The following is a 270,101-nucleotide window of genomic DNA, read 5'->3' as shown; positions in this document are numbered from 1 at the left end:
AGCCATAAAGGAGTCTTCTGAGTCCCCGATCTCTTATTCCAAAATATTAGTTATAGCTCCCAATGCATGACCTCACAGGGCTCAGGCCCTTCACTGAACTGTCTTGAGGCTTTGTGGACTCTAGGTGCAGTTGCACTTCCTAAAAGCTGGAGTCTAGTCTCCAAACACTTTACCAATGGAACTGTTAAATGCCCATTTGTACAACTAAAGCTTTTATTGTTTTCTGTTCAGAAACTTCTAGAGTGTTCAAAAATTCTCCTGTGTTACTGGTTTGTTTGAAAGTCAAACCTAGATTGCAACTGATTTGTAGACCAAAGGTAATGGATACCCTTCATGGTGGTATTAAAGTTTACCCATCATAGTCCTACACTGATATTACTTTAACCATGCAATAATAACAAGGTATTCAGAGATATTAGTGCCTCCAAGAGAAAGAGGATGGCTCTTCTCTCAGGGGTTGACTTCAGCTATATGTAACAGAAAAGTTGTACAACAGTGGTTTAAACAAATTAGATAACACAGAAATACTATGAAGGCCCCAAGTCAACAAGACTCCAACTTTAGGATGAGGACTTGTTCTCAGATTGTCAACATTTTAGCCAGAGCTCCAGCTATAAGGTCTACAAATTTTAGGCAAGAAAAAGAAGGGAACAGGATTAAAGCTCTACATCCAGCTGAGTTAGCACTATTCAAAGAACCTTTCCAGAAGATCCATTCAGTGACTTCATATGTATTATTGGCCAGGACAGTGTCACATGACCACCCCTACCTGCTTGAAACCTGCAAAATGCATGCTGCACAAAATAAAATTAAAGCTGTTAAACGTAAGAGGAAGAAAGAAAGAGTGTTAACCAGGGAACCAGCAGCCTCTGCCACAAATGAGACAAAATGATCATGGTAATCTACATTTTTTCCTGCAATCAACAAAGATCTCCATCTCCTTTTTATAGGATATACTTGCTGGTACTTTCCCCCAGACCATTGTCTTTACATAGGTTTAATGCTCAAAGATGGTTCCCAGGAAGTTAGTGGAGTGAAGGGAAATTCTAGGAGTGTCCTCTTTCTAAAATAACCATGACATGATCTCAAAAGAAAAATAACAAATCCTTTGCAGTTACCCATATAAACAACAGGACTTGAAAATATTCTAGATTTTAATAAGATTTTGGGCAGTCCTCATATGCAGGGCAGAAGTGATCAACACTCCACACCATTCTCTGCTCCTTTCCTGGTTTGTATCTTTTCCATTCAGGTGCATATAGGAGATGGGATTATCTATGATGTGGAGCAGATGGTCCCCTGGTCGGCTCTTCCAGTAGAATACAGTCTATTTCCGGAGCTCCGCCTCCAGATAGTGCTCTCTGGAAACATTTGCGTTTCCTAAACTGAAAGGGTGGCCTGCATTTCTAAGAGATCTGCCTTCTACTTGTAGATGTGGCTGACACATTTCCTGGTTCCCATATTCTCTGGTCTTATAGTATACATCTCTCTCTACGTTCAAATGGATTCTGAGAATCTATACCATCAGAACTTAAAGCACCACCAACAAAATAGAGCTAGTCAACACCAAGAATGAGTAAACAGCAACGAAAACACTTGAGATCTTTTAACAATCTGAAGCAAAGTAGAACAGGAATGAAGATGTAAGAGTTCAAAGAAAAAGTCTTCACTTTATATTCTTAATGAGTTAAAAGCAGATGTGGAAGCTATATTAAAAGGTTGAGATAAAAAGGGATGGGGGCAGGGGAAGAAAAACATAACAGTCAGGTGGGGCGTGGTGGTTCACGCCTGTAATCCCAGCACTTTGGGAGGCTAAGGCGGGTGGATCACCTGAAGCCAGGAGTTTGAGACCAGCCTGGCCAACATGGTGAAACCCTGTATCTACTAAAAATATGAAAATTAGCCAGGGAATTCTAAACTTAAATTTAGAATTCCCGGTAATAATCAAATTCCCTGGCATGGCCTTTTCTCCTCTGTCTTGCTTTGAAATAAACAAACATTTTCACGCGCGTCCGTGTGAAGAGACCACCAAACAGGCTTTGCGTGAGCAACATGGCTATTTATTTCACCTGGGTGCAGGTGGGCTGAGTCCGAAAAGAGAGTCAGCAAAGGGTGGTGGATTATCATTAGTTCTTATAGGTTTTGGGATAGGCAGTGGAGTTAGGAGCAATGTTTTGGGGGCAGGGGGTGGATCTCTGAAAGTACATTCTCAAGATTTACAAAGAACCTTCTTAAGGGTGGGGGAGATTACAAAGTACATTGATCAGTTAGGGTGGGGCAGGAACAAATCACAATGGTGGAATGTCATCAGTTAAGGCTATTTTTACTTCCTTTGTGGATCTTCAGTTACTTCAGGCCATCTGGATGTATACGTGCAAGTCACAGGGGATGCAATGGCTTGGCTTGGGCTCAGAGGCCTGACATTCCTGTCTTCTTATATTAATAAGAAAAATAAAACAAAATAGTGTTGAAGTGTTGGGGCAGTGAAAATTTTGGGGGGTAGTATGGAGAGAGAATGGGTGATGTTTCTCAGGGCTGCTTCAAGCGGGATTAGGGGCAGCGTGGGAACCTAGAGTGGGAGAGATTAAGCTGAAGGGAGGTCTTGTGGTAAGGGGTGATATTGTGGGGATGTTAGAAGAAAAAATTGTCGTATAGAATGATTGGTGATGGCCTGGATACGGTTTTGGATGAATTGAGAAACTAAATGGAATAATAGAAGGAGAAAAACAGGTATAAAAGATCTAAGAATTGGGAGGACCTAGGACATCTGATTAGAGAGTGCCTAAGGAGATTCAGCATAGTCCTGCCAGCAAAGATTATTTATTTACTTCAAGAGCTAAGAGTGGCAGTTTGGGGATAGCACCAGGAGATATCAGCTGTGATGGCTTGGATAAACGGTGTAAACCAGCAGTGTAAACAAGAGCAGGGCATGTATGAGTAGTTGAGAATGGTGAATAGGAGTATGACTAGACAGAAAATAGTAGGGATGACAAGTTTTTTGGGGGGGCACAGTCTAAGTTGGTCCGGTATCTGGAATGAGACTGGGGCCTAATAAAAAGGGGCTCAAATGAGCTGTACCTTGTAGCCTTCCAAGGACAGGCCTGAATTCTGAGAAGCGAAAGTGGTAAAAGTATTGTCCAGTCCTTTTTAAGTTGGTGGCTGAGCTTGGTGAGGTGTGTTTTTAAAAGACCTTTAGTCGGTTCTACTTTTCCTAAAGATGGAGGACTGTAAGGGATATAAAGGTTTCACTGAATACTAAGAGCCTAAAAAACTGCTTGGCTGATTGGACTAATAAAGGCTGGACTGTTATCAGACTCTATAGAGGTGGGAAGGCTAAACTGAGGAATTATGTCTGACAGAAGGGAAGAAATGACTGCGGTGGCCTTCTCAGACCCTGTAGGAAAGGCCTGTACCTATCCAGTGAAAGTGTCTACCTAGACTAAGAGGTATTTTAGTTATCTGACTTGGGGCATGTTGAGTAAAGCTAATTTGCCAGTCCTGGGCAGGTGCAAATCCCCGAGCTTGATGTGTAGGAAAGGGAGGAGGCCTGAACAATCCCTGAGGAGTAGTAGAATAGCAGATGGAACACTGAGAAGTTACTTCCTTGAGGATAGATTTCCACGATGGGAAGGAAATGAGAGGTTCTAAGAGGCGGGCTAGTGGCTTGTACTGTAGCATAGCCTGCCTTTGCTGGTGTGTGGCGATTAGGCCTGGTGGAACTGCCATCAATAAATCAAGCGTGATCAGGGTGAGGAACAGGAAAGAAGGAAATATGGGGAAATGGGGTGAATGCCAGGTGGATCAGAGAGATACCGTCATGGGGGTCAGGTGTGGTATCAGGAATAATGTGGGAGGCCAGAATGAGGTCCCGGCCAGGAACAATGGTAATTGTGGGACTTAACAAAGAGTGAGTACAGCTGAAGGAGCCGAGGAGCAGGAAGTATATGCGTCAGGTATGAGGAAGAAAATAGATTTTGGAAATTATGAGAGCTGTAGAGAGTGAGTTGAGCATAGTTTGTGATTTTTAGGGCCTCTAAAAGTATTAAAGCAGCAGCAGCTGCTGCACGCAGACATGAGGGTTAGGCTAAAACAGTAAGGTCAAGTTGTTTGGACAGAAAGGCTACAGGGTGCGGTCCTGGCTCTTGTGTAAGAATTGTGACTGCACTAACTATGCCTAGGAAGGAAAGGAGTTGTTGTTTTGTAAGGGATTGAGGTTTGGGAGATTAATCGGGCAGGATCAGCAGGGAGAGCACATGTGTTTTTATGAGAATTATGCCAAGATAGGTAACAGATGAGGGTGAAATTTGGGCTTGACTGAAGTAATGGGGGCTGTCTGTGAAGCCTTGCGGCAGTACAGCCGAGGTAATTTGCTGAGCCTAATAGGTGTCAGGGTCAGTCTAAGTGAAAGCAGAGAGGCTGGGATGAAGGGTGCAAAGGAATAGTAAAAAAAAGCATGTTTGAGATCCAGAACAGGATAATGGGTAGTAAAGGGAGGTATTGAGGGTAGGAGAGTATATGGGTTTGGCTCCATGGGGTGGATAAGTAAAACAATTGGGTTGATAAGGTGCAGATTCCGAACTAACTTGTAAGCCTTGTCTGGTTTTTGGACAGGTAAGATGGGGGAATTGTAAGGAGAGTTTATAGGTTTTAGAAGCCCATGCTGTAGCAGGGGAGTGATAACAGGCTTTAATCCTTTTAAAGCGTGCTGTGGGATGGGATATTGGCGTTGAGCAGGGTAAGGGTGATTAGGTTTTAATGGGATGGTAATGGGCATGTGAGCGGTTGCCAGGGAAGGAGTAGAGATGTCCCATACTTGTGGGTTAAGGTGGGGGATATGAGAGGAAGACACGAAGGAGGCTTTGGGTTGGGGAGAAGAGCGGCAATGAGATGTGGCTGTAGTCCAGGAATAGTCAGGGAAGCAGATAATTTAGTTAAAGTGTCCTGGCCTAATAAGGGATCTGGGCAGGTGGGGATAATTAAAATGGAGTGCTTAAAAGAGTATTGTCTAAGTTGGCACCAGAGTTGGGGAGTTTTAAGAGGTTTAGAAGCCTGGCCATCAATACCCACAACAGTTACGGAGGCAAGGGTAACAGGCCCTAGAAAAGAAGGTAATTTGGAGTGGGTAGCCTCCATATTGATTAAGAAGGGGATGGGCTTACCTTCCCCTGTGAGAGTTACCTGAAGCTCGGCGTCCGTGATGGCTTAGGGGGCTTCCGAGGCAATCGGGCAGTGTCAAGTCTTCAGCCGCTAAGCCGAGAAGATCTGGGAAGGAGTCAGTCAGAGAGCCTTGGGCCAGAGTTCCAGGGGCTCTGGGAGTGGCTGCCAGGTGAGTTGAACAGTCCGATTTCCAGTGGGGTCTCACACAGATGGGACATGGCTTAGGAGGAATCCTGGGCTGCGGGCATTCCTTGGCCCAGTGGCCAGATTTCCAGCATGTGTAGCAAGCTCCTGGGGGAGGAGGTTCTGGAGGAACGCCTGGCTGCTGTGGTTCAGGGGTTTGGAAGTTCTTGTGTGCTGGAGATGTGGCTGGGGTTTGTCTCACAGTGGAGGCAAGGAATTGAAACTTTTTTCTATTATTGTACACCTTGAAGGTGAGGTTAATTAAGTCCTGTTGTGGGGTTTGAGGGCCAGATTCTAATTTTTGGAGTTTTATTTAATGTAGGGAGCAGATTGGGTAATAAAATGTATATTAAGAATAAGATGGCCTTTTGACCTTTTAGGGTCTACAGCTGTAAAGCATCTCAGGGTTGCTGCCAAACAAGCCATGAACTGGGCTGGATTTTTATATTTGATGAAAAAGAGCCTAAACACTATCTGATTTGGGATAAAGAAAAAGGAGCATTAACCTTGACTATGCCTTTAGCTCCAGCCACGTTTTTAAGAATAAATTGCTGGGCAGGTGGGGGAGGGCTAGTCACGGAATGACGGAATGAAACTGTAAGCCAGACCGGGTGTGAGGAGGGGAGGTGATAAAAGGATTATAGGGTGGAGGAGTGGAGGCTGAGGAAGAATTGGGACCTAGCTCAGCCTGGCAAGGAGGGGAGAGGTCAGATGGGTCTGCAGAAAAGGAAGATTAGAAAGACTCAGCGATGCTTGGGGTTGGGATTGAGAGAACAGGTGGGAGGGAAAGAAGGAAGATTTGGGATGAGTTGCATTGGGCACAGAGACTAGGAAGGGACTGATGTGTAAAAGAATGCCTGGATGTCAGGCACCTCAGACCATTTGCCCATTTTACGACAAGAATTATTTAGATCTTATAGGATGGAAAAATTGAAAGTGCTGTTTTCCTGCTATTTGGAACTATTGTCGAGTTTGTATTGGGGTCAAGCAGCATTGCAGAAGAAAATAAGATGCTTAGATTTTAGGTCAGGTGAGAGTTGAAGAGGTTTTAAGTTCTTAAGAACACAGGCTAAGGGAGAAGGAGGAGGAATGGAAGGTGGAAGCTTGCCCACAGTGAAGGAGGCAAGCCCAGAGAAAAGAGTAGAGACACAGAGAAGGGGTGGGGGGTTCTTGCCCTCCAGAAAAGCAGAGAAGGGGTTGGGGCACAGAAATAAGGGATTGGGGTACAGAGATATAAGAGGTTGGGGTGCAGAAATAAAGGATCGGGGCACAGAGATAAGAGGTCGGGGTGCAGAAATAAGCTATTGGGGGTTCTTGCCCCCTAGAAAAGTGGGACTTGCCGCTAAGGGTGAAGGAGAAGGAGTTGAGGGGTACTTGCCCCTCCCCCAGAAAAGCAGAGAAGGGGTAGAGACATGGAGAGAAGGGGTTGGGGTACTTGCCCCTCCCCCAGAAAAGCGGGACTTGCCGCTAAGGGTGAAGGACCAAGGCAGGTGTCCATGTGTGGTCTGACACCTCTGAAACGTGGGTGAATAATCAGAGAGGCATCCCTGCAATGATTAAACACCAAGGGAAGCCTGCCTTCCCAGTCCGTGACTGGCACTGGAGTTTTGGGTCCACAGATAAAATGTGTCTCCTTTGTCTCTACCAGAAAATGAAAGGAATTGAAATCAAGAGAAGGGAGAGATTGAAGTGTGGCGCCAAGATTGAAAGGAGAAAGAGGCTGAAGGATAGTGAGGGAGGTTGGAGAAGAGAGTAAAAAGAGGCCGCTTACCAGATTTGAAATTGGTGAGATGTTTCTTGGGCTGGTCGGTCTGAGGACCTGAGGTTGTAGGTGGATCTTTCGCATGGAGCAAAGAGCAGGAGGACAGGGGATTGATCTCCCAAGGGAGGTCACCTGATCCGAGTCACGGCACCAAATTTCATGTGCGTCTGTGTGAAGAGACCACCAAACAAGCTTTGTGTGAGCAACATGGCTGTTTATTTCACCTGGGTGCAGGTGGGCTGAGTCTGAAAAGAGAGTCAGCAAAGGGTAGTAGATTATCATTAGTTCTTATAGGTTTTGGGATAGGCAGTGGAGTTAGGAGCAATGTTTTGGGGGCAGGGGGTGGATCTCTGAAAGTACATTCTCAAGGGTAGGGAGAATTACAAAGAACCTTCTTAAGGGTGGGGGAGATTACAAAGTACCTTCTCAAGGGTGGGGGAGATTACAAAGTACATTGATCAGTTAGGGTGGGGCAGGAACAAATCACAATGGTGGAATGTCATCAGTTAAGGCTATTTTTACTTCTTTTGTGGATCTTCAGTTACTTCAGGCCATCTGGATGTATAGGTGCAAGTCACAGGGGATGCAATGGCTTGGCTTGGGCTCAGAGGCCTGACAAGCATTGTATTGGTTTTCTATCAGTGCCAGAAAAAACCTTAGTGGCTGAAAACAACACATAATTGTTATCTTACAGTTCCAAAGGTCAGAAGTCAGAAGTGGACCTCCGTGGGCTAAAATTCAGGTATTGGTAGGGCTGTGTTCCTTTTGGAGTCACTAAGGAGGGTCTGTTTCCTCACTTTTCCCAGTGTGGTTCTTGGAAGCCACCGTGTTCCTTAGTTTGAGGTCTCCTCCTTTATCTTCAAATCCAGAAACATCTGGAGTTGCAGTGGCGCTATCTCGGCTCACTGCAAGCTCTGCCTCCCAGGTTTATGCCATTCTCCTGCCTCAGCCTCCCGAGTAGCTGGGACTACAGGTGCCCACCACCACGCCCAGCTAATTTTTTGTACTTTTAGTGGAGACAGGGTTTCACCATGTTAGCCAGGATGGTCTCCATCTCCTGACCTCGTGATCCACCTGCCTCGGCCTCCCAAAGTGCTGGGATTACAGACATGAGCCACCGCGCCTGGCCTCTTCTTCCACTTTTAAGGACTTCTGTGATTAAGTCGGGCCCCCTGGGATAATCCAGGGTTATCTCCCCATCTCAAGGTTAGCTGATTAGCAACCTTCATTTTCCTTTGCCATGTAAATGAGCATATCGACAAGTCCCAATTATTAGGATGTGGACATCTTTGGGACCAATATTCTGCCTACCACAGATATGAGGGCTGGCGTTCCAGCACTGTATTGGCATCTGAGCCAAAGCTAGCGACCATATACCTCTAGACTTCTTGTTGCATGAGGAAAATAAACACCTGTGATTGCAATTTGTGTTACTTGCAACTTCACACATCTCTAATAGATACAGACTCAAACATTAGATCTTTAGCCAAGGGCTAATTATTTTCAAAAGGCAAGATGAGGCCATTTTCAAATCTGCAATTCTTAGAAAATTTGCCACTCAAGTCTGTTTTCCAGCAAGATGCATTACAAATGTGCTCTGAACAATTAGGAGATGAATAAGCAATTGCATTCTTCATTAGGGAAGTTGTGATTGAGAAAAAGTGGTTATAATCACTTAAACTATCTAAAATTGTAGGATAAATAAAACAAAACAAAATACAAACTTGTAAATCATGAATCAATAGTAAGAGGAAAATTAAGTAATTGAGGGTAATTATGACCACAAAAGTAAAATATCATATGTAAGTATAATAAGAAAGTCTGCTTTTAAAAGAATATTTTAAATATCCAGGTTGACATAATGCAAAATATAAAAGAGAAATAGCAAAGACAGGGATGTCATCAGTGAAAAATTCCTTGACATCCATCAGAGGAAGTCAATAGTTATTGCAGACATAATTAGGTAAAAGAATTTTAATGTTCTAAGATAATCATGAAAGATTATCTTTAAAATAGGGTGTTCACCTCACAAGTCATGGATAAAAGATAAAACAAATGGACATGGTTCCTTCATCCAAAAGCAAAATAGATAAAAGATAACAAGAAAGACTTAAAATATAGAAAGCATAATTAAAGTGACAGATGTCAAACCAAGTACAAGGTCTTAATAAGCATAATATTCCAGAACAATTCTACGGTAAGTCATTGGAATAAGTATGCCATGAAATTTCTTCATGTAGCAAAATATTTCTCTCCCATTTCATATATACATAAATGTTGTCCATTGCATTTCTAGAAACATTTATGTAAAAGAAAACACATTTTTTGTGTGTCTTATATAAAAGAGACAATATTTTGGGGGCACTTGACCATTTCACTTTTCAAATAGCAATGCAACCATCAGTGACAGTACAAATGAATGCTGTTAAAATTAAATGTATAATTTTGAAATATTTAAATCATGGAGTTTAAATAAACATACTCACACACGTAACTGGAGGGAGGGAATTGCCATCCCTACCCTGTTTCCTACCTTTCCTCTTCTCCTCCTCTTCCCTGCACCTTCACAACCCAAGAAGAGACAGGAAGGTGATGTTGACTTGTCTATAAAATTGATTAGGCTCTTACAAGCAATAATTTCAAACTTCATCTGAGTCTTTGTGTAGCTAAAGCAGCAATCATGAAAAGGTATATAACTTGAAAATGAGCCCACTTTTTATTTATTAGAAACCTAAGAAGATGCAGTTTGAAAGTGGGACACAATTTTTAAAATCATGGTGTACTCATATTCAAATTCAACAAAAATATAGGCATAAAATTTTAATCACTTTAAGTGAAGACATGAAATTATTTATTTTCATATTGGAAAATAGAGTAAATTCCTTAACTGGATATATTCCTTCCTTCAAAGTAAATTAATGAAAAATCTAAAATATAATTAGTTCAAATTACAGAAATTTCCCCCGTTAACTCTCATTAAATCCCCACTGACAACTCCAACTCCCCTTCCCTTCTCCTGCCACAAATCTTTTAATTGCCTGGAAGAAGTTTTTCTGATACTGCTCTTGATTATAGCGTAAATTACTAATCTTATTGTGGGCAAGGTGGGGTTCACTAATTGTTAGATAATTAGGTTCTTCTTCCTTGCAACTTTGTTCTGTACTATTTATGAGAATTAATAGGTGGCATTGGGAGTTGTGCTTTTCTGAATCGTCATGACCTGTTGGATACTAGAAAGAATAAAAACTGGCATATTTATGACTCACATTGGTTGCAGGATGAGGAAGAAGAACGGATTTAGTGTCACCCTATATTATTCTGCTGGAAAACGAGAGTAAATTGAATAACTCAGAATTACCCCAAAGAGACTTTAAATGCCAGACTAATTTAACTCCAGTCCATCCTTAAAACACCAGCTATCAGCCCAGAAGTAAACCATCACATACACGGTCAATTGATTTTCTACAGGTGTGCCAAGACTATTTAGTGGCAAAGGACAATCTTTTCAACAAACCTTTTCCAGGGAAAACTGGATATCCACATGCAAAAGACCAAAGTTTGACCCTTAATTTATAGCATATACAAAAATGAACTCAAAATGGATAAAAAAAACCCTGAACTTTAGAGCTAAAACTATAAAACTCTTAGAAGAAAGCATTAGGAAAAATCCTCAATAGATTGGATTTAGCAACAATTTTATGAATATTGTACCAAAAGCACAGGCCACAAAACAAAAAGTAGACAAATTGAACTTCATCAAGATTAAAAAAATTTTGTGCATCAAAGGATGTTATTAAGAAAGCAAAATCACGATCTAACAAATAGGAGGAAATAATTGCAAATTATATATCTGCTAAGGAATTAATATCCAGAATATATAATGAACTCCTAAAACTCAACAACAAAACACAAATTAATTCAAAAGTGGTCAAAAACTTTAATAGACACTTTTGCAAAGCAGATATACAGTCCAATAAGTATGTGAAAAGATGCTCAGCCTCATTAGTGAAATGAAAATTAAAATCATGGGGTATGATTTTATGCTTCCTAGGATATAATAGCCATTATATATAAAAAAAAATGACTATTATATAATATATAACAAATAATATCATATATTGTATTACATATATTGTATATAATATATAATAGCTATTATACAATATATTATATATAATAAAATATAATTTTTAAAAATAATAATATAAGTAAAATGTTTTTAAATATAATAGCCATTATATTTTAAAAAAACAGGAAGTAAAAAGTGTTGGTGAGGATGTGGAGAAATTGGAACTCTTGTACATCACTGGAGGGAAATGTAAAATGATGCAGCCACTGTGGAGACCAGTATGGCAGTTTCTCAAAAAATTGAATATAGAATTGCTATATGATCTAGCAATTCTGTTTCTAGGTGTATACCCAAAGGAATTGAAAATAAGGACTAGAACACATTTTTTTTTTTTTTTTTTTTTTTTGAGACGGAGTCTTGCTCTGTCGCCCAGGCTGGTGTGCAGTGGCGCAATCTTGGCTCACTGCAAGCTCTGCCTCCCGGGTTCACGCCATTCTCCTGCCTCAGCCTCTCCGAGTAGCTGGGACTACAGGCACCCGCCACCACGCCCGGCTAATTTTTTTGTATTTTTAGTAGAGACTGGGTTTCACCATGGTCTCGATCTCCTGACCTCGTGATCCGCCCGCCTCGGCCTCCCAAAGTGCTGGGATTACAAGCGTGAGCCACCACGCCTGGCCTAGAACACATATTTGTACACCCATTGTCATGGCAGCATTATTTACAATGGCCTAGAGGTGGAAACAATCCATGCCCATCAACAGATAAATAAACAAAATGTTGTATACAAGCACAATGGAATATTATTCACTCATAAAAAGAATGTAATTTGTTTATTTATGATTATTTATTTATTTTTGAGATGGAGTCTCGCTCTGTCACCCAGGCTGGAGCTCAGTGGCATGATCTCAGCTCACTGCAAGCTCCGCCTCCCGGGTTCACGCATGCTCTGGCCTCAGCCTCATGAGTAGCTGGGACTATAGGAGCCCGCCACCAAGCCCGGCTAATTTTATTTTTGTATTTTTAGTAGGGACGGGATTTCACCATGTTAGCCAGAATGGTATGTGTTCTATATTAGTCTGTTCTGTGTCACTATAAAGAAATACCTGAGGCTGGGTAATTTATAAAGAAAAGAGGTTTATTTGGCTCACAGTTCTGCAGGCTGTACATGAAGCATAGTGTCCACATCTGCATCTGGTGAGGGCCACAAGAAGCTTCCAGTCATGGTGGAAGATGAAGAGGAGCCAGCAGAGAGAATGGGGGGAAATGCCAGGTTCTTTTCAACAACCAGATCTCGCATGTACTGACAGACTGAGAACTCACTCATTACTGCAAGGACAGCATGAAGCCATTCATGAGGGATTTGCCTCCATGATCCAAACACTCCCCACTAGGCCCACCTCCAGCATTGAAGGATTTCATTTCCAAATGATATTAGGAGGGGAAAAAGCATCCAAACTGTACCATGCTACAAGATGGATGGACCTTGAAAACATACTTAGTGAAATAAGTCAGAGACAGAAGGACAAATACTGTGCGATTCCAGATGTATCAGTGTATCTAAGTTGTATCTTAGTCTGTTTAGGCTCCTAGAACAAAATACCATAAACTGGTATTAACAAGAGAAATTTATTAACAACAAACATTTATTTCTCACAGTTCTGGAGGATGAGAAGTCCAAGATGAAAACACCAACAGCTTCAGTGTCTGATAAGGGCTCGCTCCCTGGTTCACAGATGGTCATCTTTTTGCTGCATCCTCATGTGGCAGAAGGGTAAGAGGTCTTTCTTGGGCCCCTTTTATAAGGCCACTAGTCTAATTTATGAAGTCACTGACTACATGACCTAATTACCTCCCGAAGGCCCTACCTCCTATTAGCATCCACTTGGGGGCTAGAATTTCAATATACAAAACTTCAGCTGACCCAAACATTCAGACTGTAGTGATCAGGTAGCAACAGTAGACAAATCTGTAGCGATAGAAAATAGATAGAAGATACCAGGGGCAGGAGGAGGAGTTATCGTTTTATCTGTAGAGAATTTTTGTTGAGGATGCTGAAAAAATTTTGGGTGTAGATGGTGGCAGTGTTTGTACAACATTGTGAATATATTTAATGTCAGTGAATTGTGGTTAAAATAATAAATATTAAGTCATGTATATTTTACCACAATAAAAAAATCTTAGTTCACAGGTTGCTGTTTCAATCACACTCACAGAAGACTATTTTTTCTTTCATCATGTTTCTAATTGTAAATCTGTATTTATTTGTGTGGTTTTTGACGATTGTCTTTCTCCTTCCCAGGACTGATGTTCCATAATGATTTCCAAGTCAGATTTGCTTAGTTATCTACTAATAGTATCTAGCCCATTGAAATAATTCAGTATAAAACATTTTTATTGAATTAATATTTTTAGTAATAAGAAAGGAAAATAAAATACAATCTTGAGTAACACATCCATTGCAATTATCTAAATCTTTTCTAGCAGTTACATTTATAGAGTTGAATAATTTTAATAGGTCATTTAAAAATATAATTTGGCAAACGTGGCATGACTAGGCCACACACAAACACAGATAGAGAAATAAGTCTAATTATTCTATTGTTACATCACATAATTATCCACGATCAAATTATGGATTGTAGAAAGGATAATTATTCCTAATGGTCTCCAAAAGCTATCATTTTCTTTAATTTGAATTTGGTAGCAATTGAGCAAGGCAGCTGATTACAAAGGGGCATAGCAATGCATTCTGATTTTACGTAATTCATTCTGAAGACTAATAGCGATGGTAAGTTAACAAAGTTTCCTACGAGAATCTATACATATCTTGTAATAGACTTCAAATAAGCCAAGTGAGTGGGAAGTATTATGAACTTTTATATCTTATAATTAGAAATAACTTTGTATGCAACCGACTGTTCTTTTTTTTTTTTTTTTTTTTTGAGACGGAGTCTCGCTCTGTCACCTAGGCTGGAGTGCAGTGGTGCAATCTCGGCTCACTGCAAGCTCTGCCTCCCGGGTTCACGCCATTCTCCTGCCTCAGCCTCTCGAGTAGCTGGGACTACAGGCGCCCGCCACCACGCCCGGCTAATTTTTTGTAATTTTAGTAGAGATGGGGTTTCACCGTGGTCTCGATCTCCTGACCTCGTGATCCGCCCGCCTCGGCCTCCCAAAATGCTGGGATTACAAGCGTGAGCCACCGCGCCTGGCCCAGCAACTGACTGTTCTAAGAGGTCAACAAGAAAAAAAGGATGGGGTCTGCTCCTATTTTTAGTTTTCTTTTCTTATTTAAAACTAGACAATTTAAGATTTTAGAATAGTTTCCTTGGTGAATGCTTTAAACTCTGAACACTCAGAAGTATATTGACAAAATTTTATTCTGTAAGCCTTTTTATAAAACAATTCTGCTTCCAGTTAAACACCTTTTTCTTTCTTTAGTGTTAGTGGTAGTGGTAATGGTGGTGATGGTGGTAGGGATGGTGGATTCAACACTCCTAAAAATGGGAACTTTCTGTAGTTTACATTAATTATATTGGAGTTGTTTTATTATATGTCAAATGTCTACTTTTGCTTCGTCCGTTCTGCTTTATGAGTAATAAGTGTGTTCTCCAGTTATGTCACTCAGTCTATTTTTCCAAATGGAAACAAATAATTTCATGTGTTTATAAATAAGTGACTAGGGCCTTTAAGACTTTTTGTTGGAACTCAGATAAGTTTGTGTATGATTATAATTTGAGCCTTTCTCTGCGAGCTAAGAAACTAGTTGGTAGAGAGATAAGCTGGTTTGTGAGACATTCAAGAAGTAGAAGTTAGTATAAAGTGATAAAGAATGTTGTTTTTTTCCTGTTAGCAGCTGGTTTGAAAGTTCTCCTTGGGGAGTGTTGTTTTATTTCATTTTGTTTTATTTGGAGGAAATGTGTTGGTAAAGCATTTGGGGCAAGGGAGATTCCAACGTGCATGCTTAAGTACTGCAAAATGCTCTCAAATTGCCCTTTAAATCCAGGGACTACATCAGGTTGACTCACCTTTGTGTGTGTGTGTGTGTGTGTGTGTGGCCTGCATACATAAATGTGGGTATAATTGCTTAGGCAGAACTGAATTGCTTTACGTAATAATGGGGTGAGTCTTTAAGGTTTTGTGTTTAATTATTTTTTAAATAGCAATTAGATGTGTATTTCATTATATCAAAAAAGTGAGAGCAGTCAAAGGGGATCACTCTTTTTTCTCAATAAAATTTACTGATCAAAGCAGATCCAGCTATCAGCTATGCTGCTTCAGGTCTCCATGCTTCATCAGTAATTCTGGTGGGGACAGAGTGAATGCTGACAATAGGAGAGTCACTGGTGGCCTTAAGCTGGGTTCCTGCAGGCTCTTATTCTACCAACCAAGAGGGTGTATTATGGTCATTAATGTCACTCTTCCTGAAGTAGAACCCTGATGTGTACTTCCTCAGGTGTCTTGAAGGAAAATCCGTTAGCAATTATTTTTGCCTTGAGATATTAAAAGGCAACTTTCTTTGTAATCAATTAAGGAAGCAAAAGTGTAAGCAAACAAGATTCCTGAACAAAGTATTTGTGGGTAAGTCTCACTTTTTTTTCAGTACAGATAGGCATGCATTTTTAAGGAAAAGGTTCAGATAACCCTGGGTTATCTTTGTTTGGAAAATGGTCATAATCTGTCATAATTAGTCATGTACCTCTGTTCATTTTTCCTAAGATAGCAAAATCACAATATGTCTTTGCCTGGAGGGCCACTTGGAAGTTTTCATATGGGCTCTGAGATCGAGGGAGGAGGATCTGGGGCAGTACAAAAGACGCAGTTAAGCTGGAAGATGAGGGAGGAGAAAAACAGAGAAAAAGAGAGAGAGAGAGAGAGATCTCCAGGGGTTCTGGTGACTAGTTCTCCGTTGGCAGTCACAGATAACCTGTGTCACTTCCAGACCAAGCAGCTCAATAGACAGATGTGCTTTATCTTTGTTTTCTTTTCTTTTTACTCACTTGATACAAATGAGCAGAAGGATCTCAGAAGTTACATTTTTGAAATGACAGATGGGAACAACCATCACAACTCCTTAGTCTATGAATTACTTCTTGGAGAGGCAACTCCTGTCAACCAGGAACAACCATTTAGGACTCTACATGAGCAAGAAATAAACTTCCATCATGATTGTGCCACTATGTAGCTTAGAGTTTGCTTATTACAGCAGCTAATGTTACCCTAACGAATATACTCTGTGTGCAAACTGATGTATGGAGGAAACAGAAACTGTAAATGTGGATTCAGGAGTATAGGGATCAGGGAAAGCAGATGTCTGAGTTGCCTTAAGAAGCCAGGAGATTGAACAGAGGCTTGAGCTGGATCCTCCCGAAACCTAAAGCATTAGCCACTATTCCAGGGCTCGTCCCATAATGTGTGCCTTGTAGGGAGGGGAGGAAAAGAAAGCATTAAATGACACAAAACATGGCTGCCCCAGTCCTTGCTTCTGTAGCTGATCATGAGGACTAAATTAATAATCAAAACGACCTTATTCCACCTCCTATTCCCTGTCTGTCTCCTCCACCAGCACCTTTGCAGACCAGAGTTCTTTTCTAGTAGGGTGAATCACATCTTCATTCCCAGAGGATCTGAGTCCTTGGTCCTTGGGATCCTGACTTCATTGAGTTGCTGCTGTGTTTACTATCTAGATATATTGGACAAGGGATGCTAAGAGGCACCCCAGGGAATTCTCTGGGTTCCAGGCATTGTTCTGCTTGTCACTATTATGGAACAGCCACTGAATTTCCCATGAATGGTCATGGGGATCATTCATTCAAGCCAGTGACCACCTTTGCTGCCTGTTATTTTAGTAGCATGAGGAGCTCCAAATGCCAGAATGCAATCTCAGCTTCCCATTTAATAGAACAATGACTTTATTTCTTAGTGGAAAAATTTCTCCCTTGGACAGAAATTAGTACAAGGTATGGGAAAGGAAGCAAAATTCCTTACGTGGTCCACTTAAGGTGTGATAGGAAGAATCTATCCCTATCTCCACTCTTTGTTTCCTGGGCTTGAGTATTCTGGCAATGAGAGATAAAGCAATACATTGTCCACTAGGTTAGGGCATATACCACTACAATAGAACAGTGCCCCAACCTCTCAGAGGGTGGTCTCCTCACTGGCCTACTGGCAGGCAATTCTGTCTTTCTACCAATCAAGCTGCTTCTAGGTGGTGTGGCACATGATAAAACCAGACAATTCTATGGGCGTAAGTCTATGTCTGCACTTACAACACCATAAAATATGTTCTTTGGTCAGAGATGATACCAAAATGATGAATAAGTCATTCAATAAGTCCAAGAATGATGGTGCTGACAGAAACATTGTGGGTAAGGAAGGAAAATTCTTCTTGAGAATATGTACATACTCCTGTGAAATTAAATTATGTCTCCCTAATGATAGAAGGGATTCAAAGTAATCAGGCTTCTGAGAGATCTCCTTAAACACCTGAGGAATGATGCTATGATGGGGACTAAACTTTAGTATCTCCTTTTGCCGGTGCTGATAACCTCTGATTAGCCTTGAAAGGAAGCCCATGTCACTGAACCCATGTATCACTTCCATTGATGTCTTTGGAGCAGCCCTGCACATGGGCTCATGCAGAAAGCCCTGGGATGGAGCATCCATTCACTTTCTCACTAAGATCATTCATCCTCCTCAGCATGCTATTTCTTCCCAAAAAATTTTATTTTCTTCCTTAAGATATTCTAGCAGAATGCTCTTACTTCTTGTTCTAATATGAACTTCTTATTCCCTGGTTTTACCACAGAACCGACATCCTGGCCATCCTGAGATTTAATTTTACTGAATTTTGGAGTTTGTTTCACTGTACTTTGATTTCTTCATCTTTTTTTTCCTTAGGACTACACTTTTTTGTGTGTGCTGGAATTCATATTTTAATACACTTTATAGAAAAACTTTCATCTCTGCATGTATTAAATGGCTTTATTCTATCTTGATGCTTTATTAATATTTTGGTTAGTTACAGTATTTGAGATGTAAAACATTTTCTTGTATATAGTCTGACTGAAGTCCTGACTTCATTTACTTCTAGTACCTAATGTTGCTGGTATGAAGTCAGCTGCCAATCTGATTCAATTCTGCCCATGATAATTTGTTTTATTTATTTTTTCTGCAGTTTTTAGGGTTTTCTTTTTATCATTTCTATTCTGAAGTTGTATAAGAATATGTAAAAAATATTTATCTATTGTGCTTAACTTTCCCCTGAATGCTTTTCATCCTTTTTTTTTGTTTGAGATTTATGTTTTCTATTAATAGCTTTTCTCCTGAAATTATCATTTAAGCAATAATTTTTAACTTTTGTCAACTGTCCCTTTTTCTTTTTCATTTTACTCTTTTTTTAAATAAATAAATATAATGTTTTCTCAATTTTTTTTTTTTTGAGGTGGAATTTTGCTCTGTTGCCCAGGCTGGAGTGCAGTGGCATGACCTCAGCTCATGGCAACCTCCACCTCCTGGGTTCAAGTGATTCTCCTACCTTGGCCTCCCAAGTAGATGGGATTACAGGCATGTGCCACCAAGCCCGGCTAACTTTTTTTTTTGTATTTAGTAGAGATGGGGTTTCACCATGTTGATCAGGCTGATTTTAAACTCCTGACCTTAGGTGGTCTGTCTGACTCTGCCTCCCAAAGTGCTGGGATTACAGGTGTGAGCCACTTCACCCAGCCTCAAAATTTTAAAGAAGAAAAATTAGACTTATAATTAAATTAAAGTTTTTGTCTTTTCCCAAAATTATGTATGTTTCCTCTGGGGTCAATATTCTGTTTAATTACCTTGGTGTTGCTCTTTTATTTTGCTATATTAGTAAGGATAATTAATGCTACCTGCTATTACAAATAATCTCAAAATTCTTAGTGTCTTAATCCAATGTAAGTTTTCTTGTTTTGCTTTCACCTCACATAAAGGCCAATGCATATCATCCTGGTCAGAGAGGTCTCCGGGGCAACTTTCCTATAAGGGATGACTCAAAGATGCAGGGCACCACTACTCTAGGATTCCCATTATTGCTGCAAAAAGTGAGAGAGGAGTATCACATGTAGGAGATCTTGTGTTTCTGGCCAAGCCTGGGTGGCTTATGTTTCTACTGCATTCCCCTATTTAGAATTGGTCATCAGGCCCAATCTAGATGCAAGGATACTGGGAAATGTAGTTTTTCTATACTCCCCAGAGGATGATAAAATGGTTTGATAAATCTATAGAATTGTCTTTGCCAGAGCCTTTTGCTTTTCTTTTTAATCAAATGTCTGCCGATACTCAGTTGTCCAAGATGATTATGAATTTAGAAATGTTGATTATTACCTGTAACTGACTAACATTTCTTCTGATAGTAGTTTCCTTTTCCCTGCATACAAAGACTGCAAGATTTCTGTTTGTGGGTGTGGTGTGTGGACAGGCAGGCTGTACTCTAAGATAAGCAAGCTGGCAGCCTGTACTCTGAAAGCCATTGCCCGTCTTAGGCTGATAGTTTATTCAGCTTCACTTTATAGGCACTTTCCTTACGCATACTCATGTGTGCGATGTGTGACTCAGCAGCCATTGGACATACAGTTCTTTAATCCGTTGTCTTACCTTAAGCACTTTCTCATGCTTTGACTACTTCTCTAAGGGCTTATAGAATGCTGTAAAAATGACCCTGCCTCACCTGCTGCTTTCTCTTCTACCTGCATTGAGCTAGGCTCTTTTCACTCTGATTTATATTAAATCACCTTGGCCAGAGCCATCTCCGGTCTTTCAGAAACTCATAAAATCTTATTTCTTTCTTTCTTTATTTTTTTGAGACTGATTCTCGCTCTGTCACCCAAGCTGGAGTGCAGTGGCGTGATCTCAGCTCACGGCAAGCTCCACCTACCGGGTTCAAGGGATTCTCCTGCCTCAGCCTCCCGAATAGCTGGGACTACAGGTGCCCACCACCATGCCTGGTTAATTTTTTTATGTTTTTATTAGAGACAGAGTTTCACTGCGTTAGCCAGAATGGTCTCAATCTCCTGACCTCGTGATCTGCCCACCTCAGCCTTAAAATCTTATTTTGTTAATATTCTCCATCCAGTATTTGACAATTATGTTCTTTTCTTCTCTTTTATACTTTTTCCTATGTTTCTGTACTTTATTGCTTTTATTTTGGAGTGAGAGGAGATAAATGAGTTTTTCTCAATCTATGATCTTGAACTTAAATTTTTCACTTAGCATAATATGATGTTCCGTGCCAGTAAAACTATTTTGCATTTCATTAAATAATATTCTAAAGTAAGTTTTGAAATATAAAAAAAATTCCATTTTATAATTTACTATAATTTACCTACTAATTTCCTCTGTCTAGGTCTTCGGCTGTTGTAAAGATTAAACATATACCTCATACATGTCTATCATAAACAAAATATACAGTACATTTTATTTTTAAAATGATAAATTATTTTTAAAATGAACCACCTGCTTGTCTCTCAGGTTGGTTGGGAGGATTATATTAGATAATATACATAAAAATCACAGAAGTGGTATATAAGTAGAGTATAATTGTTAAGTATTATTATCCTTTCTCCCAGTAAAGGCTTCTTAAATGCGAGAGTAATTTAAATCCCAAGACTCTGGCTAGGACACAGTGACAGCAAGCAAATCATGTGGACAGCATCTAAGCTTCGGGGCAGGTGGTCTGATTGACCCATTACTGAAGAAGATCAAAGAGACCAACAAAGGATTGACCTCAGGGAATTTACTTCTCCTTGGCCAAGCATTCAGATTTCCTTTTCATTACAGATTCAGCTGAGCATCTGTGTGTAAGCAATTTATCCATAAGACTGCTGTTCTCTCTTTCCTGTACACCATCGCTGTGGCTAAGTGATTTTCTACTCACCCCCACTCCCACTGTGTCTATATATGAATATGACAAAGGTACACAGAGGCCAGATTTCTGGTCTACTCAAGAGTTCTAGGGATTTTGATCTCAAGCTGGCAGGGAGGAAGGACAGAGCTTTGAAAAGAATAAAGTGAGCAGAACTAGGGTGATATTGTGGGTAAAGGGATAATCTTGGATATGGAAAGGTGAATGTAAAATTAAAAAGTTAGGTCCAGAAATTACAGGAAAATGGAGAACTTGGGTTGAATAAGTGGATTGATTGTCCAGCTGTGCATCTGCTTTGACCTTTTCCATGATCTCAAGATCTTTGGGATAAAATATTGGCTACATGGATAATTTTATATTAAGAGCCTTATTTTTTTTCCTCCTTTCTTCTTTCTCCCTCTGATTTTTGTGTCTTGAAGTCCACCCTAGCCAGTTAAATGAAGCCATAATTTTCCACTGATGTCCAGTCTAAAATACATTTGATTAGGAATATGTGTCACTAGACTCACTCCAGCTGTCCTTGTGTCTTACTTAGTTTCCTACATCTGTGCCCCAAAATAAACTCTGAACATCCTCCACGTATTGCTTTATGAAGTAAATGAGTCAAGCACTTGTTCGAAACGATGTTCTTTCTGAGTTTATGTCAGTTAGGTTATAATTTTTCTACTAGGAAGAGATGTTAAATAATTGTAGCTCAAACAACCTCCCCCCAAAAAAGGTTTTGTTTTTTTTTTTCTTTTTGTCACATGAAAGAAGCCCAGAGTGAGGCAGTCTTGAGCCGTTAGGGAGGCTGCAGGGCAGTTTTGGCAAGGTGGAAGTTTATTTTCCGTTCACATAAAAGCCTGACTGTAACTACTTCAAGTAGCTGTAGCAGCTACAACAAAATCTAGGACCCAGAACAACGGTCTGCTTTGCTCTCCTTGGAGTACTAATAGCAGCCCAAGGTTGAGTGCAAGCTATCCCTCTAAGATACCAGAAAGCAGAATAGAGGAAGGGAAAAAGAATGGACACCCAGTACTAAAAGATTCTTTTTAGGACTCTCAGTGAAAGCTGCACACAACACTGAACCTTACATTCCTTGATCAGAACTAAGTCAATGACTACACCTGAATATAAGCAAATCTGAAAAAAAGTGTTATCTTTTTTTATTCCAAATGTCCCTGTCCAAGCTAAATTTAATTTTGGTTTATTAGAGCAGAAATTGGAGAACAGATACTGGGGGGACAAGTAGCAGGTTTTTGCCACAGCAGAATATTTTACTTGGTAGATAGCGTAAAAAATAAATTGAGGATATGATAAAGTTGACTGTTTTAAGAAAAGCAGAATTTTATTCCGGGGAAAAAATCAAATTATAAAAGAGAGTAACTGTAATTATATCTGTATGACCTTGGGGTGAACAGTTATTTATGAAGTCCTAATAATAGAAACACAATTTGTTTCAACTTTTAGAATCAACTTATAGACAAGGCATGAAAATACTTGATTATGCTACCTAATAGAATGTAAATATTATCAACCTTGACAATGTGAAGGTAAAATTGCAGATGACAAATTTATTGCATGGAAGGAAATAAAAGAAACAAAGGAAAGGTTGAGGATACCAATATCACCATATTGTGAAGTGAAGAGTCAAGAGATACTATGGATTTTTAAAGGATCAAAGAATAAAGATGTAAGGATGTATGAAGTGTGAATACTGCTTAGAGGTACACAGCCAATTAAGAGTGAATCTTATGAATAGTGATAGAATTATGTGGGAGCATTGAGGCTTAGTTAGGAGAAGGGATAAGTAAACTAAATAATTATCTATTAAGGCTGTCCCAACAAACTCTGTCCCCCTTCCCAGGGGAGGTGACACCCCATTGTTCAATATGGGAGTGAAGAGGATAGTTCTGTGGATTGGTGATGGCTTCATTTAACTGGCTAGTGTGGACTGCAGGACATGAAAATCAGAGGGAGAAAGAAGAGAAGAGGAAAATGAATAAGGCTCTTAATATAAAATTTTCCATGTAGTCAATATTTTATCCCAAAGATCTTAAGGTCACACAAAAGGTCAAAGCAGGGGCACATCTGGAAAATCAATCTACTTATTCAACTCAAGTTCTCCATTATTCTATAATTTTTGGACCTAAGTTTTTAATTTTACATTCATCCTCTTAGATAGTTAAGAAGTTGTCACTGTGATCTAATTACATAATATAAAAGGTGTACTATAGAGGTACAGATAAACACATGAATAAATGGGTAGTATTTAATGCAGGAGAATTCCTCTTGTTCAAGTATTCATAGCGGATTAAGCCAGGCTAATGTAACAAATCATCTGAACCACCCGAACTTACAAAATGACCTTCCAATTATCATTTGTCTCCCTACACGTCTCCACTCCAGGAAAATAATGTGCTGGCTGAAGAGCCCATCCCCACAATCAGTGGAAATAATATTTTTCATTATGGAATTTTAAATTTATAAATTGACAGTCTAGTTTATACAGCAACCTTTTCTTTGAGCTTGAATAGACGGTGAGAAACTGATCAAGTGAGGAAAATTGCTTAACAACTTTAGGGCTCATTACTTTAACCCACAAATGTAATGAGTTGATCTTAATGAACTATGAAGACCTTTCATTGTGGGAATGAATGAATCTATGGACTCATGGTGAACTGAACGATTTACCTAGACCAATGCTTCCTAATATAATCAACCAAAGAGATGATTTTATTTTTTATGTAAATATAATTCAAGGGCTCCCTGATGATAATTGTTTTACTTATTCAGTCTAGAAAAACAGTGGCTAATGCTTTGTAATAATGTCCTGTGTTAAGAGCCAAGTGTCCTCCCGCCTGTAGGCCCTGTTGATGAGTGCCACTCCTTTAATGAGATTCTCATCATGACTCATCCTCCCTGTGAGGTAGCTCTCTGCCTTCAGTTGGAGCCTGCTCCCAAGGTTCTCTCCCTTTGCCTATGTAGTCAGTGTCACTTGTACCAACTGCTTTCTTTCCGTTCCTTTTTTTGTTTGTTTGTTTTTATTCTTTTCTATGTTTGGCACATTCAGATGACATTTTATCTGGTCATATGTGTCCCAGAGATTACAAACTTAATTATATCCTTAGCACATCTCATGAATTCTGCCCATGTCTCACAAGCTATTTGCCTCTGCACTTGTTTCTTTACCCTCCTTATTTGCTTTCTTATCTCTGTAACAGATTCTAACACCACAGGATGGGCCCTGGTGGGTGTTGGGGGACTGACATGCTTTTGGCCATCGCTACCATCCTATCTCTGCTTGTCATTCTTTGAGGTCTTTGCCTTTAATGTCTACAGACCCCTTGAAATCTGTGACTTAACAGTCTCTGTCGACCTATTTTGGCATCCAAAGATGATTCAGTAACTGATATATGTTCTTTTCTCCTTCCTTAATCCTTATCTTCTGATCCTTCACTTTTCCCATTATCCCAATTAACCACACCCAGAGGCAGTGCACTGGACCCCCATCCTCGCTGTTTTGACCTGGTTCTTTTGAGCCATCCTGTTGGTTGCACCCAGTCTCATCCGTATTGTGGATCCTGTTATGCAGTTAATGTCTGCTGTGTTGCACACAGTGTTCTCTTGTTTTCTCAGTGTTTTTCTGGATTCACATCCTTGCCCTATCTAAACCATGATTTTTCTTTTTGGATACTAAAATTTCTACTTTTCTCTACCACTGAGAGCTTTGGAGTCTGACTCCTGGCTTGGTAGCTTGGCTCAAATACTAATCTTGTTGACCGTGGGCAGAATCCTCAAATTCATCTCTGACTCAGCTTTCTTATCTGTGGGGTAGAGGTGATAATATAAGCACCTACGGCATAGGGCCTTTATCAGGATAAAGTTGAATCAAACACACACAACACTAAGAACGGTGCCTGGGGAACAAGAAGAACTAATAGATTTCAGAGAAACTGCAGTGTCTCTGCACAGTTGCGATGCACATCCCTGCTGCTCTTGCTCTATGATGGGAAATAATACATTGTGTAGATTAAACACGTGAGCTTTGTAGTCAGTCAGCATTAGATTGGACCCAGATGCTGCCTGTGTGGTGTGACTCTGGGCAAGTAATTTAGTCTCTCCAAGCTTCAATGCCTTCATTTGTTAAGTGGGACAAATAACAACTGCCTCTCAGGATTATGTAGCTTTATTTTAAGGGTGATAATGTTAAAAACAACTAGATGGCACCTGGACACAGCAAGTATTCATAATATAATATATTATCTGTTAAGAATAAAAGAAATTATCCATCCTTTATGTCTTTTTAGTCTACTAATTTTTTCTTTTTCTTTTTTTTTTTTTTTTTGAGAGGGGATCTCTCTGTTGCCAGGCTGGAGTGCAGTGGTGTGATCTCGGCTCACGGCAACCTCCACCTCCCGGGTTCAAGCGATTCTCCTGCCTCAGCCTTCCGAGTAGCTGGGATTACAGGCGCATGCCACCACGCTCAGCTAATTTTTGTATTTTTAGTAGAGATGGGGTTTCACCATGTTGGCCAGGCTGGTCTACTAATTTCAAAACTGATTTGAGACTTTCTTTGTCATTTATTTTAAATTTGCACATAAACTTTGTTGTTTTTCATAAGACACCTCTTTTGGTAACTCCTTACTTTGCTAAATTTTTTTCCACATTTCTTTTGTCTCAACATCCCTTAGTCAGTGACGATTCAATTATAATATAGCACATTACTTTTAACAGAGCACAGCAGGATTTTAAGCAGAGATATGAAGTAAAACTTTCTCACATCCTCACTTCTCTTCATAACATAGTCACAAATAAACATACCTGACAAGTCAAGTAATTGTTGCTGCTGGTATGACTCACTGCAGTCCTTACGTTTGGAATCTTAGGGTGCATGTATGAGAGACAGTGTGTGTGTGTGTAAATGCGTATATGTGTGTGTATGTAGGGGTGTGTGTGTGTGTTTGTGTTTGTGCACATGTATGCTGACCTCTTGCTCCTTGAACTTGATTTTCCTTCTTTGATGTATGTTGCTCTGGGAGTGACAGCAATCAGACACCTCAGTCCTCATTCTGACTTTCCTCTGAATGGTTCCTCTTTTTGCTGCCCCAATGTTTCCATGATCCCAATTAACCACTCCCAGAGGCAGTGCACTGGACCCCCATCCTGGCTGTTTTGACTTGGTTCTTTTGAGCCATCCTGTTGGTCACATCCAGTCTCATCCCTGTTGTGGATCACATTATGCAGTTAATGTCTGCTGTGTTGTACACGCTGTTCTCTTGTTTCCTCAGTGTTTTTCTAGATTCACATCCTTGCCCTATCTAAACCATGATTTTTCTCTTTGGATACTAAAATTTCTACTTTTCTCTACCAATGGGCTCTCCAAAACCAACACCGCAGGACAGGCCCTGCTGGGTGGTGGGGGACTGATGTGCTTTTGGTCATCTCTACCACCCTATCTCTGCTGTCATTCTTTGAGGTCTTTGCCTTTAATGTCTACAGACCCCTTGAAATCTATGACTTAACATTCTCTGTTGACCTATTTTCACATCCAAAGATGATTCAGTAACTGATTAATGTTCTTTTCTTGTTTCTCTTTCTCTGGCCTTTATTTATGAGGACAGCCTATCTACTGAGTAACCCTTTAGGATCTTAAATCTTACACCACATGGGACAAAAACTGCATGGCTTTGTCTCACAACACAGGTCTTTCTCGACATTTAAAAAAAATTTCCAGCATATTCAATCCACATAGTATCACTCTTTCTGGGATCATCCATTCACATCATTCCTTCTTTTTCTTTCCTCTCATTCTGACTGCTTTTTGGTGCTATTCTCAATAGGTATTTACTATAGACTGAAGCAAGAAATTGGAGTTTGAGCCTAACGTTCTGAATTCTGTTATTTACCTGCTCAAATAAGTAAAGTGGAGTGCAAGTTGGACTCATAATTGGTGGTTCTCAATACATAGTCTAAAAATACATGTACCTCAAAAATATAAACACTGCAGATCAAAGATTATCTTGACACTTCTCTTTCTTGCTGTCTTTTCCAGAAATAACCATTATTATCAATCTTGTGTGCATTTTCTCATCCCTTTTCTCTCTACATATTTGCATTCTCTACTAAAATAAACTTCATGGAAATGGATAGTTGGCACCCCATTACTCTTGGTTGAATGAATGAATGTGTATCTGTGTGTATGTGTGTGTGGGCACAAATATATATATATGTATATATATGTATATATGTATATATATGTATATATATGTATATATATGTGTGTATATATGTATATATATGTATATATATATACACACACACGTATGCTAACTGCTTTGTGTATGTTTTGAATGTGTTTTGTTATAAACCATTTTGCTTTGTACATATTACTTGGCAACTTACTTTTTTCACTGAATAACGTACCTTGGGGATATTTCCATGTTACCACATCTTGTTCTATTTCGTTCATTTTAACTGTTGTTAAAATGTTTGTTGTGGATATTTATCTGTCCACTTCTCTACTGATGGATATTTACATATTGCCTATATTTTGCCCTTTATAAGGCTATAATAGAAGTCCTGGCAAAATTTTCTGCCCACCTATGCATGTATTTTTATGGAATTGTTTCTGAGAAGTAAGTTGTTGAGTCAAATGTTATGTACAGTTTTTGTTTTTTGTGTGTTTTGTTTGTTTGTTTCTTTTTTGAGACGGAGTCTCGCACTGTCGCCATGCTGGAGTGCAGTGGCACGATCTCGTCTCAATGCAACCTCCACCTCCTGGGTTCAAGCAATTCTCCTGCCTCAGCCTCCCGAGTAGCTGGGACGACAGGCACGCGCCACAGTGCCCAGCTAATGTTTGTATTTTTTTTTTTTTTTAATAGAGACGGGGTTTCACCATGTTGGCCAGGATCATCTCGATCTCTTGACCTTGTGATCCACCCGCCTTGGCCTCCTAAAATGCTGGGATTACAGGCGTGAGCTACCGCGCCCGACCATTTGCAGTTTTAATAAACATTGTCAAATTACCCTCCACAAAGACTGTTGCAGTTTACTTTCCAGCTGTGCATGAGCGCATGTTATTTCTCTACATGCTTGCCAACATCAAATATTATTGATTCTTTTAATTATGCCAATTTGATGGGTGAAATGGTGGGTTTTTAAAAACATTACATTCAACCAATCATTAGATCTAGCCTCTTTCTGTATGTATGTTGGCCTTCGTCAGTGCAGGTCTATCTTTTATGCATTTTCTCTTCTTTTCCTATTTCAGAGGAAAAAAGTTCCCCTTTCTTGATGTCCAATAATTAATCCGCATAACTCTTTGTTTCTCAAATATCTTCTTTCTTTAGCATCTTCAATATTCCTGTCTTTATATAGTTCTTCCTCTTGGCTTTCTATATAATCAGACTATAAATATGTTGGAATAAAAGACTGTATTCAACTCTACCATTCCCTTTAACCTCTCCCTTGCTCACTCTGCTCCTAAACTTGTCAAATGAGTGCTCTGAATCTGCTACTCTCACCTCCTCTAGTCAATGACATCGGTGAGGTCATTCAGTCCTAATTTTACTGAATTTTTAAAGTTATTTTAAATCCTGCTGCCACCTCTTTGTACCCACAGTCTTCTCTGAACTTCCAAGATACCATCACATTTCTTGTCTTCCCTCTAGAACTACTTTCTTAATTTCTTAAGCTTACTTTTCCCCTCTTTTTACCTATAAGTGTGGATGTTCAACAGTTTTTATTTTTGGACCTTTGTTCCTTTTTCTTCACTTGTTGCTTTGGAGATCTCATCCATTCCAAATATTTCAACTATTTCCTCTCTGCAGATGACCCCCGAAGTCAGTATTTCTAGTCTCGGTGTCTCATTAAAAATCCAGTTTTTCACTTGCACTTTTCTGATTGAATTGGACTCAATGTGACTTCAAGGTCAGAACGCCAAATGACATTTAGTATCTTCCTGTCTCTCAAACTGAATTCTGTGATTTTATCAACTTTTTTTTTGTATGTAATGAGAAAGAGAACATCTTACTTTCCAAGTAGCGAATTCTCCCTGGATAGAGACTAATTTTGTCTACTGAATACTTTGATAAGTCACTTTTGATGTAGGGGAATAGGTGAGAGGGCAACCTCAGGAAGGACTGAGCTTGTAGAGAAAGAGGTGGCTATGCAACTGCTTTCCAAGTGGGGCTGATCTGCTGTTTCGCTGGATACACTTTCAAGAGCTGAATTGTCTGGGGCTGTAATGAGGATGGCAGTGGCTGTGGAAAGAAAGAGGAGGAAAAAGGTAGCTGGCAACCAGGATGGAAATTTGGCAAAAGAACAGACACGTTTAAGAGGGATTTTATTGAGGCTCTGCCCTGCTCCACTGCATGCATGATATACTTGCTTACTTATCTCCCTGGAAAATCTTCAGCACAAAACCTTTTCTTACTGATTGATTGTGATTAATTGCAGTTAATTAGTTAAAATGTGATATTAATTATTGACACTTTCTTGCTTAAATTTTCTCAGTGGTTTTCTATTGTCCAAACACTGTATCAGAAATAATTCTTTCTTTTAGAGCTTTATCAAAATGCACTTGACAAACAATAGACATCTTTAAAATGTACAATTTGGTAAGCTTTGACATATGCAAACATCTGGGAAACCATCATAAAAATTAATGTAATGAACTTACACATCACCTCCAAAAGTTTTGTTGTGGCCTGCTGTTTATTTATTTATTTAAATTTCAACTTTTATTTTAGATACAGGGAGAACATGTGCAGATTTGTTACGTGGGAATATTGGCCTAATACTGAGGTTTGTACTGAGGTTTGAAGTACAGATCTTGTCACCCAGGTACAGAAGATAGTGCCCGATAGGCAGTTTTTCAAAATGCTTCCCCTTGTCTCTCTCCCACTTCTGGTAGTTCACAATGTCTATTGTTCCATTGTTTATATCCATGTATGCTCAATGTTTAGTTCCCACTTTTAAGTGAGAACATGCGATATTTGGTTTTCCGTTCCTGGATTAATTTGCTTAGGATTATGGCCTCCAACTGCATCCATTTTGCTGCAAAGAACATAATTTCATTCTTTTTTTATGGCTGCATACCATTCCATGGTGTATATGTACCATATTTTCTTGATCCAATCTACCATTGGTGGGTACCTGGTTTGATTCCATGTCTTTGCTATTGTGAATTTTATAATTCCAGCCTTCTCTCCATGCTATTTGTGGCCTTTTATAATTCCAGCCTTCTCTCCATGCTATTCCCAGACAAACACTGACAGAGTGCTTCTTCTATTACTGTAGATTTCTTAGTGTTTTCTAGAATTTAATATAATGCAATTATAAAGTATGTCCTCTTTTTTGTTTCTTTACTTTGATTCATCATATTATTTTGAGATTTATCTATGTTGTTTTAAATTTAAATAGTTCATTCTTTTTATTGCTGACTAATTTTCCTTTGTGTGGATACATGACAATTTCATCATTTGTTCACTCATTAATAGGCAACTGGATTTTTTCCAAATTTTGACTATTACAAATAAAATTGTTAGGAAAATTGGTGAAAATTTGTGTCTTTGTGTGGACCTGTGCCTTTCTTTTTTTTTTTTTTTTTTTTAGACGGACTCTCTCTCTGTCACCCAGGCTGGAGTGTAATGGCACAATCTCGGCTCACCGCAACCTCCACCTCCCGGGTTCAAGCAATTCTCCTGCCTCAGCGTCCCGAGCAGCTGGGACCACAGGCATGCGCACCATGCCTGGCCAATTTTGTATTTTTACTAGAGATGGGGTTTCTCCATCTTGGTCAGGCTGGTTTTGTATTCCCGACCTCCAGTGATCCACCCGCCTTGGCCTCCCAAAGTGCTGGGATTACAGGTGTGAGCCACTGCACCCAGCAAACATTTCATTCCTTTAGTGTTATCTTTTCACCATCTAGTTTTAAATGTTGATGAAATTCAGCTTTTTTCTTTTATGCTTCATGCTTTTTGTGTTCTATTTAAGAATCACTAATAAGCCCAACATTACTGAGATTTTCTCTCATGTCTTCTTCTAGAACCTTTGTAGTTTTAGCAAATCTGTTTAGATGTATAATCCATTTTGAGTGAATATGTGCTGGTGGTATAAGGCAAGGTTGAGGTTTCTTATTGTTATTTTGCATAAGGTTAGCTAATTGCTCTAGAACTACTTACTGAAAAACGATTCTTTCCTCAATGAACTGCCTTTTCAGCTTTGTTGAAAGTCAGTTGTTCAAATATGTGTGGATCTACTTTTGGATTCTCTATTCTGCTCAAAATTTTTTGACATAAAGTCGTTTATAATATTCCTTTAACATTCTTTTAATACCTGTAGATTTTGTAGCAGTACCTTCTCTCTCATTCCTACTGTGAGTAATTTATGTTTTCTCTCTTTTTTCCTGATTAGTCTGCTAGCACCCTATCGATTTTATTGATCTTCTCAAATAACAAACTTTTTGTTACTTTGGTTTTTCTTTATTGGTTTTGTGTTCTGCATTTCACTAATTTCTCCTGTGATATTTATCACCTTCTTTCTTTAGCTTAATTTTAGGCTTAATTTGCCCTTCTTTTTCTAGTTTATAAGGTGGAATCTGAGGTCATTGATTTGAGAACTTTCATTTTCTAGTGGCAAATTCAAGAGGACTCCACTAAATCACTCCTGTTTAGTGATTCACTGGAAGGACTCAAAGAATTCAAGAAGGCCACAATACTCACAGTTTATTAGAGTGGAAATACAGATTAAAGACAGTGAAGGGAAGAGGCTCATAGAGCAGGGTTCAAGAGAGCCTAGGCATGCAGCTTCCAGTTGTCCCCAGTAGAATTGTGCAAACAGCATTTATGTCTCTCAGCAATGATGTGTCACAGTATGCATAAAGTATTGACTTTCTTTTTTCTCAAGATTACTTTAGTTATTGGTGGTTTCATACAAATTTTGAATTTTTAAAACTGGAGTCATTCACCTGAGCTTTGTGTCCAGAGTTTTTATTGGAGGTTTGTCCAGAGCTTTTTACAGGGGTTTGGACACATTAATACACTGTGTAGCCTAAGGTCCCCACCATAAATCATTTTTAGCATAGGCTGTCTGGTATGGCCCAAACCCTCCCAGATAAACAAAGTTATTTTAATCAGGCAGGGCATTCCAAGGGTTTAAAACTTATGATCCAAAGCCTAGGGAAAAGGGAGGACCAAAATTTTCTTTGGGCAAGGTTAATCCTTTGCTGTATGCTAATGTAAATATTTTAGTGCTATAAGTTCTCCTCTGTGTACTGAATTAGCTGCATTTCAAAAATTTTTGATATATTGTGTTTTTATCCTTATTATTGTAGAGTATTCAAAATACTCTGTAATTCCTCCTTTGATTTATTCTTTGACCCATAGGTAGTTTATATACATGTGTTTAGTTTCCAAGAATTTGGAGATTTTCCAGATTTTTCTACTATTAATTTCTAATATAATCCCACTGGAGAGAGATAATGTAACTTGTACTACTTGATTCTTTTTTAGTTAAAATCTAAAATGAAAGAGAAGGTATTACCACTGATACCACAGAAATACAAATAATTGTGAGACTACTATGAACAATTATACACCAACAAATTGGAGAACCTAGAAGAAATGGATAAATTCCTAGGCACATACAACCTACTAAGACTGAATCATGAAGAAAAAAAATCTGAACAGATCAATGATTGAGGAGATTAAATTAGTAATAAAATTTTCCCCATCAAATAATAGCCAAGGACCTGATGGCTTCACTGGCGGATTCTATCAAACATTTAAAGAAGAACTTATGCTAATTGTTCTCAAATGTTTCCAAAAAACTGGAGAAGAGGGAGTCTTTTTAAACTTATTTTATGAAGCCAGCATTACCTGATACCAAACCAGACAGGGATACTACAAGAAAAGAGAATTACAGGACAATATTTCTGATGAATATAGTTGTTAAAATTCTCAACAAAATACCAGCAAACTGAATTTGACATCACATTAAAATGATCATACATTATGATCAAGTGGGATTTATCCCTGGGATGCAAGCATGGCTCAACCTATACAAATCAATAAATATGATACACCATATTAACAGAGTGAAGAACAAAAACCATATAATCATCTCAATGGATGCAGAAAAAGCATTTGACAATATTCAACATCCCTTCATGACAAAAACGCTCAACAAATTAGGTATAAAAGAAATACACTTTAACACAATAAAGGTAATATATTACAAGCCCACAGCTAACATTGTTTTCAACAGTAAAAAGTTGAAAGCCTTTTCAGAGAAAAGACCAGGATCAAGACAAATATGCCATCTTGTTACTTTTATTCTACATAGTACTGAAATTCCTAGTTAGAGCAATTATTAAAGAAAAAGAAATAAAAGGTGTCTAAATTACTACAAAAGTAAAACTATCTCTGTTTGCAGATGATATGATCTTAAATTATATAAAACCCTAAAGACTCTAGCAAAAAACTATTAGAACTAATAAACAAATTTATTAAATTTGCAGAATACAAAATCAACATACAAAAATCAATTCCATTTATGTACACTAACAATGAACTATGTAAAAGAGAAATTTAGAAAATGATCCTATTTACAAACATCAAAAGGAATAAAACAGCTTGAAATAAATTTAACCAAGGAGGTGAAAGGTCTGTATACTAAAAACTGTAAAACAGTAATGAAAGAAATTGAAGAAGATACAAATACATGGAAATCTATCCTATCTTCATAGATCGGAAAGGTCAATATTGTGAAAATGTCCACACTACCCAAAGTCATCTACAGATTGAATGCAATCTCTATGAAATTCTCAGTGGCATTTTCACAGATTAAATATTGCTTTAGATAGCTAAAGCAATATTAAGAAGAAAGAAGAAAGCTGAAGGCATCACATTTTCCAGTCTCAAGTTATATTACAAAGCTATAGTAATCAAAACGGTATGGTATTGGCTTAAAAACAGACATATAGAATAAAGGAACCGAACAGAAAGCCCAGAAATAAACCCACACATATATGGTCAACTAATCTTTAACAAAAGCACCAAGAGTACACAATGGGGAAAGGGCAGCCTCTTCAATAAATGTTGCTGGGGAAATTGAATATCCATATCCAAAAAAAGAAAATAAAATAAAACTGAACCCTTATGTTACGCTATATACAGAAAATCAACTTTAAATGGATTAAATATTTAAATGTAAGATCTGAAACTGCAAAAATTTTAGAAGAAAACATTTAAAAAAGCTTCATGACGTAGGTCTTGGCAATTTTTTTGATGTAACAACAAAAGAACAGATAACAAAAGTAAAGATAAACAAATGGTAATACATCAAACTAAAAAAGCTTCGGCATGACAAAAGAAACAATCAACAAAACGAAAAAGCAAACCATGAAATGGGAGGAAATTTTGTAAACCACATGTCTGATAAAGGGTTAATATCCATTTTAAAAAATGGGCAAACAGCCTGTTTCCAAAGAATATACATGTTTTCATTTTTTCACTTTTCCAAAGAAGATAATCAGGTATATGTAAAGGTGCTGAACATCACTAGTCATCTTTTTTGATTATTCAACATTTTTCTAAAGTAGACACTCAAATGGCCAAAAGGGATATGAAAAGGTATACAACATCATTAATCATTAGGGAAATGAAAATCAAAACCACAATAAAATATTATCTCACATTTGTTAGACTGGTCATTATCAAAAAGACAGTATTTTTCTTTCAGTATTTTAAAGATGTTGCTTTACTGTGTTCTCACTTGCTTTGTTTTCACCAAGAAATCTTCTGTCATCTTTATCTTGTTCTACTGTACAAAACACGTTTTTATCCTGTGGCTGCTTTTAAGATTTTCTCTTTAACACTAATTTTCAGAAATCTGATTATGATATTCTTTGGTATATTTTGTGTATGTGTGCTTGAGTTTTGTCAGCCTTCTTGGATATGTGAGGTTCAAGTTTTATTGACTTTAGAAACTTTTCAGTCATGATTTCTTCTAATAGTTTTTTCTTTCTTCCCATCTTGCTTCTCTTCTTTTAAAACCCCAGTTACGTTAGTTCACTTGAAGTTGTCCTGTAACAATTAATTGTCTGTTTCCTTTCAAAAATTATTTTATTTCCTCTATCCTCTATTTTCGGTTTGCCTTTGTTGCTATATCTCCCTAGGTTACTAGTATTTTCTTCTACATTGTCTAATCTATCATTAATTTCATCCAGTGTATTTTTCACCTCAGATATTGTCATTTTCATCTCCAGAAGTTGGATTTGGGGCTTTTAAAAATATCTTCTATGTCTACTTAACATCTCTAGCTTAACTTTTTTATTTTTAAATTAAATTATTATTTTTTTAACTAATTCTAACATCTGTGTCAGTTTTTCCTTTCATTATACATTGCATTTTTCTGCTATTTTTGTATGCCTGGTAATTTTTTTATTTTATTCCATACATTGAGTTTTAATTTTGTGTTGGACTTTTTATTTTTCTATAAATATTTTTGAGCTCTGTTTTAGAATACAGTTACATTTCTTGAAATAATCTGATTCTTTTGTACCTGGCTTTAATCATTTGTTAGATGACAGCAGAGCAGCATTTAGTTTAGAGATCATTATTCTCCACTTCTGAGCCCAAACACTTCTGAGCTCTTGTCCCAATGCCCCATGAATTTTAATGTTTTTGAGTTTGGCTGGTGAAACTATACACTATTCCTGGCCCTACATGAAATTCGGTTACTGTTTTCTTTAATCCTTTGTGTGGTTATTTTCCCAATCTCAGGTGGTTTTTTCACACTCATGCTCTTGTTAATACCCTACTGAATACTGAGGGTGGGCCCTCTGACGACCTCACGAATTCTCTCTTTGCCCACCTCTCTCCTCTGCTATCCTCAGCCTTGTGAACTCTACTTGCCTTATTCTCCTCTCAGCTGTGTCTCCTTGACTCAAGGAGTTTGATGGTTTCCCCCTGGATTTCCCCTCTGTGTGCCATTGCCTAGAAATTGTCTCAAGGTGGTAAGCTTGGTTTATTATAAAACTCACCTCATTTTTTCTTGTCCTTCCTTGCCTGATGTCTAATGTCTTGAAAACTGGGAAAACTGGTGCTTTATATATTTTGTCCTTTACTTTGTTTTCACTGGAAATAGAAAGTCAATTATTTTTAAAGAGATTTTTAAAATGGCACAAATACTGTTTTATATATTTATTACATATTTACTAATGATATTCTATCTGTAATAGTCTGTAGTTGGTTTGTATCAGCTCATAGGACCCAGTTGTTAAATATCCAGAAATTCTGTGAACCAGTTGTTAAAAATCGTTGTTTGCTTGAATTTGGCCATGGTGGGAATATTTATATTCATAAAATTGGTCAAAATGCTATAAATCCAGGCTTTTCCCTTTTTCCTTTTTATCCCTCACAGGGAGCTGGCTTACCAATTCCATCTGGACTTTTTTTCATTTTGTCTGAAAGACATCCTTTAACATTTCTTATAGTGTGTGTGTCTCCTGGCGAAGAATTATTTTAGTTTTTGTATGTCTGAGAAGTTTATTGTGCCAATGTTTTTGAAAGATATTTTCACTGGATATAGAGTACTAGGTTAAGAGGATTTTTTTTCTTTAAGTAATTTAAAGATGTTTCTCTGCACTCTTTTGCCTGAATTGTTTCTAGTGAGATGACTGCAGTCATTCTTAACTGTATTCATTTGTACATAGTGTGTCTTTTATTCTCTGGCTGCTTTTCAATATTTTTCTTTAATTATTAGTTTTAAGCAATCCAATGATAATGTATCTTGTTAAAGTGTTCTTCATGTTACTTGTGCTTAGAGTTCACGAAACTTCTTCAATCTGTGGCTTTTCCTTTTCATTAAATTTAAAACTGCTTCAGCTATTAGTTATTCAGTTTCTTTTTTCTGCATTAGTCCTCCAGTTTTATAAGACTCTCAATATTAGGCTGCTTAATGCTGTTCTACAGCTCACTGATCTCTGCTCACTTTTTTAAAGTCAGTTTCTTTCTGTTTTCATCCTAGGTGATTTATATTACCTTATCTTTAAGTTCGACTTGAGATATCTAATCTGCTGTTAATCCCGTCCAGTATATTATAAAATCGCATTCATTGTATTTTGCATCGGAAGAAGTTTTCAGTCTTTTTTAAATCTTGCATGTCTCTTCTTAACATAGGTACACTCTCTTCTATCCTGCCGAACATATTGAATATATATTTAATAGCCTTGTCTACTAACTCCAGCATGTATATCATTTCTGGATCTGTTTCTGTTGAGTGTTTTTCTCCTCCTTATGACCCATATTTTTCTTTTTCTTTGCATATATGACTTTTTAAAATTGGATATCAGATATCCAATTTTATGTTTCTAGCTACTGGAGTATTTGTATCCCTTAAATAAATTTGGGACTTTATTTTGTGATGCAGATAGATTATATAAAAACAATTTGATATTTCTGAGTCTTGCTTTGAAGCTTTGTAAGTTGTATCTAGGACAGCCTTTAGTGTACAGCAAATTTGCCCCTCTCCACTGGGGTGATCCGCGTCTGAGAATTCTCCTCAATGCCCTCTCTGTTAGGAGGTCTCCCACTCTGGTTGATGGAAGCACCATCTTTTCCTGGCCCCGTGTGGACATTGAGATGCTTCTGCTTGATCCATCAAGTGGTCTTTCCCTGGCCTCAGGTTGTTTTCTTGTACTCACTGGTCAGAGCAGTTGAAGAGTCACTGGGAGTGCAATGTACATTCCAGAGCTCTTCCCACCCACCGCTTTCTCCTCCCTGGTCTCTTCCCTGGAATTGTAGCCATTTTGGCCTCCTCAAACCCTGAACACAAGTCTCCTTAACTCAGAGAGACTGCCAGGCACTGTTTGGGCTTCTCCTCCCTATAATACTGCCTGAAAAAGATCTCCAGGCTATAAACTGAGGCCATCACAGGGTTCACTTTATTCATTTCACTTCCCTCAGGGATCGCGGTCTTGAGCCATCTGTTGTCCAGTGTTTCATATATTTTGTGCATTTTAATTGTTTCAGGTTTGAGGGTAAATTCAGCCTCTGTTACCCCATCATAGAATTCCCTCAGACACGGACATGTTAAGCTTTGGGAAATTCTACTGTAACCTATCTTCAAGTATTCTCTTCCTCTCCCTTTAGGTTCATCTTCTTAGTATTCTTCACTGATGTCCTGCACTTTCAGCCTCTGCACCTTTGGTCATTTCCATACCATTCATCCTTTCTTGCCTTTTAATGTCATTTTTACCAGTCTAAAACCCTATGACTTCTCAAGGACCATCTCAGAGTCCATCTCTTATGTGAAAGTTACACTGAGCCTCGTACCTGAAAGTAATCTCTTTCATAAACAAACTTTTTTGGGCTTACCCTGCTTGGGTTTTGCTAAGCTTCCTGGATCTGTAGGTGGATATTATTTATCATGTATGAAACATTTTGGCCACTATTTTAAATATAATTGTTTTCTGCCACCACTTTCTCTCCTCTATATTGAAGACTCCAATGATATGTGTGCTAGGTGGCTTGATATTGTTTGAGAGTTCCCTGAGACCTCTTCCAGTTTTTGTAGTTGTTTAGCATTACTTTCCTCTGTCTTGTTTTGACAGTTTCTGTTGTCCTGATTTCATGTGCATAGAAATTTCTCCTATAGTGTCTACTCCAATTTAAGCTTATCTAGCAAAATTTTCATTTCAGATATTTTTCAGATCTAGAAGTTCTATTTAGCTTTTTTATAGTTTGTTTCATTCTTCATTATGTTGTGTTTTACTATAAATCCTTGAACATATTTAATAGCCATTTTAATATATTAGCCATTTATAAGTCCCATTATTTTAATTCACCATCTCTGTCATTTCTGGGTTGATTTCAATTGCCTAATATTACTACTTAGCATAGGCACATTTTCCAGCTTCTAAGTATATCCCATAATTTCTGACTGGATGCTCAACATTATGAATGTTACTTTTTTATTATCTGAATTTTGTTTTCTTCTCTCAAAGAGTGATGAGCTTTATTCTAGTGGGCAGTTGACTTGCTTGCAGGTCAACTTGTTTGCTTTTCCTTTCAAGGGCTCTTCTAAGCTTTGTTAGGGTTAATGTACGGTAGACTTATTCTATGCCATTTGAGTCCTACTCTAAGTTATGGGCTTCCTGGGATACCTGTTAAATGTACCAGGTATTCAACAAAGCTATTCTAATGGCTCAGAGCTGTATCTCTCTCAGCCTTGGCCAAGATCTAGTAATTATTCATACTGTAGTTCACCAGCAGTTGTTAATTCCCCAGTATTTATTCTTTGCCTGCCCCTGTTGAGTTTCACCCAATGGTTGCCAGCTTAGTATTTGCTCAAAGACTCAATGAGACCACACGAAAATTGTGGGGCGCTTTCCGTGCATGGCCTCCTCTTCTCTGAGCTGTGTCCTCAGCTCAGTAAGAATTTCAGGGTGCCGTGCTCTGCTTGGGTCCCTCTTGTTTGTACAGTAACCCAGGAAATTCTGGGTAGAAAATGGAAATGATCACAGCACGCACTTCGTTTGTCTCCTTTCTCTTATGGATCACAGGTTTGTGCCATCTATTGTCCAATATTAGAAAACAATTATCTCATGTATATTGCCCAGTTTTCTAGGTTTTTATTATTGGAGGGTATAATGGATTGAATTATACCCGCCATCCCCCCAGAAAAAGATATGTTGACATCCCAACCCTCAGTACCTCAGAATGTGACTCTGTTTGAAAATAGGGTCATTGCAAGTGTGACCAGTTAAGATGAGGTCATACTGGAGTACTGTGGACTCCTAATATGACTGATGTACTTGTAAGAAGACAGCCATGGGAAGACAGAATCACACAGGGAAAATGCCATGTAATGCCAAAGGCAGAGTTTAAAGTTATGTAGCTGCAAGCTAAGGAATGTCAAAAATTGCCAGCAAATCACCAGAAGCTAGGAATAGGCAAGGAAGAATTTCCTTCCAGGTTTCAGAGGAAGCATAGCTCTGTCAATACCTTGATTTTAGACTTCTAGGCTCCAGAACCATGAGACAATAAATTCTGTTAAGTCACCCAGTTTGTGGTACTTTATTACAGCAGCTCAAGGAAAATTACAAAGTGGACAGATTGAGTACAAGTTCCTTCATCATAAGTGGAAGCAGAAGTTCCTAACTCTTTTAGTATTTGTCATCTGAACTACTTTTCTATCTTTTACCTCCTCCAATAGATAAGTTATTAGAAGGCAAATATTACTTCTTGATTTTTGGTTTTCCATCTATCTAAGCTTGAATTTTATGTGCATGTAAGGTAGATGTGAAATTCATGGGCATCAAATATGGGTGGGTAAAATATAATTTTGTTTTCTATAATTAAAATTATTCTAGATCTAGATCCCTGTTGCATTGGGGTATACCTGATTAATTCAGGGGTTTCTCAGACAATTCATGCTTTTCTCCTTTTCCTTTTCTCCCCGGGTGGTGTCTAAATTCCAGGGTGCTTATAAAAGCGCTTATCAAAGCATTGTGGGGAAGGTACTTGGTCTTTGGTCATCGTTTAACTTTCCTTCATGACTCTCATTTGCATGGTCATCAGCACCTGTCTGCACTGGTATCTCCTGACACTCGGTGTGTCTGTCTGTCCTTCAGGTTGTGTTGATCCATGGCGGGTACATTGTGCCTTACACATTTCAAACACGATGGCTCTTCAGGCTTGATGGCTTCTCTCAGTTAATCTGTTTTCTTGTGAATGAGAAAATGGCTATTACTGATCTGTCCTGAGATCTTTGGGGATTCTTGGAGACTACCTCAGGTCCCTCTGTTAAGACGCATTCTAGAGACATGTATTTTTTCCACTGCTGCTCTAATAAATTACTACAGACTTAGTGGCTTAAAACCACACAAACTTATTATCTTACAGTTCTATAACTCTGAAGTCTGACACAGGTTTCACCGAGTTAAAATCAACATGTCAGCTAGGCTGCATTCTTCCCTGAGGGCTCTAGAAAAGAACCCATTTCCTTGCCTTTTCTAGCTTCTAGAGGCCGCCTTCATTCCTTAGCTCATGCCGCCTTCTACCTCCAGGGCCAGCAGCATGGCATCGCTCTTGCCTGCTTCCATGTCCACATCTCTTCCTTTGACTCTCTTCTGCTTCCCTCTTCCATGTTGAAGGACACTTGTGATTGTATGGGGCACACTTGATTAATTCTGACTACTCTCCCTGTTTTAAGGACATCTGATTAGAAACCTTAATTCCATCTTCAACCTTAATTCCCCTTTGCCATGTAATCTAACACATGCACAGCAGATTCTGGGGATTAGAATGTGGACATCCTTGGGAGCCATTATTCTGCTGACCACAAGTCATTTCTACTTACCAGTCTCTAGCCAGTATGACATGTAGGGACCCAGGACCTTGTTCATCTCATTCTGGAAATAAGCAAAATTTTCCTCTGCTGTCGAATCTTTTGAATTTCCATTTCTTCTCTCTCCATCTCTCTCTCATCCCTTCCCTTTCCTTGATCAGGATGTGGATAAGACGAGGTAAGTCACAGTTCAGCGCATTCAGGAGCATCTAATTGGCTGACTCTCCCTTCTTTCCATTAGCCCAGGTAATTTTTAACTCTTCTGTAGAGGAACAAATAGGCTTTGTAAGTATCTTCCATTCCTATTATATAGGAATATATACTAGTTTTAAAATTAAAAAGATGAGTTAGTTCTTATTGCCATTCTCTTCATGTATAAAGCTTTCTCTTGTTGGCAGTGATTCATTAAGAATCTAGTATGGAGGGAAAAAGCCGAAGATGGTAACAAAAAGATTTGAAAAGAGGCTTGCCAGAGAGGTGGACACATTAAGATGACCAGGACATGTTAAGATGACAGTTCCAGCCAGCTTTCAATTCCACAGGGCACCTCCAGACCTAGGCCAGATGTGCGGCCAGGACTCTCCCATTTGTAGATCTACTGCCACAGAGCAGAGGGATCATATCCCCATCCTCTTTTCAATACATGAATGACTTAAATGATTGAATAACTAAACAGTATTGCAGATGGGGATGGAGATTGAGGAGAGTTTTTTACAGGCATCAGCCATATGGAAGGAGCTTCCAGCTACCGAGCTGTGACAATGATCAGGAGCCAGGAGCCAGCTGGTTACTCTGATCTGACTGATACATCTCTTCACCCTCCAATCTGCTGCAACATCTCTAAGAAGGAGGATTGCATTGCTGTCTACATGTGGTAATGACACTGAGCTGTTGCAGCTGATGAGTGAAGTCAGGTCTCATAGGATATGCTGGTGTTAAAGACTGCCAGCCACAGGAAAACATGATGCGGTACCCTGGAGAGCACGAGCAATTCTCATTCTTTCTCCCTGTATCTCCCACCATGGCCTGTCCACTTTCTCTCCACCCCATCCCCACTCAGGACTAACTAAAAATTTCAAAAGCAAAGAGGAAAGAGCACAGAAATGGAAAGAAAGGGAGGAATAGGCTCTTTGTGCACATATTTATTTTGGCCTCCCTGTCTGCAATCCTAACATGCACAGATATTATATTATCAGATTTATTAAAAACTGAGATTGAACAACTGTTCAATGAAAACTGCTCTTGCGTTGGCTATAGCTGTTTTTCATCATATGTTCCAAATGTTCACTGCAAGCAAACTACATTTACCACTTGATTTATCATTTAAATAAATGTTATAAGAGGATTAATTCCATTTAGAAACGATAAAAAACAAAACATTCCCCTACACATATGGTGTATTCAAATGCAAACAAAAAAATGTGCTACAGCCGAAACTGTCAGAAGCAAGAATCCCAACATTAACTTGGAATTGTGTTACTGTAGCATCAGCAACAACAACAAACATATGACATCACTAGCCCCTGATGAAATGAGAAAGTGTTACAAATGCTTTATTTGCTTAAGGCTTATTCTCCCTGTTCAGCCACTTTTACGGCTTTCTTTCCTGGGTTCTCATCTCAAACCATTCCACCACATCCAACCCAAACTGAGTAATTGTTCTGAATATGAATCCTTCAGAGTACAGAGCATGGCAAAGACAGGGAAGAGGAGCTTCCAAGGGTGTGCTGGTGTCCTCCAGGCATCTCAAGGACCTGTGTCCCATTTCAGCAGAATGACAGTTTAGCAGCTGCCTAGCAGAGTCCCATGCTTAGCTATTATGAATCCTTACTATTATGAATTGGTGGCTTGACTGTGTTTTTTGTGGCTCTGTGTTCCCTTCAGCCCCCACCTTCCACCCCATCCCATTGTAAATCTCCCAATCTTTGCTGCAGACACAGGGAGTCAAAAAAAAAAAAAAAAAAAAAAAAAAAAGCCAACACATTTAAGAGTGCCTGCCTGCAGTGCACCAGGCAAAATGCATCTTTCAACAATTTTTAGATATTGTCATCATTATTTTCACTTTATAGATAAGAAAATTGAGAATCAGGGTTTGCTTGAGAGTTCCCAAGCCAGCAAGAAGCAGAGCTGTGAAATGAACCCAAATCCATATGATTCCAAGGCTCTGTGATGTTTCCTATTACTCATGTTGCATTTAGCGGATAAATTAGATCTAGTTGAGCCATTAGAGACATGTGGGACAGATTCCAACTTTGATCAGTTCAGGAGTTAATTCTGCCTGTCCAGGTCTCAAAACCTGTCTGCCAGGGATGAAGATTATTCAGGCGATCCCTTTGGCTGTCATAGAAGCTTCCTGCCTTCAGAACTGAGCATTTCTGCTTTGATTACCCCAAAATACCTGAATCTCTTGAGCCCTATCCTTTCATCTCCCAGGTAACATGTCTAGCTCTAGTTTCCAATTTCAGATAAACTTAAATCCTTTTTCATCCTTCTATCAGTGTCACAGTTTCTCTGAAGCTTTCCCAGGCTTCTGATGTCTCCTGGGGGAGCTAGAGAGTCACCTCTAGTTTACAGGTAAATAATGAGTCATTAAATATATTTACATACCAGGATGTCAGCAGGAATGCAAAGAAGATAACAAGTTCAGAGTATAGCTGGTTCCCAGGGAGGCTGGGGGTGATTCACCACACTCTTAAAAGAAGACTAGCCTCATTTCCTCCCCAGCTCACGGGGTAAGATTCCTCTGCTCTGGCAGCAGATCTCCCAGAGGGAGCAGCCTGACCACATCACTGACCCAGAAGAGGCGTCTGTCCCCCAGACTAGCTGAAGGAAAGGCTGGCTTGGATGATGCTCTGCTCTCCCCTTGCCCTTCTCCTGGGCACTTTCTTCGGTGGGTGCCCTCCTGTCCAGCAAGCCTCTTTTCTCATCCTCACCCTCACCCCAATCCTGTGAATGCAGAGTCTGAGCTGTTGGTTTGACACTCTTGAGTCTATTCCTTTGACTGTCTGTAACAGATATGGGAATTTAGCCTTAGGGGTGATCTGATGATTCTTAGTTCTCTCTATCTCCTGGGAAGGAGTTTATTCTGTTGGTCTTCCCTGGCCCAGGGATGCTTTGCATCCTTGGCTCCCCCATGCTACTCCTCATGATGGATTCCAGGTGCCTGTGCCATGCAAGAGCTTGAGCTGCCCCTCTGTCTGGGGAAGGCAAGCCAGGCTAGGGTGCTCCTCTGTAAATGGCACTTTATCTTTCCCACAGGGGTCAGATCTCAGACTATTCATCAATGGCCAGCGACCCTGGTGCAGCCTGTGGGCAGCCCGCTCTCTCTGGAGTGCACTGTGGAGGGAACGTCAAACCCCAACCTATACTGGTACCGACAGGCTGCAGGCAGGGGCCTCCAGCTGCTCTTCTACTCCACTGGTGTTGACCAGATCAGCTCTGAGGTGCCCCAGAATCTCTCAGCCTCCAGGCCCCAGGACCGGCAGTTCATCCTGAGTTCTAAGAAGCTCCTCCTCAGTGACTCTGGCTTCTATCTCTGTGCCTGGAGTGTCACACTGAGCTGGGTGGGGCAGACATCTGTGCAAAAACCCCACCCTCTCCTGAGCCCTAACCATACTCCCCAGGAGCCCTCACCCAGGGACCGGGTGGAGGATATTTGTAACTAGGTTTCTGACTGCTGGCCAATGTGAAAGCAATGGAATAAGGCTAGAATTCTACAGAAGACTCTACTAAGTTCTCAGGGAGAACAAAAAATTGTGTGTGTGCAGAACCTGTGATTTGCCTGCACACAGTCAAGTTCTCAATGTATGGATGTCCCGGCCTAGGCTACCATACTCCAGCCCTCAAGGTGTGCTATACCTTGCCTGATTCTCTAGTCTTCCAAATTCTTCTATGTGTGCCCTGGGGAGGGGGTTTGTGCATATATGGCTGAGAGAAATAGGATATACCTGTGGCAGGAGGTGAGCTGGTGAACAAATGGGAGGATGCCAACCCAGGTTACTTAATTGGTTAATTTCATCACCTGGAGAGTCTCCTGTCATTGATCTTCCTGCTGAGACTAGAAATTCTGGGGAGGCTTAGACCTGAGGCTTTGAGTCAGGCAAAGAGGCAAGATGTTCAGGAGACTGTTCTCATTCGAGGCAGAAGTGTGGTTTTGTTAGTATAGGTAACATGCACTTAGGCCGGACGTGGTAGCTCATGCCTGTAATCCCAGCACTTTGGGAGGCCGAGGCAGGAGGATCACCCGAGGTCAGGAGTTCGAGACCAGCCTGGCCAATGTGGTGAAACCTGTCTCTATTAAAAGTACAAAAATTAACCGGGCGTGGTGGCAGGCATCTGTATTACTAGCTACTTGGGAGGCTGAGGCAGGAGAATCACTTGAACCTGGGAGGTAGAGGTTGCAGTGAGCCAAGACCATGCCACTGCACTCTAGCCTGGGTGACAGAGCGAGACTCTGTCTCAAAAATAAAAATAAAAATAAACATGCACTTAGAAATTTTGATGATGTTTTAGGTTTTAAAAAATGTCCTGTTGTACTATCTTGTAGCCCTTCCTTTCTAGCAAAGACGGACAGATGGTGATCCAAGAGATACGGAAGAAGAGGACTGTGTGTGTAATGGTTGAGCTCTAAAAAAGAGAAATCACTTGGATGGAAATGAAGGAGAGGAAAGGGCTGATGTGGATGGCTGGGAAGAGATTCGATGGTTACCTTGGCAACTGAGCTTCCTTCCTCATCCCCATCCCTCCCTAGTCCTTGTTCTTAAAAAGATTTTCTTTCTGATTTCCCTTCCCTTCCACAAGGGGGCACAAGATGTCTTAAAATACTCCATTCCGGGCATCACTTAACCTAGATCAATCCAGACACGTGCATATTTCTAGTATCATTTAATCTGAAGTGGAAAATCTGAGATGTAGACACAGAGTGATCAAGAACGTATGGAATAATGCCCAAGGGTCCCTACTGAACTTTAAGGATCACCTATGTATTAAGCAGCTATTATGTGCCGGACACAGTGAGCCATTTTGAGGATTAAAAAGAAATATAAAATATACTCGAGATGGTGTTGGGCATAGTCACAGCATGATTTAGTCAAAGCACTTGATTTTTTTAGTCTAAATTTGCTAGTTGTTATGAACTTGACCTAGTTATTTAATCTTACTAGCTTTCAAGTTTTTCCCCACCTATAAAACTTGCCTCATTGAATTGTCAAGTGTGTTAAATGAGATGGTGTTGATAAAGCCCTATTACAAGCTCTAATTTTCAACAGGTATTATTTTCCACTCCTTGAGCTTACAAGATTTTTTTCATTACAACTTACCCAAGAGGAAGACTTAGTCAAAAAATTTCAAATCATAAACTACAAGTATGTAATAAATATTAATATTTAAAATGCTAAACATGCTTGCATAGCAAAACCATGAAATTTGAACCCTATGCTGTGCCTATTCAGATGCTGATTCTGTAGGGGCTTTATACAGCTTCAGAATCCTCCTTAACAGAGAAATGTCTCAGGCAATCACCACTAGTCAAGTAGAATTCGTAGAGACTTGAGGCAGATTTTTCCTTCCTGTAATATACTGCAAAAATTCTGGAAAACTTCACAAAGGACATAAAATTGTAGCTAGGTTTAGCTCTTTAGGAGGCTAATAGTTATATAAGCAAAATGACATTGCAAGCAGGAGAGTCAGTTTGTGTAGAAATGTGCAGGTCTATGTGAATATTGTAAGTTTTAGAGAATCTGAAGAAAAAAAGTCCTGATCATTGCACAGAGCATCCTAGAGACAGGTGAGCATTGAAGGAGAGGCTTGAAAGCCACCTGAATTCACCAGAACAACTTAACATCCTCCATGTTATCTGCTCTTATTCATGCATGACTGTTCATTCCCATAACTGTTTCCATACCATCTAGGACTCAGAAATCCACAGTCATTATAATTCCAGGGGACAAAGGAAAGCAGTTTAGGATGACCGATCCTCTTCAGACATGCCATCTTTTTCCAAGAATTCATCAAACTCACTTGCCCCTTTAATCAGATGAGACTGTCTCTTTTCTAGGAGAGCTTCCAGGATTTGCATCTGATTTTGCAGATGTGCCAGGATGACTATTTCCGTATATCTCCTTCCCTGGCCAGTTGCACATGGAAGATTCAAGGCCATGTGCTGGTGGCCAGAGACACTCTCCCCAAGATGCTTCACATAGATCTCAGCCACCCACGAGACTTATAAGGAGATACCCTTGCGCCTCTAAATAGATCTCAGTCACCTATGGGACTTATAAGGAGATACTCTTGGGCCTCTAAATAGATCTCAGCCACCCACAGGAGTTATAGAGAGTCACCCTGGGGCCTCTGGGCAGCTTGAGTAAGATGAGGAATGCCTGGGGTTGGGAAGCTGATAACATTAAAATTAGGCGACTTCTTATTTTTCCCAGGATTCTGTGGTTTGGGATAAGAATGCTACAATCCCTTGAGCTCCTGCAGGGCAGGCTTGACCTAAGTTTATATACCTGGTAATTTCCCACTCCCTGCTTTGGGGGTTTTTGCCTCTCTAGTTTTTCATTCTGTCTTGCATTATGTTCTTCTAAGATGTGTTAGAAAATATTCATCACACAGACCTTACAGGCTTTAGCAACTAGAGGATAAAACTATGAAGAGCCAGTCAATACAGTGCACAAACACTGGCTCAGACATCCAGGGACTGTCCGTTTTGCAGTCTGTTGGTTATCTGGGGCTCCCTCTCCTGTGACTCATCAGCACCTCTCATTACATGAGTGGAAGGAAGTGGGAGGATACATGTGGAGGGAGGTAGAAGGGAGTCTGGGGGGCAGGTGGGAAGAGAGAGTTGCCTGAGTGATGTGGGACCGAAAGGGATCCCAACTGGGTCAGAGCAGTTATTGCAGCTGTTTTTCATTCTCCACTATCTTCATGGTGCCCACTGTGGCCTTTGATCTTGTGCATAACCTCCAGCAGGTGTAAATATGTGTTGGGGGAGGGGAGGCCTGCACATGGATCTGGGATACCTAGATTCCCCTCTAGAGACCCCGTCCCCTCCCCTCTGAAGTACTATTTCTACTGCCAGGATGCTAACCAGGGGCCCAGGTAGAAAGAGCAGCACAGGAAGGGGTTGGGTGCCGGATGTGGTGAGTGTGGTTCTCATGATGCTCTGAAGGTGGGTGGGTGGAGGGAGCGACTTTCACAGGCACTCCAGATGCAGGACCCAGTAAATGTCAAACCGCATCCTGTTGTGACTCTAAGAGATGGAGCTAGGGCAGGTGGCTGTTGTGGCTTGGTGCTGATGTTACTCAGAGATAAGCAGCCTGGCAGCCGGCACTGGGCTCAGAACCCCGATTCCTACCCCAGTTGTCAGCTATTACCTAAAAGACCCCAACTTATGTCTCATTACTTCCTACCTTTTGATTCAGGGCCACTCTCCTTTTTAACACAATTTTCTTGTCATTCATGGCCCTGGACCTCTTTGCTGGAGGAGGGCCAGGGAACAGGTGTCAGGGCTCCAGGTGACTCTTGCTAACTGTGGGACTCCAGTGCCAGTGCCAATGCTGTCCCCTTCCCCCATCAGACTGTCTGAGACTATGTTACAGATATGTATTATTTGAGGCCAGGAAGAGCTTAGCTTCTCTGAGTTACCATCCTCTTGGTACTTCAGAGACTGCAGGCTTTGAATCAGAGAATCTGAAAGAGCAGAGTTTGAAGATTCTTAGAGATCACTTTACCCAATGTCCTCATATCACAGAGGAGGACATATAAGCCCAGAGAATAAAAATGAGTTGTTCAGAGCCATGCAGCTGGGGCCAGAGGAGGACCAGAAGCTAATTCTCTGTGTTTTAGCAGCTCTTGGACTTCAGAGAAGGCTTGGGGAATGTAGGCTCTATGTTGAGCTGTGATCTTGCTATGAATTTTATGAATCACTTGTATAATAATAAATCAGGCAAGATGATCATATCTGAGATGGCATGAGGATAGAAGGATAAATATAATGAATCACAAAATTAGAACCCTGCAGAAGCTTGATGGGTTGGAGAGATAAGCTGAATAAACATGATAAACATTCTCTCTCTCCCTCCTCCCCCACCAAACAGAGAAAACCAACTATATGAACACAGAAAGGGGAATATGTGAAAGGAGGATATGTGAAAAAAACACCCAGGGGGTGAGTCAAAGTGAGCTCTGTGAGTCAACGGGATGATGAGAGTACAAAAAGTAGATAAATTGTCCTAATGGAACCAACTAACGTATAAGATGTTGAGAAAGAGGAGGCAAAATTCCCCCTTTACTCTTCGTAGGTCAGAACCCACCTGGTGCTGGGTCAGGTCCTGTACAACACATTTTTAAAAAGATAGAAGGATAAAAACAAACTTTAATGTTTTCAGAAAGGAGTGGTTGGGCTATGGAAAGTAGGACGTGCTCAAAACTGTGCCCTATAATAACAAAATTGAGAAAACTGAAAATGTTTTGCCTGAAAAAAATCTTCAGGTTGGTAGTAGTTATAATAACACCTAATACTTACTGATATTGTTCTATTGATTTACATGTTGTGTGGGTTAAATTAGATAAAACCATCTTATGAAGTTGGGCTTGTAATTGAGCTCATTTTACAGAAAGGAAAACTGAGTCTCAGAGGTGATCACTTGCCCAGGGTCACATAGTTGATAAATGGCAGAACTAAGGCTTAAACCCAGGTCTCTGCATTAAAACATCTTCTTTGCTATGATAATGTTTTCATCCATCCACTACATGCTTTTTTTCCATTCTGAAAACTCAAGTTTTAAAGTTTCTAATGATTCTGTCTTGCATAGATTTATGGGTTCTTGCCAGGATATGAGCACTCTGTTGCATGTAGACACCTGAGAGGGCTTCTGGGGGAATATGGGGTCCCAGAGATAAGTGAATAGCAACTGTAGGTTGGCAAAAAGGAGCTGAGAATTAGCTTTACATGTTGTGTGGATTAAATGCTCATATTCACAGAGGGCAGTTGAGATCGTTGCAGAGCAAGCTGATAAAATTCCGTTGGAAATAGTCACAGGTGTAGGCTCATTTTCAGATCCTTTTTGCTGACCTACAGAAGCCATTCACTCATTTTTGGGGCCCCATATTCCCCAAGAAGCCCTCTCAGGAGTCCACCGGCAACAGAGATAAAGACTATGGATAGAGATGGGAGAGAAAGGCATGAAGATGAGTCTGTAGGAGAGGGGGATGGTGAATAGAAAATGTCATGTCTGTTGGAGGGAGATGATTCACAAGTTCTGCCACAATAAAAAAAAATAAAAGGACAGGCAGAGATGTAGGGATGTTAAGGAACCCAGGAACTTCAAATTCACAAACACAGAGAGCAAGAAAAGAAAGGCTTCCGGATAGGAGGAAAGAATATTCAACCCTAGAATAAGGCAGGCAATATGTTGTGTTTCGAGTCTAGGTGGGTTGGGTGAAGTCTTAGGTTATGGGGTCCCAAGCCTCAGAAATCAGCTTTTTGGGAGCCATGGGAGTTTGCCACAAGCAATAGAAATGAATTGTGATTAAAACTGTTGGCCATGCTTCATGCCATTCTGTACTATGAGTCTTCTTATATAGCATAGGGGAGTTTCTAGGACACGGTGAAAGTGAACCTGGTGATGAGTCTAAGATGTCAGTAGAGAAGCAGAAAATGGATTCACTCATGGGTCCATGGCAAAGCTGAGTTCACCTGTGGGTTTTAGCCATTCCCATATCTCCACCAGCATCTCCCAACACCCCTAAATGAAAATACGGCTAGACATCTTTGCTCAGTGTTATCTGAGGAAGAAGCAAAAACACATTTTTGTTTTCACTATGCAGCTTCAATAGAGGTCTCAAAGCAGCAATATTCCATTCCTGCATTCATTTATAACCAGAGAAACCTCACAAAGATTGTCCTGTATAGGACATTTGGGGCTGTGTGTCACACAGACTGTTAGGGGCTGATGTCAGTCTATCTCCACCCCTCCTTTCTGGGCCACTACAGAAGAAAAATGAGGAAATGGCTCAGGGAGGGAAATGGAGACTTTAATATCTATTAGGATCCATTGCCCTTATCTCAAACTCTTACTATGAAATCACTCCCTTGAGAGAGAAAAAGCCTTTTTCTCTTGGATGGTCCCAGCAGCTCCCGACCATCCCTGCTCCCCAACCTTATGTAGCCCAGCAATGAGCCTAGTAGTAGGAAAATCTCTATGGATACTGGTGCTGATGGGAAGATTGTTTCTCTCAGAAAGTGATGGTGACTGGAGCTCTGGGATGCTCACGGGAATCCCATTTCCCCTACAAAGAAGTTATTTTATTATGCAACCAGTTGGATGACCCCCCTTTTCTTCCAATTTCCCAAATAAATCTGTAAAGATCACAGGTGAAGTTCTTCTCTTTAAGAGCTACCCTGTGGTAAGTTCAACTAGAACTTGGGGTATCCTGGACATTCTTCCAGAGATGCTTTGCTTGTAACTCTTTTCAATAAGTAAGCATGCTTTGCTCTGCACTGGGTGTCACCTGTGTAGGATGCTGTTGTCCCTGCCTTGCCCTGTATTCTGTCCACATGGTTTCTTCATAGGATGATGCTTAGGTCAGCCCTGAGGTTTGAACCAGTCAACAAGTCCAGGTTGATGTGGAGTCCCTTTAGTACCTCCCTTTGCAGGAATAATGCTGCACCCAGAAACTCCCTCAGAGCCTCTCCACCGGAGGGGCCTTGTGACCATTCCTGGTTTACTCCCCTTGTTCCAGCATCCCATGTGGCTAGTGGCCCCTTTCATTCTCAATGGTATCTCAATTTTTACAGTAAGTTCTATGATTGCCCTACATCTAACTCATCCTTTCTCAGTGTTACCTGAGGAAGAATGGAGAGGATGCCCAGAATTGGCCCAGAAGAATCCACTTCGATTCTAGAGAAAAAGGCAGGTAGAGGCAGAAGAGATTCACTTCCTAGTGCATGCGTGCTGAATGTTGGGGGTGTTGTTTGAGAGAGACAAGGAAATGGCTGTAAAAACTTGGGAAGAGGAACCTGCCCTGGGTCAAGGAGGGTGTTGGGAGGACCAGGTGGAGCTTGAAGCTCTCTCCATCTCTGTCAAGTCCCCTGGACTGAAAGGGTAAAATTCACATGGCCTTTTATCCTCCAGAGGAGAATTCATTCACCTTGGTCTGATTGCAAACTCTAGGGTACCAACAAGAAACTCCTCCCACATCCTCCCACCTGCTAATGCCTCCGTTTTCCACATTCCCAAGATGATGGCCACCAAACTAACAGACACCATCTTTCTTCTACAAGGTGTTTCCCTCGCCCCACCTCCACTCTGATCTTGTACTACAGCTGCTCAGCCCCTCACAGCTCTGCCCACACAAACCACTATCCTCCAATATCCCAGTCCTAGCCTGCGCCCTCTGGCCCCCACAACTCTGCTCTCTCTGAAGTGCTTCCTTGTTCCCTTGGCTGCCCATCCTCCTGTCCTACCTTTGTGAGGAGCCACAAGGATATGCCTGCTGCCTCCACACAGGTCTAAGGAGTGGGAAGCATGCTTTGTGAATGCTGGTCTAGGGCCTAAAGCCTGTGCCCTTTGTTTTAGGCTTTTTTAAGCCAATATAAAAACAAACCAGCACATGTGTAATAACAATAGCCAACAAAATACTATACTGCATTTTAAGCAGTCTAGAGATAGTTATGACTGATGGAAATGACCAGCATGTGATGAGTTTCCTGGGCCCCATCCCTGCCGTGGGCACATCCTTTCCTGGTCTTTGCAAGCTGCCACCGGAGAACCCTCTTCTCCAGTTCCAAGATCCCCAGTGTAGTGGGAAGAAGAGTGTTCCCCCAGAATTCATGCCCACTCAGAAACTCAGAATGTGACCTTATTTGGAAATAGGGACTTTGCAGGTATAATTTGTTAAGATCTCTCAATAAAATTTTTTCTGGATTTAGGGTGGGCCCTAAATCCTAAGACCATGCCTTGAAAAGAGAAAGGAGAGGGGAGTTTAAATGCAGAGACACAGGCAAAATGCCATGTGAAGACAGAGGCAGAGATTGCTGCGTTGCTGGCATAAGCCAAGGAGTGCCAGAAGCCATCAGAAGTGGGAAGAAGCAAGAAAGGATTCTCCCCTAGAACTGTCATAGAGGATGACCTGCTGACATCTTGGTGTTGTATCTTTGGCCTCCAGAACTGTCAGAGAATAAGTTTTTATTGTTTGAAACCCACCAGTGGTACTTTGTTATGGCAGCCCTGGGAAACAAAGACACCAAGGCATTAAGATGTCTTCAGTGTGTTACCGTGGGCCCTGCCTGGAGTTTGGGAGAAGCTGCTCTAGGATCACCCAGATACCAGGAGCAATCCCACCATCCTGGCCACTACTTGGAAAAAGTTTCCAGAATTGCCATCTTCAGCAGAACAGGCCACGGTTTCACCACTCATAAGTAACTTGATCTGTAATCTTCAGTTTCCACATATATAACATGGGGAAAATAATACCTGCTCCTGGGATCATTGTGCAGATGCAGACAGCACAGGTAGCAGCGTCCAGCCCAAGGCCTGAAGCAAACAGGCTCTCAACAAAGGGCTCCCTCATCTTTCCCACCCTTTCTCTGCTTTCAGACTTCGCTTCTCTCCCCTGACAGTCTTCCTCAACTAACTTCGACATGGCCTCTCTCAGCCCCTCTCACTGTTCTAGGCCTCCTTTTCTTCAATCCCATTCCTCCTCTTCCTCCATGTAGTGTTTTACCACAATGCATTCAGCCTGTATGCAGAATTTACCTTGGCAGGATAACTGTCTTTGCCCAAGTAGGAGCAGTTAACTCCTTGTGTTTGGAGTGGTTTGGTTTCCATCCATCAAACAAAGAAGCCCATTGGAAGGGCTACTCTGAACATAGCACTTCAGCCCCCACTGGGCCCCGTGTCCCATTGCTCCTGACTTGGTGTGTCTCGCTCCTGGGAAATCACTCATCCCCAGGCTTTACGTATCAGTTGTTTCAACTCTGCCTTCTCTAGTATTTCAACCTAGACATGCAGAGTAGCACTCAATTTTAAGCCCCAATCCTGAAACAAGATAAGCTGGAGGTGTTAAGACGATGCATGAATAAAACTAAAGGTATAACAGGTGACACTTTAATCTGGAATTGGGAAATGACCAGACATTGTAACCCATAGGTCTGCCCCCATCCTCGGTCCTGCAATGGGTAAGGGCTATGTGCCTTCCTCTCCATCCTCATCTTGCTGGTTTTCCAGAGCCCAGCCATTCCCCTTCAGACTAACCCTCCAGTGGGGACCCAGAATGCCTGGGTATGGAAATGGTGTTTGAGGACTTCCATCAGGATGAACAGGAGAAAGCAGCATTGGGTGGAGAGAAAGAGGGCTAGTCGCTTCAGGGACTAGGGAATGCTGCTTTCCCTAAATCAGAAGATAGGTCAGTGATGAGCAGAATTCCACAGATACTCCTGAAATGCAACCAGGCCGAACACACCATTTTTTATTGGTTTAGTCTATTTCATACTTGGGGGTTGGGAGCTCAGTCTTCAGGTAAACAGAAAAAAGAGGGAAGTATTCATGTAAGTAGGAGATGAGAAGCAAAGAGAGAATCACTTTTAGGAACACAGATTGGGAGCAGGTACAGGAGGATCCTGGGTGAGGATGAAGAATGACCCGGGATGGTTTTGGAGCTAGCCTCAGGAATCCTTTCTCTTCACCTGCGGAAGAGAGAACATTTTCAGGGTCTCAGGGGCTATGGTGCAGCAGGAGTAGGGCAGGGGAGGCGAGCTCTGAGGCCTGATTTGAGTAGGGCTCGCTGGCTGTCTCCATCCTCCAATGATGCATTCTGTGATATTCCCTGCATTTTCTCCCCAGTCTGGCTTCATTATGGTTTCATTGAGATGATAGGATATATTAGGCTGTGCTCTGGCTCTGAGATTCCTTTATGCCCATGTGTGATGTTCCATCCCCTGCCCCCATCATCTGCCCGATCCCACCCTCCTCCTTACCATGGCCATCAGCACGAGGGCACTGACCAGCACAGCATACAAGGTGGCCTTCCCTAGCAAGATCTCATAGAGGATGGTGGCAGACAGGACCCCTTGCTGGTAAGACTCTGTTGACAAGAACAGAGAGCATGTAGGTACCTGTGCACAAGTGGCTCTGGCCTCCCTCACGCCCCTGTGTCTGTGGATTCTCCACGCCCTGGTTCCAGAGCAGAGATGGCGAAAGAGAGAAAAAGGAGAGACTCACTTACCGGAGGTGAAGCCACAGTCTGAAAGAAAACAGGGGAAGAAAAATGGATGAGAGAATGCTGCTTTGTAAGGACACTGAGCCTTACATCACAGGCTCATAGGCCACAAATACATGCATCAGATAGTACAAGGTCAGCCTCCTTTGATAGCCCTAGTTCTGTCTCCCTCATGCTGCTCCAGTGCCAGCAACGTGGTCACTATGATCTTAGGAAACCAGGACCCCAGAAGGGAATGGGACGCACACCACTCAGATGCTGAGCTGTATGGCTGGTCCTCAGGGAGACCTGAAAACTGAGCTCTAAGGTGTCAGGATCTGAAGGAAGAATGAGCTTGAGGTGCTCCATTCAGCCTCTATGCTTCTTGGGGAGGAAGTGCACACCGTGCCTTGCTCACTGTGTGAACCTTAATCGTCCCACCTTGTCAACTCTGGCTTTCTTCTGGATCTAGTCTTGTCCGCTACCTGGATCTTTCGATTTCCCCTGGTAGTTGGTCTCACCTAATCTCCTCCAGGCATCTCCCCAGGCCCCACTCACCGGCTCTACCCCAGGCCTCAGCGCTGACGTTCTGGGTGATGGGCCTGTCCCTGGCCTCGTTCCACTCGTCATTCTCCGAGAGCCCGTAGAACTGGACTTGACAGCGGAAGCGGTTGCGGGGGTTCTGCCAGAAGGTGGCCGAGACCCTTAGGCGGCTGCTCAGGCTGTATCTGGAGTTATTGAGGGCGGGCTGCTCCTTGAGCGGCTGCGGGTCTGTGCTGACCCCACTGTGCACCTCCTTCCCGTTCACCCACCAGCTCAGCTCCACGTGGTCGGGGTAGAAGCCTGTGGCCAGGCACACCAGCGTGGCCTTTTGGGTGTGGGAGATCTCTGCTTCTGATGGCTCAAACACAGCGACCTTGGGTGGGAACACGTTTCTCAGGTCCTCTGGAAAGGGAAGAGGGAAGGGGGCTAGGGTTGCTCTGAGAGCTGTCTGGTCCTGGTGGGGGCTCTGTGGGTGTGTGAGAGAGAGGGCAGGGAAACGACCATAATGAAGCACAATTATGTTACTAGGTCCTCCTTGCTTTGGGGTCACCAGCTTATTCCTCTTTGATGGTTCCACCCCTTCCTTGCCTGTCTTTTGTATCTACCCTATGGGTTGGCACTTCCCATTGTCTGTCCATCCCCCAATTAGGCACTGCCTAACATTCTAGGTGATGTCTCGTCATTGCCATTATTTGATTTCCTCTCTATCAATAAAAACTTGCCTACCTACTTCTCACCATTTTATGTGGTAGTTTTTTAACTGGAGCAAGGGATTGGAACCCAAAAAAACAAGATCCAAATCCTAGAACTTCCTTTGTCCACCAACGAGACTTTTTTTTTTTTTTGAGATGGAGTCTCGCTCTGTCGCCCAGGCTGGAGTGCAGTGGCGCAATCTCGGCTCACTGCAAGCTCCACCTCCCGGGTTCATGCCATTCTCCTGCCTCAGCCTCCCCAGCCGCTGGGACTACAGGCGCCCGCCACCATGCCCGGCTAATTTTTTGTATTTTTAATAGAGACGGGGTTTCACCGTGGTCTCGATCTCCTAACCTCGTGATCCGCCCGCCTCGGCCTCCCAAAGTGCTGGGATTACAAGCGTGAGCCACCGCGCCCGGCCCCAACGAGACTTTTAAGACAGAAATTCCTATCACTTTTTTCTGCTTGTGAATTTAGAATCACCATTCTGACTTTGCAGAAACTGTGTGAAGGTTAAATTATGTACGAATTCAAAAAGCCCCCTCCCAAGCAGGTTATTTATATCAACTCTAAGGTGCTCAGGAATGAAGGGGAATCTGGGATGAGGGAGACATTTTGGAACTGGGGGCTTTCTTTAGATTTAGAGATGGCCTATTTTTTGCACTCACATGAGGACATCCTTTGGTTTTACAGTGCGTTCATGAGAATGTGAGGTTTTTTCTTTTTGTGATGCATGAAGTCATCTTATCCATTCCTCTGCCTCCAGGTACCCCTGAGTGTTCTCAGCTCAGACGGATAGTAACCTTCCCTTGTTTCAAAATTAGGGACCCTTCAACCTTCTGTCTCCCTTTGCATCCAAATATTATATATAGATTTTTTCTCTACTAGCAAGTTTCCCAAATAAACATCTGATATCATCAGAGTAACTTTTTGCTACTAGTTGTGTTGATACAGTTTCTGTCCTGAGCATCTCCTTTGTAGATTCTTAGGGATGACATGTAAATGCATCCCCTTTAATCCCTGAGGACCCTTTTCATTTGGCTGAATCACTTCTTTTGGACCTGCCCTCCTACTCATCTTATCTTTTTTTTTTCTTTTTCTTCCCATTGATTATTTTTCATTTCTGAGCAACTCTATTAAAATGAAGAAATATCAGTCTTAGGAGAACCTATTCCGAATCTCCTGGACAATGGATAAAACTTACTCTGACATTTCTTCCCATTTGAATGGATGTGACCTCCTTCCTGGGTCCCCATGGGGCCTCCTGCTAGAAGGGCCCCCTGCTTGGTTTAGTGCTCTGCTGTCACCATGTTGAAATCCTAAGTCGTTTTTTAACAAGCCCCCGCATTTTCATTTTGAGCTGGTCCTGCAAATTTTGTAGCTGGTCCTGCTTCCCATCATGTCAGTTTCCCTTCCTCCCCACAACTCCTACCTGCTAATTACTACTATGCTTCTAAATCTTTACTGGCTGGGCTGGGGCTGAAGTGGTAATATCCTAACTTCTATCTGCAGAACTTTCTTTCTTTCTGCTCTCAGCCTGCTTATTTTCACTCTCATCTCAAAAACCCTGGCTCTGGGAGTCTACCAGCCCTCCAGAATGCACTCCTTTGATTTCTTCATTTAGCAAACACTCAGTCCTCGTCGTAAAAATTAAAAATGTTCCTTGACCATGTATGCTGTTCTGTAGAATAGTTATTGATGCAACAGGCATGGCAAACACTAGCCGCCTCTCACTACACACCAACACACTATCTGTACATGAGGGCAGGGTCAACTCTTCTGCATTTGTGAGTCCCTGTGGTATGGGGCTTGTCTCTGTGGGTGTAAGTGTGTGTACTAGTGAGCTTCTGGTGTAAGTGTGTGTACTAGCAAGCTGAGGGTGTGTGTGTACTAACAAGCTTCTGGTGTGAGTGTGTACTAGTGAGCTTCTGGTGTAAGTGTGTGTACTAGTGAGCTGCTGGTGTAAGTGTGTGTACTAGTGAGCTGCTGTTGGCCTGTGCTCTACTTGTGGGTTGGATTCACCTTAGGCATAACTGTGATGTTTGTCTCACATCTTTCCAACCCACCTCTGACACAGACACAGCCTTACTCCATTTCCACACTTCAGATCCTGCCCATCCTTTGGCACTGGGCTGACCCTGCCCCCGCCTCCCCAGTGACCTCCTAGGAGGATGGGGAAAAGAAGCATTGAATTACATCAATAATCTGTGCACTCTACATGTTGATTCTCTTTTCTTCTTCACAGCAATAGTAAGTAGTCGGTATTGTTCATTATATTTTATAGCTGAGGAAACTGAGGTTCACACATTAATTTGCCCAAGGTCACCACATCACAAAAGAACCAGAGGTTCGAACTCATCCTTTATCTGGTTCTAAAGTCTGGTTCTTTTCTGTGCCCCAGCTGACTGCAGGAACCCCACATTTCCTCTGGATACGCTTCACTGTAGCTGAGCCCCATTACACCCAGCTTAATGACAGCCTAACTACAAATGGTACAGGCTAATATACCAATATTGTGAGTTCTCTTCTCTGGCCTCAGGGCAGTTGTCACCAGGTAATTTTTAGGGTCCCTTTTCAGCTCTCAGGGCCTAAATCTTCCAGAGAATTTTCCTCATCTCACAGGCAAAAATGTCTGCATTTTAATGTGTGTTTGTGGCGAATGAACTCCCTGAACATCTGGGCTGTTTAACCTAGAATAGTTAGTGTGCTAAGGGAGATTTCAGGATAGGGGAGAGAGCTACATGGGGACAGGGGTGTTAAGCGTACCCCAGTGGCTGAGGTTATGTGCCCTACTCTCAGGTCAGCACCTCTTTGCTGACCAGCCCGTGGCAAGCATGAATGCTGTGCCCTCACCCTGGACCCAGGGATCTCTGGCTTAGGAGGAATAGGAACCAGGAACAGGAGTTTTAAGTCGGATTATAGATCCACACTGCTAAACAGTAAACTTTCATTCTTTTCTTTACTGACTCATGTTCATCTCTCTTTTTGGCCTCTCTGTCCCACTTTTGTTTGGCAGGCTTTTTCTTCTCTGTTCTACTGCACCCTCGGCTGCAGGATTTCTGCCCCGTAACACCCACCCGCCTGCCCGCAGCGCTGACCCCTGCCCACTCGCACTGTTCCCAGCCCGCTCAGCTCCTTTTGCCTACGAATAGCAGTTACCCCCACTCCTACGCATTCCCCAAACCAGGATTTCCCTTCGTCCTCTCCAGTCTCGCCTCTCCCAGTGTCCTAACAAATCCTCTCCTTCTCCATCGTTCACCTTCTCTCTAAACACCCCAGAAAAAAGATTAAAAGTGGTCTCGCCCTCTGCTCAGCTTCCCGGACTCTGAGCACCTCCCCACCCCCTCCCTCTTCCCCAGTCTTTTCCCAGGAGCGGGGAGGTGACGTTGCAGAGCTGACCCCGGACACTCAGCTCCTCCAGCTCCGGTCCGCCCTCCGACCCCGGGGACGGAGGGGCTGGAAGGTGGGGAGACGCCCGAATCTCACCTGTGACCGTGAGCCTGGTGCCCGGCCCGAAGTACTGCTCGTAGGAGCACGGAGGTGCACCCCCGCATGCAAACCTCTAAGGCTCCCCGAGCTCCTGCCCACCCTGGGGACCCAGCCCAGGTCTCCGAGCATAGGGCGGGACCGGGTGCTGCGAAGCAGCCGCCGCCTTCCACCCGAATCCCGCCGCCCGGGTGGTCCCGCGAAAACTCACCCAGCACGGTCAGCCGGCTGCCGGCCCCGAAAGTCAGGACGTTGGCCCCAGAGCACAGCCCGGGGACTCCCCACAAAAACCGGACCCAAGCCGCCCGCGCCCGTGCCCCTGCAGCCCGCGCTCACCGAGCACCAGGAGCCGCGTGCCTGGCCCGAAGTACTGGGTCTCTTGGTCACGGCCCCCGAGCCCCGCACAAAAACCCGAGCGCAGTCTCGCCCCAGGTCCCCCGGCGGCCCCAGCTTACCCAGCACTGAGAGCCGGGTCCCGGCGCCGAAGTACTGAGTGTTTTGGCTCACAGCCCCGAGACGCAGCACAAAAACTGGCCCTGCGATGCCCCCGGCGTCCCGGAGCGCCTCCTCCCCGGTTCCCCGGCTTCCGCGGGAGCCCCAGCTTACCGAGCACTGTCAGCCTGGTGCCTGGGCCAAAATACTGCGGATCTGTGCTCACAGCCTGGAGGCCCAGGACAAAAACCGGTGCTGCCCGCTCTGCTGTCCCAGACTCAGCTCGGGTCCTTCCCACCGCTGAGAGCCCTATCGCTCTCCCAGCACCCAGAACCAGGAGTCCTCGGCCCAGACGCCCAGCAGCGCCCCTCAGCACAGCCCCTCTCGGAGTGGGGCAGCTGCTCACCTCTGCCCATCCCGCCCTCTCGGAGCGCTCCGGAGCCCCAAACACCTCCTTACCTAGTACGGTCAGCCTAGAGCCTTCTCCAAAAAACAGCTCCCCGGTGTTCGCACAGCCCTGGGGACCCTGGCGCAAACCCCGCTTTCCCCGAGGAGGGCCCTGGATGGCCCAGTGTCCACTCCCCTAAGAACAGGGTTCTGGGGTCGTGCAGGCTGGGCAGCCCACCCTCTCTCCCACCTGGAGCCCCCTTCTTACCTAGCACGGTGAGCCGTGTCCCTGGCCCGAAGAACTGCTCATTGTAGGAGCACAGTGGGAAGAGGCTGCCCAGAATTCCTTTTCCTTCCCCACCTCCCTTAGCACAGACAGAGGGCACACCCTCCCTCTCTTTCCTGAGCCTATCTCTTCCTGTCTCGAGTTAGCTGGACACGGTAACCTGGATCTTGCATGAGGTCACCACCAATTTGCAGAGGAGAATCCACTTGGCTGGGGGACAACATAGTGGATTTGAAATCTGAAGGGGCATTGGTGGTACTGGAACGGCTGGAGCTGGGCGATGTCGCAGCCTAGACCTTGCCTCTTCCTAGTTTGTGACCTGTAACCTCTCTGATCTCAGTTTCCTCATTCGAAAGATGGGACATATCTTTCCCTCAGAGTTTTCATCAGTTCTTAATAAATAATGCATGTGCAAGTACTTTGTCAAGAACAAGTTTTATTAAAAGTGCTGAATGATAATCCCACTTTGCTGTCTTGGCCTTCTTATTCCTAGGAAGCTGAGTCTGGACAGGGAGATGGAGAGGTGCTCACTGGGTTGGGGGACCCTGCAAGACCACAGCTGGGACCAGCCCTAGAGACCTCTTCCCACCTGATAGCTACATTCCCTGGGCTGGGTGGGGATGCTTACTGCACCAGGGTTTTTTGTAAAAGCACCTCCTCTACCTGAATCATCGTGCACAATGTTACAGCTTTGTACAAAAACAGCCCCTCCCATGGGTCCACCCCCAGAGCCTGGCAGAAACCACCAGAGCAGCTGCTCCTTTGAGGGGAGTGGAGGGTGGGTGACATCACCCCCCATTATGCAAGTTGGTGGTGGGGTATGGACCAGGCCAGGGCTTCCTTCTCACCTCCAGGCACTGTCCTCAGGATGTTTTGAGCTCCTTAGAGCTGGGTGCCTTTGTAAGGCTGTTTGGTGAAGGGGCTGGTCTTCTCCAGTACCCACCCCTCTCCAGGCTGTCGTCACATGGGGCACCTCCTTGTAGAGAAGCCACAGCCCCCGTCACTACCCCAGCCCTGCCCCGAGGCTGTGTGTCACTCAGAGGGTTTTAAGCTATGACTTAAAATCCAGAAGAAAAAAAAAAAGACAAACTTAACTACATAATGATGACACACTTGCATGGTAAAGTATAAACAGAATCAAAATATACATAACAATCTGGGAAAAATATTCCCAGTTCTCACCATCAGGGCTAATCTCCTCAACATACGGTGAACTCCTAAAAATCAATAAGAAAACAATCCAGCAGCCCAATAAAAATAGGTGAAGAGTAAATTGTTCAGAGAAAAATAAATCCAAATGGTACCAAACTATCAGGGAAAAAAAAATCACAATAAGAAATATAAGATAAAAAAAACTTCATCAAAATACACTTTTCACTAATTTGACTGACAAAATTGAACTATATGCCCATCAGTAAGGGACTGGAAAAACTGTGATATGTTCACACAATGGAGTAATATTCAATGCTAAAAAAGAATGAAAATATTTTATATTGCTATGGAAAATTGTCCAAGACACATTATTAACCCGGAAAAGAGAAAGTCTCAGAATAGCATAACTAGATGCCACCTTTGTCTAACAGAGGGGGGAAAAGAAGAATTATACTTTTGTATTTACTTGATTTTTTATACATTTTGTATACAGAAACACTGTAAAGATACAACAGAAACTGACAAGAGTGAGGACCTATTAAGAATGAGTGGAGTAGGCCAGGTGCGGTGGCTCACCCCTGTAATCCCAGCACCTTGGAACGCCAAGGCAGGCGGATCGTCTGAGGCCAGGAATTCGAGACCAGCCTGACCAACATGGCAGAACCTCATCCTCACTGAAAGTACAAAAAAAAAAAAAAAAAAAAAAATAGCTGAGCGTGGTGGCGGGTGTCTGTAATCTCAGCTACTTGGGAGGCTGCTGGGGTAGGAGAATCACTTGAACCCAGGAGGCGGAGGTTCCAGTGAGCCAAGATCATGCCACTGCACTCCAGCCTGGGCGACACAGTGAGACTCTATCAAAAAAAAAAAAAAAAAAAAAGAAAGAATGAATGGAGTAGACAGAAACAGAGCGGAAGTAAAAGTTACATTTCCTAGTGTCAACGTTACCGGGTTGTTTCCATTTTAGGGTCATATAGCTCTATTGTTTACTGAAAGTTAAACTTAAGTTAACAATTTTAAAAAATAAGAAAATCTGCCTTTAAATAAAATATGCGACTTTAAAAACCTACTTGTTTAATTTACAAAGTCACTTTTTTTTGCGAAAGAAGTTTATGTATGAAGTTATGTAGAATTTACGTAAGAAGTTGTTTCCTTGTCCTGAATTTGCTCAGTGGGGACTTAATCACTTGGACAACTGTGGAAAATGCACATTCCTGAGTAGTCTTCATGACCTAGTGAGTTAAAATCTCCAAGACTGAGTTTACTTATTTATTTATTTAAGTAAACAACCAAACAGAAAATTACCCTGGGTGTTTCTGTTACAGTGCCAGGCTTGGAACCCACAGCTTGTCCCCTGACTAGAACAGGGCAGAGGTAAGCCATGGTGAACATCAGAGGGCAGTCTAGGACTGCCATAAGTTTGGTGCCAGGTCATGGCCCTTAGGACTTCGGGAAGAAAGAAAAAGAGGAGATGGTATATTCACGGCATTAATAGTGATGGACCTCGCAACACGCTACCAAATGCCTGCATAAAAAGTTGATTGCAGCCAGGTGCAGTGGCTCACGCCTGTAATCTCGGCACTTTGGGAGGCCGAGGTGGGCGAATCATGAGGTCAGGAGTTCGAGACCATCTTGGCTAACAGGGTGACACCCTGTCTCTACTAAAAATACAAAAAATTAGCCGGACGTGGTGGCGCGCGCCTGTAATCCCAGCTACTCGGGAGGCTGAGGCAGGAGAATCGCTTGAAGCTGGGAGGCGGAGGTTGCAGTGAGCCGAGATCGCGTCACTGCACTCCAGCTTGGGTGACAGAGTGAGACTCTGTCAACAACAACAACAAAAAAAGTTGATTGCTTTTATCCATTGGAATGTGTCAAAGCCTTTTCCCAGTACCTTTCCTAATTGAAACACACAGTTTACTTTGATCTATTTCTGCATGTTTTCCTGCCTTACCTCGTTTACTTATCAATAATTCATCCTCTAAGTTAGCGTCTTTTAATCACCTAGTGGGGGCCCTCATCCCGACTGGCCTTATAAATAATAATGCCACTCTGTCTTGGCATCATGGTTCTTTAAAATTCCGTTGGAGTTTGTCCCAGTTTTGCCTCTCTGGACGGTGCGCCCAAGCGCATATGCAGCGTTTTTTCCATAAAAGCCCGGAAGACCAGTTAGGCAGGTATCAGGTTGGGGTCATTCATCCATAGGGGCAGCAGGGGGCAGCCTTTCCTTATTTTTTAGACCTAAGCAACTGCAATCTGAGCTCCGCCACTTGAGGGGGCGAGAAGAATGCGCAGCGCGTGGTGGGGCGAGGACGCGGAAGGGAGCAGGGTTACTCCTGCGCCTCTGTGTCGGGGGCGGGTGAGAGACCCGGAGACACGCAAAAAACATTTCACGTGTGCAATTCTTGAAAGCTTTCCAGCATGTTCATTTCAACCCAAATTCCTTGTTCTCAGTTGAGGAACTGAAACCCCAAGAGGCTAAAATGAGTTGCCCAATGACGAAGAAGCACCGCGCCCCCAAGACTCCTTAAATTCAGGAGATGCCGACACACCCTGCCCCTCGGTGAAACCGACCTCCTGTGGCCAGACTGCCGGGCTCCCAGCAGCCTTGTAGCGTGGCTAAACCTCTTAAACTCTGTTTCTTTATCTGTAAGCTGGAAACAGTAATAATACCTACCTCATGGGGTTGTGAGAATTGCATGCGATAGTGCATGTCGGGGTTAATCATCATGCCAGAAGAGTCAGTAAAAATGTTAGTGACCGAAGCCGGGCGCGGTGGCTCACGTCTGTAATCCCAGCACTTTGGGAGGCTGAGGCGGGTGGATCACCTGAGGTCAGGAGTTCGAGACCAGCCTGGCTAACATGGTGAAACCCTGTCTCTACTAAAAATACAAAAAATTAGCAGGGTGTGATGGCACTTGCCTGTAATCCCAGCTACTTGGGAGGCTGAGGCAGGAGAATCGCTTGAACCCGGGAGGCGGAGGTTGCAGTGAGCCGAGATCACACCATTGCACTCCAGGCTGGTGACAGAGAGAGACTCTGTCTCAAAAACAAACAAAAAATAGTGACTTGTTTTCAGAGAGATACTGTAACTGCACAATAGGTTCACCTTGCCTGCTGTATAGACAGAGCCGATTTATGAAGACAGGGGAATTGCCATAGAGAAAGAGTAATTCACCCAGAGCAGGATGTGTGGGAGACTGGAGTTTTACTATTACTCAAATCAAATCTTGCCGTCTCCCCAGGAATTTGAGGATCCGAGTTTTAGAGGATAATTTGGTGGGCGGAGGGGAAAGCAGTGAGTCGGGAATGCTGATCGGTTGGGTTGGAGATGAAACCCCAGCTGTTTTCTTGTGCTGAGTCAGTTCCTGAGTGGGGGCCACAGACCAGATGAGCTAGTTTATCGATCTGGGTTGTGCCAGCTGATCCATCGAGTGCAGGGTCTGCAAAATATCTCAAGCACTGATCTTAGGTTTTACAATAGTGATGTTATCCCCAGGAGCAATTTGGGGAGGTTTGGAATCTTGCAGGCTCCAGCTACATGACTCCTAAACCATAATTTCTAATCTTTTGGCAAATTTGCTAGTCCTATAAAGACAGTGTAGTCTCCAGGCAAAAAGGAGGTTTGTTTTGGGAAAGGACTGTTATCGTCTTTGTTTCAAACTAGAAACTAAGTTCTTCCCAAAGTTAGTTCAGCCTATGCTGGGGAAGGAATAAGGACAGCTTGGAGGTTAAAAGCAAGATGGAGGCCGGGCGCCATTGCTCACGCCCGTAATCCCAGTACTTTGGGAGGCAGAGGCAGGTGGATCATGAGGTCAGGAGTTTGAGACCAGCCCGGCCAAGATGGTGAAACCCCGTCTCTACTAAAATACAAAAAATTAGCCAGGCATGGTGGTGCATACCTGTAGTCCCAGCTAGTGGGGAGGCTGAGGCAGGGGAATCACTTGAACCTGGGAGGTGGAGGTTGCAGTGAACCAAGATCTAGCTACTGCACTCCAGCCTGGCAAAAGATTGAGACTCCGGCTCCAAAAAAAAAAAAAAAAAAAAAAAAAAAAAAAAAAAAAAAAAATCACAAGATGGAGTTGATTGCGTCAGATCTCTTTCACTGTCTCATTTACAATTTTGCAATGGCAGTTTCAATACTGGCCTAGGGATGTCATTACTGTATCCAATCTCAAGTTTTCAGCAGGCATCAGAACACCTGGAAGATATGTTAAAATGCAGGTTGCTGTCTGGGTGTGGTGGCTCACACCTGTAATCCCAGCACCTTGGGAGGCCAAGGGACGGGCAGATCACTTCAGCCTAGGAGTTTGAGACCAGCCTGAGCGACATATGAGATCGCCATCTCTACAAATAATATTAGCTGGGTTTGTGGTGTGTGCCTGTGGTCCTACCTACCTGGGAGGCTGAGGTGGGAGGGTCACTTGAGCTTGGGAGGTCAAGGCTGCAGTGAGGAGTGATCATACCATTGCACTTCAGCCTGGGCAACAGAGCAAGACCCTATCTCAAATAAAAAAAGATGCTGTTTGTTGGGCCCTGTCCCAGGAGATCGGACTTGGTGGGTTTGGGGTAGGGCCTAGCTTTTGTGTTTCTCCTAAATTCCCAGGTGATTTTGGTGTTGCTGGCTTAGGGACCACTCTTTGAGAACCATTATTCTGGAAGGGTCTTTCTTTTCTCAGCACATTTACCTCCATTCCATGTTTATTCCTCCACTCACTGGGTGCTTATTACATCCCAGGCTTTGCTTAATCACTGGAGATATCAGGATATGTAAGACAAGATGTACCTGCTCGAGGAGCACACAGTCGATTGCCAGGATGGACACATCTATTGCACCTCAGCACGTGAGCACCTGAACAGGACTAGGACAGAGGCAAGTGGAGACAGGAGGGGGATGCCTGCCTCAGACCCAAGGGAGGGCCAGCAGGGCCAGACCCAAGGGAGGTGGGAACAAGGAAGAATCAGGAAGACTTTTCTGAAAAGGGTGAAGGAGAGGTTGGGAAGGGCTTCCAGTCTGAGGGTGCCATAGTGTCCAGAGACAGAGGCAGGAGGCACATGGCTTGCTGGATGGGCTACCAGGGCTTCTGAGCAGGGGAGGGGACAGGGGAGGAGAGCAGTGAAGAGGCATGAGACTGGGAGTGGGGGCAGGGGTGGTGCTAGGAGAACCCTACATTTCCCTAGGGAGCTTGGATTCTAGTTTGATCACTGTGGGAGGGTAGGGAGCAATGCCATAACCAGGAGCACTCTGAGAGCAGTGGTCTTGCCGCATGGAATGGGGCAATTGGGAGGAGCCCCTCAGGAGATGCAGGGAAGCAGGGAATGGGTGATAGTGACAGAGGGCTGGAGAAACATCAGAGGTCAGCGCTGACGGACTTGTCGTCACCTCAGACCACAGTCATAGTGGGATGTGAGGCGGGGCACAGAGAGCGTGGGCTTTGAAGCCAGGCAAATGAGGAGTCAACCCCAGACCTACCATCTGCTGGGCTTGGGACGTGGGTAAACTAATAAGCCTCTTTGAACCTGTTTTCTTATCTGTACCGCTGGATTAATAACCTCTCCGGAGGGGAGAGAAAACTAAATAGGAAAATGTCTATACACAGGAATAGTGTAAACATGTTGGTATTATTGTGTGGAGGAATAAAAGGCAGACTTCTCAAGAACACGAGGGATGGAGACCCAGGGATTTATCTTCTCCCCTCCAGACACAGGAGCCAGTTGTTGGGCAAGAGGGCCAGCAGGATCATCTACAAGCAGGACATGGGCTTGTGGGGAGTGCAGACTGGGTTAACAGGAGCACATGTGGAGAGGGGCCTCCGAGGAAGCTGACGCGATCGGTGCTGGGGTTTCCTTGCTTATGTTTGCTCCGGGTACAGAGAGGACCCTGTGTAGTCAAAGGCAGCAGTAAGGTCTTGCCAAGCATGCCAGCATGTCACACATCAGCACACTGGGAGCCCAGAGAAGTGCCAAGGCCAAGAAACCTCTTTAAGACCACTATTCTGGAGGGTAGAGGAGGAGAGGAAGGAGAAGGAGGTGGCAGTGCTGTGATGGAGGAGCAGGAGCAGGAGGGGCTTGCAGAGGAGATGGTCCGGGCGGTGTGTGTGTAGTGGGGTGGGTGGTGTTCCTGGTCCTCCAGGTGCTGCCCAGCCCGTCAGCCAGGGTGAACCCCCATGGGATAAGCCTGTGTGGTACCAACAATCCAAGCTACACCTGTGACACAAAACACTGCTGTGGCTCTGGCTGGGATGGGCCACCATCACCATCCTCCTGGGCTGCTGCTTCGTCTGCTGCCACCGCTGAGCCAAGCACTGCCTTCAGGCCAGGCAGTGGCAACAAGAAATCAACCCGATCACCTGCAGGAAGCCCATGATTACTTAGCACTCCCGTTTTATCTTCAGTTTGTTGCCAAACTATTTACTACCTTGTTATGAGGGAGTGGTTTCCCGACCTCCAACTCCTCCCCAACCATATAGTGACTTCCAGCTATGGCATGTGGCCCTTAAGGTGGCAGTGCCCCTCGGACTCCCAGGGGGCACAGAGCAGCCCCTTGTCTGGGCCTAGCAGAAGCAGCACAAGACCCCCACGCATTGCTGACCCTGGGGCCTCCGACACCAGCTGACACAGCAGCCACCAAAGACCTGGGAATGCAGCTTGGTATCTCTGTGGCCAGCCTGGGGGAGTTGGACCGAGGATCCTTCCTGTGCAAGGATTTAGAATATACGGAGCAGCTGCTGAATGATTACAACTCTGAGCATGACAGACTATGCCCTCCCCTCCCCGCCCCCTTCCCCCCAAGCAAAGAGAAGATACCGTGTGTGCAACTGGGGCCAACATGACGATGGCCCCAAAGCATTCAACATGCTCATCAGTGATGCTCTGGATGGCCCCCTGGACGTCCATGACAGTTGCCCTGTGCAGTCACCTGGTGACAAGGAGGAAGGCCCCTGCCAGCCATGCAAGGAGCAAGCTTGAGAGTCTGGGCATCCGCACCTACCACGGCCCCCAGTCCCTGCTGCTGAGCACCATGGATGAACAGGACTCTCCCAACCCCTAGAGCAGCAGCTCCTAGCCAGAGCCGGCCCTGTCTGTGCCCAAGACCTTGGCAAAGCAACCAGGACTGGTTGTCCCTCTTTGTTTTCTCTTCTGTCCTGTATTTTTCTCCATCTCCAGGTGCAGCTTGGGATGTGGATGCCTCTCGCCACACAAAAACACTTGGGATTCATTCCTGATACCCCAATTCATACTGATATCCCCCCTTTTAAAGTCAGATCTCACCTACTTGTTTTGGGTCAGAGAAATGTGTGTTTTAAAATCCCTGAGGAAGGAGGCAGGGACTGAGCGCTCAGATGATTATTGGTGAAGTGGATTTATGCTTAATTTCAGTTTAAGAGACTGTTGTTGTGTCTCTGCCTAGGACAGGCAGCCCACTGTGGCCCTGGGTGACGAAGGAAGCCCACAGAGGCCCAGGGTTTGTCACCTGTGGCTAACAGTGTCTGCAGAGCCAGAATTGAGCTAAACCAATGAAAGGATGAGCGCTGATGGGCAGTTGTATGGTAGGTTGCTATGGGGCTTCTTGATCTCTCAAATTCCACATGACAAGATCAATGCATGCTTGAGGGACCCCTTCCCAGCAGGCTCTGGTGGCTACAAACTGGTTCAGGTGTGGAAGATCATACCACTTTACCTTTGGTTTTTCTTTGAAAAACAAACAACGAAGACAGATGAAACCAAGAATTCTACCAGTGGGCAGGCAAGAATTCTCTTTGGGAAAAGGGATGTTTGTGGCTCTTCCCCACATTGGCCTTGAAAGAGCTTGGCTGCAGAGTGGCTATTATTAAAATGTCAAAACAATAGAAGATGCTGGTGAGGCTGCAGAGGAAAGGGAATGCTTATACGCTGTTGACCAGAGTGTAAAAGAGTTCATGGAAAAATTAATGCAGAAAGCATTTTGGAGATTTCTGAAATAATTTAAAACAGAACTACCTTTCCACCCAGCACTTACTTTACTGGGCATTTACCCAAAGGAAAATAATTGTTCTGCCAAAAAGACACATGCTCTTGCATGTCCATCACAGCACTATTCACAGTAGCAAAGCCATGGAATGAACCTAGGTGGCCATCAGCGGTAGACTGGATGAAGGAAATGTGGTACATATACACCATGGAATACTATGCAGCCATGAAAAGAATGAAATCATGTCCTTGGCAGCAACATGGATGGAGCTGGAGACCATAATCATAAGCAAATTAACATAAGAACAGAAAGCCAAATATCACATTCTCATGTATAAGTGGGAGCTGAGCATTGGGTACACATGGATATAAAGATGGGAAGAGAAGACACTGCAATTACTAGAGGGAAGAGAGAAGGAGGGTGGATAGAGCTGAAAAAATACCAGTTGGGTACTATGGTCACTGCCTGAGTGAGGAGATCATTTGTGCCCCAAACCTCAGCATCACACAATATACCCATGTAACAAATCTGTACATGTACCCCATGAATCTAAAATAAATGTTGAAATTATTTTTTAAAAATGGGGTCTGGGCCAGGAGCGGTAGCTCACGCCTGTAATCCCAGCACTTTGGAACACTTGAGGTCAGGAGTTCAAAACCAGTCTGGCCAACATGGTGAAACCCTGTCGCTACTAAAAATACAAAAAAAAAAAAAAAAAAAAAAAATTAGCTGGGCACAGTGGTGGGTGCCTATAATTCCAGCTACCTGGGAGGCTGAATCACTTGAACCTGGGAGGCGGAGGCTGTAGTGAGCAGAGATCATGCCACGGCACTCCAGCCTGGCTGTAGTTGAGCCAGAAGGAGATGTTTTGTGTGAAGGCTGAGGTGGGAGCTCTTCAAATGGATGAAACCTGACCCTCTCTAGTTTCTTTCCCTGGTCAGAGTGGGGACCTGGTGTTAGCTGTGGGATTCACTGTGGCGTCCTACCCCAAAGGCAAAGAAGATGAAAATGCAGCATGAAGAGCTGAGCTTGATTCCCAAGTCGCAGTCTGGCTCCCGCTATGGTAGGCAGAACATCTCTCTAGCCTACACACAGAGATGGAACTAGGGAATTGAGGGAAGAGTCAGGGGGCCAGGGAGATTTATCTGAGTCTGATTTTCCAGGTGAATGAGAAGGGAGGGGTTGGTCGAGGGTTTGGTGCCGACACATTCCTGGGAGAGGCACGTCATCACCAGCAGTATTTGTAATTATTGTTGTATTTTGGCAAGAAGATTCCGCTGGTCAAATATTTGGGGCCACCTCGAAGATGCTGACACATTTTCTGTACTGTGATTGTTCTGAAGGCAGAGTAGCTCTAACCACTCTGAGAAGCCCAAATAAAACAATAGCCCCTGCCAAAGACCACCTTTCTGAAACACACATTTCTCTAGAAAACAGTGTCCCCCTTTCTCCCAACCTTCTTATTTTTGGATTCCACCTCTTTGTATGTGCTAATCTAGTGTACCATGGAAGACATTTGAGAGCTGGAGGCTCTGCTTACGTTTAAGGGGGAGAGCCCTGTCTGACCTGAGATGGAGGATGCTTTCCAGTGTGAAGGAGTGAGAGGGAGCAGGCACAGACACAGACAGTGAGAGCAGGGTCACTTTATTGGTATAGAGACTGCAGAGGGACCAGGGGCTTTAGCTGTTGGCAGCTATGGTGTCCTTAATCCAGTCCACATAGTTGTAGACCTTGGTGTAGACTCCAGGCTTGTTCTTCTGGGCACAGCCATAGCCCCAGGAGACAATTCCTTGGAGCTGTCCATTGGAGACCACAGGGCCACCAGAGTCACCCTGGGGAGAAGAAGGGACAAGTTGTATGAAGAGAGAGATGGAGGAGGAATATAGCTACATTTACTCTGAACCTTAAAAGACCCCTTTCCAGCCAGCTCTGTGGCTCCACGTCCTTCTCACGGTGGCCCATTCTCTGTTCTTCCTAAGCAGACAGCTTGCAGCCCAAGGGAGCCTTCCTCACTTCTCCATGGGGGCACTGCAGGGAGCCTCCTCTGCTCCACTGCCTTGGGAGTTCAAATCATTTTCCCTGGTGGGGCCGGGGTATCAGTGGGAGCCTCAGCATGGGAAGGGGTCAAATCACCTGGCAGGAATCCTTGCCTCCCTCGAGGAAGCCCACACAGAACATGTTGCTGGTAATCTTTCCAGGGTAGGAGGCTTCACACTCAGCCTGGGTCAGCACAGGAGCGTCCAGGCACTGCAGCTCATCTGGGTAGTCGGCTGTGAGGATCAGGAAGAGATCGAAGAAAGAAATGTGGGTTAGGCCAGGGAAAGAGTCAATAATGTAGGATGGAACATTGAAGAGGAACACTGCCCCTGGAGAGGACTCCAAAACACAAGTCCTGGCAAGGGACTCTGGCTTTCAGTTCCCAGAATGATCATTGTTGAACCCCTCCCAAGATGTGATCATAGCAAGTTCTCCATTTGTGGTGTCTTTTGATTTTAGGAGCCAAGTCCTTGAGAATTTGCATCTCTCTGGTGCCCAGTGCAGAGCCTGTGTGTAATGGGCACTAGAAATGTGTCTTAAGCTTGGAGGCAAGAGGATTCAAGTTAAGGGGCATGGTTTGTTCTGGAAATTGTGGGATGGAGGGAAGCAGAGGGACAAAGGGTCCCACTCACCACCAGAGCTCAGAGTGTTGCCCCAGCCGGAGATGAGGCACTCGGTGCCAGCAGCTGGAGGGGCGGTGGGCAGAGAGATGGTGGACACGCGGGCATTGATGACTGCATGTGAGGAGAGCTTGATCAGCAGGATGTCATTGTCCAGAGTCCAGCTGTTGTATTTGGGGTGGCGGATGATCTTGGCTGCATTGATGAACTGTTCATTCCCCTCCAGGACTTCGATGTTGTGCTCTCCCAGTCTCACCTGGATGCGGCTGATGGGCAGGGCAGGCATGGTGAAGCCCTTCTCCCACGGCCAGGGCACCCATCCCGCCTTTGCATGGGTCCTTAAGCTCCCTGCTCATGGACAGCTCTGGAGGCATGGGGTGGGGTGTGTGGCCATATCACATGGGCAGGAGAGCGATGTGGGTCAGTGCAGGTGTGAGACCCAGGACCTTTCTGCTTCAGAGGTTGGTGGTAGTGGGGTGGGGAAGAGTCAAAGGGATCCCACCAGAGGCTGCTCCTCAATCTGCCTTCCCAGACTCTTTCCCACAATCTCCATGGTCACTAGCACTGTGGGCACAAGGAGCTCCTTGAAGTTTTCCAGCATTCTTCACCCCAGGCCTTTGCTAACTGTGCACAGTGCCTGCTCCTCCCTGGGATCTCGGCCTGGTGAGTGCCACCCTTCTGTGTAATCTAATCCAAGGGTAGCCATAGCATTAGCATCTCCTGGGAACTTGTTAGAAATGTAAATTGTTGGTCCTTACCCCCACCTACTGATCAGAACCTTGGGGATGGGACCCAGTGATCTGTGCCTTAACAAGCCTGCAGGGTGTTCTGATACATACTCAGGTTAGAGAGTTCTTGGTGTAGGCAGCGGTTCTCACCTCTGTCTATACACTCTAGAGTTACCAGAGGTGGAGTGTGAGATACTGACTGATATTCACACCCTCTTCCTGGAAATTTTGAGTTAATTGCCCTGGGATAGTACACAGGCATCAGTATTTTTAAATACTCCTTCTTAGGTGGCTTTAATGTGTAGCTAAGCAGCAAAAGGTACTTGCCTGCTTTTCTCACCTCCCCAAGATCATCCTTGCCTGCTTTTATGACCACAACCCTTGATGTTTCATGGATTTGCCTGGGTGTGAGAGGTTCCTGTCTTGTGTTTACTCTCTGCTCTGGACAGTCAGCTGCTGCCAACAAGTTTTCTTCTCCACCATCTCTCCTGTCCATCTTACCCACCCTCAGTAGTTCCCTGGGCTGAAGCCAAGCTCTCCCAGGCAGCCTGGCCGGGAGCTTTGCAGTCAGGGGCCCCACACTTACGACTTGTAGCAGTGAGCTGCTGACACCACCCACTGTTCGCTGATGAGGGAGCCACCGCAGAAGTGGTAGCCAGAATTCAGGGACACCTGGTAGGGGACAGAATTCTCCTCACAGGTGTAGCCCCCAACGATCTTGTCATCATCATCAAAGGGGGCAGCAACTAGAGTGGAGATGGGAAGGGAGAAGGCAAGTCAGTAGCATGTTAGTGGTGGCGCTCCCAGGCTGCGGCTGCTTCCTGCTAATTAGAAAACCTTAACAAGTACAGTGAGGCTAGGCAAGGTGGGGAGCACTGCCAGCCCTGGTGAGAATCACTGCCTGTGGCTCCTAAGTCTCTGTGTCTGCAGGGCACATAGCTAGGTACCCTGCGGGGGTTCAGATCTCCCCTGGGGTCACCAGGCTGAGGATTCAAGGAATGTCCTCACAATGCTTCCAGTGGGATAGGAATTGGAATGTGGTTGTCTCACCCACTGAGTGCTTCTCTCTTTTATTCACCACCTGTGTACTCCACCTGGCTATTTAAGCCCTGGATTGTCAGGCTACTTTGGCCAAGCTAGGAAAACCCCCTGGCTGCGTAGACTTGGCCATGACCAGCTTCCTCCTCAGCTCGAATCTGCCCAGCGAGGGCAGAGTTGAGGGAAGCCCCAGGCTCACTTTGGCAGAACAAAGGTATACGTTATTATTGGCTGAAACAACAGCAATTCTTAACCTTGGCTGCATGCCTAGAAATCTTAAAAATCATCTGGGAAGCTTAAAAGCCCAGAACACAGGCTGCACCCCAGACAGTTGAAGTGAGAATTTCTAGAGTTGAGTGTCTTACATGAGTAATTTCAACCTCCCCAGGTGCATTCGAGGTTAAGAGCAGCTATAGTGGTGCTATTCTGGTGCTGTCAGAACCAAGCCTGAAGCCAGCTGCTTCATTTCATGGGCCAGCCCCACCTGGTCTCCCTTCCCAGCTTCTCCAACCACAGCTTGGATATGGATGAATAACAGTGGTGGGAGTGAAATCAGGGAGAAAGTGAAACAAGTGAGGCTTAAAAAGAGCCCAAGGAGGATGGGAAGGAGAAATGCCAGATGGAGGAAATAGAATATCAGAGCACAGTCAAAAGAGGAGAGGTGGCAAGAATGGCAGGGCATGTGTCTGCCAGGGAAGGGGTGGTTGGGGCCTGAGGCAGGGCGTGAGACTCACCAGCAGCTCCAACAAAGGTAAGGATCAGGAGTGGATTCATGGTGGTAGAGTGTGCCTGATTGGTGGTGGAGGACCCGTCTTTATACCCCCTGAGGATGGGGAGAGGAGGTGTCTGTTAGGTGAGGGTCACTGCTCCTCCCATCACAAACACACCTGCAGCTTTCCCCTTCCTATGGCCTTGCATCAGTATGTTTGGCCACTGTGTGGGTTTGTGATTCACAGATGATAAGGAAACTTGCCTTCTGACAGCTGAGAGGGAGACCAGCTGTTTCCTGGAAGGATGCTGATATGTGAAAACAGGGAAGCCAAGCCCCAGATCACACAGCTGGGCTTTCTTAGGCAGAGGAGATGAGGGTTAGAAGGAGGGAGAATGGCCTGGCAGTTTAGGAATCTTTTTTTAACTATTGGGGATGTATTTAATGTACTTAAGGAAGGGCAAGTGTTGGTAGCAAGCTTGGCTTTTTTAGTGTCCTGGAGCCCCCAGGAGAGGAGCAAAGTCTTATCTAAGGCTTATTTCTGTAAATATGAAGATGCTTCTCTCCAGTCACTCAGTGAGAAGGTCAAATCCAAGGCTTTGGGGAATGAGAATTCCAACACTAAGGGGTAAGGAGAAGAGAGACTCAGCATTCCATAGGATGCTGGGCTTGAAGATGGCTCTCCTTCCTACCAAGGCATAGAGATGAGAAGAAGGAGGGGGCACAGGTTAGGTAGAAGCTTACTCAGTGTATCTGGAGGATGGAAAACTAATGGCGCACTCCTCCCCTTCTTCAATGTGAAGACATTTGTCTCTCTCGTGTGCATCCTGTCATAGATTCTTTTTATGCAGCCTCATGGTTGCCCTTGCAACCTGCACTCAGGGTGATTGAAACTGACCCACCTGCTCGGGGCTGACAGCCTGAACCAGAATGACATGCCACCGATCAGATGTCAGAGTTTGGACCATGGTAAATCTGGGTTACAATTTGATCTGAGAATCAGCAGTAGGTAGGGATTTTAGCACATGGTAAATGGGTGACATATTGGGTTCAATAATGAAGATGTGGAGGGGTGGGTCTAGAATTTTCTATTTTAGATGCAGTGAGATTATGCTTGGCTCAGTACAAAGTGAGTCTTCCTAGAGAATATCTTGATTTGAGCCCTACCGAGGCTACTAAGACACATTGTGTAATTGACTGAGGCACAACCTGGCCAGAACAGTGTGGAGATGGAGATGCTGTCTGCGCTCAGGTCTAATGATGGAAGGAAAGGAGGGGCTTCCTTATGAGGGTGCTTTCCCTTCTCAGCAACTCTGAGCTCAGGTTGGTGACAGGCAGGAGTGAGCAGAGTTCAAGTTTGAATTCTTTGAAAGGTGAAAGAAGCAGGGATGTTCTGGAGACAGTGAGCAAAATGAGAAAAGCTCAGAAACTTGCTAGTGAAATCGGACATGGCCGGGGGGCTAGAGGGAGGAAGCAAATGGAAACCAGAGGTAATTGGAAAAAAAATGCCAAAACGGGGTCCGTGGAGTTCAGAGGAAACACAGGAGTACCTTCGGTTCAGCTCCTGGCATGGCCGCTGAGGCAGCTTCCCCACAGCTAGGAGACCCACTGCTCTGAGAACCCCTCTCCCCCCGGTACCCTCTCTAATCATTAATAGGCTGATACTTAACACTGCTATGCTTAGATGGGGCATACTGCCTGACTGCTTTACAGGAGATTTCACGTAAGCAACAGTGGTACATTGCTCTTTGTTTATGCTGAGTTTCACAGTTTAACTTCCCACCAATGTGCTAATTGTGACTTGTGTGGAGCAAAATTATTTCCATTTATAGAGGAGGAGACTGAGCTTCAGAAGGATTCTGTCTTGCCCAAGAATACAGATCTTGGCAGACCTGACCATAAGGCCAATGGAAGCCATGGAGAGCATTGTGAAATGTGGGAATTGCTGCAGGTGGCATCTAAAAGGAGATTTATTGAGGATCAAGGCAGAGGTCCCCAGAGGACAAACTGTACATCTGATTCCTTCCTGGTGCTTTTCTTCCTGGCAGAAATAGATGATTGAATTCATCTTTCTCCTGCCACCTTGTCTCAGAGCCTTACCTTGCCACAGTTCCAGACCCTCCGGGCCATGATAGCCATGTAGATGACACACCCCTCTGCTCATGAATAACTTGCCAAGCCTGAGGTAGCCAGGGTTTGGAGCATTGATAATAGGGTTTTTCCTGTGTTGTCCCTAAATATGTTGTTTTGTTTTGTCCCCTTGGCATGGGGGACAAAACAGAACTTCTGCTTAAAGGAGAAGGAGAGACTTGCTCTCGCAACTGTAGACACCAGTGTGCACTAAACAGGGAGGTGAACCTTGGTAGAAGATGGAAAATTTTTTTGGAAAAGGGGAATTTTGGATTAGTGGTTGTGGCTTTGACTCTGTCTGAAAGGGAACACCCAAGAATATGAGGATTTTCTGTATCTAGAGCTTGAAGACGAGCCTTCTCCAGTATTTTGGGCTCTTCCTTAAATGATCACAGTATATAGTCTGAGGTCAGCTTTCTTCAGAAAGGAATGACCTTTCCGGCACAGAAGATAGCTCTAGGTGGAGACTGTTACCTCATACTGTAGACTCGGATGTGTAGGATAGGTGCAGATCCAGCTGCCCAAGCTCAATTTGGAGGACATGCCATTCTTGGTACTGTTCATTCTGAACTATTGATTTCTTGTCTACTTCTCTAGACATCTTTCTGGCTTCCATTTAGTGCTTAGCACACCAATCCACTGTCCTTCATTTATGATAACAGTCAATTATTTCTATGTGCTTACTATATAGCATGTAACTTGCTATACATCATATAACTCATATAAGTTAGCAAAGTTTTTTTCATTTTATCATCACAACCACCTATGGGATTGCCCATTTTACAGATGATCAAATGAGCTTTCTGGATGTGAAGTGAATCTTCCATCTCCCAGGGCAGCAGTTCCCAGCCAGAGCTGGCCCTGCCTGCACTCAAGACCTTGGCAAAGCAACCAGAGCCAGAAAGAACCACTAGAGAAGCTTCAATGACTTTCAGCCACTTTGTCTCCCTTTTTTACTCTTCTCCTCTCCTGCATTTTGATTCATCTCCAAGTATATTTTGGGAAGTGGATGCCTGTCCCCACAAAAAAACACTTGGGATTCATTCTTGATATCCCAATTCATCCTGATTTCCCCGCTTTAAAGTCAGATCCCACCTGTTTGGTCAATGAGATTTGTGTTTTAAAATCCCCTAGGAAGGAGGCAGGGACTGTGCCTTCAGACGATTATTGGTGAAGTGGGTTTATGCTTAATTTCAGCTTAAGAGAATATTGCTGTGTCTCTGCCTAGGACAGGCAGCCCATTGTGACCCTGGGTGATGAGGGAAGCCCACAGAGGCCCAGGGTTTGTCACCTGTGGCTGACAGTGTCTGCAGAGCCAGAATTGAACTAATCCCTTGAAAGAATGAGTGCTGATCGGCAGTTGTATAGTAGGTTGGTATGGGGCTTCTTGATCTCTCAAATTCCACATGACAAGATCAATGCATGCTTGAGGAGCCCCTTCCCAGCAGGCTCTGGTGGCTACAAACTGGTTCAGGTGTGGAAGATCATACCACTTTACCTTTGGTTTTTGTTTGAAAAACAAACAATGAAAGACAGATGAAAACAAGAATTCTACCAGTGGGCAGGCAAGAATTCTCTTATGGAAAAGGGATGTTTGTGGCCCCTCCCCACATTGGCCTTGAAAGAGCTTGGCTGCAGAGTGGCTATTATTAAAATGTGAAAAAAAAAAACAAAAAACAGAAGATGCTGTCGAGGCTGCAGAGGAAAGGGAATGCTTATACACTGTTGGCTGGACTGTAAATTAGTTTATGGAAAAATTAATGCGAAAGCAATTTGGAGATTTCTGAAATAATTAAAAACAGAACTACCTTTCCACTCAGCAATTCCTTTACTAGGCATATACCCAAAGGAAAATAATTGGTCTGCCAAAAAGACACATGCCCTTGCACGTCTGTCACAGCACTATTCACAATAACAAAGCCATGGAATCATCTAGGTGGCCATCAGTAGTAGACTGGAAAAAGGAAATGTGGTACATATACACCATGGAATACTATGCAGCCATGAAAAGAATGAAATCATGTCTTTGCAGCAACATGGATGGAGCTGGAGACCATAATCCTAAGCAAATTAACATGGGAATGTAAAACCAAATGTCACGTTCTCATGTATAAGTGGGAGCTGAGCATTTGGTATACATGGATATAAAGATGGGAACAGTAGACACTGCAACTGCTAGAGGGAAGAGAGAATGAGAATGGGAAGGGCTGAAAAACTACCTATTGGGTACTATGCTCACTGCCTGAGTGATGAGATCATTTGTGCCTCAAACCTCAGCATCACACAGTATACCCATGTAACAAACCTGCACATGTATGCCCTGAATCTAAAATAAAAGTTGAAATTTTTTTTAAAAAATGGGTCCTGGGCCAGAAGTGGTGGCTCACGCCTGTAATCCCAGTACTTTGGATCACTTGAGGTCGGGAGTTCAAAATGAGCCTTGCCAACATGGTGAAACCCTGCCTCTACTAAAAATACAAAACAAACAAACAAACAAAATTAGCTGGGCATGGTGGCGAGTGCCTGTAATCCCAGGTACTTGGGAGACTGAATCACTTGAACCTGGGAGGCGGAGACTGTAGTGAGCAGAGATCATGCCACAGCACTCCAGCCTGGCTGTAGTTCAGCCAGAAGGAGATGTTTTGTGTGAAGGGTGAGGTGGGGACTCTTAGGAGCCTCCGTGAGCAGGAGGCCCCAAGCCGTGGGAGTGGACAGAGTTGCAGCTTTCTGCCTTATTTCCCCTTGGTCTGGACCCACAGGTGAACGGTATCAGCCTCGATCCTGAGCACACACCTCTGCAGACTTTCACATCTCACACGTGAGCACATGGCCTGGGAAAGCTGTGTGGACTGAGAAAAGGCAACCCCACGGCCTGGCTCTCACACAGTATTTTGTCTTGGATTTTAAATAAGCATGTTTTTGCTTGTTTTGTGTTTTTGGTGATGGTAGCATTGGTTTATTTTACACTGACCTCTTGAAAGAAATCTCATGGTTATCTGTGATTTTCATGCACCGTTTCTGCTGGCAACCCTTCTGAGTGGGGGGACTCACTTTCCTGTGTAAAGAGTCTACGTGGCCCAGGTAGGAGGTGGAAGCAGCCGTCTGGAAGGCCACTGGGATCCTTACATCTGTGTCTTGGCTTGAGGTAACCAGCTGGGCTTTGATAGGAATGATCTGAATGAAGACAGAAAACAGCGGAAACTAATGCTCCCCGCCCAGCCCAGCCCTGTTTATATGAAGCGTTTGGTTCTTCCCTTGACTCTTGAGTGATGATGATGTTCAGACGAGGCATTGACATTATAGTAAGAAGGGAAAAAATGTATCTGTCTTGTCTGTCTATCTATCTACTGGATATATGTCTCCAAAAGCAGACAAACCCAAGGCTGTAAGCTGAACTAGGTTCTGCGTTTAGACTCCATAAAAACAAAATCCACGTTGAACAAAGTGATGTTTGTATGTATTGACATTCTGGGTGACCCGTGTGTATCTGTCCATTGTGTGTGAGCCCTGAGCCCTGTTTTCCTCTGGAGATAGTGAGTGGTAGCCGTCTCCTCACAAAAGTCACATGTCTGGAGCCCAGATGGCCCTCTCAAGGTAATTGATCTTACACATTTCCTGTTTACCAAAAAAGTGTCTGATGCATACTTGGGTGTATTCCACAGCATGTGGACTGCGGTTCCCTGTGTTTGCCAGGAATGCTGTGCTCCATGTAGAGGTTTTCCTCTACTCATCACTGTAATTTGCCCGCTGCTCCATGGACACTTGGAGGCCTGTGCCCTGTTCCTTGTAACTGGAAATGTGCTCTGAACTTGTCTGTCTCCCATGGCTGCTCCTGGCCCTTGGTACTGGCTCCCAGGGGTGTCCACAACCACGTGGGACAGAAGGTGAAGGTGGAATTTCAAAGAGAAGCTTGCTTGGATCTTCAGTGCCAAGCTTGGATGAGCTACGGTACCAACATGGGCCCTTTCAGAATTGCCAGGAGGAGGCTTTGGCGGATGCCAGAGGGGCCACAGGGCCTGCCTCCCTCTGCTGCATCCAGTGGGTGCAAGCCAGCCAACGTGTGGCCAGAGTGGCTGGTGGTGTCACAGTCCTCAGATGTCTTTCCTTCCACCTCTTTTAAAGAATCCCAAATAACTCACTTGAAGTGTCTCAGAGTCAAGCAAGTTTTATGAAAATGAATCCTTCCTCAGTTAACTGATCAAATGGGTGAATGCTGACCCTGTGTAGTTTCTTTCCCTGGTCAGAGTGAGGAGCTGGTGTTAGCTGTGGGATTCACTGTTGCGTCCTACCCCAAAGGCAAAGAAGACGAAAATCAAGCCCAGCTTGTAGAGCTGAGCTTGTTTCCCAAGTCGCAGTCTGGCTCCTGCTATGGTAGGCGGAACATCTCTCTAGCCTCACAGAGATGGAACCAGGGAATTGAGGGAAGAGTTAGTGGGCCAGGGTGATTTATTTGAGTCTGATTTTCCAGGTGAATGAGAAGGGAGGGCTTGGTCGATGGTTTGGTGCTGACACATTCCTGGGAGAGGCAAATCATCACCAACAGCATTTGTCATTATTGTTGTATTTTAGCAAGAAGATTCAGCTGGTCAGATTTTTTGGGCCACTTCGAAGATGCTGACACATTTTGTGTGCTGTGATTGTTCTGAAGGCAGAGTAGCTCTAACTACTGTGAGAAGCCCAAATAAAAATCAACACCCACCCCCACCCCCAAAGACCACCTTTCTGAAACAGGTATCTCTAGAAAACAGTACTCCCCTTGCTCCGAAGCTGCTGCTTATTTTTGGATTCCATCTCTTTGTATGTGCTAATCTAGTGTACCATGGAACACATTTTGGGAGCTGGTGCCTCTGCTTACCTTTAAGGGGGACAGTCGTGTCTAACCTGAAATTGGAGGATGCTTTCCAGTGTGAAGGAGTGAGAGGGAGCAGGCAGAGACACAGACAGTGAGAACAGGGTCACTTTATTGGTATAGAGACTGCAGAGGCACTGGGGGCTTTAGCTGTTGGCAGCTATGGTGTCCTTAATCCAGTCCACATAGTTGTAGACCTTGGTGTAGACTCCAGGCTTGTTCTTCTGGGCACAGCCATCGCCCCAGGAGACAACTCCTTGAAGCTGTCCATTGCAGACCACAGGGCCACCAGAGTCACCCTGGGGGGAAGAAGGGACAAGTTGTATGGAGAGATGGAGGAGGAATATAGCTACATTTATTCTGAACTTTAAAAGACCCCTTTCCAGCCAGCTCTGTGGCTCCACGTCCTTCTCCTGGTGGCCCATTCTGTGTTCTTCCTAAGCAGAGAGCATGCAGCCCAAGGGAGCCTGCCTGACTTCTCCATGGGGGTAATGGAGGGAGCCTCCTAAGCTCCGCCACGTTGGGAGTTCATATCTTTTTCCCAGGTGGGGCCTGGGTATTGGTAGGAACCTCAGCATGGGAAGGGTTGGTCAAATCACCTGGCAGGAATCCTTGCCTCCCTTAAGGAAGCCCACACAGAACATGTTGCTGGTAATCTCTCCAGGGTAAGAGGCTTCACACTTAGCCTGGCTCAGCACAGGAGCGTCCAAGCACTGCAGCTCATCTGGGTAGTCAGCTGTGACGATCAGGAAGAGATCAAAGAAAGTAGAAATGTGGGTTAGGCCAGAGAAGGAGACAATAATCTAGGATGGAACACTGAAAAGGAACACAGCCCCTGGAGAGGACTCCAAAACATAAGTCCTGGCAAGGGACTCTGGCTTTTAGTTCCCAGAACGATCATTGTTGAACCCCTCCCAAGACGTGATCACAGCAAGCGCTCCATTTGTCCTGTCTCTTGATTTTAGGAGCCAAGTCCTTGAGAATTTGCATCTGTTTGGTGCCCAGTGCAGAGCCTGTGTGTAATGGGCACTAGAAATGTGTCTTAAGCCTGGAAGTGAGAGGATTTAAGTTAAGGGGCATGCTTCATTCTGGAAGGATGAAGCTTCAAATTGTAAGGATGGAGGGAAGTAGAAGGACAAAGGGTCCCACTCACCACCAGAACTCGCAGTGTTGCCCCAGCCAGAGATGAGGCACTTCGTGCCAGTGGCTGGAGAGGCGGTGGGCAGAGAGATGGTGGACACGCGGGCATTGATGACTGCACGTGAGGAGAGCTTGATCAGCAGGATGTCATTGTCCAGAGTCCTGCTGTTGTATTTGGGGTGGCGGATGATCTTGGCTGCATTGATGAACTGTTCATTCCCCTCCAAGACTTCGATGTTGTGCTCTCCCAGTCTCACCTGGATGCGGCTGATGGGCAGGGCAGGCATGGTGAAGACCTTCTCCCACAGCCTGGGCACCCATCCCACCTTCCCCAGGGTCCTCAAACTTCCTGCTCATCGACAGCTCTGGAGGCATGGGGTGAGGTGTGTGGCCATATCACATGGGCAGGAGAGCGACGTGGGTCAGTGCAGGTGTGAGATCCAGGACCTATCTGCTTCAGAGGTTGGTGGTAGTGGGGTGGGGAAGAGTCAAAGGGATCCCACCAGAGGCTGCTCCTCAACCTGCCTTCCCAGACTCTTTTCCACAATCTCCACAGTCACTAGCACTGTGGGCACAAGCAGCTCCTTGAAGTTTTCCCAGCATTCTTCACCCTAGGCCTTTGCTAACTGCACACAGCACCTGTTCCTCCCTCCCTTCTTGGCCTGGTGAGCACCACCATTCTGTGTAATCTAATCCAATGGTAGCCATAGTATTAGCATCTCCTGGGAACTTGTTAGAAATGTAATTTCTTGGTCCTTACCCCCACTTACTGATCAGAACCTTGGGGATGGGACCCAGTGATTTGTTCCTTAACAAGCCTGCAGGTGGTTCTTGTGCATACTCAGGTTTGAGAGTTCTTGGTGTAGGCAGCGGTTCTCAGATCTGTCTATACACTCTACAGTTACTAGAGGTAGAGTGTAAAATACTCACTGATATTCACACCCTCTTCCTGAAAATTTTGATTTAATTGCCCTGGGATAGGACAAAGGCATCTGTATTTTTAAAAAGTCTTTCTTTCTTAGGTGGCTTTAATGTGTAGCTAACCAACAAATGGTACTAGCCTGCTTTTCTCACTAGCTCTGGCCACCCCAAGATCGTCCCTGCCTGCTTTTATGACCACAACCCTTGCTGATTCATGGATTTGCTGGGGTGTGAGAGCTTCCTGTCTTTTGTTCACTTTCTGCTCTGGAGAGTCAGCTGCTGCCAACAAGTTTTCTTCTCTACCACCTCTCCCATCCATCTTACCCACCCTCAGTAGTTCCCTGGGCTGAAGTCAAGCTCTCCCAGGCAGCCTGGCCGGGAGCTTTGCAGTCAGGGGCCCCACACTTACGACTTGTAGCAGTGAGCTGCTGACACCACCCACTGTTCGCTGATGAGGGAGCCACCGCAGAAGTGGTAGCCAGAATTCAGGGACACCTGGTAGGGGACAGAATTCTCCTCACAGGTGTAGCCCCCAACGATCTTGTCATCATCGTCAAAGGGGGCGGCAACTGGAGTGGAGATAGGAAGGGAGAAGACGGGTCAGTAGCATGTTAGGGGTGGCGCTCCCGGCCTGCGGTTGCTTTCTGCTAATTAGAAATCCTTAACAAGCATAGTGAGGCTAGGCAAGGGAGGGAGCGCTCCCACCCTTGGTGAGCATCACTGGATGTGGCTACTAAGTCTCTGTGTCTGCAGGGCACGTAGCTAGGTACCCTGCGGGGGCTCAGACCTCTCCTGGGGTCACCAGGCTGAGGTAGCAAGGAATGTCCTCACAATGCTTCCAGTGGGATAGGAGTTGGGATGTGGTTGTCTCTCCCACTGAGTGCTTCTCTCTTTTATTCATCACCTGTGTACTTCCCCTGGCTATTTGGGCCCTGGATTGTCAGGATTCTTTTGCCAAGCTAGGAAAACTCCCTGTCTGTGTAGACCTGGCCATGACCACCTTCCCCCATAGCTCAGATCTGTGCAGTCAGGGCAGAGTTGAGGGCAGCCCCCAGGCTCACTTTGGCAGAACAAAGGTAGACTTTGTTATTGGCCAATAAAACAGCAATTCTTAACATTGGCTGCATGGCTGGAAATGTTAAAAATCACCTGGGAAGCTTAAAAGCCCAGAACACAAGCTCTACCCCAGACAATTGAAGTTAGAATTTCTAGAGCTGAGTCTCTGGCATGAGTAATTGTTCAACCTCCCCAGGTGCATTCAAGGTTACGAGCAGCTATAGTGGTGCTATTGTGGTTCTGTTGGAGCCAAGCCTGAAGCCTGCTGCTTCATTTTGCAGGCCAGCCCCACCTGGCCCCCTTCCCAGCTTCTCCAACCACAACTGGGATATGGATGAAAGACAGTGGTGGGAGTGAAGTCAGGGAGAAGTTGAACAGGTGAGGCTTAAAAAGAGCCCAAGGAGGATGGGAAGGAGAGATGCCAGATGGAGGAAATAGAATATCAGAGCACAGTCAAAAGAGGAGAGGTGGTAAGAATGGAAAGGCATTTGTCGTCCAGGAAAGGGTGTGGGTGGGGCCTCAAGCAGGGCATGATACTCACCAGCAGCTGCCACAAAGGTAAGGATCAGGAGTGGATTCATGGTGGTAGAGTGTGCCTGACTGGTGGTGGAGGACCCATCTTTATACCTCCCGAGGATCCAGAGAGGAGGTGACTGTGAGGTGAGGGTCACCACTCCTCCCAGCACAAACACACCTGCAGCTTTCCTCTTCCCAGGGTCTTGCATCAGCTTGGCTATGTTTGGCCACTCTCTGGGTTTGTGATTCACAGGTGATAAGGAAATGCCTTCTGACAGCAGAGACAGAGACCGGCTGTTTCCTGCAAGGATGCTGGGATGGGAAGACAGGGAAAGCCAAGCCCCGGATCACACAGCTGGGCTTTCTTAGGCCCAGGAGATGAGGGTTAAAAGGAGGGAGAATGGCCTAGCTGTTTAGGAATCTTTCCACCTATTGGGAATGTATTTAATGTACTTAAGGAAGGGCAAGCGTTGGTAACAAGCTTGGCTTTTCAGTGTCCTGGGGCCCCCATGAGAGGAGCAAAGTCTTATCTAAGGCTCATTCCTGTGAATATGAAGATCCTTCTCTCCAGTCAGGGTGCAGGAAGGTCAAATGCAAGACTTTGGGGGATGAGAATTCCAACACTAAGGGGTAAGGAGAAGGGAGACTCACCATTCTATAGGATTCTGGGCTTCCAGATGGCTCTCCTTCCTACCAAGGCTTAAGGATGAGAAGTGTTTCAAAGAAGGAGGGGGCACAGGTTAGGTAGGAGCTTACACAGTGCATCTGGAGGATGGAAAACCAATGGTGCACTCCTCCCCTTCTTCAATGTGAAGACATTTGTTTCTCTCATGTGCATATTGTCATAGGTTCTTTTTGTGCAGCCTCACAGTTGTCCTTGCAACCTGCATGCAGGTGATGCAAACTGACACACCTGCTCGGGGCTGACAGCCTGAACCAGAATTACATGCCCCTGATCAGATGTCAGAGTTTGGACCATGGTAAATCTGGGTTACGATTTGATCTGAGAATCAGCAGTAGGTAGAGATTTGAGCACATGGTAAATAGGTCACATATTGGGTTCAATAACGAAGATGTGGAGGGGTGGGTCTAGAATTTTCTATTTTCGATGCAGTGAGATCATGCTTGGCTCAGTACAAAGTGAATCTTCCCAGAGAATATCCTGATTTGGGCCCTACCAAGGCTACTAAGACACAGTTGTGTAATTGACTGAGGCACAACCTGGCCAGAGCAGTGTGGAGATGGAGATTCTGTCTGCGCTCAGGTCTAATGATGGAAGGAAAGGTGCAGCTTCCTTATGAGAGTGCTTTCCCTTCTCAGCAACTCTGAGCTCAGGTTGGTGATGGGCAGGAGTGAGCAGAGTTCAAGTTTGAATTCTTTGAAAGGTAAAAGAAGCAGGGATGTTCTGGAGACAGTGAACAAAATGAGAAAAACTCAGAAACTTGGTGTTGAAATTGGACACAGCCAGGGGGCTAGAGGGAGCAAGCAAATGGAAAGCCGAGGGAATTGGAGAAAATGCCAAAGTGGGGCCAGTGGAGTTGAGAGGACACACAGAGTACCTTCGGGTTCAGCTCCTGGTATTGCCGCCCAGCCAGCTTCTCCAGAGGCAGGAGATCCACTGCTCGGAGACCACCTCTCCATCCCACAACCCCTCTAATCACTGATGGGCTTATACCTAACACTGCTGTACTTAGATGGTGCACGGTGCCTCACAGCTTTACAAGAGTTTTCATAAGCAACAGTGGTACATTGCTTTTCATTGATGCTGAGTTTCACAGTTTAACTTCCCACAAACATGCTAATTGTGATTTGTGCAGAGGAAAATTATTTCCATTTATAGAGCAAGAGACTGAGATTCAGAAGGATTCTGTCTTGCCCAAGAATACAGATCTTGGCAGAGCTGACCGTAAGGCCAACGGAAGCCATGGAGAGCATTGCGAAGTGTAGGAATTGCTGCACATGGCATCTAAAAGGAGATTTATTGAGGATCAAGGCAGAGGTCCCCAGAGGACAAACTGTACATCTGATTCCTTCCTAGTGCTTTTCTTCCTGGCGGAAATAGATGATTGAATTCATCTTTCTCCTGCGACCTTGTCTCAGAGCCTTACCTTGCCCCAGTTCCAGACCCAACCAGGCCATGACTGCCATGTAGATGACACACCTCTCTGCTCATGAATAACTGGCCAAGCCTGAGGTAGCCAGGTTTTGGAGCTTTGATAATATGGGTTTTTCCTGTGTTGTCCCTAAACATGTTATTTCATTTTGTCCCCTTGTCATGGGGTCTTCACAGAACTCCTGCCTTAGAGGATAAGGAGAGCCTCTTGCTCTAGCAACTGTAGATACTAGTGTGCACTAAACAGGCAGGTGAACCTTGGTAGGAGATGAAGAATTTTTTTCGAAAGGGGGTTTTTTGATCAGTGCTTGTGGCTCTGATTCCCTGTGTGAAAGGGAACACCCAAGAATATGAGGATTTTCTGTATGTAGAGCTTGAAGACTAGCCTTCTCCAGTATTTTGGGCTCTTCCTTAAACGATCACAGTATATTCTGAGGTCCGCTTTCTTCCAAAAGGAATGACCTTACAGGCAGAGAAGATAGCTCTAGGTGGAGACTGTTACCTCATACTGTAGACTCAGATGTGTAGGATAGGTGCAGATCCAGCTGCCCAAGCTCAATTTGGAGGACATGTCATTCTTGGTACTGTTCATTCTGAACTATAGATTTCTTTGTCTACTTCTCTAAGACATCTTTCTGGCTGGTATTTAGTGCTTAGCACACCAAACCACTGTTCTTCAATTATGATAACAGTGAATTATTTCTGTGTGCTTACTATATAGCATGTAACTTACTATACAGCATGTAACTCATATAAGTTATGAATGTTTTTTCATTTTATCATCACAACCACCTATGGGATTGCCCATTTTACAGATGATCAAATGATCATTTTACAGATGATCAAATGAGCTTTCTGGAGGGGAAGTGAATCTTCTATCTCCCAGAGCAGCAGCTCCCAGCCAGAGCTGGCCCTGCCTGCACTCAAGACCTTGGCAAAGCAACCAGAGCCAGAAAGAACCATGAGAGAAGCTTTCAATGACTTTCAGCCATTTTGTCGCCCTTTTTTTTCTCTTCTCCTCTCATGCATTTTTCTCCATCTCCAAGTATATTTTGGGATGTGGATGCCTGTCCCCACACAAAAACACTTGGGATTCATTCCTGATATCCCAATTCATCCTAATTTTCCCCCCTTTAAAGTCAGATCCCATCTACCTGTTTGGTCAAAGAGATAGGTGTTTTAAAATCCCAGAGGAAGGAGGTAGGGACTGTGCCCTCAGATGATTATTGGTGAAGTGGATTTATGCTTAAAATCAGTTTAAGAGAATGTTGCTGTGACTTGCCTAGGACAGGCAGCCCACTGTGGCCCTGGGTGATGAGAGAAGCCCACAGAGGCCCAGGGTTTGTCATCTGTGGCTGACAGTGTCTGCAGAGCCAGAATTGAGCTAATCCTGTGAAAGGATGAGCGCTGATGGGCAGTTGTACGGTAGGTTGCTATGGGGCTTCTTGATCTCTCAAATTCCACATGACAAAATCAATGCATGCATGAGGGACCCCTTCCCAGCAGGCTCTGGTGGCTACAAACTGGTTCAGGTGTGGAAGATCATACCACTTTACCTTTGGTTTTTGTTTGAAAAACAAACAATGAAAGACAGATGAAAACAGGAATTCTACCAGTGGGCAGGCAAGAATTCTCTTATGGAAAAGGGATGTTTGTGGCTCTTCCCCACATTGGCCTTGAAAGAGCTTGGCTGAAGAGTGGCTATTATTAAAATGTCAAAACAATACAAGATGCTGGTGAGGCTGCAGAGGAAAGGGAATTCTTGTGCACTATTGGCCAGATTGTAAATCAGTTCATGGAAAAATTAATGTGAAAGCAATTTGGATACTTCTGAAAGAATTTAAAACAGAACTACCTTTCCACCCAGCAATTCCTTTACTGGGCATTTACCCAAAGGAAAATAATTGTTCTGCCAAAAAGGCACATGCTCTTGCATGTCCATCACAGCACTATTCACAGTAGCAAAACCATGGAATCAACCTAGGTGGCCATCAGCAGTAGACTGGATAAAGGAAATGTGGTACATATACACCATGGAATACTATGCAGCCATGAAAAGAATAAAATCATGTCCTTTGCAGCAACGTGGATGGAGCTGGAGACCATAATCCTAAGCAATTTAACATGGGAACAGAAAACCAAATATCATGTTCTCATGTATAAGTAGGAGCTGAGCATTGGTTAAAAATGGATATAAAGATGGGAAGAGTAGACATTGCAACTACTAGAGGGAAGAGAGAAGGAGGGTGGAAAGGGCTGAAAAAATACCTATTGGGTACTATGCTCAGTGCCTGAGTGAGGAGATCATTTGTGCCCCAAACCTCAGCATCATACAATATACCCACGTAACAAACCTGCACATGCACCCCGTGAATCTAAAATAAAATTTGAAATTATTTTTTAAAAAATGGGGCCTGGGCCAGAAGCAGTGGCTCATACCTGTAATCTTAGCACTTTGGATCACTTGAGGTCAGGAGTTCAAAACCACACCGGCCAACATTGTGAATCCCTGTCTCTAATAAAAATACAAAAAAAAAAATTAGCTGGACATGGTGGCCTGCATCTGCAATCCCAGGTACTTGGGAGGCTGAATCACTTGAACTCGGGAGGTGGAGGTTGTAGTGAGCAGAGATCATGCCACGGCACTCCAGCCTGGCTATTGTTCAGCCAGAAGGATATGTTTTGTGTGAAGGCTGAGGTGGGGGCTCTTCGGAGCCTCTTTGAGAAGGAGGCCGTAAGCCGTGGCGGTGGACGGAGTTGTAGCTTTCTGCCTCTTTGCCCTTTGCTCTGGACCCACAGGTGAAGAGTACCAGACTCGATCCCAAGCACACACTCTGCAGACCTTCACGTCATGGTTTCATGTGAGCACATGTACTGGGAAAGCTGTGTGGCCTGAGCAAATGCAACCACATGGCCTGACTCTCACACAGTATTTTGTCTTGGATTTTGAATGATAAGCATTATTTTTGCTTGTTTTGTGTTTTTGGTGGTGGTGGTGGTGGTGGTGGTTTATTTTACACTGACCACTTATAAGAAATACCATGGTTATCTGTGATTTTCATGCACTGTTTCTGCTGGCAACCCTTCTGAGTGGGGGGACTCACTTTCCTGTGTAAAGAGTCTACGTGGCCCAGGTAGGAGGTGGAAGCAGCCGTCTGGAAGGCCATTGGGATCCTTATGTCTGTGTCTTGGCTTGAGGTAACCAGCTGGGCTTTGATAGGAATGATCTGAATGGAGACAGAAAACAGTGGAAACTAACACTCCTTGCCCAGCCCAGCCCTGTTTATATGAAGCGTTTGGTTCTTCCCTTGACTCTTGAGTGATGATGATATTCAGACGAGGCATTGACATTATAGTAAGAAAGGGAAAAAATGTATCTCTCTTGTCTGTCTATCTATCTATTGGATATATGTCTCCAAAAGCAGACAAACCCAAGGCTGTAAGGTGAACTAGGGTCTGGGTTTGGACTCCATAAAAACAAAATCCATGTTGAACAAAGTGATGTTTGTATGTATTGACATTCTGGGTGACCCGTGTGTATCTGTCCATTGTGTGTGAGCCCTGAGCCCTGTTTTCCTCTGAAGATAGTGAGTGGTAGCCATCTCCTCAAATGAACCACACGTCTGGAGCCCAGATGGCCCTCTCAAGATAATTGACTTTACACATTTCCTGTTTACCAAAAAAGTGTCTGATGGATACTTGGGTGAATTCCACAGCATGTGGACTGCGGTCCCCTGTGTTTGCCAGGAATGCTGTGCTCCATGTAGAGGTTTTCCTCTACTCATCACTGCAATTTGCCCGCTGCTCCGTGGACACTTCGGGGCCTGTGCCCTGTTCCTTGTAACTGGAAATGTGCTCTGAACTTGTCTGTCTCCCATGGCTGCTCCTGGCCCTTGGTACCAGCTCCCAGGGGTGTCCACAACCACTTGGGACAGAAGGTGAAGGTGGAATTTCAAAGAGAAGTTTGCTTGGATCTTTGGTGACAAGCTTGGATGAGCTACGGTACCAACATGGGCCCTTTCAGAATTGCCAGGAGGAGGCTTTGGCAGGTGCCAGAGGTGCCACGGGGCCTGCCTTCCTCTGCTGCATCCAGTGGGTGCAAGCCAGCCAACATGTGGCCAGAGTGGCTGCTCAGATGTCTTTCCCTCCACTTTTTTTTAAGGAGTCCCACATAAGTCACTTGAAGTATCTCAAAGGCAAGCAAGTTATGTGAAAACGAATCCTACCTTAGTTAATTGATCAAATGGGTGAATCCTGACCCTCTCTAGTTTCTTTCCTGGTCGGAGTGGGGAGCTGGTGTTACCTGTGGGATTCACTGTGATGTCCTACCCCAAAGGCAAAGAAGATGAAATTGCAGCATGCAGAGCTGGGCTTGATTCCCAAGTCGCAATCTGGCTCCCACTATGATAGGCGGAACATCTCTCTAGCCTGCTCATAGAGATGGAACTAGGGAATTGAGGGAAGAGTTTGGGGGCCAGGGAGATTTTCTTGAGTCTGATTTTCCAGGTGAATGAGAAGGGATGGCTTGGTTGAGGGTTTTGTGCTGACACATTCCTGGGAGAGGCATGTCATCACCGACAGCATTTGTGATTCTTGTTGTATTTTAGCAATAAGATTCTGCTGGTCAGATTTTTTGGGCCACCTGGAAGATGTTGACACCTTTTCTGTGCTGTGATTGTTCTGAAGGTAGAGTAGCTCTACCCACTGTGAGGAGCCCAAATAAAAATCAATACCCCCCCGCCACAAAGACCACCTTTCAGAAACACACTTTTCTCTAGAAAACAGTGCCCCCCTTTCTCCCAAGCTTCTTCTTATTTTTGGAATCCATCTGTTTGTATGTGCTAATCTAGTGTACCATGGAACGCATTTTGGGAGACGGGGGCTCTGCTTACCTTTAAGGGGGACAGTCGTGTCTGACTTGAGATGGAGGATGCTTTCCAGTGTGAAGGAGTGAGAGGGAGCAGGCACAGACACAGACAGTGAGAGCAGGGTCACTTTATTGGTATAGAGACTGCAGAGGCACTGGGGGCTTTAGCTGTTGGCAGCTATGGTGTCCTTAATCCAGTCCACATAGTTGTAGACCTTGGTGTAGACTCCAGGCTTGTTCTTCTGGGCACAGCCATAGCCCCAGGAGACAATTCCTTGGAGCTGTCCATTGGAGACCACAGGGCCACCAGAGTCACCCTGGGGAGAAGAAGGGACAAGTTGTATGGAGAGATGGAGGAGGAATATAGCTACATTTACTCTGAACCTTAAAAGACCCCTTTCCAGCCAGCTCTGTGGCCCCAGGTCCTTCTCACGGTGGCCCATTCTCTGTTCTTCCTAAGCAGACAGCTTGCAGCCCAAGGGAGCCTTCCTCACTTCTCCATGGGGGCACTGCAGGGAGCCTCCTCCGCTCCACCGCCTTGGGAGTTCCAGTCATTTTCCCTGGCGGGGCCTGGGTATCAGTGGGAGCCTCAGCATGGGAAGGGGTCAAATCACCTGGCAGGAATCCTTGCCTCCCTCGAGGAAGCCCACACAGAACATGTTGCTGGTAATCTTTCCAGGGTAGGAGGCTTCACACTCAGCCTGGGTCAGCACAGGAGCGTCCAGGCACTGCAGCTCATCTGGGTAGTCAGCTGTGAGGATCAGGAAGAGATCAAAGAAAGAAATGTGGGTTAGGCCAGGGAAAGAGTCAATAATGTAGGATGGAACATTGAAGAGGAACACTGTCCCTGGAGAGGACTCCAAAACATAAGTCCTGGCAAGGGATTCTGGCTTTTAGTTCCCAGAATGATCATTGTTGAACCCCTCCCAAACGTGATCATAGCTCGTTCTCCATTTGTCCTGACTATTGATTTTAGGATCCGAGTCCTTGAGAATTTGCATCTCTCTGGTGCCCAGTGCAGAGCCTGTGTGTAATGGGCACTAGAAATGTGTCTTAAGCTTGGATTCAAGTTAAGGGGCATGGTTTGTTCTGGAAATTGTGGGATGGAGGGAAGCAGAGGGACAAAGGGTCCCACTCACCACCAGAGCTCAGAGTGTTGCCCCAGCCGGAGATGAGGCACTCGGTGCCAGCAGCTGGAGGGGCGGTGGGCAGAGAGATGGTGGACACGCGGGCATTGATGACTGCACGTGAGGACAGCTTGATCAGCAGGATGTCATTGTCCAGAGTCCAGCTGTTGTATTTGGGGTGGCGGATGATCTTGGCTGCATTGATGAACTGTTCATTCCCCTCCAGGACTTCGATGTTGTGCTCTCCCAGTCTCACCTGGATGCGGCTGATGGGCAGGGCAGGCATGGTGAAGCCCTTCTCCCACGGCCAGGGCACCCATCCCACCTTTGCATGGGTCCGTAAGCTCCCTGCTCATGGACAGCTCTGGAGGCATGGGGTGGGGTGTGTGGCCATATCACATGGGCAGGAGAGCGATGTGGGTCAGTGCAGATGTGAGACCCAGGAACTTTCTGCTTCAGAGGTTGGTGGTAGTGGGGTGGGGAAGAGTCAAAGGGATCCCACCAGAGGCTGCTCCTCAATCTGCCTTCCCAGACTCTTTCCCACAATCTCCATGGTCACTAGCACTGTGGGCACAAGGAGCTCCTTGAAGTTTTCCAGCATTCTTCACCCCAGGCCTTTGCTAACTGTGCACAGTGCCTGCTCCTCCCTGGGTTCTCGGCCTGGTGAGTGCCACCCTTCTGTGTAATCTAATCCAAGGGTAGCCATAGCATTAGCATCTCCTGGGAACTTGTTAGAAATGTAAATTGTTGGTCCTTACCCACACCTACTGATCAGAACCTTGGGGATGGGACCCAGTGATTTGTGCCTTAACAAGCCTGCAGGGTGTTCTGATACATACTCAGGTTAGAGAGTTCTTGGTGTAGGCAGCGGTTCTCACCTCTGTCTATACACTCTAGAGTTACCAGAGGTGGAGTGTGAAATACTGACTGATATTCACACCCTCTTCCTGGAAATTTTGAGTTAATTGCTCTGGGATAGTACACAGGCATCAGTATTTTTAAATACTCCTTCTTAGGTGGCTTTAATGTGTAGCTAACCAGCAAAAGGTACTTGCCTGCTTTTCTCACCACCCCAAGATCATCCCTGCCTGCTTTTATGACCACAACCTTGCTGTTTCATGGATTTGCTGGGGTGTGAGAGGTTCCTGTCTTGTGTTCACTCTCTGCTCTGGACAGTCAGCTGCTGCCAACAAGTTTTCTTCTCCACCACCTCTCCCATCCATCTTACCCACCCTCAGTAGTTCCCTGGGCAGAAGCAAAGCTCTCCCAGACAGCCTGGCTGGGAGCTTTGCAGTCAGGTGCCCCACACTTACGACTTGTAGCAGTGAGCTGCTGACACCACCCACTGTTCGCTGATGAGGGAGCCACCGCAGAAGTGGTAGCCAGAATTCAGGGACACCTGGTAGGGGACAGAATTCTCCTCACAGGTGTAGCCCCCAACGATCTTGTCATCATCGTCAAAGGGGGCAGCAACTGGGTTGGAGATGAGAAGGGAGAAGGCAAGTTAGTAGCATGTTACAGGTGGTGCTCCCAGCCTTTGGTTGCTTCCTGCTAACTAGAAATCCTTAACAAGCACCGTGAATCTAGGCAAGGGAGGGAGCTCTGCCACCCATGGTGAGCATCACTGCATGTGTCTCCCAAGTCTCTGTGTCTGCAGGGCACATAGCTAGGTACCCTGTGGGGGCTCAGATCTCTCCTGGGGTCACCAGGCTGTGGACACAAAGGATGTCCTCAAAATGCTTCCAGTGGGATAGGAGTTGGGATGTGGTTGTCTCACCCACTGAGTGCTTCTTTTATTCATCACTTGTGTACTTCCCCTGGCTATTTGAACCGTGGATTGTCAGGATACTTTGGCCAAGCTAGGGAAACCTCTGGCTGCGTAGACCTGGCCATGACCATCTTCCCCCATAGCTCAGATATGTACAGTCAGGGCAGAGTTGACGGCAGACCCCAGGTTCACTTTGGCAGAACAAAAGTAGATGTTGTTATTGGCCAATAGAACAGCAATCCTTACCTTGGCTGCATGGCTGGAAATGTTAAAAATCACCTGGGAACCTTAAAATCCCAGAACACAGGCTGCACCCCAGACAAATGAAGTTAGAACTTGTAGAGTCGAGTCTCTGGCATGAGTAATTGTCCAACCTCCCCAGGTGCATTTGAGGTTAAGAGTAGCTATAATGGTGCTATTTTAGTGCTGCAGGAGCCAAGCCTGAAGCCAGCTGCTTCATTTCGTGGGCCGGCCCCATCTGGCCTCCCTTCCCAACTTGTCCAACCATAGCTTGGGTATGGATGAATGACAGTGGTGGGAGTGAAGTCAGGGAGAAGTTGAACAGGTGAGGCTTAAAAAGAGCCCAAGGAGGATGGGAAGGAGAGATGCCAGATGGAGGAAATAGAATATCAGAGCACAGTCAAAAGAGAGAGGTGGCAAGAATGGCAGGGCATGTGTTTCCCAGGAAAGGGGGTGGGTGAGGCCTGAGGCAGGGCATGAAACTCACCAGCAGCTCCCACAAAGGCAAGGATCAGGAGTGAGTTCATGGTGGTAGAGTGTGCCTGACTGGTGGTGGAAGGCCTGTCCTTATACCTCCCAAGGATCAGGAGAGGAGGTGTCTGTGAGGTGAGGGTCACCGCTCCTCCCAGCACAAACACACCTGCAGCTTTCCCCTTCCTAGGGTCTTGCATCAGCTTGGCTATGTTTGGCCACTCTGGGTTTTTGATTCACAGATAATAAGGATACTTGCCTTCTGAGAGCAGAGAGGGAGACCCGCTGTTTCCTGGAAGGATGCTGGGATGGTAAAGACAGGGGAAGCCAAGCCCCGGATCACACAGCTGGGCTTTCTTAGGCCCAGGAGAGGAGAGTTAGAAGGAGGGAGAATGGCCTGGCTGTTTAGGAATCTTTTTAACTATTGGGGATATATTTAATGTACTTAAGGAAGGACAAGCGTTGGTAACAAGCTTGGCTTTTCAGCATCCTGGGGCCCCCATGAGAGGAGCAAAGTCTTATCTAAGGCTCATTCCTGTGAATATGAAGATGCTTCTCTCCAGTCACTGTGGGGGAAGGTCAAATCCAAGGCTTTGGGGAATGAGAATTCCAGCACTAAGGGGTAAGGAGAAGGGAGACTCAGCATTCCATAGGATTCTGGGCTTCCAGATGGCTCTCCTTCCTACCAAGGCTTAAGGATGGGAAGTGTTTCAAAGAAAGAGGGGGCACAGTTTCTGTAGGAGCTTTCTCAGTGCATCTGGAGGATGGAAAACCAATGGTGCACTCCTCCCCTTCTTCAATGTGAAGACATTTGTCTCTCTCATATGCATCCTGTCATAGGTTCTTTTTATGCAGCCTCATGGTTGTCCTTGCAACCTGCTCTCAGGGTGATTCAAACTGACCCACCTGCTTGGGCCTGACAGCCTGAACCAGAATTACATGCCCGTGATCACATGTCAGAGTTTGGACCATGGTAAATCTGGGATACGATCTGATCTGAGAATCAGCAGTAGGTAGAGATTTGAGCACGTGGTAATTGGGTGACATATTGGGTTCAATAATGAAGATGTGGAGGGGTGGGTCTAGAATTTTCTATTTTTGATGCAGTGAGATTATGCTTGGCTCAGTACAAAGTGAAACTTCCCAGAGAATATCCTGATTTGGGCCCTACCAAGGCTATTAAGACACAGTCGTGTAATTGACTGAGGCACAACTTGGCCAGAGCAGTGTGGAGATGGAGACACTGTCTGCGCTCAGGTCTAATGATGTAAGGAAAGGAGGAGCTTCCTTATGAGGGTGCCTTCCCTTCTCAGCAACTCTGAGCTCAGGCTGGTGATGGGCAGGAGTGAGTAGAGTTCAAGTTTGGATTCTTTGAAAGGTAAAAGAAGCAGAGATGTTCTAGAGATGGTGGAGAAAATTGGAAAAGCTCAGAAACTTGGTGGTGAAATTGGACACAGCCAGGGGGCTAGAGGGAGGAAGCAAATGGAAACCAGAGGGAATTGGAAAAAATGCCAAAGTGGGGCCCATGGTGTTGAGAGGACACACGGAGTACCTTCGGTTTCAGCTCCTGGTATGGCCGCTGAGCCAGCTTCCCCAGAGGCAGGAGACCCATTGCTTGGAGACCCCCTCTCCACCTCATACCCCCTCTAATCACTGATGGGCTCATACCTAACACTGCTATGCTTAGATGGTTCAAGGTGCCTGACAGCTTTACAAGAGTTTTCATGTAAGCAACAGTGGTACATTACTTTTCATTTATACTGAGTTTCACACTTTAACTTCCCACAAACATGCTAATTGTGATTTGTGCAGAGCAAAACTGTTTCCATTTATAGAGCAAGAGACTGAGATTCAGAAGCATTCTGTCTTGCCCAAGAATACAGATCTTGGCAGAGCTGACCATAAGGCCAACGGAAACCATGGAGAGTGTTGTGAAGTGTGGGAATTGCATCTAAAAGGAGGTATCTAAAAGGAGATTTATTGAGGATCAAGGCAGAGGTCCCCAGAGGACAAACTGTACATCTGATTCCTTCCTAGTGCTTTTCTTCCTGGCAGAAATAGATGATTGAATTCATCTTTCTCCTGGCACCTAGTCTCAGAGCATTACCTTGCCACAGTTCCAGACCCATCCAGGCCCTGACTGCCATGTAGATGACACACCTCTCTGCTCACCAATAACTTGCCAAGCCTGAGGTAGCCAGGTTTTGGAGCATTGATAAAATGGGCTTTTCCTTTGTTGTCCCTAAACATGTTGTTTCATTTTGTCCCCTTGTTCTGGGGTCTTCACAGAACACCTGCCTTAGAGGATAAGGAGAGCCTCTTGCTCTAACAACTGTAGATACTAGTGTGCACTAAACAGGGAGGTGAACCTTGGTAGAAGATGGAGAATTTTTTTGGAAAAGGGGATTTTTGGATCAATGCTTGTGGTTCTGACTCTCTGTCTGAAAGGGAACACCCAAGAATATGAGGATTTTCTGTATCTAGAGCTTGAAGACTAGCCCTCTCCAGTATTTTGCGCTCTTCCTTAAATGATCACAGTATTGTCTGAGGTCAGCTTTCTTCAGAAAGGAATGACCTTACAGGCAGAGAAGATAGCTCTAGGTGGAGACTGTTACCTCATACTGTAGACTCAGATGTAGGATAGGTTCAGATCCACCTGCCCAAGCTCAATTTGGAGGACATGTCATTCTTGTTACTGTTCATTCTGAACTGTAGATTTCTTTGTCTACTTCTCTAAGACATCTTTCTGGCTTGTATTTAGTGCTTAGCACACTAAACCACTTCCTTTAATTTTGATAACAGTGAGTCATTTCTGTGTGCTTACTATATAGCACATAACTTACTATACAGCGTGTAACTCATGTAAGTTAAGAATGTTTTTTCATTTTATGATCACAACCACCTATGGGCTTGCCCATTTTACAGATGATCAAATGAGCTTTCTGGAGATGAAGTGACTTGCTCAAGGCCACACAGCCAGGAGGTTTTAAAGATGGGATGTAAGTATGGTGGTCCGACTCTAGGGCCTCCATGCTGTGCCATAGGGCATTCTGCTTTGCCTCCTCCGAGCTGATCCTTGGTGCAGCCTCACTGAGGTGGTAGGCAGCAGATATTGTTCTCTCCTTTTTACAGATGAACAATCTAAAGCTCAGAGGTCAAGTGACTTCTCCAGGGTTACTTGTCTAAGGAAAGCAGAGATCATACTAGAACCTTCCCTATTCAGACAAAGTTTGTTCCCCTTCATGTTGCTACAGAGTTGAGTCTTTCAGACCTCCTAGTAGTCTGCAAAGTGTCAGATTCCAAATTCTTTTTTTTTTCTTTAACACTTTCTTCTCCATATCCCACCAGACCTTTCTCCTACGTTCTTACTGAACTCCTCCTTGGGTTCCAGTATCCTTTATCATTCCCCAACCAGATTGTCAGATTTTAGGCTGTCTTCCCCCCAAACTCCCAGCTCCTGTCCTCATCCATTTTTTTTTTTTTCTAAGCTACTTATCTCCCCCATGGCACAATTTCTCTTTATCCAATAAGGAATTGTTTCATTACTATCTCATCCCAGGAATCGTTGAATCTGGAGAGTGAAGGGAGTGCTCTGTGTGATTCAGAAAAGTCTGACTTGTAAGATGGAGTCGCAGAGCGTGAACTGGTCAAGGCTGATCAGCTAAATGGAGTAGCCCATTCCTCCCGGCCTGCCTCCTTCCCCTCTTGACTGCCTCTTGCCCCTTCTTCTGCCTGCCCAGCTGCTCCCCACCTTGAAGCCATGGAAGACATGCAAGTTTTATGCCCAGAGGGAAGTTTATAGTTCTGTTTATTCTTCAGGCTTCCATGTATGGGTAAATGGGGAAGCCTCTAGCACTTGAGACTAAACCTACAGTATTTTAAGGATAGATTGATTGCTGTAATATGATGGTGAGTCTTTCTGTTCACATTTCAGCCACTCCTTGACCGCTCTCTTGTTTGGCCTATTAGAGCTGCTTAAGTGAGTCCAGGCTCCCTTAGACAACAAGCAGAAGAAAGCCAGGACAGAGTGCAGGAGAAATACCCATGTAGGTTCTTATTATTGTAACATCTAGGATCTGTTTCATGATACTCAGAGTTTAATATGTGATGTGTGCATTTATTTTTCTAAATTATGCTATCTCTAGACTGAGGCTCACAAGCTAGGTTTGGTGATAAATCCAGTCAACTGGGTTCCTTCTACTCATTTAGCTTATAAAAGTCTAGACTGTGTCATCCATTTGGAAGGCAGCCAATGGGTCAGTCATTTCCTTAAGATCATCTTGGCCAGGAGGGCCTTCAAAAGGCTCCTAAGGCTCAGAACTGAGTGCTCCATCCACACAGGCACCAACACAATTCCAACTGAGAACCTTCCACCCAAGGGCCACTGTGTTTGAGCACGTTCTGCACTTTCCCTCTCTGTAGAACCCATATCATCTGTTCCATTTCCCAGTCTTGGGTAAGGCAGCAGAAGCGGGTTGGCACATGACATGTGTACCTTTCTATTCAAATACAAAGCTTGTTATCTGTAGTCCTCCTACAGTTCTGTAAAACACTGGAACTTATTCCTCCTATCTAGCTGTAATTTTGTGTCCTTTAATCTTTTTGTATTCTCCCCCCAACTAAAACATAAATTTAAAACAAGAATAAAAAATATAGTTTGAAGTGCTTATTCCTTTCCTTTTAGAATAATCTAGTTAATTTTCTTATGGGCTTAGATTATCTAAACTCGAATGCCTTTGTAGAGTTTTCCTCCAGGGAAATCCACTGCAGCTGTATTAATTTTCCTCTTATCTTTGAAATATATTTATTTCTCGCAAATATTTATTGAATTCCTGGAGGGATATTCCAAGAGTTCTTCTAGGCTATTTGGAAGCAGCTATGAAGAAGACAGAAAAGATTCTTGTTTTCAGTGCATTCATGTATACATGTGCATGCATTTATGCATATGTGAGGAGGTATAGAAATGGGATGCACATATATCGCTTTCAGTAAATGATGAGTACATATTACTAAAATAGGATAAAGTGATAATATAATATGGGATGACTGCTGAAGTGCTGTTACATACAGTGGTCAGGAAGGGTCTCTTTGGGGAGGTGGCATTTAAGTTAACACCTGAATAAAAAAGAACCAGCCATCTGCAGGTAGAGTTAGGAGGGCTTTCATGATTTCCTTCTGAGTCTGCAACAGAAATAATTCAATGCACACAACCAATTGCTATTTAAAATTAAATAACTCTGTCATCTAGCCTATGGATATATACCTTGTCATGGGTTTTGATTGTATGAAAGATGGTCATCAGTATATTGAACTATTCTTATTAAAATTAATGTAAAATATTTTTGACATGAAATGATATTCATGAAATATTGTTAGGTTAAGCAAATAAATTCTAAAACTACATATTATATGATCTAATTTTATTAAATTGAGTGATTTTGACTTTTTTATTTTGATAATATGCATATTTTATAATACCACAAATTTTTTTATTTAATTAAAATAGCTAAAAGAGAAACAATTTTAATAATAAAATTTTCTGAGAGAGGGCCATACTTATTCTTGAGTAAGGAATTGCCAGTTGTAAAATATGTTTTTATAGTGAGAAATACATTTAGGTAGCAACTACACTAATTGCGTATTTTGTCTCTATGTGCTTTTTATACAGATAATTGAATCACTTTCTTATAAAAAAACCTACATTTAAAAACTCACTATTATTCTTATTTTCTATGGAGAAATTAAGGCATGGAGAAATTGTGTAACTTGTTAAGGTTACACCTAGTGTTAAAGCAGAAGAACCAAGTTTTAAACTTAGGTCTGTCACTTGACGAAGTTCAAGTTCCTAACCACAGTGCTTTACTGCTTTTAAAGAGGCAATTTTATAATATAGGAAGGTGCTTCATAATCCAAGGCTTCACTGTAGGTAAATTTGTCAACTTCCTATGGTAGTGGGAGCATGGGCCGGGAAGGTAAGCTAGCAATGAACCCATGAGATAAAACAGGTATACATGTGCATTCCTGTGACATGGAGAATTAGTACATGTGGAAACTGGAGAAGGCCCATGGGACCTTATATGGACCAGAAACTAGATAGGGATCACTGCTTTATACAGCAAGGTACACAAAGAGATACACAGTTAGTGAAAGGATGAGCTAGAAAACTAATCCTAGAAGCAATTAACAGAGAATATTATTTATCTTGGTCTTAGCTTTGGGTGAAGGATTTTAAAAACTTTCCTCCAAATATTCATGGTCGCTGAACAGTCAGCCCATTGGGGTTTGAGATAGACATTCTATGACCAAGAAGATATATACTGAGAATTATAAAATGATATTAGGTCTGTAGCACCCCAATTTCTTGACAGAGGCAAACATAAATATTTCCTAGAAAACCCACTTTTACTCCAGTATTTAAAGAATTCTGAAAGATGAATTCACATTAACTTACATAATGCACGAGGAAATAGGCTACCCTGAGTGAGAGCCAGCAGACTACTGGAAACCAGATGCAAAAAGGCATCAAATGCTGGCACTGTCAGATAATGGAAATAATAATTCCCAGTAGATGCTTAATATACTTAGAAAATAATTTTAAAATACACAATGAACAAGATGCTTTCAAAAATATCCACTCATATTTGTAAATGACCCAAGTGGATTTTCTAGAAATAAAAATTAATATAATTTAAATGAACAAAGTCAGTTGAAAGATTAAATTAGAGGTTTACTGGAGCTGAGGTATGAATTAGTAAACTAAACAGTTGTTTTAAAGAAATTACCCAGATTGTAGCATAGAGAAGCAAAAAGAAGAAAAATATGACTGAATAGGTAAGGAGACTAGATGATAGTATGAAAGAAAATTTAACATAAGATATAGCTATACTTCTGGCCATCTCTTCTTCAGTAAAATGTGGACAACAATCAGGTATGCCAATTTAAGTTTTGGCCCCGAGAGGATTTCCCTTCACCACTACCTTTCCGAACCATACTTGGTTAGACTGTAATGATCCCTCCAGAATAATGTGAAGACCCATCTAAAAACATGAACTCATGTTTCTCAACTGGAAATATGGAATTTCCATGAAACTTGGGTGTGGTTTGAAGGTAAGAGGAGAAAAGTATGAATGGGTACCATGAGACTCTGAGATGTGCTCTTGAAATTGAATTGTGCCTTTTTCCAGCTGTGCTTAAGTGTGGTCTTGATTATGTATTTTCCATTTAATAACAGAGAGAATGCTCTGGGCACAGCCAAATTTACAGTTTTGCATACCAGATAATACCTTGTTCTGAATGCCATTATGAGACATCCATTTGAGAGCCAGGAGCAACTTTTCAAAAGAAGAAGGGGGATTGTGGGCTGGTAAGAGTATGGCTTTACACCAAAACTCTGCACCTGTCTGCAGGGTAATTCTCCAGGTGGCCTTGGACAAACTCAGTACTCCCCTATTTCTTGCTTGTAGTTCTCAAGAATAACTGTACAATGTTCTGGGAATGTAACATCCTGAGATAAGGAGGAACTGGCCAGAACAGCCAGGGCTCTGTTGCAGTCCCTTCTAGAAATAGAATGTCCTTCAATGCTTTGCCAAGCATGTCAAGTTGCTCTAGGATATAAAACCCAGGGTGGCGCTCTCTGAGGTCCCTCAGTGGCAGTGCAAGTAGGGAAGGCACAGACAAGATTTCATCCACACTGGGCATCTTTCCTGAGCCTAGTGGGACTGGCTTTCCCTGAATCTTAGGCCTCTGTTTTCCCTTGCTGCCTGTATGTGAGTAATAAAGACTGCTCATGTAATTTGTGTGTATGAGCATTCTTTCTCTCTGGGATCTGGAAAGCAACAAAAGCATAGCCCAAGATGCAATGGTCTGAAGTGCAAATCAGGGCACAGCAAACCTGTTCCACACTGCCTTGTGATTCTTGTATTGGGGAATGTCAGGAGCTCCACAGAGCATCAGTATCTACCATAGGCTCTTCAAGAACAACTGGGTTTGCTATGGCCCAAGCAGCAGGAAGCTTTCATCATGGGCTTGTTCTGCCACAGAACCCTCTCTTGCACTGGCCTCAGTTTTACAGATTACATAGTAAATGGAATAGAGTAGCACAATCAAATGCAGTATATCCAAAGTTTAATTCAAAGTTCAAAGAGTAAGCATTGCACTTCTTTCTCCGTGGTAGATGATCTAAGGTGCAGCAGCTTACTTCTTACATATGGGCCACTCCAAAATTCAACAGTATAGAAGGTTCCTGAACTCTGCAGATTTTATATTGGCCTGGGATGCATGTGTCATATTGTCATATTGAAGCATCTAGAGGGCGTTATCATTCCTATTCACTGAGAACAACCAGATGTCATTAATGTAATGTACCAGCTTTGTTTCAAGATGACTAAAGTTCTTCCAAAATATATTATGATAGAAAACCAGCTAAAAAGAGCCTTGAGATAAAACAGTTAAAGGTTATTACTGACGCTGCCACTTGAAGGAAACTGTATCTGATTGTTTTTACTGGGTATTTCTGAGCACGCTTCTAGAAGAAATTTTACCCTCAGCTTTCCAGGAGCCACTCTTCCTGCCTGTGGATAGAACACTCCAGCTAGTCCTACAGATGCTCTCCTCATCCCCAGTCTACCCATTCATACCCATGCCCACCCACAAGCACAGAAACAGCTGTGTCTGCCCAAGAGCTGTGGTTTCCTCCTTCTGTCCCACCTTAGCAGGGCCTTCAGGCTCATGTGAGAGGAGCTGGGTAGGAGAGAGCTGAGGTTCTTGCTCAGATCTTTGATCTGTGCCCTGCACTGTGTCTTCAACGCTGCAGAGGTATATGCTGCTGTCTTCAGGGCTCATGTTGCTCACAGTCAGAGTTGAGAATGATAGGTTTGGGCGGCTGATGGGAAACTTGTCAATGACAAATCCACTCTCATATGTGGCCTCAGAGCCCTGATTTGCAGTTGCAATCATTGTCAGGCTCTGTCCAGGTTGCTGACGGTACCAGAACATCATGGTGACTTGGCTATTGACTTGACACTGGATCGTCAGGGAGGTTCCACGTTGACAGATATCCCTGCTTGGCTTTTGAGAGACGACAGCACTGAACACAGAGCCTAGTTCCAGAGAGATATTCATGAGGACCGACAAGCTTGGGGTCAGACATCTCCCCAGGCAGGAAGGTCTCTGCTTTATCTCTCCAATACCACCTCAGCTCCCAAAGGACCCCAGGGCACTGCCTCCTTTTTATTGTGCCAACAATTACTCTGTTGTGGTCCTTTAATCTAACATATCCCCTTCATCTTCTGTCTGGTGGCTTCAGACTCTCTGGAGAGAAAGTCTTTCCACCTCTCCACCCAGTGTTAACATTAACCCCAGACTCCTCACAAGACAAGGCTCATACCTAGTCCCAGGAGAAGGAGCAGGAGACTCAGCATCTTCAAGTGATGGCCTTTGCCCCGAGAAAAGGCACTAAGAAGTGAAACTCAAGTTCATCTTTCCTTCCTACAGCGTAGTTCCTTCCCACTCTGTTTCCCTCCTCTAACAGGTGGTTGAGTTTCTGCATGATATGCAAAAATCAGTCTTCCCCCTGGTGGAACTGTGTGGCTCTGCACTAAGGATGAGTCTTCATGCACAAGCCTCGCAGCACGCACCAGCCACTCACCACTGTTCTCCCATCACTTTTCCATCTGTCATTACTGAACACCAGTCTGTGCTACTGTCTGGGTGTAGAGCAAAAAGTGGGTTGCAGAATTGACTTCAAAGAACTAAAGGTAATATGTTAGAATATAAAGGAACTTCATAACAGTATTTCAGCTGTCTACTGGGTCTTCATGGTTGTCCCAAACTGAACTCATTCCTCCCACAACACATACACACACCAATAAACGGGCTCTTATTCCTCAATTCCCCTCTTCCAACAAATGGCATCCCTGCTCTTCTTGCATGTTAGGTTCATGAGTTCCATAAGTCTCTTTTTTTCCTCACCTACCTTGTTTGTCAATTCACAAATTAAATGCATTGTCTCTTATATCTCTTCCCTTGTTTCAGTTATCACAGTCATAACTATTTTTCTGTCTTTGCTTAATTCCTGAATACTTGTAATATGGTTCCTTCTATTCTAATTCAAATCAGTCTAGGCTACGAAACAGATCATGTTTGTGTAAAACTTGACCACAATGGTATGATCTTTTTCCATTATCAAGCTGATTTCTCATATCATGTAACTGCTTAAAATAGTTCATTTTTGCATAAAAGCAGAGCTAAGTTTTTGAGCACTTGCTCTACTTTTCATACATTTAAGTTATTTTTTTGGTTAGGCTATTTATTATTGTCACATTATTTTTACAGATTAGGAAATTTTACAGATAAGACCTAGAGACCTTAAATAACCTATCCAAGTTCATATAATCCACGAGTAAGTAACAGAGTCAGGACTCAAATCAATGCCTATGTGATCACAAATCTCAAGTGTCAATATCAACACTATCAAGTATTGTCTGACTCTTGCAGTTGCCTTTGCCTTAGTAAAGTACAGTCTGGTGGGTAACTGAGAATGATAGGTCTAACACTCTAAAGAATACTAGGAAACTCTAGAAAGACAGCCTTGCAAAAACTAACCCATCTTATTTATTTGATTCTGAGATTATCTCTATTATAAGATGTTCTATTAAATATCTAATTGTTATTTTTGGGTGCTGTTTAGTACTACCACATTAAAGGTGAAGATTGATTATAGGACTTACCTGTATTTCAAAGAAAATAGAATTGTGAAAAACAATTTACCTTCTGGTGGACAAAATGTGACACTTTAACAATATTTCAGTAACTTGTTCATATGAGGAGTGTGTGTGAAGCCTTTACATCTTATTGGGCATGCCACAGACAGTGACTCAAGATAAACTCTGCTAAGTAGAAGTAGTAAAAGGTATAGAATACTTCAGTTTTTCTTGAGATGTAGGTATATTTTTAAATCTTTTAGTCAAGTGTATCAAACTCTCTGCCAAAATAACCCAGCATCTCTTTCATTTCGTTTATCCTAAAAGCTTCTGAAAATTAACAAATGATCCCTATTCTTTACTAAATTCCAAATCTTTGCTTCTTCATCAGTGTTCTCTTTGTTTGGAAAAAAAAAAAAAAAAACAGCAAACATATTCCCCTCCCTTTTCATGCTTTGCAAACTTCAGTGGTCTCTAGATTTTTCTCCTGGGGAATGTTACGGATACTAAACTCTCATTTAATTTTAATGTGTTTATTTATTGAATTAATACATGCACCTGGTTAATGACTCAATTATAACAGAGAACAAAAGGTAAGTTCCTTCTCCAGAGACAGTCTTGTAAGTGTTTTGCTACATGTTCTTAGAAATAATAGTTCTTGCTTGTTCAAGTTGATGTAAATCTGACTCCTCCTTCTTTTACACAGAAACACACAGCCCAAACCTTCCTGTACTTCACTTCTTTAATTAGCAATGTGGTTCTTATCAGCAAAATTCAAAGTTGATTTTATTAAAAAATACACAGAATCGTGCCATTATTTTCCATTTTATTATGAGAATTTTCAAACATCTATAGAAGCTGAAAGTATTATACAGTGAACATGCACGTACCCACCGCCTAGGTTCTGGATAAAACTTACTGCTTTACCACGTAACTATCCATCTATCCATCCTTCTATTCATCCATCAATCCATCTAATTTTTTAATTCATTGGAAAGTCAGTTGAAGGCATACTTCACTTCTAAGCAGTTCAGCACATGTATAATTAACTGGACTTCAAGGTGTTTTTCAGGTAAAATTTGCATACAGCACCATGCACAAATCTTGAATACTGTTAAACAAGTTTTGACAAATGCATACACTGTGTAACCTACCAAATTATAGAATATTACCATTATCTCCAAAGTTTTCTCATGCCTTTAGTTTTCCCCACTGCTAACCCGTTAGAGGCAACTAGTGTTCTGATTTTTTCATTATAAATTATTCTTTTCTAGAATTTTATATAAATGGAATAACATCATACACTCTTCTGTGCAGTTTCTTTCACCCAGAATAATGTTTTTAAGATTTGTTCAAGTTGTGCGTATTAGTACTTCGTTCTTTTTTGTGGCAGTGGAATATGTCACCATATGGATATACTACCATTTGTTTAGCCACTCTCCTGTAGATGGACGTTCAAGATGTCTCCAGGTTTTGGCAATGATGAATTCACTTTCTGTAAACATTCCAGTTTAAGTCTTTTTTTGTAGATTCATGCTTTTGTTTCTCTTAAGTAAACACTTGGGAGTATAACTGCTGGCTCATAGGGGTAGATGATTAAAGGGGTTTAATTTTATAAAAGACTATTAGAACTTTTTCCGAATTGGTTGTACTATTATCCATTTTCACCAACAATATATGTGAGTTCTGGGACTCCAAATTTTTGCCAGCATTTGGTGTTGCCAGGTGGTTTAACTTGAGTGGGTATGTGGATGGTTAGTGGTATCTCATTGTGGTTTTAATGTGTATCTTCTATTTGTCTGCCCTTCGGCCAGTACCACATTCCTTTGATGATTGTGGGTTTATAGTAAGTCTTGATTGAAGTCAGATAGTTAAAGGACTCCAAGTGTGTTCTTTCTAAATATTGTTTTGAATATTCTAGAGTGTCAGGAGCTCAGAATAGCTGAAAAAGAGTGCTGAGGACTTAGGTACTCATTTTAACATGTTAGTCTTTTTAAAATTTCAACTTTTATTTAGATACAGGGGGTACATATGCAGATTTGTTACATGGGTATATTGCACCCAGGTAGTGAGCCAATTAAAGCAACAAGCCCAAAAGGAAAGAGTTAAGTCTTTAATTACCTCCTTCAATAGTGTAAGCAAGAGTCTAAAGCCAGAGAAATTACTGACTCCCCTTGTTCCATTTTTCCCTGTGGAAATGGCGCTGGTCAAGTGTTAGTTGGATTAGCACAGACATGGATTTGTCTCACTGTTGGGGAGCCCTGCAAGGAGAAAGTGGAAACTCACTGGGTACTCAGTGTGTAGAAAAGTGTCTTTAAGGCTCTCTCTTCCTCTCCTATTAGGAGGCCTTGACAGAGGCACCTGAAGAAGACCTCTACATAGGCCTCAGAAAAAGAGACTTAAGAATGAAGGATCCTGAGCTGGCAATATAAATATGCACAAGGGTGTGACCAGCCAGGGGGTCCTTAACTGCAACTCCCTTCAAAGACTGCAATGCATTGGCTGTGCACCAAGTCTGGGGTGGGCAGAACAGCCTCTCCACACCCTGTAAACCAGCCAGGTAAAGCCTTTGTAATTAATTATCTGTGGCCTGAAACATCATACATAGGCTTCTAACCAGGAGCGGGACTTCTCATAAATTCTTTGTGTGTTCATATTCCTTCTAGAATCAGCTTTTCGGTTTCTTAGAAAACAAAAACAATTGAGATAACAGTTGAGATTTTAATGACTGTAGATAAAATTTAAAGAGTACTAGTTTTAACATATTTAGTCTTTTTAAAATTCCCACTTTTATTTTAGATACAGGGGGTACATATGAAGGTTGGTTACATGGGTATACTGCACCCAGATAGTGAACATAGTACCCAATAGGTAGTTTTTCAACCCATGTCAACCTCCCTCTCTCTTCCCCTTAAGTAGTGCTCAGTGTCAATTGTTCCCATGTTTACGTTCATGTGTGCTCAATGTTTAGTTCCCACTTGTAAGTGAGAACGTGTAGTATTTGGTTTTCTGTTCCTGCATTAATTTACTTAGGACTATGGCCTTCAGCTCTATATATGTTGCTGCAAACAACTTCATTTCATTCTTTTTTAGGGCTGTGTGGTATTCCATAGCGTATATGTTTTCTTCATCCAATCCATCACTGATGGGCACCTGGGTTGATTCTGTGTCTTCCCTATTGTGAATTGCATGGTGATGAACATATGAGTGCATTTTGGTATAATGATCTAGTTTCCTTTGGATATATAATCAATAATGGGATTGCTAGGTGGAATGGTAGCTTTGTTTTAAATTATTTGAGAAATGTCCAAACTGCTTTCCTCAGTGCCTGAACTAATTTACATTTCCGCCAACAGTGTATAAGCATTCCTTTTGGGTGGAGTGTTCTGTATTTGTCTATTAGTTTCAACTGGTTAAGTGTTGAGTTTAAGCCCAGCATTTCTTTGTTAGTGTTCTGCCTCAATGATCTGTCTAACACTGTCAGTAGGGTGTCGAAGTTTCCTACTATTATTGTTTGGTTGTTTAAATCTTTTCACAGGCCAAGAAGAACTTGTTTTATGGATATGGGTGTTCCAATGTTGGATGAATATATATTTAGGATTGTTAGTTCTTCTTGTTGGATTGTACTCTTTATCATTATAGTAATGCCCTTCATTGTTTAATGTCTGTTTTATCTGAATAAATAAGAATTTATTTATTTAAATTCTTATAAATAAAAATTTATAAGAATAGCAACTCCTGTCCTTTTTTGTTTTTCATTTGCATGGTAGATATTTTCCCCTCTCTTTGTTTTGAGCCTGTGGGTGTTGTTACATGTGAGATGGGTCTCTTGAAGGCAATGATGGCTGCGTCTTGTGTTTTTATCTAGTTTGCCACTCAATGTCTTTTAAGCAGGTGTGTAGCCCATTTATATTCAAGATTAGTATTGATGTGTGTGATTTTGATCTCATACCCATGTTGTTAGCTCGTTGTTATGTAAACTTGATAGTGTAGTTGCTTTGTAGTGCCTGTGGGCTATGTGCTCAAGTGTTTTATGGCAGCAGGTTCTTTAGATTCCGTATTTAGCACTACCTTAAGGACCTTTTGTAAGGATTGTCTACTTAAAACAAATTTCCTCTGATTTGCTTGTCTAAGAAGGATTTTATTTCTCCTTCATTTATGAAGCTTAGTTTGGCAGGATATAACATTTTTGGTTGAATTTTTTTCAGGATGCTAAAAATAGTCTCCCGATCTCTTCTGGCTTGTAAGTTTTCTGCTGAGAAGTCTGTGGCTAGCCCGATGGGGTTTTCTCTGTATATGACTTGACCCTTCACTCTGGCTGCCTTTAGAGTTTTTTTTCTTTCACCTTGATCTTGGTGAATCTGGTGATTATTTGTCTTGGGGATAGTTGTCTCGTATAGTAACTAGCCAGGGTTCTCTGTATTTCTTGGAATTGAATTTCAACCTCTCTAGCAAGATTAGGCAATTTTTTTGGTGTTTTTCAAATATATTTTTGAAATTGCTTACTCTTTCTCCTATTTGGAATGCCGATGAGTCATAGATTTGGTATCTTTACATAATCCTATATTTATTTCCTTTTTTTTTTTTTTTTTGAGACAGAGTCTCGCTCTGTCACCCAGGCTGGAGTGCAGTGGCGCGATCTCAGCTCACTGCAAGCTCCGCCTCCCAGGTTCACGCCATTCTCCTGCCTCAGCCTCCTAAGTAGCTGGGACTATAGGTGCCCGCCACCACACCCGGCTAATTTTTTTATATTCTTAGTAGAGACAGGGTTTCACATGTTAGCCAGGATGGTCTCGATCTCCTGAACTCATGATCCACTGGCCTCAGCCTTCCAAAGGGCTGGGATTACAGGTGTGAGCCACCGTGCCTGGCCAGTTTTGTTCATTTTTTAAAATTGTTTTTTCTTTATTTTCATCTAAGTTGATTCAAAGAACTGGTCTTCAAGCTCTGAGATTCTTTCCTCAGCTTGGTCTATTCTGCTGTTAATAATTCTTATTGCATTATTAAATTTTTGTAGTAAATTTTTAAGCTCTAGAAGTTTATTTTGATTCTTTCTCAAAATGGCTATTTCATCTTTCAGTTCTTGGATCATTTTACTGGGTTACTTGGATTCCTTGGATTGAGTTTCAACTTTCTTCTGAATCTCAATGAGCTTCCTTTCTATCCAGATTCTGAATTTTGTGTTTGTCATTTCAACCATTTCAGACTGGTTAAGAACCATTTCTAGGGAGCTAGTGACCCATTTGGATGTAAGGGGATGCTGCGGTTTTTTTGAGTTGCCAGAATTCTTGTGCTGATTCTTTCTCATCTGGTAGGGTTGGTGTTCCCTTAACTGTGGTGTAAGTTGAGTATGGTCAGTTGGCTTCATTTCCGGATGCTTTCGGAGGGCCAGGGCTCTGTATAGAATCCGCATATGTGGGTGAATTCTTGCACCTGATTTCACATCCTGCATGTATTAGCACGGTAATTTTAGTGTTGTAGTTTGCGCTGTGATCCAGTAGAAGGCGCTTAAGAGTAATGGCCGGTAGCTAGGCTAACACCCAGCTTGTGTGGCTCTTGTACTTTCTTGTTCACAGGCATGCTCTGAGGTGGGTGGAGGAGAGAGATGGCCCCCTCACAAGGTTTGCTTCTAGGACTTGTGGGGAGCCACCTCCAATCCCTGGCACTGCACCTGCATTTCTTTTGTTAGGTGTTCCAGGCTGCAGGGGACTCCTGAGGCAGAGGCTGCAACAATCCATGGACATTATTTATATTTCTATATTTTAAAACTATCTTTCATTTCCTTTAGCAACTGTTTTTAGTTTTCTGTACACAAGTCTTGCATGTCTTTTGCTAAATTTAAATATTTTATGTTTTTTAATATAAATTCAGGTTTTAAAATTCAGTTATCCAATTGTTTATGATTAGTATACAAAATATAATTTTTATATGTTGTAATAATAAATTAATGTATGAACTTACTAATTTGAGTAGTTAATATAGATTTCTTTTAATATTTGCATGTAAGTAGTCCTTTCATCTCTGAAAAAGGTTTTCTTTATCTTTTGATCTTTAGTTTTTTAGTATTTTTCTTGTCTTTATACATCAGTACAATATGGAATAGAAGTGGTAAGGGTGAACATTATTGACTTGTTTATGATCTTGAACATGTTTAATATGTAAGAAATAAAAATGGGAAGACGTTTAATATTTCTGTCATTAAGTGTGACATAAGCTGTTGGTTTCTTTCAGGTGCCTTTATTAGATTGAAGAAGTCCCTTTTTTACCTAATTTTCTGAGTGTTTTCATTATAAATGAGTTTGGGATTTTACCAAATTTTTTCTATCTGTACGTATAATCAAATAGATTTTTAAAAATGTGTTAACAAGATGAATTACATTGATTGATTTTTTAATATTATACCAAACTTGCTCCTAGAACAGACTCTATTTAAATATTTGAATAATATTTTTAGATTCTGTTTTGATTTTTATTTATTGGCTTTTTGCTATACCTCTTTAATATTTTCAGGGCTATTCTGGAAAATAAAGAATGATACATTTGAAACTATTTGTCTACTTACTATATTGTAGAAGTTTACTTAAAATATAAGAAATTTGCAACTAATAGATCTGTTTTTCCTACTTCCATCCTTTAAGTTTTAGTGTCATTCTGTATTATATATATTTTATATATCCTGTAATACAATGATGAAGTTTTTACTTTAACTAGTCTTACATATGATATAGAATCTTTAAGATTCTTCAATATCTGACTGCATTTCACTACTTCTTGTGCTCTTCATTTCTTCCTCACAATCCAAGCTTCCAACTGGTATTATTTCTTTTTTACCTAAGAGAATTCCATTGCCATTTACTATCATGTAGTTCTACTGTCAATGAATATTTTAATTTTTATTTATATTCAGATAACTTTACTGTGGTATTTTAATTTTTTGCTGAATATTTTATATCAAATTCTGGGTTGACTTTTTCTATTTCTTGTAACACTTTAAAGCTACAGTTCCCTTCTCTTCTGGTATTCACTGTTTTTAAATGAAAAATTATCATTATTCATGTCATTGTTCCTGGTATGTATGATTTTTCTCTGGCTGTTTGAAGATTTGTCTTCTTTTCTAGTTTTGGACAATTTGACTGTGATGTGCCTAGGTAGGTGTTCTACAAATTATTTTTCTGAAATTCTTTTTATGTCTTTTAATATACTTTTTAATTCGGCTATTTTTAAAAAATATTGTTTGTTATCCATGCTTTTTTATATCTCCTCTTCTTTCACTTTTACTCCAATTTCACACATTTTGTACCTTTTGATATTTTTCTAAAGATCACTGAGGCTATTAATTTTTTCATATTTTTTCTCCTGTTTTCTAGATTTTGTAATTTCTATGGATAGAACATCAAGTTTCTGAATCTTTCTTCTGTCATCTCTAATCTGCTAGAGATTTCATTTAGTGGGATTTTATTTAATTTTCAAATATTGCAGTTTAAATGTTAAATTTTTCATTTATTTTTAATAGTTTTCATTATTGTTATAAACGTTTCTATTTTATTCATTATAAGAACATTTTCTTTTACATCCTTAAACATGATTATAATAGCTACTTTAAATTTCAGTCTAGTAATTCCAGCATCCAGGTAAACTCAAAATTTGTATCCACTAATGGCCTCTTCATTCAAATTAGGTCATGTGATTTCTTTTCTTCATATGCCTAGTAATTTTTGCATTGTATCTTGGACATTGTCAATGATATATCTAGATTTTGTTTTATCCTTCTAAGGATGGTTGGATTTTTGTTTTAACAGGCATTTAACTTGGTTGGATTTATACTTCAAATTCTGTTTCCTATAGCCGGCAACAGTTGAAATCTCTATCCAGTTATGTTAGGTTTAACACTGCTGATTTCAGTATTCCTCTCACATGCATAGTTTAGGCATCAACCAGAGATTCAAACAGAGTTTGTATGGAGAACATTGGGTTGTTCTTTTTTGAACTTTCCCTTCTTGGATGTCTTTCCTAACTCTACAGCTGGCTTTTTAATGGGTTTCTATTTGACTGGGAACTACTTTCCAGCAAAAAGCTACAAAAACAGAAAACTTATCTTTCATCCAAGTGTTGACTTCCCTGTAGTTTCTACCAGCTATTGGTTGCTTTGCTGTCCCTTAAGGTAGGCTTTAAAAATGTTTGTCCTGTGTTTATATTTGTTATTTGTGGGAGCGTGGGTCTTATAAGAATTATGATGCCATTACCAGAACTGCATCAATCTTTTTAATGGTTTGAAAAATCAGCAGATTTTTGTCTTTTGGTTTCTACCTATATTTGATATTGCTGAATAATCTGGATTCTTTTTAATGGGATCACCTTCTCCAGGATGGATCTGGATTTTTGACAGGCCATGCAAACTGATACTACAAAATTGTGGATGAGTTACTCAGACGTATCATTTAATAGATCCATAGTCTACATTTTGGCACTATTTGAAAATGCAACCCTGGAGTCCCTCTGCTTTAGTCTGGCCTAGTTGCTAATTAGTTCCACTGCCCAGCTTTTATCCTGGCACTTTTCTTTCTTGTTATTCTGAATGAGAGTTTCTATTTCCTGGACCCCATTTTTTTTTTCTTTTTGGTTTGTTTTCTGTTTGCTGAGACATACTACCCAGTAATTTCCTAAGAAAGCTTGAGATGGAGGTAAATTTTTTGGATCCTAACATAATTAAAAATGTCTTTTTATTTGCATTTTGTTTATATATTGGGTTAGTAGAGAAATCTAAGATTAAAATGATTTTCTATCAGAATTTTATTGATATTTCTTGCACCTTTTTTTTGAAATTCAGTGTTGCTGTGTAGAAATGTGATGTCATTCCACTTTTGCATTTATTTATCGCTTTTCTCTAAGTCTAATTTTGATTTTTAACATTTTCTTTGTCTTCTGTCGTTTAGAATCATTTAATCCCCAGTGTTCTGAAATCATGAAGATATGCCTTCGTTTCAGTTGTTTGACATTAATCAGCCAACAGCAGGCATTTTAAAATATGGAGGTTTATGTTTTTTTCATTTCTGGGAACTAATTTTTATGGTATTATTTCTCTGATAATTTAAATTTTTTTTTTTCTTTTTTCTGGCGTTTCTGTTGGACAGTTATTGACTCTCCTTTGTTCATCCTTCAAGTCACTTATATTTTCTTTCATGTTTTCTGTTACTTAACTTCTTGAATGTTTTGTTCTATTTTCTGGGATGTTATATCAAGTTTTCTTTTGACTCTTATTTTAAAAATTTATTTTGGCTTTCTTAAAGTTTCTCCCCTTTATCTTATTCTGTTTTAAGGATGATGTGTTTCTTGTATCTGTCTGGGATAGAAACAAGTATTTACATGATTACTACTTAGAAGTCCACTTTTTTTCTTTTTTTTTTTTTTTTTTTTGAGACAGAGTCTCGCTCTGTCGCCCAGGCTGGAGTGCAGTGGTGCAATCTCGGCTCACTGCCAGCTCCGCCTCCCGGGTTCACGCCATTCTCCTGCCTCAACCTCTCCGAGTAGCTGGGACTACAGGCGCCCACCACCACGCCCGGCTAATTTTTTATATTTTTTAGTAGAGACGGGGTTTCACCGTGGTCTCGATCTCCTGACCTCGTGATTCGCCCGCCTCGGCCTCCCAAAGTGCTGGGATTACAAGCGTGAGCCACCGCGCCCGGCCTTTTTTTCTTTATTTTATATGCTTGCGTCAACTTTCTTTGTTCCCACTATTTATTTAATTTCCTTTCCTTTTTCTGTTTCTTGTTTTTTATTTTCTTTTTCTCTTCTTTCTTTTAATGTCTGTCTCTTTTCTCTTTCTATCTATGTTAGAAACTTTGTATACTAGTGAACTTTGATTGTATATTGATTTTTAAGAATAAAGCACTAAAAACCTGACTGAAAGCCTGGTAATGTGGATGGTACTTGTTTGCTAGGAGATTTTACTTGAAGAGAGTTGGTGGGGAACTGGTTGTTTCATAAGGGACACTGAAATATCAGTACTTGTAAGTCTGTTTTTTGGGGGTGCTCAATTTCTTCAAATAAAAATATATTATTATGCTACTGTGGGTATAGTTACCTACTTGTTCTGTGCCAAAGGCAGTGGAGAAGTGTTGAGAGTTAATTCTTCATGGGTCTCTGACATTTCTGCATAACTTATATAGACTTTTCATTTGGACTGTCTTGTCAAGAATGTTTATATAGCAATCAGCCTGGAAGACAGAGATAACATCTCCCTCTGGATCTGTTTGCTATCCAGGATAATAAACACAATGTACCCCCATGAGACAAAGATTGATCAGGTTTGGGAAAAGCCACAGCATCCAGAAACTGCTCTGTGTCACTATTGGGGAACTGGGCAGAGGGGCAGGCACAGGTCACTTATAGACATATGAAGCTCATGCTGCCTGCTGTGTTGAGAGTATTAAAAATACTTTGTCTGTAATCCAGTAGTCTGTCTTCTGCCAGCATCCATGGAATGCTGTCAAGCTCTTAGCTTGCAAGTATGGTAAAATCTCATATCATTAACTGTTCTCAACAAGAGAAACTGGATAATTGACTATATGAGACTATATATTTATATATCAATTATTCTCTTTGTCTTTAGCCCTGCATCTCATATCACTCTTGATATGCCATGTAATTCCAAGGCTTGAGATCTTCTTATTTAGTTTCTTAGAATAAACTTTTAGTTTCCTGTCAAAAAGAAGAACGTTGGCTACTAGCATTTGATGTATTGCTTAGATGGTCTGTGAAGGGTGAGGGTAAGGGATTTCTGTTTAATTTATAAACTAGTCATCTATAACTCGATTTTCTGCTTTGGGTATCAACTACATACACTCTCTCTGGTCATAATTTTTAATAAATAAAATGTAAGAGAGAGTATAATCAAAATTTGAAGAAGGACCAATATAGCTTTAATGTTCAGATATGGGCAAGCAATAGTTCTACACCTAGAAACTATAAGTTAGTAAATTTAACATCAGCCCTCTTCTTATCCTGCCACCCTACACATGCATAAGATATATTCATAACTGAATATTAAATATACAGATTTTTGAGCATTTGTAAAGCAGAATGGCAATAATTAAGAAGTAAAATGAGTACATTGAGGGCAACGTCTTCAGAACACTTAGCTACTATTTTTAGATAAGAATGTGATGTATGAGACCCATCACATGTCAGAGCATCTCAATCCATGGGCTCTGGCATTACCATGTAACCATTTGTCTGTCTAATGTTACCACTAATAGACTGTAATTATTGGCTTCTTTTCTTAGGCAGGTAACTGTATGGTATCTGGCAATGTGTATCTCATCCAAGATACTTGACTACACATTTTCAATATATACTATGTGATATGGTTTGGCTGTGTCCCCATCCAAATCTCTACTTGAATTGTATCTCCTAGAATTCCCATGCATTGTGGGAGGGACCCACAGGGAGGTAATTGAATCATGGGGGCCGGTCTTTCCTGTGCTATTCCCGTGATAGTAAGTCTCATAAGATCTGATGGTTTTATCAGGGGCTTCCACTTTTGCTTCTTTCTCATTTTTCTCTTGCCACCACCATGATAAGAAATGCCTTTTGCCCCCCGCCATGATTCTGAGGCCTCCGCAGCCCCGTGGAACTGTAAGTCCAATTAAACTTTTTCTTCCCAGTCACAGGTATGTCTTTATCAGCAGCATGAAAATGGATTAATACAGTAAATTGGTATCAGTAGAGTGGGGTGTTGCTGAAAAGATACCCAAAAATGTGAAAGCAACTTTGCAAGTGGGTGACAGGCAGAGGTTGGAACAGTTTGGAGGACTCAGAAGAAGACAGGAAAATGTGGGAAAGTTTGGAACTTCCTAGAGACTTGTTGAGTGCCTTTGACAAAAATGCTGATGGTGATATGAACAATAAGCTCCAGGCTGAGGTGGTTTCAGATGGAGATGAGGAAATTGTTGGGAACTGGAGCAAAGGTGACTCTTGTAATGTTTTAGAAAACAGATAGGTGGCATTTTGTCCCCAACCTAGAGATTTATGGAACTTTGAACTTGAGAGAGATGATTTAGGGTATCTGACAGAAGAAATTTCTAAGCAGCAAAGTATTCAAAAGGTGACTTGGGTGCTATTAAAAGCATTCCATTTTAAAAAGGAAACAGAACATAAAAGTTTATAAAATTTGCAGCCTGAGAATGCAGTGGAAAAGAAAACCCATTTTCTGAGGAGAAATTCAAGCCAGCTGCAGAAATTTGCATAAGTAGCAAGAAGCCTAATGTTAATCCCCAAAACCCTGGGAAAATGTCTCCAGGCCATGTCAGAGATCTTCATGGCAGCCCTTCCCATTACAGGCCTGGAGGCCCAGGAGGAAAAAGTGGTTTAATGGGCCAGGCCCAGGGTCCCCATGCCATGTGCAGCCTAGGGGCTTGGTGCCCTGTGTCCCAGCCACTCCAGCCATAGATGAAAGGGGCCAACATAGAGCTCAGGTTGTGTCTTCAGAGGGTGGAAGCCTTGGCACCTTTCATGTGGTGTTGAGCCTGTAGGTGCACAGCAGTCAAGAATTGAGGTTTGGGAACCTCCATCTAGATTTTAGAAGATGTATGGAAATGCCTGGATGCCCAGGCAAAATTTGCTGCAGGGGTGGGGCTCTCATGGAGAACCTCTGCTAGGGCAGCACAGAAGGGAAATGTGGGGTTGGAGCCCCCACACAGAGTCCCTACTTGGGTACTGCCTAGTGGAACTGTGAGAAGAGGGCCACTGTCCTCCAGACCCCAGAATGGTAGATCCACCGACAACTTGTGCCATGTACTTGGAAAAGCCACATGCACTCAATGCCAGCCTGTGAAAGCAGCTGGGAGGGAGGCTGTACCCTGCAAAGCCACAGGAGTGGAGCTGCCCAAGACCATGGGAACCCACCTCTTGTCCCAGCGTGACTTGGATGTCAGACCTGGAGTCAAAGGAGATCATTTTGGAGCTTCAAAATTTGGCTACCCCACTGGATTTCAGACTTCCATGGGGACTTGTAACCCTTTTGTTTTGGCCAATTTCTCCCATTTGGAATGGCTGTATTTATCTAATCCCTGTACCCCCATTGTGTCTAGGAAGTAACTAGCTTATCTTGCAGGCTCATAGGTGGAAGGGACTTGCCTTGTCTCAGATGAGACTTTGGACTGTGGGTTTTTGGGTAATTGCTGAAATGAATTAAGACTTTGGGGGACTGTTGGGAACGCATGATTGGTTTTGAAATGTGAGGACATCAGATTTGGAGGGGCCTGAGGCAGAATGATATGGTTTGGCTATGTATCCACCCAAATCTCTACTTGAATTGTATCTTCCAGAATTCCATGTGTTGTGGGAGGGACCCAGGGGGAGGTAATTGAATCATGGGGGCCAGTCTTTCCCGAGCTATTCTCATGATAGTGAATAAGTCTCATGAGATATGATGGGTTGCTCAGGGGTTTCCACTTTTGTTTCCTTCTGATTTTTCTCTTGCTGCCACCATGTAAGAAGTGCCTTTCACCTCCTGCCATGATTCTGAGCCCTCCCCAGCCATGTGGAACTGTTAAGTCCAATCAAACCTCTTTTCCTTCCCTGTCTCGGGTATGTCTTTATCATCAGTGTGAAAACAGACTGACACACTATGTAATGATTATACATCCTTCATTACATTTTTTCTTTCTTTAAAATATCTTATGGCCTGCTTTTTAATGTTTTCATTAGTGAATAGTACCCCTTCAGTGTTCCAAGTTAAATAAGACAGCATCCATTGGATAGAACAGGTACCAGTTTATTCTACCGAAAGCTTGAGCATAAAGGAAATCTCCCTCAAGTTTCTGCCACTGATGTCTGAGTGAACTGAGCCAGTTCTGATGCCCTCAACAGGGGGCAGAAGAGATCTATGTTATATCTAGGTGCTTGTCACTGCCCTTTATGGGGAATGATGGGATGAAGAAACCCCATTGACTCTTAGTTTCTTGCTATTTCTGTTTTAATTAATTGAAATTAATTGAAGAAGATCTAGCACAGATGAAAAGACATTTCCCAATTTTTCAAGCCATACAAAATTGGCTAGGTCAGTTAGGAGGATACTGGAAAATTGAGATAATTTAATTTTAGCAGCAAATTTTCAAAGTCGTCAATGTTAATCTTATGATATGATGGTGACATGGGAGATAAATGATGATACAGTGTATCTACAGCTGGCTTAATAGTGATTATCAAAGAATGTTGTAAAACACTTACAATTAATATGACTATGTCCACTTGTCCATCACTAACAAGACCCAGTTTATGCTCTCAAGCCTTCATCCTTCTACTTCAAAATGGAGGTGTTAGAAGTTTGTGCTAAGACATTAAAAATGTCTTTGGTGCTATGGCTATCTTGCTGTTACAAAGGTAGAAGGTAGAATTCCCTGGCTGTGTGGATTACATCTTTCCCCTAATGGTTGGGCTTGGGACCTATTCAGCTGAGGATGGAAATATACCTATCTTGGATTCAATTATCTTATTATTTAAAAAACAATATAGAAACATGCCTTTTCCACTAAGTTTTCAGCTGTGTGGTTATAGGCGAGTCATTTAAATTTAGGTTTAATTACACTTCACTTATTTAAATTTATTTTTAATTAGGAGAAAATAATACCTGTATGTCAGGGCTGCTGTATTTTATATGTATAAACTACTTGTGATATTTCAGTGGACTGTAGAGAAAAAAAATTGCTTCCTTCTCTAAATTTTCCTTGTTCCCTGCAGGAAGAGGCCAGACCTCTTCCCAGCCATGTCCCAGCAAAGAGCACTGTTAATACTCCCATTCAACAAAAAAATAGTTTATTTTGTTATATTTTCCCAAATCACATAATTTAAAACATTGCTTGAAAGACATAGAACCAACCCAAATGCCTAACAGTGATAGACTGGATAAAGAAAATGTGGCATGTATACCCAATGGAATACTATGCAGCCATAAAAAGGAATGAGATCATGTCCTTTCCAGGGACATGGATGAAGCTGGAAGCCATTATCCTCAGCAAACTAACATGGGAGCAGAAAACCAAATACTGCATGTTCTCACTCATAAGTGGGAGTTTAACAGTGAGAACACGTGGACACAGGGAGGGGAAAAACACACACTAGGGCCTGTTGGGGGTCAGGGGGCGAGGGGAGCGAGAGCATCAGGACAAACAGCTAATGCTTATAGGGCTTAAAACCTAGATGACGGGTTGATAGATGCAGCAAACCACCATGACACATGTATACGTATGTAATAAACCTGCACATTCTACACATCTATCCTTGAACTTAAAGTAAAACAAAATAAATAAATAAATAAACAAACATTGCTTACTTGGAGATTTAGAGTATCAATTTTTATGTTCTGTGAATTTGTTGGTCTCCTAATGTGATGTATGTTTATGTATGTTTAGTGAAATAATGGTTTATATTTTCTGAATTATTCTCTGTACCCTCATGGTAAACATCCATGATCTATTATGTGCCTTTAAAAGTCTATTATGTGGGTCGGGCATGGTGGCTTACACCTGTAATCCCAGCACTTTGTGAGGCCAAGGTGGGCAGATCACGAGGTCAGGCGTTCGAGACCGGCCTGGCCAGCATAATGAAACCCCATCTGTACTAAAAATAACAAAAATTAGCCAGGCATGGTGGCATGTGCCTGTAATCCCAGCTACTCGGGAGGCTGAGGCAGAAGAGTCACTTGAACCTGGGAGGTGGAGGTTGCGATTAGCCAAGATTGTGCCACTGCACTTCAGCCTCAGCAACAGAGCAAGACTCCATTTCAAAAAAAGAATAATAAAAAAAAAGGTCTATTCTGTAAACTGTGAACTCCCCCTAGTGAACACTTTTTCATTTTTTTGTTCTAAATTCAAACCTCCTATCCCAATCTACAATCCTTTTGCCATCTTTAGATGTCTTCTGTTACTCACTTTGATGTTTGATACTCCATCTCTGCCTATTTTCATTTTCATTTTTTTGTGTGTTCTTCCTCTCTCCCCGGGCTGCATTTTCTTAGCAAGGTGAGGCTGTGTTGGAGGGAGCAGGTGGTAACCATGCCAGAACGGAAGCTGAATCTGGCATAGCACTCTTTCTACCAGGGACTCAATTGAGGTGATGACCCCTGTGATGGAAATTGTCCCACATAGCCCTGGGAATGGACGCAAAGTGCTGGTACCCGTTCCCATCTCTTGCAGTTGATCTTCTGAGTCTGGGCAATACTTGCTATAAGAAATAAATAATCTGTGGGAAAATGTAGGACTCTCAGAAAACCTGAAGTTTCACTGAATATGAAAGTCTGTAGATACAGTGTTCTGTTATTTAACCCTTTTCCTGTTTAGTAAAAAAGTGCAGCTCGCTGCCAGCGTTCATTTAATTTGACATAAACACACTCTTTGAGGCTGAAGCAAATTTGACTGATTGTCAACATGAAAATAAAATATAAAACCTGTTCTTGGAATTATTTCTAAACAGAACTGGCCTCTAATCCTAACATCACAGAAATGTATATAATAATCAATATTAGATAATTTTTTCGTGTGGGAAAATTTCAAAGCACAGAACAACAGAAAGTGGAACATCACATTCCACACAAAAATATTGCCATTCTCTATAGATCTTGCCAACCTTGTCATTGTGTGAGCAGCAAAAGTTGCAGTGACCAGTTGGGTTTTGTTTCTTTGATGTTGGTGGTAATGTTCTTGGGGAAAAGTCTTCCAGGCGGGCCAAGAGGTGTGACATCATCAGAGCGTGGACGACCTCAGAGATGTTGCTGCCCTGGCTCACGATGCTTTTTCAGCATCCTTTTCATCAATGTCAGTCTGAAGTTTCTATGGCTAATCGTGTGCTCAGAATTCTCCTTCTTGAACAGGATGTAGGAGTTAAGCACTGTAATGTTTAGAAGGTGGAGAAAGAATTTCTTGTATCAAACCTTGTGTGTTATCTCAGGGGAAACGCTGCAGCTGCAAGCACCGCTAGCATGTATTCTCGGGGCAAAAGGGAACGGATTTTAATGATATTCTGGGAAGATGTGCTTTCTCTGTTCTGGATGTTGACTTCAGCTAGGAGAATTGTGATTCCTGTCTTTCCTCAGGGAAAGAATCTTCCTCTTCCTTCCGGTAGAATCTCTCACAGAAACATTTGCAGGGTATTTCTTCCTTTTGATGATTTCTCTTCCCTCATTTATTTGTATTCAAAATCAGCTCAAGTCCTATCTCGCACAAACTTAATCTTGAATATTGTAATACACATTCATTTAATTTTTTTTCTCTGACTTCTTCCACACAAAAATTTAGCACTGAATCAAAATACGTTTTCAGATGCCTGTTTTGTCTTGCCAATTATAACTCTCTGCACTTTGGGATTTCTATTACCCTTTACATTTATTTGTATTTCCAAAGCACTGTTAATTTTTACTGACAGAAGAGCATATGTTTTATTCTTAAAGACAAATACACACTTTCTCCAGAAGATTGTGAGTGCAGTTATAACCAAATTCCTACCACCTTCTGCAGCATAGTTTAAACCTTCTGTGATCAGAATTTTTTCCAGCAAAACATGATTGATCAGAGAACCTGGAGGAAGATTTGCTTTAATCAGAGTTTTTCTCTTTCTAAATTGAATGTACAGAATTCAAATTCCACAAGCTTTCTCTTGAATCAGCACATAGACAGTAAAAATCATCGAAAGAATTTAGAATATGTTAATGTCCTCTAGTGAAATGTCAACCAAGAGCAAAACACTAAGCAAAGTAGAAAATGCACAGTAAGAGAGACAAGGATAGAAAAGGGAAAGTAAAATTAATTAACGAAATGGTAGAACAGGGCTACGGTGTGAATATGCAAGAGGACTTCTCCTCCTTGTTGGGACTCGTGAATTTACAACACATTGGATTGAGGGAATTAAATCTAGAACAGTCCCTGACTTGTAAAGGGGTGAAAAATAATACCTCATTCTCTCCTTGCAAAGAAATGTGCTTATGGAGCTAGTTTCTCCTTAGTGGCCACTTTTTTTCTATTTAGCATGAATGGGCCACTGGAGCTAGCACCAGCCCTGAGTTAGGGCCCCTTCTCTCTTAAGTCTGCTCTTCTTGTGCAGAGAGGATGTGGCTGTGCTGCACTGTGGATAAACTGCTGGCACAGAGGTACATAGATGTCTGATTGGTGCTGGCGGACTCCAGAATCAGGGAGAAGTGTTCCTTCTTCTCTCTAGAGACACTGTACCCCTCAGGAATATCTCCTTTTTCTTTCATTTGAACATCATATGAGAAATAGATCAGCCGTAGCCCCAGACCTGGGTCTTGTCGATACCAGAACATTCTTTCATGGTCCATATCCTGGACACATTCCAGAAAAACTTTCTCTCCCATCCTTTTGACTAGATATCTTGAGCTCTGGGTTACTTTCACATCCACGAGGCCTGTGAGAGACAGAAAGCAAGGCTGAAGAAACAGGCCATCAAGGAGCCTGAGGAGAAAAGAGCTTTGTATACAAGACCTCGAAATAGTAGGACAGGGGTTGCCACCAACTCCCCAGACCCAACAACTCCCAGGACTCACCTACAGCCAGGAAACAAAAGGACACATGACAGAGAAGCCTGATTCCCATGGCTGCTTTGAAGAAAGAATAGGTCTTCTCCCAGGACCAGGCTGTGGGTTGATGGTCTGTGATGTCATTGTCCCGGCCCACAATCATAATCCCTCAGCCATTGTCTAGACTAGAAAGGGTCTAGAGGTGCTAGAGAGTGAAGGATATCCCTTGTGCTCATGGAAGTGTCACTGTGTGTATGTGCGCATATAGAAAAGAGTTGACACAGTGGGCCTGAGACTGCTGGCCTTAGAAGGGCCTGCTTGCATGGTTAGCTCTTGATTTGCATCTGTGAACTTGAATTTTGGGAGTGTTCCCACCACAGTAACTGGTAAGCGTGGCTTAGCATGCCTAGACTGCTTGCACAAACCATGTGGGTTAGGTTGAACACTTGCTTTACGTCAAGTCTGGAATTACGCTGCATGATAGGCAGAGGGTGCCAATGTGATCAGCTGAATTATTTTGCGAGGGCTGCCATAAGTCACCACAGACTGGGTCATTTAAACAACAGAAATGTATTTTCTCACATTTCTGGAGACTAGACGTCCAAGATCAGGGTGTCAACAGGGTTCGTTTCTCGTGGAGCCTTGCTCCGTGGCTTGTAGATGGCTTCCCCCTGTGTCTGCACATTGTCTTCCCTCTATGCATGTTTGTGTCCTAATTTCCTCTTATAAGGATCCCAGTCATATTAGTGAGGACCTCATTTAACCTTAACCACCTCTGTAAAATCCTTACCTCCAAACATAGTCATATTCTTAAGTACTGGAGGCTGGGATTTCAACATATGAACGTTTAATGACACGATTCAGCACCTAACACCAGCCACTGAAATTAGTGGAGGTGCTGAGTCTCTAATGAGCTTCCCTGGGCAGAAAGGTTGTTCTCACGTTGCTGCATTTTCATTGTCGGGGTGAGAGTGTGCTCTCTCGTGGAAGAGAACATAAGGAAGTCTCACGTGGATTTCTCCAAAGTCCACCATGTCTTTGTTCCTTGTGATCATAGTATTCTTACTACATATTTGTGATACATCTTTGCTATGAGTACAAGGATACGCCGAGTCCCATGAGTCCTTCTGGTGAGTTTCAGTCTTTGAAAGTGAAGGTAATTTTTTTCCTGACCAACTGTGATTAGGAAAACCTTACCATTTTCTCTCTCTCTCTCCTCACTCTCAAAATATATTTTATTAGAGCAGTCTTAATTTCTCATACAGTATACTTAATAATTACTACAAGTAGCATATTGGGTAATAGGGCAGGCTTTGGAACTATGCTGCCTGGGTTTGAATCTGGTTCAAATCCATGTGTGTAGGTTCATGTGAGTGCCCACATGTGTGGGTTTACCTGATGGGGTTGGGGAGAGGGTGGTATATCAATAACGGGGTGGTAGGTGTGTTCAGCCCCAGGTGCAAGAGATAAAGGGTGCAGAGCATTTTAAAACAATCATAAAACCCAAGTGAAATGGTTTTGCTTTTATTATCACCAAGTGCCAGGAATTCTAAGTACTTTTGGTGATAAAAGACCCCTTCAATGAAAGATTTGTCCTTGTGTGACTGGCTCATTTCACTTAGCATTATGTAAAACACAGAGAAGCAGAGAACAGAATGATAATTGCCAGGAAAATGGGAGAAGGAAGAGCTGAGTTGCCATTCAGTTGGTGTAAAGCTTCAATTATACAAGATAATTGCATTCTAGAATCTGCTATACAACATTGTCCCTAGAGTTAACAATATCATATTGCACATTAGTTTTGTTTAAAGGTTAGATTTCATGCTAAGTGTTATTCCCACAATAAAAAGAAATCTCACCAAGTAATTCCGGTACACATCGAGAACCACTGATCAAAACAAAAGGGTCAGCTACAACTGACCACTATTGTGGTCGCCAACTAAGCAACCACTATAAGTGTGATGCTTATACTGCATTTTCCAGTAACACTTTACTTGTGGTTATTTTGCTAACATTATTCATTAAAACTTTCTAATGGTCTAAACAGGTTTTGATACTGTATCCATGCATAGTATGAATCAATTAAGTCATACAATAGTTTTTAAGTTGTTTGCAATAATATAAAATAGTTATCATAATTATTCAGACTATATTCCTTAGTTTTGACATTACTGTGAGTATCTAATATCTAATCCAACAGACTTGGCCTTACCATAAATCAAGCATAATGACACAGCTACCCAACACAAACACCTTTGAACTTCAGTTTCGCCAGACTATTTGCTTACACAAAGAGCTTTACATCCATAAACATTCTTATCTTTAGTACAATTTTTTTTTTTTATTTTACAAGATGTGAAGTCTCAAAGCTTCTACTGGTGAAATCTGTAAGTGCATAGTGTATCCTAACCTGCTTAAATGAAAAGTATAAGACTAAGATTACAATTGTCCCCTGAGACACAGGTAAACAAAAAGGGAAGCATGTGGGGCCCCAGAGAGGATCCCTGAAGACCATAATGTAGAATGCAGCCTTCTCTAGTAGGTGATGTGAGGGGGACACTGGATTGATGCAGGTCAATTCTAACAAAGAGCCCAGGCTGAGGAAGCCCTATTGAAATAGCAAATGAGAAGGAAGGGAAAGAGGACATTGGCAGCTCCATCTCACAGGTGCGCTGTGATCTGGGGATAGATTTTTTTTTTTTTTTTTGAGACGGAGTCTCATCCTGTCACCCAGGATGCAGTACAATGGCGTGATCTTGGCTCACTGCAACCTCCACCTCCTGGGTTCAAGCAATTCTCTTGCCTCAGCCTCCCAAGTGGCTGGGATTATAGGTGTGCACCATCATGCCTGACTAATTTTTTGTATCTTTAGTAGAGATGGGGTTTCACCATGTTGGCCAGGCTGGTCTCGAACTTCTGACCTCATGATCCACCCATCTCAGCCTCCCAAAGTGCTGGGATTACAGGCGTGAGCAACTGCGCCAGGCCGGGGATGGACTTTTACAGACTAAGGCCCTCAGAGTTCCATAAGTCTCAGTGCAAGGAGCTGGGAAAGGCTCCTAAGTGCTTCTGTGGTGGCAGTGGCTTCCTCTGGTGAGGGCAGGCTCAGAAAGGTAAGACCGTCTCTCCCCTTGTGGCAGCCTTTTCTGTGCAGAGAGGAAGTGGCTGTACAGTGCTTTGGGTTAACGGCTGGTAGTGTCTGCGAAGGGCTGGATGTCTGGAGGTTGCAAGAAATAGAACTTAAATTATTTAAAAAAAAAAAAAAGAAATGCTCAGTTCTTTTTTTTTTTTTTTTTTTGAGACGGAGTCTCGCTCTGTCGCCCAGGCTGGAGTGCAAGTGGCGCGATCTCGGCTCACTGCAAGCTCCGCCTCCCAGGTTCACGCCATTCTCCTGCCTCAGCCTCTCCGAGTAGCTGAGACTACAGGCGCCCGCCACCATGCCCGGCTAATTTTTTGTATTTTTAGTAGAGACGGGGTTTCACCGTGGTCTCGAACTCCTGACCTCGTGATCCGCCTGCCTCGGCCTCCCAAAGTGCTGGGATTACAAGCGTGAGCCACCGCGCCCGGCCTAAAGGGTTTTAAGCTTGAGGGAGTGGTTGTGGGTGGGGGCAGGTGCGGGCTTGCAGGTAGGGTGGCTACTTGGAAGGTGGTTAGAGGGATCCAGGTGAGATCAGTGAAATTAGAAAAGTTAGTAAAATTTGTGAGGAATTTAGTACTTAGAAAAATGCAGGATGGGGTGGTGGATTCGGCGTGGAAGGAGAAAGTCAGAGAGACAGTGAAGATCAGTCCTGCATCTCTGGCTTGGGCATCTGGACCATCTGTTGAGAGAAAGAAAATAGGAGCTGTTGGGTTTCATAAATAACTCCAAACATGGTGTTGCTCCAAGTGACAAAACCTCTGGAATAGGACCTGGGATACAGGACCAAATACTGTTGAGACCCATTAGGTTGGAAATGGAGTCTTCAGTTTGGGCAACAGCTTAGTTGAATTTAAAGATTTAAGCTCCACAAGAAGAAAGGATTGGAGAGTGTACCCCGGCACTAGACCTAACTCAGTTAGCTTGTCCTGCCCAACTTTGAAACCTCATTGGTACAGCAGGTAGAGGATGGACCCCTGGTTCTGTGGAGCGGCTGCATTGCAGAGTCTCTGAGGCTGGGGAGTGGGGAAGGGCTTCTGTGGGATGACGGAGGAAGTTTATCCTGTTGGTTGGCGAGGGGTCTCCTGAAGGAAAAGTCTCCTTGTTCTTGCAGCTACCCTCTGTTTTTGTGCAGAGAGCAGCTGGCTGTGCAGCACTGTGGATAAACTGCTGGCACAGAAGTACAGAGAGGTCTGGTTGGGGCTGGGCGACTCCAGGATCAGGGGGAAATTCCTCTTCTCTTTTCGGGAGACGTTGTACCCTTCAGGAACATCTCCCTTATCAACCGCCTCAACATTAATTGAATAGTAGATCTGCCTTAAGCCCAGCCCTGGGTCTTGTCGATACCAGGACATATACTCATGGTTCATATTCTGAGAACAAGTCACTGTTAACTTCTTTCCAGTCACTGTGATGAGGTATCTTGGGTTCTGGGTCACTTGGGCTTCCAAGAGGCCTGTAAAGGAAGGGGACAGAGTCAGAGGCAGAGCTGAAGGGGAGCTCCAATGCTTAAGCCTTTAGGAGACACCTTGGGCTGAGGCCTACAAAATAAGGCCAAAAGTTGCCCATGTGTTCTTGGACTCACCTGCTCTTAGAAGGCAAAGGACCACATAGCCAAGGAGCTGGGGGCCCATGGCAGCATCAGGCAGGTGTCTGCCAGTTCTGGGGGCTCTATTTGGTTTCTGTAATGTCTCCACCTCTTCAGCTATTTGGGCTTCAGAAACATTTTCGGGAGAGAAACCACTCCCACTTCAGCTCAGAGGGCTGAAGTGTACAAAGGCAACACAGCCAACTCAGGCTGAGGACATTTGTAATCAATGTCATTTTCCTTAATCTGTGTGAGGCTGCTTCTCTTTATACAAGTGACACATTTTCTTATTAATACAGTCTTGTACAAATTGTCAAATATTTATGTATTTTGGATCTCAGGGTATAAAGTAGTATAACACATTTGATTATCACTTAGAAGTGTGAGAACATAAAGCTTATGTTATTGAAAGCTGCATTATCTTTTTTTTTTTTTTTTGAGACAGAGTCTCCCTCTGTCATCCGGGCTGGATTGCAGTGGCATGATCTTGGCTCACTGCAACTTCTGCCTCCCGGGTTTAAGCAATACTGCTGCCTCAGCCTCCCCAGTAGCTGGGATTACATGAAAGCTGCATTATCATATATTTCGAAGTCATTTCTACTCTGGCAGAAAAAATTTCAAGTATATCCCTGACTTCATTTATCCACTGGTATATATTTTTAGTCACTACATTTTAAAAGAGTCTAAGGTGTAAAATCTCAGATTCACATCATAGATTATTTTGCTAGTCTATCGCTGTGTAAAATCCAAGACACACAGCTTCTTTGCTCTTTAGCAAAATTGACTTAGTCATCGTTGCTAGATCTAGCAGTTGTTTCCACCAAAGATGGCATCTGGAGCATCTTTCTTCTTTTCCCCTTCTCTGTTCTTCTCCAGAAGAAGCTGGTGAAAGGCAGAGGAAACATCTGCTTCCTGCAGTAACCTCAGAGTCTTACCAGCCAGCTCTGCTTCCTGCCTGCTTTTGGTATGTGCTTTGCTTTCTTGCCACTCCACAGCTTGCTGTACATGGAAGGTATCTGTCCCTGGATATCGTGTTGTAGCCAGGCAGTGTTTGGGGCCAGGAGTGTCAAGCTTCTCTTGGCTCTTCCAGCAGCTGCTGGTACTGCTCTCTTTTCTGCCTGAATATGTTCTTCCTACATTGAGGTGACTTTCCTAGGATTCCCCAGAATGCCTTCCTCCTCAAAAACCTTTGAACTTTTCTTAATTTTTTAAATTAAGGTATAGTTGATGAATAAAAATTGCATGTATTTACAGTGCTCATTGTGATTTTTGACACATATATACCTTTGAATCCTTCTTGTACTTTGTAGGAACGAATGTATTCCTGGATGGTGGAATAGAAGGAGGCTACCCCATTCTTCCCAAAAGCTTCCTACCACAAGTAGAGCCTCACAGAGCCCGTCATTGCTTTTGCCAAATCATTATCATCTCCAGACAAGAAGGGGCCTCCTTCCTGGTTTTCAGGGCTACTCTCAAACCTCAGAGATGAGTTCCTTGACCCTAGACCCCTTCATGGTAAGAGGTGCAGCTCTAACAGTTTCCATTCCATGCACTGAGGAAGGAGTGATTGCTATCAGGACCTTAGCTCTGACCTAAGAGGAGTATTCTCTCTTCTTCTATTTCTGCACCACTGCTTTCCAGAAAAAAATGTAGGGAGAGAGCTTGGCTCTACTTCAGCCACAGGTGTTTGCATTTTCCTGGCAAATCCTCCATATCCTAGCTGTGAATTCGGGTGTTCTTAAGAGAGGGAAAACAGCTTTCATTCTAAAAGCCCACCGCATGTAAATGATTTCATGTTACTTAGTAAACCTCGACATCCCAAATAGCAACATCTTTCAGAATTACTCACATCCACATAGCTAAGCTCACTATTAGTGGATATTGGATTTCCCCACATTCCGTGGCGTTTCCAAAGTTGAACAGATGCATAATTACACTTCAGAGTATTATAATTTTTCCCAATCTCTTTTCATATTAGATTAATTCAAGATTTAGGAGGTAGCTAATTCTATATTCTGCCCCTCTACCAGCTAATTCACTCTTCTCAGCAATGTCACTTCTCCCTCTCTATTCCTTTGACTATGAGGCTATTCTGCTCTCTTGTTTCCTTTTCTACATCAACCAAGGTACTAAAGTGATGCTGTTAGCCTGAGGCCCCAATAGCCTTACAGGAGGAGCCAGTTGTTTGACTTTCCCACCCTTCCTTCCTACAACCTTCCCTCTGATCTTTTCTACCCAATTCCGCCATATTTAGGAAGTACGGAAACTTATTCTATTCCATTTCCCTAATGTAAGGCAGACTCCTATGTCCCTAACAGCGGGAATGGAAAGTAAACAGAATCCTCTAGACAGCTGGGCACTCTGAAACATCTCCTTCATCTTTGCATTTTAATGGAAAGCATTTCATTCTATGCCATGCCATCCCTTCCTCTCCTTCATACTTTTTCGGTCTTTGCTCTCTTCCTTCTCTTATTAGGGACTGCTCATCCACCCAGCCGGGGCAACAGTATCCCGATAAAAGTAATTAAGCTAACACCTACTAAACTGATGAACCATTTCCTAAAAACCCCTGTAAGAGAACCTATGCCATGTCCCTTTAAATATAAAGCAATCTTTTTTTTGTTTTTTTTCTATGTGATTTTGAGCCCAGGAATAGACTGCAGAATTCTCACCACACTTCAAATTCTATTTCACTTATGCTCAGGCCATTTCAGTTCTGAGAAAGTCACTCTAGTTTATGTATTTTCTTGTACTATATGATTAACTTTTGAAAGACCCCAATGAATGATATTTATATATCAAGTTTTTAAAATTGATAATACAGTATTCAATTTTATCAAACTTTCCCTCCCACCATTATCTGAATTTTAATGTTTATATTACAGGAATACGTTAGTGCCCTCTAGTGGAACATCGGAGTGGTGGGCTGAATGGTTGCTTAAAGATGTTCACGTGCTGATAATCCCTGCAACCCGTAACAGCTGTGGATGTTCAGTTAGATGGCAAATGGGAATTAAAGCTGCGGGTGCAATTAGGGCTGCTAATCAGCTGACCTTGAGATAAGAAGGAGTTCCTGGATTTATCCAGGTGGATCCAATGGTAATCACGCAGGTCGTTAAATGTGGAGAGCCTTTCCCAGCAGTGTTTAGAGGAAGCTGTGAGTAAGGAAGTAGGGTCAGAGCAACAGAATGTGCTGCCTTTGAAAATAGAGGAAAGCAACCTATAAGGTAAGAAAATCGATTCTCCCCTGGAGCCTTCAGAAAGGAACCCAGATCTGCCAACACCTTGATTTCGGCTGGGTGATACCTATGTTGGTTTCTGAACTACAGAACTGTAAGATGATACATTTGTATTGTTTTAAGCCGCTAAATGGGTGGTAATTTGTATAGCAGCAACAGAAAACTAATACAACTACCAAGACCAAAAATGTGTGGCCAAATGTGTAAGAGAGCAATTAGGATGAAAACAGTAAAGGAACGAGTAAGATCAGGGTGCAGGGTCTCTGGGGCATCTTGAGCGTGTGTGGCAGCTCATAGGTCAGGTCGCTGCACCCCTGGGGTTTTTCATATCCGTTCAGAGAGGTTGTGGCTGCACTGATAGGCTGCTGCTGCAGAGGGTCTCAGAGTCTGGTTAGTGCTGGACGATTTAAGGGTTGGGAAAGATGATTATTTTTTCCCTTTTTTCTTTTTGGTTGGAATGACTATGCTGACTCAGGGCATCTTTTTCAAAGCTGCCAATTTCAGAAGAATAATTAATAGATTAAATTTATCCCCAGGCCTGGATCTTATGGATTCCAGAACATTTGGTCTGGCTGATAATCTGAAAACATTCGGATACAACTTTCCTGTATCATCTCAGAGTCTGTGTTACTTTGACATTCATGAGCCTTTAAAAGAAGGATGCAGAAAAGTGACTACATAGCCCACCAGGAAACTCATGTGAAAGTCATGAGGAAAAGCGTGTTCCCAGAGCCTGGACACACCAGGATGGTGATTATCCCGTGTGCTTTCTGAGAATACCCGCCCCTGTGAGCCACAGGCCACACACAGACGAGTGTCCCAGTAGCTTCTCTCCAGATTAGGTCATTTCCTCACAGAGCCTTACCAAGATATGCACTTTTAGACTAACTCAGTTCTAGAAGAAATGGTTTTTTTCTGTTCTAAATATTTTCTAAGTTTTGTTCTCCAAAATACATCTTTTAAAATTTGTTGAGTTGGTTTCTTCTGAGGCCTCTCTCCTTGGCTTGTAGATAACCATTGTTTTTTCTATACCTTTTTTCTGGTCTTCCCTCTTTGCACGTCTGTGTCCTAACCTCCTGATAAGGACACCAGTCATATTGAATTAGGGCCCACCCTAATGACCTGATTTTAACTTAATTATCGATGTAAAGACCCCATCTCCAAATACAGTCAGTCACATTATGGGGCGCTGGGACTTAGGACATCAACATATGAAATGAAGAAGGCAGCACAACTCAGTCCATAACAATGGAAATAATAAAAGTACTTACCTTACATATTTGTTGTGGCAATTAAATGAGTTGCCATGAATAAAGAGTTTAAAGGATTGCCATGCATACAGCTATTCAAAATATTTTCTGTACTGCTGCTTCTATCACAATACTTTCTTATGTCGGTGCCAGTCTCTGTGTTAAACTACTCACATACTGTTTCATTCAACCCTCACCCCACTTCTGAGAGGCTTATATTATTTACTTCATTTTATAGATGTAAAAACTGAGGGCTTAGAGGGCTTATGTCACTTTCTAAAGCTACTAAGTGCCAGAAACTGTCTGACTGCAAATCCTGCACTCCCAACCATGATGTGTAAATATTTCCATTTCTCTACATGCTTTATGGTAAATGTGATGGTGAATTTACCGCTTGACAATTTGACTTCTCAATTTCTTTTAGGAATTATTTTCCAATCACTCCAGTTTCTACACCTAAAACAGAATTAGTACACCTTCCTTTGCCTGTGTTGTCTCTTGGTGTCATCTCCAAGTTACTGGTGGAAGGTATCTTATCAGCAGTGAATCCCTGCTGGTCTGCAGCAACCCCAGTTCTTGCCTCCTCAGAAGAAAATTCCACTGAGGGTCATACAGCAGAAAAAGAGACCGAGACAAGTTTTAGAGCAGGAGTGGAAGCTTATTAAAAAGACTTTAGAACAGGAAAGAAAAGAAAGAACACTTGGAAGAGATCCAAGCAGGTGACTTGAAGAACAAGTGTGGCATTTAACCTTGATCCTGGGACTTCATAGGCGGCCATCTTGTGCCCCTTTCTCATGATTCTCCCCTGAGGCTAGGCTGCCCCAATGCACAGTGCCCTCCTTACACTTCGGAAGTGGGCATGCGCAGTGTGTTTAGGAAGTTGTATGCATGCCCATCTGAGGCTTTCTTCCTGTTTCTGTTGGAGTGCCCCTGGAAGGTCATACTCCACCCTTTTGTCTCTCAATGCACATACCTGGGTTCACCTGCCCAATACCTGAGATTTTATTGGAAGCCTTCTTTGCTTCTCCTTGGTGCCTGCATTCAATTGACACTTTAGTGTTAACAGCTGTGGATCAGCAAGAGATTGTCCCTCCCTATCTCAGGCTGCTGAATTGTGCATTATTTTTAGAGAGGCAATGTTATAATCTCTGAACCAAGACCAGATTGTCTGACATTCCTGGTCGGTGGGGGGAAGGGAGCCCTCTCCTGCCCCACTCATGCCTAACTAACTACCTGTAACATCTAGGCGCCCCATGCTGTCTCCCCACATTCCTTGCAGGATCAGAGTTGTTTTACATGCTGTTTTACATGCTGGATCAGGGTTGTTTTACAAGCAGGATTGGCTTTGTTTACATGCTAAAAGTATGATTTCCATATCAACGGCAGGAATCTGTTACCTTTCTTTTTCTACCCTTCTGTAGTTTTGCTTTTAGATTATTATTACAGCAATTTTAGTCAAACTGAATGTGCACTTGTATTCAGGTTGGCATCTTAAATTGAAACAAATATCATTCTAAATGTGTTCACTTTCTAAACACTCATGTTTTATGTATAGATTTTTGTGAATGGTACATGGTTTTAACTGCTTAAACACTCCTACAGAAACAAACATCATAGGATATAATTCTCTTGAGGGGCAACGTGCTAATTTCTTGTGCAAAATGGGTTTCCATTTTTATGCTTCCATCGTGTGGGAGGGAAGCTGGACAGTGAGTGAGCTTCCTCTCTGAAATTTCTGATGACAAGAATGGTTTCTACTCTCCTGCTGTTCAGAGGGTCACGTTCTGTGTTTTTTGTCACAACCTCCTTACCTTCCTCGGTGACAGCACCTTCGTGACTGGGTGCTACTTAGCAGGGTCCATAAACATTATACTGGCAGGACAAAGGAAGGAATTATTCCCAGGATGAGTAGTCTCCCTGAGGATTGAAACAGCTGTAGTGTTCCCTGCTGGAACATTCTGATCTTAAACTTGTAGAGATGAGGAATTTGTAGAAATGGAACCTGCCAAGAATGGAAACTGGCAGAATCTGTCACAAGAAAAAGGTCCCAATCAGACTCCAAGAGAGGGTTCTTGGATCTTGTGCAAGAAAGAATTCATAGGGAGTCTCAGTAAAGTGAAAGCAAGTTTATTAAGAAAGAGGAATACGAGAATGGCTACTCCAAAGATAGAGCAGCCCTGAGGGCTGCTGGTTGCCTATTTTTATGGTTATTTCTTGATTATATGCTAAACAAGGGGTACATTATTTAAGCCTCCCCTTTTTAGGCCATATAGGGTTATATCCTGATGTTGCTATGGCATTTGTAAACTATTATGGTGCTGGTGGGAGTGTAGCAGTGAGGACGACCAGAGGTCACTTTCATGGCCATATTGGTTTTGGTGGGTTTTGGCCAGCTTCTTTACTGCAACCTGTTTTATCAGCAAGGTTTTAAGGACCGTATCTTGTGCTGACCTCCTATCTCATCCTGTGACTTAGAATGCCTTAACTGTCTGAGAATGCAGCCCAGTAGGTTTCAGCCTTATTTTACTCAGCTCCTATTCAGGATAAAGTTGCTCTAGTTCGCATGTCTTAGACATTTCCTCCCTCCCTTAAGAGAACCCTTAATCCTAAGGTTGTAGACGGACAAAGATTCACCTTCTGTAACTTCTTCAGGCTGAATAGGGGCAATGATATTTCTGCCTAACTATTATGGTCTCTTGTGTTCAGGGTAGAGAGGAGCTCAGTCAGAAAACTTCAGTATGATGAAGGCCATTCAGAACTCTTGAGTCCTGACAAAAGGTGATATCTGAAAGATAAATAAGTATTTAGTTTAAGAAAACATTTAGTAAACTTAGTCTGCATTCCTACACAAAGAGTAAAACAGCAACATAACAAAATAAGCAAAAGTATCCCAAGTAAACTAAATTAGAAGGCTCTTCATGAACTGGGCAACTACTGGAACCAAGCTGACATGAGGTGGCTAGCCAATTCCAGTACATGCCCAGAATTAGAATAAAATCCAGATTTTTACATTACCAAAATGCCTTGTTTTTTCAGAGTAGCAGGCAAAGATCACCGGTTGGTTCATAGGAATAAGCAGGGTTAGCCTAAACTGCATAAACAAACTTAACAACTGATGAGACTAGAATTTAATAACAAGTGTAACATAGGTCTTGAAACATAATATTCTCTCTCCTATTTTCCATTTTCACTAAAGATAAGTCATGGTAAGACCAATTTGCTTTATTGTACTTGGCCTGATTATTCGTATAAAGTACAGCAAGAATAATTATTTTTCACATAGACTTTTAACACTGGCTTTAATGGAACTTTGTTTCTTAGAAGGAATCTTAGATAAGACTCTTTTTGAGCCGAGCCCTACCATGGGTTTTTACCCTCAAATACCTATGAGTTGAGTAAATTCCTCTCCTCTTGGGGTCCCAAGATAACTTGGGGCTCCTGGACCTGTTAGAAGGTGACACTGTTTACTTACCACAGGTCAGAAATCATGTACATGGACTGTTGTAGCAAAGATCAGAGGCCAGTTCCCTAAGGGGCTTTTATTGACTTCGCAAGTCAAGTTTGATTCCTTAAAGGAGAGTATACCATTCCAACAAAGTCTTGGTAAAATAACCAGTTTCTCCAATTGTGTTTTGTTACCAATAATAATAATAATATAAAACAAAATAAAACAAAACAAACCCCAACAGATTCTTATTACACTCATGCAAATAATTATATTGCCATAAATTAAGAATACTCACAACGAGTTTCCAAAATCTGGAGAAATCAAGTAAAGAGGAAAAAAATAAGCTCTCAATTTTGTTCACACAAGTATACTTTACTCAATTGCTAAAAGCTATAATAGCTCAAAAGTTTCCTTGACTCTGAAACACAAAAGATCAGCAACATTTTACACAAAAAGTTAAAAATGTTACTTTAGACTTTTGCTAGTTTAGTCCATGCAGTTAACTTCTGTTCTGCTTGATATTCATGAGCATTTCAGCTCTCCCTGAGTCCTGAAAGGTTTTCCTCTGTTTTGATGTCACAATGTCCAAATTTATCAGAAAATCTGCATTTAAAAGCACAGTTTTCTAGAGTCCTATAGTTAATTCTAAACCACCTTTTACAAAGAACCAAAACAAGATAATTGTCTATGGATGACCAAAAGTCTTAGGACAGCCACAACTAAACCAAAAATTGACTAGAAAAATGTGGTTGCCTCTGTAGCATGCAATGATTTTAATTAACAATTATTAATAGCATACACTAAGTCATATCAGGGTTAAAGAAGTTTTTTTTTTCAAATAATTTTGGAACATGTACCAATTACACATTTATACAAATACAGCCCAAAAAAACCAAATGCCTTTTGTATTTGATAATGCTTCTTGTATGATTGTAATATTAAATAAGTCAAACGTCACTGTTGTATTCATGCATTATTGATGTCAAACCCAATTCTTAGTAAAACCTTATAGGCAAATGTATTCAATCTTAATCATGTTGACCATAAGGTAAGGTTTTTATAAACCTTTTATAACCCTTTATAAGTTTTTGTTAAAGACTAGAATAGTGCTTTTATTCCAATGTTCAGTTTCTAGAATAACTGAATAACACCCCTTTAATTTTAGCCAATGTTTGCACACAGAATCTTTTTACAGTTATTTTTTCACAAGCCTTCCACAGCTTTCTTGAACAGTCAGCTTCATCATAACTTGAAACGATCCTTTAATGCTTTAATCTAGGCAAAAATGTAAATTCCCATGACTTTATATATATTTTAATGAAAAATGCATTTCACTTTCTTTACACAATTTGCATATAAAACTGTTTCTTCAGTAGTATCAATTACATGTTATAATGTTGACTCTTACCAAGGTTTTTCACCAAAAGTTGCTAAATTCAGGATTTTAATTATGTCCTAGGTGTGGAGCCTAGCTTGGGACACACCAGGCAGAAGTGCAGATAAAGGCTGACTCCAGCATAGCTAGGGGGCGTGGCTAACTCCACATGTCCCCAGGTCTTATCTAGAATCTAATGGCTTCAAGGTAGGTTAACTGAACAATTTTCAAAAGTTAAAGAAGCAGTTTATGACCCTCAAGCATTTAGCAATCTTAATATCTGTCCTGCCTAATTTAAGCCAAATGTTTATATTTTTGAAGATATTTTTATTTTACCAATAATTTTCAAAACTGTCTTTATTTCTGGAAAATTAAAGTCACAAGAACTAAAAGGCATTACACTTTTTACTTTTCTGACAAAATATTTGATTTAAGTGCTCATTATTAAACCCATTAATCAATGCTCTTTTAGAAATAAACATCATATACACATAATACATGTAAATACATACACAGAAGAATATAAAAAAACTCATCCCCTGAGGCAGGAATTGAACCCTGAACACAGGATGCCATTGTGAAAAGAGAAAACATGGCCACATGGTTACAGCTTCAAGCTCCCAAGGACATGCAAGACAAGAAAAAAAATCTCATCCAATTTTTCTCAGGAAACTGCAGCAAAGTTTGTAACTGACCAGTTTGCTGGTCTGTCTTGAAAAGTGGTTTACAGGTGTCCTAAGCCAGTGTTCTATCATCGGGTACCCCTCTTTATGACAGAATAATACAGAAAAACACACAAAGCACATCAGATTTTCTACAGCTTAAGTCTAGCCTCAAAAATCATTTCTTCCATTAATCAAAACTTTATAGGAGATAAACAGTTATTTTTACCATTAATTCAACCAGTTTGCACAGAGAAAAAGAGACAGAAAGAGAGAAAGAGGAAAGCATTGCCTGAGGCAGGGTGGGGAAGGGGAGGCACTCGGAGACACCAGAGAAAGACCCACCCATTGCAGTGACACTGAACAGTTCAGGTGGCCGCATGATGGTTGTGAAGGATCTTTTCCAGCAGTCCCATCAGCTCTCAAGTTTTCTGTTTTAGGGAGAAAATAGTTCACCGTGTCCCATGATCCTGTAGATGCCTAATCCTGTTACCCACAGCTGTCAGCAAGGAGTTCAAGGCAGATTAATCCAAAGAGAATAGCAGTTAACATCCTGTAGTGCAAAACTCGTTCTTAGCCCAAAGGGACTTTACCAAGACAGACTTTCTAAGAAGGGCCACTAACCCCCTAAATCTTAGAAAGGGACTCTAATCCTCCTAAGTCTGGCCTTTAACCCCAGGTCATTCAAGTGTCCTTGCGTTTTATTAAGAGGGGCCTTTAACCCTCTCTGTCTTAGGAGAGACTCTGACTCCTCTAAGTTGAGCCTCTATCCCAATCCCTTTCTTTACCTGGGTAGGTACTCCACCACTTACCCAAAGTTGTCCAATCAGTGCTGCAGTCTATTTCCTTGGGTTGGGGGGAGGTCTCCTTAGTACCATCCCTTCAGGGTTTGCCAGGAAGATGTTACAGGATCCCAACACTTAACCCAAAGTTATCCTTTGGTTCCAGGATTTCCTCACTACAGTCCCTTCATCATCACCAGAAAGCTGTTACAGGAAAGGCTCCTTATCCAGACCCCAAGAGAGGATTCTTGAATCTCAAGCAAGAAAGAATTCAGGGGGAGTCCATAGCATGAAGTGAAAGCAAGTTTATTATGAAAATAAAGGAATAAAAGAATGGCTTCTCTACAGATAGAGTAGCCCTGAGGGCTGCTTGTTGCCCATTTTTATGGTTATACCCTTTTATATGCTAAACAAGGGATGGATTATTCATGCTTCCCCTTTTTAGAACATACAGGGTAACTTCCTGATGTCATGACATTTGTGTCATAGCACTGGTGGGAGTGTAGCAGGGAGGATGACCAGAGGTCACTCTTGTGACTATTTTGGTTTTGGTGGGTTTTGGCCAGCTTCTTTACTACAACCTCTTTCATCAGCAAGGTCTTTATGACCTGTATCTTGTGCTGACCTCCTATCTCATCCTGTGACTTAGAATGCCTTAACCATCTGGGAATGCAGCCCAGTCGGTTTCAACCTTATTTTACCCAGCTCCCATTGAAGATGGAGTTGCTCTGGTTCACATGTCTCTGACAAATCCACCCTTAAAAGTGGCATCATCTGATTCAAACTCCTGCCTTTGTACTTTTGCCTCTTAGGCTACTTTCCCAGCGCGACTTCCTTCATCAGCTGCCTTTTTTCAGCTGCTTGGAAATAGAGCCTTATAATAGTTTTCTCTTACTGCTGTATCCTATTACTGCAAACTTAGTGGCTTAAAACAACACAAACTTATTATCTTACAATTCTTTTGGTTAGAAGTCCAGGGTGGGTCTCATTGGCACTTTGCTCTTTGGAGGCTCTAGGAGAGAATGTTTTCTTTTTTCTCTTCTAGCTTCTAGAGGCCTCCCACGTTCCTTGACTTGTGTCTCCTTTCATTATCTTCAGCAGCAACAGCAGGTAAAGTTCTCACATCACTCTCACCATAGTCACTTTTATGTACCTATGTGTTTATACCGAGCCCACCTTCATGAGTCAGGATAATCTTCCCGCCTCAACGTTAGCTAATTAGCACACTAAACTATCTACAAACTTAATTATCTTTTATTATGTATGGTAACATATTTACAGGTTCTGAGGTTTAGGACATAGACACCTTTCAGAGTCATTATCCTACCTCCCAGTAGCCCTTAGACAGAAAAGGAAGACAAGGGTGGTTAAATTTAAGAAATATACCTTGGAGGAAGAAGGAGAGAAGAGGCAAATCCAGGATCAAATCATTATAGACGTTGCTGATTTTTTTTTTCTTTAACAGACACATAATGAACACCTGTTAAATATCAGGTGCTGTTTCAGACTCTGAGAATAGAGGCATAAACACAAAAGTCAGCATCCCTGTTCCTATATTAATTCTGTCTGATCATTCATTAAACATGGATGTCATGCACAAGAGAAGATTCTGGGGAAGGAGTAATGGAAAGGCATGTCATTTGACCACATGGATTTTGTAGGCCCATGGTAAGATCACTATACCAATAAACATGATAATTTGGTATTTGCAGAAAGGGAGAATTGTGTAAGGTATGGAGAATACAGGGGAAAGAGTCTATAATATTCTTGGGAAAATGGCACATTTCATGTAGTGCTATTGTTTTAAGTTATATTTGAAAGGAATTTGCAGGTGTGCCATGTAAGGGAAATACTATGCACAGCATGTTTGGAGATAGAGCTCAGTGTGTGACTGGATTTCATAGTAGGTTTGTAATCATAGAAACCTTTGTATATGTTACACAATTTTTTTCACCCACTCATCTCCTTCCTAGATGGATTTAACCCCTCCCCACTATCCACTACACCCAGGGCTCTCCTGGCCCACAGCAATGTAGGAAAGTAGAAAATGATTTAGCAGATTGAAGAAGACAGAGTTTGTCAGCATGCTATATACAGGTGTACCTGAAGACTTGGTGAATACAGAGAGACAAAGGGGTGACTATATTGTGTATGTTTCAATCAGGCTGGGTATGCTCTGGTCATTTGATTTTCTTCACCTCCTCCTGGACATGTCTGGGATTCTGAAGCACTGACCCATTCTTCCTACTCATAAGAAGCAAGTCTTTTAGAATATGAGTGCTATTATCTTCAGCTGCCACTGAAAATACAGTTTGTTACCTATGATTCCCAAGAAGAAAGGGGCATGACACACTATGCAGGGCCATACAGGCCCAGTTTTTTGTTTGTTTTTCTTGAGATGGAGTCTTGCTCTGTCGCCCAGGCTGGAGTGTAGTGGTATGATACTGGGTCACTGCAACCTCTTCCTCCCAGGTTCAAGTGATTCTCCTGCCTTGGCCTCCCAGGTAGCTGGGATTACAGGTGTGCACCACCATGCCTAGCTGATTGTTGTATTTTTAGTGGAGATGGGGTTTTGCCATGTTGATCAGGCTGGTCTAGAAATCCTGACCTCAAACTGATCCACCTGCCTCAGCCTTCTAAAGTGCTGGGATTACAGATGTGAGCCACTGCGCCTGGCCCCAATTTTTTTTAAGGCCTGAAACAAATTATTTGAAACCCAGTCATACTGTCATCTTCGCCCCAGTTATAACTTCTCGCTATGTGGTTGTCGGCTATATGGTCTATTTCTCATTCCCCTGACCCAAAACCCAACATACTCCAGAGCTGCTGACCATGAAAAAGCCTAATGGCCAATGCTAGAGTCCTGCAAGTAAGTTTTCTCCTTCTGAAATATTTTCTTTAAAGTAGCTGACCCATAACCCCCATAGGAAAGCCTAAGGAATAGTTCCACAGGCCCTCACTCACCCCCTCCTGCCCTTGCCTGTACCCTCCCTTCCCTCCCCAACTGGATGAGCTCCCTGCCATCTTCACACTTCTCTTAGGCCTCTCTAACCTCTTTGGGTTCTGTGAGTAATAAATTTCTTCCTTTCATGCATTTTGTATTCACTTCCTCCACTGTGTCTCACCTGACACTCACACCTGAATTTAACTCCCCCTCCCCTGAGTCAGAGGTCTCCTAGAGAGTGGCTATATTGGTTTATGGCTAGTCTAAAAAGAGAGACCTCATGACCAAGTTAGAAAAAAGTCACAGCAATAAGAATCAGAACAGTGGGTCAGAAGATAGAAGGAGTGACAGGAAACATTGGCAAGAACCTTTATTGTGGTTTCACTGAACGAATGAGTGAGGCAGGGTACACAGGCTAAGTAGGTTTAGCATAGGCTAGTTTAAAAATTTGAGCAGGCTCCAAAGTGTAGGGATTATCTCAAGTTGTTTAGTACCTGGCCCTGTGGTAATTAGGTTAGGAGAATAGAGGCTCAGAGTATGAGAGCCCAATAAACGAGGTGGTTTGGAGTAGAGGCTTTGGATTGGTTGATGTGATATGAAAGGCATGCTCTAGGGAAAGTAGTTTGCTATCCCTAGAAATGAGTTAAGCCTGAGAGGGTCAGTCCCTCCAAGATCAGCAAGTCCCCAGATGTCAAAACATCAGAAAATATGGATGTCAAAAAACATTAGAAAATACAGATAATAAGAAGGCATGATTAAATACAGTATATCCTCCTCAGTACCCAACTGATACGGTTTGGCTCTGTGTCCTCACCCAAATCTTACCTTGAATTATAATCTCCATAATCCACAGGTGTCAAGGGTGGCACCAGGTGTAGGTAATTAAATCATGGGTGCAGTTTCCTCCATGCTGTTCTCATGATAATGAGTCAGTCTCACAAGATCTGATGGTTTTATAAGTATCCGGCATTTCCCCTGCTGGCACTCACTCCATCCTGCCACCCTGTGAAGAAGGTGCCTGCCTCTTTTGCCTTCCACCATGATTGTAAGTTTTCTGAGGCCTCCCCAGCAATGTGGAACTGTGAATCAATTAACCCTCTTTGCTTTATAAATTACAGTCTCGGGTATTTCTTCATAGCAGTGCGAGAACAGACTAATACACCAACTGTAATGGTCTCACTGTGGGAGGATATCAAAGTGACTCAAGAAGAAGAATATAGAGCCCTTTGACACCATCCTAGACTCTAGTGTGAATTTGACATTATAATACAGTGCTATTTTTTTCTGGTAAAGGACTAATTTTCCTTTTTTCAAAACATTAAAGGGATAGTCATAAGTTTTCTTTCATTTTAATAAACTTAGATTGTATCTATTATAGACCATGGGAGAGCCACTGAAGGATGCTGCAGAAAGAGTGATAGAAACAGATCTTTGCAATTTGGAAGATTATACTTGGGTATAATACTAATATTAGATGAGATGAAATGAGGATTAATAAGGAACTAGAGAGATTAATGAGATCTTTTATATTTGGTAAGCTAATAAAAAGGGCATAAACATGTCAGTGGTTGCAGTGATTGAGTAAACAAAGAACTAAGATATTTAGGAGTTATAAATGAAAGTGCTTGCATAAAAATTGAATGTCCAGGGCAAAAGAGAAAGAAATGTGGCATGATTCTCAGTGTTCATATATTATACAAATAAATGACTCCATCAAGTCAGGAACTCAGAGGAAATTCATCTTGGGAGGGAAATATGATATGAGTTTTACCTTTAGGTACAAGTGTTCAGTTGGTGTCCTGAATAAATTTAAGTTCACATTTGGAATCAAAATGGAAAGTATAGATCTTGAATTCATTAATCCATGAGTGGTGATTCCTGTGTTCCCAGTCCCCATCATGGAGTAATGAATAGCAACTACCTCATGGAAAGAGAAAGGAGAAAGGACTGCTACCTTCTCAACAATTCTCCTCTCTAAAAGTATCTTTTCTTTGCTCATTTTCTTCTTTTTCTCCATCAATGGAATTGGGTGGCAATTCACTTCTGGTGAAGCTCATCAGTATTTGAGGTACCCTGAGTTATCTCTGTTTAATTGTGGAAGGTGAATTAATTCACAAGAGGAGAAACTATTTGCTGTTCTGAGACTTTAATCAGTTTCTGTATCATCCCACATTTCTTCTTCAGGAAGTTTTCACCAACTTGCTGATAATAGTCACAGTAGATGTTCTCCTGTTAACTGGATTCTAACAGACATTTCTTTTTCGAGGCTTCCTCTTGAGGTTGATCCTAGTTTATCTACTCACTGGAATTTCAGAGGATTGTGCTACCTCTCCCCAAATTAATCAACTGATAAGAAAAAGTATTTCCATGGTGAGTTACCTCAAAATTTATAAGGACAAAGCTAATTATATATCTCTTTTCATCTGACAACTAAGTTTATTCTCTTCAGAAAAGTGCTCTCCACACTCACTCCATTCTGCCTTTTCACTTCACTAGATCCTTCATTGGCAACTATTCTGGTTTCATCTTCTCTTTTGTTAACTCAGGGACTAAAACAATTCTGTTTCTTGTCTTGAATCTCCAGTGTTCTTCCAGTAAGAGCCAAATCTATTCTACCTTCTTGCCTTTCCTTCCTAGACCTGGTCTCTGCTCCATTTTAATAAAGACCAATTTATTCTACTTCTGTACTATGTCTTTGATTAAGCAATAGTAAGAAAATTTGATGTACTGCATGGCCAAAACTCTGAACCATCTCTTGAATAGCTTTGAATTCTAATTTAATGTATTTGATTGTATGCTCTCTGAACTTCTATTCCTGACTTTCCTGGCATTTGATCTCCATTGATATGGTAGGCAGAATTCCAAGAATAACCTCCAATGACTCATGCCCATGTATAATGTCCTTCACTTTGAGCATGAGTGGAACCTAAAAATATGAGATGTCACTCCAGCGATTATGTTACATTATTTGACAAAATAAATACTATTCAGGTTGGCCTAACCTAATCACCAAAGCCCTTTAAATGCAGAGTTTTCTGTCTTGAAGCAGAAGTAGGTATCAGAGGGATTTTAAACATGAGACAGATTTGATGTGCATTTGAAGATCAAGGGCACCAGAAAGAAACTGCAAGGAGCTAATGACCAATCTCATTGGCTGTCTGTGACAGCCAATAAAAAAATGGAGACCCTAGACCTGCTGTCACAAGAAACCAAATTCTACCAATACTAGGAATAATCTGGGAGGAGGAGCCAATCTTCTGATGAGAATGCAGACCACTGACCCCTTGATTTCCACCTTATGAGACTCTGAGAAAAATCCAGCCACACTTTTCTTGGACTTCAGACATATAGAACTGTGAGATAAGACAATTGTTACTTTAACCTGCTGAATTTGCAGTAATTGGAAAACTGATAAAACTACTCAGTAAATCTGCTGTATCTCTAGCCTATCTATTCAAAGCCATGGATATCGATCTTAAAAGTTACACCTGCATCTACCCAAGTGAGGTTCTGCTCCTCAGTAATCCCTGTAAATAAACACAGTTCATTTCTCTTAAACACACACAGTTACACACATGCATACAAAATAACTTTCTTCTCTGTGGGTGATCCTGAGCCCACACAAAGTCTGCATAATGTTTACTACCCTCTTTTACTGCTGCTGAGGCCATCGTACCACTGAGGAGGTCTTGCTGTCACTGTTCTCATTTTCCTAAACAACACGATTAAACATTGAGATCACTTTGAAGAATCTTTGAAGGGTATTTGCAAATCTGTGGGTTATTTGTCTTTACTTGGTTAAAATTCAATTTCATTAAAATTTCCCTATATCTGTGTCTGAAAGTTTGTCTAGAAATGTGCTGTGGTTTGAATGTGTTTCTTCTAAAATTCATTTTGAAATGTAATCCTCATTGGGCAGTATTAAGAGGTGAGAAGTGATTAGGTCATGAGGGTTCTGCTTTCATGAATGGGTTAGTGACTCATAAAAGGGCTGGGGAACTAGCTTAGGCACTTTTCTCATGTGATGACATAGCACTCAAGGTGCCGTCTTGGAAACAGAGACCAAGGCCCTCACCAGACATTGAACCTGAGGTGCTTTGTTCTTGGGCTTCTGAGACTACAGAACTGTGACAAGTTTATGTTTATAAATTATCCAATCTCAGTTATTTTGCTATAGTAGCACAAATAAACCAAGACAAGTGTTCATATTGTGCTGATGCCCTATAGTCTAGTGGGATATTGACAAGAAACGAAGAGTTTAATAACAACCAAAAAGATGTCCTAGAAGGACAAAAATGGAAAGAGGAAAGCAGGGTATATCAAATTGAGGGAAGGACTTTGGTATAATCTTGTGTAAACCAAAAATAAAATCCTAAGCCCCACAACCAACTGTGTGGACCTCTTCTCTTGGCCAAGAGCATTCCAAAGTTAACCTGAAAAACCAGTTCAGGTCTTAGTGGGAAGTGGGGTCAGACATGCCTCATTATACCCTCTTCACTTTAGAATTCAGGCAAACCAACCAGCATTAACATTAGAATGGAGACCTTACAAGTGACAATACAGACCCTTTGTAGCAATAAGACACCAACATGACTCCTAGCAGGCCCTGAAAAAAAATCAAAATATTTTACCCCAAAGTATATCTTTTGACATATTTTTAAATGGCCCTGCAAAGCTGCCTATCATGAGGAAAATCTACATTCTGTAGATAATTCTCTTTCCTTTTCAGGTTTTTTCCCTGATCCAGGAAAGAATTATGAGTCTGGCACCTTTTAAAAGTCTGATTAAGAAACACAATCTCTTCTCTCTGAAGCCTGCTCCCTGGAGGCTTCATCTACATAATAAGAACCTTTGTCCCCACAACCCAGACACTCCTTTATATTGATTTTAAATCTTTAGATGATAACTTAACTCTTTCAACCAACTGCCAGCCTGAAAAATCTTTGAATCCACCTATGACCTGGAAGCCCCCTCTTTGAGTTGTCCCACCTTTCCAAATTGAAACAATGTACAGCTTACATGATCGATGTCTGATGTCTCCAGAAAACCAAGCTGTAGCCTGAGCACCTTGGACACATGTTCTTAGGCCCTCTTGAGCCTCTGCCTCTGGCCACACTCACTCATGTTTGGCTCAGAATAAATCTTTTCAAATATTTTACAGAGTTTGGCTCTTTTTGTCAATACTTGTGAGGAAACTTCCCTTATTTGGGGTGAGGAATTTTGAGGGCAGGCTTTTCCTCTTTGGTATGCACCTTTTTTTGTGTGGAGAGGATGTGGCTATGCAGTGCTGTGGATGAACTGCTGGCATAGAGATACACAGATGTCTGGTTGGTGCTGGCAGACTCCAGGGTCGGGGAAAAGATGCTATAGTATTTCGAGAAACATGCCCCTCAGAGACATCTCCTTTTTCAATGCTCCCAGTGCCAGGTGAATAATAGACCAGCTTCAGTCCAAGTCCTGGGTCCTGTTGATACCAGTATGTTGCAATATGATTCATATTCTGAGAACACTGTGGAATGAATTCCTTTCCCGTCCCAATGATTCTGTCTCTTGGGAATTGTGTAGCCACAGCATCCTTGAGGACTGTTGGGGGGAATAATGGATGATCAAATAGAGACAGGGCCTGGGAAAGAGGAGACTAATGTGACTTTTATGAAGAAACATTTTATAGTTAGATCCTGTGAATTCAGTAATAGGGATTCCTCACCTGTGCCCAGGACTCACCTGCTCTTAGGAGACAAATGATCACACAGCAGAGAAGCCTGTTGCTCATGGCAGCACCAAAAGCAGGATGTTGCTTGGTGCTGTGATGAATTTAATCCCTGATGCCAGCACTTTTCATTTACTTCCTGGCCAGAGAAACAACACTCATCTCCCGCACTGCCAATAGATACATAACTGCAAATCATGTAGCCCAGGCATGTGCCATAGTAAAAGCTTTGACCTCTAACAATACCCAGAACCAAAGATTCCTCCCCTTAGAAACAGGAAGACCAAGACACGACTGGAACCTGAAAGCCAGACCTCTTTCAGTAGTGAGGGGTCCATTGGCACAGAAGATCCTCGGCTAAAATGTGTCTCAACATATCTTACCATAGATAGTCATATTTGAAGCCCTCCAATCAGACCCTACCAAATCAATATTCCTAAATCCTTTCCCTTGCTCTCTGATCCCTTAAAACCTGCCCTAGACCCCAGAGCAGGGAAACAGATTTGAACCCAGTCCTTTCTTTTTGCTGACTGGTTTTTCAATAAAGCCTTTTCTTTTCTCAAAAGCTGGCACCATAGTTACTGGCTTCTGTTTGCAAACCCATTTGCTTGATAACAAATATAGGTGCCCAATGTGAGGCCAACACCTGCCAAGGCACTGTAGCCCCTCAGTGGGAACTAAAGTTTCTTCACTGACACTGAGTGGTGCTACCTAGACCAGTTTATCCAGAGGCTTAGCTGTGAGGTCCTTATTCTCTGTCATGACATTTCAGGCCCTTTGAGTGCTACTTTCTCTTTTGAGGAAAGAAATTGCTTCTGGATAAGATGTCTTTTAGAGTCAGTACCTTGTTAATATGTGCTTACACCTTAAATTGTCTTTGGTCTAGGACTGTAGATTAGAGTCCTATTTTTGTGTAGCTTCATGGGTTTGAATCCTACCCTAGGGAGATCCTGGTTAGATTATTTCAGTACTGGCTTTGGGTTAGGGTCCGAAAAAATAAGTGCAATAGTAAGGTGCTGTAACTGTTAGAGTATTTAATTTGGCTTGGTTTTGGTTTTCCTCTGTGTTTCTGAGTTTTTGGTTTGCATAATTATTCATCCTAACGGAGGTTAAAATTTTTGATGGTTGTGACAAGAACCTCATTAGAAGTTTATTTAAACGAAAGTCCTTGGATTCCAAAGATGAAATACATTGCTTTCTCCTGCCCTTTTATGGTATTCCTAAGTGACTAAGAGTCTGGCAGAGGTGTTGAGGCAATTGGCTTATGATGTAAAGTGATTTTATAGGCAATCCCACCAGAAAAACATACCCCATTCCTGGGTTAGAACTTCAACAGCTCATCCAGGAGGAGCACACAAGCGGCCTTGGTAACCCCAACATCTCAAGCGGCCCAATACCATCTGGTGTTTAGGACCCTCTGAGACATGTAAGAGGGAATATCTAGTCCATTGGCGATTCTCTGAAGAGGAATCCCCATAATCACAACACCACAGACCCAGAATACCTCCTTTTTACAGGATCTTGTTCCAGTCATTTCAGGTAAACTCTATACAAAATGGGAAACTTTAATAACATACTTGTCTATAGTCTTTTAAGATAAAACTCCCCACAAATCAACACACCACATGCCACAGCTTACTGATAGCAACCAGTAATGATGAGACACAGGGACTTATATACACTCTATTAGCTCTGTCAACATTTCCCACAAAGAAGTGCAGATGACAATTGGTGTGGAAAAGTGATGCATAGATTTTCTAGTTGACCATGGAGCTACATACTCTATCCCAAACACAAGACAAGTCCCTGTCTTCCCAAAGAACACTGCTCTTACTGGTGTATCTGGGGAAACATCCTTGCAAGCCTTTCCTTCAGCCACTCAAATGCCATAGAGGAAAAACCTATTAAACCTATTTAAACATAGCTTCCTATATATGCCTGAATGTCCAATACCTTTGTTGGGATAAGACTTGCTAACAAAATTAAATGCACAAGTAATTTTTCACCAGAATGAGTAAATTTTAAGGTGTCTCATAAACAAGCCTGCACCCTCCAAGTTGCCTTATTACAGGTAGAAGAAGGACCACTCCCTGAAATCCCTAAAGAGGCTCTACAAAAACAGGCCTGACTTGACAAATCAGTTTTTGAAATACCCAGACCTGGGAATGTTTACCAGTGTGAACAGCTTCCTGGATCAGGGTCTCTGAAAAGCCAGATATGCGGTAGTGACTTACCAGAAAATCTTAAAAGCTGAGGCTTTCCCACCAGTTATCTCTGCCCAAAAGGCAGAAGTTATTGCCCTCACATGAGCTTCACACCTCAGGACAAATAAAAAGGTAACCATATATACAGACTCCAAATATGTCTTTTTGGTAGTGCATGCAAATGGAGCCATATAAAAGACAGACTCACTAATCTCATAAAAAATAAAATTAAACATGCAAGAGAGATACTAGACTTATTAGACTCAATTTTGCTGTCAAAAAAAAAATGGCCATAATGCACTGCCCAGGGCACCAAGAGACTGATAGCTAGATAACTAAATGCAATAATCTCAAGGCAGGAAAACATACAGCCGGGACAAAAGAGCCTAAAACAAAGGCTCTGGTACTTATTCCAAGTATGAATCTGTCCTTATGTAAACCCAGTACTCAAAGGTAAATCTAGAAAGAGCAAACCAGTAGGGATTTCACACTCATACTCAAGACTTGGATAGGGAACAGTATAAAACAAGAAGTCTAGATTTACAATGAACAAGGAATAGTTCTTGTCCCTGAGCATTTGATAAAGAATTATTTCCCAGTTACATCGAAGAACTCATTATAGAAGAAACACAACCTATCATTAGTTACCAAAGTTTGTTTTCAGGCTGCACGTAGGAAAGACTATCCAAAAGGTTGTCCAAAATTGACTTATTTGTGCTACAGAGAATCCAAAGACAGGACCACCTCCAGCAGGCAAAGGGGTCTAAACCTGAGGAACAGAAACAATACAAGATTGTCAAATAGACTTTGCAGTTATGCAAGGAGCTGGAGGAACCTATAGATACCTGTCGGTACTTGTAGACACCTTCACTAGATGGGTCAAGGTCTTTCCATGTCAAACAAGAAATACATCTGAGGTAACTCAAGCTTTATTAAAAGACATAATTCCTTACTTTGGATTGTCAATTTCAATTCAAAGTGACAATAAAGGTACCAGACTTACCTAAGATGTTTATGGAGCTCTTAGGATACAGTGGAAATCAAGCACCTCTTAGAGGCTCCAGTCTACTAGAAAGACTGAAAAGATAAACAATATCTTAAAAAATATACTTGCCAAAATGTGTCAAAACCCCAATTTAACATAGGATAAGGTCTTGCCACTTGCCCTGCTTAGAGTAAGAATGGCCCCTAAAAGCAAGCACCAGTTTAGCCTCTACAAAATTCTATGTGGGACAACTCTTCTTAAGACTAAATATTATTTTAATATTGAAAATGATCATGATGGGTAAATGCATTAGATGCTATAAAATGTGTACAGTCTCTGGGTATAACTTTGTCTGCTATATATAATTACGCTTCTAGCTGTTTTAATGTTTCCTGTAGATGTTCCTTTACATTGTCTAAGTCTAGGAAACTAAGTGCAACTTAAGACCTAGAAAAATCACCACCCTGAAGACCAACTACAGTTCAAACAGATCAGGCCCTATGAAGTTCCTTTAGTGATCCATTCAGCAATAAAGTTAAAAGGGTTGAGGCCCTAAATTCATCATTCATGGGTAAAAGTTATTTCCATTTTCAGAAGATTCCTCTTGGCCCCTGTAAAATTCCCAAACAGGTCATGCCCTTCACAGGTAAGAAAAGCCAAAGGACCAGACTGACCATATACCAGATGGCTGCAGAGGCCCACAAGCAGCTTTTCCACCCAGGAACTCACTTGGAAACCCCTAACTGATCTCAAGTTACTTTTTAAAAAACCCAATAAGACCAAAAGGGCTCCTGGCTCTCCAGATAAGTGGAAATCCATTTCTGTCTCTAAAACCAGCCTCCATCTCATGGAACTGCAAGGGCAGAAACAGGAGACAATTAAAGGAGACAGCTTGCTCAAGATATCGGGCGAGGCCTGTATTAATGCAACTTAATTTTTACCTTGTTGTCATATATATTATTCTATGCATCTCTACCTCCTTGATTTAACCTCAAAAATATTCTTTAGGACCTTGTAGACTTTCCTTGGGTAGAGTTTATTTTTTTCTGATCCTTTATTTTCTATCAGCCAAATATCTCCCCTCAGGGAAACAAAACGATTTCCTCTGTTAAAAATGCCCACAAATTTCCTCTATTATATCCTTTTGCTTGCCTTACCTCAACATAAAAGGATAATTTCTTTCTTTCTTTCTTTCTTTCTTCTTTTTCAGACAGAGTCTCACTCTGTCGTGCAGGCTGCAGTGCAGTGGCATGATCTTGGCTCACTGCAACCTCTGCCTCCTGAGTTCAAGCAAACACATTTGGATAAATTTTGTATTTTTAGTAGAGACAGGGTTTTACCATGTTGGCCAGGCTGGTCTCAAACTCCTGACCTCAAGTGATCCACTCACCTCAGCCTCCCAAAGTGCTGGGATTACAGGCATGAGCCACCACGACTGGCCAAAAAGATAATTTCTTGATAAAAATGTCCCAATCCCTACCTACCTCACAAAATTTATCTAAACATTAGAGATGTCATCAAAAACCCTCCTCTGCACCTGATCACATTGATCTGCTGCTTATCTCTGTGACCAACTTCTCTAAAGTGCCTAATTTTCTGGTGACCTATGATTTAAAAAAACCCACAGGTATAACCTATAGGGTCAGATTTGCTGGGGGAGGATCATTAGTTCCCTGTTTTCCATTAACATTCCCTGCAAAGACACTTAGGTTAACAGCTATAAAACTGTGTGGATAAAGGGGCCCATGCCCACAGAAGCCAGACATTAGCTAACGCAGAAACAGAAATCATCTGTTTACTTGACACACCTACTTTCCACTTCCTGTTTTCTATCCTCTGGTCCAGGAGATATACACTGATGTGTCTTCAAACTGTAGATCTACATGATTACGTCAAGATTTAAATAAAAAGAACCTAGTATACCTTCAAGGACTGCCCTTTTCCTACCAATTTGTAAGTTAGATAATTCCTTCTAGACTCCTCTGTACTCTGACTCCTACTTTGACCAAGTCCTAAGTAAAATTCTGAAACTGAGAACTTAGATGTTAACATATCTGGTATTCTTTTTTTTTTTTTTTTTTTTTGAGACGGAGTCTTGCTCTGTCGCCCAGGCTGTAGTGCAGTGGTGCGATCTCGGCTCACTGCAAGCTCCACCTCCCGGGTTCACGCCATTCTCCTGCCTCAGCCTCCTGAGTAGCTAGGACTACAGGCATCCGCCACCATGCCCGACTAATTCTTTGTATTTTTAGTGGAAATGGGGTTTCACCATGTTAGCCAGGATGGTCTCAATCTCCTGACCTCGTGATCTTCCCGCCTCAGCCTCCCAAAGTGCTGGGATTACAGGCATGAGCCACCGCGCCCGGCAACATATCTGGTATTCTATGCGCCTCCTCAGGATATGTCTTTGTCTATGAAACAAACGACCAGCCCTGGGACTATGAATGCTTTGATAGCTGATGCCCCAAAGACATCTGTTTACTAGGGTACTTAGTCACTCCTTTCTCTGTCTGTGACATTAGTGATGCTGGGCATTAGACTAACACCATAAAACTGTTCACCATGGCCAAAAGATCTATGCTAAACCTCCTCCCAGTTAAATATTTACCAGGTGGCCCAGCAGATGGCGTAGGATATTTCTTTAGACAAACTCTGTTGCCATGGTGGGGAGTTGCTTCTCATAAACATATGATTAAAAACCTTTCCATTGCCCTGAAAAAGCTTGCCAAGGAGACCACAATGGCCATGGCGGCTCAACAGAGAGAGCCAGGTGCTTTGGCTAAAGTAATACTAGATAATAAAATTACTCTAGATTATATACTGGCTAAACAAAGAGGTGTTTATGCTTTAATACATCATGCTGTGTTTACATTAATACTTATAAAAATGTTGAGACCAACCCAAATAATAGACCAAAAGCCACTCGATGCCATCTAGTGTTCTCTAACAAACCTGGATATAATATGTAAACAACGTGTTTTCATCAGGAATAAGATCTATTTTTTGAGGTTCTACTTAAACTCAAAATTATATTTCTGTATGTGTTGAGATTTCTCTTCCTTCTCTCAAGGTCTCTACCTGCTGTCTATCTTGTATTTTTAAATCAATTCCCCCTGCTTATGAAATAATTATTAAATATCGAATTCCCTGACCCACCTGTTTGACCTCAACTCAGGACCCATGAATATTTGCAATTAGTTATGAAACAATTTCATTCCTCAAACCCAGACCTATGTCCCTTGTCAACAAAAAGTAGCTAGAGTGGTAGACACTCAATTCCTTCAAGATTGAGAACTAAAGTAAACAAAAAGGGAGGGATTTGTAACTGCAGGATCAGCCCAAACTGGGTCTGTTATGTGGATAACAAAATATGGTTAGCTTATAAGTACGACAGAGCCAAAAGCTTTGACCTCAAACAACACCTGGAACGAATGATTCCTCCCTTCAGAACCAAGAAGACAGGAAGATGCCTGGAACCTGGATGCTGAAACTCTTTCAGAAGCAATGGGTTCATTGGCCGGAAGGATGCAGGCTGAAATCTACCTCAACCTACTTTACCATAAATGGTTAAATCTGAAGCCCTCCAATCAGACTCTATCAACCCAGTATCACTAAATCCTTTCTCTCAGTCCCTTAAAACTTGTCCAAGACCCCAAAGCAGGAAGACAGATTTGAGCCGGCTTACGTCTCCTTGCCGACCAGTTTTGCAGAAGAACCTTTTCTTTTCTCAAAAGCTGATGCCATGGTTATTGGCTTCTGAGCATATCAGACAGCAAGCCCATTTACTTGGTTGCAATACCACAAGGTTAGCGGCTAACAAAGAAGGCTCCGGAGAGAGAGTGCCTGGGTTTAAATATGGGTTCTGCTACTTAAGCTCATTTTAGGCAAATAAGTCAACTGTGAATGCTTCAGTTTTACTCTCTGTAAGTTGTACTAATAAAAGTATGAACCTGTGGATTTGCTGTGAAGATTAAATGAATTAATGTGTTAAGAAGTTACAACTGCACAGTGTATAGTTATCACTCACTCAGGCTCAACTTTCAGAATGGTCAGCTAGTAGTCCCACTCTTACTGCTACCGCCATTAGTTATTATTGAGTCTTATTCTTGTGGTAGGGATTGTGTCAGGCAATTTACATACATTTTCTCAACTAAATAAAACCTCTCGGAGCCATGTGTGACTATTTCCATTTTATAGGCTAGGGAAACTACCTTTAGAGAGGTTAAGTAACATGGCAAAACTAGATGGTGAGCAGATCAGTCCAGTTCTAAAATATGCACTTTCAACTATTAATAATAAATTTTTCAAATATTCTATACCTCGCATTTTTTTCTTTTTCTTTTTAAACTTTGGCTGGAGCCTTCTTCAGAAATTATTTTCATTTTACTCTAATACCCAAAACTAAAACCACACTTAGCATGCTACCCTCAATGGCCTGAAATTCAAAATATCTTTTATTACCAGATATCATTGACTAGCTCTGTTTATTTTTTTTCTGAAAACCTTGAGCACTCTTATAACAAGTGGCTTCCTCAAACCCAGTTCTTTTATCTCAGAATTGGTGGATCTCTTTTCATGAGTGGCTTCTGTAAAATTTGTTCTTTGTCGTCTTCTAGGTTCTATCCCTTGGTTGTCCTACTTCTTATTTCTAAACTGACTTCCTTCAGCATTTAGTATATCTTGAATGATTACAAACAGTTCATTATCATGCTGAATCATCCTTGAAACTTCATTGGTATCTTCTTAGAAGAATGATGATATAATCAATGTGCAAAAATCACAAGCATTCTTATACACCAATAACGGACAGAGAGCCAAATCATGAGTGAACTCCCATTCACAATTGCTTCAAAGGGAATAAAATACCTAGGAATCCAACTTACAAGGGATGTGAAGGACTCTTCAAGGAGAACTACAAACCACTGCTCAATGAAATAAAGGAGGACACAAAAAAATGGAAGAGCATTCCATGCTCATGGATAGGAAGAATCAGTATCGTGAAAATGGCCATACTTCCCAAGGTAATTTATAGATTCAATGCCATCCCCATCAAGCTACCAAGGACTTTCTTCACAGAATTGGAAAAAACTACTTTAAAGTTCATATGGAACCAAAAAAGAGCACACATCGACAAGTCAATCCTAAGCCAAAAGAACAAAGCTGGAGGCATCACGCTACCTGACTTCAAACTATACTATGAGGCTACAGTAACCAAAACAGCATGGTCCTGGTACCAAAACAGAGATGTAGACCAGTGGAACAGAACAGAGCCCTCAGAAATAATACCACACATCTACAACTATCTAATCTTTGATATTGTCAACTGAAGAATGAGGAGGTTCAAATTTGGAAGGGAGAGCTTTATTTCTCATAAAGGGTTGCAGCCTGCAGTGTGGCCATTCTGACAGGCTGGGAAGCACAGCCTCTGGCCAGAAGCCAGAAACATACATCTAGGGAGTGGCAAAGGGAAAAGAAATACATGCTGAGTGGAATGGCCAAATATAGATATTCAATAAGCTATAGGAGGAGTCATGAACATTAATAAAGGGAAAAACATGTACATCCACAATTGAGTTTCCTGCCCCTTCATGGGATTCCTGTAAAAAAAAATGGCCATGTTGGCATGATCTGGGGGTGGAGTTTTCAGCTCTCTGACATCAAAAGGTGAAGCAAAGGACACCAAAAGCCTCACTACACATCCTCCATAGACTGGCCAGAAATACTGTTTGGTTGGTGGCCTCTTACCAGGCAAAAAGGAGGGGCAGCATCATACTTTCTGTTGCTTTTAGTGGTGGAGTCTTTTCAAAGGGCTGGTTTGTGTTTAGCCTTTAGGGAAGAAAACCTCATCACAGCTCCAAGGGAGAGGTATAATAAGGTGTGTCTGACCCCTCCATCCTGTCCTGGCCGAGAACTCAACGTTCAAGGTTACTCTGGGGTGCCCTTGTCCCAGAGATGGTCCTTTCAGTCAGTTGGTGGGTATAGGATTTTATTTTTAGCTTATAATTCTGAAGAATTATGTCTTCATAAATACATTTCTGTTTTAAGTAAATACTTCATCCAACCGAACACATTTTTGTTTTAGCAATTTCTCTTCCTATTGGCTACTAGTCTGCTTCCAATGGAGGGAATAATTTTAGGGAATGTAATTCTTGGAGTGATCCTGTAGTTAAATATGTAATATAATATTCTCCCACCTGCTTCTTTTTGTTGCAGCTGCCTCCTTGCTGGGATGGTGCTGGTGCATATGTTTGTGTGTATGAATCTGGGAGTAAGTTCACTTGAGGTTAGGGTCTGAGATGGGGAAAATAAATATGCTACTAAAGCCTTGTTATAAATAGAATAAATTCCACATAGAAATTTCCTCAAGGGGTTTACTTCCTATGATCCTTTGTCTTTCCCTTCCTCTCAGGAGCAGGATGTGGTGTATTCCTGTGGCTTAGCAGAGGCGAAGGCCCACCCTGATGGCCCATTGAGTGGCAGTGAGGAGATTCACCAAGGGAGTAGCTCCCCACTGAGCCCAGAGATTGTTGTGAAGCCCCTCACTGGAAGTCCCTGAAGTAAAGTTATTTTTATTCCTGTGTTCCTCTTCAGCATTTTCCACAGAGATTTTCTTCATCAGCTTCCTATTTTAACCTGCTTAGCAATAGGGTCTGCTCTTAACTAGGGAAGGGAGATGAGACCTAAGACATGAGATAGTTAATAAATAATTCCAGGATAAGTAGGAGATGGTGAGGCATAAGTGCAGGGTCAATTCCATAAAGACATATTTGGGTATTTCATATTATTGAACAAATATACATCTATGTGCACCATAGTACTAGACTCTGGGATACAAGCATGAACAACAAAAAGAAGGTCTCTTCTCCCATGGGGGCTTATAATTCTGTATTCTATATATCATTCCTAGTACTACTACTGCAGTTACAAAGGTAAAATGATTTACAGTCCCATCTTTCAAAGACCATACTTGCCTAGAAGGAGTCAGACACGACTAAAAAGCCATAATATAGTAACAGACTTTAAATTATTGTAAGCACATAGGAAAAGAAACCTCCATATCTCCCTGGGAAGAAAGGACTTCACAGAGGTAGTGAGAGGTAGTGTGGGTTTAAGTAAGATTTGTAGGAAAATAATTTCCTGGTAGACTAGGCTGAGGGACCAGCCTATGCAACATCTAAGAGAATGTGATATTTTTGGAGTTTGCAAAGAGTTCAGTAAAGCTGGAGAGTAACGTTAAGAAGAAACGTGAATGGCTGAAGAGGAGCGTAAATTTCCAGATAGGATTAGGATGTGTTCTCTCTCAATGCCTTTCTGAGACAGTATTTTCTATCCACCCCTTTCCCAGTGCTCAGGCCAACCCCATTGACTAATATAATGGATTTTATGAGTAAGTTTACTAATATTGAACTACCCTTACCATCCTGGAGCAAACACCAATTTGTAGGTTATTTTCTAGTGTCATTATTTGATTCTCTATTATTGAATACTTTTTTATCAATACTAATCAGTGATGTAAGTCTATAGTTGTTTTTTTTTTTTTTTTTTTTTTATGGAGTCTCACTCTGTTGCCCTGGCCGGAGTACAGTGGCATGATCTTGGCCCACTGAAACCTCCACCTCCCGGGTTCAAGTGATTCTCCTGCCTCAGCCTCCTGAGTAGCTGGGACTACAGGCACGTGCTGCCACACCTGGCTAATTTTTTGTATTTTTAGTAGAGACGATTTCACCGTGTTAGCCAGGATTATCTTGTTCTCCTGACCTCGTGATCTGCCCCCGCTCTCGGCCAGTCTATAGATTTTTTTTTTTTTTAAGGTGCAGTTTTGTTGAGTTTTGGTATAAATATTAAGCTCATGTCATGAAAATAATTTAGAAATTTCTCCTACTGTTCTATACTTTGCAATGTTTTAGGTATTCTCAAAGTCCCTGATTTTAAAAGGTGTGGAAAAATCCCTGTAAGAAACTGTATGGAACCGGCACTTTTCTGTGAGGAAATTCTATAACAAATTTCTTTATTTCTTTTGCAGTCATTGTTTTGTTTAGGCTTTTTATCCACATTAGGGTCAGTTTTGTTAAATTTATAATGTGAGCCATTTAATTTAGGCTTTTAGGTTGTTTGCAGAGAATTATACAAAATATTGTTTTTAAAAATAGACTTTATCATGATACTTCCCTTTGTCACTTCTGTTTTAGTATATTTGTCCTCTCTGTCTTTTGGCTGGCAAACAGTTATCTCATTTGCTTATTTCTTAGTTCTATCATTAAAAAATTTTCTACCTTATTCACTTCTGCTTTTATGTTGATCAATTCTACTTTTTAACTTCCATCCTGTTCAGGATAAATGTCTGAAATGAGTCTTATGGGGCTAAAAATCAAGGTGTTGGCAGGTGGTGGTCCTTTTGTAGACTTTATGGGAGAATCCATTTCTTTGCCTTTTCCAGCTTCTAGGTGCCATCTGCACTACTGGGCTCAGGGCCCTTCCTCCATCTTCAAAGTGTGTCTGTCATTCCGATCTCTACTTCCATTGTCACATAGCCTTTTTCTGACTTGCATCCTCTTGCCTCACTCTTACTACATGCACCAGACATAGTACTAGATTCTGGGAGATAAGCATGAACAACAAATAAAGGTTTCTGCTCCCATCGGGCTTATAATTCTGTATCCAATATATTGTACCAAGTCCTACATACTGGATTTACAAAGGTAAATGAATATATAGTCCAATCTCTCAAAAACCATACTAGTCTAGGAAGAGTCAGACATGACCATAAATATCATAACATAGTGATAGAAGTTGAAGTTTGTTTAATTTGTTATAAACACGTGAAGAAAGAAACCTCCATATCTGCCTGGGAAAAGAGAGAGGGCTTCACAGAGGTGGTGTGGTTTTAGGTAAGATATTTTAGGAAGGTATGTGCCGATATTTAGCCCACTCAGCTAATCAAGGAAAACCTCCCCATTTCAAGATCCTTAACTTAATCACATCTGCAAAATCCTTTCAGTAACGTGAGAGAGCATATTCACAATTTTCAAGGATTCAGATCTGAATATTTTGGGAGATTATTATTCAGTCTACCACAATATGAAAAGCTCTAAATAATTGCAGCAATACTTCTGAGAGAGAAATGTTTAGATAACTGAGATCATATCTTAGCTAGGGAAGCAAGAACTGATAAAACCCTGGTTTGTTCAGTAAATATTTAAAGAGCTCCTACTTTATTCAGAGCCTGTAATACTGTTGAAGATACAAAAATTAAAACCTTGGACATGGTCCTTGGCCTCATTGAGCATATTTTGTATTAATAATTTTAAAAACTATCATAACAAGTTAAACAATGAAGTGTGTGATGCCCTATGATTGTAGAAGCTCTGGGTACCATGGGGTATTTACCACACATAGTCAGAGACTCAGGCATGATGATTATGCCATTTAAACATGAAGGATTAGGAGTACAGATAAATAGGGAGAGAAAGATTATTCTAGCTAGTGTGAACAGCATGTGTAAAGGCTCAGGAGTGAGTGAGAAAGTACATATGGAGCTTTGGGAGAGCTGAGGGATTATGAATATTATTAGAGCATAAGTATGCAAAAAGTGGGTAAAGAGTAGGTGAATTTCACAAGACTGGATAGGTGTGCAAGGGCCAAATCATGGAGGGTTTTAAGAATTTGTAGTTTGGAAGATTTTTTTTTTTTAACAAAAAGAACTTATAGGCTAACATTTAGATATAAAGAAGACTGTTCATAACCCTAAAGTCAATGGAAAGGAAACGTTTTCAGCTGCAGAGAATGAACTGAGTTAGAACAGAGAGTAAGACATCAGGTAGGTGGATATTTGGTAGGTGTTGAAGTAATTCAGGTCAAAGAAGTAATTCAGGTCAAAGACAGTGGTTGCCTGAGCTAAGGCAGTATTCGTTGGAATAGAAAATAGTGGTTGAATTTGAGAGGTTTTAATGAACAGAAATGTTAAAGATGTGTTTATGGACCAATGTGGAAGAAGAATGTGACAGAAGAGGTGAAGATATTCTGGGGACTCTAGCTAAAGCAATTGAGTGAATGCTTGTACCACTTAGGGATCCCAGTGACACAGAAGATGCATATCACAACATACCTTAGGGTGGATTATTGTCTCAAGAAGCTAGAGCCAGGACTGGGACAAGGATGAGGAAAGGCATTGCAATGAATGTGTTCGGGACCTGAAGAGGGGATATCTTGTCTGAGGAGCAATAAACCTGAAAGGGCAGAGTAAGGATCTCAATACATATAATTTAATCTCAGAAATAGAAAATGATACTGTTTGAACTGGCCATAGACTTACGAACGTTTTCTTGACTTCTGTACTCACTAGCACAGCACAAGGAGGTACGGGAAATATTGCCTTTTGAAGTCTGATGCAAGGTTGCTGCTCAGGTCAGACTTCCCACACAAAAAATCTCATGTTAAAGGTTCTGGAAAGGTCTATTTTCTCCTCCTGTGAAAGAAGTTCTTTCTCAGAATAGGGTGGAGCCTCTTGTGGGTGGGCACGCCTCCCTTTGAGACTGCCATTTTGTGCGGTGAGCACATGCCTGTGCAGAGCTGTGGAGTGACGGCACAAGGACACAGGGACACCTGAAAGGGCTTTGCAGATTTCAGAGCCAAAGGGAACTTCTATCTTTTGCCTGGAAATATTTTCAATAGGGATCTGTCTTTAATCAACAATGTCAGTGTTAACTGAACAATGAATCTGCTCTAATTCCAACCCTGATTCTTGTAAAAACCAGTATGAAATCTTGGCACATATCCTGGGAACTCCTTTCCTGACTCTGCAATCAGGTGTCTTGGAGTCTAGGTGGCTTCAGCTTCTATGAGTTGGGGTTTATGAGCTGAGGGGACAGAAGACAGAAAGAGAGCCGAGGAGAGAGCCTGATGCTGCAGTGTCCAGGAACCTGGGCTTTGGCCAGGCAAGCTCAGAATAAGAATGTCCCAAATGTTTCCAAGACTCACTGCCCCCAGGAAACAAAAGTACATGCAAGGGAGGAATATCTAGCTATGGTGGAATGAAGAGGTCAGCAAAGCGCCCCATAAAATAAGTATAAAACTCAAACAATTCTCATCAAAAGGCAGGAATTTTCTTTTTTCCTTAGGAGTACAAGCTATTTGTTTCTGTACCAAGAGTAAGGCACACATGTTTTCATGGCTGTGGGCTGTGAATAGTAATTTTAACTATATTTTATGCAAACACTTGCTTAATGCACATTTCAGTATAAGCCAAAGTTACCATAATTTTGTTACTACAAAAATTTTTATATTATACTGCTATATAAGCTTAGTTGAAAGCTATCTATTATTTAAAATTGACAAATAGAAATTATATATATTTATGGTGTACAATGTGATATTGTGACATTTTGATATATGTATATGTTGTGGAATAATTAAATCAAGGTAATTAACATATGCATAATCTCACATACTTATTTTGTTTTGACTTTTTTTTGGTAGGAACATTTAAAATCTACATTTTTAGCAATTTTCAAGAGTACATATATTATTAACTATAGTAATCATGCTGCATAATAGATCTCTAGAACTTCTTTCTGTCTGATTAAAACATGTACATTTTGATCAACATTTCCCTATTTCCTGTGCATCCCTTCCTGAAACCCCATCCCAGTGCTTGGCGATTACCCTTCTACTCTCTGCTTCTGTGGGTTTGACTTTGTTGGATTCCATGCATAAGTGAGACCATGCATTATTTGTCTTTCTGTGCCTGGATTATTTCACTTAGCATAATGTCTCCAGGTCCAAACATGTTGTTGCAAATTATATGATTTCCTTTTTCTGTAGGGTTGAGTATTATTCCATCGTGTGTGTGTGTGTGTATGTATACACATATATGTATAAAGAATATATATATTTATATATACATATACAGAATATATATCATATATTCTTCATCTAGTCATCCATTGGGAACCTAGGTTAATTCTGTATTTTGCCTATGTGAATAATGCTTCAAGGAACATAAGAGTACATATATTTATTCAACATACAGATTTCATATCCTTTGGATTTATATCTAGAACTGGAATTGCTAGATTATATGATAGTTCTAGTTTTAATTTTCTGAGAAACCTCCATACTGTTTGTCAAAATGGCTGTACTAATTTACATTCTGTATTAGGTCAGGGTTCTCTAAAGGGGCAGAACTAATAGGATAGATGAAGAGGAGTTTATTAAAGAGTATTTACTCGCACAAACACAAGGTAAAGTCCCATAATAGGTCTTCTGCCATCTGAGGAGCCAGGAAGCCAGTCTGAGTCCCAAAACATCAAAAGTAGGAAAGTTGAGAGTGCAGCCTTCAGTCTGTGGCCGAAGGCCCAAGAGCCCCTGGCACATCACTGGTTTAAGTCCAAGAGTCCAAAAACCGAAGAACTTGGAATCCGATGTTTGAGAGCAGGAAGCATCGAGCATGGGAGAAAGATGAAGGCCAGAAGATTTAGCCAGTCTAGTCCTTCCACATTCTTCTGTCTGCTTTTATTCTAGCTGTGCTGGCAGCTGATTAGATTGTGCCCACCCAGATTGAGGGTGGTCTTCCTTTCCCAGTCCACTGATTCAAATGTTAATCTCCTTTGGCAACACCATCACAGACACACCCAGGAACAATACTTTGCATCCTTTAGTCCAACCAAGTTGACACTCAATATTAACCATCACACATTTCTACCAAAATGTACATGATTCCCTTTTCTGCACAACCTTATCAATGCTTGTTATCTTTTCTCTTTGTAGTATTAGCCAGTGTAACAGTTGTGAAGCGATATCTCATTGTGGCTTTAGTTTATATTTCTCTGATAATTAGCGATGATAAACACTTCTTCATTTGTATGCTTTCTCTTGAGAAATGTCTATTCAGGTCATTTGGCTATATGTTAATTGGGTTGTTTCCTTGCTAATGAGTTGTTTGAATTTCTTATATAGTTTGGATATTAATCCTTTTTCAGATGTGTAGTTTGCAAATATTTTCTCCCATTTTATAGCTTGTCTTTTTACTCTGTTGATTATTTCCTTCCCTTTCCTGTGCAGAAGCTTTTTAGTTTGATGTAATCCCACTTGTCTATTTTGGTTTTTGTTGCCTGTGTCTTTGCAGTAATATCTAAAAATTATTTTCCAAGACCAGTATTAAGAAACTTTTCCCCTATGTTTTCTAATAGTATTTTTAAAATTTCAGGTCTTATGCTTATGTCCTTAATTTATTTTGAGTTGATTTTATGTTGTAAAATAGAAAGACCAAATTCCAACTATTTTCTGACTATGGGAAAATCACTTTAGATTTAAAGACACAAACATATTGAAAGTAAAGTACGGAAAAGCATATGTCATATTAGTAACCATAAAAGCTTGAGTGGCTATATTAATATCAGAGAAATACATTTTAAAGCAAAAAATATTATTAGAGAAAAACACTTCATAATGATTAAAGTTTCAACCTATATATGTATATCAAATGATATAAAAAACATATACAAAATATATATTCCTTCTATGTGTGTTTGCACATATGTATTGTTTATATTTATTCACACATATATTTATCCTTTAGGGTGCTTTTAACTTCTTACTTGGATTTTAGTTACTAACAATGTCATTTTCTCTCAGCCGGATGACTTCCTTTAATATTTCTTGTAAGACAGGTCTGCTAACCACACAATTCTGTAGCCTTTGTTTTTCTGGGAATGTCTTTATTTCATTTTCATTTATAGAGGACAGTTTTGCTGGATACAGAATTTTTGGTGGAATTTTTTTTCTTTCAGTGCCTCTCCATTATCGTCTGATCTCCATTGTTTCTGATTTAAAGTCAGAAACGATGACTTCTGATTTAAAGTCAGGTTAATTGTATTGTTCTTCTCTTTCAAATGATGAGTCATTTTTCTCTTGTTGAGGAAATATATTGATTTCAATACATTATTTGTGGATTTTGGCTTTCTGAAGTTTAACTATAATGTATCTAGACATAGATAACCTTTGTGTTTACTGTGTTTGAGAGATGTTAAGCTTCTAGGTTCTTTTGATTAATGTTTTTCAACAAATTTGAGAAGTTTGTGGCCATTAGTTTTTCTTTGTCTTTCTCTCACTTCTCTCTTTCTGAGACTCCAATTTTACATATATGGGTATGCTTGATGGTACCCACAAATCTCTAGTTACTTTTAGCGTAGAAAGCATGTGCCTGTACAGCATTGTGGAGTAACTCCTGGGCCCTAACAACAGAGTCCCAAAGTACATAAAGTAAAAATGACAGAAATGAAACAAAAATAAACATACCAAAATTATAGTTGGTGACATAAATCCTCCAGTCTGAAAAATTGATCACATCAACTAGACAGAAAGTAAATAAGGGTAAAAAGACCTGAAAAACACTACTAAACTATTTGTCTTAATTGACGATTTTAGAACACACTATTCAGCAACAGCAGAATGTACACTTTTTCAAGTGCTCATAGAGTATTTCCCCATATAGATTATATATTATATAATAACATACAGATAGGAGGATTAAAATAATTCAAAGTATATTCTCTCATCACAAAAGGATTTAATTAGAAATAAGCAACAGAAAGAAGCTGGAAAAATCATAAATATTTGGAAATTAAACATCACACTCCTAAATAACTCATGGGCTCCAGAAGGAATTTTTAGAGAAATTATGCTTTTAACTAAAAAACTAAAAATATATCAGCGTACATGGAATGCAGCCATGATTAGAGGGAAATGTATAGCTTTAAATAACTACATTAGGAAAACAACTACAAAAGTTTCCATCATAATCTAAACTTCTACCTGAAGACACTGGAAAAATAAGAGAAAAGTCAACCAAAAGTAAACATAAGGAAGAAATAACAGTGATCAAATTAGGCCAGGCACGGTGGCTCATGCCTGTAATCCCAGCACTTTGGGAGGCTGAGGCGGGCGGATCACGAGGTCAGGAGATCGAGATCATCCTGGCTAACATGGTGAAACCCCGTCTCTACTAAAAAAAAAAAAATACAAAAAATTAGCCAGGCGTGGTGGCAGGCGCCTGTAGTCCCAGCTACTCCGGAGGCTGAGGCAGGAGAATGGCGTGAACCTGGGAGGCGGAGCTTGCAGTGAGCCGAGATCACACCACTGCACTCCAGCCTGGACGAAAGAGTAAGACTCCGTTTCAGGAAAAAAAACAAAAAACAAAATGATCAAATTAAAAATCAATTCAGTAGAGAATAGAAAAATAATAGAGAAAATCAATGGAACTACAACTGGTTACTTGAAACGCTATAAAATTGATAACGCTGTAGTCAGACTGAACAAGATAAAAAGCAAGAAAATAGAAATTGCAAAGTCAGGAGTGAAAATGAAGAATACAGTTACTAACCCTATAGAAATATATGGAAATGTTACGAACAACACTATGTCAATGAATTTGACAACTTGGATGAAGCAGACATATTCCTAGAAAGACATAAGAGTAACTTGAGAAAAAAAGAAAGCCACATGTCTGGATAGACATGTTACAAGTGAAGAAATATTTTAGTAAATAACACCATATAGAGCAGAGGTCAGCAAAATTTTTCAGTAAGGAGCTAGATGGTAAAGATTTTGGGCCATGTACAACCTCTGTCAGTTCTTTTTCTCCTATTCCTCCTCTTCCGTCTTCTAACACTTTAAAAGGATAAAATTTATTCTTAGTTTATGAATCATACAAATATCAGCCATAGCTTGACTTTTACATGTGAGCAATAGTTTGTCACTCCATGTCACAGAGAAAAGCTCCAGAATAGCTGACTTTACTGGTAAATTCCATCAAATATTTAAATAATAATACCACTCCTACAAGAAAAACAAAAACTTTCACAAAATAAAGAATAAGAGATTATTCCTAAATTCACCCCAGTTCAGTCCACAATTTCCTAATTCAGCCTAACAGGCCAGAATTACTTTGATACTAAATAAAAAGAAATCACAAGAAAACTACAAACTAGTATGTCTATGGTCTCCATAAAATATTAGCAAACCTCATTTAGCAATATATGAAAATATTACATACTATGACCAAGTGGGATTTATCCCACCAGTGCAAGATTGGCTGGACATCCAAAATCAACTAATGTAATATACGATATTAATAGAATAAAAACATATCAGATTATTATCTCAATGTATGCAATCAAACAAATTTGACAAAATAATCTGTACCCAATCATAATAAAATCTCAACAAATTATGAACAGATTGAACTTTCTCATCCTGATTAACAGCATGAAAGAAATAAACACTCTCCTTAAACATGAAAGCTTGAAAAGACTGAATGCTTTGCATATAATATTGGTAGCAAAGTAACAATGTCTGTTTTCACTACTTTTATTCAGCATTGCACTAGAGATGTCAGACAGTACAGTCAGATAAGAAATTGCAATAAAAGGCATCCAGGTTGGAAAGGAAAAAGTAAAATTCTTTTTAATCGCAGACTACATGATCCTGTATACAAAAAAAAAAAAAACTCTTAAGAAATCTACAAAGAAACTTCTAGAACTAACAAATCCATTTAGCAAGATTTCAGGATACAGTATGTATAGCAAAAATCATATGTGTTCTAATAGTAGAAATAATCCAAAAGTGAAATTAAGAAAAATATTTTTATAGTTGCATTATAGAAAATAGCACTTTGTAATATACTAAACAGAAATATAAGACCTATACATGGAAAAAATATAAAATGTTGAGATAAATTTTGAAAGATCTAAAAGAATGGAAAAAGCATTCCATGATCATGGAGGACTCAGTATTGTTAAGATAGAAATTATCTCCAAATTTATCAGTAAGAACACGGCAATCCTTCTCAAAATTCTAGTAGTACCTTTTGTAGAGATTGACTAGCTGATCCTAAACCTATATGGTGATACATAGACTTGAATAGTCAAGGCAATTTTGAAAAAGAAAAACACAGTTAAAAGACTTATACTAGCCAATTTAAAAACATATGATAAAGCTGCAATAATCAACAGAGTGTGGTATTAACATAAGATCAACAAAGATCAGAAATAAAACCATCCACTATGGTTAACTCATTTTGAATATGGTGTAAAGTCAGTTTAATGATGAAATAATATTTTCAACAAATAGTGCAGAAATTACACTATGCAAAAATACTAATACTATTAATAATGCTCTTGGATCATTACCTCACACCATACCCCAAAATTAACTCAGAACATGGTGTACACCAAATATAAGAGCAAAAACTATGAAACTTCTAGAAGAAGACAGAAAAAAATGACTTTGGCTTAGTTATTTCTTAGAAGTAACAGGAAAAGCATAATTCATAAAAGATAAATTGAAAAATTGGACCTCATCAAAATAAAAAATGGTTTATCTTCAAAGTGACCTGTTAAGAAAATGAGAAGACAAATCATAGAGCAGGAAAAATTTTTGAAAGTCGTATGTCTGATAAGGGACAGTTAAAACTTAGTAAGCAAAAAGACAAACTGTCCAATTAAAATGAGTAAAGGATTTGAATAGGTGTGTCATCAGAGGTCATATAGGAATAACCAATAACCAAACAAAAAGATGCTCAATATCATTAGTTATTAGAGCAACAAAATTTAAAAACCACAGTGAGATGACACTACACATTTGCCAGAATGATGGTTATTAAAAAGGACCAAGTGTTGGAGAGGATGTGAAAAAACTGGAACCTCATACATTGATGATAGAAATGTAAAATGAAATAGCCAATTCTGAAGATATTTTACAAGTTTTGGTTTTGTTTTTAATTTATTATACCCTTATCCTATGACTCAGTAATTCCACTTCTAGATACCTACCAAATAAAAGTTTATAACTTCACAAAGATTTATTTATTTATTTTTATTTTATTATTATACTTTAAGTTCTAGGGTACATATGCACAACCTGCAAGTTTGTTACATATGGATACATGTGCCATGTTGGTTTGCTGCACCCATTAACTCGTCATTTACATTAGGTATTTCTCCTAATTCTATCCCTCCCCACTCCCCCCACCCCATGACAGGCCCCAGTGTGTGATGTTCTCCGCCCTGTGTCCAAGTGTTCTCATTGTTCAATTCCCACCTATGAGTGAGAACATATGGTGTTTGGTTTTCTGTCCTTGTGATAGTTTGCTCAGAATGGTGGTTTCCAGCTGCATCCATGTCTCTACAAAGGACATGAACTCATCCTTTTTTATGGCTGCTTAGTATTCCATGGTGTATATGTGCCACATTTTCTTAATCCAGTCTATCATTGATGGATATTTGGGTTGCTTCCAAGTCTTTGCTATTGTGAATAGTGCCGCAGTAAACATACGTGTGCATGTGTCTTTATAGTAGCATGATTTATAATCCTTTGGGTATATACCCAGGAATGGGATCACTGGTTCAAATGGTATATCTAGTTCTACATCCTTGAGGAATCGCCACACTGTCTTCCACAATTGTTGAACTAGTTTACATTCCCACCAACAGTGTAGAAGCGTTCCTATTTCTCCACATCCTCTCCAGCATCTGTTGTTTCCTGACTTTTTAGTGATTGCCATTCTAACTGGTGTGAGATGGTATCTCATTGTGGTTTTGATTTGCATTTCTCTGACGACCAGTGATGATGAGCATTTTTTCATGTGTCTGTTGGCTGCATAAATGTCTTCTTTTGAGAAGTGTCTGCTTTTCACTTCTTTTGAGAACTGAAGCAGATGAAGACTTCTTGTGTTAGCATAGTGATTAATGAGATGCTGGAGTAGGAGTCAGCCCTGTAGACAAGAAGTGCAGACTTCAGAGATAGAGGGACAGCAGGTACAGGGTCTCAGATGGGTATGAGAACATGGACTGTAGAAAATGGTCAGAAGTTCAGGATTGCCAGGATGAAAAATAGCTAGGATAAGGTGTTCAAGATAAGCTAATTTCTGGAGTCCAGATCACAAAATACCATTAAGCCAGGTGAATACATTTAAATTTTATCTTGAATGTGAAGGAGAAGCATGGAGAAATGGTGAGGGGATCCAGTAGCATGATCACATTTGTCTACAGTTATCCCTCAGCATCTTGGGGAATTGGTTCCAAGACCTCCCAAGGATAACAAAATCTACAAATGCCCAAGTCCCTGATAAAAAATGGTATAGTATTTACATATATTCTATGCATATACTCCCATATACTTTAAGTCATCTGTAAATAATTCATAGTACCAAATACAATGCAATGTTATGTAAATAGTGGTTATACTGTATTGTTTAGAATAATGACAACAAAAAAAGTCTGTATGTGTTCAGTATAGACACAACTTTTGAAAAAAATATTTTTGATCTGTGTTTGGTTGAATCCAGGGATGTGGAACTCATGAATACAGAGGGTCAACTCTCTGATGCATATCACTTTTGCAAGAAGGCCAGAAGGGTAAGGCACAAGGCTAAGAGTTCGGTAAGGAGGGGTTTTTAATCTTCTAGGTGTTTGCTAAGGACACGTGACCACTGGAGATGAGCCTCCCAAGATGATGGTGTCTCCAAAAGAGGATATGCTGTTGGGAGGATGATGAACTCTATTGGGGACAAGTTGAGTTGAGGATCCTATGAAATATAGAGGTGGATATATCTAGCAGGCAGCTAGAGAATAAGTTTGAAACTAGTGACACATATACTTAAAGTAATAGATCGGATGATATTGTCTAAGATGTATGTACAGGTTAAGAGGAAAAGAACAAAAAGTCCAGAAATAAGGTCAAAATAAGGAAAACGAATAGAAAGGGCCCACAAAGAAGAGCGAGGAATGGCTAGTATTGCAGAAAACAAACAGAAAAGAAGAATGAACAAGAAATGACTTTTACAATAAAATATGGGTTATGTTTTCTAGATTCTTTTCTAACATATTAAAGCTACTTTTTAAGGAGGCAAAACCAGGACAGAGACTCTGTGACTTTACATTTTGGTAACCTCAAAACAGAGATTTCACATCTGAGCTCAGCACCCAGGGCCCCACAGCAGTCTATTACTTTTGTGAAAAATAAATCTATTCAGGGTCCCAGGTCTGATCTCATGTGGATAGAGAACACTTCCCTGAGATCCAGCATATCCAAGACAGAAGAATCACCTAGCCATGGGATAGTCTTCCAATGGTAAGGGTAGTCTCCAAAGAGATTTAGGGCTGAATCCAGGGACATTGTTAAAGACTATTCTTTGCCAAAGTTGGAGCCTTTTCTCTTCCTTAGGCCTCATGCAGATTTAGCTAAAATTACATTTATTTAGAGGGACATTAGTGAAAATAATAATCACTTATTTCAAGTGAAAATAAAATTTTATTCCAAGTTCAAAGTCATAGATTGAGGAACTGAAGTCGTCAGGTGCAGCACTGGGGTCAGGAAAGGGCAGGGACTTTGTGTGGCTGTGTATGAAGGAACAAGTTTAACATGAGGAAGGACCCATGAACCAGAGATAAAGATAGCCTGCGCAGAAAGTCAAAGGATCCTTTTCCTGTTTCTTAGCTGACAAAGACTTTCTTCAGCTAGCCATAAGGTAACTGTCAAATATTATCACATTTATCTTGAAGGATAAAATTTGTGCAAGCTCAATTGAACAACAACAGCTAGATGCAAGGAGGAAGTCAGCTAGGATGACTGTGGGGCTGGGTCACTTCCTCAGCTTGTTAGAGACTTAGCCAGAGATAGTCTTTAGTCCAGACTGTTACTTAAAGCACACTGGTCCCTCAAGGCTGAGGAGTCTGGGAAGATTTGCAGGGGTTTCTGTAGTTTAAGATGAGGTTTCTGAAGTCAAGGTGTCCTCACCTTAGAGGCGACCCTTTCTGTGTGGAGTGTCAGTATCCATGTAGCACTGTGTATTCACTGCTGGCACAGAGGTACTGAGAGGTATGTGAGGGCCTGGCAGACTCCAGGGTCAGGGGAAAATGCTCTGTCCTTATTCTGGAGACTGTTGACTCAGAGGAAAGATCTCCCTTCTCTGTGGAATTAACCCCGTAGGAATAGTGGATGAGGTGTAGTTCCATTCCTGGATCTTGTTGATACCAGTACATTTTGTCATGGCCCATGGTTTGAGAACATTCCAGAGTGATCTTCTTTCCTGTCCGTATAACAAGGTATCTTGGGGTCTGGTAGATGTCAGCTTCCATGAGGCCTGTGGGAAGAGACAAAAATTGGCAACAGAGTTCACGAGGGACTTTGATGCTGAGCCAGGCACAAACCCAACACAGAGGAAGTGTTCCTTCTAGATTTTGGAGTGAACTGTGTCTATGACTTACCTGCCCCCAGAAAATAAAAGGCCACGTAGTGGAGGAGCCTGATAGTCATGGCACAGTTGGGGCTAGAGAGGATGTCTCCCAGTAGTGGGGAAGCAGGATGGGCTCTTGATAAAGTCATTGTGTGTGTGTGTGATGACACAGCCCCTGCAAACTTCCTGGGTCCCACAGCCATCCTGTTGAAACAGTTTCATCTATATCCTTTTAACCCATCAAATGACTAATATTTTTGTTCACTTCCCTCATCCAAAGTAGGCTTGATGCTTTGCTTATCTTAACTCAAGTCTTTAGTATTCTTACAAAACATTCCATTGCAACTGTTTTATAAGCTATGAACATAAAAACTACATAGCTTTGAATGCCTATAATAGCAGGCTTTTACCTAATTAAAAAGGTTAGGAAAGGAAGTGGCATTTGAGTTGAGTTCTGAAGGATGAACAGGAATGAACTCTGCAAACCCAGGAGAGAAGAACATGCAGAAGAGGGAACCAGTGAACAGCATGGCTTGATCAGACAAGGAGCAGGAGAACTTGTGAGCATTAAACAGGGCAATCTATTTACATAGACACATGTAAAGAGCTTGGAGCAGTAACTGGAATTCATTGAGTCCTCAGAATGGTGTTATTAATTGTGTGATAATAACTTTCTCAGTCTCATTTTTCACTGACTTGGTGTTCAGGCTTTATCAGCTTAATCAACTTAGCCTTTTCCTAGGATGATTTTAGTCCATCTGCCTTTAATTGCACCATCAATCATGACAGAACAGAAAATACAATCCAATACAAGCTTTGGTAATACTGCTAAAAATGGTTTGGGTGCTGCTGCAGTAAACAATGTCTAAACCAAGTGCCATTCTCCCTCTGCCCTTTCCCCCATTTCTTCTTAACAGAAAAGTCTTTGGTTTTGATTGTGAGATACAAAGATTAATCCCAGATTTCTCCCAGCTTTGTCCACTTCCTTTTCCCTAGTTCACTAAGATCTACAGTTGGTATTTACTAAAATTTTTGTTCACGTAATGCTGACATGGGGTTTGGGTTTTTACAATTATATCTCTACTATTTGAACACCATGTCTTCAAGTCTGTATATATTTACATGTAACACATGTGGGCCCCTGCTTACTCTTCCTCTGTCATGTGTCATGAAGGAATATAACAGTTTTGATTTACCAAACCCTGAAATACTCTTGTCCTATCAGGGGCTCCTTTAAGATAAAAGTAACCAATAAAATCATTAATGAGATTTGGCTTTAGACTTTACTGTGAAATCTGGTCTTAAGAGTAAGTGCTGAGAACAGAAAAAATGAATTGAATTTTACTGCCCCCTGCTGAAAAAAAGGTGTTAGAGGTATGGGGAGATTCTGACAAATTTTAAAGAAACAGGAAAGCGGGAGGCTCCCAGTTGTTCTTAGTGTGAGATGACTTAAGGATGAGTGATGAGTTGATGAAAGTCTTCAGCAGTGACTGGATGTAAAATCTATACCTCACAGTAGAAGCAACTAAAGAAAGGAAAGAAGAGAAGTGCTCAACCTGAAAGTAGATATGAGAGAGTCTCAGGTCCTAGTCAGATGAAGGGGAACTCAAAGGCAGAGGTAACTGTCCACTCCTTGTTGCCCAGTGCAGGAATAACTCATGCATAGCTTGCCTTTTATTGATGAAAACACTTTCCCCAAAGACTACCTTTCTGATTTAGTTAGGGAAGTCCTCTGGAGAAGGTGCTGGGAATTGCTAAGTGTGAATAATTACAGAGACAGACATTATGATATATAATTATTGTATATATCTCTATACATTTTTGTTCTAGTAAAACCGCCTTTCTCAACGGAGGCTTCTTGATTCTCAGGACTTTGTAGTCCTTCCAGTGTCCATGAAGTCTGCATAGGGAAGAGATACCAAGAAAGACAAGAGACAAAATGCAGTCTTAACATTCAGCCAGGAGGGAAAGATCTGGAACCAGAATGTGGCAATGCTAAATTAAGACTTCATATTATGGCAAAGGACTCACCTGTCTTCAGATGAGGCAGAAGGGAGAAAGGCTGAGGGTTCTGGTTTCCCAAAGAGTGATTAACATCTCCAAGCTCAGGGCTCTGGGACCACATGGAAGTAGGATTACCTCTGAGGTTTCATTTCCCATGCCAAGAATAGCCTGTACCGTCATGGTTCCTGTTTTCACAGAATAGAGTTTGATTCCAGAGAATCACAGACACTGACTATAGGGCATGTGTGTTGAGCTTTTATGCAGTGTCTTATGTCAGAATCCCACAGCAAGGGCTTTTTATGAGCTTCAGCACCATGTTCTCAACCCAGTGGTCCCTCAGTATTCATGGGGGATTAGTTTAAATCCACTGATGCTTAAATCTCTTATATAAAATGCCATAGTATTTGCATATAACCTAGGCACATCCTCCTGTATACTTTAAATCAACTCTAGAATACTTATAATAGCTAATACAATGTAAATGCCATGTAAATAGTTGGTATACCTCAGTGTTTTAGATTTTGTATTTTTTTGTTGTGTTATTTTGTAATTTTTAAAATATATTTTTCATCTGAGGTTGACTAAATCTGCAAATGAGGACCCCATTGATACACAGTGCCAACTGTGTACTCTACCAGCATTCAGAAGTTCCAAAGGCCCTCAAATACAGCATGCATAATTCACTCCCCTCCTTCCTTCTAACTCTGCCTCTTTGCCTGTAATACTAAAAATAGGACTCCAGGCATAAGTTTAACTTATTAAATATTCTAATTAGACTCACTTAAATATATGAATATATAAATTTGTGTTAACAATTAAAACAACAAATATTTCATATATTTTCATATGTATGCATCCTCCTTTGCATGTCTTCTTTCTCAGGACTCAGATTCCATTAAGAAAAACAGCTTTGATTTCCCCAAACATTCTCCCATGTATGTTTGGGATTATGTCACTCCACCCTAGTTCTCAATCAATTATGTATTACCATCAGATATTAATATCAGATAATAATTGTTACATAAGTCTCTATACATTTTTTGTCCAGTAAAATACGAATATTTTGGGCTCTGGCAGAGTTGAATTAAGGCTTACCTGTTTTTGAAGTTTGGCAAGGTGTCTTTTTTCCTGGGTTGATGAAGTCAGAGATGGGGGGAGGTTGCAGGTTTTCATTTCAAAAGTCCGATAAGGGGAGCGGTTGTGTGTGTTTGTCTATTAATTACTGTTATGTCCTTCAAGCATGAATTAATTAGCACCTTAGGGTAGTTATGCCGTGTTGGAATATTGAATTTAGGTGCAATTAATATAGATGATTGGCAGGAATCAAAGACAGGTCCAGCTGCAGGTGGTGGGGAGGGGACCAGGCCTTCTGTGATGTGATAGCATACCTGAAAGTTAAAATACCAAATGCATGGCAGTGCTCCCATGACTGGTTAATAGGGTGATAGTCACTGGTCCATCGAGATGTCTACTCTTAAGTAAAGAATATATAGCCTTGTGAAGAGCCAGTATAAAAAGAAAACCAGCACAAGACAAAGATACCCTCTTTCACCACTCCTATTCAACATAGTACTGGGATTCCTGGTCAGGGTAATCAGGCAGAAGGAAGAAATAGACATCCAAATAGGAAGAGAGAAAGTCAAACTATCCCTATTTGCAGATGACAGGATTCTATATCTAGAAAACCCCCACAGTCTTTGCCCAAAAGCTGCTTGATCTGATAAACAACTTCAGCAGTTTTAAAATACAAAATCAACATTAAAAACTGGAATTCCAATACGCTAAAAACATACAAGCTGAGAGCCAAACCAGGAACATAATTCCATTCAAAACTGCCACACACAACAAATATCCAGGAATACAGCTAACCAGAGAAGTGAAAGATCTCTACAACAGGAATTACAAAACACTGCTCAAAGAAATCAGAGATGACAAAAACAAATGGAAAAACATTCTATGCACAGGGATAGGAAGAATCAATATCATTAAAATGGCCATACTGGCCAAAGCAATATAGATTCGATGGTATTAGGTTGGTGCAAAAGTAATTGTGGTTTTGGTGAATTTTAAGTCATTATAACTAGGCTCAAGCACATCTTTATTAATCAAAATAGGAACCATTACAATCAACACATTTTTTGCCAATGAGAAATGAGTTTGTTTATTCGTGTAGCATAAAAATCTATGCTTTGGAATTCAATGAACTCTTGGAAAGCATTTTCTGCATCTTGCTGGCTGTGGAAGCATTTTCCCTGCAAAAAGTTGACAAGATGTTTGAAGAAGTGGTAGTCGGTTGATGAGAGGTCAGGTGAATATGGCAGATGAGGCAAAAGTTTGTAGCCCAATTTATTCAACTTTTGAAGCATTGGTTGTGCAACCTGTGGTCAGGTGTTGTTGTGGACAAGAAATGGGCCCTTTCTGTTGACCAATGCCGGGTGCAGGCATTGCAGTTTTTGGTGCATCTCATCAATTTGCTGAGGATACTTCTCAGATGTAATAGTTTTGCCGGGATTCACAAAGCTGTGGTGGATCACACTGGCAGCAGACCACCAGACAGTGACCATGTGTAGGATCCAGCCCCACAGGGTCGGTGGGTTTTCTCCTTGTGTGCAGAGATGAGAGAGCATAGAAATAAAGACACAAGACAAAGAGATAAAAGATAGCTGGGCCCGGGGGACCACTACCACCAAGACGCAGAGACCGGTAGTGGCCCCGAATGCCAGGCTGCACTGATATTTATTGGATACAAGACAAAGGGGCAGGATAAGGAGTGTGAGCCATCTCCAATGATAGGTAAGACCACATGGGTCGCGTGTCCACTGGACAGGGGGCCCTTTCCTGCCTGGCAGCCGAGGCAGAGAGAGAGAGGAGAAAGAGAAACAGCTTACACTATTATTTCTGCTTATCAGAGACTTGTAGTACTTTCACTAATTTGCTATTGCTAACTAAACAGCAGAGCCAGGTGTACAAGATGGAACATGAAGGTGGACTAGGAGCGTGACCACTGAAGCACAGCATCACAGGGAGACAGTTAGGCCTCCAGAAAACTGCGGGCGGGCCTGACTCATGTCAGGCCTTCCACAAGAGGTGGAGGAGTAGAGTCTTCTCTAAACTCCCCCGGGGAAAGGGAGACTCCCTTTCCCGGTCAGATAAGTAGCGGGTGTTTTTCCTTGACGCTAACACTACCGCTAGACCAAGGAGCCCTCTGGTGGCCCTGTCTGGGAATAACAGAAGGCTCGCACTCTTTTCTGGTCACTTCTCACTATGTCTCCTCAGCTCCTATCTCTGTATAGCCTGGTTTTTCCTAGGTTATGATTATAGAGTGAGGAATATTATAATATTGGAATAAAGAGTAATTGCTACAAACTAATGATTAATGATATTCATATATAATCATATCTAAGATCTATATCTGGTATAACTATTCTTATTTTATATTTTATTATACTGGAGCAGCTCGTGTCCTCGGTCTCTTGCCTCGGCACCTGGGAGGCTTGCCGCCCACAACCATGACCTTTTTTTGGTGCAGGTTTGGCTTTGGGAAGTGCTTTGGAGCTTCTCGGGCCAACCATTGAGATGATTGTTGGCAGTTGTCATATAAAATCCACTTTTCGTTCCATGTCACAATCTGATCAAGAAATGGTTCGTTGTTATTGCATAGAATAAGAGATGACACTTTAAAATGACAACTTAAAAAAAGTTTTGCTCACTTCATGAGGCACCCACTTATCGAGATTTTTCACCTTTCCAATTTGTTTCAAATGCTGGGCAACTGTAGAATGGTCAACTTCGAGTTCTTTGACAACTTCTCGCCTAGTTGTAAGAAGATCAGTTTTGATGATTGCTCTCAACTGGTGATTGTCAACTTCTGATCACTCTACTCTGCATCTTCAGGGCTCTCATCTCTTTTGAAAAACTTCTGGAACCAGTACTGTACTGTATGTTCATTAGCAGTTCCTGGGCCAGATGCATTGCTGATGTTGCGAGTTATCTCTGCCACTTTATGACTCAGTTTGAACTTGAATAAGAAAATCACTCAAATCTGCTTTTTGTCTAACACCATGTGGATAGTCCAAAATAAATACCAAATAGGTAGCAAGTAATAAGTAATCAGCAAAAAACATAAAGTGAAAATGTGCATTAAAACGATGTATAACATAACCACATTTACTTAAGAATTTATTTCAATATCAAATGGCAAATTTCAACAATGCAAAAACTGCAAATACATTTGCACCAACCTAATATTCCTATCAAACTACTAATGACATTTTTCACAGAATTAGAAAAAACAGTATTTTAAAATTCATGTGGAACCCAAAAGCCTGAATAGCCAAGGCAATCCTAAGCAAAAAGAACAAAGCTAGAGGCATCATGTTACCCAACTTTAACTTATACTACAAGGGTACAGTAACTAAAACAGCATGGTGTACTGTACAAAAACAGATATAGACCAATGGGATAGAATAGAGAGCCAGGAAATAATGCCACATACCTACAGCCATCTGGTCTCTGACAAAGCTGACAAGAACAAGCAATGGGGAAAGAACTCCTTATTCAATACATGGTGCCGGGGATAACTGGCTAGCCCTATGCAAAAGATTGAAGTAGATCCCTTCCTTATACCATATACAAAAATCAACCCAAGATGGATTAAAGACTTAAATATAAACCTAAAGCTATAATGCCCCTGGAAGATAACCTAGGAAATATTATACCATCCTAATCATATGACTTGACAAAGATTTCATGATGAAGATACCAAAAGCAATTTCAACAAAATCAAAAACTGACAAATGAGACCTAATTAAAGAGCTTCTGCACAGCAAATGAAACTATCAACAGAGTAAATAGACAATCTACAGAATGGGAGAAAATATTTGCAGACTATATATGCATCAAAGGTCTAATATCCAGAATCTATAAGGAACTTAAACTTACAAGCAGAAAACGGATAACCCCATTAAAAAGTGGGCAAAGGGCATGAACAGACACTTTTCAGCAAAAGGTATACATGTGATCAATACGTATATGAAAAAATGCTCAATATCACTAATCATTAGAGAAATGCAAATCAAAACTACAATGAGATACCATCTCACACCAGGCAGAATGGTTATTATCGAAAGTCAAAAAATAACAGATCCTTACAAGGCTGCTGAGAAAAGGGATTGCTTATATGCTGCTGGTGAGAGTGTAAATTAGTTCAGCCATCATGGAAAGCAGTGATTCCTCAAAGAACTTAAAACAGAACTTCCATTTGACCCAGCAATCCCATTATTGTGCATATACCCAAAAGAATAGAAATCATTCTATCATAAAGACACATGCACACAGATGTTCACTGCAGCACCATTCACAATAGCAAAGACATGGAATCAACCTAAAAGCCACCAACAGTAAGCTGGATGAAGAAAATATAGTACATATGCATCATGGAATACTATGCAGCCATAAAAAGAATGAGATCAGCATCACAGTTTTGCACATAACTGTTTATTATAACAAGCCTGTACATGTCCCCATGAACCTAAAATAAAAGTTAAAAGAAATATGAAGGAACATAACAACTACGATAAGTTTGAAATGCATCAACTATCACACACAAGAGAAAAGCTGAATCTTTGTCTACAGAAGTTGGAAAAACTCTTATAGATAAGCTCATCTTTGATCTGAGAATTAAAGGATATGTGAGGATTAGCCAGGCACTCAAGATTTATTTCAAACAATAGATGTTGGTGAGGCTGCAGAGGAAAGGGAACACTTATACACTGTTGGTGGGAATGCAAACCAGTTCAGCCACTGTGTGTAAAGCAGTTTGGAGATTTCTCAAAGAACTTAAAATGGAGCAACCATTTGACCCAGCAATCCCACGACTGGATATATACCCAAAGGGAAATAATTTATTCTGCCATAAAGACACATGTACCCATTATGCTCATTGCAGCACTATTCACAATAGCAAGGACATTGAACCAACCTAAGCACCCATCAACAGTGCACTGGATAAAGAAAATGTGGTACATATACACCATGGAATACCATGCAGCCATAAAAGAACAAAATCATTCCCTTTATGCAACATGGATGGAGCTGGAGGGCATTATCTTAAGCAATTAATGCAAGAACAGAAAATCAAATACTATATGCTCTTTTAAGTGGGAGCTAAACATTGAATACACATGATTGTAAAGATAGAAACCATAGACACTGGGGCTCACTAGATGGGGGAAGGAGGGAGCAGGGCATGGGCTGAACAACCACCTGTTGGATTCTATGCTTATGGCCTGGGTGATGGGATTGTTGGGACCTGAAGTCTCAGCATCACGCAATTTACCCATGTAACAAACCTGCACAACATGTGCCCATTAATCTGTAATAAAAGTTGAAATAAAAAAATTAGTTTTGACAAAAAAGGAATAAAGAAGCTCATTTCAGATGAAGGAAAGAGCTTTGGCAAAGGTACACCTGTGCAATTCAGCCTGGTATATTCAGGGAAATATAAAAAGTTCAGTTGAGCTAGAGTCTAAAGTGCTGGAGTGAATTCGGCCAATTTGGCCAGATGTTTAGTTGGAGAACCATTTCTGAAGGGCTTTGTGTGTTGTGTGAGGAATGTCATACGTGGTCATGCTGGTGGCAATGTGAGAAATAGGGTAAGGGAAAGGGGTAATAAGCTGGTAAGCCAGGGAGAGGGCATTGCATTTATTTCTAGGCAATGAATGATGAGGGTCTGCACTGAGGTAGAAGCAATGAGGAGGGAGAGGGGTAACTGAATCAGATGAATATGTGTGTATTAGAAACTGTAATGCCGACATCTCTCTGTGAATGGCCTTGTTCTAAAGAGATACTTCCTCCCCATCAAATTCATGAGTGCTTCTCAGAGCAACTCACATATGATGACGTGGTTACAAGGAAAGTGGGAATAAGACCTGCCCTCTCACCTTGGGATGGCACTAAAGGACCATCAAGACTCAGAGCTCCCTGTGGGGTCAGTGAAGGACTTTGTTGAGGATACGGCATAGCCCAACTTTTCCCTCTGCCCAATTTCCCTCTGCCCACGTGGACTGCAAGGGCAGTTTCCACAAACCTTCCTGCACACTAATTTCCCTCTCAAAATCTGCTTTTGGAGAACACAAACTATGACAATGTGGGATATAGAAGTAATAGATTTAGAAACTGATTTAATATGAGGCATAGCAAAAATCAGGAACCTAGAATGGCTGTTCAATCACTGAGATAGAAATACAGTGTGTAGCCAAAATGGGCAAGTGCAAGGATGGAGAGACAGTTCATTTCAGGGATAAACTGAGTTTGAATCGCCTGTGGAGCATCCAGCTGCAAGTGTCCAGTAGATAGTTGAATTTGCCAGGCAGGAACCTATGAAAGAAGTTGTCATGACAATGAATGGGAAGGTTGAGGAAAAATATGTATACTGAGGAAAAAGGGCAGGAGGAAAAATCCTGGGGAAATCTATCAGAAATGTCCAGGAGACAATTAACTGGGACAGTTAATAGCTTGTGAGGGAAGAATTATTATTCCTGTTAAGACTTGATGAAGTGTGCATAGAAAGCAGGAAACAAAACTCTGGAGAAACCTGTTTTTTAAATGGAAAGCAAATGAGAAAGAATCCCTAAGAGTAACATTCTTTTCACATGAGAACAGGTAGAAAAGGGAACAAGTTGGATTCTTCGTTTCTGAACAGTCACCAAGTCCCGTGGATTCTTTTGCTGAAATAATTGAAGCTTATGGGACAAGAAGACAAAACCCATGAGGAAGACATCAACTTGATTCTCAGGAAGACTTTTACATCAAGCTCTGTCAGTCCTTGATCAATTATTTTTGTGCCTGGGCCTCACTGGCTCCTAAAAGAATCCCCACTGCAGGGGAACCAGGGGACTATTCCAGTGCCTGGAAAAAAAAGGGGCACTTCCAAGCTCCTAGCTTTGACCTCATACTGGGGTCAGGGAATTTTATTTTTTGAAATTCAGTACATCCAGATAATAATGTAAGTCCATCTGCACCTGCAGGTTAAAATGAATCTCAGCAGAGATCAAAGTGTGGGGTAGTAGATGAAAAATTACTTTTGTAAATCACAGTCTCTGATACTTGAATTTTAACTTCTGAGCCAGACTTAATAATTACATTTACTTACAGTGAAGTTTTAGAAAACAAGCTAGTTATTTTGTTTTTAGTAGAAAGGCAATCAAATATAGAGCTAAATGGTGGAGCTGAGCTTGGAAGAACTGGGGCAGAGAAAGGTTAGACAGGATAAAGGAGCTGTCAGTGGGAACAGAACAAAGTGTGGGATGTTTCAAAGTGGGTGGAGATAATGGCAAAGGGACTATAAAAACTGCATTGTATTCAGCTCATAACAAATGCTCTTGTTGAAAATCATGAGCTTCTGTCAAACGCTCAAGTTCATTCTCCTGAAAGGTCACCATTGGGCTAGCTCCCTAGGAAAAATAAATAGACAGGGGAGATTGATTCAGTGTAGCCTGTGGTTTCAGAGTCATCACATGGCTTGGGGACATTGATCCAAAGTGGCCCTTAGCTCACACTACCTAAGACCACTGAAAGCTCTAAACACCCCACATCCCACAACCCATATCCAGGTACCCTTCAGAGCAAACAACTCACCCATGTGTCTGTCTTTCTGTGTAGAGAGCAGGTGGCCAAGAAGCACTGTGCAAATCACTGGTGGCACAGAAGTAAAGAGCTGTCTGGTTGGGGGTGGCAAACTCTAGGGACAGGGAGAAGTTAGCCTGTGTCTGTCGAGAGACTCTGTATCCATCAGAGATCTCTCCTTTGTTTATATCTTTGACATCAAAGGAGTAATAGATCAACCGTAGCCCCAGTCCTGGGTCTTGTCGATACCAGTACATTCTATCATGACCCTTAGTCTGAGAACATTCCAGCATAATCGTCTTTCCTGTCTTTGCAATCCTATTCCTTGGGATCTGGGTAGTATCAGCATCCACGGACCTTGTGGGAAATAAGACAGAAACTGAAGACAGAGACTGGTAAATATCCTTGTGCTGCAATCTCTAGGGATAGGCTTAATCCAGAACCTGGAAAATTTAAGGCAGTTATTTCCCCATCTGTTTTCCAAACTCACCTGTTCACAGGAGGCAAAAGGCCACACAGAAGAGGAGCAGGGAGGCCATGGCATGAAGAGGCAGGATGGAGGTATTTCCAGCTCTGGATGTTGAGGGAAGCAGGGCATGGAAATAGAAAACTGGGAGGATTCAGGAAGTGATGTCATTGTCCCTCCCAAGGTACTGGGTCTTAAAGAAAGAGGCCATGTTGGCTTATGTATTATATGTTCTCAGTAGATGCTGAAATTCTTCTACTTGCTTCTCTTCTGTTTTTTCTGGTGCTTTACTGACAACCACCAGAGAGCTGCCTCTCTCCCCTTTCTCAGGGCATATCTATTTCAGTTGTTCAAGGAGACATCATCCTCCTGAGAAAATAGGCTGGAGAAAATTCAAAACCAAATTGAATTTCAAATAAAGGAAGTCTAGTCTCACTTGAATGATAGGACATTATAACTCTTCTTTTTTTCTGCATTTAATCATTTATTCCAACTCAGTTCTTGGTAAACTATGCAATTTGAATACATTCTCTGTAAAGTTTGAGATTTTTTGTTTTATGAAGGACAGGATTCCTAGCTTTGTTTCAAATTGCTGCCTTTCTGCAAGGGCAGAGGGCCAGTGTGACAGCTTTCTGTATCCCGAGCTCTTGCCCAGCGTCTTGGAAGAATTGGGTCACAAATGGGCTTGAAGGATGAATGTGGGGTTTTATTGAGTGGTGGCAGTGGCTCTCAGTGGGATGGATGGGGAGCTGGAAGGGGGGATGGAGTGAGAAGATGATCTTCCTCTTGGAGTTTGGCCATCCAGGGACCGAACTCTTCTCTGACCACCCCCAGCTGAACTCCTCTCAGGGTTCAGACGTTCCTCCTCTTTTTCTCTGCCACGTCATTCTGCCCTCCCTCTGCTTGTCTCCTAGCCTGCTTGTCTGCCTCTGAAGCCTGGGGTTTGGGGTTTATATGGGTACAAGAAAGGGGCATGGTGGGTCAAAAGACAACTTTTTGGGGATGAAAACAGGAATTCTTGTCCCCATTTACAGCTGCAGATCTCCAGGCTTGAGGGTGGGGCCTTTGCTGGGAAACTGCCCTCTTCTACCCAGTATTTCTGTCTCCTGTCCATATCACTGGCTCTCCCTCATGCATGGGTACACCATGGCATCCTACCCTAATCATTTCTGCTGCAAGTCAAATTGGTAAAGTCTTATTTTTAGATATTTTTACTTTTAATTCTAAAAATTTCAAACATATACAAAGTAGGCTTAATAAAATAATGAGCCTTCATGTCCTCACATGAGTCATCTTTGGTAATTACCAACTCCTCATGGCCTCTCTTGTTCATCTACCTCCTCCTTCACCACTTCTGCCTCTCCTGTGTAATTTTGAATAGTTGTTACTTTATTTAGGAGTACCCAGGCACATTTTACAGCCATTGTCTACACTCCAGATGACATATTCCAGTGTCCCCTTCCTTCTTCTCTTTCTGGTTAGAGTTCTCCATTAACAATATGAATGAAAATGTGGATTTGTTCCAGTAAATTGCTTAGCCAGGCATCTGATGAATATAAACAAGACAATGATCATAAGAACTTTTATTTTGGGTTTGTCTTCAATGTAAAAAAAAAAAAAAATCATTGCCCTTATTTGCAATTCTTAAAGTAAACATGCTGTTTTGGTGCCCCCTGCTGTGGGCAGTAATTTGAGTGGAATTAATATTTGGGAGCTGAATATGAACTATTCTTGGTGATCATGTTAGTTGAGAGAAGAGAGGACTCATATCCAGCGGTTGAGAGACCGTTTTCCCGGGCATTTCTGATAGAAGTTTGTAGGTGCAGAGCAAGGAAAGGAGAAGCAGAAATCATTCTGGGAGCAGATCTATGCCCAAGGAGGAGTGAGTGAGCATTATCAGAGGAATGAATGGAGGAGACACACATTCGCACGGGAATGAAATTGAAAAAGGCTTCCCAATTTCTGGACAAATGAGAGGGTTCTTCATGACACAGGCCAATATATTCTCTACTGTGGGCTGGCTCACGCACCTCTCTGATCGTATTTATAATCCACTTTTGCTCTGACCTGTACTCTACCACAAGTAGAACACAGAGTTCTTGGTCTTACCTACAGACCATGTCCATCTGTGTGCTGTGCGTATGTATGTGATTCTAAGGACTGTTGAACCCCTCATTCCATGTGTGAGTTATTGATCTGTATAACATACATCCTCTGGCATAAAAGGCTGCCAAAGGATAAATAATTTTATTTCTTTACTACTGCTTAGAGTTTTTGGTGTCCTAAGAGAATTTTGCCTACTCTCAACTCACAAAGGTGTTTTTCTGTGTCTATGTTTTCTTCTAGAATATTTGTGGTTTCAGCTTTTATAATTACCTCTATGAAACATCTCAATTTAACTTTCATTTATAGTGGTAGGTGACAGTAAAGGTTCATTTTTTCCATATGATTATCCAGTTTTTCCAGCATACTTGTTGAAAATTACCATCTTAATGCATTGAAACTTCCAATCCATAAACATGATATATCTCTCCATTTAAAAATATTTTATTTAGTTTCCATTTGTGGAGTTTTGTAGTTTTTAATTGAACGTCTATTCTAAATTGTTCTTAAGTAATTTGTTATCAGTACTATTGTAAATGGTATTATTTTCTGAAGTTTGTGTTTCAATTGTTTTCAACTAGTACAAAACTTGATTTTTAAAATACTAATGTATCCTGTGATATTGGTAAATTCACTAATTATTTCTAGTTGTTCCTTGATTTCTTATGATTTTCTATGTAAATAATCATGTAATCTGCAAATAATTGTACTTCTTCCTTTTCAATGTTTAAAACTTTTATTTTTTTTGCTTTATCATGTGGTTAAGATCTCCAATATAATATTGAATAAAAATAGTAAGCAGCTTAGTGCAAGCATTTATTAAGCCCAAGAATTCAAGTCCCACCTGGGGAATATAGTGAGTCCTCATTTATAATTAAAATAAAGTAAAAAGTAATGAGAAAACTTCATGGCTTGTGTCTTATTATAGGAGGAAAGTGCTCAACACACTATTAAATCGGATGTTATTTGTAAATTTTTCATTTATAACTTTAATCAGATTAAGATAACTGTCTTACCAGTTTACTGATAGTGTGTCTTTTGGATAAGTATTGATTTTGTCAAAGGTTTCTCTGCATCTATTGAGATGTTCAAGTGATTATTCTTCATTATTCTGCTGATATGGTGAAATATACTGATTTTGGAATGCTAAACCACTGTTTCTCCTGCAATAAACTCACTGGTCATGTTGTAGAATTGTTCACTTATACACATATGTATATGCACACAAATATATACATATGTTCATACATATTTGGATTTATTTATTTATTTTTGATCCAAAAGTATATTTTCTATTTTTTGAAGAAAATTAATTTTTGGAAGCTTTTGCTCATCAAAATTTGAATGAATTATCTAGTTATCTCCCCCCCAGTAGATGTGCTTTATAACAATTCTACTTTCTTTTTATTTCTGGGGTACATGTACAGGATGTGCAGGTTTGTTACATAGGTAAATGTGTGCCATGGTGGTTTGCTACACCTATCAACCCATCACCTAGGTATTAAGTCCAGTATGCATTACCTATTTTTCCTAATGCTCTCCCTCCCTCCACTGCATCCCACAACAGGCCCCAGTGTGTGTGCTGTTCCTCTCCCTGTGTCCATGTGTTCTCACTGTTTAGCTCCCACTTATAAGTGAGAACACGCAACGTTTTTTTTTCTGTTCCTGGGTTAGTTTGTTGAGGATAATGGCTTCCAGCTTCATCCGTGTCCCTGCAAAGGACATGATCTTATTCCTTTTTATGGCTGCATAGTATTCCATGGAGTACATGTATCACATTTTCTTTATCCAGTCTATTGTTGATGGGGATTTGGGTTGATTCCATGTCTTTGCTATTATAAATAGTGCAGCAATGAACATATGCATGCATGTGTCTTTGTAATAGAACGATTTATATTTCTCTGGGTGTATACTCAGTAATGGGATTGCTGGGTCAAATGGTATTTCTGGTTCTAGATCTTTGAGAAAGCACCACACTGTCTTCCACAATGGTTGAACTAATTTAGGTTCTAATCAACAATGGAAAAGCATTCCTATTTCTCCACAACCTTGCCAGCATTTTCATAACGGCTGTTCTGACTGGTATGAGATGGTATCTCATTGTGGTTTTATTTTGTATTTCTCTAATGATCAGTGGTGTTGAGATTTTTTTTTTGGTATGTTTGTTGGCCACATGAATGTCTTCTTTTGAGAACTGTTTGTTCGTGTCCTTTGCCCACTTTTTAATTGGGTTGTTTTTTTTCTTGTAAATTTGTTTGAATTTCTTGTAGATTCTGGATATTAGACCTTTGTCAGATGGATAGACTACAAAATTTTCTCCCACTCTGTAGGTTTCCTGCTCACTATGATGATAATTTCTTTTGCTGTGCAGAAGCTCTTTAGATCCCATTTGTCAATTTTTGCTTTTGTTGTAATTGCTTTTGGCGATTTCATCATGAAATCTATGCCTGTGCCTACATCTGAATGATACTGCCTAGATTTTATTCTAGGATTTGTATAGTTTTGGGTTTTACATGTAAGTCTTTAATCCATCTCGATTTAGTTTTTGTACAAGGTGTGAGGAAGAGGTCCAGTTTCAATTTTCTGCAAATGGTTAGCCAGTTCTCCCCGCACCTTTTATTAAATAGGGAATCCTTTCCCCATTGCTTGTTTTTGTCAGATTTGTCGAAGATCAGATAGTGTAGATGTGTGATCCATTTCTGAGTTCTCTACTCTGTTCCATTTTTCTGTGTGTCTGTTTTTGTACCAGTACTATGCTGTTTTGTTTATTGTTGCCTTATAGTTTGAAGTCCGGTAGCATGATGCCTCCAGCTTTGTTCTTTTTGCTTATGATTGTCTTAGCTATTCGGGTTCTTTTTTGGTTCCATATGAATTTTAAAATAGTTTTTCCTAATTCTGTGAAGAATGTCAATGGTAGTTTAATGGGAATAGCATTGACTCTATAAATTACTATGTGCAATATGGCCGTTTTCATGATATTGATTCTTCCTGCCCATGAATATTAAATCTTTTTCCATTTGTTTGTGTCCTCTCTGGTTTCCTTGAGCAGTGGTTTGTAGTTTTTCTTGAAGAAGTCCTTCACTTCCCTTGTTAGCTATGTTCCTAGGTATTTTATTCTCTCCGTAGCAATTGTGAATGAGAGTTCCTTCATGATTTTGCTCTCTGCTTGCCTGTTGTTGATGGATTGAAATGCTTGTGACTTCTGTACTTTGATTTTGTATCCTGAGATTTTGCTGAAGCTGCTTATCAGCTTAAGAAGCTTTTGAGCTGAGACAATGGGGTTTTCTACATATACGATTATGTCATCTGCAAATAAAGACAATCTGACTTTCTCCCTTCCTATTTGAATACCTTTTATTTCTTTCTCTTGCCTGATTGTTCTGGCCAGAACTTCCAATAGTATGTTGAATAAGAGTGATGAGAGAGGGCATCCTTGTCTTGTGCTCATTTTCAAGGGGAACACTTCTAGCTTTTGCCCATTCAGTATGATATTGGCTGTGGGTTTGTCATAAATAGCTCTTATTATTTTGAGGTATGTTCCTCAATACCTAGTTTATTGAGATTTTAACATGATGTTGAATTTTATTGAAGGCCTTCTCTGCATCTGTTGAGATCATTATGTGGTTTTTGTCTTTAGATCTGTTAATGTGATGAATTACGTTTATTGATTTGCCTATGTTGAACCACCCTTGCATCCCGGGAGTGAAGCCAACTTGATCGTGGTGGATAAGCTTTTTGATGTGCTGCTGGATTTGGTTTGCCAGTATTTTATTGAGACATATTTGGATTGAATTTGTTAATATATTGTGAAAAGTTTTCTTTCATTGGCAGCCATGAAAGATACTGTTCTGTAATGCGTTTGACAGATTTTGGCATTAGGTTTTTGCTGGGTTTATAAAGTGTTGTGAAATGTTTCTGCCTCTTCTATTTTCTGAAAAAGTTTATGTAAGATGGATACTCTTTTTTCCTTAATTTTAAAATAGAATTATGAAGAAATAATTCGGGTCTGGAGTTTCCTTTGAGAGTAGGTTTTTGATAAAAAATTTAACTTCCTTCATTTGAAGTTCTTTACATTTCTTATTTCATTTTGAATCATTTTGGTAAGTGGTGTTATTCAAGTAATTTCATTTCATCTAAGTTGAAGAATGTATTGCATGTACTTATAATATTCTGTCACTATTTTAATGTCTTTTGTATCTATAGACATGCTTTCCTTCATCATTGATATGGTAATTTGTGTCTTTCCCCTATTTGTCTTGATTGCTATGGGTTAATCAATTTCATCAGTTGATTAAATCATGACCATATTTTCCTCCAAATTCTTGAACATAATTCTATAATAACTGCTTGAAAATTCTCATCTGAAATTTCCAAAATTTGTATTATTTCAGGGTTGGTTTTTATTGTTTATTTTTTCCCCATGTGTAACATTTCCTAGTTCTTCCCATATCTAATATTTTTTTTCATTTCAAGATCGAAATTGTAGATGCTACATTGTTGACACTCTAGAGATACATATCTCTCTATAGACATATATATCTACAGATTATATATATGTATGTATTTATATTTGTCTTTATTTAGAGAGTGCTGAGATATTTTTCTTCAAAAGGCAGTGAACTTATTGGCAGATCAGCGAGATCCTTTTGAGACTTGCTGAGCTTTGTTAGGGCAGTTCTGGAGTGGTTTACTCTAGGACTTTGGTAGTCCTTCTCTTGAGATGTGACCCCTATGTGGTGCCAGCTGCATTCCCAGGGGTTTCAGCAAGGCCTCTCAGCTCCACCGGGTCAGGATTCGTGTCTCCCATGCTCATATGACTGTCAGAATCTCTATTCCTCTCACAGCTACCCAGCAACTGCTCTCTGCCAGGTCTTATGGAGGCATTTCCCATGCATTTGCTGCTTAGTTTTTGACCAAAGACTTAAGGGGACCTCATAAAATATTTGGAGGTCTTATTCTGCATAGCTTCCTTCTCTGCAGTAGCTTATCCCTCTCACTATCAGCCATGTCCATACCTCTGAACTCAATCTCTGCCTCCCTATGCTGGATAGACCACTGCCCCCTGCTTGGGCTTCATATACTTGTGCTGCAGCCCAGAAATCATATCAAGGCAGTCTTAGAACAATAGTGAAATTCCCTTTCTAGGTTTCCTCTTTCCCAGAGATGGCGACCCTGTACTACCTGTTGTCTGATGTCTGAAAATAGTTGTCTTACAATTTTTGTCAAGTTTTATAGTGGCTTAAGGCAATAGAAACAAGTACAGTAACAACTATCTATTTTGATTTAGAGCCAAATTCCGAAAAATAAGCATTTTAATGGTTTTTGTTCCATATTGTGAAACTGACACTATTATAAGTAGTTTAACTAGACTCTTAATCAAATTGGACAACAAAATTCATTTGTAAGTGTTCTCAAACACATTTTTACTAATATTTCATTCCATATTCATATGAACTTTCTGTATTCATATTCTAATTCACTATTAAATTGTTTGTTCGATTTTTTTAGATTGTTATCTTTATGGTAAACCCTGATGGTTTGCAGGATATCATTTAAAATTTGTTTACCTAAATTTATTTTTTTCCCAAACTTCCTCAGGAATTCGTTTTAATTTATCCACTGATAAATCACTCCCAAAGAGAATATAATGTTCTAATGTTTTTCATGAAAGTAATCTATATTTTGTCATCCTTATACACATTATTTGAAATACATTTTTATGGTTCTTTTTACTCTTCTCCCTTTCCCCAGAGACCAAAATTCCATGTAGTGCAGCTGAAAGTTTCTCAGTACCTTTATGTCTCAGTGAATGGGAGTTGCTCTGCAAGCATTTGTGGGATCAAAATGGATCAGCTGTCATATCAAGAGCTCAAGGAGATAGGTGTTTGCAGTGGATGGAATTTGGCCCTAAAAGAGATAACGCATGGGCAAGTATTAGGTCTTCCAAAAAGATGTGTGAAGTTTTTCTGTCCTTTGCTATAACCAGGCAGCATAATTCACTTAGAAAAGAGCAATAAGAATTAATTTGAATCAAATTTACCCCATATTGTAAAAAAGCACAGCTAAATGGAGTGAAGCATTTTTTCAGCAGTTCTGGATGGAAAGGGTTGTCGGTGGGTGATAGTAGTTTGGGGACAGCCGTGGCTGGTAACTTTTCTATGCTGCTTAAAGACATGAGTAATGATGGAAGAGACAGCACGTTGAGCACTCAGCAAAGTGGAAGTGAAAGATAGTGGGATGGATATCTCCATTCACATAATGGAGATACCATGCATGTACCTGCTAAGGTAAGAGATCACCTGGTTCCTCCCACATCTACTGATTCTTTGAAGTCTGGGACAGGGGTGGTGCCATATTGGGTGGTGGTATTTCCATTGCCTAAAATTTCAAAAAGGAGACTAATATCTTGTATATCTCAGGACCTCCTACAAATCGTTGAGGAAAATATAGAACTCTCAATAGAGAATTTGCCAGAGGATATGGGTATGCCATTTTGAGAACAGAAATCCAGGACCACTATCCCATGAAGAAGCGCTCAAACTCATTAGTAATTAGGAAATTGCAAGGGAAAGAAAAGGAGGGAGAGAACATTATTCAGCCTCCTAGATTGTTGCCAGTTATTATTGTAGTAGTATAACATAATCTCTCAGTTCCTTTAAATTACTGGTTTTATTTAGTGAAAAAAAATTGTCACCTGTATCTTTATGGTAAACACTGATGATATTCTGGCGGTGGGTGAGAGGGGTGGGTGGCGGGGGTGGAAAGAAAGAGAGACAGAGATTGGAATCTCTTTACATTGCTAGACTGAAAACAATCTAGATCACTGGATAAGGATTAAAGGAGATATTAGGATGCAGGAAAACACCATATTCACTTTTATGTGGGATTGCAGATGTATACAGTGATGCTGAAGAACCCATGGTGGTATTTAGATAGATAAAATATGCACAGAATTCCATGTCTCAGCAATCATGACTTGCTCTGGGTATATAATCCTATAAAGCAATCATACAAGTCTATGAAGGTATATGTACAAGAATTTTCAATTCTGGCAGGAAATAGGAGAAAGTCTGTGTATGTATTTCCAAAGAAATGGGTATGAGTACTCTCTATCATATAGAAGCAACAAGACCGAATGTACATGCAGAAAAACAGAGCACTTCCCTTGCTTGAGGTGAGTGGAAAAGTAACATTTATGTGATTTTAAATACATACATACATGCCTACTGCTGAGTGCTCTGTGAGATGGTTCATGGCTGGATCATGACCGATCTGTTTTTTTTCTCCTGGGATTTTGAACTCAGGCTTAGAAAGAGCCAGGCTGGTATTTATCAGTGTAGGGAAATGATGGAAACTGAATTTGTAATCTTTAGTGACCATCTCATTCTCACCACGAGGCCTGGAGAAAAAGAGACACTGTACAGGGAGAGAAAAGCATGCAGCAGCCAAAACTGAACAAAAATCAGAGCTGGAGAGACAGACATTCTAGAGCCCAGCCCTAGTGGTGCCTTTTCAGAACTGTCTATCACCTCTTGACTTCTGCTAAACACCCTTTATCCTTGTGTTAAATTCCACTGTGGCTTAAGCTGGCTCCAGTTATTTTCTGTCACTCCCTTCCAGCCTAATACATCACCTGCTTCCTGAGCTGGGTCTGTGACAAGTTTGTTTGCTAAGAGGAACTGACATTTCAGTACTGTGGATTGACTGCTGGCACAGAGATACAGTGCTGTGTCTCCCAGTTCTGAGGACAGGATTGCCAGGCTGCAGGGTGTGTTCTTGGGGCATTGAGATGAGGATCGCTTCATGTGCATCTCCGTTTCTTGAAGAACTTGTTCATTCTGAAAGGAAATCAAAAGCATAAACTCTTTATTCTGATTCTTTTGATACCAATAAAGTATGTCCTTTTTCGGGGGTACAATTCATCTTTGTTTTCTGTCCTTTTCCTTTGACCAAATGTCCTGGAGTCTGTGTGACTTTGGCATGAAAAGAGCCTGTAAGAGAACGAAACAGATGCTGTAGAAAGAGTCCAGGAAAGAGCTTAACAAACAAAACAAAACAAAAAAAAAAGCTTGGATCTGGGGGTTGGCAAGCCCAGGACAAGGATTTTTCTTTTGTGCTCAGGGCGCACCTGCTGCCAGGAGACACAGGGCTGCATAGCCGAGGAGCCTGGTGCCCATGATCGCATTGACGTTGCCAAGGGATGAGGCTTTTTCATCCCGTCTGCACCTTCTTGTGACGTGATCCCTCCACAGACTTATAATCATCATGTTATTGCTTCATGTTCCTGAGCAAAAACACTTCATGGTATCAGGGAAAAAAAGCTTTTATCCTAACTCAGTAAATATAACTAAGTTATTTTGTATTCATTTAAAAATATTTTATGTCTATTTTTGCTAATATAAGCAATGCACTGATATTTTAGAAAGTTAGAAAATAAAATAACAAAATAAAAATATGACACCACTGCCAGAAATCAATTATCACTGTTAACACCTTAGTGAGTCTTTCTAGATCCTTATCTCCCCCATATATAAATGTGTAGATATATAGACACATTTTTTAATAAACAATATTCTTGAAATTCTGTTTGATAAGCTTTTTTTCAGTTAATGATCATCCTTTCTCATCAACGCATTTTCATCTTATCTACTATTTAGTTTTTATGCAAAGTTTCACAGTTTCAAAAATGTCCTTTGCCGTTAATTTGAGCAACAGTTTCTAACTCAAGACTGGATGTTCCTTCTGGCTATTAATTATCGAATTATCTTTATATAGTAGGGATCTTTGTTGTAATTGCTATCTTTGTGATTCTGAAACTAGCCACTACTTTGAAAAATACTTCACCTTCTAGCTCTTTCTAGTGTATTTTAGCTTGTTCATTTACTAGTGCCTCTTTTAGATAACCTCCCTTTTTTGCTTTTTCTCTCTGTTAACTATTTATTTTAAATAGTGCATTTTTTGATTATTTTTTTTTCTCTTACTTCTTTCTTCCTCCATCTCATCCTCATTTCAGGTAAGTAATGTTAACAGCTTAATGTATATCTTTCCATAGATTTCTCCTTACTAATTTAATTGTTCAGTGAGATTGTTTTCTCCACATTATAAAATGAACTTTGAATATATAGATAATAACTTGATAACATACCAACAGAATGGTCACTTAAAGGAACAACTTGGCACAGGAAATAAAAGATTACCAGAATATTTGAAAGCTCTTATTTCTTTTCCCAGATTCCATGCCTCTGTTCTCTAACTCTATTGAGGTGTTTGTTTTTGTAATTATTTGCTTCTCTTTTATATTTTAATACATAGGCACATAAGCAAACAAAATAGTGTTTCGTTTTACATGCTTTCAAACTCTACACAAATGAGACAATACTGTACCTTTCTTCTGCAATGTAATTTTTCATTCAAATTTGTGAAATTCACTCATGTTTGTGTGTTTAGTTTTAGTTTATGAATTTTCACTGCTGTGTAATTTCTTTTTAATAACCAGGATTTATTCTTCTGTTAAGTTACATTTGGATATTTTATACGTTTTTGCTGTTACAGATGTATTACAGTGAATATTCTTGTCCTGATTTTCATAGAAGGGTTTCTCTAGAAAAGCTTTTCTCAAGGGTGGAATTGATGGATAGTGGGTACACACATCTTGAACTTTACTAGATAATACCAAATTGTTTTCCAACGTGGATCTACCAATATACACTCTAGCCAGTGATTCAGAGACTTCTTTTTGACACTTTCCCTTGCCAACACTTGATAGTTACTATTTTTATCATCGTAGCCATTCTTGTGGGTATATATTTCATTGGACTCTATTTCTATTTCCCTGACTAGTAAATTTAGCCACATTTACATGTTTAATGACCAGTGAGATTTTGCTAGATGCTTATGGTTTTCACTCACTTTTTCTATTGACAGTTACCTTTTTCTCATTGATCTGTAGAAAAATTAGTTTGTAGGTTTTTAAAAAATAAATTATATATACTAGCTTTTCTTGAAAATATAAATAGGGATATTAATTTGGTATAAATATACAGATATTTAATGATATGTCACTATACAGTCAATCTTGTCACTGTTATATAATTAACTTTGATAAATTCAATATGTTAATTTTTATATAGCCATTTTTATCAATCTATTCCCTATTGATTGAGGGAATAAGAAATCTTTCCCTGCTTTAAGGCCATGAAGATGTGCTCTTATACAGTATTCTAGAAGCCTTGTGATTTTATTACAATTATGCTTTTAATATAGCTGGGGTTAATTTTGGCTATATATTGAGATGTGTCCAATTGCACTTATTTTTCTTTATATAGATACCCAATTTTCCCATCACCATTTGTTGAAAAATATATTCTTTGATTGTTGCAGTACCATTGCTGTGTGTTTATGAAAATGTATCTTTTTCCTTGGATCTATTTATATATCAATGCCCCTATATTACACCACTTTTATTATTGTGGTTTTATAATAATTCTTCATGTTTGTTAGATTTAGTCCTCTCACTTGGAGCTTCTACTTCAGTGCCTCAGCTATTCTTTTATCCTTTGCAGCTATTCTTTTATCCTATCCTATCCTTTATCCACTGGTAGGCAGACTCATGCAACTTCATTCATGAAGGCTGTTCATTTCCTACTTTGGTGATTTCTTGGAATCTTAGCTAAGTCTTATGTCTTTCCAAAAGGAACCTCAATGGAAAAGGTTCTGTTCACCTCAGCAAACTAACATGTAACATTTTACCGACTATTCCCTGTTACCCAACAAGTGTTTGCAGCTTCTTCTGCCTGGGTTACCTTTATTTTTTTCCCAAATTTTCTTAGAAATATCAAATACTAGACAAAACAAAACTCTCACTCTCTCTCTTTCCCTCTTTTGTTTTTACATCCTGTGTTCTAATCACTCCTCACTCTCAGGCTTCTTTAATCTCTATAAGGAACCAGAATACCACAGTCTTAATTTCCATGCCTTTTATCTCTGTGATCTAAATCTATATTTGGTTGGAGTTTTCTGACCCCATAGTTCAATTTATTTACATGCTGAAATCTGCAGAATTTCAACCTCTAGTCCAGCCTTATGGCATCTCAATTTCACATCTTGTCTATGCAGTTGCCTACTTCTAGTTTTTATCTGATTGTTCCATAGACAGTTGAACCCTATTATCCCAAATGGGAACTGCTACTGCTAACATGATTTCATATTGTTTGAAACTGTGCCCTTTGTAAAGGATCAAAGTTATATGAGGAAAATTGAAAAATTGTATCGTTTCAAAGTTATATGAGGAAAATTGAAAAATTGTATCGTTTGCTTGTCTGCTGATGACAAGCTTCAGCTCTCTCTTTTGAGCAACAGCCTACAAAGGACTTTCATAACTTATTATATTCATGGAACCAAAAACTCAACTTTTTCAAAAACTCCTTTCTGTCTACTTCCTCAAATGTATTCCATTTCTTTTGATTCATATAAATTGATCATCTTCTTTCTCTTTGTAAATTGTTCCCCAAAGTGTTACACTCTTTAATATGCCTTTGCAAAAGTTGTTCTCTTTGCCCAGAATGCCCTACTCCGAACCAGGTCTATCTGGTGAAGTTCTAATGTGACTTCCTCTTTGCTTTCTCTGATTCAATCAGACAGAATTGGGCATGTCCTCCCTTAAGCTCCCAAATGACTTCTGATTATAGTATTATATATTATATTTTCCATTCTATTATAATTACTTTCTTGCTAGACTCTCAACTCCTTGAATAAAGGATCTATTTTCTTTTCAGTTTTGTATCTTTTGTGTTTTCAAAAGTAACAGGACACAGTAAAATCTCAAGAAAATATTAAAAATGAAAAAAATTAAGCTGGAGGATGTGGTAGGGGCTGTAGGGCCAGGACACATTTCCGCAGAGAGACAATGGCTGTGCTTCCACTGTGGTGTGCTCCCAGTACAGAAGTACAAAGCTGTTTGGCTGGTGTGGGTCAACTTCACCATGAGAAGAAACAGCCCATTCTCTTCTTGGGAGACACTGTAGCCTTCAGTTAGGTCTCCTCTCTGAATATCCTTTTCAACCCTTGAGTAATAGATCAGTCTCAGATTTTGCTTTCGGTCCTGCCAGTACCAGTACCAGTACATGTCATTGTGTCTCAAATTCTGTTTCCACTCCAGAGTCACATCCCATCCAGCCCCAGTGAGCTGGAATGGTGTCTGATAGATGTCAGCATCCAAGGGTCCAAGAGACAAAGGCTGGAGATCATGCCCAGAAGGGAGGTGCTGGCCAGAGAGGGGCCTGGCAAGCCCGGAATAGGAATTGACCAACTGGATGTGTGCTGAGCTCACCTGCTCCCAGGAGACACAGGGTCACATAGCAGAGGACCCAGCTGCCCAGGGCAGCAGTGAAATCTCTCTGAAGTTACAGACACAGGCTCTGAGAGAGAGAGAGAGGCCAATGGAAGGGGCTGAGATCTAGCCCCTCCCTGGGGCTTAATATAAAGAATTTGTCATTGCTATGTGATGACTGATTTTCACAGCTGATTTTGCAGATGGTGAGACTAAGAATTAGAGAGATCAAGTCACATACACCTCCTCTTCTGCTTATAGAAGCTTTTTATATCCCTTCTAAATGGACAAGTGCCTGCCTGCATGGTCAGAAGAGCCAATCCCTCATTTCCTGGTCAGAGTCATACACAGAGTGCCATGCACCTGTGCTCAACTAAACACAAGAAGGGGTTTGGAAGTTCAGTGTTTTTTTTGTTTGTTTGTTTTTGTTTTTTAAAGAACTGATTCTCTACACCCTCTGTATTCACTATAAATAATTAATACAGTAGAGATGGGGTGGGGGCTACTCCTGTAATTTTAGGAATAGCAAAGTGTCTGAAGCACCCCTTCCCTAGTGACAGTGGATTAGAGCAGGGACTTGGGACACCACATGGGCTTTAGTCCTGTCTCTGCCATTTAGCAGCTAGGTAACCTTGGAAGAGTTACAGAGCCTCTCTTCAATTTGACTTCATCTGTAAAATTGAGATAATAAGTAACTACCCCAAAACCTGTGATGAACATTACATAAATAAAGCATTTACAACAGTTCTTAGTACATAAGAAACACTAGATTTGCGTTTGCTCTTATTACTTTCTGGACCTGAAGTTCTAATTCACAGGAAGTTAGGAAGTCAATACTGTATCAAGTGAAATCAGACATTTGTGGTCATAGGGTTGTACCAGCTAACTAAAGTATCATTTTCCAACTGAGTAGAAATTTGTATGAGTGTAAATTCATTGTATAACATAGGTTCTTCCCAATAGTTTTAGTAAATAAAAATAAGATCCTAGATGATTTCTTAATGAATGCTTTTGTTTTGGTAAACAAATGTTGTTCTGTTTCTGAGGTTATCTGCAATTAAAAGATGCTTTTATGATGAAACTTTTGGTTGCAAGCTGGTGGGGTTTAGAAGCTGTTGCTGTTCCCTCCTAGAAGAAAAACAGAAGGCAGAGAGAGAGAGAGAGAAAAACAAAAAGAGCAGGAGAGAGAGAGAATATAAGGTAATTATTTAGAGTGAGAAGCATTAAGAGGTGCAGGAGAGAGAGAGAGAGAGAATATAAGGTAATTATTTAGAGTGAGAAGCATTAAGAGGTGCAGCAGTGTGGGTGAAACTCTGAGAAAGAATGCTTGCAACATAGTTGCTTCGGATGCCTAGGTCTAGGCTTCAGGTTGTCAATCATGCCTGCGTTGAGGATCTAATTCTGCGTCCAAGAGTTCTTCACATTGTACCAGGGACCTCTTTGTCAGACTGGTAAATCCTAAGGACCCCATCTCAGAATAACATTTTAAATGCATAAACTAGAATATAGAAAATTATTTTGAAATGCAGACATCAAATTTTTTTAAATTCTCATATATTAATATAGGAACACCTTTAAATTTCATTAAATAAAATATAACCTGCTGAATCTGAAAACTCTCACTGTTTCAGGTGGAGGTTAGTTAAAATAAAGATCTATTTTCCCATTCAAATATATTGATTCCCCGAGTTTTATCTGTGCACTCCTTGGAGGTCCATGGATCCCAGGTTAAAAACTTCTGCCTTAGAAGAGAATACACGTTATGCTGGAATCCACAGACAGGAAATTTTTTTAGGAGGTTCATATAACCTCGGAAGTGTTTAGCCTATATGTGTAGTTTGCAGATTTGTCAAGGTGTCAAGGGAAACAATTTAAACTACTTTTTTAGACTGTTTACAGACTTCAATTATAACAGGTATTATATTATACTTACCATGATTGCATTCTAGTCCTGAAAACGTGGTACAAATTCTATCATCTGTCTTTCTACATACAGTCTGCATTATCAATTGTATTCATCATTATCCAAATCATCATCATGATTATCATGTATATTTTATTCCTAAGGAGCATTATTGGAATACAAAACTACAGGGACATAGTATGATAGTATATACTCTCTTGCATGAAAGAGTGAGGCTTTATGCTAAGAAACCATGTAATCAGAAATAGTATTCCTAAAATGGAATCACAAAATTATCTCCACACTATGTTTTAAAATAATCTCTACAGTACTATGTGTTACTAATTCTGAGACACCTCAGATCCCAATATTGGTAATATATACAGTATTCTTATTGATAGAATTTAGACAGTTCCACTGTATTTAAGATCCTCGTTGTAGTCAGTGTTAAATAGTGTCCTATTTCCTAGATAAAGGAGTAAATAATGAAAAAGTTTATGTCATTAAACACCCTTCCTATATTGCAACAGATTCAACAGTATGTTCCCATTTCGTACCTCCAACCAATATGGTAATTCTCCATCTGAATACTTGTATCCATTTTTAAGTTAGTGAATTGTATTTTTGGAGCAATTGTAAGTCCACAGCAAAGTTGAGCAGAAACTACAGAATCCCAAGTAGTTCCTGTTCTCACATGAACAACCTTCCCTACTACTGACACTCTGTGTTGTAGAACTATAGACCTGATGAAGGTGGCCTACAGGAGAAACAAGAACGGAATTCAGAGGCTTGACCAGCAGGGCTGCAACACCCAACCCCTCATTCCAAATCACGTGCTGAACTGCAAAATATTCCCTTTAATTAATCTTAACTCATAGGTATGTTTTCATTAACAAAATGTACCTCTTCTTAAAGTACACCTTGCAGAAATTTCACAGCTTTTCCAGTACATGTAAATGAGTGTATTTTACCTGGAAACAGAGCAGCACAAACACTTGATTGGTTCACGTGGTAAATGAGGCTGACTCTGTGAGCTCACATATGGTCGTTCCAAACCATATGCAATTTCTGGAGAAGGTATTTTTATGTAATATGCAGAGGTAGAGATGTCAATTGAAAAATGTGAAGATGAAATTGAATTAGGCTGATGTGAAATCTTGGCAGAAAATATTTTTATTGAGTATATTTATAATAATATTAAAATAAAATTTAGGAAAATATGTATAGGATCTGTATAATAAAAAATACAAAGCAATGCTGACAGAAATTAACAAGACCTCAACAAAGACATGTGGGGGACTTTTTGAGATGATGAAAATGTTTTGTATCTTGATTGTCATCATGGTTACACGGGTATAAAAATGTGTTAAAATTTGTTGAAGTGTACACTTAAAACGGGGGTGTGTTTTATTGCAACGGTTGCATTTGTTTATTGCATACATATTTCATATATATCTTATGTCTCAATAGAGTTGCTTTAAAAATGTTTGTAATTGTTGGTCAGGCATGGTGGCTCAAGCCTGTAATCCCAGCACTTTGGGAGGCCGAGGCAGGCAGATTACGAGGTCAGATGGAGACCATCCTGGCTAACACGGTGAAACCCCGTCTCTACTAAAAGAAATACAAAAAATTAGCTGGGCGTAGTGGCGGGTGCCTGTAGTCCCAGCTACTCAGGAGGCTGAGGCAGGAGAATGGCATGAACCCAGGAGGCGGAACTTGCAGTGAGCCGAGATCACGCCACTGCACTCCAGCCTGGGTGATAGAGCGAGACTCCGTCTCAAAAAAAAATTAAAATAAATATAAATAAATAAAAATAAAAATTTGTGATTGTAACATTCCAGAGGGCAGGAATTGCTAATGGTTCCCACTAAGCTTCTGTGGCAGGGAGAGCTGTGAGAAGCAGTCAAAAAGCCCTTTAGAGTCTGTCTCTAGTTCAAGGAAATGCGCTGGGTCGGAAGATCAGGGTCTACCTGAAAGACACAGTTGATCTGCTTGTCATTCTTATTTCTGCACTCACAACTTCACCAAATGAAAAAGCACAGAATCCCATTCTTTAAATGAAGATTGTTAGAAATCCATAAAGCTCATATAGAAAGAGAGAGAGAAGGTAACCTAGCATATCTTACCTAATATCCTGAACACTGAGGAATCCAAGCTTTTTATGCCTTCTGGCCCCTTCCCTGGGGTTTTGTCCCCATCGGTTGTTTTAAATAACCCCCCTTTGTTTTTTGCTCACTTATTGCTGTTATTGACAAGTTTTTCCTTCTGATTTACTGTCTTTCAAGTTGGCTTTCTGTTATGTAGTGCCTACCAACCTGCTACACACTTACTTCCTGAGCTGGGTCCATAATGAGTTTGTGTTCTAAGAAGGGCTAACATTCGGCACTGTGGCTTTGCTGCTGGCACAGAAATACAGTGCCGTGTCCCCTGACTCCGTGGACTGGATCTCCAAGGTACAGGATGAGTTTTTGGGGCATTGGGCTGAAAATCGCTCATTGATTATTTCTGCTTTCTGAATAATTTCTTCATTCTGCAAGTAAACCAAAAACTTGAGCTCTTCTTCCAGCTTCTTACGATACCAGTAAACATAACTATGTCCTTTTATAGGAACACAATCCATCTTTGCTTTCTGTTCATTTGCTTTGACCAGAAGTCTAGGTCTCTGGGTGACCTTGGTGTCCATGGAGCCTGTGGAGGAAGGAGACAGCAGCTGTAGAAAAAGCCCAGAAGGGAGCTTGATACAGCAGCCACAAGAGAGAGTCTTGGAACTGAAATTCAACCAGTTCAGAACAGGGCCTTACCTACTCCCCAGAAAGAAAGGGCCACACAGCAGAGAAGTCTGAGGCACATGGTTGGCTCAGAGAGAAATCGTAGTGGTAGCTTTTTCTGTAAGGCTTCTTCACCCGCTCCCGTAGCCCCCGTCAGCAACCTGCTTGTGACGTGATCACTTTCCATAGCCTTCGTAGATGCTCTGTACATGGGACAGAGTCATTTCAATTTCATAGAATGTAGGAGGGCAGGCTTTGTTTTAGCTGTTAAAAATAGTGTAAGTTTCAGCTTGCTTTTAGTTTTTTTTTTTCTGTGATTCACTGTTTTGCTATTTTTTTAAGTAAAATCACTCATACATTTATTTACTTAAAAAATTATTATACTTTAAGTTCTGGGGTACATGTGCAGAATGTGCACTTTTGTTACATAGGTATACACGTGCCGTGGTGGTTTGCTGCACCTATCAACCCATCATCTACATTGGGTATTTCTCCTAATGCTATCCCTCCCATAGCCCTCCATCCCCCGACAGGCCCCATGTGTGATGGTCCCCTCCCTAGGTCCATGTGTTCTCGTTGTTCAGCTCCCATTTATGAGTGAGAACATGTGGTTTTCTGTTCTTGTGATAGATTGCTGAGAATGATGGTTTCCAGCTTCATCCATGTCCCTGCAAAGGATATGAACTCATCCTTTTTATGACTGCATAGTATTCCATGGAATATATGTGTCACATTTTCTTTGTCCAGTCTATGATTGATGGGCATTTGGGTTGGTTCCAAGTCTTTGCTATTGTGAACAGTGCTGCAATAAACATGCATGTGCATGTGTCTTTATAGTAGAATGATTTATAATCCTTTGGGTATATACCCAGTAATGGGATTGCTGGGTCAAATGGTAATTCTGGTTCGAGATCCTTGAGGAACCTCCACACTGTCTTCCACAATGGTTGAACTAATTTACACTCTATTTACTTTTTTACTTGTCAATTTGCTTCTTCCCCTCCCTTCAATCTTAGGTAAGGAATCATACAACTCGGTCTTTACAAATAGTAGCTTTTGACACACTTATAAAATCACATAGCAGCTGCTTTACATTAAGTAAGTATTTATTTATTTATTTATTTATTTATTTATTTATTTATTTATTTATTTTTGAGACAGATCTTGTCCTGTCTCCCAGGCTGGAGTGCAGTGGCATGATCTCGGCCCATTGCAGCCTTTGTCTCCTGGGTTCAGGCAGTCTCCTGCCTCAGCCTCCCAAGTAGCTGGGATCACAGGCCCCCACCACCGCACTTGGCTAATTTTTGTATTTTTAGTAGAGACCGGCTTTCACCATGTCACTGGCTGCTCTTTAATTCCTGACCTCAAGTGATCTGCCCACCTCAGCCTCCCAAAGTGTTGGGATTACAGGCATGAGCCACTGTGCCCGGCTACATTAAATAATTAAATGTTGAGCTATACAGAACAATATTTATGACAAATATGCAATGCACATATAGAAGCAATAAAATGAATACCTTTGCCTGAACCAATCAGCTTAAAAGTTAGATTATTGCTGAAAATTTCTCAGTCATTGTTTCTCCGTCATGCCCAGGTAGGTGTAATCTGAAGTTTAAATTTGTCATTCACTTGCTTTGCATTACAGTCTTTAGCATTTACACAAGAATCTGTAAATTATGTAGTATTTAATTTTGTGTGTCTTTGAAATGTATCTAAGGGGAATCAGCTAGTTTATATATTTTCTATAATGTTATTTTTTCATTCAACATTAGGTCTGTGATAATATGTTGGCACATAATCTAGACAATTTACTTTCACTGCTATCTAGTATTACACTATATTTATTGGCTAGAATTTATTCATTCTTGAATTAATGCACACTAATTTTTCCCTGGGTGTTTGTGCTGCTACAAACAGCATTGTATTCTTGAACATGTCTCTGCTTTTCTAGGTGCAAGATTGTTGCCATACCTGGCAATGTAAAGACTGAGTCTTCAAGTCAACATGTCAACTTTATGTAACATAACAAAATGCTTTCCAAAGTGATTAAGCCAAATAAATGATCCCACCAACAGCTCATGAGTGTGTTCAGATGTTCCACATCTAGGACTACACTTGCTATTTAATATACTTTTAATTTTGCCAGTCTAGTATGTTAATATTATCTCATGGTACAATATAGTTTTAGTTTGCTTCTTTCTGGTTGCTAAGAAGGTTGAACATATTTGATATAGGCCACCAGTGTTGCCTATAAACTGCCCTTTGTCCATATTTCTTTTTGGTTGATTAGCTATTATTTATTTGTAACAGTTCTTTCTAGACTCTGGATACCCAACCTTTGTCAGCTGTGTGTGTTGCTAATATCTTTCCAATTTGTGGTGTATGTCTTTATTCTCTTTGTGCTACTTTTTGTTGGATTTCTTTAGTAGAATGCATCATTCTTTTATTTGGGGTAAACATGTTTTTTCATTCTTTATTAAAAAAAATCTCCCATAGCCCAAGTTCATGAAGATATAATCCTTATTATTTACCAAAACTCCTAACATTTTGAATTTTGCATTTAAGCATTTAATCCACTTGTGATTTATTTTGACATATATTGTGAAGTAAGGTTTAAATTCATCTTTCCTTGTATGGATAACCACCTGTTCCAGAATAACTTGTATATTACATCATTCCTCCGTATAGCTTCAATAACACCTCTATTATATATGAAATTCCTGTATATTCATGAGCCTATTTTTCATTTTCTATTTTCCATTCGCCTATTTAATCACGCTTCTTTCATTATCCTAAACGATAATATAATTTGATAATTGGTAGAGCAATTCACATCACTTTTTGTACATCTTAAATATTGCTTATTTTTGTTCTTTTTCACTTAGTTGTAGATTATTTGCCAAATTTCATAAAGTAAATCTTTTGTGGTTTGATTACTGTGGTATTGAATATATAGATAATACTGCAGAAATTGAAATAACCTTACTATTGGATTCACTTTTTCATGATCATGTTGTATATCTTTACTTATTTCAAACTTTTTTTTTTTTTTTTGAGACGGAGTTTCATTCACTCTGTCGCCCAGCCGCCTGGAGTGCAATGGTGCAATCTCAGCTCACTGCAACCTCTGCCTCCCGGGTTCCAGCAATTCTCCTGCCTTAGCCTTCCGAGTAGCTGGGATTACAGGCACCCACTACCATGTCCGGCTAATTTTTTGTGTTTTTAGTAGAGATGGGGTTTCACCATGTTGGCCAAGCTGGTCTTGAACTCCTGACCTCAAGTGATCCACCCACCTCGGCCTCCCAAAGTGCTGGGATTACAGGCGTGAGCCACATCACCCAGCTTATTTCAAACTTTTAAAATCATTCTCTTAAATGTATTTATTTATTTAGAGACAGAGTCTAGCTCTGTCACCCAGGCTGGAGTGCAGTGGCATGATCTCGGTTGACTGCAAGCTCCGCCTTCTGGGTTCAAGCCATTCTCCTGCCTCAGCTTCCGGACTAGCTGGGACTACAGGCGTGCGCCACCATGCCTGGCTAATTTTTTTGTATGTTTAGTAGAGATGGGTTTCACCCTATTGGCCAGGCTGGTTTTGAACTCCTGACCTCATGATGTGCCCGCCTCGGCCTCCCAAAGTGCTGGGATTACAGGCATGAGCCACTGCGTGCGGCCCTCATTCCCCTAAAATTTTAATAGTTTTCTGCATGATAGTCTTGCTAATCTTCTAATAGATTTGTTCTTAGGTGTTTATTTTATATTTTATATCATTATTTGTAAATTGTCTCTCTTGTTAAGAAACATAACTGCTTCTAGTATGTGGAAATAAAATAATGTTTTATATTTATGTTAAATTCAGTAAACTTACCACATTTTGTTATTGATAATGCATTGTTTCTTCAGACCCTTTTGAATCTCTATAAATAAACTTCTCATGCGCCCATACTTATTTTTCTTTCCTTTCTCACTTTCAACTTTTTCCCCTTGTTTCACTGGTTGCAAGTTCAGCACAGTGTTGAACAGAAATCACGATATTATTCATTTATGTATTTATCAATTATGTAGAAATCACACAACTACAGGTGCCAGATATGGGTAAACGCTAAGGGTGTTACAAAATGTTAAGATTAGATCCTGCCATTTTAAAGACCAATTGGCCTCCCGGGATATCTGCAATTTTTTTGGTCAATCAGTACCTAAACATCTCATCTGAAATATCCGGTGAAGCTGTGAGTCCCCACTTGATGAGCGGCAGATATTTTATAAAAAGACCCACATCACCCTCTAGTGGTCAAAGGAGCGAATTCATCCGATGCCCGCTGAGCTCTACCTCGGCCTGCCTGAGTGGGGAGTGGCCCGCCCCGCAGCGAGGCAGCAAGAAGGCATCCCAAGTGTCAGAGGGGAATTAAGAAAAAAGCAGCACTTGATGTGGTACCTGCCACATACTCCACAGCATTGTTACTAGCAATTACTTACACAATTACTCAGCCATTAGTCTAATGCCGATGGTGGTTTATCAGTGCATTTTGCCTCCCTCAACCTTTTACTGTCCCCCAAGGCAGGTATGTTCCCTAAATCTCTAACCTATGTTCTCTGCTCTTTTCAGTGTAAACTCTCTATCAAGGGGTTGAAGGCACTTTCGTTCTTCCAGTGATGCTAAATGTCTCCAAGGTGTACTTCTTATCCAGATCCGTTTTCTGAGTCCATGACTTGTACATCCAACTGCTCTCTGCATATTCCTGGTTAGATTACTGTCCCTAAGGCACTCCCAGTCTCAAAGCAAATCTCGATCTTCTTCCCACTTGGTCCTTCTTATTTGTCTGTCTGTAGCAGTCTCTTTTAATCACCACCCCCCACCCCCTGCATATTGCTGCTCATGTCTAATCAATTGCCAAGTCCTTTGATTTACTTCCTTTTAAATGTCTCACTTTCCCCATATTTCTAACACCATCATCATTATCTGAGCTAAACTACTGCTTGCCTGAGCTAAGTTTTTCCTCCACATCAACTCTGTCCACACTGCTGGAGGGTGGCAGCATAAGCCTCCCAACCCTCCGCCCAAAATATGCCACTTTGGCATAAGGATTATTTTGAGCTAGAGGTATTAAAGACAATAGCAAGTATAAGAGGAGTACTCTGACCCTTCTCCTTTTCTTCTTGAAAAATGGAATAAGCCTCCCATATAAAAGATGTCTTATCTATACCAGGAAGAAAGAATATTCTTAACATCCAAGATAGAATGGGATGATGTTGAGGCCAAGGAATCTGTACCAAAAAAGCTTGTTAAACTAATACTCACCTTCCTAGTCACTTTGCCATTCAACCAGCAACCCTAGCCTAAGCCCCTTTACTTTTTTCACCTCTCCACAATGTATGACTCTTTGCCCAATTCAGTATGTGAGTGTTCAACTCTAACTGCACATTCAGGTCTTCCTTTAATTATGGGGGCTTTCATGTGATGTAAAACTTGTATTAAATACATGTGTATGCTTTCCTCCTGTTAATCTGTTCCATTCTCAGGACCAGCCGAAAAACCCTAAGAGGGCAGAGGTAACATTTTGCCTTCCCTGCACGGTCTGTTATTTCTTCACTTTGTGACCAGGGTGATTAAATACACAGATACACACACAGCCACGAATCTGATTACTAAAGAAGTCAAATGTTGAAAACCTCAGTGTCTCGTGTTAAGCTTTATGTTGGATTCTGCATCATTTACCTTGACCAGTAAGGTTCTGAGTGGTCTGATGCCTTCCTGCCTTCTTCAATTTTGTCCTGTGCTCAACCGCCTCCTCCCCCTGCTCCTGTCACTCTGCTGACTTCTTTCCTGTCATTAAACACACCAATTTATTTCCTGATTAAAACATTTTGCACTGGTTCTTTAATCTTTCTTAAATGCCCTTGAATTCATTATCCCTCATCCCACTTAATTAACTCTAGCTCATCTTGATGTAAGTTATTTAGGAATAATATTTAAAATTTCTTGCTATACCTCTTATTAAAAGGAGGATGACCATTAAATATGCAGTATCGGGGGCTTCAGACTCTCCAGGGAGTATTTCATCAATAATTACTTTCAAGAAATTAGACATAGTTCATTTTTTTAAGATAAAAGAGTGTTAACTGGTTTTCAAAAATGGCACCAGATAGGAGATGACAGATAAAAGACACTCACATATTTATGGGCAGTTAAAATTGACTACTGGTCAGTGAATAGGAGTCACACTGCTTTCCACATTCCAGAATGGAAAAACAGCAGCAGACGTATGAAGTTGTGAAGTAGCTAATCAAATATTCACCTTTGGACACCTGAGATGGTGCATGTACTATAGCAAATGGGTTGAGACTCTGGGAAACCAGTTTGAGAGATTATTTTTGACATTAAGAGTGGGGATATCCAAGGATATAGAGGAATTAGAAGACCCTAGCTCCCTTGAAACCTCTGAAATTCTTCCCATGGCTTCTCCATTACTGGGAAAAACAGTGGCTCCCTGTGTGTGTGTGTGTGTGTGTGTGTGTGTGTGTGTGTGTGTCTGTGTTGGGGAGGAGGATGTAAGAGTCTGTCTCTTACGTCACCCATCACTGCCTCTGAAAGGTGAACTTGATTTTAAATACAAGAAAGCACAGAGAGTAGAATATAAAATCAGAACAGAAAGTCCAACACTTCAAAAAGAATTGCTCATCAAAAATTTATGTCATTCAAAATTTACAGGAAATGTGATAGGATTTTATTCTGTTGGTACTTGTCCAAGGAAGACAGAACACAAATTTGGATTGAATGCTGTTCAATGCTGTTGTCTCCTTTCCTAAAGTAATATAGATAGGCAGTAGGCTGTGTCCTTGAAAGTCAGCTGGTTTGGGAAAGGCAGGTCTGAACCCAGCACCGTTCCATGCTAAATGTCACTGAAACACTACACTCCTCAGCTTAATGTAGAGGGAAATAGTGATTGCATGAAATAGGAATGTAACCACTGTCTCCCTGTTTCATGCCAGAGCCTTAAAAGCTCTTGTCTTTTCCATGGCACTAGTGAAGCAGTGGAATATTTTAAAAGTATTTTACGAGCTCTGTTCTCCAGGCTGAAAACACTAACAGAGTAAAAGGCTACAACCAATTAGTTCAATGGCAATGGCACAGTCTGAGGTGACTGAACCCAGGTGGGGTATGTAACCACCAGCAACACACCGTCATAGCGGAGACGAAAAGCAGCAGCGTGTCCACTGCGGAATTGGCTCCCATCTTATTCCAGTCAGTTTCACCTTGGTCAGGGGCCAGGTGTCATCTCCATGCTTTCACGTTCACCCTTGTTGTCTAAACCCCTGTTCTTTGTTGCAAAGGGGTTGACAAAGGTCCAGGTCTGTTGGGTGGTAGGTTGTCCGCTGTGATTAATTCAGCAGCCGATGTCTACACGAGGATGGTAGCAGTTGAGCCACTGCTATTTCACTCCTGGTTTTGACTATAAAATGCCCTTGATCCTTTTCTTATAAGAACGCTAATCTATTCATTTATTTGTTTTCTCTTCTTTTTGATGCTATATGTATATAATTTTATTTATCTTAACCTGTGTTTCATAACACACAGGCATTGCTTGTCAATGAACATTTATTTAAAAATATAACAGGAACTTGTAAAACATCTCCTCCTCAACATTATGCAAGATAGATCTTGACAATATTTAAATGTATAGCTATGTAGTTCTCTCTCATTCTATCTCCTGCCATGCCCCAGCCTTATAAAAATCCTGAACTTGGGTCATTATTATTCCCTGCCAGTAGTGTGTTGGTAAAGGGTTGACAACTAACTCTGGAGGAAAATAAAGCAAACTGTAGTTTGTTCTGTTTGCTGATTTCTGTAGTGTAAATAACCTCACTATGGCCAGTTTCAAGTTAACAAAATTATGTCACTAAAACTGGAGTTGGGAAAAATGTATACAGTCAGCTCCCATGAGCTGATACAGTAGGCTCCAGCACACAACTAGTCTTTGCTTTCCTTTCAATATAATTTGATCTAATATATTTTAGTCCTGAAAATTATTTCCTTGACTTGTTTTTAGCTTTATGAAAAGCACCTTATGCTTTGCATAATCTCATTAGACTTAGTTTTTACATTTGCTATTATATTGCTAAGATTCACCTATAACCTTGCTCTTCACTATTGTTCATTCATTTTGACTTATATGAATATGCCACAGTTTATTCATTCACTCTTCTCAGTGCATATGTGGCTTGGTGCCATGTTTTTCTACTGTTTGGTGCTATTAAGAACACTTTTGTATTATGTCTTCTGATATGTGTATGCAAGAACTTCTCCTGATGTAAACCTAGGAGTGGAATTGCTGAGTCATGGTATATAGGAATCTTCAACTATGAGATAATGCTGAACTGTTTCCAAATGGTTTATAGTACTTATGCTCCCATCAGTAATTTTTAAGTAATCCTATGAATACATACCCTCACTAACATTTTATATTTCTAAACTTTTTATATTTTGCTAATCAAGTGGGTATAAAGCTATGTATCATTGTGTCTTGCTTCGTATTATCCTGATCATCAATGAAGTAAAATATCTCTATATGTTTATTGGTCATACATGTTTCTTCTATTAAATGTATGATCGTATGTTTTGTTCATCTTCTATTAGTTCATGCAGATTTGTGGTCAATGTAAATGTTTGGCTTCTCCTAGGAAAGGATTTTCACTGTTCCACTTACTGTCTTCTAGCTACTGGAAGAACTTTCCAACTCTGTAGACAAGCCATGTTGTCTGAGGTCTTCCTTCTAGGTACCTCTGCCCCCTCTTCCCCTTGACACCTTTCCCAGGAGCCAGCTCACCAGCACCTTCCCTAGCGATACATTCTGTATGGTGTGTACCTAGGCGTAGAGGGTGCTCCCCTCCCTTTGTACCGTGTCTTACTCTGTTCATTCATCAACCAAAACACCATGGAGAACATGATGGCGTTCAACATTTACAGGAAATGTGATAGGATTTTATTTTGGTGGTCATGGTCCAAGGAGGACAGAACACAAATTTGGAGTGGATGCTATTCAATGCTGTTGCTATCCTCCCCTAAGGTAACGTATTCATGCATAACTCTCTACTTGTCTGCCTCTTGGTTATCTTTGTCTTGAGAGCCCAGCAGGATGACAAGAAAGCCAATCGCTGAAGTTTATTATAGGAAATACACAGTGATTATACAACTGTCTTCATATCTACCACTAGGATTATGTGTAGATCTATTCAAGAACACATGACTAATGTGGCAGAGTCAGGGCAAAATTCCAGGTTTTACAATTTTCAGGGAACTTTCCATGTCCGCTGACCACTTTAGGCCCAACTCTGTTGCCATTTCGTGGGTCTCAAACACTACACCTCCTCCACACTCCACACTCACAGTGCTTCTTTTCTTTTTCTCCCCCCACCCCCACCCCACCCCCTGCACACACACTCCCAGATGTCTCAGTCAGGAAAGCTGTGGTTTTCCATTCTCCACGCCTCCCTTCTCAGCACTCAGGGGGCCCGCTGGGGCGGAGGGCAGCTGCAGGGGTTCTTGCCACGGTCTCTAATCCCCTCCTGGCGCTGTGTCTCTAGCACTGCAGATGTAGAAGCTGCTGTCTTCAGGATGGGCACTGGTGACTGTCAGAGTGGAGAAGGTCAAGTTTGGATGGTTGATGGGAAACTTGCCCTTCTTGACGCCTTGCTCATATGTGACTGTGGAGCCCTCATTGGAAGTTGCCATCAGCATGAGGCTCTGTTTCGGGAACTGACGATACCAAAACATAGTTGTGGCCTGAAAGTCCAGGGAACGGCACTCGATCTTCACAGAGGTTCCACTCTTACAGATAACCCTGCTCGGATGTTGAGAGACGACAGCACCAAGCCCGGAACCTGTTGAGACAGAAGCCAGAGAGAGAGGAGAGCCCAGTGGGAGCCGAGTCAGACAGGATGCCAAGCAGAGCTGAGCCTCACTCCCTCCCTGTCCTCCCAGCTCCTGGAGAATCCTGTTTGTTTTGTGCAATCTTCCCGTCATCTCCTTAGGGCCACAATCCCCCATCTCCTCTAACCGGCGGCTCTCACCTTACCCTTTACACCTCTAGAGAGCCAGGGCCTCTCCCTCTCCCTTCGATGAGCATAAACAATCCACATTGCAACACTGCTGGCCACCACTTGACCATGCCAACACACGCACATGCCCACCAACGTTCCCAGGTAGAAGGAGGCTTATACCTGGCCCCAGAAGCACCAGAAGCAGCAGCATCTTCCGTAATGGCCTCACACCACCTTCTCTGGGGAGAGTTGTGACCACTGCCTCCATTCACCAGCGAGGAGGGATGACTGATCACAGAATCCCAAGGATGCCCTAGTCTGCCCCCTGGTGGTAATCTTTGCCCATGACTGATGTTACGTCCATCTCTGCCTGTCAAAAAACCAAACAGGTCGGGTGAGGTGGCTCACGCCTGTAATTCCAGAACTTTGGGAGTCCGAGGCGGGTGGATCACAAGGTTAGGAGTTCAAAACCAATCTGGCCAACATGGTGAAAACCGCTCTCTACTAAAAACACAAAAATTAGCCAGGCGTGGTGGTGGGCGCCTGTAATCCCAGCTACTCGGGAGGCTGAGGCAGAGAATTGCTTGAACCCGGGAGGCCGAGGTTGCAGTGAGCTGAGATCATGCCACCGCACTCCAGCCTGGGCTACAGAGTGAGACTCCGTCTTAAAACAAAAGAAAACAAAAAAACCCATACATTGCCTGAAGTGGCCTAAAGACTTCCCAATTCAACTTCCAAATTTATTAAGATACACGGAGACATAGAGCATTGTAATGACTTAAGTGAGTTTCTTATAAGGAAAGGAGTGTAGGTTTGGGTAATGAATGGCATTGGAGTCTGTTTGCTGCTTCTGTTTCATATCCTCAAAGTAATGACACCAAGACAACTCATGGTTGTTAATCACTAGACCTACAGGTTGGCACTAGCATAAATACTGATAACGTGCAGGCCAGTGCCTTGGCTGGAAGTCCAGTGTTTCTTCATAATCATGTTGAAGCCACTTCAACATTTTCTAAATGAGATCGTTACCTCATGAGTATCTCATGACAATTTCCCTCATATATAGAGGGACTTAATTCTAAACATTCTAATAATATGTCTCAATTTAGCTTGTATGTTTCCGTGTTAATCACTGTTGAGGTTGTGAGAATAATTAGTTACATTTATTCTATTGTAATGGTGGTCATACTAAGTACTGGACAGTGAAAATAGTTTGTAGGAGGCATAAGAAATTCCTTGATTTGAACAGGCTGGGATACTTGTTTAAATGGCTCGACGTTGGAAATGTGTAGCAATTACAAGGAGCTGGAAAGTTTTTTTGAAAGCCCTATGTTTTCATTTTTATAACAGCCTCCCAATTGTGCTTTCATTTAATATTTAGTTCTACTTCTCTGGCACAGGTAGCTAGAAAAGATAAGATTAAGACTTCGCCCATCATATTATGTTTGTGCAATAGTGAAATTGTTTTATAACAAATATAGCTATTGCATTGTGTTAATATTGACGTATCTATTGAAGGGCATCTATATGCCCCTGTAGCTATGAGGCCACTTCCTGTCTTTCACTCCAGACGATATCTCTCTTACAACCTGGTTGTGGGAATGGAGATTATGATGAAACTTCATAGCTACAGTGTTCCTTTCAGTATTAAGATTACCCTGAAAAAAGCAAATGGTTAATAGTTTTACAGTAGAATTTTTGAAGTCTATTTAAGTTCTTATGCCCTGCTTTAATAAATTCCTCACTGAAAGAAAGGAATTTGTGTCCATTCTAGTCACGGACAAGAAAAACAAGGAAAAACAAGATTGTCTATCTCTTACTGTCTTCCCTTTCATTTTCTTCCTCTCATTGGACAGACAGTCTTTCCCAATCCCATCACCTCTGGAGAATGGCTTGTACACAGGGCACAGATAACACTATGGGACTGTGTCCCTGCCACCGCCATGAAGGTCCCTGGCTCCATCCTCAGGCTCAGAGAATGACTGATGTGGAGGTATCTGTGAATATGGTCTGAACATTCAAAGTGAGGTATCTTAGAGCCATCTCATTTCCAGTGTTTTACTTACTACTGTCAGAAAACATTAGTTTCAATGACTGGTTGTAGTTCTCATGATACCACATTTTAATGTTCTTTAGATCCTATTCAGGGAGAAATGTCTTATCCATCTCTATGTTTTGGTATTTTGGTTTCTGTGGGACTCTGTGTGAGTCAAACTCCCATAGGCTATGTAGAAGAAGAAATCCAAAGCTAAACACAGAATCCAGGAAATAATTCGAAGAAAATTCGTGGATCCAAGGCTTGTATATTCTGGACAGGGACTCATATTTTTCTAAAAAATTTCTTATCCCTGGAAAAAGAGGACAATACAGCAGGACAGACTAAGGTTATCTGATGCTTCTGACAATATTTTACAAAAATTTTCAACCAGCAGTTTTAGTTGTATTTGAAGGATAACATAGAAACATCAATTTCTAGAAATGTAATTATATGATCAAATAGACATTTGTAAGTCAACATAAGAATTAACACCACTTACACCACCTACCTTCCAATTCAATGCATAGGTGGCAGAGCGTAAAGAGAGAAAGCATAGAAGACAAGATCACCTGGGAAGTTTTACTCACACCTGTGTGCTTAACTATCACTCAAACATTTCTCTCAAGCCCGACCCTCTCTTCTAAGTGCCAGACCTGTACTTACGGTGTCTCTTGGATGTTTCTACACTGATGTCCAATGAAGGACCACTAGAACAAGAACTCAATTTTGTTCAATAACTTGACTCCATTCATTTGTCCAAATTTTCTTCCATTGCCATATTCCGGTGGAGGAGGGAGTGTTGATAATTTTTTTCCTGGTATTATCTCATCACTCTTTCCTTTCATAGTTCCCTTAGCCTGCCTCCCTCTTTTGGTGCTTGCCCATCTGGTGAAATCCTACTTGCCCATCTGGTGAAATTTGAACAATAACTTTCATCTCAAAATTTGCTTTCTCTTTGACGCCCTTCCTGATGTCACCAGACAGAATTGGCTGTGTTGCTTCCTATACTCCACTAACGTCTCTCATTAAAGCACGCGTCATATGAAATTGCGATTACAGGGTTTGTCTTCTACATCTCTCTTTCCACAGGCTTTTTTATCTTCCTGAAAGAAGGGAAAATTTTCTATTCATTCATTCATTTCTATTCATTCATTCATCTATTCATCTAGCATTCAGTAAAATAGAAAAAAGCTTGGGGTTGTAAGATTAACTTTCACTTCTCTGTGTCTCTCTGACTCTCTCTATATGTATATATCTTATATACAATATATAACATATCTATAACATATCTGTATATCATATATAAACATATCATATCTATATCATATATGACAGGAAACTTCACTCAGCCACTAAGTGGCTATATATATATATATATATATATATATAGTTTTTTAAAATAACTATATAAAACTTTAAAACAGGCACGGTGACTCATGCCTGTAATCCCAGCACTTTGGGAGGCCGAGGTGGGTGGATCACCTGAGGTCAGGAGTTCGAGAACATCCTGGCCAACATAGTGAAACCCTGCCTCTACTAAAATACAAAAATTAGCCAGGTGTGGTGGTATGCACCTGTAATCCCAGCTACTTGGGAGGCTGAGGCAGGAAAATTGCTTGAACCCGGGAGGCAGAGATTGCAGTGAGCTGAGATCATGCCACTGCACTGCAGCCTGGGCAACAGAGTGAGACTCCGTCTCTAAAAAGTAAATAAATAAATAAAACTACAAAACTATAGTTTAAAAAGTGATATATATATATAGTTTTATATATATAAAACTATAGTTTAAAAAACTATATAAAACTATCATTTTAGCCTCATATATAAAGTTTTAGTTATATATAAATATATACATATATAGTTTTAGTTTTATATGTATAGTTTATATAGAGAATTTTAGTTATATATAGTTTTTTAAACCTATTTAGTGGCTGAGTGACATTTCCTGCCATCATACAGTGCAGAGGAGCCCTGCCACCTGGTTGGGGAAGCAGGACTGGGCGCATTTATGCACAGAGAGGCAACATCCATGCTTCACTGTGTCTATACTACTGGCACAGAGATAGAAAGCTGTCGGGTTCTTTTGGGCCGATGTCACAGTGAGAGGAAAGGATTCCTTCTTCTCCCGAGAGACGCTGTACCCTTCAGCTATGTCTCCTCTCTGAAAGTCATTTAATATCGGTGAGTAGTAGATCAATCTCAGCCCTTGCCCTGGGTCCTGTCGGTACCAGTACATGGCATCGTGGTTCAAATTCTGTTCACAACTCAGGGTCACATTCTGTCCTTCCTTTCTGAATAGGTACTATGGGGACTGAGTGATTCCACCATCCACGGTGTCTGGAAAAGAAAGAGAGGCATGCCTGAGTACAGCCCAGGGAGGCACCTGATGCTGCTGTCCCTCGGGGAGGCCTTAGATTTGGAACTTGCAGCACTCCAGATAGGAATTTTCTCCCTGAACCCAGGACTCACTTGCTCCGAGGAGACAAAGGACCACACAGCAGAGCACCTGGTTGCTCATAGTGGAAAGGGGGCCTCCTTGTAGCTCCAAGCACTTGTTGGAAGAGAATGAGAAAAGAGGCTTGGCTCAGGGGCTTCTCCTGGCCTAATGTGCAGAATTTGTCAGAGGCTGGAATGAAGAGGTGGGAGGTTCCTAGAGATATTCAAGACAGGCTTCCTAATTTTGCAGATGAGACAGGACAGACAGCAGAGTCATTCACACCTCCTATAACTCTGCATTGCATCTGTGCTGAGGGGGCTGGCACCCCACGTTTCCGGGCCAGAGTTTCACTCCAATTGGCCCATTGGTTTTTATCTTTCCAGCAACTGTAAGGTTTGGGTTACTCTATGAGTGCTGTAGACACTCTGATTATACAAGAGTGTGGAATTCATTTATTTTTCCTTTTTTTAAAAAAACATTGATACATAATATGTGTACCTATTTGTGGGTGCCTGTGGTATTTTGTTACATGCATAGAATGTGTAATGATGAACTCAGGGGATTTAGGAAGTCCATCCCCTGGAGAACTTATCATTGTTTATGCCCTCAGCTCTCTCAGGGAAAGTGTGACTCCTGGGGTCTGGCCAGCAGTGCTGTGGCCACTGTGACAACCTACTGCTTAGCCGTCCTGCTGCACAGAGCCCAGCGCTGCTGCTCCAGGCCCCTCATGCAATCATACCAAGACCTCGCCTTCTTTGACCACCTTCTGACTGGCTGGTTTCACTCATGTCCTTCTCATTCTCCTACTTGTTTCTTTGCCTTTGTTCAATGTCCTGACTAAATTTTCATTTGGGTTTATTCTCAGTTGGTCATCTTTTAATTTGTTTTTCATGACTGGGATAACTTTGTCTTTTTCTTTCATGTCCCTCCTGAGTTCAATCAATTTGTTTGTTTGATGTCTTCTCATTTTGGCCATTTGTAGTCTGAGTTTTTGAAGTCCTGGTCTAGTTATGGTCACTTATATCCTCAGCTGCTTCCTTGAGTGTATTTATTTCTGTTTGGAGTGTAGACGTACGTTTTCTTCTGACTCAAGATTGCTTTTGAGATGAGAGAACAGGGAACAGAGGTGAGATATTTTCCTTTGCTGTACGGGTATTACTTTCATCTTGCTCATTTTCGTGTTATTGAGGTGTTTTACAAAATTCCTAGTCTAATGTTCCTTTGGCCATCATTCTAGCAAAATCCAGACTCCTTAGTGAGCTTTGTTTGTTTTTGTAGTGGGGCTGGTTGTGGGTCCTCTTAATTTGTGATTTCCTTTTGTTTTGCAGAATTCTCAGTTTCCCCTTTTTTCCTCTTTTTCTCCTCACTATTGAATTGCCAGAAGACTCTCTTTCTTCCTCTTTGCCTTTTTTTCCCCTCCCTGTAAAGCACTACCTTTGGAAGACTGTGCCTTTAAATTACATGTCTGGTGCTTTAAATGGCATGAAGTTTGGAATCCATCTTCTCTGCAGCCTTGCTGCGGTCTCAGGGTTGGTCTTTTTCTGGAAATCTCTCTAGATCTTTCTCAGGCTCCCCAGCCGGTGTCCCTCTTCTGTCTTCCTGGGAGATTTTCTGGGTTTTTCTCCTTTTGGGTGAAGTGAGGGAGGGGCAAGAGTATATTAAATGATTTTAGAAAATCAAAGGGCAAAAACTGCGGTGGAGTCACATGGTTTATACTCCAAGCTGGTGAGGCTGGACTTAGTCTGCACATATATTTGAAATGACTTTGCTTTTGTCTGCCTTTTGATTTTATGAAATTGTTTCATCAAAGCAAATTATAACAAATCTTTTTTCTGTAGGTGGCCTATATCTGTTGAGTGATGAGAATAAAAACAAACATTAAGACAAAAAGTTGAGGTGACGCATTACTAATGAACAATATCTGTGGGCCAGACCTTTTCCCTAAATTCTAGACAAATTTATCCAACTCTATTTCCATCATCTCTCAGATGTTCTGTAATTTTATAGCAGGAATTCTTGAACCTAGCATCCATACAAACCTGCACAGGTACTTGGCAAGGAACAGAACAAGGATTATGCCTGAAAGAATGCTAAGCAGCATGATGTGAGATAAAAGTCATAACCCTTTGAGCCAAATGCTTTCTGCCACCTACTAGGTTTCCTTCTCCCTTCCCTTCCCTTCCCTTCCCTTCCCTTCCCTTCCCTTCCCTTCCCTTCCCTTCCCTTCCCTTCCCTCCCCTCCCCTCCCCTGCCCTCCCTCCCCTCCCCTCCCTCCCCTTTCTTCCCCCATGTCTGTCTCTTTCTTTCTAAAAATTAACTCCTAGAACCATAATTTCTCTTGGCGAAAATGAAGAAAGCACTTCCTTTGCTTGTGTGTCTTGGTGATTAAATAAAATTATTGATGTAAAGCATGAAATATAGAACTTGATATACAGTATGGAGTAAAAAACAGAGTTACACTGCTAAGTGTTTTGAAACTGACAAATTAAGTCAATGTGGAAACTGAAAAATTATGTCTAGTTCTTAAAAATCTTTATGTTCTTTGGATGACAGAGTCTCAGTTTCTGAGCATAGCCTGGGGTGTTTCATGCTATTCCTACAATCCTCCCCTATTTCCATCCTCAGCTTGCAGAATGCCTTAGAGCTGACCTGTTCAGTGTACAGGTAACGCATTTCCCTTCCCAACCCACCGCTGTTTCCAAGGCAGGTCTGGAGGATGTTTGTGGACTGAGAGGATGTGGCTCTGCATTGATGTGGGTGGTGAGCTGGCACAGAAATAAGCTGCAGAATCTCCTCACACTGCCTGCTGGATCCTCAGGATGCTGGGGCCCTCTTTGGGAAATTCAGCAGAAAATCGTTCCTTTGGCATTCCTGACTCATCTATGATTTTTTCTTTCTGGAGATAAACCATGAATTTCAGACCTTCCTCTGGGAGCTGCCGATACCAATAAACATGACTGTGTCCTTTCACTGGGCTGCATATCAGTCTTGCCTCCTGTCCCCTCCTCCTGACCAGGTGTCTTGGGTTCTGTGTGACGCCAGCATTTGAGAGACCTCAGAGGAGAAGAGACTGCATGAGACAGAGTTGTAATGGCAGAAGGATGAATATCTTACAGTGAAGGAGCCTGTTTGAAGTCTCCTGCATTCATTTAAAAACTCACATGAATTTTGCTTTTTACTCCATAATGCAAATATTTGTTTTCATATAAATGTCAATACCTTTCACAAAATATTTGGTCAACACAGGGGTTCAGGGTATATTTGAGAATCTGCTGTAGAGCCCAAAACAAAGCCCACTGATGGTGATCCTTTAGCTGAAAACTCACCTGTCCCCAGAAGACAGATGACCGCACAGCAGAGAACTCTGGTGTCCATAGCAGAGTTGGCCATGGAGGGAGCCCGCAGGCAGGGCAAAGGCACTTGCTATAGCACACTGGGGAACCAGACCTCACAGCTGCCTCCTACAAGATGCATCTTCCTGTGAGGTCACCATTTCCAGTGGGTCCTATGGTTTCGAGAACCAATCTTACATGTCAGTTAAATGGTAGATCTTTTGTTCTAACCTATACACACAACCTAGCTTAGTGTGTGTTTGTGAGGTTAGTGTTGTGAAGTAAGCACCTCTATTACTCATTCTTTTTCCCTCTTCACCTTTTTTTTTTTTTTTTCAAGACTGGATCTAGCTCTGCTGCCCAGGCTACAGTGCAGCAGTGCAATCATATCTAATTACAGCCTCAATCTCCTAGGATCAGTCAAGTGAGTCCTTCATCTCAGCCTCCTAAGTAGCTAAGACTACAGGCCACCATACCCAGATAATGTTATTCATTTTTTTCATAAATGGGGTCTTGCTGTTTGCCCAGGCTGGCCCCAAATTCCTGGGCTCAAGCAATCCTCCCACCTCAGCCTCCTAAGTAGCTGATCTCTCCACTATTCTTATTTTTTGTTCCCTTATTTTCCTTTTATTGGCTCATATAATCTTTCTATTTTCTGGCTGTTGCTGAGTAGAGGTATTGACAAGAGGTGATACATAGATGCACCCGTTAAGAGACAGGGAAGTGGACACCAACATTGCTGGAGGGAAAATTTGAGATAGAAAATGATTTCATATTGTCTCAGTTTGCTTTTTTGCTCCCACACCTCAGCTAAGGGATGGCTTCAAGCATTTTCAGGGAACTTTAAGATTTGTAATTCACTTTTGTCACCTTCGCTTATTCCACTTGAATTTTCGATATAAGTAATTCACAGTACAAACTCTAAAAAGACTTCCCCCCTCTGACCTCAGGTCCCCTTATTCTGCATACCTATCTGTATCATTCTCTGTAGTCATGCATGGGATGCCTGTGTTTGAGAGATCTCCTTTCCTCCCTTTTTATTATTTATTTATTTATTTATTTATTTTTAGACTGAGTGTTGCTCTGTCACCCAGGCTGGAGTGCAGTGGCGCGATCTCGGCTCACTGCAAGCTCCACCTCCTGGGTTCACGCCATTCTCCTGCCTCAGCCTCCTGAGTAGCTGGGACTATAGGCGCCCGCCACCATGCCTGGCTAATTTTTTGTATTTTTAGTAGAGACGGGGTTTCACCGTGTCAGCCAGGATGGTCTCAATCTCCTGACCTCATGATCTGTCCACCTCGGCCTCCCAAAGTGCTGGGATTACAGGCATGAGCCACCGCGCCCAGCCCCTTCCTCCCATTTTCCTGTCCTTTCTTATCCTGTAGCATTGAATAAAAATTATGTGAAAGTCTACTTTGTCCCAGGCATAGTGAAAGAAAGATACAAGAAGCAAGGCACAATCTCATTCCATTGGATAGGCAACCCAGAGGAGTTAGGTGTGTGACTTGCACCTCTAGGTCCCTCCACACTTCGACTAATAAATAAGATCATGTTAACATTTAGTGTCCAAATAATAATGACTCATGGTCTTACTCATATCAGGATCCTAGAGATCCAAAAATATAGTCTTCTTTCTGATGTTGGAGCTGTAATTTTGAATATCTTCATGTTGAGTGTTGACATTTTCTTTAAAATTGAAATATAATTTACATACCATAACATCCACCCTTTCAAATATATAATTAAGTGGCTTTTAGTATATTCACAAAGCTGCAACCGTCACCATGAATTCCAGAATATTTCTATCACCGCAGAAAGAAATTCTTTATCATCAGATGTCATTTCACATTTATTCCTTCCCACAGCCCATGGCAATCATTAATCTATTTTCTGTCTTTAAGGATTTGCCTATTTTAGACTTTTTTTTTTTTTTTTTTTGGAGACAGAGTCTTGCTCTATAGCCAGGCTGGAGTGCAGTGGTGCTGGGATTACAGGTGTGAGTCACTGCACCCGGCCTATTCTAGACATTTTATATACATGAAGTCCAACAATATGTGCCCTTTTGTGCCTGCCTTCTTCACTTTCTATAGCTTTTCAGTGTTCATCCATGGTATAGCATGTATCAGTGCTTTGTTCCTTTTTATGACCAGTTTTATTTTATAAATAAAACCTATTTAGTTAATCCACTCAATTGATGGATATTTTCACTTTTTGACTAATATGAATAATACTGTTTGAAGTGTGTGTATAAATTTTTTAAGTGAACATATTTTTTATTGTCTTGGGGGTATACCTAGGAGAGGGATGGCTGGGTTACACGGTCATTCTATGTTTAACTTTTGAGTAACTGCTGGACTGTTTTACACAATGGCACCGGCAATTCTTGAGGGTCCCAATTTCCTCACATATGCCTACACCTGTTATTGTCTGGGTATCTTTATTACGGCCTACTGGGTGTGAAGTGGTATCTCATTGTGATTTTGATTTGCATTTCACTATTTGCATCACGACTAATGATGCTGAGCATCTTGCATGTATTTTTTGGCCATTTGCAGATCTTCTCTGGAGACATGTTTAGATCCTTTCTCATTTTTAAATTAGGTTATTTGTCTTTTTATTATTGAGTTGTAAGAGTTCTTTATATATGCTTGATACAATTCCCTGTGAGATATATGATTTGCAAGTATATATCCATTTTGGGGTTGTCTTTCTTGAAAGTGTCCTTTGAGGCACAGACTTTAAAAATTTTGATTAAGTCCAATATATCTTTTTCTTTGGTGGCCTGAGTTTTGAGTTTCATATTTAAGAAGTCACTGCCTACTCTGAAGGATAAGTCCCTGAATGGCCTTGGCAATGCGGATCTCCCTTTTCTCTTTTATAGTTCTTAAGAATAACTGTAGGATGTGCTAGCAATACCACATCCTGTGATAATGAGGAACTGGCAGGAAAATCCTGGCCTCTTCTTGTCTCTCTTGGAACAGGATGTCCTGCAGTGCTTTAACCCATTAAATGTAGCCCCTGGGTTTAAAACCCAGGACAGAGTGCAGTTTCAGCATCTCTCAGCTACAGTGCAACATGAGGCATATGCAGGCAAGATTCCACTCATCCTGGGTAGTTTTTCTGAGCCTTGAGAGACAAACTCACCATGAATCCTAAGCTTCTACTGTCCTTTGCTGCCTATCCGAGAGTAATAAAGTTGCTTTGCTCAACTTGTTATATGAATCATGCAAGTGATGGAAATTGCAGTTCAAGATGCAGTGGGCTGAAGTGGTGGTTGGCATGGTGATGACCTCCGCTATGCATTTCTCCCTGGAAAATTAACACAATCCCTTGGAATTAGTAACAGTGCACAGCGAATCTGCTTCACGTATACCTGTTAGAATAGGTAGGCAGATATGAGGAGGGCATGAGAGACCCCCTCTTCCCCCTCCCCCGACCCCCACCACACACACTCCAGAATGTCAGGTGATCATCAGGTGATGGTCAGGTGGTTGTTAAACTGTCTTTCAAAGATGATAATTAGTCACAGCCAGCATCGGGGAAAGACAGTTTCCACATAGATAAAAAAACATCTGGAGCCTGTGATCAGCAGCTTCCCGATAAGATCTCTGGAGTTGGGTGAGTGGGCTCAAGCATGTGCACAGAGGCTAAATGACGGAGTTTAACTAACATATGACTCTAGGAACACCCCTAGGGTGAGCACGTGCACGACTCCAGTAAGAACACTACACGCACAGCCCCTCCCAAGTGCTGGCAGGCCACTGAGCACACAGACAGCTTGCCCCAAGGAAAAGACATCAAGGGGGGAGAAACACAAACCCTAGAACCATGATGATGTGTAAAACCCCAAGTCAAGGGCTAAACAGGGCACTTAGGTCTCTCAGGTTGCCCACTTGGCCCTCTTCCAAGTATACTTTTCTTCCTTTTACTCCTGCTCTAAAACTTGCCTGGGTCTTTTCCTCTGCCTTAAACTTCTGCCCCTTGGCCAAATTCTCTCCTCCTAGAGGCTAGAATTGAGTTTACTGCAGACTCATATGGATTTGCTGCTGGTTACATACACACCAAGGTCACAAAGATGTATACCTATGCCTTCTTCCAAGAGTTTTGGCTTTTACATTTAGGTCTTTAATTCATTTTGAGTTGTTTTTTGTTTATGGTATGAGAAAAGATCCAACTTCACTCTTTTACACATACACACAGTTTTCCCGGTACCATTTACCATTCTTTCCCCATTGAATGGTCTTGGCTGGCACTCTTGTCTAAAATTAATTGCCCATAAATTTATGAATTTATTTGAGGGCTCTCAATTCTATTTCATTGATCTATATGTTTATCCTGTTCCAGAACCATACTATTTTGAGTAATGTAGTTTAGTAATAAGCTTTGAAATTGTGAAGTGTGAGTTGCTCAACATTTTTTCTACTTTTACAACATTGTTTTGGCTGATCTTGGTACTTGGGACTTCCATATGAATTTTTACTTTGGTTTGTCAATTTCCAAAAAAAAAGTACAACTAGAATTTTGAAATTTTGATAGAGATGAATCTATAGATCAATTTGGGGAGTGTTGCCACTTAACAATGTTAAGTCCTCCAATCCATGAACATGGAGTATCTTTCTATCAGGTCTTTAATTTCAACAATATTTTGCACCTTTCAGTCTACAAGTCTTTTCTGTTTTTTTTGTTTAATTTATGCCAAGATATTTTATTATTTTGTTGCAATTATACACATAATTCTGCTTTTAATTTCATTTTCATATCATTGCTAACATATAGACATACAATAGAACTTTTGGCATTAATCTTTTATTCTGCACCTTGCTGAACTTGCCTATTAAATCTGGTGGAGTTGTGTGTGTACATGTATATGTGTGTGAGAATTCACATTTTCTATATACAAGATTATGTCGTGTCAACTGTAATTAGAGATTGTGTTATGTCTTCCTTTCTAGTCTGATTGTCTCTTATTTTCTTAAAATGACTAATTTCCCTGGCTAGAATGAGGTTGTTGCAGGTTGACTTTTTTCTTTCAGTACTTTAAAAATGATGCTTTTCTATTTTTTTCCACTGGATATCCCAGAAAAAAAAAATTGTCCATACTTTGCCTAGACTCACCTGCTCCCAATAGACAAAAGTTTTATGGAAGAATTTCCACTCATCCATTACAGAGTGCAGCAGAGAATGCACACCTGCAGCTTCAGGTACCAGCTCTGAGAATGGTGAGAAACAATGCTGAACTTGGAGTTCTGCATGGATTCACATGCAGATTTTGTTTATTCTATTAAATGACAGAAGTCATAGATGAATGGAATGGTTCCTGGCTTAGATGAAGATCTGTTCTAAATTTTAAAATTTTAGATTCCCTACGGTCTAATTTTAAGCTACTTTTCTTGGTGTGTGTGTGTGTGTTTGTGTGTGTCTTTGTGTAAGCCCTGAAGTGTAAGGCAGCAGTGAGTGAGGTCACTGGTCATAGAATGAGCAGATAGTGAGTTCGTTTTGATTATAAGGATAGATGTGAGGATATCTCAAATGTGCCTCAATTTCAGAATGATCCCATTTGAATTTGTATGTCTCCTTCATTGACTATTCTCTTTCATCTGTGCTCCCTGGATTTGTTGGCCACATTTTTTTTTTCTTGAAATCCAAGGTCACCTTAATCCCTCTAATCTCCCTCACTTTTTACAGCAGATAGTGTTAAAATTTTGTTCATTCTATATCCCAAGAGTTTATTCTCCTCTTTCAAATTATGTTACTGTTGTTTCAGTTCAAAGCCTCATAATTTCTTGTCTAGGCTATTCCAATAATTAAATTTTTCTTTAAGAAATTTATTTTATTGTTTGTTCTATGAGACTTACCCTGCAAACACATTTTTTAGTGTATAATACAGTATTGTTAGCTATAGGTTAAATGTGCTACCTTTTTTCTTTCCCATTTTAACATCCCTCCATTTAGTTGCTTTTGAAAACTTTGTCTAATATATAGATGACTTAATTATTTTCTGGCTCAATAATATGAAAAGATCATTTTTGAAATCAAAAGAAAATTAAAAATCTTTGGATTCTCTATGGCTTAATTTTAAGCTACTTTTCTTGACTTCACCCCTAATGACATTACACTGTGCCCCGGTTTTGCTGAGCCCATGTGTGCCTTCCCACTTCAGTGACTGTCCTGCTCCCCACTCTGCCTAAACTTTCATTTTCTAATTCCAATACCCAGTGCGAGAATCATTCAAGTTTGCTTTAAAACATTCTTTTCTGCCAATATTCTTGGTTTTCACCTCTAACTCTGAGCAAATGGAGCACTTTCTTTATGTCTAACTTAGGGGATTTCCCTCAGCCTCTACCACTTCTGTTTTAAGCGTATGTGCATGTGTGTGTGTGTATGTGTGTGAGTGTATCTGTCTGTGAGTGTAGCTGTCTGTCTTTCTTCCCACTAAATGGTATGTTCCTAGAAGGGAAAGTCTTATTCTTCTTTGTGTTGTTAATAACATTTATCATAGTCCCTGATGTGGAGGAGCTATTATTTAATAACTCTAAATTAATTAAATTTCCTGTTAGTCAAGATTGAGTTTATGTCCCCTAAAATTTCTAAGCAAGTTAACCTCAAAAAATACAAATCATTTTTTCTCTTTCCTGCTTCGTCATTCTTCCTTTAGCCGAGAAGTTACTTGAGTGCTTATAATATAATTGCATGGGTCTGGGGCTACTGGGTCTTCTCAAGAGCTCTAAGATTGATATGTACACCTGTCTTACTAGATAACTGAAGCCAGGATAATTTCCTATTGCAACCAGGTGATTGTATCACTCTCAGTAGCTGGTATTGTAGGGGTAACTTGCAGAGTCATTTTAGGCAGCAGATATTTTGCTGTGAATAAATATATTAGCCTCAGGCAGACTGACTACAAATCCTTGGGAATTACTTTTTCTGATTAATCATTTTACTCTAAGCAGCTATAAGCAAGCTGTGGTCCCATCTCTAGATTTATCAATACCACAACATGAGACATTCCTCAATGTCTTCCCAAGCTTGTCTCATTCTCAACTTCTGACTGGATATTGTCACTTCTAGGTGACTGAAAGTGAAAAAAAGACAGGAACTGAGGAAAGGGCAGAAGAGTGAGCCTAATGATGCAGCCATCAGTGAAAAACTTCAAGCCAGGTCCCAGAACATCTGGAACTGGAATGCTCCACCTGCTCCCAGTAGAAAAGGCCACGTAACAAAGAATCTGGGGCCTAGGGCAGGACCAGTAGGTATGTCCCATAAACAAGGGAGAGACCTTATGTCTGTCTCTCTGTGGTTTCTCCACCCCAACCCAAATAGCCTGGCACATCACAGTCCCTGCATTAGCTCCTCCCTGTCAAGAAGCCCTACCTCCTGTGCAGCCTAAGTCAGATGTCAGAAATAGTTGGGCCGGGTGCGGTGGCTCACGCCTGTGATCCCAGCACTTTGGGAGGCCGAGGTGAGCAGATCACGAGGTCAGGAGATCGAGACCATCCTGGTTAACACGGTGAAGCCCCGCCTCTACTAAAAGTACATAAAATTAGCCGGGCATGGTAGTAGGTGCCTGTAGTCCCAGCTACTCGGTAGGCTGAGGCAGGAGAATGGCATGAACCCGGGAGGCGGAGCTTGCAGTGAGCCGAGATCGTGCCACTGCACTCCATCCAGCCTGGGAGACAGAGCGAGACTCTGTCACAAAAAGAAAAGAAAAGAAAAGAAATAGTCAAAACAGCCTCTCCACTAAATCCTAAGTATCTGAAGCTAGGTCTTAGGCACTGGCACTTTGTGTCTACTCATCATCAATCAAAATATCTATGGCAGGTCACCATGGCAACTGTTCAATCTCATGCCAACCTTCCCAAGTGTCAAAATTTCTGCTTAGCCACAGGCAATGGCACTAGCATTTGCCCACAGTATTGACAAGTTTGGTGGTCACTGTATAGCAAGAAGACATAATGTGCTGTGTTCAGACCTCTGGGAACTGTTCTTATTCTTGTCTTTCTCCAGATAATTTGTAGTTTGTCTTTGCACAGTATTTCTGTACCTTTCAGCTTCCTATTTTCAACTTCCATTAGTCATCCTTTAGCTGTTGTGCCCCTGGGCTTTTTCTCTCTGCTTGTTCTAGTTCCTTTCTCATTCTTTAAAATATATATATACTTATATATATACGTATATATACTTATATATATATATTTATATATATATATATATACTTATATATATATACACACACACATTTTTTAAATTTTTTTTTTTTTTTTTTTTTTGAGAGGGAGTCTTACTCTGTCGCCTAGGCTGGAGTGCAGTGGCATGATCTCAGCTCACTGCAAGCTCCACCTCCTGGGTTAATGCCATTCTCCTGCCTCGGCCTCCTGAGTAGCTGGGACTACAGGTGCCCGCCACCACGCCCGACTCATTTTTTGTATTTTTTAGTAGAGATGGGGTTTCACCATGTTGGCCAGGATGGTCTTGATTTCCCGACCTCGTGATCCGCCCGCCTCAGCCTCCCAAAGTGCTGGGATTACAGGCGTGAGCCACCGCACCCAGTCTTAAAAAAAATTTTTTTTAATTTAATTTTTATTCTTTTTTGAAAATTTCTTATTTTTTTTTTTAATTTTTAGAGACAGGGTCTCATTCTGTTACCCAGGCTGGAGTTCGGTGGCATGACAATATCTCACTGCAGCCTCGAACTCCTGGGATCAAGCAACCCTACTGCCTCAGTTTCCCGAGCAGCTAGAACTATAGGTGTCAGCCAGTGCACCCAGCCCTTTGTCATTCTTAACTCAACATGATGATAGTAGAGCAAATCAAATTAAATAAAACCCTTGATTACAAATGCCAACTCTACAATCGGCTTAGTATACATCCTGCACTTACCCTCCTTAAACTTCAATTTCTTTGTTAGTAAAATAGGGATAAATCACATAATTTTGGGTTACTGGTATGGATGAAATGAAATACCATATGTGAAATATCTAGCATGGTACTTCACGTATAGCAATATCCTGCCTAGTTTTTTCTCCCTCTTAAAGCCCATACCACCTCTAATGAATATTACAATATGTTCTTCTAGGATATTATTGAGCTGATTTAACATAACTGTTGTGATGATCACGGTGTTTGCTTAGAAAGAAATTAAGATCATTCTTGTAATCTTACTAGAAAAAAAGTTACTGCTTCATTTCCAATCTTTGCCATGAAACATACTCACAGTTGTGAGACATTGGACAAATTATTACTCTTTCTGAGCCTATAAAATTGGGGATAATAATACCTACACTAATAGTTCTCTTATTCACAATTAAGGGAACAAGTCCCACGTAGCATATGGTCACAGTATCAGCATATGTTGACCACATATGGTAATTTTGACATTTATGCTGATATTGTCTGGCACGGCTGGATTGACTGAAGCATAATGACATCTCTGGACAGATTTCTTTCCACTTGGATGGAACAAGCAAGAGAAATGCACACTCGTTGTTTGTAGATTTGGAAGGTATCGCACAATATCTGGGGGTAATGACAGAATAACCAGTCACGGAGTTGCTTCTATCAGTGATCCAGTAAGAGCTAAACCGTGAAACTCAGCAAAAAGCTGAAGCACAGCAATCCTGAATAATAACACCTCATAATAGTAGGCCAAACTTATGTATACTAGCGTTTGAGTTTTAGGCACCATACTAGAGATTTTCATGAATTATCTTATTTAACCCAATACTATCAGGTAGGTATTATTATTTTTATTATTATTATTATTATTATTGTGACAGAGTTTCACTCTTGTCATCCAGGATGGAGTGCAATGGTGCAATCTTGGCTCACCACAACCTCCGCCTCCTGGGTTCAAGAGATTCTCCTGCCTCAGCCTCTTGAGTAGCTGGGATTACAGGCATGTGCCTGGCTACCTTTTTGTATTTTTAGTAGAGACAGGGTTTCTCCATGTTGGTCAGGCTGGTCTCGAACTCCCAACCTAGGATGATCCACCCGCCTCGGCCTCCCAAAGTGATGGGATTACAGGCATGAGCCACTGTGCTCAGCCTCAGGTAGGTACTATTATCTTCATTTTAGAGGTGAGGAAGTGAGGCATAGAGAGGTTCATAGTCTTGCTCATGTTCACATAGCGTTTGAGTGGAGGAGCCAGAATTGTGGTCTGCATTATTTGATTCCAGAGCCTACACTTTTAACTATCACCTTCTAGTGACCCATGGCAGGCAGCATCACATAGCTGGGTGGGCAGTGGACATTTGAACATCTTCTTGAGGCATCCAGGATGAGACTTAATGCTGTGAACACAGATAGTTCCTTTGAGAGAAAGGTATTTCTTTAATCATGAGTGAGTGGGGGTCAAAGACTGTACCTATCAGAAGTTACATTGTCCAAGACATTAGGTGGAAGATCACTAATCTTGTTACATATTATGCATGTTGAAGGGACATTTTTATTACGTATGGAAAATATACAAAAATTTTTTATTATTTATGAAAATATATATGAAACATATAAAACATGCCAAGGTGAACACGAAAGATGTTTCTATAATTCTGAGGATTTCCAAGGCAGGCAATAAAGATGCCTTCATTAAGGGAGTTATCACTGAATAGGGAAATATTTTAAGAGACCAAACAGAAGGCACAAGTTGGGAAAGAATCAAGTAAGAGAGACAGAAAGAAAATTTGGTTCAAATGATGGGCACTGGCAGAAGGGGAGAGAGAAAGGGGCTGGCCTTGTTATGAAAGCCCATCTGGGAAGAGCAGGAGCTCAAATGCTCAGACAACCTGGAAACATACAATTAAAGCATGAAAATAAAACAACAAATTACGCAGTAAACTGTAGAGTGCTAAATGAACATGAGGTATTTTTACAGCCAATGACATTGTTGGCAGGGTGCGCAGGAGACTAGAGAGAAAAGGGTGGATTTCTCCGGAAGGCCAATAAATGTATAACGATTCTTTTATCCTGTTTCACTTTTATTACTTATTTTACCCTGTTGTCACTGGCATTTGGTTACATTTATGTATTAGTAGATGAATGAGGGAAAGTCAACATCGGTTGGTTTTCTTCACAGAGACAATAGGTCTGGAAATATCCTGGTAGGTTTATTAGCAGGTAGGAATTGGGAAACGTTGGAACACATTGAGAGTCAGTGGGTGCTGGGCAGACAGTGACAGAAGCACTAAGAAGACCAAGCTGAGTTTTTAAGTTGAGGCTTCATACACCACCTATCGCTAATACAAACTGTAAGTAGGGCTGAGATATATTTAAATAGTAAAATGACAAAAAGCAGACCAATGCTATAGCTTCGTGTTTATTTATTCTATAATTTAAAAAATCGATTTCATTAAACCGAAACAAAGAAATGAAGGTGCTACAACATTAATAAACAATTTACTTTCAACAGAGATGCTATCATTTGTGTCATTATCTACAATGGCCGTATAGTTTAATGTTCAAATTGAGACACTTTTGTATGTGAAAGAGGATGCTATTAACAATTATGACAGGACAACAAGACTAAACCGGGATTGCGTGGTAAAGATGACTGCGCGGTAAATAAATCATGACGTCCCCTCCCCGGACTTTCTAACATGGTCCTTTACTGCCATCTAGCAGCAGTGGAGGGGATCGCAGGAAATGTATAATACTTGCACAACCACATTTCAAATTAGCTTCAAAGTTGTGGTATATAGGGGTGATCTATAATGTCCCTTGCAACCAGATAGTCTCTGGATCTGTGTTATCTGCATATGTAATTATGCTCATATTTGCCAGCTGGTAGTGATGTCTTCCATTGCAACCCTGATTGTCACATGTGTAAAATAGCTGTAGATAGATAGATTATACATACACACATATATTTATATATTGATACTTATATATAATGTATTTTTAATATTTGTATTAAAATTTACATAAAATATATTTGCATATATTTATATATAAATCTTATGTGATATAAATATTTATATTTATATCAATAAATATATATTTATTTTTATATTTATATAATATATATATTATATTTATTTTTATATTTATATAATATATATATATTTATATTTACTGATATAAATTTATATAAAATATTATAAATTTTATGTTATATTAAATATAAATAAATATATTTATGTTAAATGTGTATATCAATATTCTAATATTTGTATAAATAAATAGATAGCGAGTCAAATGATGATAGTTGTATCAGATCTTAGAGACTAAGTGCAGCAAGTCTCTAATTTTGAAGAGGAGGACACTGACTCCCAGAGAAGTAAGAGCATTTGCCAAGATTTCACAGATGAGGGGGAGTAAACAAACCAGTTTTGGGATTAGAAAGCAATTTTTCTGACTCCAGTTCCAGTGTCTGTGAGTCTAGGGCCTGCGAGAGAGAGAGGAACAGTTGAGTGTTTGAAGTAACAGAATAAAACGTCACGCTCCCCTGGGCAGCCGTGTGAGGAACTGAATTTGCTAGGACAGTCCCCGAGTGGGGATTTTTGTCAGTGTTTCTCTGGCATCCATCCCCTAAGAGGGTCGTGTTGCCGTCTGCCTTGCGGTTTGGTTTAGTCACTGCCCTCCAGGGAAAGTTGGTCTTGTTGAAGAGGTGGATCTGCAGTAGTCAGCAGGCTGTTCCACAAATGTATATGTCATTGCCTCTGCTGGGGTACGTTGGTGGGGGAAGAGTTTGCAGGAGAACTGTGTTTGAGATAAAATCAGTAGGAATGTTTTTGTGTTTTGGTGAGTAATATCAACCTCAGATAGCTGGTCTCTGAACTTGGAAATTGGTCTGGGGTCCTTCCTTCTAAACATGTGGATTCCTCCTGATCCACAGAATGTCTCGTTCTGTATTTGGGTAGTTTCAGGAGCGCATTGCCCAATGTACCCATCACGACCATTTAAGACATTAATTCTTGGTCTTGTACTCCCCTGGTAGCAGCTGCAGCCACAACAATCAACTCGCTTCTTTCTTCTGGGGTAGGAAGATAAGGAAGAGGCTTTTTCAAATGTTTTCTTGGAGTTCAACTGGGAGGAGAGCAGCCAGAGGGTTTGCACCCTGGAGGGAACTGACTCAGCCATGCTGTGCCACCGCTACTGCAGAGATACACGGCTGAGTCCCTCGGCTCTGTGGGATGGATCTTCAGCATGGAAGACATTCCATTAGGTCTTTCAGCTGTGAATCGTTCCTTGGGCATCCCTGAATCAACTGCAATGTTTTGGTATTGGAAGGAAATGAGACACTTCATTTCTTGCCTCAGATTCTGTCGGTACCAGTGAACAAATAGGTGACCAGAAGATGGATCGCACCTCAAAATCACCTCCTGTCCTATCTCGGTGACCTTGTGTCTGGGGGTCTGGCTGACTCCAGGCTCTAAGTGTCCTGTGGAAGAAGACAGAAGCCATAGAGGGTGAAGGGAAGCCCAAAGAAAACATCTTTTTTTTTTTGAGACAGGGTCTCTCTCTGTTGCCCAGGCTGGAGTGAAATGTCGTGATCTCTGCTCACTGCAGCCTCTACCTCCCAGATTCAAGTGATCCTCCCACCTCAGCCTCCCAAGTAGCTGGGACTAGAGGAGCATGCTACCACACCTGGTTAATTTTTGTATTTTTTGGTAGAGAAGGGGTTTCACCATGTTAACCAGGCTGGTCTTGAACTCTTGACCTCTGGTGATCCACTCACCTCAACCTCCTAAAGAGGTGGGATTATGGCCGTGAGCCACCACGCCCAGCGAAAAACATCTTTTATGCAAATTTTTAAGTATACCTGGACTCACCTGCCCCCAAGAGACGCAGGGTCACCCAGCAGAGGAGCCAGATATCCATGGTGAGGTCAGGCAGGGCAAGGCACTCCCAGCGATGGGTTCTGATGTGCAGTAGCAAAGAACAGTGAAAGTTCTGGGCTCCCTTGGCTGCATGAGGTAGGATCTGGCTGTGACATAATGTCCCCAGCAACACCCACAACCTCAGGGCACCTTCCATAGGAGATGGGGGTCCTTGGTTCGAATATTTGGTCTCATCCTTATTTTGCTACATGGATGATGTTAAACAAGGCTCCAGTCCCACTTGCAGGTGCTTAGGAAAGTTGAAGACTAAGGAAAACATAAGATGAAGTGGAAAAGGAAGGAGAAGAACAGAATAAAAAAATGAAGAACAAAAGTGTAAAACACTACAGAAGATTTCGATGTTATTAATCTTATGAAGTCCTCGGGGCAGAACTTCAGCACAAACAGAAATACTCAAGAGCAATGATATGTATTCCTAAAATCCACCAACAAGAAATTTTGACTCTGAAATTCTGACCCCGTCCTAGGATATACCTGTTTAACCCATCCCTCAGGTGATACTGAGAAAAGTTGTCTCAGACCACACTTCACAACTTTTTTTCTTTCTTTTCTTTTTTTTTTGGTTTGTTTGTTTGTTTGTTTGTTTGAGATGGAGTCTCTCTCTCTGTTGCCCAGGCTGGAGTGCAGTGGTGTAATCTCAGCTCACTGGAACCCCCGCCTCCAAGGTTCAAGTGATCCTCCTGCCTCAGCCTCCCAAGTAGCTGGGATTACAGGCTCCTGCCACAACGCCCAGCTAATTTTTGTATTCAAATTTTTTTCAGTAGAGATTTTTTAAAGACTAAACAAAAAAGAAGACCACTTTCCCATTAAACTAGAATGTTTAAATAGAATGAGAAGAATTTTCCTGGGAAAGAGAATATTAAATGGATAGATTTAGTTTCTGGGAACTGCACTGAAAACAAAAAGAATAGAGAAAATGAGAAACCTAGCTGAAAATGATATAAATGAAACTGAGCAAAAATTAATGCTCAGGACTTAGGACGTGGTCAGTATTGTCAAGAGCTTCAAAGAGATCAAGCAGGCAAAGAAACACATATGTGTGTTTTGGTCTGGTAAGTATGTAATTTTAATCTTTAGGAGAAGAGTTTTGTTAGAATGGAAATATTTCAAGAAAAAGCTGAAAATGGCATCTAGAGGAGTGACTTCCCTGTAACAAAAGCAAAGATGTAGACCACCAACAGCAAGACTGGGCTTGAGGGAGAGCAGGAAAAGGAACTTGAAATGAGAACATATGATATTAAATAGATCAGAAAAGTGATAAAGTGAGAACTTCTGTTTCTAGGGGTCGGAGTGAATTTTTTTCCCAAGAAAAGAGGTAACTTTGGACTTCTGGAAGTAAGACAACTGGGTTCAGCTTACACTGAAATAAGAGCAGATGTAACTGGGGAGGATAAAGGAACTTCTCTCAAGGCAAATACTAGGTAGTGACCAGATCCGTGAACAGAATGGATTATCAAATTTTAGCAGTTATTTTGAATTCTATAACTGCTCAATGTAAGTGTAGTCTCCCGCCTACGTAGAGTTGATACCATAATGCCTCATTAGGAATGTCGATGTTGAATACGTTGCCCCTCATTACAATTTGAATCATACACCTGAAGATTTTTTAATTGTCTGTGCATGAATGTTTTACACCAAGAGCACATTAATCTGTTCTCCTTCAGTGCCATAGAGGCCAATTAGTGAATTTGTAGGAGCTGAAGTTGTCACACTTAAAATGAACATGCTTTTTGTGTTATCTAGTTTAATTTCTTTTTTTCCTTCTATTTTATTTTATTTATTTATTTTTTTGAGATGGAGTTTCGCTCTTGTTGCCCAGGCTAGAGTGCAGTGGCACGATCTTGGCTCACCACAACCTCCCCCTCCCAGGTTCAAGCGATTCTCCAGCCTCAGCCTCCCAGGTTGCTGGGATTACAGGCATGTGCCACCACACCTGGCCAATTTTGTATTTTTAGTAGAGACGGGGTTTCTCCATGTTGGTCAGTCTGGTCTTGAACTCCCAACCTCAGGTGATCTGCTTGCCTTGGCCTCCCAAAGTGCTGGGATTATAGCCATGAGCCACCACACCTGGCCGGTTTAATTTCTTAAAGAGAGATTAACCAGACTCTTTACGTGGTCTGATATTGTTCTAAATAATAAGGTTTTGATCCCCTCTCCAGACTCTTCTCTTTTCCCAAGGATTGTATATTCCAGAAAATGTATTAATTATCCATGACTTCTCACTTGTGATGGGTGCCTATTGGATGTTCTGACCGGATTCCACCCCCTGAAATCCTTGGTCCACAAGGTCAGAGGGACAGGCTCTCAGATACCATCTTGTTCAAAAAATTCAATTCCCTTGGATTTCCACGAGCACATTCTTGAGTAAAGCAGGATCACATTTTTTTTTTCTCCTGCACCCTGGATTTGTAATCTAGCATGAGAGAAAGTCACGTTGGTCTCAATTGACTGGAGGGCTAACACCTGAATGTGCAATTTTCTAATTACTGTAAGACCCAAGAAACAGAAAAAGACGACTTATAATAAAACAGAATAATGAGGCCGGCAAGGTATATAAAAAATGAGTTGTCAATCGGCCATGCCATGGTTCTAAGGTTTCTTTTCTTCTTTTCTTTTCTTTTCTTTTCTTTTTTTTTTTTTTTGAGATGGAGTCTCGCTCTGTCTCCCAGGCTGGAGTGCAGTGGCGCAATCTTGGCTCACTACAAGCTCCGCCTCCCGGGTTCACGTCATTCTCCTGCCTCAGCCTCCCGAGTAGCTGGGACTACAGGCAGGCGCCCGCCACCACGCCCAGCTAATTTTTTTTTTTTTTTTTTTTTTTTTTTTTCAGTAGAGACAGGGTTTCACCGTGTTAGTCAGGATGGTCTTGACCTCCTGACTTCGTGATCCGCCCGCCTCAGCCTCCCAAAGCGCCGGGATTACAGGTGCGAGCCACCGGTTCTAAGGTTTCATTGCAGTTTATTTCTGACAAGTTCCTGTGTTCTTGCTTTGTGGTTCTATGGGACGTACATTTAGCCTTATAATACATTCCCCTTTGGCTTAAGCTAGCTCTAGTTTCTGTTATTTCCTTCCAACCTAGTACACCACCTGCTTCCTGAGCTGGGTCCGTGATGAATTTGTGCCCTAAGATTAGCTAATATTTAACACTGTGGATTGGCTGCTGGCACAAAAATACACGGCTGAATCCTTCAGCTTCGTAGCCTGGATCTCAAGGCTACAGGGTGAATTTAGGAGGCACTTAGCTGAAAATCTTTCCTTGGGCATCCCTGTTTCATCAAAGATATTTTCATTCTGGAAGGAAATCAAGAACTTGAACTCTTTTTTCAGGACCTGTTGGTACCAAAAAACATAACTGTGTCCTTTTATTGGGGCACAATATAATTTTGCTTTCTGTCCTTCCCCTTTGACAAGATGTTTTGGAGTCTGGGTGACTTCTTCACCAGGAGAACCTGTAAAGAAAGCAGACAGGAGTTGGAGACTGAGCCCATGAGGGAGTTTGATGACATGGATGAAAGGCTTAGAGAAGGGAGCTGACAATTGCAGAACAGGGACTTACCTGCAGCCAGGAGACAAAGGATTGTGATGCAGGTGAATATTGGGCTCATGGCAGAATTAGGGGAAGAGTAGGCAGCAGAGGCAGGTGGCTATCTGTGTGGCTCTCTCCACCTCTATCGGCGGCTTCTCTGTGACGTGATCACTTCGTAGAATCCAATTGCCTTTGGCATCCTGCTCTATACAAGTAACAGGATATATGAAACAATTGTATTCAGCCACTGGAAAGCAGACAACGCAGGACTGTGATTCTGCCAAAGCACCAAAACATGGGGCAATTTCTGCACACACACAGTGGGGAATAGAGCAACAGAGCATGGCAAATTTTGAGTTGTGGAAACAGGTTACAAAATCAGCAGGGGCTGAGGCAGCTAGAATTTTCAAGGAAAGACCACCAGAGAGGAGGAAGCTGCGTAAGAACTCCAGATGTTTGGAAGAATTATCTTAAATTTTTGGCTAAACAGTAATATGTGTCTGTGTAGGAAAAAGCTTTAAAAGGCATTGGAGAGAAACCCCAGAAAGGCTTTACTGGCATCTGCGGAATGGCCATGCGCTAGTAATGAGACAAAATTAGGCTAGAGCAGGAGTTGGTGAACTACAGCCCATGGTCTAGACACCTATTTCTATAAACTGTTTTATGGGCAGGGGGCAGGAGGGGAGAAGTAGTCCAGAATGGCCGCATGAGGAGTTTTGAATACCCTCTCCCCAGAGAACAAGACATAACTGCTGAAAATTTAAGAACAACCATTGGGGATCTCTGAAAATTCATGAGTCACGATCAATTACCTGAATCTGACCTTGGGTTAATACTTCTTGGCGTCTTAGAGAGTTGGAAACATCTAGCGTTGTTAATCTCTATAGGTGGTGATGTAATCAACCATTCCATAGTAGGGATATCTGCATTGTCTTTCAAAATTAAAATGAGGATGAGGACACATTCATTCTCATCCTCTGAAACCGACCATCTATAGTTAGGAGGTACCAATTCTTTCTTATGCTCGTGAACCTTATGTACTCAAATATCTATTTTTCCAATCCATCATTATAAGTATTTCAGCCCACTAAAGGCCATAAAATACTGGCTTTTAGAAAGCTATTCTGGTAGATTTCAGAAATCCCGTTTCTTCTGAACAAGGCTATGGTACTTTATATTTTGTATTACTATTAAAAATTTAAGTCAGACTCTAATAATTTTAATGTATCTTCTAAAGCACCACATCTAACTTTTTCATAGAATTCCTATTTATATGCCACATGAGTGGTTCATCAACAGATTTATATTAGGGAAAATAGTTAAATGCGTTATAAATAATGCATGATCCAGGCAATTTATTTGTCTTAAATTCTGGCACAAAGTTTTAGGAGTTCTAATTTTCCTACTTGATAAGAAAACTGCAAGACTGCACCAATGTTCCTATGAGGGAAGTTCCTTCTCTTTCTTAGGGCATGGATTCATGAGAGTGAGGTTCTGTCTTGTCTCGTTTTGCCCTTAAATGCAAAGAGCTATACAGCTGTAGGATTCCTTTCAAGTGTAGAGGATCACAGATGTCTGCCAGACTGGGTTTGCACTGGCCAGTGTTAAGGTAAGAGGTTCCTTCTTATCCAGAGTGGCATTGTTCTCATCACATATATCTCTTTGGTTTATAACTTCCAGGCATTTAAAACAAGTCTATCTGGCTTGTTTATTACCTTATTTCCAGAACCTGGAACAATGTCCATTATACAGGAGTTCCTAAATACATATTTGCTGAACAAATGGCACAAGGACGAACATCAGTAGGCAGTCTAAGTCCTGAGTCTTGTTTACAGCATTGTAAGTTTCATCACTCACATCTGAGTGTCACCTCTGTTTCTGTCTCTGTGATTAGGATATCCACAGAGTCTGTGGGACTAGAATATAGGAGCAGGGGCTGGAGAGGAAAATGGGGGTGAATATTGGACTGAATATTGGACTACCAGAGGAATGTGTGGAAACATACTACAGTGTGAGTGCCCAAGGCAGACAGGCTACCTATGCCCAGGACTCACTGCCCTCAGGAGGCAAAGGGACTCATAGCAGAGGAACCTGGTACCATAGGCAGGCTTGGAGCAGCAGCGGGGCCTCAAGCTTCAGAGCTCTAAAAGCTCTGCCTCCAAATTCTGTGTGTTGTTTCTATTTTGTCTCTGTTACCTGCAGCTCTCTAAAACCCTGCACATATTTGCTTGGCAAGAAATTGGCAAGTTTTTAAGGATCAAAGAGGGGTCTCAGACTCTCAGATAAAATAAAACAGGGTTAGTTTTTCTAGGTTAAACTAATGTGTTGTCAGCACTAACTGCATACTTCAGAGAGTATACAGGTGACTAGTTCATGTCTATTAATGAGGAAGGCAGGCAGGCAGGAAGAAAGGAAAGAAGGAAGGAGAGAAGATTGAGAAGGACAAGAGAGAAATCAATTTATTTTTATTGAACCTGAGCTTCTTCTGGAAAGACAGGCTTTATGCAGTTCGTGTAAATTGATCATCTCTAAATAGTATGGTTCTAAATTGTATGGTTCATACAGAAGAACTATGAAAAGGTCTAAGCCAGCCTGTAGCTAAATCCAGGGTTCTAGTCCCAGTGGTGAAAGTGCTAAACCTGTAGGTCTATTATCTCCCAGCTGGGCAGGGATGGGGTGGGTGTATATCTGTGATACCACCGCACATACCTACTCTCGGATTCCAAGTGTCATTTTTGATGTAGTCAGCTTGCAGTTTATGGTGACCCTTTCCTCATATCTCACAGCCTTCTGGACTGCATGTTGGGCTAGTCTGGATAAAGGATGCTCTACAGCTTCTCTCACCACTCTTGGAGGCAGCTGATTTTCTGCCTGCACCTGCCCCCTGAACATCCTGTCACTTTTTCATCTGTGTTCCATCCTCATAGGCTCCCTACCATGCATATAACCATGATTCAAAGTGTACTACTTGAGGAAAACACCTCAGCATCTCTACAAGTTAAAGAGTTTATGTTTAATTTCTCACCTTCTAAGGGAGACTCATTCATCCTTAAAGGATCCCTTGGGATCAAAATTTAAGGTCTGCATTTTTTACCCTTCATCCTCCCAGGTTTGTCCCAAAGACCTTCTTTCTCTATGCTGGTCTTCGGTGCAACTCAATGCTAGTCAACCAGTGAGGCATAGTCACAAGGGCTCACCCCTCTGGCCAAGACCCAAAGAAAAGCGAGTGCAATGTTGGTGAGAGTGTGGAAATCTTCTGGCTTATAACCATTTACCTTCCTATCCGAAGGTCTGACTTAGAATCCATGTAAACTCTGAAGAGAGAATGAGCTCCAAAAGTAAATTGTCTACCTTTTGATCCTGGCTCCACCACAAACGAGATACGTGATAAAGGGCTAGTTAGTCTGTGTCTCAGTTTCCTCATGGATAAATGGGTAAGGTTACAATAGTATTAACTTTCTGAGGTTATTATAAAACTTATATGAACTATAAATATATGTGAAGAAGACTTAAGGTCTAGCATGTGTTAAGTGCTTAGTAAATGTTAGCTATCATTATGTTATTAATATCATTAAAGCAAACAATTTGTAAAAGCTCTTTTGTAATAGATCTTGTCATATTTTTCCTAGATTATCTTTATTTAATGTGCAAAGTTTTACATTTTTAGATAGCCATATAACTATATTTTCTGCTTTTTTTCTCAGAATATCATTCTCATTGAGGGATGTTAATTATAAGGTAATTTGTAAATATATACTTCCATGTGACAATTTATGAGGTTGCAACATTTCTCACTCAGCATTTTTTTTTATCTTCATTAAGGGGAGCAGGATCTCCCATCTTCTTCCTTCCTATAGTTTTTCTTATTGACATTTGCTTTTGCTCTTATGCACCTTAATGACATTATTACTCTCTTCTATACAGATGGCTCCATGATCTTCATCTCCAAATGTACTCTATTTTCAATATCATTTCTTTATATATTTATGGTTTCCATTTGGTCATCTCAGTAGTACCTCCAACTCCAGATATGAGCAGATTAATGTATGGTCTTCTCTTTTTTTCTCTCCAGTGTGGTTTTTCCTCTGAGACATTTTTATCTTGGGATACTTGTGCTTTCATTCTCCCATTAATGAGGTAGTTGCTCCAGGTCTAGGCTGAAAATATGTGGATTCTCCAGGAGGATTAAATCCTATAAGAGTTCATCGAATGCCAGAGACTTGAGTTTATATGACATTGGGTCTCCATAATTCTTCACATATCACCTCTTATATTTCTAAGCCTCTGACTTAGATTAAAACAATGAAAAAAAGAAAGAAAATGTTGCTATTCATCTTCTGAAAAGGACAGCATGGGTTCTAAATGTGATCCTGGGAAAATACCACCAACTGAATGCCAGGCATGTGTAACCACTTTTCTACTCTTGGCATAACTGTCAATGGTTTTTATTGGTTTGTGCTCAACTTCTGTCTACAGATAAGATATTGACAGCCACAAAGCCACTTCCTATTGTTGTGAGAGGTGGTGAGGGAGAAGTCCTAGACAAAGCACCTGGATCTGGGAAATAATGAGGTTTGTGAACAAAGAGGAGGAAGCACTGCAGCTCTGTGTCTCTGCTGGTGGCACACAGGTACACAGCTGCGTCCCCCAGGCCTGGTGAGTGGATGTCAAGAAAGCAGAAAGAAGTATTTGGCCTCCTGGATTGGAAGTTATCAGGGGTGTCTGCTTCATTGTTAAAATCTTTGTCATAGTAGTGGAACAGCAGCTTTGGGGCCTGACTTGACTTCTGCTGGTACCAGTACATGACATTATGGTTCAGATTCTGAGAACAACTCAGGGTCACTGGCTTTCCCAACTGGGTAACCTGGTATCTTGGATTCTGGATGACCATGTCATCCCCATGACCTGTAGAGAAAGAAGACAAATTTGGAGTCAGAGTTAAGGAGAACAGTGTTACCGCTGTGAATGAAAGGTGCAGACTGAGGACAAGATAGCTTTGCTCAAAGATTTCCTTTCCGCCCGGTACTCACCTGTTCCAAGGAGACAAAGGGCCATCCATTGGAGAAGCCCAGGACCCATGGCGGGAATACCACCCCATACAGGAATGAAGCATCTGTCTGTCTCAGGCTCTGATTCCTGGGTTGAGGGGCGGGATTTTAGAGAGTCTCCAGTCCCTGATAGGCAGATTTGCCTGCGATGACTGTTGCTGTTGACTTTACCAGGGCCGAGGTCATTCCTTGTTGCAGTGTGATACACAGCTTCCTACTTGGCAGGTACATGGGCTTGTCTGGAACAGGGATGGAACAGATATTTATTTTCTATATCATTTGCTGCTTCTTTGAGACAGGTGTCCCCATATTTGCCCCTGTCCCTGTCCTGTGTTGATCCAGTTTTCCTCGCTTTACCCTACTTTTCTCACATCCTAAAAAGCAGCCCAGAGATTTCTCCATAATGATAGTATTTGCTAAAGTCTCACTCGAAAACCATCAAGATAGTGCCTTTGCTTTTTGCTGCTCACATTAAAGACGCATGAATGTAATTAGGTACTTAGTGTATTTACTATAGAAAATTAATTTCTATTTACACCATGATGATATATGTTGAAATATTGGTGCCTAGATGTAGGAAAACTGATGATTACGTAATACTTGGAGTACAGAGATACATGTGGTAAGTAGAGTCTGTATCTGACCTAGTCCAGGAACTGTGCAAAATGATACTTGAGAAGAGGGGCCTTACACCTGTAATTATTATAGGTGTCATCTAGAGCTTGGCTACTCAGTGTGGCCCATGGACTGGCAGCTTTGGCATCACTTGGACTCTCGTTCAAAATACAGGGAACCTTAGCTCCAACCCTGACTGATTGGATTAGAATCTGCATTTTAACAAGGTCATAATTTACATGCACATTAAAGTTTGAGGAGGCCTGGGCTAAGAGGAATTTTGGAGATGGTGGAGAAATATACGCAGAGCACGATGTTGAGGACACATCATAAGAAATGATATTATGTAAGGATGGTTCAGATAGAATGAATTGCATGGTGGCCTTCCTAAGGATATTATTTCCTTTTTGTCCTAAAGTAGACAATTAGAAGTTGACTTTTAGAAGCTTGCTGAACTAGCTGCCATGAATCTTTACCTTTCACTGGTCTGACTGAGAGAAGAATAAGGATCACCCATTTCAAGTCTGAGATAGCAATCCATGATTTTTTAGTGGTCTAGGAAACTGTAGAAGACTCACTATTATGAAGATACCGGTTCTTAAATTAATATATAGTTTTAATGTGATTTCATTCAAAATATCAGATTGGATAAGGCTGATAATAATTTTCATAAATATGAAAATTTGAAGCTGTATCATAAATGACATTTGTAGGCACAGTGTGGCAAACAGTAGGAAATACTTGAGGCTAGAGGTGACTGTTTTCAAGGTTCTCATGGCCTGGGTCTTGCCTGACTTCCATCATGGTTGAGGGGATTATTACAGCAGCATGCCTGTTGTCCATTCGTGGAACCCCGTTGGTAAGCTCTGTCTACCATCACAGGGTGAGTCTGGCCCATCTGTGTAGCCAGCTTGGTCAGCATCGTATGTGTGTAGCCTCACCATCCTCACAGCACCCTGCTGAGTCTACTGCCAACACCACTTCAGGACAATGAGAGTGATGGGCACCATGAAGCACTGAAAGTCTTTCAGTTCCATCTGATCCAGTCATATGCTGTGTATTTATGACTGTAGACACTTAAATCCAGACAGACATGTTCTCTTAGGGATTCTGTAAGAAATACCTTGTTAGTTCTTGCAATTTTTTCTGGGTGTGGCCTCATGTGGTGTCATGCCCAGGGGTCTGCTTCAGAGTTACCATCTCTCACCTGTCCAGGCTTAGGATGAATTTCCTGTCATATGGTGATAATTAAGGAGAAACTTTACTAATGAAAGGCAAAACATAAAGGCCAAGGGCAGCATGGGAGGAGAAGACCCTGGTCCCTCATCCTCCTATCATGCCAAAGAGAGGTGTGCTGGGTGCAGGGGTCCGGGCTGCTTAGCACTAGACATTCCAGGTTTGAAGTATCAGCTGCTTATAGGAGTTGCCATCCTTGACTACTTCATGTATAATTTAAATTGCAGCTTTTATCACTTCCTGGAAAGTGTAAAGACCTTAGAGCCCTTATCTGCATTTATTCTTTCCATCTTTTATGCTAGTATTGTTCATTATTTATAGCTAATCTAAAAATAGCTATTATTTGCAACATGAAGACATATTTGAGGCTTAATCAGAATAAAAGTTGATGTTTTAGAGTGTGCTCGAAAGTTCTGGAGACCTAATGGACAGCATGGTGACTATAGTTAATGATTATTGTACACTCGAAATTTTCTGAGAGTAGATCATTCTCCCATACATACACACACAAAGGTAACTTTGTGAGGTGATGGATATGTTAATTAGCTTGAGTGTGGTAATCATTTTGCAATGTATATGTATATCAAAACATCGCCTTGTATAACTTAAATACATACAATTTTTTTGTCAATCATACCTTAAGAAAGACTAACAAATAAAAAAATTATAAAAATTGTACATAAAGATACCACTTGAGCTAACAGAACTATAAAGAGAGCCACTGTGTGCCCATTACAGGATAGAACATTCTATGTCTATAGTATGAAATGGCAAAGCACTTAATTAAACTTCCACTTTTCAGATTTTGGAGTTGAGGCAATGTACCCACCAAGAACTTGTTTTGACTCATAGCTGCTATTTTTAAATATAATGGAGAGATTACAGAGTGGAAAAATAAATCAATAATTTAGTTACTTATTATGACCTTGGATTACATAACACAATAAAAGGAAAGGCACCAGTTAGGGTTCTCTAGCTGAAATTTTGAACAAAAACTCATGTCCAATATGTGGCTATGCTTTAGAAATCTATTTCTCTTTGTTCTTATCATACTAAAGGAGTTCATGGACAAGTTTCAAGCAAGATATGTGTTTGTGATGCCTGTGACAGAAACAATATACCTATTCATATTACATATCCACATAGAAAGAGAGAGTACTGATTGTCTAAAAATTGGATCTTGATCATTAGAAAAGGAAAATAGGTTTTAAATCGTTTGAAAAAATTAAAATCCAAGCCCACTTGTAATATTTTCTCACTATTCATTTGCCTAATCAGGATTAGGACATGAGTTCAATAATAATTTGAGGTGCTAAATAACAATCAGACTGGGAAAATGAAAGTTATTATTAGAGTGAATTTCAGGATTGTTTGCAAAAACGTGGCTGAAACATGAGCAGAATATTGGAATCCAGATATTAAAAGAAGGCAGTTGAACCAGGTAAAATGTATTATACCATTAGGTCTTGTTAAGAATTACATATTCCAGGCGAGGCATGGTGTCTCATGCCTATAATCCCAGCACTTTGGGAGGCCAAGGCAGGAAGATCACTTGAGCCAAGAAGTTTAGGACCAGCCTGGGCAACATAGTGAGACCTGGCCCTACAAAAAATGCAAAAAATTAGCTGGGTGTGGTCATGCATACCTATATTCCCATCTACTAGGGAGCCTGAGGCAGGAGGACTGCTTGAGCCCAGGAAGTCGAGGCTGTAGTGAGCCGTGATCACACTGCCATGGCACTCCAGCCGGGGTGACAGAATGAAACCCTGTCTCAAAAAGAAAAAAAGGCCGGGCACAGTAGCTCACACCTGTAATCCCAGCACTTTGGGAGGCTGAGGCGGGCGGATCACTTGAGGTCAGGAGTTCAAGACCAGCCTGGCCAACATAGTGAAATCCTGTCTCTACTAAAAATACAACAAATAGCCAGGCATGGTGGCAGGCGCCTGTAATCCAAGCTACTTGGGAGGCTGAGGCAGGAGAATTGCTTAAACCCAGGAGGCAGAAGTTGCAGTGAGCTGAGATTATGCCACTGCACTCCAGCCTGGGTGACAGAGCAAGACTCCATCTCAAAAAAAAAAAAAGAAAAAAAAGAGAAAAAAATAGGAATACATATTCCTATTGCAGCAACTGGAAGTGATCTTAAAAAATGTTCTGTATCGGCTGACAGATATCTATTTATAGTGCTAACTATAATTTTTACATTAAAAACTCAGACCCTATGTGGACAGAAAGTTAGCATTAACCTCTGATAATGGACTTGGCTGTTCCACTCTAAAATGAGATTGTTTTAAAGTGTTTGGAAATTTATAAATGCTAGACAAAAGCAACCTAAACTCATCACCACCATTACCAGTGTCACTACTACCACATTACTAGCATCATCATTGAGCGTCCTAAAAGCCGGTAGTGAACGCATTTTTATTCATTATTTTTATTTTCATCAGAAAGACTTGCTTCTCTTACTATAAGAAGGGATAGAGGATGTGGCCTCATAGTCAGAGTCACAAACCTTTCAGAGCAGCAAGATAGGCAGGAAGTCTGCTTTATAACCAGGCAACATACACTTTAAAAAATAAAACCAGAAACACATAGATTTAGTTCTGTTTAAAGAACTTCAGTGATCTCCCAAACCACAAGTATTTTTACCCAAATCTTCTTGGAATACTCTTGTATTTTTTGAGTTAATTCTGGTTCTTTATCTCTCCTCCCTTGGGGGAGGAGGCACAGGGAAAGCCTTCCTTTTGGGCAGCTGTGAGTTGAGAGAAGAAGGTTATGGTTTTGCACAGCAAGGACATGACTGTGAAGCACTGTGTCTTGGCTGCTGGCACAGAAATAAACTCCAGAATCCTCCAGTTCTGCAGGCTGCACTGTCAGAGTAGAATATGTCCCTCCAGTACTTTTCGCTGAGAATCGATTGTTGGGCATACCGGACTCATCCTGTATAGACTCTTTCAGAAAGCATATCAGAAATTTTATTTCTTTTCCCATAACACGTCGATACCAATAAAGATAATCATGTCCAGGAATTGGGTCACACCTCAGAGTCACAGTCTGGCCCTTCTCTATTACTCTGTGGCTGGGGAACTGAGTAACTCCAGCTTCTATATGCTCTGTGGGAAGAGACAAAATCAGAATACATGACATGAATAGACTGGGATAGGGTAGAGCACAGATATTTAAGTACCTGAAGACTCACTTGTTCCCAGGAGACAAAGGGACACTAAACTGAGAAGCCTGGAAACCATGGCAGGACCAAGGTAAATCACGTTTCCAGATGAAGGAGCTTACAAGCATGAGAAAAAGGAAAGCAAATCTGTCTCTTGGCCCTGTAAGATGTGGCCTCCAGTGACATCAGCATATTAGCCAATGTCCACAGCCTCAGGAGCTCCCTCTAGGGACATGAAACATAGAAGACCTAGCCAGGGTTCTCTGAAGAAGATTGCCTCTAGAGGCGGCAATGGAGAAAAACTGACATCAATTAAAATCAACCTGTTGATGCATTTGACTAGGTGTTAACCTTATATATACCACTCATAGCTCCTGAGTCTGATGTCTGGATCCTACCTCATCCCATCTAGCTCTGTTTTCCCTCATGTATCACATCCCCAAAGACTGTGGGGCATTTCAACCTATGGTAGCTATTGTTGCTATTGCTAATGATCAATACTTACCTCCAAATTCTCTTTTCCCATTATCTCTCTAATGCACTCCAATCAACTTTTTCCCCCCACCACTCGCAAACAGCATGCTCAAAAACATGAAAGATTATCCTCAACTTTACTCCACCAACAGCCTTCCAGCTGAAAACCTTAGAGTGGTTCTCGAATCCTCTTTTTCTATCCCACCCTATAGCCAGTCCATTAGGAAATTCAACTGGCTCTATCATGAAAATACACTCAGAATCCATCCATTTCTTCATCACCTTCTTTGCTAACCCTCGGGACAAAGCCACCATCATCTTTTTCCTGGATTACTGCAATAGATTCCTAACTGATCTCCCTGCTTTCACTTACTTCTGAACTAGCTCTCAAACTCAGCCCTCTAGAACATGCTAGATCATGTCACTCATTTCCAAATCATCTACTAGCTCCCAGTTTTATTTGGGATAAGAAAACAAAACAACAAAGCACTTAAGGCCATCAAGGTCTTATATGATCCATCCTGTCCCATTACCTCTTGGAAGTAAACTCTACCACTCCCTTCCTTAATTTTTCAGTCATATGGGCCTCCTCATTGGTCCTAAAATATTTTTAGGGCTTTTGTACTGGAGCCTCCCTCTGACTGGAATGCTTTCCCCCAGATACCTACATGTCTCTTTTCTTCATCTCCTTGAAATCATTGCTCAAAGGTCACTTCCTCATTGGGCCCTACTCTGAACAATGTATTGTCATTTCAACACTCCTTACTCTGACAGTCCTGGTCTCCCTCATCTTAGTCTGCCTTTTCTTTTCTACATTGCAGGTATCACCTGCTAATACACTATATGCCTTACTTATTTGTTTATCTCTGTCTCTCCCTCCCTGCAAAAATGTAAACATCAAGTAGACATGAGTCTTTGTTTTTTTTCTTTTTAATATGTGCACTGAGAACATAAAACAATGCCTAAAACTCTTTCAAGAGGGGTACTGCTAGAATAAAATATTGAAAGGAGACTAGACTTTTCCAATGAACTGTGGAAGGCACACCCCAGATAGGGGGACATTGAAGTCTCAAAATTATTTTCTTTCATTATAGTTTGAGGTGGGTGTCAGATAAAAACATGAGAGCAAGGTTTGCAGAAAATATTACAAGGACATGAGTTTCTTGGCCTAGTCTCAGGTTAACTGGACATATTGAAGTGTATTAATTTTGAGTGGCTGCTATAAAAATTACCATGAAGTTGCTGGCTTATAATGACAGAGATTTATTTTCACAGTTCTGGAAAAGTCCAAAATCAGTATCACTGGACTGAAATCCAGGTATCATCAGGACCATATTCCCTCTGGAGGCTATAGGAGAGGATTCATTCCTTGCCTCTGTTTCTAGTGGCTGCCTCACTCCTTGGCTTGTGGTCACATCACTCTAATCTCTTCTTCTGTGGTCACATTGCCTTCTCTTCTCCATTTGTGTCTGATCTCCCCCTGGCTATCTCTTATAAGGACACATGTAATTGCATTAAGGGCCACCAGGCTAATCCAAAATAATCTCCTTATCTCCAGATCCTTAACTTCATCACATCTGTAAAGTCCACTCTCACCATCTAAGGTAACAGAGGCAGATCCCAGGGATTAGGATGTGAATGTCTTTGTTGGGAGGGATATTATTCAGCCAGCTACACAATACAAAATCTGGCTTTTGGAAATTCTCACAGGTATCATTTTCCTGCAATAGTAATGCATCAACTTTAATCTTTTGTACGTAAATCTGACATGGACATTCTCTTCACAGTGGAGCCTCAATATTTGCCTCCTCACAAAACTAGCTTTGGTGGAGTCTGTGTGGCCCAGCGTGCTTGGGATTGTGCACAAAGGAGACTACAGAGGGAGCCCCTGTCTCAGAGAACCATCAGAGAAGCTCTAGTGATGGGTTTCTGAATGATGGACTTCTGCTCAGCCTCCCTCACCACCCCTCCACCTCGCCACATTTAGGATGCAGTGAAGCAGAGGTCAAGAAGAAGAAGAGGTTGATTCTAGGTCTATCTGAGAGCTCCGAGACGGGGGAGTAAGGACAACTAATGGCAGTTTCACAAGTTGGCTTGGTAGGGACTCAGGTGACTCAAAGCTGGAGAATTGATGTCCTGTAGCTATAACAATACTACCGAGTGACTTTATATCCTTCATCCAACACCCACTAGTGCTAACATCACACAAACTAAGAATTTGACATTGGCACAACTAAGCTAAAGACTGTATTCAGATTTCCCCAGTTTTTCTAATAATGACCTTTTCCTGCCCTAGTACCTAATCCAGGATCCCATATTGCATTTAAGTGTCATATCTTCTTAGCGTTCTTCAATTTGTGACAGCCTCTTTCCTTCTTTTTAATAATATTGACATTTGAAGATTACTGGTCAGGTGTTTTGTAGAATCTCTTTCAATTTGGATTTGTCTGATGCTTTCTCATTATTAGACAGGAATTATAGATTTAGGGGAGGAATATTACAGATATGTAGTCACATGATAACATCACAACATTGCATCATAAGAGAATGCACATGAGGTTAACAAGACTTATTATGGGTCATGTTCATTAACTTTGGTCACTTGGTTACCATTTTTCTATTTCCCTTGTCTATCCATTAGAGGCAGGCCACTGAATCCAGGAAAGGGGAATCTAGAGGCATGAGTATAAAAGAGTGTGTGGGCCTATGTTAAAACCACCATATTAATTAATATTTGGGGGATGACACTTTGTGACTGTATAAATGATCCATTTCTTCTTAATTAGTTATTAAAGTTATTAGTTATTAATTACTAATCAAAATTAGTTACACCCACTAATTTTAGCACTCGTCATTGGGTCTTACGTGCGGCAATTACTCACAGTGGTGTTGTCACAGTGACTTTTCTATTTCCCTCTGTTTCTTCTACATATGCAATTTGGAATTCTTCAGTAAGAGATTGTCCTTTCTCACATTTTTTATTATTTATTTATTTAATCATTTCATTCTCAGTGCAAACTTGTGGATTTTCTTTTACAAATTGTTCCAGCCTTAGTCATTGGAGAAGCTCTTTCAGATTGATTCCTCTGTCCTTTTGAGATATGTCCCATCCTTTTTTTTTTTTTTTTTAACACACCTTGTTACAACATTCTTGTATTTTTTACCTCAGGGTCCTAGAACCACCTTTCATTTTTTAAATTGGAGAATAATATTTGGCAACAAACATCTGGGCACTAGTGGTCTTCTAAGTGGACAGAAGTATGAAATACATGTATATATACCAACCCGTTATTCACACAGTTATGTATTCATTTCCTTATGGTTGTATCTATATGTTTAAAAACAATAAATTCATACTGATATCTCCAAACAGGTATTCTTGTATGTTAGAAATATTCTTTAGTTTTGCTCTGAGACTTAAGTTACTTGGAAACAGTTTGATATTTTGAAGTCTCACCCACATAGACCAGGAGCCAAATTTAGTGAAGGGCTTATTTTGCTTTAATACTGAAGCAAAAGTCATCTGAAACCTCTACTGACTGACCAATGAATTAATAAGTTCCCCATTCTCACTGCAATATATATATATATATATATATATATATATATATGGAGAGAATATATATATATATATAGGGAGAGAATATATATATATATGGAGAGAATATATATATATGGAGAGAATATATATATAGGGAGAGAATATATATATGGAGAGAATATATATATAGGGAGAGAAGATATATATATATAGGGAGAGAATATATATATATAGGGAGAGAATATATATATAGGGAGAGAATATATATATAGGGAGAGAATATATATATATAGGGAGAGAATATATATATAGGGAGAGAATATATATAGGGAGAGAATATATATATATAGGGAGAGAATATATATATATAGGGAGAGAATATATATATATGGAGAAAATATATATATATGGAGAGAATATATATATGGAGAGAATATATATATATGGAGAGAATATATATATGGAGAGAATATATATATATGGAGAGAATATATATATGGAGAGTATATATATATATGGAGAGAATATATATATAGGGAGAGAATATATATATATAGGGAGAGAATATATATATATAGGGAGAGAATATATATATATAGGGAGAGAATATATATATATAGGGAGAGAATATATATATAGGGAGAGAATATATATATATAGGGAGAAAATATATATATATGGAGAGAATATATATATATACGGAGAGAATATATATATATGGAGAGAATATAAATATATATATGGAGAGAATATATATATATATATATACGGAGAGAATATATATATATAGGGAGAGAATATATATATAGGGAGATTATATATATATATACATATATTACTCTCAGCCCCTTGTGAGCTCCAGGCATTGTTTCCTGTAATCTTGTTGAGTGGCTCTTTCTCCAACCTTAGGGAGTTTCCTCACACATGTACTGCTTACAGCACAGCTGAAGGGTTAAGGGAGAGCCTAGGAAGGTCTCCAGGATTCTCTCTGTGCAGCAATCGCCTTTTCAATGCCCTGTCATGTGAAATCTAGCCGCTTTGATCTTGTATTTCCAACTCTGACTCTGAGCTCAGTGAGATCACCCAGCTCTGCTTGGATTCCCCTTTCTGGCCCACGGCCTGGAAACTCCCTCCAGGTTTTCAGACAGTCATAGTTCTCAGCTTGGTTCTTTCCATCTCTCAGAGATCATTGTCTTCTGTTGCCTACTTCCAATGTCTTGACGACCGTTGTTCCACATGTTGTGGGAATGTGTGTGTGGAGGGGGACAGGGTGGGGGGTGGGGTGTTAGCTGTTTCAGGCAAGAAGTTAAATCTAATTCCCGTTAATCCATCTTGGTTGGAAGCAGAAGTTTACTCCAGAACCGTATTGAATCTCTTGATGTCAGGGTCTCCAAGGGTTTTAATGGTTATGGACCTTTTTGTCAGTTTTTGGGTATATGGTATACATTCCATGCAGAGTATATTTCATTCCAAACATATGTGAGACACAGTCTGAAGATTCAATTTTTCTCTCCTAACTTCTCCTTTTTATCTATCACCCAAAGGCCTGACCAAACATCCAGTTTCCAGTTACATTTCTGGGTCTTTGGGGTGTAATGCTTTTACTTTATAAAGTCTGGGAGCATTTTGAAGCTCCAGGATTAAGGCAAGCAATGTAATTCTGGCTCTTTTCTGTCATCTCTTTCATATGGACATTAAAATCCCAGCTCCAGCTGTGAGGCCTATACTGCTCTGAAAACTTACAGGTCTTTATAATTTTAACTTCCCCTTAATACTCTGCTTATTACCTCTCGCTTTTTTTTTTTTTTTTACATAGTAAATTCCTTTTTCTTTTTAGCTTGTCTGTATATTGTTTTATAGCAGTGGTGTTGTTTTAAATTTTAATGGTAAATAGTGTATCAAATTTAAAAAGGAAAAGTTTTAAACAAAGACAAGGCTAATCATGTTCTTTCTGCTCTTTCTATATTTTATCTCTCCAAATAACCAGCAAAATATATCACAACTTTTTTTCTTCCTCACCCAAGCATATAAAACTATATATAAACTTAACAGGGATATTTATTGATTTATTTTTTTCTTAAATAATTTTATGTGCCATGGATCATTTTGCAAATATTTTCCCCTTGGAAGTTTGTCTTTATCATTCCTACAAGAGAATGGATAAATATGCCTATTCGACATCCTTTTAACTTTTTTGTACGTATGAAGTGAAGTGCATACACATGTAAAAGTGATAGAATCATACATTCTGGGTGCATAACTTTTTTTAGTGCTTCTATAATTGTCAAAAGTGTAACTATAATTGAAAGATGAAACTGATGAACTCATTAAAAGGTAACAAGTTCTTTTAATAGAAGAGCAGTATATAATTTTATATGCATAGAGGGACTTACAGATCTCAAGACACACTCTATAGGTATAATACCGCTTGACAAGGGTAAGGGACATTTTATGTTCTCTGTGTCATTGAAAGGGGCACAGAGTAGGCTCCATTTTATTTTCCAGGTAAGAAACAGAAAAAGAAAAGAGTTGAAGACATATGCAAAATTTCACAACCATCTTGGGACACATGGTCTAAGTCGGATAAGGAATATAGTACATGAGGAGATGATATATGGTGCAATGTTTGCAGGAGAAGTCAATTAGTGGTCCTGATGGGGTTGAAGAATTGCTGCAGAAGTAGTACCAGAGATGAAAAGAGAAGCCCGCATGAGACAATAGGATGCTTGAGGAAGCTATTTGGGGGTAATTCAAATAATTTGTCATTGGAATATAGAAAAAGAAAGTGGAAATGAATATCTGACACAAGGCGAAGGAAATGATCATTTGAAGTGAGCAATTGAAAAAGCCAGGAAGCCAATATTGATGTTGGAAGTCATCAAAGGTGTTGAAAGTTTTAAGGTAGACGAGAAAAGAAATGGCAGAGAAGCCATAACGAAAAGCAGCAAAGGAGATAAGCATCCATGTGCAATGGCTGCACAGTTTTAAGCTCACTCAATCACTTGAAAGCTCCAGTCTGTGACACTCACCCTCAAACTTGGACTCAGGCACCCTTGTGGGAAGTGTGTGAGGAATCCCAGGAACCATCGCACCCACTGACTTCCTACCAAAAGTTTCCTAACGTGATGTGTCCTTATGACCTGTTCTTGCCTTGCCGAGGGACATGTGGAACACCAAACCTATGTACTTCCTGTGCTAGGGGAGGAGCAAGAAAGGCTGCTGAGAGCTGCTGGGTACTGGAGGAGAAGAGGAAGCACCAGGGTTTCTGCACAGGGAGCGGGTGATTCTGTAGCACTGTGACCAAACCACTAGCACAAAGATACACAGCCGAGTCCCTGGGTTCTGCGGGCTGGATCTTCAGAGTGGCTAAAGTTGCATCAGGCATCTTCGCTGAGAATCGATCCTTGGGCATCCCTGAATCATCTAGAGGAGCCTGGTTGCGGAAGTAAGCTAGCAACTCCAGTCCTTGCATCATGGTCTGTCTGTACCAGAAAACAGTATTGTGGCCTAAAATTGGCTGACATCTCATAGTTACTTCTTGTCCCATCTCTGTCACCTTGTGCCTTGGTGTCTGGGTGACTCCAGCATCTATAAGCTCTGTGAAAAGAGATAGAATTTGGGGACAGAATAAGAAACATAATTGGAATCACAACTGGCAATATCCAAAAATGCAGGTGCTTTATTTGTGGGGACTCACCTTGTCCCAGGAGACAAAGAACCACACAGCAGAGGAGCCTGGTGGCCATGGCAGGGTGGGGCAGGTGGAGCCTTCACCTAGATGAGGCCCTTGTGGGCATGAATACAGGGGCTGAGGATTCTAGACCTCTCACCCAGAGTAAAAGGGGGACTGTCAGTGACATCACCATCTCTGTCCCTGCTCAAAGGACCTTCCTCCAAAGGTGAATGCTAAGTCTCTACAGAAGATTGACTGAAATAAATTACCATTACTCTGGGATGTGGTTGGTTCACTCAAAGACTAAACATCCCCATTAGCTGTCACCTCTCCTAGCTGCAGTGCTTCTGTGGCATTGCACATCACATCACCTATTCTGCTTTCTCTGATGCGTCACGTATTGATCTGCCTGGTGCATATTGCCACTTAGGTGTGCCATCAGCACCTCAAATTCTGGACATCACTAAATTACTTGTGAAATCTCAAGAACTTTATTGTTCCCCTTACCGGCCATCCTTATATCCCAGACACACAAAATCAAAATAATGTGTTGCTTAGTTAGAGCTTTGCCCCAGATCCCTCCTGGAAGCATCTGGACCGCCATGCTCCTCATGCAGAGAACACGGTGGCTGCCCTGGAAAGAGATAGAACTGTGCAGATTTTATTCCCAGTGAGGGCTGGAGATGGATACTGTCATGCTCCGTGACTCCCCCAGCCCACAGCACAGTGTCTTCTGCATTTCTGAAGGACAAGGTCCCATTTCACTTCTCCAGGGTAAGGTTCAAAATTATGTTAATTCTTTGGGCATGGGTGAAGATTGAGCAGGGATAAGTAAGAGCTTTGACCTTCCTTGAAAACCACAATAAGACACTCTCCAGTTAAATGTGATCTTCCTCTTACTTCTAAGAAAGCCCTAACAGGTTCCTTTAATGATTAACACTTGAGTCTCTTGTTATAGTAAGTCAACCAATACTCACAAATACATTCTTTCTGGTGAGGGGGTGAAACTCTAGAAAATGGCCTGCTTTTCAGGGTATAGGTAGTAGTAAGAATTCTGTTCATAGAGTGGATGTGACACACTAGCTCCATGTCTCTGCTGTTGGCACAGAGATTTTTCCTCCAACACCCCAAACGGGAGTATGTCAAGTGACAGAGAAACATATGACTGGCAGGGTGAGAAGTTACAACCGTGATATTTTTGTAATGTTAGAGAATCAGCAGTAACCACTCCTTTCTGGTCCTGTGTTTGTTTGTATGTGTGTGTGGTGGGTGGGGGGTCTTGTGCTTTCTGCAATCAGGTGTCTTCAGACTCCACAGCATCCTGAGATTTGTGGATGGAGAAGGCAAAGCCCAGATATAGGGCTTAGGAAGGAAGATGAAAACACACACATATAGAAAACACTTTGATTCAAGGCCACAATATTCTAGGATAGGGATTTAAAAAAAATTTTTTTAGCATATCCAGGACTAACCTCTTCCAGGGTACGGAGTCATGAAACAAAGAAACTGAGTATATAACAAGAAGGGCACATGAGTGAGGTATCTCCTTCCTCTGTGCTCTGATCTTCAATGGAAAAAGAAGTCAGAATTTGGGACACCACAGGCCCTGGTAATTTTTCTGATGATATTAATGTATTTGTCGGCTTATGAGGAATGAGGAGCCGTCTGACTTAGACCACAGTTAGGCTGTCCTTCTCAGGCCCTGACTTAAAGCCCCCACCACATCAGCAGGATGGAACCAGGCTAGGTTTAAAGGAAAGCCCATTCCAACAGCTTCCCTCATGTTCCTGAAACCATTGCTGTCTCAATGATCGGCATTAGCTTATGAAACAAGATTCTTCGGTGTTTCTTTTAATGAAGACCACTTATTTGAGCAGGAAGAGGCTTCTGTGACTATACTGTCACAGAGATGACCCTGTCCCACTTTCATGTAACATTAACATGTGGAGCATTACAGGGCAGGGTCCTTCTCTTCCATAATGTTGGCCATGATTGTTGCAGCCTACCTTTGTGCCACCTATGAAAACATTTCTGTGGGTTAATGAGAGTTAGTTTGGAGGATAAAAGGAGAGGAATCATGTGTGATCTTTTACCTCTTCTCTTACATGTTTTCCTGACCCAAAAAAACCCTATAACTTTTTATTGTAATTTGAACTGCATCGTACTAGTGGTATATCAGTGGCTTCTTTGACAACTATCCCGAACTTGCCTAAAATCCCAACCTCACTATTGATCTTAGCCCATTTGCCCAAGTTTAGAAGTCTTTGGGTCCTCCCTTCTCTTTCCAGTGCTTTCTCAGTGCTCAACAGGTAGGGCTCATGATTCAGGGACCAAGCCTGAGCGTCTTAGTTTCCCATGGCCAGACAGTCCTCTCAGCAACTCTAAAGTGTCAGTGAGCGGTTGTGGCACTGAAGTGTCTCCTGGTGGCCGGAAGGACTCAGTCACTAAAAATGAGCCCTTTGTCAAGACCTGAAGCAATATATGCTGTGTTACATTGGCACAGCGGTCATGCGCAGGGGTAACCGCTCTTTCTGACCCAAGATTCAAAACACCTGAGAAAAAAATACTCATGTCAGATCAACTGAAGTAGAAATGCGAGCTTTGATTCTGGTAAAGAAAGGGCTGAGCTTTGCAGCTTGTCAGGCTAGCTAGCATTCTCCTGAATCGAATATGCCCTTCCATTACCTTTTCCTTAGCGGACAGGATCCCCTACTGAATAAAGAGTTGGCTCACTATATATTTTTTTTTCCTTTTGAGATGGAATTTTGCTCTTGTTGCCCAGGCTGGAGTGCAGTGGCGTGATCTTGGCTCAATGCGACTTCCACCTCCTAGGTTCAAGTGATTCTCCTGCCTCAGCCTCCCACGTAGCTGGGATTACAGGCTCGTGCCACCACGCCCAGCTAATTTCTGTATTTTTCGTAGAGACGAGGTTTCACTATGTTAGCCAGGCTGGTCTGTAACTCCTGACCTCAGGCAATCCACCCGCCTCGGCCTCCCAAAGTGCTGGGATTACAAGCGTGAGCCACTGGGCCTGGCCTAGCTTAAGATGAATTTCTAGAAGTTTGAAATGCTTTGTAAATTTGTCCTGTTCTTTCTCAAGCACATGTAGTATTAGCAATATTCACTAGAATTAAATTCCTTCTTAAATTTTATGTTTGTACTTGTCACTAGTCTTTTCAAAATATTCTAGATTTGATCTCTGTGATCTTCTGCAATTAACAATGTCTGGGTCCTCTAAAGCAAGCACTATTAAGATAAATGTTGAATATCTTTAATTTCCTTGGTTGAGCAATTGTATCTAAAATGTATTCTCATTTTTTGTTTGCCTGCTTTTCCTTTAATATGTTCCACCTTTCTTACACTTTCCTAAGAATCATAATTTTAAAAATAATTAGGCAGGCTCCTTTCAAGCACAGGCTAGAGCTGAACATCAAATAATTTGAGTCTTCAATTGATGTCTCAGGGAATCTCTTCTCATAAATGTCCAAATTGCATATAACCCTTTATATAGTGTTGATTTTAAGTCATTCCTTAACAAATCCCCAAATCCTGTCTTCCTCTGAAAAGTTTATCTAGTCTCCCCTCTGAGATACTGCATCTTTGTTTTTCCTCCATGAAGATTCTTTACATCCAGTTATCTTGCCTGCCTTAGTAACAACCAAAATAAGTCTCTCTCTTCTAATAACCCCTTGAGAGCAGTTGACCCTGAGTGCATTTCCTCTTCCCTCTAAAATTGGTCTTTCCTGGATATGAGAGCCTCTTCTTTCTTTCTTTTCTTTTCTTTTCTTTTTTTTTAATTGGGGGTGAGGTCTCACTCTGTCACCTAGGCTGGAATACAGTAGCATGCTCTTGGCTCACTGCAACCCCTGCCCCCAGGCTCAAGTGATTTTCCCACCTCAGCCTCCCGAGTAGCTGGGACCACAGGCATGCACCACCAATCCCCAGCTAATTTTTTGTATTTTTAGTAGCGATGGGATCTCACCATGTTGCCGAGGCTGGTCTCAAACTCCTGAGCTCAAGTGATCTGCCTGCCTCAAATTCCCAGAGTGCTGAGATTACAGGTGTGAGCCACCACACCTGACCGAGAACCTCCTCTTTCTTTCATATGAGAAGTGTAAGTCTTCTAAGAAGTTAGAACTATTCCTGAGGAAGTCTTTTTCCTCTTCCATTTTAATGAACCTATATTTTTAATTTTGGTTATAATAGTTTATAAATGGTTAAAAGGAATCCAGTCCCCAAATTCTTGTGTTTGAATCCCTCTTTCCTCCATTTACTAGCCATGTGACATGAAGAAAATTATGTATCTTCCCTTTGCTTCAGTTTACTCTTCTATAAAATAAGGCATTCTAAGTGGATGCTGAGTATTTTCTACTTGGAAGATGAACCTGCTTGAAATGCCCAAAACACAGTAAGAATTATATAAGAGCTTTCACTTTTAAATATTCTTCCTTTGCTCCTGTTCTGATGATCAGAAGGAAGTATCACTTCAAAATACTGTAGTGTCTCATCCATTTTCTTAGCAAATTAAAGTTCTCCATGACAAGTATTCCAAGCACAGGCATTCTTTTAATTATACTCTCAGCTTTTGTAATAATAATGTTGATTTTGAATCTTTGTGTGTACATGCTCTAATTTCTTTCAGAGAGTCCTCCTCATTACATTTTCTTCAACGGAGAGAGCCTTGACAGGTGTGCTTACTATCACATACTCTAAATTATTTCTGTCTAGGAGCTCACTGTTTATGACAGCTCACTCTCTTTAATTTCAAGAGTCTTGGAAATATACATTCTTCCATAACAATCCACCTGATGAGGCAATTCGAATGGTTATCTTCTTTTTTTTTTCTTCGACTTTTAAGTTCTGGGGTACATGTGCAGGAAGTGCAGGTTTGTTACATAGGTAAACATGGGCTATGGTGGTTTGCTGCACAGATCATCCCATCACACAGGTATTAAGCCAGCATTCATTAGCTTTTCTTGCCTCATGCTCTCCCTCCCACTAACCCTCTTCTGACAGGCCCTAGTGTGTCTTGTTCCCTGTGATGTGTCCATGTGTTCTTACCATTCAGCTCCTTCTTATAAGTGAGAACATGCAGTGTTTGGGTTTCTGTTCCCATTAGCTTGCTGAGGATAATGGCTTCCAACTCTATCCATTTCCCTGCAAAGGACATGATCTCATTTCTTTTTATTATTTATTTATTTATTTATTTATTTATTTATTTATTTATTAAGATGGAGTCTTGCTCTGTTGCCCAGGCTGGAATGCAGTGGCGCGATCTCAGCTCACTGCAAGCTCCGCCTCCTGGGTTCACGCCATTCTCCTGCCTCAGCCTCCCGAGTAGCTGGGACTACAGGCACCCACCACCATGCCCGGCTTATTTTTTGTATTTTTAGTAGAGACAGGGTTTCACTGTGTTAGCTAAGATGGTCTCAATCTCCTAACCTCGTGATCCTCCTGCCTCAGCCTCTCAAAGTGCTGGCATTACAGGCATGAGCCACTGTGCCTGGCCTGATCTCATTTTTTTTTATGCCAACATATAATTCCATGTTGTATGCACCACATTTTCTTTATCCAGTCTATCACTGATGGGCATTTAGGTTGATTCCATGTCTTCGCTATGGTGAACAGTGCTGCAATGAACATACACATGCATGTATCTTTATAATAGAATGATTTATATTCCTTTGGGTATATACCCCATAATAGAATTGCTGGGTCAAGTGGTATTTCTGCCTCTAGGTCTTTGAGGAATCACCACACTGTCTTCCACAGTGGTTTAACTCATTTACACTCCCACGACAGTGTAAAAGTGTTCCTTTTTCTCTGCAACCTTACCAGCATCTGTTGTTTTTTGACTCTTTTATAATAGCCATTCTGGAATCTCACTGTGGTTTGATTTGCCTTTCTGTAATGATCAGTGATGTTGAGCTATTTTTTCAATGTTTCTCTGCCACATGTATGTCTTCTTTTGATAAGCATCTGTTCACGTCCTTTGCCTACTTTTTAATGGGGTTGTCTGATTGTTCTTTTGTTGTAAGTTTGTTTAAGTTCCTTGCAGACTCTGGATATTAGACCTTTGTCAGATAGATAGATTGCAAACAAAGTTTCTCCTATTCTACAGGGTGTCTGTTTACTCTGATGATAGTTTATTTTGCTGGGCAGAATCTCTTTAGTTTAATTAGATTGCATTTGTCAATTTTTGCTTTTGTTGCAATTGCTTTTGGCATGTTCGTCATGAAATCTTTGCCTGTGCCTATGTCCTAAATGAGATTGCCTACATTTTCTTCTAGGGTGTTCATAGTTTTGGGTTTTACATGTAAGTCTTTAATCCATCTTGAGTTAATTTTTGTATATGGTGTTAGGAAGGAGTCCAGTTTCAATTTTCTGCATTTGGCTAGCCAACTCTCCCAGCACCATTTAGTAAACAGGAAGTCCTTTCCCCATTGCTTGTTTTGTCAGGTTTGTTGAAGATCAGATGGTTGTAGGTGTGTAGTATTATTTCTGAGTTCTCTATTCTGTTCCATTGGTCTATGTGTCTGCTCTTGCACCAGCACCATTCTGTTTCGGTTATTGTAGCCTTAAAGTATAGTTTGAAGTCTGGTAGCATGATTCCTCTAGCTTTGTTCCTTTTGCTTATGATTGTCTTGTCTATTCAGGCTCTTTTTTGGTTCCATATGAATTTTAAAATAGTTTTTTTCCCCTAATTCTGTGAAGAATGTCAATGGTAGTTTAATGGGAATAGCATTGAATCTATAAGTTACTTTGTACAGTATGGCCATTTTCACAATATTGATTCTTCCTACTCATGAGCATGGAATGTTTCTTCATTTGTTTGTGTCTTCTCTCATTTCTTTGAGCAGAGGTTTGTAGTGGGCCTTTAGTGCAATACATTTCCCTCTTAACACTGATTTATCTGTCCCGGAGATTCTGGTACATTGTCTCTTGGTTCTCATTAGTTTCAAATAACTTCTTGATTTCTGCCTTAATTTGTTATTTACCCAAGAGTCATTCAGGAGCAGGTCGTTCAATTTCCATGTAGTTGTGTGGTTTAAGTGAATTTCTTGATCTTGAGTTCTAATTTGATTGAACTGTGATCTGAGAGACTGTCATGATTTCAGTTGTTTTGCATTTGCTGAGGAGTGTTTTACTTCCAAATATGTGATTGATTTGAGTAAGAGCCATATGATGATGAGAAGAGTGTATATTCCGATGTTTTCAGGTGAAGAATTCTACGGATATCTATCAGTTCCACTTAATCCAGAGCTGAATTTGGGTCCTGAATATATTTGTTAATTTTCGGTCTCAATGATGTTTCTAATACTGTCAGTGGGGTGTTAAAGTCTCCCACTATTATTGTATGGGAGTCCAAGTCTCTCTTTGTAGGTCTCTAAGAACTTGCTTTATGAATCTGGGTGCTCCTGTATTGCGTGCATATATATTTAGGATAGCTAGCTCTTCCTATTGAATTGAACCCTTTACCATTATATAATGCCCTTCTTTGTCTTTTTTGTTCTCTGTTGGTTTAAAGTCTGTTTTGTCAGAAACTAAGATTGCAACCCCTGCTTTTTTCTGTTTTCCATTTGGTTGGTAAAATTTCTTCCATCCGTTTATTTTGAGCCTATGTTTGTCTTTGCATGTGAGATGTGTCTCCTAAAGACAGCATATCAGTGAGTCTTGGTTCTTTATTCAGCTTGCAATTCTATATCTTTTAATTGTGGCATTTACCCCATTTACACTTAAAAGTTAGTATTGTTATGTGTAAGTTGGATCCTGTCATTTCTATGCTACCTGGTTATTTCACAGACTTGTTTATGTGGTTGCTTCATAGTGTCACTGGTCTGTGTATTTCAGTGTGTTTTGTAGTGGCTGGTAATGGTTTTTTTCTTTCCATATTTAGTGCTTCCTAGAGGAGCTCTTGCAAGGCAGTCCTGTGGTGACAAATTTTATAAGTGTTTGCTTGTCTGAAAAGGATCGTATTTCTTCTTCACTTACGAAGCTTAGTTTGGTCAGATATGAAATTCTGGGTTGGAGATTCTTTTCTTTAAGAATGTTAAAGAATAGCTTCCAACCACTCTATAAGATTTCCACGGACAGGTCTGCTGTTAGTCTGATGGGCTTCCATTTGTAGGTGGCGTGGCCATTCTCTCTGTCTGCCCTTAACATTTTATTTTTCATTTCAACCTTGGAGAATCCGATGATTATGTGTCTTGGGGTTTATCTTATCATGGAGTATCTTACTGGGGTTCTCTGCATTTCCTGAATTTGAATGTTGGTGTGTCTTGCTAGGTTGGGAAAGATCTTCTGGATCATATCCTGAAGTGTGTTTTCCAATTTGGCTCCATTATCCTTATCTCTTTTAGGTACCCCAATCAGTCATGGGTTCAGTCTCTTTACATAATCCCAAATTTCTGGGGGGTGATATTCATTCTTTTCACTCTATTCTTGTCTGCCCCTCTTATTTAAGAGAGATAGTGTTCAAACTCTGAGATTCCTTTTTCCACTTGGTCTGTTCTCCCATTGATACTTGTAATTGCATTGTGAAGTTCTTGTGTTGTATTTTTCAGCTCCATCAGGTTGATTATATTCCTCTGTAAACTGGTTATTCTGGCTGTCAGCTCCTGTATTGTTTTATCATGATTCTTAGCTTCTTTGTATTGGGTTACAACATGCTTCTTTAGCTCAGCAAAGTTCATTATTACCACCTTCTGAACCCTACTTCTGTCAATTCAGCCATTGCAGCCTCAGCCCAATTCTGTGCCCTTGCTAGAGAGGTGTTATAGTCATTTGGAGGAGAAAAGGCACGCTTGCTTTTTAAGTTTTCAACATTTTTGTGTTGATTCTTTCTCATTTGTGTGGGCTTGTCTACCTTCAATCTTTGAGGTTGCTGACCTTTGACCTTGGATTTTGCGGGCTCCTTTTCATTGATACTGTTCTTGTTGTTTTCTGTTTGTTTGTTTTTCTTTTACTAGTCAGGTCACTTTATTGTAGGGCTGCTGTGGTTTGCTGGAAGTTCACTCCAGACCTTAGTTGCCTCGATTTTTCCCATACTGGAGGTATCATCAGGGAAGCCTGTGAAACAGCAAAGATGGCAGCCAGCTTCTTCCTCTGGAAGCTCTATCCCAGGGGAGTACTGACCTGTTGCTGGCCAGAACACACCTGTAGGAGGTAGCTGGAGACCCTGTTGGGAGGTCTCATCCAGTTGGGATGAACAGGATCAGGGAACTGATTAAAGAAGCAGTCTGTCTGCTTTTTGGTAGAGCAAATGTGCTGCATTATGGGGAGCCTTTCTCATCCAGACCATTTGGATTCTACAAAGCCAGCAGGCTAGAAGGACTGAGTTGACTGAACTGCAGAGATGGAGGCTGCCCCTCCCCACCAGGAGCTCCATCCCAGGGAGAGATCAGAGCTCTCAATGTAGAACCCTGGCTTGAATGGCTGAAGCCTCCACAGGGAGGTCCTGCGCACTGAGAATGAATGGATCAAGGTCCTGCTTAAAGAAGCAGTCTCGCCATGATCTGGCAAGGCAGCTGTGCTGCATTATGGTCCTCATCCAGACCATTTGTATTCTCCAAAGCTGGCAGGCTAAAACAGCTAAGTCTACTGGACTGCAGAGTTGGTGGCCACCCCTTTTCCCCGGGAATTCAGACTTATCTCAGGCAGATTCTAGGCTGTTGCCATTGGCTATCTGGAATTCCAAGCCAGTGGGTCTTAACTCGTGAGGTGCTATGGAAGTGGGGCCTGCAGAATGATGCTGCTTGGCTCCCTGGATTCAGCCCCCTTCCTAGGGTTATATGTGGACAGATTTCCCGACTTGCTGGGGTTCCTGGGGCTGGAATGTGTAAAACTCCTGGGTCTCTGTGGGTGCCTGAGCAGCTGCTCTGCTAAGACTCCACACAGCTCTGTGTATTGGATCCAAGGCCCTGTTGTTGTGGGCTCGTGAGGGCATCTCCTGATCCATGGGTTGCAAAGATCTGTGGGAGAAGAGTCGTTTCCTGGGCAGGGTCACACAATCACTCACTGCTTCCCTTGGCTGGGGGTGGGGGTTCCTTTGGCTCTGTGCTGCTCCTGGTGGGCCATCGTACCCCACACCCCCCGCTTTTCTTTGTTCTCCGTGGGTTGTTTGCCTAGTCAGTCCCAGTGTGAGAACCTGAATATTTCAATTGACAGTGCTAAATTGACTCACCCCATTTCATTCGTCTCCCTGAGTGCCACGGACCACAGCTGCTTCTAATTGGCCATCTTGTAGACCCTGAATAGTTATCCTCTTACTGTCTGAAAGACTTAATATCAGGTTTGACCCTGCATTAAAAAAAAAAAAAAAATTGGCCGGGCACTGTGGCTCACGCCTGTAATCCCAGCACTTCAGAATGCCAAAGCGGGCAGATCACCTGAGGTCGGGAGTTGGAGACCAGCCTGACCAACATGGAGAAACCCTGTCTCTACTTAAAAAAAATACAAAGTTAGCTGGACATGGTGGCGCATGCCTGTAATCCCAGCTACTCAGGAGGCTGAGGCAGGAGAATCACTTGAACCTGGGAGGCAGAGGTTGCAGTGAGCCAAGATTGTGCCATTGCACTCCAGCCTGGGCAACAAGAGCAAAACTCCATCTCAAAAAAAAAAAAAAAAAATTTCACCAGTGAAGGAGAAGTTTGTAATCATCCAGGATTTGGGAAAATATCCAGACAAGAGTAGCTGGCATTGTATAGCTAAGTATACGATGGAGAACCCCAAAACTTGCAGCTACACAATGCAAAATACACACTCTGTATTTGAATTGAGGAGCGAACACAGTAATAGGTCTGTCACTAAACCCAAATAAGTCTGTTGGATGTTACTAGTCTATAATTAGAATAATCTACTGGTAATATTAAAAGGACACGTCTATTTTACATGAAAAGTAATTTTCCCTGCATATTATGTATTTTGGGAAACGACACCGTTGAATTTGTGCTTATGTGTCCAAGAATGACCAAAGGTCGGTGAATCAGCCTCAATAAGAGCCAATGACCACACTGGGAAGTGACTCAGTGACACCAGAAATAGTTCACAGGACTCGGCAGGCAAGCAGGAAATGCAAAGACCATGGTATCTTCAATGCCTAATGCAGTAATATCTCTAATTAGTAGAATTGCAAAAATGTTTAAAGAATTACTAATTCAAGATGGTAAACTGAGTACCTTCCCATACAAAAGAATAAAAAATAACAATAAAAATGCTGAAAACAAGAAAAGATATTTTTCAGAATCAGAAATGTTATGGGCTTCTGGAGGTTTGAAAGCTGCTGGGAACTGTGTTCATATGTAAATCAAAATAGAAAACAGAACAAAGACATCAGAGTTGAGCGACACTCTTCATAAAAAGAACAAGCTTGGAATTATTAATGGTCTATAGGATTATGGTTAGGACAAACAATTTTAAGAAATTGATATTGCAATATAGAGTATATCAATTGACACCTGCACAGTAATGCTGTATAACAAGCCTCACTCAAATCTCACTGGTTAAAGCAATAATAATTTATTATTGCTTGTGAGTCTATGGGTTAGACAGTTCTGCAAATCTTGAAACAGTCATAATATTCCTTTGTTGGATATGTAGTTTACAAATGTTTTATCCATTGCTGTGGTTTCTTTTTCATCTTCTTAACAAGGTCTTTTACAGATTAAGTTAAAACCAGAGAATTCCCTTATCCTGCTCGCAGGACATGTGACAGGGGGATAGCTCACTTCACTGGTGCCCCAGTGCTCAAACCCCTAGGGGGAGCATGCAGACGAGCAGGTGCAGAGGCCGTGGGGAGTGCTTTTGGGCTCCCACCCGATGGCAGCGTCTAGTACTTACAGTGCACTCTTTCAGCTATGCCGTCTGCAGTCAGCTTGCATTAGTCAACTCAATAGACCCTCTGCTTATTGCAAGGACAGGGGGCCAATGTGACAGCCTGAGCTCTTGCCCAGTGTACTGGAAGAATCAGATCATATGTGGGCTGAAAGGTTGAGTGCAAGGTTTTATTAAGTGGTGGAAGTGGCTCTCAGTGAGATAGATGGGGAGCCAGAAGTCGAGGGATGGAGTGGAACGGTGGCTTTCCCCTGCAGTTGGCTGCCTAGTGGCAGGACTCTTCACCGACTTCCCCTGGCTGAACTCTCCTCAGCATTCATGTCCTCCTGTCATCACTGATCTGCCAGTGTCTGCTGCTGTATTCTTCTGCTCCTCTGGACGTCCAGCCTCTTGTGTCTGTGTCCGCTTAAGGTCTCGGGTTTATATGGGCACAGGATGGGAGGCATGGCGGGCCAAAAGGCAACTTTTTGAGTGCAAAAACAGAAACACCTGTC

The 270,101-nt window shown here is 41.2% G+C and overlaps 3 protein-coding genes and 7 gene segments (V, D, J or C); 1 reads left to right on the top strand and 9 right to left on the bottom strand.

Moving 5' to 3' along the window:
• The first annotated feature begins 44,044 nt into the window (after window positions 1-44,044).
• On the top strand, window positions 44,045-45,065 carry LOC101176890. The segment is given in 2 exon segments: window positions 44,045-44,290; window positions 44,659-45,065. Coding segments are annotated over 2 exon segments (453 nt in total).
• A 9,779-nt stretch (window positions 45,066-54,844) lies between these two features.
• Window positions 54,845-215,154, bottom strand: LOC101176838. The segment is given in 7 exon segments: window positions 54,845-55,087; window positions 55,379-55,485; window positions 55,627-55,644; window positions 56,158-56,544; window positions 61,213-61,299; window positions 214,399-214,704; window positions 215,044-215,154. Coding segments are annotated over 7 exon segments (1,014 nt in total).
• On the bottom strand, window positions 72,147-76,539 carry LOC100591887 (serine protease 2). 3 transcript variants are annotated; one of them, XM_012512162.2, is made up of 6 exons: window positions 75,681-75,754; window positions 74,495-74,654; window positions 74,109-74,150; window positions 73,193-73,446; window positions 72,657-72,793; window positions 72,147-72,355 (listed from the first exon to the last, which is right to left on the bottom strand). In XM_012512162.2, the coding sequence occupies exons 1-6, from the start codon at window positions 75,718-75,720 to the stop codon at window positions 72,203-72,205; spliced, it is 786 nt and encodes a 261-aa protein (XP_012367616.2). In that variant the 5' UTR covers window positions 75,721-75,754; the 3' UTR covers window positions 72,147-72,202. The 3 variants fall into 3 exon arrangements, with proteins under 3 accessions (XP_012367616.2, XP_030681788.1, XP_030681789.1); XM_030825928.1 differs by lacking the exons at window positions 74,109-74,150; window positions 75,681-75,754 and adding an exon at window positions 76,400-76,539 and having other exon boundaries at window positions 72,152-72,355; XM_030825929.1 differs by lacking the exon at window positions 74,109-74,150 and having other exon boundaries at window positions 72,152-72,355; window positions 75,681-75,804.
• On the bottom strand, window positions 82,729-87,105 carry LOC100592562 (trypsin-1). 3 transcript variants are annotated; one of them, XM_004090247.3, is made up of 6 exons: window positions 86,293-86,332; window positions 85,105-85,264; window positions 84,705-84,746; window positions 83,788-84,041; window positions 83,234-83,370; window positions 82,781-82,933 (listed from the first exon to the last, which is right to left on the bottom strand). In XM_004090247.3, the coding sequence occupies exons 1-6, from the start codon at window positions 86,330-86,332 to the stop codon at window positions 82,781-82,783; spliced, it is 786 nt and encodes a 261-aa protein (XP_004090295.2). The 3 variants fall into 3 exon arrangements, with proteins under 3 accessions (XP_003270889.2, XP_004090295.2, XP_003270890.2); XM_003270841.4 differs by lacking the exon at window positions 84,705-84,746 and having other exon boundaries at window positions 82,729-82,933; window positions 86,293-86,339; XM_003270842.3 differs by lacking the exons at window positions 84,705-84,746; window positions 86,293-86,332 and adding an exon at window positions 87,024-87,105.
• Window positions 93,361-97,683, bottom strand: LOC100592228 (trypsin-2). 3 transcript variants are annotated; one of them, XM_030825930.1, is made up of 6 exons: window positions 96,870-96,909; window positions 95,688-95,847; window positions 95,303-95,344; window positions 94,387-94,640; window positions 93,862-93,998; window positions 93,412-93,564 (listed from the first exon to the last, which is right to left on the bottom strand). In XM_030825930.1, exons 1-6 carry the CDS (start codon window positions 96,907-96,909, stop codon window positions 93,412-93,414), a joined length of 786 nt encoding a protein of 261 aa, XP_030681790.1. The 3 variants fall into 3 exon arrangements, with proteins under 3 accessions (XP_012367614.1, XP_030681791.1, XP_030681790.1); XM_012512160.2 differs by lacking the exons at window positions 95,303-95,344; window positions 96,870-96,909 and adding an exon at window positions 97,602-97,683 and having other exon boundaries at window positions 93,361-93,564; XM_030825931.1 differs by lacking the exon at window positions 95,303-95,344 and having other exon boundaries at window positions 93,361-93,564; window positions 96,870-96,916.
• Window positions 215,155-222,092: 6,938 nt separating the features above from the next.
• Window positions 222,093-222,728, bottom strand: LOC101177994. The segment is given in 2 exon segments: window positions 222,093-222,392; window positions 222,665-222,728. Coding segments are annotated over 2 exon segments (324 nt in total).
• Window positions 222,729-235,680: 12,952 nt separating this feature from the next.
• Window positions 235,681-236,479, bottom strand: LOC115838049. The segment is given in 2 exon segments: window positions 235,681-236,039; window positions 236,431-236,479. Coding segments are annotated over 2 exon segments (408 nt in total).
• A 3,146-nt stretch (window positions 236,480-239,625) lies between these two features.
• On the bottom strand, window positions 239,626-240,101 carry LOC115838048. The segment is given in 2 exon segments: window positions 239,626-239,945; window positions 240,053-240,101. Coding segments are annotated over 2 exon segments (369 nt in total).
• A 4,380-nt stretch (window positions 240,102-244,481) lies between these two features.
• On the bottom strand, window positions 244,482-245,169 carry LOC115838047. The segment is given in 2 exon segments: window positions 244,482-244,927; window positions 245,053-245,169. Coding segments are annotated over 2 exon segments (495 nt in total).
• Window positions 245,170-257,092: 11,923 nt separating this feature from the next.
• LOC115838046 lies at window positions 257,093-258,024 on the bottom strand. The segment is given in 3 exon segments: window positions 257,093-257,159; window positions 257,408-257,699; window positions 257,800-258,024. Coding segments are annotated over 3 exon segments (408 nt in total).
• Between the last annotated feature and the right edge of the window lie 12,077 nt (window positions 258,025-270,101).

The sequence above is a fragment of the Nomascus leucogenys genome, chromosome 13, assembly GCF_006542625.1.
Source record: "Nomascus leucogenys isolate Asia chromosome 13, Asia_NLE_v1, whole genome shotgun sequence".
Classification (NCBI taxonomy): domain Eukaryota; kingdom Metazoa; phylum Chordata; class Mammalia; order Primates; family Hylobatidae; genus Nomascus; species Nomascus leucogenys.
Note: the sequence above shows the minus strand (reverse complement) of the source record. Positions and strands in the feature narration are given on the sequence as shown.

Coding starts and splice junctions, on each gene's coding strand:
- LOC100591887 (XM_030825928.1), bottom strand. CDS start 76,481: ATGCACACGAGAGAGACAAATGTCTTCACATTGAAGAAGGGGAGGAGT. Junction 74,655..76,399: donor CCATCCTCCAGATACACTGA/GTAAGCTTCTAC, acceptor TCTCCACTCTAG/TTGCTGCCCCCTTTGATGAT. Junction 73,447..74,494: donor GCAGCTCACTGCTACAAGTC/GTAAGTGTGGGG, acceptor CCTGCCCATCAG/CCGCATCCAGGTGAGACTGG.
- LOC100592562 (XM_003270842.3), bottom strand. CDS start 87,105: ATGCACATGAGAGAAACAAATGTCTTCACATTGAAGAAGGGGAGGAGT. Junction 83,371..83,787: donor CAACACTGCGAGTTCTGGTG/GTGAGTGGGACC, acceptor TGATCGTCACAG/CTGACTACCCAGATGAGCTG. Junction 82,934..83,233: donor GAGGCAAGGATTCCTGCCAG/GTGATTTGACCA, acceptor TCTTCCCCCCAG/GGTGACTCTGGTGGCCCTGT.
- LOC100592228 (XM_012512160.2), bottom strand. CDS start 97,683: ATGCATATGAGAGAGACAAATGTCTTCACATTGAAGAAGGGGAGGAGT. Junction 95,848..97,601: donor CCATCCTCCAGATGCACTGA/GAAAGCTCCTAC, acceptor TCTCCAACCCAG/TTGCTGCCCCCTTTGACGAT. Junction 94,641..95,687: donor GCAGCTCACTGCTACAAGTC/GTAAGTGTGGGG, acceptor CCTGCCCATCAG/CCGCATCCAGGTGAGACTGG.